At 39.1% G+C, this 247130-nt stretch overlaps 9 protein-coding genes and 1 long non-coding RNA gene across 22 annotated transcripts; 5 read left to right on the top strand and 5 right to left on the bottom strand.

Moving 5' to 3' along the window:
- Positions 1–6545: 6545 nt before the first annotated feature.
- On the top strand, positions 6546–7462 carry LOC134216066 (uncharacterized). The gene is made up of 3 exons (XR_009980463.1): positions 6546–7138; positions 7203–7301; positions 7398–7462. It is a non-coding gene; the product is annotated as an uncharacterized LOC134216066 (long non-coding RNA).
- A 2481-nt stretch (positions 7463–9943) lies between these two features.
- LOC134211961 (peroxisomal multifunctional enzyme type 2-like) lies at positions 9944–28705 on the top strand. 3 transcript variants are annotated; one of them, XM_062689380.1, is made up of 6 exons: positions 9944–10162; positions 10887–11571; positions 11717–12231; positions 12295–12892; positions 25975–26160; positions 28267–28705. In XM_062689380.1, exons 2-6 carry the CDS (start codon positions 10923–10925, stop codon positions 28476–28478), a joined length of 2160 nt encoding a protein of 719 aa, XP_062545364.1. In that variant the 5' UTR covers positions 9944–10162; positions 10887–10922; the 3' UTR covers positions 28479–28705. The 3 variants fall into 3 exon arrangements, with proteins under 3 accessions (XP_062545364.1, XP_062545365.1, XP_062545366.1); XM_062689381.1 differs by lacking the exons at positions 9944–10162; positions 10887–11571; positions 11717–12231; positions 12295–12892 and adding an exon at positions 25397–25554; XM_062689382.1 differs by lacking the exons at positions 9944–10162; positions 10887–11571; positions 11717–12231; positions 12295–12892 and adding an exon at positions 25743–25892.
- A 6065-nt stretch (positions 28706–34770) lies between these two features.
- LOC134211960 (phospholipid phosphatase homolog 1.2 homolog) lies at positions 34771–73517 on the bottom strand. Of its 2 annotated transcripts, none has more exons than XM_062689378.1 (6): positions 73143–73517; positions 37958–38112; positions 37382–37549; positions 37257–37327; positions 36897–37194; positions 34771–36820 (listed from the first exon to the last, which is right to left on the bottom strand). In XM_062689378.1, exons 1-6 carry the CDS (start codon positions 73240–73242, stop codon positions 36680–36682), a joined length of 933 nt encoding a protein of 310 aa, XP_062545362.1. In that variant the 5' UTR covers positions 73243–73517; the 3' UTR covers positions 34771–36679. The 2 variants fall into 2 exon arrangements, with proteins under 2 accessions (XP_062545362.1, XP_062545363.1); XM_062689379.1 differs by lacking the exon at positions 73143–73517 and adding an exon at positions 57887–58462.
- Positions 73518–73714: 197 nt separating this feature from the next.
- On the top strand, positions 73715–78234 carry LOC134211962 (N(6)-adenine-specific methyltransferase METTL4). Of its 2 annotated transcripts, XM_062689384.1 has the most exons (4): positions 73717–74062; positions 77330–77390; positions 77829–78020; positions 78083–78234. In XM_062689384.1, exons 1-4 carry the CDS (start codon positions 73823–73825, stop codon positions 78232–78234), a joined length of 645 nt encoding a protein of 214 aa, XP_062545368.1. In that variant the 5' UTR covers positions 73717–73822. The 2 variants fall into 2 exon arrangements, with proteins under 2 accessions (XP_062545367.1, XP_062545368.1); XM_062689383.1 differs by having other exon boundaries at positions 73715–74062; positions 77330–78020.
- On the bottom strand, positions 78044–90813 carry LOC134211964 (UDP-glucose 4-epimerase-like). 2 transcript variants are annotated; one of them, XM_062689385.1, is made up of 5 exons: positions 90419–90813; positions 83397–84135; positions 83245–83333; positions 82996–83188; positions 78044–78369 (listed from the first exon to the last, which is right to left on the bottom strand). In XM_062689385.1, exons 2-5 carry the CDS (start codon positions 84115–84117, stop codon positions 78293–78295), a joined length of 1080 nt encoding a protein of 359 aa, XP_062545369.1. In that variant the 5' UTR covers positions 84118–84135; positions 90419–90813; the 3' UTR covers positions 78044–78292. The 2 variants fall into 2 exon arrangements, with proteins under 2 accessions (XP_062545369.1, XP_062545370.1); XM_062689386.1 differs by having other exon boundaries at positions 90653–90811.
- A 15044-nt stretch (positions 90814–105857) lies between these two features.
- On the bottom strand, positions 105858–159409 carry LOC134211968 (store-operated calcium entry regulator STIMATE-like). Its single transcript, XM_062689393.1, has 7 exons — positions 158830–159409; positions 157980–158429; positions 144352–144496; positions 144153–144274; positions 107246–107433; positions 107078–107185; positions 105858–106783 (listed from the first exon to the last, which is right to left on the bottom strand). Exons 2-7 carry the CDS (start codon positions 158110–158112, stop codon positions 106526–106528), a joined length of 954 nt encoding a protein of 317 aa, XP_062545377.1. The 5' UTR covers positions 158113–158429; positions 158830–159409; the 3' UTR covers positions 105858–106525.
- Positions 159410–159547: 138 nt separating this feature from the next.
- LOC134211966 (cilia- and flagella-associated protein 53-like) lies at positions 159548–170542 on the top strand. 2 transcript variants are annotated; one of them, XM_062689391.1, is made up of 7 exons: positions 159548–159720; positions 159778–159830; positions 159898–160074; positions 169230–169392; positions 169463–169891; positions 169950–170036; positions 170099–170542. In XM_062689391.1, the coding sequence occupies exons 1-7, from the start codon at positions 159574–159576 to the stop codon at positions 170462–170464; spliced, it is 1422 nt and encodes a 473-aa protein (XP_062545375.1). In that variant the 5' UTR covers positions 159548–159573; the 3' UTR covers positions 170465–170542. The 2 variants fall into 2 exon arrangements, with proteins under 2 accessions (XP_062545375.1, XP_062545376.1); XM_062689392.1 differs by having other exon boundaries at positions 159549–159720; positions 159778–159863; positions 159917–160074.
- A 4163-nt stretch (positions 170543–174705) lies between these two features.
- On the bottom strand, positions 174706–207057 carry LOC134211970 (uncharacterized). 2 transcript variants are annotated; one of them, XM_062689395.1, is made up of 2 exons: positions 206900–207057; positions 174706–176249 (listed from the first exon to the last, which is right to left on the bottom strand). In XM_062689395.1, the coding sequence occupies exons 1-2, from the start codon at positions 206999–207001 to the stop codon at positions 174918–174920; spliced, it is 1434 nt and encodes a 477-aa protein (XP_062545379.1). In that variant the 5' UTR covers positions 207002–207057; the 3' UTR covers positions 174706–174917. The 2 variants fall into 2 exon arrangements, with proteins under 2 accessions (XP_062545379.1, XP_062545380.1); XM_062689396.1 differs by lacking the exon at positions 206900–207057 and adding an exon at positions 176468–176621.
- A 93-nt stretch (positions 207058–207150) lies between these two features.
- LOC134211969 (peptidylprolyl isomerase domain and WD repeat-containing protein 1) lies at positions 207151–210804 on the top strand. Its single transcript, XM_062689394.1, has 9 exons — positions 207151–207408; positions 207475–207862; positions 207926–208158; positions 208216–208429; positions 208770–208962; positions 209041–209150; positions 209289–209407; positions 209567–209907; positions 210561–210804. The coding sequence occupies exons 1-9, from the start codon at positions 207291–207293 to the stop codon at positions 210702–210704; spliced, it is 1860 nt and encodes a 619-aa protein (XP_062545378.1). The 5' UTR covers positions 207151–207290; the 3' UTR covers positions 210705–210804.
- On the bottom strand, positions 210715–232892 carry LOC134211972 (uncharacterized). 6 transcript variants are annotated; one of them, XM_062689398.1, is made up of 6 exons: positions 232720–232879; positions 232463–232648; positions 232071–232167; positions 211087–211162; positions 210939–211025; positions 210715–210878 (listed from the first exon to the last, which is right to left on the bottom strand). In XM_062689398.1, the coding sequence occupies exons 3-6, from the start codon at positions 232131–232133 to the stop codon at positions 210787–210789; spliced, it is 318 nt and encodes a 105-aa protein (XP_062545382.1). In that variant the 5' UTR covers positions 232134–232167; positions 232463–232648; positions 232720–232879; the 3' UTR covers positions 210715–210786. The 6 variants fall into 6 exon arrangements, with proteins under 6 accessions (XP_062545382.1, XP_062545381.1, XP_062545386.1 ...); XM_062689397.1 differs by having other exon boundaries at positions 232746–232871; XM_062689402.1 differs by having other exon boundaries at positions 211093–211162; positions 232463–232892.
- Positions 232893–247130: the final 14238 nt, after the last annotated feature.

The following is a 247130-nucleotide window of genomic DNA, read 5'->3' on the forward strand; positions in this document are numbered from 1 at the left end:
ATTCCAAGATAAATTCCTGGAGCAATTCCGGGGGAACATATGAAGCAATTCAAAAAGGAGAAACACCAGAAGGATCAATTCCAGGAGAAACTTTTAGAGCAATTCTAGAACAAACTCGTGGAGCATTTTTAGGAGAAACTCCTGCCGGAAATCCAGAAGGTGGGAATTCAGGAGCAACTTCTGTAGGAATACTTTTGATCGAATGGAAGCTAGTAGCCTTTATTGATAATCAAATAAATATCGTCGCTCCTCACCTGTTATAACAAACCTTTTTTTTTCGTTTTCCAGAGTCTGAAGTCTTCCAAGACCACCGATTTTTGCGCCGCTCGGTTATGTTCTTCCAGTTCTTCCTTCAAGGGTAACTCGTCTGGGACTGGCCTGCGAATTTCAAGTGAGAAGCTGCTGATCTACCGCCATGCCATTTAATAAAAAATGAACAATGAAATATATGCAAATCAAATAAAAATTAAAAATGTGGCAAAAACACAATATTTAACCATCAAAATAATCGCATCCCTTCGAAAATATCTGTATTCAGCACATTTCACCATATATATTGGACTGTATTACATCACATTCTTTTACATCGCATTTATTGCGTCGTCTTATTTATCACATCGATAAAAATTACATCGCTCTTGATTATTACACAGCAAGCTCTTGAGTACATCGAGCAGTGTAATATTAAACAACCGATGGATTCAGCGGGTTGCAGCGATTTCGATGTAATATTCAACAAGTTTTTTTGCTGTGTAGTACAGTTTAAATGCCGCACATAAAATCTCATTGGGAGTCGTAGAATCATTTTTATATGCTTGCTGCACATAAAATATAATGGAGTTTTGAGCTCAGTGATAGCGCATCTGGTTGCGAATAATGTGCACCAGTTGCGCAATGATGCGCTATAAGTTGAACGTGAGTATAATCGGTTTTCGCGACTTCGAGATTCGATTTTCAACTGGAATCATAATATATGCACGTTATATGAATACCTTTATGTATCATACGTGTGTAAATATAGTAAAAATTGTATGGTCCCGTGAAAAATTGAATCTCGTTTTATTGCCTCAGTCGATTATTTAGCTAGATTATTTAAGGTCACTCCTTACGGAATCCAAGTTCCAAAGTGTTAGCGTTTTCGGGGGCACACCACTCGATACGAAAGCAACGCACAACTGTCATTTTTATTATTTCACGCATGCTGCGACGCAGCAAAGCCAAATCAACAAAAATGACAGTAGTTCGCCACCTCAGTATCGAGTGGTGTGCCCCCGAAAACGCGAGCACTTTGAAACTTGGATTCCGTGAGGAGTGTGGGAGATGACGATGACGTTCGACGTAGCATTCCATGAAAATTTGAAATTTGTTGCTAGTTGGGAACATCCATAAATTACCTGACACAATATTGGCCATTTTCAACCCCTCCTCCCCCCTATGTCACACTTTTTGTATGAAGCATCTGGAAATTTTGTATGAATCGTCACTCTCCAGGCAACCCCCCCCCTCCCCTTCAAGTGTTACGTAATTTATGGATGTTCCCTTACCATGACTACGTACAGTAAAGCTATCAGTACACTGTTTGTCATAATGACAAATATTTGTCAAATCAGCTTGATATCCATGTCGATTTCTGGTCAGTCTGATAGATATCCGGATAAACTTGACAAATATTTGTCATCATGACAAACAGTGTACTGCGGGCTTAATGCGCATAGCAATTAGTTTATTGAAATGTACTTTTTACTTTCACATTGTACAGCAGACGTTCGATAACTGCAAGTCATTTAACTGCAATGCTTTTTAACTGCAATTCGATAGTTGCAACAGTTTTGCAGTTATCGGACCGCTAAACTTCAAACTGATGTCAAACTCAATGACAGCTACATTGCGCTGCACATTTAGATGCACTTTTATTGCATCTGACGTCGATTGACAACCGTTTGACGTCTAGAATGCGTTGCAGTTATCGAACGGCATTCGTTAACTGAAAAGTAAACATTTTGCAGTTATCGAACAGCTACTGTAGTTCATATATGAACTATAGAACACACACATGTTTTATTTTCTGTCCGATCTACGACCATACCAACAGGTTGTCTTCCGGAAAAATAAATTCATTTTTTTTTGTTCAGTAATTGTCGCCAGTGAAGTACCGGAAACAGAAGTTTTTTTTTGTTCGACGACGCGCAGCAATTGGATTTGGCGCTAATCAACAAAAATGGAAAAGTTCAGCGTGGAACGGTTAGGCAGTGATAACTACGAAAGATGGAGCTCTCAGGAGGAATAGTGGAAGTACGTCATCAGCATCGCGCCAGAACCTGTAACCACAGACGTTGAAGCTGCACTCGCCACCCAAGTAGCACAGATTGTCACAATTGAATTACGGTGATCGATATGCGACAAAATTATATGTGAAATTTTAATAACTGTAACTGTATTTGTAACACTAGTGCAACCAAAAAAGCGCAAAAAATTGAGCTACTATGTAACTAACTATACGGTCTCACATTAAGTTGCACTGTAATCCATCCGTAACATTTCCATGTTACAGTAACTGAAACATTCTGGTCTTGATTGTCACTTTGTAACTATGTACTGACTTCTACTTGTCAACATTTTATTTGTTGTCATGAAACTTTGTTATGTATTTAATAAGAAAATAAAAAAAATCTGGTCACAATGTCACTGAAATTGAATGTCAGTAATCATAAAGTTGAAGACATGAATCTAAAATAACAAATGGTAAATGTTTATATGCGAAGTGATATTTTTATGTGATATTAGCAGAGATGTGCGGAATGGAATTTTTGGTGAAACCTATCATTTTAGCTAGCTAAAAACCTCGCGCCCTCGGTTAAACCAACTTTTAGGTTTTATCATTTATAGTAACATGAATGCATTTTTGTGCTTAAATAAGTATCAATAACAGTAAAGAAAAAAAATGTCTCCATGATTAAATCTCTAAATCTCGAATTTGAAATTAAAAGTAGATTCATAGAAACAGCCGTTTTCTTATTTATTATATCAATCTTTTACCAAAAACATATTATATAGGCATATTTCCGAGCATATTTCATCAAACGACCGCATACATGATAGTTCAAAAGATTTGATAACTTATGTAATTTTTCATTGTACTGATCTTTGGATTTGGATAATGCTTCTGCCTTACGTGAAAGTTCGTGTATGGTTCAATCGTTTCTTGCTAATTTGCATCTCTATATTTTTTACTTTTCATACTGTCAATTCCAAAACATGACCCTTATGGAAGCCGTAGATTTATCAACATCTTTCAAAAGCAGTTGTTCAACGAACACTTCATAGTTAGATAATTATTAATTTTTAAATGACATAATTTTAGCATCACTTATGCACACCTTTGGGTTTCGTTTTCCTTTATAAATAGGAATGGAATTTTTTTCCACTGGTAATATCATAGGAAGATCGATACAAAAATTCTGCCGGATAAGTATTTTCCCACATTTTATAAAACAAGCACTTTGGTCGAAAAGGAGCATCTAGTCATTAATGCACTGTTGTTGTTCTTGGTTCAAAAAGTTATGGAAAAAACAGCTATGTGAAAAAAAAACTATACAAATTTCCGAGATATTATTTTTCAAAGAAGCAAAAGTCTACTTTTCTCGGAAAGGTATTAGGCAGTAGATAGACGTTAACTTGAGGTAACTGTAACTGTATTGAGTTAACACTCAAGTACGTTCGACCTACCTTATTTAAAAAAACTAATGCCTGTTAAGACAAATCATAGTTTTGTCAAATTGCTGTGCACTAAACAATATTAAACTAGACGATAATTTTTAGTACTGTAAACGATAATACCGAAATTCGTTTTTGTAAGTGCACATGAAATTTTTCAGTATACAACGATTTCCGATATGAACAAAATCATTTAACATGCAGTGTTGATCATATAAATAGGGCTATACAAATCCGTTACATACGGGTTACAAGTAACCTATCATTTTTACAAATCATAAACAAGTTACATTGCAACTAGTACGCCTGCGAAGATTAGTTACTAGTAACAATATTTTTTTTGCAACACTTATGTGACTCAGCTCAACATTGAATTTATGTCGTTTTCGGTTTTAAACCTGGGTCAGGTCCGACCCCGACTCTGAATAACCGAACGAAAATGAATCGGGATCGAGTCAGTATGATGGTATTAGTGAGAACTCAATCCCTATCATCTGTTTTGTTTTCAATTCGCATTTTTATCAGCTGGCAGAAACAGACATATTTTATCTATTGAATTTTGTTATTAGTGTTATTTTTTTCTTGTTTTATGAATTATGGGGGAAATCAGACGTTTCTTCTGTTAATTGTTTAATGACTAAAATGACTATTAATCCATCAATAAATTAATGTGATTAGGAGCTTGTGATGAATGACGACGGCAATGCGGATTGCCGTGAAAGAATTTATGCCAATCCGTGTTTCCCGATAAACTGTTATGCTGATTCTATATGGCTTTTTGGGTAACAGTGATTGTGTTACAGTAAATTTGAATTATGAATTATATCATTGAAATGGAACAGAACAAGAAAATATGGAAACACTTTGTAAAAAATCCAATACAACATTTATTGAGATTTGGGGCCTTTTATTTTAAAACAAAGAATCAAATCGTACAAGAGTTGAACAGCATTATTTTTTGCTATTTGCATTTTTTTTGTTATTTTTCTCCCAAGAAGAGGAGACCCTTTAGGATAAATTGCGATTTCGTCAAAACTGCAAAAACCAAATATACAAGAGAGGCAAATAATTTTTCACTACATAATCTAAACAGGAGATTCAACATAATCAATATCAATGGGATAAAATATGTCTTTGTCGGTTTTTTAACGAATTACAACTAAAAACCTTTCTTCCACTAAAAAATTATGCTCAATTCGTATAAAAACTGTTCCTAAATAAACATTTGAATTTATTTATAAATAATCATTTATAAATAAATACAATAAATTTGTTGATGGCAATATAGTTGCCAAAGTCTTATAAATGGTTAATGCCAGGGTTAATACATTATGTTTATATTCTTCAAATCCGTAACTTTAAACAAATTGCAATAATGAATAAAATAATGGTATGAACATTTTGGTATAAATAACTTCATAGCGGCAGATACTCTGGTACGCTATTTTCCCATTGATAGAGCAATTATACCTAAAGCATATGTTCGAATACACAACGTAATAGTGAATAAATAGCAGCTACCTTCTCGTCATTGCATTTTATAAATCACATTTTCAACTAAATTTTCAACCCTCATTTTGTTTATAGTGGAGCTATCATCTGAGGTAATCAGCGAAAAATATGTCGATATCTGAATCCGATTCACCATCAGAGAAACTTGGAGACAGCACAAAATTAAAATAATCCATTTTTGCGTGGAAGAGCAACAAAATTGATAAATTTAACAAATGAAACAAACAAAACCAAATACCCATCCGTGTCTTTTACGTTTTCATTTTCCTTTAGCGTAAACATAAACACCAGTTTGACAGTTTGTGTTTGAATGTATTGGTGAACCTAGGTTGGATCTCGATAAATTGGCAGAGCGAACCTCATTCATTTTGGGTCGGATCTGGTGCGGATCGCGATCCAACCTGAACGAATAACCGAACGTTTTGACAGCTGTTAGAGCGGATCCGGTGCAGAACTAGGTTCGACCCAGCAATAACCGAAAACGACATTAGTTACATTGTAATTTGCTTCCATAGCTATTGATGTTGCAGGGTAACTTGCTTCGTTTGACGTTTGGCAACTTTTGGAATAATTCGCATTGTGTTTTATTTTAATTATTAAATTCTTGTCCAAATTAGTGAATATACAAAAAAGTATGCATGTGCAGTATCTCTGCATCAAGATTATAATTCGGCACCAGACATCAATGGTGTTAGGAATTCAAATCAGGATGGAGGCTCCCCCACTATATATCATGATATTATTGTGTTGTTTTCGTTACTTGGCATCTACTATCCAGATAGTCTTTCGGTAACTAATTAAAAACTTTATTGTGACTTGAGTGCTTATGACAGTTCAATGTTATGGTTACAATTCAATTACCCTGTAACTGCTTAAAAACTGATAACACATTTAGTTTCAAGATGACTGAAAAATTACCCAAATGCAATCAACCGTGACTTGGAAGGTTTCAAGCATCCTAAATCCAATCATTATGTAACCTTTCATTTATTTTTTATATTTAAGAGTTGTTACAAGTGCTACTTGGGCATGTTGTGATAACTTTTTACTGTTCATTTTGAAATAACTTTGGAATGTCGCCGTTATCCCCTGCATAATCAACGCTAGCGTCATCAAAAAATGCGCTATAGCATGCATATAGCATGCAAGAACATACCAGCGCCATCGTGTTGTCAAAATGAGATTGTGAGTTGCAATGTCGACGTCGATGGCGTTGCGGTTCGGTGTGTTTGTTTACACATGTTTTGTAAGAAATTTTGTTCGAGCCTCCCTGTCTGTTCTCTGTGCTGTAACCTGAACTGTAACCGATGCCTGGACGAACAGAGACACCAAGACTCAAGGAACGATTTCGTTGTTCTTCGGTGTCACTCAGCACCCGCATAATTGAAAACGTTATGCATTATTGTTGCTATTATTCATTCGAATTAAGCAATATTGTTACTATTCACGTAAAAGTTTGTTTAAAATATGACTATATGTTTATTTAGAATCAATGATATGTACAACTTTTTATCTACGACACCATATGCAATTATTTGATAGCACATTGTTTCTTTACAATTTTGTATATTCCATGCTTGATTTTTCTTTGAAAAAAAGTATAACAAACCGTATTTGACTATCAACACATATTGTTATAATACGGAATATAGCAAAAATATGAGCATGTATCATCTGATGTTTGTTATGATTCCACACATACTTTACAGATTCTATCATTCTATGATACACCTATGATAAGCGTTCTATTAGTGCAGTAGGTGTGCGTGTCCTTTGAACGACGGCAGAATTATTTTATTGCACGGCTTCCATGTTTTTTCTCGTGCGGGCAAAACTGGTTCACTGTTTCCAGCAATCGTGCATTGTTTTGTGCTTATTTTTTAACATTTGCGATTATTGCATCAATAAAAGGGTAAGTGATGAAAAATAGGGACATACTTTCGAATTGAATAATAATAATCATAAATCTGATGCAGGATCTGGTGTTATTTGCGTATTTCCAACAGTCTGAAGTAAAACGGCTCATTGGCACCACGAAATAGATTTCAGCGAGGGTTTAAATTTTTACATTACCGGTGAGTATTTTTCACATGCATTTTCATTTTAGTTGAGCTATTTTGCTCGTTCCTTGCAATCAATTAATTATTCGTATTTTTTCGTATTATTTTCAGGGATGTGGCTTTCCAGGAGCCTTCACTTGCTCACAGCAAATAAATGGCGAAACACTATACTGAGGTTCATTTTAAATAAGAGTACTTTTTAATAAATCATAATTAAAATGCAATGTGTTTGTCTTGTCTTTATTTAATAAGTGGAAAATACCATTTTTTTTTGCTTCTACTAGAAGATAAGGGATACGGTGCGTCGATTTTTTTTCTTATATCATTCTACTTTTAACATATTGCATCCCTTATTGTTTCATCTAAAAACAAGGATTGTAACTGGACCGTATCACAAACTGTGCAGCTAAAAAAATGTACTGGAAAATGCCATTTTTTGAATGGTAATTATACTTAACCGCCCATTACCCACGTTGTTGATTAGTCAAATACAATGTAGCATACTGTTAGAACCGTGTATGTTGAGGTTGGTTTATAATTTGTATAAACAGCAATCAGTATAGTTGGAGTGATGTTATTTATCAGCAAGAATGATATGAGAGATGCTCTAATTATGGTCCACAATTATGCGGGCAGTCTTTAATTCGTATCGGCAATTAACTTTTCCTTGCGAAAAGCAATTAGTTGAAGTATTTATATCGAGCAATTTGTGTTTGTATGACTTTTTTATGTCGAAAAATTTCCCGATGATACTCCCAGCTTTGTTATCATGCATTAGACAAAATTTAAACAAAAACGTTGTACGCCATTGTTGAATGAATGGTGGGTAGGCGCAAGATGAATACAGTACTAGGTGCTTCAATCTTTTCAGTTTGTGGAAGAGAAGAGGGCGGGGGTGAAAAATTAATTTTCAGTGCAAAACGAAAACAAACCGGCTGGCTCTCCCATACTAAAATCCAAGATGGCTGAATCCTGAATTTGGCAGATTGGAACACCTAGTGGTGTATTCATCTTAGGTAGGCGTATTGGCCTTCTCTTCAGTCCCCTGAGTTTCTCAAAGAACCCGTATGTGTTGAAGCATCTAACTATTTTTAAAATCAAAAACAAAAACCGAAAAAGTGCTGTACGTGTGAACCGGCCTGAAAAATTCACCCGATGTTCGTTCAAAATCGGGACAATCTTAAAAAAACATCACTTTTTCGGTGATTCAAATTTATTCATGAAAAAAAGTTCTTACATTCTTTTGAAAAGTTAAGCGAGAATTACAGTATACCCCCGCTGATCCGACAAAATATGGCCGGACTATCGAGGTTTCTCTCGTTAATCCGACTGTCAAATCCATACAATAAACCAAAATAAAATCACAGCACAAATTTGAAAACTGACAGAATAATGTGTTTAAATGGGTGTTGATACCGAACTAGCGAGACCCGGACTAACGAGTCGTCGGGTCAGTGAGGTCCGGATAAGCGGGGGAATATGTACTGAATCTAAAAAAGAATTAAAAATTGCTCTAATTGTTTATAAATTAATTAACATTCAATTTCTTCCGTTAAATATTCCAACCGAATTTTCTTTGACCATGGCAAATTTCAGATAGGAACAAATGAAATAATAATTCAAGACAAAATTTTCAAAACGACTTATCTGCTTTTGTAAACAAACGACGATTTGACAAACCAACACCATCAATAGGTAGATGAAGGATTCCGCTGCCTGTTGATGGTGTTGGTTTGTGTAGGAGAGCTATCAGATTCGTCAAATCGTCGTTTGAATCTTTGTTTACAAAAGCAGATAAGTCGTTTTGAAAATTTTGTCTTGAATTGTCTAAAATGAGACATGTCTGCAGATCGTATTGCGATTCTTTTCTTAAATCCGCAACCTGGCGCGCCAGTTACGCGCCGGCTCCCGTGCGCCGAGTTGTGCGTCATGCAAAAAGTAAATAAAGCAATGTCAAACAGATGACATCTGTGATCTTTTGGCACGGTTTTTCACATTCGCTTTTAAGGTATGCAACATATTATTGTCCCTCGATGGATAGTTAGGCTTTGGTGGAATAAACAGGATCTTCTTATTTTTTTTACATTTGCTGCTATACTGCATTTGGATCAGTATACTGATATATACTGTATATATACTGTAGTAATAATTCCCATTAGGTAATCGTGTGTAATATGTGATGAAATATTTTGCATTTCCGTAATCAATCACATGTACCACAATATGGCAAATACCTTAGCGGCGCACAATCGAGAGAGACAGAGATGAAATAGCAAAATGCTATAAAATCTCGAGAAGCATAATAAATGCAGAAGATAAAATTAAATTTTTGAGCCACTGTGCCCAGTTGAAATCAACAACATCACCATCATCATCATCATCACCAACAACAACACATCAATATTTACGTTCGGCTTGTCATCATTCACTAACAACACATAGAGCTTGCTGACGTTTAATCATCTTTCTCTTTCAAGCACAGAATCAGAATAGGATTTGTTTTCATCGGGAAACGTTTCCCGATGAAAACAAATCCTATCCTGCCTACGCGCTTAAAAGAGAAAGATGTTTGAACGTCAGCAATCCTTATTCACATCAACAACGACGTCAACACGACGTCTTCGATAAACTTCGTCTCGGTGCGCTCGGCTTTAAAACAGTGGAGTTGCAGAGTCCCCATCGAATACATCGTTTTGTTCAACAGGAGACCATCGGTGTGAGTCTGTTCAGTTCAAGTCGTTCCAAAGTCCATCTCGATTTATTGCAGTCACTTTTCTTGAGCTGCACAATAGCCGTATTCTAGTTATACGTTCAATAGTACAAGAGAAATTTGTTTCTTTTTAATAAGTTCTACTGCTGTGAACGCTGTGAACCAGGTATGTAAGAAAGGTTGCTCGTCCGATTGAAAGTGTATTCCGGTGAAAGGTCAAACTTGTTGCATACTAATAAGTGAGGACTGCATGCAAATGGGAAATTATGTACAATACTACTTCGTTCCTCCCCACCAAAACATGACGACGGTATTTGATAAGGATAACAATTTTACTGAATTTGTACTCTACAAGGGAAAGATGGGAAATGTGTTTTGTTGGAATAAATTAGGTATAACAATTTTAAAAGATGCAATGCAAGTTTTCGAGTTTCGATAGGTTTCCCTGTTTCCCATCCATTGCATTGGCAATCAGAGTAGGACAAATCATTGAGGGTACTGAAAACATTAAATTACCAAATTCCGCCAACAAGAGTGTTCTGGAAATACAAGGATTTTCAATTCAATGGTGCTTATATTTGTAATAATTTGAGCATTAATTATTCAAGTTTATGGTTGCGAAACAAATCGGCGATAGCTATATGTAACTAATTACCTTTACATAGTCCTCACCATTCCGATTCTATAGCACTTTCTCAGGGTTGTTTGTTTGTATAGTTGCATTCGCCGGAAAAATATTTGCAACAATTCATGACTATGCGGTATTCGAAGTGAACTTAGTGATTATGAAATCTAACCATTTAGCCGTTGGTTCTTGACTGGTGGCTGCAACAAGAAAGATAAGATTATTTTGGTACAAACAAGCTATTTTTATTTTCTCAACTCCATAGGTCAAGTGAAACTGAAATCAGCGAATTACCGAGAGAATGGTATCTGCTACCGAAAATCAACTTCGCTATGATGGCCGCGTTGTGGTCGTCACAGGCGCCGGGGCCGGATTGGGCCGAGAGTATGCCCTGCTGTTTGGATCACGTGGTGCCAAAGTGGTAGTAAACGATTTGGGCGGTAACTTTCACGGACAAGGAAAATCCAATGCAGCCGATGTTGTTGTGGAAGAGATTCGTTCGGCCGGTGGAACCGCCGTGCCCGATTACAATTCCGTTGTCGATGGTGAAAAAATTATCCAGACTGCGATGGAAGCATTCGGTAGGATCGATGTACTGATCAACAATGCAGGAATCCTGCGGGATCGGAGTCTCGCTCGCATTTCCGATGACGATTGGAATCTGATTCATGATGTGCACATGAAGGGAAGTTTCATGACCACCAGGGCTGCCTGGCCGATCATGAAGAAACAGAACTTCGGTCGCATTATTATGACTTCGAGTAACTCCGGTGTTTATGGAAATTTCGGCCAAGCAAACTACAGCGCGGCTAAGTTGGGCCTGGTGGGATTGGCCAATACGGTTGCCATAGAGGGGGAAAAGAACAACATCCACTGTAATGTGATTGTACCAACGGCAGCATCCAGGATGACGGAAGGAATTTTACCTGAGATCCTGTTTAACGAATTGAGTAAGTTGAAATAAATTAGGGAGCTTTCGACAGCTTCTATGTTTATAATCAAGGAAAATATTACACATTGTTCTAAAGTGATCCTATAGATAAGTTTTTATTTGTACCATGTTCGATTAAGAAAGCAATTCAAATTTCTTTACAGAACCAAAACTAATCGCTCCGGTTGTTGCATATCTGTGCCACGAATCCTGCGAAGACAATGGAACCATCATCGAGAGTGCGGCTGGTTGGGCAACGAAGGTACACTTTGTGCGAGGAAAGGGCTCCGTTTTGCGAACATCGATCGATGAGGATGTCACTCCAGAGTACGTCCGTAATGTTTGGAACAAGGTGACCGATATGTCTGGCGCGAAGCATCTGAACGCCATCGGGGAGGCAAGCCTATCTCTAGTCGATGTGCTGGAAAAGCTGCGTGAAGGAAAATCGGCAGAGAATTCCGTTACCGAAACCTACAAGTTCAATTACAAGGACGTTGTTCTTTATGCCTTGGGCGTCGGTGCGACGGTCACCGATCAAAGCGATCTGCGTTTCCTGTATGAAAATCATCCGGATTTCTCGGCACTTCCCACTTTCTTCATTCTTCCTGGTCTTTTATCAGTGATGGGTTCTGATCTAACCGCCAAGGCTATTCCGCATGCCAATTTTGATTTGACAAACGTAATGAAAAATATGTTTTAACATAACCAACATAACAAATAATTATTCAAATATATATTTCAGATTCTGCATGGTGAGCAGTACATTGAGTTGTTCGACTCAGTCCCAACGGATGGTGTGTTGACAACGACGAGCTCCGTACTCGATGTTCTGGATAAGAAGTCCGGCGCTTTGGTCATCACGCAATCTGAATCGTTCGACGAGAACGGTTCTTTGGTAGCACGGGGCCAAAGCAGCACATTTGTTGTCGGCGCAGGCAACTTCAATGGAAAATCGAAACCGATTCCCGAGGTCAAAGCCTTGGCCGCCAATCCGAAACGTTCGCCTGACGCTTCAGTTCAAGTCAAGACCAGTAAGGATCAAGCGGCTTTGTACCGATTGTCCGGCGATTTGAACCCACTGCACATCGATCCGAGCTTCTCCGCTATCGCTGGGTACAAAACGCCAATTCTGCATGGCCTTTGCACAATGGGCATTTCCGTGAAAGCAGTTCTCAAGCAATATGGCAACGACGATTCCAACTTGTTCAAAGCAGCTAAAGTGCGTTTCTCAAAGCCAGTATTGCCAGGTCAAACGCTGCGTGTCGATATGTGGAAGGAACCAAACAATCGAGTCTGCTTCCGCACGGTTGTGGTCGATACCAACACGGAGGTCCTTTCCGGTAAGTTTACTTTTTTTTATATGTTTATCACTATATGAATCCACTAGCCCAGATTTTGAAGGGTTCGGGGAGGGGACATAGCGCCAAGCGTCACCATGCCAAAAAAATCAACATTTCTTGGGCATTTAGGGAAAAATGCTAAAAATGAAGAAACAGAAAACATAATTTTTCGCTGCATTAAGTGGCTGTTCAAGTCTATATGCAAATGGTTATCAAAGCGTACCCAATATATGAATTGGAATAGTCGTTCCATTCTCGACCAGAACTTCGGCTACACACACGAGCTGCGAACAGCTTTCATAGTGATGAGCAATATGCAGACGTGCATCCACAATTTGTGCCGAGATGGGCAGGAATAAGGATGGTAGCAAACGTGTGGTGATCGAAAGGTGGAAGCAACACTTCCACGAATACCTAAAATTGCGCTGAGAGTACAAGCAATAAAGATCAAAGCAGCTGAGAGGTAGACTACGTCAGTTCAGCGGACGATAGAAACCAACTAGCCCCCACCTTGAGAGAAGTTGGGGGCCATCCAACAGTTCAAGAACATTGAAACATTGTTATGAATGGTGTCGAAGCAGAATTAATCAAGTTGGCCTGGAAATGCGGGCCACTTGTTTTATTAAACTGATGACACTGATGATCAAAATCTGGGAAACTGAACAGGTTTCGAAAGAAGTAAGTAAGAAAGATGAAAGCTGAAAGGCTAGAATTTCGAGCAATCATCACCCTAAAAGCCACTTTAAAAGTGATATCTCTAATAATCTTCCGCCGGTCGTAGGAAGTTATCAAGCCAGCTTCGCGAATGGCCGCTCGACAATGGATCAAATGTTTACTGTCAAATCTGGCAAATCCTTAAAAAAAATGGCAATCCGAATACTTGATTACCAGTCACAAGCGTATCAGCACGTATCAGCCTGGGCCGTACACTAATTACGTAAGCATTTTTTCAGGGGTTTTCAACCCCCCCCCCCCCCCTCTCCCCATTTGAGATTTTTGCCATACAAATATTTTTCAATGATATGGAAATGCTAATATCATCTTCCAAACTTGGACGTACATGTTCATGATAGCATTATTAGCAATATTTTTCATTTATATGGATCGTATGAAAATGGCAGACCCCTCCTCCTCTCCCCATAAGTGTTTTCGTAATTATTGTACCAATGGAGAATCTTTTTTCGTTGTTTATGTTGAGCATTATCTTTTACCCTTCAATCTTTTCTCTAGAATTAGCCTTGGAAAATAAACGATAATCTTGCCTGTTAGATGAAAATTCTTTTTCGTTTCATCACTTTTACCTCATTAGAGATGGGCGTTCAGATCCGGAACCGTTAAAATGATCCGGATCTTTAATGTGAGTGATTGATTCGTGGCCCATTTTTTTAAAGATCCGGTTCACCAGATTAGCAAATTATTTGACCATTTGTAAGGACATGACAAAATGAAAAGTCATTTATAGGTGCTTCATACGCTTGTGAGAAGGAGATGTTGAAGTTTTTGTAAGTGCGGTTCAAAAATGTGACTCTGAAAAACAACAGTTTCACCATTTTTTATTCTTCTTGCGTTTTGTTCTAAGGTTTCGATCCACTTGAAAGATCCGGATCATTAGAGTGAATGATCCAGATCTGACCAGTTCATCGAAGTGATCCGTTTTGCCCATCTCTTTACTCACTTTTCGCGAGAAGTATCGTAGAACAATTACAAAATTGTATAGTCGCGCCGGGATTCGCGCCCAGAATAGTAACAATAATATCTGTGATGATGCGCTTACTCTAGCCACACCACCACGCTATTGTTGGTGTGAACAACTACCTTGCCACCAATCATCTTGTTGTGGTACACCTTATGAGCTATACTCACCTTGTTCTAGACACATCATCTTTTGCGCTTCACGCGCCTTTTCTCTCATTCTCTAAAGTGAACTCGTTACGAACAGTCGTGATCAATAAAAGTTATTGTTTATGTTTCGTTTATTAAACTCAGCCATTTATTTTTAATCGAAAGTCCAATAGGTTATGGGCCCAGTTTACGTTTGAGTGTTGAATTTGTTGATTATTTTTTTCGCACGGTAGTGCATTTTGTTTTGCATCGGTGAATTTTTTTTTACTCGCGTTTCGGGAGTGCCGTGGTGTGCTTGTGAAAAACAAGATGGCGGACACGAAACTGACGGTTGAAAAGTTCAATAATGGAAACTATGCGGTATGGAAATTTAAGATGCGTCTGCTTATGACGAGGGAAAAGTTGTTGAAGGCGTTAACGGATCCGAAACCCGCAACTGGTTATGCGATGTTACGTTAGTACTCATTATCATACATAATTAGTAGAATAACATAAGTGTGCAATCGATAATTGTATACTTCCCTAAACGTCAGCTGTGCGCGCAAACAAGATGTGGCGCAGGGGCGCAACGAAAAGGTGGCGAAAATGAAATGCCACTAAAATCAGCGAAAACCATCTGTCATCGGTCGTCAGCGAAACTCTACTTCCGACAACGGCATTCCACACCAGACCTTCCGCAGTCGCCAGAAAAATAGTGAGAGATTGAAAAAGTGGCGGTTCACTGTCAATCCGATTGTAAAGTGTGCGCGAGCACTACGAAAATAATTCCTGCGGCCGACGGAAGGGTGAGCCGACATAAAGTGGACAAACATCACATGCAATTGTTGAAACTCGTGATCACCATCGCACGTGGGTGGCAGAACAAGATTCCTCGGTAGAAGGCCGAGAGGCAAATTCGGGCTATCGAACGAAAGTAGGGGAAAGACCACAAAGGTGAGTTGTTAATAGCACCAGACAGCATATGAGCGGATTCCTAATGGTGTTGATTTCCCATAGGGTGTGTCGGAAAACTCTGGTCAAAATCCAGCGTGAAACATAAGACGTAAGACAAGTCGCTTGAGTACCAATCCGGGGACGCACAGAAATCAAGTTGAATAAGGTGAGTCAAACTGCGATAATGAGGAAAACATTCAGCTCACCGATTTGTATCGACAGCCCTAGGACCCGCAACACACTTATCGGCATCTGCACTTTCACCACTCGTATTCGCAAAGCAAAGGCCTCCACAAGGAGTAAGTCTGTTCGAATTTGAGCCTCAAACAAACAACTGGATCCAATCCGTCAGGACCTTTTGTTTACATTACAGCTCGTCAATTAAGTGATTAGTTGCACCCACCCGAGCAGGAACCGCAGTGCGAGGTTCGCGAAGCCATTCCGAAGGCCACACCTCTCCGGAGGCACGATAAGTTGGACACAGTAGCCGATGAGTGGGCGTCGAATGTGGTGGCCCGAAGGAGCAGCTGTAAAACACGTAAAACTCAAGTGTACGGAGGTTCACTATCCCCACCTCACACAGAGCCGTTGTACGAGATCAGGTAAGAGGCACGATGCAGTCGCTGACGATCCGGCGTACGTGAGTGCTACTTTAAGAAGTGAAACAGAAAGCAAAAGAAGACAGGGCATGCAAGGTTGCCAGGAGAGTAGGGGTACCAATTAAGCGAAATGATGTAAGGAAAAAATACAAAATGATTGCACATTATATCATGCTTTGTGGCGTTTAATGTTGACTAGCCGGACCGACTAATCCTCCTTTTTCTACGGAAAGGTCGTTTCACAACAGCGACCTGGATATCAGAGGATGATAAGGTGCAGGCGTTGATTGGTTTGGCTCTGGAAGATACACAACCGATTCATGTCATGACGAAGACGACGGCGAAAGAGATGTGGGATGCGTTAAAAGACTATCACGAGCGTGCATCTCTTTCCAGCATTATCCACGTAGTGCGACAGTTGATCACTATCCGGATGCCGGAAAATGGCAATATGGCGGAACACTTGAAGGAGATGGCGGCGCTGCGCTTACGTTTAACTGCTTTGGGCGAGGAAGTGAAAGACAACTGGTTCGTCGCATTGATGTTGTCCAGTCTTCCGAGATCATATGACGGTTTGATCGTAGCTCTTGAAAGTCGACCGGATGCAGATCTTACAGTGGATTTTGTTAAAGGTAAGCTGCTTGACGAAGGTCGTCGACGCATGGACAGCGAGTGTCGTGATGATAAGGCACTGGTGATCAGTTCGGCTAAATACAAAAATGTGCTTGCGAGTAAGCCGAAAGTGAAGAAAGAAGTGACGTGCCATTACTGCAAGAAAACTGGCCACTTTCGCCGTGATTCTTAAAAGCTCATGCAAGACAAACGTGATAAGGAGTCCGACAACCCAAAGACAAACGTTGCTGTTAAATCTGTTTCTGGTTTTGAAGTGTGTTTGGCGGCGGGGAATAAAGTGGGATCCTGGTTTTGGTATCTGGATTCAGGTGCAACAGCGGTCTGTTTGGCGGATGGAAAACCCATTGAATCATCTGGTAGCGGCACGGGTAAGCTAGTGTCATTTAATGGCGTGAAAACCAAAGTGCGACCCGAAAATGTTTTGCATGTTCCGTCTCTTGCTGGTAACTTGCTGTCGGTGAGTGGGATTACCGACCTGGGGTTTAGTGTGTTCTTCGAACAGAACGAATGCCGTATTCTGAAAGGAAATGAGTCGGTATTAGTTGGTCAACGCAAAGGTGACTTGTACCACTTAAAGCATGTTCCTGAAAAGGCATTTCTGGTAAATTCGAAGCATTCGGAATTGTGCAGAAATCTGTGGAATCGACGCCTTGGCCATCGTGATATTCAAGTAGTAGACAAAATAGTGCGTGATAATTTGGGATACGGGTTGAAACTATATCCATGCACAATGTAGTCAGTGTGCGGTCCGTGTTGTGAGGGGAAATTGGCTCGTGAATCGTTCCCGAAAGTGTCGGACAGTAAATCTATTGCGGTAGGAGATCTTGTGCACACTGACTTGGGTGGACCGATGAAAGAAGAAACGCCTAGTGGCAATCGGTTTTATATTGTACTAGTGGGCGATTTTTCGCGTTTAAAAATAGTGTATCTATTACGGCGTAAATCGGACGCTGAAGAAAAAATCCGGGAATATTGCGATCAGGTGAAAAATCAGTTTGGACATTTTCCAAAGAAGTTGCGTTCCGATGGCGGTGGCGAGTATTTGAGTAGTTCGTTGCGGAAGTTTTTTTTGCGGAAAATGGTATCGTGCACGAGTTGACGGCGCCGTATTCACTACAACAGAACAGTGTTGCGGAACGGAAGAACCCGATGTGCTTTACTACAGGTGTGGTCCAAACCCTAAAGTAGTATTTGTTTAACGAACTTTCGCCCTTTTGAGAGAGACAAATCTTAGTTGATCACTAGTGAATATAATCACAATCGGTCATTGCGTTCAAAAGTTAAAAGCTTTCACCGTTCAACAAATATTCGAAGTCGATGTGCTTCAGTAAAGGTGTGGGCCAAAGTCCTTTATGTCTGTATTAGTCGAAAAAATAACCAAAACATTGCCATTCAGAGTGGGCGGGCGGGATGAAACGTCTCGTCTGTTATGAAAAATGTACTGAATATGCCAGACGTGTCGTCCCATTCTGTTGCCATTGGCCATCTTCGGCAACCCAGCTGAGAGTTTCTCTCTCAAAAGAGCGAAAGTTCGTTGAACAAATACTACTTTGGGGTTTGGACCACACCTGTAGTAAAGCACATACACGGTTAGATCAGACAACCCAAAATGAAGTTCAAACAACTCAAAATTAAGTTCAATTCACTTAATTTGGACCGTTGGTGGGGGAAGCCAATTTTGAGTTGGACGGCCCAACTTGAATTTGAGTAGTTTCCGTTTGATCCCGTGTGAGAAAGTACCTAAATATTAAGTTATTTCCACCTAATGTTAAGTTCAAATAGGTTGAAACAACCTAAATTTGAGTTCAACCCCTTTAACCTAGCGTTAGCTTCCCCCATAGAACTGCTATCGTTGGGTGGTTTTCTTTCTCTGTTTTTGACATCAAAGGATGGAATGAAAGAGATGCCAGATCGAAAACAACTCAAAATTTGGGTTGTTTGATCTACCCGTGTAGATTCGAAGTGTTCCTTTCACCCCAGTATTATCTGTCAGAAAATTCCTCATTCTGTCATTGCATATGGCGGACACTGGCACAGTCTTCTTCCGCGGGCCATTGATTGTCACGGAAAACCTCCGGTTATCTTTCTATCTATGTTCTCCTGCACTTCAGCTATCATACTCTCTTCGTGCAGGCTCTTCTTTCAGCGATGGATTCGTTTCTCTGTTGCCCTTGCTACACTTTACCGTCCTCTACATCGGCTACCAGCCAGTAGTAGGAAAGAGCGTTTTTCGGAAAAAATATCGATACTGCCGGATCGATGTTTTTATTGTCGAAATATCGATGCCGAAAAATATCGGCGTTGGAACATCGATATTCCGATACATCGATACGTTCGAAAAATTTAAAGCACGAGCAAAAAAAACGATAACTTGATTTTCCATTTCAGTTTATATCTAATGTTTGCTATATTTTCAACTTTTTTGTCGGATAATGTCTCTTAAATTAAAAACATCTAAATCCGATATCAGCTACAAAAAATTGATACGGTCAAATATCGAACATGAAAAAATCGATACAAAATATCGATTAATCGGAGTGAAAATATCGATTCCCGATATATCTTATCGATATCGCCCATTCCTAGCCAGTAGCATTCGACTCCTGGCAGCTCGTCCACCACTTGCTGGCATTCCTCACCAAACCAACAATTTCGTCGGCGTTGCTGCGCAGTGCCTACCACTTCCTGCGATGTTGTAGTTACAGCTTCGTGAATATTCTCCCATAATCTGTTGACGTCGCCAGATCCGTTGACGTCTCCTATCTGCTCATCCAGCTTCTGGCGGTACTGTTCACCAATCCCTTCAACTTCCAAGCGTTGGATATTCAACCCATCCAACTACAAGTTAGTGATCCGAGTCAATGTTCGGGCCTGAGCAATATCTGCGAGCAAGTGACGCCATGTTGCCAGATGTGTTTGCGGAATAAGTACTGCTGATCGCCATCCTTCTAGCAGCCGCAAAGGTCACACGTCGCAGACAATGATCGTTGGCTCTCTGTATCAATGACAAGGTGAACCGATCTGCGCGTTTTCATCCGAATGACAATCTTTACATCGTGTTATCGGCTTATCGTTCGTTGGAACATAGATCAGGCTTTAGTTGAGGATTTTGCTCCTAATTCTCAAAACGCAGATGCAGTCGCTTATCGGCTTCCACTGGAAAACTCGCCGGTTTTTGACCACCGTATTGGATTGCTGTCGGCTCATGCCGACCTTTTGCAGCTCACGAGCCAGGAGCTCAACACGTGTGGGTTTATTCAAAGTTTTCTTGTTTCTTGATTGGATTTGTATCCCCGGACAGAGGCAAACCTCCGCTTCCCTGTCAGCATACGACCATAGTTCCCAACGGGGCCGGTTACCTCGTCTTCCCTAGGGTAGCTCATACCCCGGCTGGTACCACGGAGATGTAGAGATAGGAGTTGTTGGATAAATGGCTAAGGACCGCGGAATAGGCCCTATTTTATTCTTTCAGGTATGCGAAGTACCAACAGTACGTACTATCCAGTATTATACATGTCATATTGTGAATCGTCATGGGTGTAAATAATATGTGCATCCGTAAAGGCTACTTTACACCTCGGAAAAATTATCCGCCGGATTTTGGTCCCCGTGCATTTTAAATGGGACCGGGTTTTTATTTTCCGTACCCAAATCCCGAAAACATTGCATATGTAAAAATGCATGGAATGACCGAATTCCCGAAGTGTGAGGCTACCTTAACGATTCGCGAAGGGGCGGGGCTATTGGCCTACTTTATTGGATACAAAAAAGCTGCTTTCCACAGCGCACGAGTCATTTTGTTCAATATTCCGCGGAGAGCGATTATATCGTCGGCCTTTGGTAGTGGTCATCAGCGTGATTGCTGCAGAAATATTTTCCCACTAATTGATGGCAACCACCTCGATTACGTCACCACCGTTACAAACTCGTGGTGAGTGGCTTGCGTTGTTTACTCTTGAGCCTCTTCCTATCATGTACTTCGTCTTCGACGTGTTGATGACTAGTCCATTTCATTTAGCTTTTCAATCTGATTTAGACTTCCTCCATCTTCTCAAAGTCACGTGCCATTATATCAATGTCGTCGCCGAAACCAAATAACTGGACGGACTTCGTGAAAATTGTACCACTCGTGTCAATCGCTGCTCTTCGTATTACTTCTTCCAAAGCGATGTTGAATAGCAGACACGAAAGATCATCACCTTGCCGTAACCCTCTGCGCTTTACGAAGGGACTCGAGAATGCCCCTGAAACTCGAACTACGCACATCACCCGATCCACCGTCGCCTTGATCAACCGTATCAGTTTATTCGGAAATCCTTTTTCGTGCATTAGCTGCCATAGCTGGTTCCGATAGATTGTATCATATGCGGCTTTGAAGTCGAAAAATAAATTATGTGCGGGCACTTCGTATTCGCGGCATTTCTGCAATACCTGACGTACAGCGAACACCTGGTCTGTGGTAGAGCGTTCACCCATAAATCCCGCCTGGCACTGCCCCACGAACTCTCTTGCGATTGGTGTTAGTCGGCGGCATAGAATTTGGGAGAGTACCTTGCAGGCGGCGTTCAACAATGTGATTGCGCGGTAGTTGCTACAATCCAGCTCTTTTTGTAGATGGGCCACACGACACCTTCCATCCACTCCTGCGGCAGAACTTCATCCTATCAGACCTTGGTAATTACCCAGTGCAGTGCTCTAGCCAGTGCCTCACCACCGTATTTAAACAGCTCTCCTGGTAGTTGGTCAATTCCAGGGGCTTTGTTGTTTTTCAGCCGGCCGATCTCCTCCTGGATGTCCTGCGCGCGTGCTCCCAAGTTCATTACCGTACCGCCACCGTATATAATATATATAGAAGATCGATAGATATTCCACTACATGAATGAAAATGTGATTTCAAGTTGAATCAGCATTGCCAGAACTTGTTGCTTTTATTGATTCCAGCCTTTTGATATATGTTAAGCTTTGTATGCCATACTTCCACCTTTTCATCAACGGACACAGAAAACCATGTCGAACAAGAATAATCAAAATGAGATCTTTTCAATCTTTTAAGAAGATTTTTTACATATTTTTATCAATGACAAAAAATCGAATATCACTTAACAAAGGCTTCTAAATTGGTCACGGAAATTGTAATCATGATGTGTTGATTATGCTGATATTAACATTTAACCTAATTAGACTATGTGATAGATTTGGACATATTATGTCTCTACAGAACCATGGCCATTTTTATTCTTTATTATTAATTCTTCATTCTCTATTCTTTATTATTTATTCTTTATTCTTCATTTTTTATTCTTCATTTTTTATTATTTATTCTTTATTCTTTATTATTTATTCTTTATTCTTTATTCTCTATTCTTTATTCTTTATTCTTTATTCTGTATTTTTTATTCTTTATTATTTACTAGCTTTATGTACCCGGCCTTGCTCGGAATTGCCAGTTTGGTTTGCAGTTTTCTTTTACAATCGGAAAATGATAAAACCAATTGGTCAACAGAGTAATTGTGTTTACCTATTCATACTTTATCATTTGATTAAAAGAAGGCTTTTGGAAACATTGACTGACTTTGAAGAAGGGATCGTGGGTTTGAAAAGTCTTATTCAAGGCAAACGTCTATTTCTAAAGAAGGAAAAACATCCATCGATGCCATATTCCGGGCAACGCATATTTTAAAGAAGGGATCACACCCACCATTGCCTTATTCCGGGCAAATGCCTACTTTTAAAGAAGCAATCTCATCCACCATTCAGAAGGAAACACATTAATCATTGCTTTTCACTGGGCATACTATTATTTCGATTAACAACAATGATCATTGTTTTATACCCAGCAAATGCTTGCTTTCTATGCAAGATTTTTCTGATGCTGCTCATAATTATCCCAAATGTCCTTCATGTCGAATGACTTTAGGCCAAATAGTGTTATGTTAATGGCTTGCTTCATTCAGGGATATGTCATTTTCAGGGAAATGTCATATTCTGGAATATGTGTATCGGGAAATATCATTTTCGTAAGTCATTTTTGGATAAATGTTATTACCTGGAAAATGTTATTGTCGAGGATTTGCTATTTTTAAGGAATTCGGGCAATTAGTTTTCCGAGCATTGTACAATGTCAAAGAACCTCGGATGTACTAAATAAGAGGGATTTTAAATTAAGTCGTTTTCTAAACAATACCCAATTCCAATACCCCTCCCCCCTCCTATTCCAAAAGGGCTTTCCAGCCTCTTTATAATAGTTTCCTTTGCGTAGAGATTACGTGTTTGGTTTGAATTTACCTATACGATTGAAAGGTATAGTAAACTTTTCGTTTAATGAATATACCCTCTCTCCCATTTAGCTATGGCATTCCTACCCAGTCTGATATAGTCTTCCTTAGACAGATAATATGGGTTCCAAATTTGGTGGAAATCGATAAATGGGTTTAAAAGTCATGCTGAATTGATCGATAACTAAACAATACCCCTCTCCCACACCATCCCCCTTTTAAAATGACTTAACCACATTCACTAAAATCTCTTCCTTAGGACAGACAATATTTGATACAAATTTGGTTCAAATCGGTCATGAGGCTCAGGAGTTGATCGATTGCTTAACAATACCCCTCCCCCATATCCTCCCTCTTTTGTAAAGAGCATCCTAACCTCCTATCGTCGTCTCCTGATGATAAAGAATTTGTGTTCCGAATTTGTTGGAATTCGGCCAAGAGGTTCGAAATTTATACTGAGTTAATCGATAACTAAGCAATACTCCTCCCCCCACACCCTTCCCCCTTTTCCAAAGAGCATGCTCAACCCCCTATCGTCGTGTCCTTAAGATAAAGAATTTGTGTTCCAAATTTGGTTGAAATCGGCCAAGGGATTCAGAATTTACACTGAGTTGATCGATAACTAAGCAATACCCCTCCCCCACACCCTCCTTTTTTTCAAAAAGAGCATGCTTAACCCCCCTATCGTCCCCTCCTTAAGATAAAGAATTTGTGTTCCAAATTTGGTTGAAATCGGCCAAGGGGTTCAGATTTTACACTGCGTTGATTGATGATTAAGCAATACACCTCCCCCCACACTCTCCCCCTTTTCCAAAGAGCATGCTTAACCCCCTATCGTCCCCTCTGTAAGATAAAGAATTTGTGTTTCAAATTTGGTTGAAATCGGTCAAAGGGTTCAGAATTTACACAGAGTTGATCGGAAACTAAGCAATACCCCTCCACCCACACCCTCCCCCTTTTCCAAAGAGCATGCATAACCTCTCTATCGTCTCCTCTGTAAGATAAAGAATTTGTGTTCCAAATTTGGTTGCAATCGGTCAAGGGGTTCAGAATTTACACATAGTTAATCAAAAACTAAGCAATACACCTCCCCCCACACCCTCCCCCTTTTTCTAAAGAGCATGACTAACCCCCCTGTCGTCGTCTCCTTAAGATAAATAATGTGTGTTCCAAATTTGGTTAAAATCGGTACATGGGTTCAGAAGTTATGCTGGAACATACATACAAACATACAAACATTGAGTTTTATATATATAGATTCTTTATTCTGTATTGTTTATTTTTTATATTTTATTATTAATTCTTTATTCTCTATTCTTTATTATTTATTTTTTATTCTTCATTTTTTATTCTTTATTATTCATTCTTTATTCTTCATTATTTATTCTTTATTCTCTATTTTGTATTATGTATTCTTTATTCTTTATTCATTATTCTTTATTCTTTATCCTTTACTCTTATTCTCTTATTATTCTTTTTTTCTTAATTCTTCATACTTTATACTTTATTCTTGATGTAAATAAAAACGGATAATGCATTTATTGATTGGACCAGAACAAGGATGTTATCGATCATTTAGTAATTTGCGTTCGATCATTTAGTAGTTTGTCAATAACTCATTCCAAAAGCTGAATTTCAAAATGAGTTGTATGGTGGACTTCTAGTGCGAAGGCTTTTCTACAACTCTGCCTAATGGTTCGTTGTTTGATTTTCACTAGTAACGGAGCTATAGCTATAGTTACAGTAACTTAGACTAAATGATAACAAAATTCCAATCATTTAGTTTAAGTTACTACAACTAGCGTTATACATAACTCCGTTATTATTCGAAATCCAACAACGGGGTGTGTGGCAGAGTTGTTGAAAAACCTTCGCACTAGAAGTCCACCATACAACACATTTCGAAATTCAGCTTTTGGAATCAGTTATTAACAAACTACTAAATGATCGAACGCAAATTACTAAATGATCGATAACATCCTTGGACCGGAATGCCATGAAAAGACAAACTAGCTTGATGCGCGTATTCCATCTTTTCTCGAATTCATGTTTTTATATGGGACTGATATGCGATCATAGACAGACTAGTTCCCATACTAATGCGCACGCTTCATGCTTTCCGATACATACCTACCTACTAACTACGCCTCTATGCATTCGACGAAAGGTCGAAAAAATACTTGAATGTGCCATCCGTGTTTGTGTGAACACGCAACACTTCGTAGATATTTGTGGTGTGGAACTGGCCGGAGCTTCAGTCACACTGCCTACTGACATTCAGTTAGCAGTCATTGGAAAGTTAATGTCGGTTTTAGCACGATAGCGTGAGTTTAATCGCACGTAAAAAATCTATTTCCAGCGACCCGCTAGCAATTATTCAGTAAGTATTAATCTCAACAACATAACAAACAGCTCAATCTTATCATTTCGCTATGTAGAATTTTACAATTCCTTGAGATTAGTGTGTGCACCAGGTAATCCTATCGATTTCTGATAAGCACTAACTACTCACACCTTCAGGTGGGGCATGATTAGGCATTCATACATATGAAAATCGGCTTAATTCAATCAAAAGTTCGACTTTTGGACTACGATTCCTATCGTTGTTCTCTTGACCCGCCCGTGTCAGTGCCTATTGAATTCAAAATTCACACCACTAGGCGCACGACTATCAGACTGTTCTCTCTGCTTGACTCCGTAGTTTCGACAGAAATTTCAGTAATAAATTAATCGAGCCATTATCGAAAGTGTAGATATGTTGCATTGAATGTGTATTTTTTTGTTTCGTTGTCCACATCAGGTGCTTACGTTGATTTCAAGAAGATTGTCCTGAAGCCAAATATGACCGCTGGAAAGAGCCTACAGAGCGATGCCGTATTTGCCGGCATCAACGACCGAGTTACGGAAAACGAGGCAAAGGCCAAGGCCATCAACGCGGTGTTCCTATACAAGATTACCGATGGCGGTAAAGTTTCCAAGGAGTGGGGTAAGTAGCAAGACGTCATTTGTAGACGGGCTAAATATTTTCATATAAACTAGTTGATTCTGTAAACCGGTTCAAATTGATTAGCTGACCGAAGGTCACTTTAGATTCCAGTTTCATTGATCGTCAAAATTGATTCCGGTCCGATTGAAATTATGAATATTCAATGACATCACATTCCCTTATGCCTTTCATGGAATCATGCCAAATCTAGATAGAATCACTGGCACTGTGTTTTTCAGTTCAGTTATTTGGTTTCGTTTCATTCTCATGTGATGTGATGTGACTGGTTTAATTTCTCTCTCAGATTTTGTCGCTGCTGGAGAATTATCTGTGAGAATAAAACTGTAACATCTTTTATTCTTTGACGTCAATGAACTAAACACCGGTTATATGAAATCCTATGATGAAGAGCTATTGGGGCAGCATTATTCATAATCGTTTAATACCGTGCAATACCGCTCAATTTTCACTATCGGATTTATATTGCAATCGGATTTTGATCGTATCGCCTAGGTATGGTTGAAGTTTGTGAGTCCACCATGTACGAATTTATGTCGCAGACATCTGGATATAATTATGCTGCTTTGTCTAATTTGATTTTCTTTCAACTATGGCTTGTAATGGATCACTTAAGTTGAGAATAGCTGCATTGAATTGTGAACTGAATCAGACATATAAGGAAAATAGTGAAACAATTTTATAACCGTCACTATCACAGTACTATCATCATAATCATTCAACATTGCACTATTATAATTGTCAGGGTGTCTACTACCTGGAAAAACCTGGAATTATCAGGGAATTCCTGACATAATCAGGGAAATTTCAATACCCGGTGATCATGATTGAAATTCTCTCAAAAGATGAAAAAAATCCTTACAAATATTTGAATAAATATACCAATCAAATCTATTAAAAATGTAGTGAACATTAATGGATCGTTGTTCCGCAAAAAACGTTTTGCCATTGAGAATTTCCGAAGCTGTTCTTGGTGAAATCTAGGAATTTATACGGGAAATCAATTAGGGATTCCTTTGTAAATTCTTTTGAGTATTCCCTCGGAAATTCTCTAGGAATATTTTAAAAAATACTAAATTAGTTAAGATTTTCCAAAGTATAGTACCGGTACCTTGGCTGCTGATCTAAACAAACTAGATGTTGGTCACGCAAACAAGAGCAACAATAGTAATCGCGGGTATACTCCGTGTCAAGTATAAGGACGTTAGGCATGAGTATGTTAGGCTTGAAGCCGCCCACGATATAAAAAGGTAGTAGGTATTACGCCTAACGTCCTTATGCGTAACGTTATGGACCCAGCAATCTCATATTTTTGTATCAACACATTTCCTGAAGGAGTTTTCGCAAGAAGTTCTGAAGGAATTCCTGAGGAAATTCCCAAACATATTTCCGGAACAGTTTCTTAAGAGAATTTCTTAAGTTTTTTTTTTAAATTGTTGAAATAAAAATTCAAAGAAATTTCCGAAAGAATTTTTAACCTAATTTTCAAAAAACGAATTAAAGAAAATATCGTAAAGGAATCGCCAAATGCATTTCTTAAGTAATTTCCGTAACCATTCCTTGAGATGTTTTCTAAAGTTTCGCAAAGACATTTTCAAATGAAATCCTGGAGGAAGTTCTAAAGGAAATTCTGAAGCAATTCTTAAAGTTCCCTCTTTGAAGGAATTTCTGTAATAATTTCCGGAGGATTTTCCGATGGAATCTATGGAGAAATTTTCAAAGGAATCCTGGAGGAATTTCCGAAGCGATTCCTGAAAGAATTTGTGATTGAATGACTGAAGTAATCTCTGGGTGAACTTGCGAAGGAATTCCTGGGAGAATTCCTTAAGTTTTTGTAAGGCAACCAAAAACAATTTTTTTAAATTGTTTTTCGCAATATTTACTTGTTTGAATCGATTATTTTGCTGCTAAAATCTATATATCGCAAATTTATTTTTACCTGGAAATTAATGTAAAACACCTGGAAAAAAAAACCTGGAAAAATCAGGGAATTTTGTTTTTGCAGATGAGTAGACACCCTGATTGTGCTTATATATGACCGCTAATAACTCAAACCAGCCGAATATATGTAACGTTCAAATATTCCAGTGCTGGACTTGAAGAATGCTAAGGTGTATGAGGGCCCGATCCAGGGCAAGGCCGACACCACGATGACCATTTCCGACAGCGATATGGTTGATCTGGCGCTTGGAAAACTGCAACCACAGGCTGCCTTCATGAAGGGAAAACTGAAGATCACCGGAAACATCATGCTAGCGCAAAAGTTGGCTCCGCTGCTGAAAACGGAAGCTAAGCTGTAAAAAGCGCGCTGATCAATAACGTCCTTTTTGGCGCCGTACTAACGAGTAACATTCTTTTTGTTATCTAATGGTGATATGACTGGTTTGTTTCGCATTTTCACAAAGTCTAGCATTAAGCTATAAAATAGTATTTTACGCACCAACAGAAAATCCATATGGTGAATTATTATTATTTCTATAAATTTGAGTGGAAGAGGGGCAATATTGAAACAATTGTAAAAACGAAATTACAACTTTAGGATTTTATTTTGAAAGAAATGCCTTTGAAATCTTGCCTTAATTTGCAGATACCATCATGCAATGCTGCTTCTGGTTGTTACTGGAGGGACGTAACAAGTTAAAGGGTTAAAAAGCAAACATCACTCATAGTTTTGAAGCTTTTCATTCCCATGGGAACCTTCTCATTTTGCAACTTCCAACTTTATGAAATTGCGCTTCATCAACAAAGAGCAATATTTGGCACATCTTTATGGTTTCATTAGACTGACAATTAAACTAATATTGATGTACAATTGTTTTCTTTCCCCACTAATTGCGGCTATTTCAAATAACTTTTATTCTGAAGAAATCCTGGGTGATCCCTTCCTATCCATGGCTGCCTGATGTACGGCTTGCGGGTTATTTTCGGTACCGAAAAAGCAATAAAATATATTAAATTAATGATTTCGTGTGTGTTACTTCTACGTGAAGTTAAACGATTTACAATGATATGGAAATGCTAATATCATCTTCCAAACTTGGACGTACCTAAAATCCTATTCGACTAAATGCTGATGTCATATTAGAAATTTGGAGACAGTACTCGTCGATAGCAAATCCTTCCGCACGCGATGGCATATGAGCAAGTCAAACCACCTTCCTTTTGCCAGTGGAGATATATCAGCTTCCACACTGATATTCTTCCCTCCCCCTTCATACGGGAGCTTAGCAGAAGGAAGGTCGTGTGATATGTGCCATCACAAATATTGCCCTCCGCTCGCTTTCAAATCGACTTCTATAAAAACATTCTTCATGCCTGCCGTATCCTAACGGAACTATCAATTCTATACTTTCGCCTCTAATGCTATCATGAACATGTACGTCCAAGTTTGGAAGATGATATTAGCATTTCCATATCATAATAAAATATATTTCATTTTGTATAAAATTAAAATATAGAGTTACAGGTGGTTTTCCCGTTCAGAGAAAAATCTTCCGTAATAGTGTGTGCTCACTCGAGTATTTTCCATGTAGCTGTTTCAAGGGTAATAGCCTGCAGGGAATACCAGCCGATTTCCTATTAGGAAGTTGAAAATAAATGCTAAAAATGACCAATATAGTTTCAAACTGCACCACAATTTTGAATTATGTTTTATTCAAATAAAGGAGCTCTCTGGTATAATTATAAACAACGCTTACTCATAAATTATGTCTGAAAAACAATTGGACACAATTGATTAGTTAGATTAAAAAATAAAGGGTAGTATTTCCTTAGCTTAAAACTCAATACCAGGCATCATTCAATACGAGTTAGAGATCTAATAAGCAACTCTGAGCAGGATCATTGATCGATTGCTTTGAATTTAGTTGAAGGCACAAACTTGTGTTAAATTTCACGAAAATATCGTTAAGTTGCATAAATGTAATAGTAATGAATGAATGCAAAAAATGTAATAGTAGATTGATTGATGTTAAAGTATTTCTTGCTATCTGATTAGAAAATATTGATTTTTTTTAAATCAAAATGCTTGGACAATGATTTTTTTTCTAAAATCTGTTGGGTTCATTATACCGAAGTGCCAACGGAAGTGAACACAACTTGGTTGATAGCAGAGTTTTTGATTTTATCACGTTGATCAATCTGATAACCATAATAATTTATTTGATTAAGTCTGGTTTTTCAAACGTATCTTTTTGATGAATTTTGACTGCATCATAAGTCTCAAGCTTTCTAAATGAGAAATGTACTGATCTTTGACAGACGAATAAATGAACTCCAATAAAACTAAAGATATTTAAGAATTGAAAAAAGAAAATTCTGAAGATATCAAGTAGGGGAACAGACGGCTTTGGCAGGTTTTGTTCTATTATTGGCAGGGGGGTTTTTGTCGACCGAATTTTATGAAATTTGGCCACAATATTCTTTGATATGCAAAGAATGTTTAGGCCAAATTTGAGCAAAATCAGTCATAAAAAACCCCCCTGACAATAATAGAACAAAACCTGCCAAAGCCGCCATTCCCCCTATTCGAATTGCAGACGAAGTGTCAACCTCGTTTGTGACCTTAGACGGAATGAAGCAGGGTGATGTACTTTCGAATTTATTGTTCAACATTGTACTCGAGGAACGGCACTATCATCACACGGTCGCATAGGATACTGTGCTTTGCGGACAACATCGATCGCACAGCAGCAGTGGAGGGTTTTGTCGGTTTTGTCCCACTGAAGAGGGAGGCGGCGAGGTTAGGCTTAACCATTAACTCTACCAAGACAAAGTACATGGTGACAGGTTGAGACAGAGGAAGACCTTGTGGTGTTGGTGCTGAGGTAGTGCTTGATGGGGATGTGTTTGAAGTTGTTGAAGAATTTGTTTACCATGGAACGCTTGTGACATGGGACAATGACGTTTCCCGTGAAGTGAAAAGACGTATTGCTGCCTCGAATAGGGCCTTTCACGGATTTTTTTTATTCCTTGTTGGGTATTTTCATCACTGCGAGCAGTTTATTGCTATACCGTGGACCCCCGGTAATACAACCCTTTTTAAACTGAACTTTTTTAATTTGAACCACCGTTGGTTTGAACATCGTTCAAATTAAAAATGATTCAAACGGCATTTAGCACGTGGAATCGAGAAAAGAAAAATTGAACATCGTGAAACGGAACGCAGAATCAAAACAAATCAGCAAAGAGAGCGGCCAGTTTTCTTTTATGCAAATAGAGTACTTAACCAATTGGAAATTGTCTCGACTTCCTTGGACTTAAAAATATCGTATCATCGTGTTATGTAATGCCAATAAGAAGAAGAAGAAGAAGAAGTAACCAGCAGTTCAAATTAAAAATGAACCCCGTTAAATTGAATGAGGTACCGTTCAAACTATCGGGGGTTCACGGTATTGTGATACATTCCCTTTTTTAATAGCTGAGTCATAACGTATCACTATTATTATTAGAGATCGTCATCGAATGACTGACAGCATTATCCCAGTTCGGCACTACACTTCTCATGAAATGCAATGCCGTATAGGGATTTGATCTCCAGATTTCAAAGGGTTCTATTAACCCCTTGCTGAAGAACTTACGTCTTTGATTAAAAAATGCCGGACATCGGCATAATAAATGTTCAGAGTCTTCTTTTTGCATGTTCCTAATTAATCAGCGCTCTGGAGCTTGGAGATTCATGTCGTTGGCTTCGAAACCAGCCCACCGCTATTCCCCCCACCAAAAAGTTCAGTTCGAGCTCCCTGGCAGTGGACTCTGCAGAACATACACAAATAATAGCATTAGCATAGCATTAGCATTGTTACGGTGTAATTCGTAGATTGGACACTAGTGATACTCATATTTTACTTTTGAGATCCTTATCTAGAATGCTATCAGAAATCAAGAAGGGGAGTGGTCCTTGATTCCAGTCTCAAACAAAAATAACAAAAGCATGAGGGTTACTACTCCTGGCCACGCCCATCTTCACCGTAACTAGGGAGAGGAAGGAAGTGTTGATGTAGTACTTACTTAACGAGAGGCCACCGACTTAGCGACACCCTCATAAGTACCACGGAGTTGGATAATGAGGAAGGTAATCGTTGGGTCAGGATTTGCCTGTAGCTGGCAATGTAACCGTGGTAGATCTTACCCCGTAACACACCACGTAAAGGTGTCTACCCAGCATTACGGGTCCTGCAGAACATACACAAATAATACTCACAAATAGACATATAAACTTTTTGGCGTGTGTAAGGAACTGGTGAATATGAACAAACAATAATTAACAATTAGGGTTACCCAGTGGAACTATTTATGTTCCTTTGGAGGGATCCCAGGTCGAAGTGACCTAAATCTTCTTCTATACAATAAAAATGAGTTGAGATTTCCTTCCTGACGATTTAACTCGCGAACGGGTTGACCGATATGCAAGATTTTTTCCCTAATCGATTCGTTTTGGGATCCGCAAGGTTTGTATATGCAAAAGGTTGATGAATTTAACGGGCAAATGTAAAAAATCATTAGAATACAATTTTGGGTCAGCTGTTGAAGAAAACAAAACAAACGCACGGAAATTGATCTAGAGTGCGGTGTACATTAATCCACAAAGATAAGCAATTTTTATATGTTCATTCATTTTCATTTATTTAGTCTACATCTAAACAGATAACACTGAATCAACAATTTGACGCCACAATACACGGTTCGAGGCCGCATCTCTCCATCCTCGAATACGATCCACGCTCGCCAAGTCGTTTTGCACCTGGTCTGCCCATCTCGCTCGCTGCGCTCCACGCCGTCTCGTACCTTCCGGGTCGGATGCGAACACCATCTTTGCAGGGTTGCTGTCCGGCATTCTTGCAACATGTCCTGTCCATCGTACCCTTCCGGCTTTAGCTACCTTCTGAATACTGGGTTCGCCGTAGAGTTGGGCGAGCTCGTGGTTCATTCTTCGCCGCTACAGACCGTCTTCTTGCACACCGCCATGGTGCAGATCCAGTCAATTTATTTGTTTCGCGGATGACATGGAGATTGTCAGCCGAACATTTGCAAAGGTGGCAGAACTGTACACCCGCCTGAAACGTGAAGTAACAAAAGTTGGACTGGTGGTGAATGCGTCAAAGACAAAGTACATGCTTGTGGGCGGAACCGAGCGCGACCGAGCCCGTCTGTTAGTAACAATGTTAGTCGTGAAATACGAAGGCGCATCATATTTGGAAGTCGGGCCTACTACGGGCTACAGAAGAAACTGCGGTCGAAAAAGATTCGCCACCGCACCAAATGTGTCATGTACAAGACGCTAATAAGACCGGTTGCCCTCTATGGACATGAAACAAGGACAATGCTCGAGGAGGACTTGCAAGCACTCGGAGTATTCGAGAGACGGGTGCTTAGGACCTTCTTTGGCGGTGTGCAAGAAGACGGTGTGTGGCGGCGAAGAATGAACCATGAGTTCGCCCAACTCTACGGCGAACCCAGTATGCAGAAGGTAGCTAAAGCCGGAAGGGTACGATGGGCAGGACATGTTGCAAGAATGCCGGACAGCAACCCTGCAAAGATGGTGTTCGCTTCCGATCCGGCAGGTACGAGACGGCGTGGAGTGCAGCAAGCGAGATGGGCAGACCAGGTGCAAAACGACTTGGCGAGCGTGGGGCGTATCCGATGATGGAGAGATGCGTGTATTGTGGCGTCAAATTGTTGATTCAGTGTTATCTGTTTAGATGTAGACTAAATAAATGAAATGTGTTAAAAGCAGCATGTAGGACTCTTTCTAACGTTTATACAGCACGAAACTGAAAATAGCGTTAGTAAAACAACCTATGGGGTATGCGAAGAAGCACATCCATAATTGTCTTTGTTATTCAAAGTGACGGTGATGACAGAGCAGCAGCAATTGAATCAGGGGACCAGGAGTTCAAATCTAGATAGCAACAAAATTGATATTTCAGTTTCCACAAAAAAAAACATTGAATAAACTCCGAAATTTACTCTCCTCTCAAATAATATTTAATCAAATTAAACTTATTTAACAGATTCAAAACATATGAATAGGCGCCATTGAAACGAATTATATTACTGAATGGTTTAGTGAAGATTGAGAGAAAATTGTGTAACATGCTGTAAAGTAGTTGTGCAGGCACGTCAAAAACAGCTGAATAGATTCGCCAGATTTGCTGGTGAAAGAATTGAATAGAAGTTCTTGATCATATTGTATAGCACACATATTCAGCTTGAAGCCGTATAGACGAGTTGAAGTAACATTTACATTGACATTAAAACTTCGTAGCTTAGTAGGGAAAGCATCTGTCTGGTTTCGTGGGATCAAACCCCACCGAAGGAAGCGGTTACCCTCCAATACATTTTCCAAACTAAATCTATCACATGTTGTGCATATGTATAATCGAGTTTCAGACATAGTAATTAATTTCCACTCCGAGTGACTTAATACCTGGCATATAGGCAATTCACTTTGAATGTACCGAAAGTGATATAGGAAGTCGAAAGAAATCTGACCTGGGCTCAGGTCAAGGCTAAAGCGAGCAGCCGGCCAGGATAGAGACCTTTTACGTTGGCCTATGATTTTGTTTCATTATAATGAAAAAGTCGTGAGCATAAATTTAAGGCTTGCTATACGTTTATTTTTTTCAAGGGCCATACATCGGAAAATACATTTTTATTGCAGTTTCTATATGGTGGGTTTTGTTATTAATAGTTTATTCATACTTACAAACATTTATCATTGTCATAATGAGGTTTAAAACTAATTTAAGAAATTTTCAATTTCCTGAAGTTACTAGGTACGATGACGGAAACATTCTCAGTTTTCAGTTTGTGTAATCTTTCAAGTTAAAATGTAAACATAATTATATAGAATATTTCCACAATTCATAAATCATTCATACATTTATATTGATAACATTCATTCCACATTCATATTTATCTTTTCTTTCGTATTTTAATTTTACGATCCAACTACTTACAAGTATCTAAAACTGTTTACACCACTTTACTTTTATCTTATGCGTTGAACTTTTTTCCTAATTCGCTAGTGCTTCTAGATTTTCGTTCGTTTCTATTTTTCTACTAGCAGCAGTGTTTCTCAACGCGGAATAGGAAAGATTTCCTTATTGTTCTTTTCCTGATTTTTCTTTGAATAATGGTTTAGGTGATTTTAGGCCACAATGGTATATTTGGTATGTTTTCATCTTTCTAGCCGTTCGGTTTGAGCTCTATGCTCAACAAAATAGCTCCATGCAACGGAAAAGTTTACATATCAATGCTTAGGATTAGAATATTATTAATGTTTCATAAATGCCCTTTAGGAAAAAATTACAAAAACAAATATTTGGCGACAGCTGAAAATTGTCTCAAATTAATCACATGTTTCTCCTGGGACCAATGCTTGTATCGCCATAAAGATAGTAAGATTAAAGCTGAAACTTTCCTATAAGTATTAGAACTATATTTCATTCCAATGAATGTGTCGACTAATGGAATGTCTTTTTATCGGATACACAACAAACATAAACTGATCAGACATACAAATATCAGCTCATGATTCATAATGGAAATAAAGAACAAAGAGAAAGTTCATGATTCCTCTATAGGCTTATACATAAATCTTTTAAAGTATTATAAGCAAGGGAACTAATTGAATTAATAGTGTCAGTCGACGTGAAATCTGAAGTTTATGTCGATGAAACAACCTACTCCCGAAGTCATTAACTACAAGCAAGATACGCGCAAATTATCTTGAATGAAATGTTACAATGTTGTCTACAGCCAATCATTATTGACGTCTCCAAATGTTGAGTGATAACTTATCTGACCATAATATTGAGTCAGGAAGCGTTTGGTTAGGTTACTCACAGAATGATTACAGCTGAAATGAAAATCATACTCTAGAATGGAAGGAAGGTACTGCGCGTTTCTTGCCCAAAGGGATATGCATTTTGGACACATGTGCACGTTTGAAGCATGATTATTTGGTTTTTACAAGGTCCAAACCAGTCTTTAATAATTAAGCATGGGAATTCCTAGGTGACTGAACAAAATACTCTGTACTGTAATCATTTTCAGTCTTCAACTTATGATGAGTAAAATTCGCTACGTTGAGAAACACCACTAAGCGACTAAACGAGTTGGATAATGAACCGCTAAGCCGATCTCAAGTTACACCGGTGCACGTTTGCAGTGCCACGCAATGACATTATGTTGATCGCCATTCTTCCACGCAGTGATTCGTATTTCCGGTGTCGTTTTCTCTAGTTAGTAATAGAATGGTGTCTAGTAGTGCACATACCTATCTCGTCTGATTACCGAACAAAACTGGGCTAGTTATAATATCACAATACGTGCACGCAAACAAACAATCACATTGTTTGAACTTTTGCTACTAAAAATCCCATGGATTTGTGTAAATTCGTTGACAACGTAATACATTTTCTGAAATACCTATGGTTTCCGTTTTGTTAAAAATTGACAACTGTAGTGCTTATTCTATTCTAAATCGACGGAATGTTCAGGAATTGGTGGTTCCATTAACACCGCGAGATGCAATAAACGTCACAGGATTAGGAACCAGATTAATGTCGTGCTCTTTGTAAGCTGGCTCCTTGATTTTCAGTTTCGTTCTATCAAAATTGTGGCAACTGAAATAGCACTGCAAGAAAAAAAACAGGCGATTTAAGTTAAATTAGGGTTTCAACATTAATGGATTCCTAATCAACGCAACTTACCGTCATACTGGCAGCTACCACTCCAATGAACGCTCCGGCGAGAACGTCCCACCAGTGGTGACGATTGTCGATTATGCGCGAGAAAGAACAGAATATTCCCCATGTGGCCGCCGCAATTTGACACAATGGAAGTGCCACAAGGGATGTCATCTTCGGGATCCGTTTTTGCAGGTACCAAATCATGAAGATCGAACCGTAGACACTCACCGAAGAATGTCCGGAAGGGAAGGATTTACTAGCATCTCGTATAAAGTAAGGCCGAAATTCGGTGTTTGTACATGTGTACGAGGAAACGTACCTGCAAGTAGAACGCAAGAACTGGAATATATCTAGAATATTGTGCACAGCATTTGAACCTACTCGTTTCCTTCACAAATGATGTCCGGAAGGCATGTTTCCAGGAAGTGAGGTCTATGTTCACCAGAGAACGTCTGGAAAGAGACAAACCTTAGCGAGAATAACTAACATATAGATCTGAAAGTTACCTTCATTATGTCTACTATCAAAAGCTTGATTATTAGTCCTTTACCGTACTTTCTAGACCAGTGCCAGCTTTCAAGCCACGAAGTGAACCATCGACTATTTGGACCTTTTGATCTGCTATATGCGAAGGATGATGTGGGAGAATAAAATATTAGCTCCGTTAGCCATATCTGGAAATAAACAATAAATTATACGGGTTATTTTTTATTTTGTGACGAACTTGGAAGTATGGTAAAGATCCTGCTTCAACGCCTGGAAGTTAATCCTTAAATAGTTTTTTCTTCTCTTGTTTTTATAGGCTATCACCTTTCAGCTCATATGATGTAAATTGAGATCTTTGTTTAGTCCCACTTAGGATTTTGTGTGGGTATGTCCGCCTATTTTCACATCAAACCCCATTTTTCATTTTTATTTTATCAATGCTCTCATTTATCACTTTTTCGTAAAATTCTTAAGCTTGACTAATTCATAATGAAACTATAGCATTTGCTAATGGAGAAATAAAATGTGGCAAAATAACGCTTTCTGTAGTAGGGCATTATTTATTTGCAATACCTGTTATGTATGCAAATACTTACTAAAAAGAGGGGAACAAATCCACTGGCAATGATTACTCCCGTGGCCACCGTGTCTCCAGTGAAGGAACGTTGAATAGACCTGTCGTCACAGTAGTAACCTCGCTGCACAACCTGCGGGAATGATCCAAACTCGCAGAACACCACCAAAGTTATAACTGAAAATATGAGAATTAAAAATGTTTGTAAATATTCTATTCTAGTCTAATTCTAGTCTATAATTTCGTAATACAACGAAGAATGTTGTTCGATCATTTAGCACACGTTTTGATATTGTGAAATCGTCGATTTTGATAACTCAGTTTGAAATCCTTTATTGGTCGTTTTGAAATAAAAAATCACTCACAGAATAGAGCTGACTATCAAATCGTGATTTTGGCATAAATAATAATAAATAATCAGTTTATTGCCATATCAGGCAATGTGAATTTCACAGGGAATTCCTGGAGGATATTTGGCCGGAATTTCACGGGAAATGGGATTTCGGAAGTTCCTCTAGAAATTCAACTCCACCGGCTGTGCATTTGAAAATTCCCCCGGGAGTTCCACCAGTAGTTCCTCTGGGAATTCATTCAGGCTTTCTTTCTGGAATTCATTTAGGATTTCTTTAGGAATTTATCTACAAATTCCTGAAGTTCCTCGGAGAATTTCTCTGGGAGTTGCTCCGGAGGTCCTTTAAGAATTCTTCCAGCAGTTTCTCCTGGAACTCTTACGGAATTCATTTGGGATTTCATCCAAGAATTCTTACGAGAGTTCCTACAAGATTTCATCTGGAAATTCTTCCTGTAGTTCTTCAAGAAATTCCCCCAGAAAATCTACCGGCAGTTCCTCCGAGAATTTCTCTGATAATTTCTCCGGGAATTCCTCCAGAAATTATTCTGGGCGTTCCTCCTCAGAGGAACACCCGAAGCAACTGCCAGTGAAGCTCCTGGAGAAATTCTCATAGAAACTGCCGGTGGATCGCTCGGAGGAATTCTCGATCGCTCGGAGGAATTCCTAGAAGAATCTCTAGAGAACCTCCCAGAGGAACTCCCGAGGAAAATATCGGAAGAACTTCGGGAGGAATTTTCAGGTAAATTTCCGAAGAAAGCCTAAATGATTTCCTGAAAAAAGCCTGAATTATTTCCTGGAAGAGCTACCGGAGGAATTCCCGGAGACACTCCCGGATGAATTGCCGTTGAAATTCCAAGAGGAACTCTCAAAGCATTCTCGAAGGAACTCCCGAAGGGATTTCTGAAGAAACTCCCAGGAGAAATTTTCAAAGGAACTCTTGGAGGAAGTACCAGCGAAACTACCAGAAGAATTCTCGGAAAAAAATCTTGGATAATTCATCTTATAGACAAGGATATGTAGCTGGACCTTCATCATCATCATCAGAGGACCTCCCGGAGAATTCCCTGAGGAGTTCATAGAGAAATTCTCGGAGGAGCTTTTGGAGGAATTTCTATATGAGTTCCTGAAGAAGCCTAAATAAATTTCGAAAGAAAGCATGAATCAATTCCCGGAAGAAATTCTGGAGAAATTCCCGGGAGAATTTTCAGAGGAACCCCAGCAAGATCTGCCGAAAGAACTACCGGCATAATTCTCGGAGGAAATCCTGGAGGAATTCTTGGAGGAACTGCCGGTGGAATTCCTGGAAGAATTCCCGGAGGAACTCCTGGTGGATCTCCCAGTGGAAATCTTGAAGGAATTCTTTCAGGATTTCTTTGGGAATTAATCTAGGAATTCCTCCGAAAATTCCATTGTTGATTTCATTTTTGGTATAATTTCTGTATAAATTTTCGGTGGAATTCCTGGAGAAATTCTTTGAAATTTTCGCAAAAGATTATTCGAAACTTTCACGGAAAATTTTATGGAATTTACATAAGAAGCTCAAAAATTTTCCGCAAAATTCTGAGAAATGTTTACAGGCAATTCTGCGGCATTTCCACGGAATATTCTTAGGAATTCCACGAATACCCTGCAGAACTTATGAAGGAGTTCGTGGAGGATGTTTTGGAGTAAATAATGGTGGAATGTTCGGATCAATACCCGGCGAAATTTATGGTGGAATTCCTGAAGACATTGCCGAAGATGTTGCTGAAGGCATTCCTAAAGAATCCCTGATAGAATTCCGTATAGATCGCTTGGAGCAATTATCGAAAAAATCCTGGGGAAAGCTTGCTTTTTTTCTGCCTGTTTTATAATAACCTTCATTTCAGAGAGGATTTGTTCAGAAATTCAGATATATGGTTCTAGTTTTCTAAAACTTATGGAAGAATGCAGGGTTTTTATAATAAATTTTATAGCCGATTTTATATTCTTTCTGAATACCAAGTTCGTTAATAATTTTCTCATTTTGTTTAAAAATATCTGATCCATTATTGTTTTATTCATTATTCTTGCTAAATAAACGCACAACGCGAACGTTGCATTGCAAGCGTGAATGCGTCACGTTCATTGGCATTGTGTTTTAGTATAAAACGCTAACTGCAACGCCCAGCGCGACGCGACGTGCAACGCGATATTGTGATCCAACTTTTACTGTTGGTTGTGGATTTGGTTTCAAAGTTTTTGGAACTGTGACGGAAATAGTACCATGCACTAATATTCATGTGTGTTTATAAAACTACTATAAAACTACGATTCAGAAGAACTAAAAAACTTGCCCCCCCCCTCCCCCTACTTGAAATCCTGTCTACGCCCATGCAGTGTAAAAACACATTCACCTAGTTGTACATTTTTCTGTATTGAAAAAAAAAGGTTCAGCCGATCTGCAGCCAAAGTGAAGCTATTGTTCTCTTGTTTCTTCTATTGAAAGAGTATTCACAGGAGTATTCATATAAACAATTTCCAGAAGTCTACAGGATGAAATTGGCATTGGTTATTGTATAAATCACTTTTGTATTTAGGGTATATGGCTCAAACCTTAGCCTATTATGCTGCAGTTGAGAATATTTATTGTTGTACATCAGCATGTATTGGAGCTCTAACCAATATTATGCAATCAGTCGACTTGCCTACTTTTGGTTATTGCACCAAGTAGGGGAACGGTTCGGCACTTCATCCTATAGCTCTTATTTCCATCTCATCAAAAACAAAACAATGAGCAATAATAAGGTATTCGATTTGTTTCTTATTTTTGTGATTTTTTTCAGCAGTGAGCACGCATGTTAGCAAAAAGAAGCAACAAAATTGGTGCCGTATTTCTTTGTTTCGCGATGAGATAAATATATGTTCAGTGGGATGGAAAACGGAGCAGTTCCCCTTGTTAAAAACAACAATAATTGCCAACAATTTCTTATTTAGGCCACCAAAAGTATGGAGTGAAATGAATAAAATTTTGGTTAGTTTTCCCAATATGAGCTCTATAGAGCTCTATAGGTGGATGCTGTTTTCAGCCTACTTAGGACAAACGGTTGTTGATTTCGAACATACGAAAGATAAAGATGGGTTGCTGATTGGTTGGATGCTGGTTGGTTGGATACATTGAAAAAGGCCACTATGCAACCGAAAGCAGAAAATCAAAACACCTACTCTCGTGGAGCGATGCTCCAGAGAGATTTTTCCCCAAAACGTAAAATATGCGTTAGGTGGGAATGCCGCAAAAACGCACTAACGGGGAAATCCAATTGTAAATCTTGTTCTAGGCAATTAATTGCTTATTAATTTGCATAAACTGCGAGAACTCTCCCTCCTATTTTATATGATCTTTAAAGTTCTTCGAATAGATTAAACGATGCTGATCCATTATATCGTCGAATTATTATGTGTGCAAATATCAATATAATCGAGTTATTTTCGTCGGGTTATCGTTAGGAATGCTTTCATTTACGATTTTCTTCTGCTGCTGTGAATGAAAGTCGCATGCTGCTATTCGGCAACGGGTGACCCAATATATTGCAGTTTGCGTTGATATCGCCAAATGTATGAAGCTGCAATAAACTTGCAAAAGATCTTGCATACAGTCATACAGTGTTCCTGGATATTTTATCATTCAAGCAGATTATAATATAACCGAAGTTGTAATAATATACCATGCTATTTAGACAAAATACAATGAGGCTTTACTCTATATTCAAGATATTGTGATAGAGAGTTCATTTTTCTAAGAAAAACATGATGAAACTAAACTAAAATAAGTGGAATTGTTTGATATAAGTTCCCAAAAATATATGAAAAATAGTTTAGCACCATTGCCTCGATGTACACATCGAACCAAAACTAACGTAAATCCGATGAATAACACGCTTAAAATGAACACATCAGCATGCGTTATTACAGCTCCTTCCTGTGCAAGTTGATTGCAGATTGTCTGCAATGCTAATTTCCGTTGCAAATTGCAATAATCTAAAACCCTGATTAATCCACCTAGCGGTGATAATGCCTTTCTCGTGCAAATAAAAAATAATATTTTATCCATAACTTCCGTTTTGGCCAATTTCCAATACGAAACAATAAGACAGTATTCTGCGTCGAATTGCAAGTTCCAAGCAAATCGGTTAAGGATAAGTGCTTGAAAATGAGTGACACTTTTGCTACAGTTTTTTGGGTGGGTGCGCACAGAAACACACACACATACACACAGACATCAATTCCTCGAAGTGAGTCGATCGGTATGTAACACTATGGGTCTTCGGGCCTTCTATAAAAAGTTTTTTTTAAGCGGTGAAGCCTTTACGTATACTTAGTATACGAGAAAGGCAAAAAGTTTTGGTTCATCGTGTCGCTATACTAATTGCTATAGTAATTGGCAAATTTTTGTTTTTATTTTATTTTTGATATTGCTTATAAACCACGTAAATATCGTAATCCTCGTAAAAAAAATTGGTTAGACCCCTAAACCGACGTGAATTTTTTTTAATATGGCGTCAATTTTTTTTAAAAGATGTACGCCTAAATAACGAAATATCCGTAAAATAAATTGATTAGACCCCAAAAATGCCGAAAAAAAAAAATTTAAAAATGATCCGCGTTGAAATTTTTTTAGTGTAAACGTTTAGATTTCAAAATTTGCGTAAAAAAGGGTCATAGTGTTACTAGCGTCACAAAAAGTTAAGAAATGTTGAAGTATCATGAGAAAACAAAAACCATTCGATTTTGGCAACATAAATGTTCCGAACGTGTTGCCTGAATCGAATGGGGTCTGTATTTGGTTTGCGTAGAGTTGACCGAGCTCGCGATCGCACCGCACACCCCAACCACGGCCATTATAGATTCCGCCACAATATTCACGCTACATCGTTACAATTGTTTTTATTTTATAATTGGGATCCGGATCTATTCCAATAATTCATTCAATCCAACAAGATTTTTTGTACTGGGAAATTTGGATTGAATTGATAAGCATATGTTTAGGATATGTTTAACTTTTAGTTAAGTCAATTGTATCATCGTGTTAGCCTACGAATGCAAAAATGGTAACTTGGCCAGTATTGGGAAAAACTCAAAATCTCAAAACATATGAACAATTCAAATCAATCGTGAATTGAAACGCACCCAACTCAGCACCTAAAAAATCATGGCTGAGTTGAATCATCCATTTGAATCATCGTAGGTTTTGTTTGTTATCCTACGTAAATTACCAGTAAATTAACGTTCAACACATAAGGGGCCGTACACTAATTACGTAAGCACTTATGGGGGGAGGGGGGGTCTGCCATTTTCTTACGCTGCATATAAATAAAAATTTATTTGTATGGGAAAAATCTTACATGGGGGGAGGGGGGGTTGAAAAACCCAGAAAAACTGCTTACGTAATTAGTGTACGGCCAAAAACAATGGATACTCTTGCGATATAAATTCGCAAACAAGTTAGTTCGCGCGGGAGCGCTCAATGATTGAGATTTATGAATGATTTTACCAACACTGAACTTGGCTTAGAAACCTCGCAGTTAATAACTGTGGAAGTGCTTAAAGAACACTAAGCTGCGAGGTGGCATTATCCCAGTGGTGGTATATTAGTATCTTACTTCTCAATTACGTAGGACCTCAAATGCGTTGCACAGGATAAACGATTCTAAATTTGACTACCAAATACTGATCCGATTCGAGTATGCATATGATAGGGCTTCTAAAAGTTGTCTACATATGTCTGTATGTCGTCTAGAAATATCTTTTCATATCATACTGTGAGACAGCATTAGCTATTTTTATTCCTATAAAAGATCAACAGTGCTGATATTAGATAATGACCCCAATAACTATTTTAATATTCCATAAAGGTTGCCAATGCCATAGGTGCATTCCATCAAATCATCAGTTTAGTCGTTCGTTGACACACGAATGTTGACTAAGCAGGAGGTGACTAAATGAAAAGAAAGTGCGTGTCATTCTCAACATTCAGCTGTTTATCGACTCTTAACGGATAAGTATATTTATCTTTGATTTTATAAATGTGGACCTTGGCTGTAGTGCATGATGATTTATTTGTATACGGTAGCGATTGTCACGCCTTGATTACAATGCTATATTACAATTTGCGTACTGCCGTATTCAGATTTTAGTTTTATAACTTCAAAGTGCTTCAGTGAGCTTTCCACATGCATGACGCAGAAGCAACATGCATCATCCTTAATTTTTCTTGGTGATTGATTGTGAGTTGGATGTTATAGGCGAATTTTAGACTCGCACAAAAAGGATGTTTTCAAGAGTCCTCCATATGATCGTTCCCTAGATTTGAGCTCTACTTGAAGCACACAGGGAATCACAAACTGTATCAGTATATTACATAACATCACATTTTCTCGCTGGGATTCAAGCAGTTTTTGGCGATCTTTTATGAGACAGCCAAATTTTTTCACACAGCCAAATAAAAAAAACACATGCACACGAATATACACACTTAATCCTCCATTTGATATTAAAATCACCATCGAGTCTCGGAAACATCTATAGTAGAGGAATTAAATATTACTTTAAAGAAAATGCTTGGAGGGACCATCACATTGACCGATTGAATACTTTTTAGGGAAGATCCATTAATTATGTAACGCAAAAATTAGTCATTTTCAACCTCCCTCCCCCCTATGTCACACTTTTTGTATGAATCATTGAAAATTTTTGTATGGATTGTCACACTTCGGGCAACCCCCTCCCCCCTCAGAGCGTTACGTAATTTATGGATGTTCCCTTAGGGAAGATCCATTAATTACGTAACGCAAAAATTGATCATTTTAACACCATGTTACAATCCATACACAAAATTTCAATGATGCATATAAAAAGTGTGATATAGAGGGAATGGGGGGATTCCCTCTATAACACACTTTTTATATGCATCATTGGAATTTTGTGTATGGATTGTAACACTTCGGTTAATCCCCTCCTCTCCCCTCTGAGCGTTACGTAATTTATGGATGCTCCCTAACAGCTTTTTATCATGAGATAAAATGAGCTTCATACTTAGTTCTAGGATACTTAGTCTAGGATCAACTCAGCCCCTTCCGTATAGGTCTCCTAGTATTCGATTTGAAGAGCGTTTTTAGATTGATTAATATCATTTACGTACGTTGCATTTCGGACATGTTACTGTATTTGCATGTGTTCTAACCAACATAATGATTATGTATGGAGTTGTTTTGTTGATTTTTCTTGTTCAATTATATGATCAAAATAATGATTATGTGTCTGATTAGCGCATTCCATATTCTCAATTTTGCAAAACATCCGTAGATCTAAAATAGGTTAAATGCACAAAACAAAATACCTTCGTTACCCTATTGTACGAGAAAGTTTAAAAAATAATCGTTTTCAAGACATGTGCCGGAAACGTGACATTAAGCTCTATGGAATAGTAGGTGGAGCAAGGTGATACGTAATGTGTATCTTATCTTATATATCAAGGAGGTAGATAAGGTAATGCTTGATTTAATACATATTATTGTTTCCGTCAGGAGGATCGCCCGTTAGCCGATTATTTGATTTGTCGATAACATTACAGTCTCAAGAACAATATCTGTGGGCATTTTGGGCCAAGGACAAAAAAGTTGAGTTAGGCAATATGTTTTCAAAACTTATGTTACCATAACTTTGCTTAAAATAATCCGATTTTGATAAAACCGGAACCACGGGACTGTTCTAGTTTTCTGTACTTGTCCTAAATCTTGGATTGGTCTACGGACACCGGAGGTGTTCCGCGTTTTCCAAGCGAATGCTGAAAATGCATTATTTTTTCTTCTGTTTGTCATTATTTGTAACGAAAACTCTAACCATTTTTTATGATTTTCACAGAAATTAGAACTTATTTTCCTTGCAATAATGGCCGCTGAACGAGAAATTGCTATTACCGTGTAAATAGTCTCGGGAATTTGGGAAATTGATAAAACCGGAACCACGGGACTGTTCTAGTTTCAAAACTAGTCACTTCTCCGCGGGCACCTGGAAGCTGCTAGTGCCAGTGACCACAGTGATCCTGAAAATATTTCTGTAATCATCGTCTAGCTCTAGCATAACCATAAAGTTTGACTGCCATGTTCGCATGGGTCCGATCTGTTATCATTTGATCATATTCCCGGAACCCTTTTTTACTTAAATTGCTGTATCTCCGCGTATTAATTATGGATTCTCGATCTGCATTCTCGATCGTAAAACTAAGGGGTCGTACACTAATTACGTAAGCACTTATGGAGGGAAGGGGGTCTGCCATTTTCTTACTCTCCATATAAATAAAAAATATGTATATGGGAAAAATCTCACATGGGGGAGGGGGGGTTGAAAATTACAAAAAAATGCTTACGTAATTAGTGTACGGCCCCTAAGTTCCAAATCTCGTTTATCTAATTTTTTGTCTAATTGCTTATAAGCAACTCATAGAAGATGCATGCTAAAATAAATATGGTACAACAATTCGTGGTCCTGTGGGAAACATTCTTAGCTAACCTGGGTAAAAAATGTGCCCTTTGTGGATAATTAGGCAAAATGCCGCTGAATTTATGAAAAAAAGTTTATTTATTTTAGAAGCCTTCAGTAGCAAAACACCACAAAATAATGACTTTCAATGGCAAAATGAAATAATAATAATAATAAAAATATTCTTGCATTTGAAATAGCTGGTTGTCATGCCAGCGCACTTCAAATGCACAGGACGATCGCAACCATTGCAATGGGTAGCAGGCCTGCCCAACCTTTTCAAGCCAGGGGCCAATTTTCAGAATGACCACTTGCTAGCGGGCCGGGAAATATTCGGTATATATTTTTTACACATTTTTTAAAACAATCAATGTAAAATACATTTTTTACCACGATTGAATTGATTTTATTGCGTTTGAACAATCTTTTTTGCGTGCTTATTTTCTTTTTTTTTACGTAACAGGTTGTTGGCAGCTTTCCAATACTCAACGAATATTGATTTCACAATCGGTGACCAAATTTCGCAAGCACATAATGAAGATCAGCAATTACTTTTCACTGCTTTCATTCTTGATAAGAGCTGTTCACACAGATATGTATGTCTGAAGAAAGAAAATATGTTACAAGAGATGTGTCTTTTTGAATTTTAGATTTAAGCTCGTTGTTGTGTTGGTGGTGAATTATCTCCTTTTCAACATTTCAGGTAAATGATTCACATTAGTGAACGGTGTTGAGGAACTGTGTTCTCGAAAATCAGCGAATATGCTTGAATATTTTTGTTGAAAGGCTTCGTTGAAAATGCAATGTGCAGAAAAATATTACAAATTAACATTCGTGACTGATTAACAATTGATTAACAAATAAACAAATTAACAAATAGCCAGCCTAGAGCTGAAAGCAAGGATGTTAACGATCATTCAGTAATTTGCGTTTGATCATTTAGTAGTTTGTCAATAACACATTCCAGAAGCTGAATTTCAAAATATGTTGTATGGTGGACTTCTAGTGCGAAGGTTTTTCTACAACTTTGCCTAATGGTTCATTATTAGAATTCAACTAATAACGGAGTTAGAGCGCTAGTTGCAGTAACTTAAACTAAATGATTGGAATTTTGTTATCATTTCTTCTAAGTTACTGAAACTTAGCTATAACTCCGTTACTAGTGGAATTCAAACAACGAACCATTATGTAGAGTTGTAGAAAAACCTTCGCACTAGAAGTCCACCATACAACATATTTTGAAATTCAGCTTCTGGAATGTGTTATTGACAAACTACTAAATGATCGAACGCAAATTACTGAATGATCGTTAACATCCTTGGCTGAAAGTCTCTCAAATAAAGACGACAAAATAAACAAATTGCTTTACTTTTCCAAAAAGTTGCCCGTGTTCGTTTCCGCCATTGCCGAAGCTCCATCAGTTGCAGGGCTGTAAGTTTTTGAGGAGTCCAAGCTCCCTCATTCAGGTCTTAACGGCTTTCCTCAGGTCTATTCCGGTAGTCGATCCCTTCATTAGGAATTCCTCTGTGATTTCAAGATGATCATCACTTCCACTTATAAAAACTCCTACATGTGCCTTCTTTTTTCTTACATTCAGTATTTTCATCAATTGCGAGCAGGTAGGATCACAAGCAGGTGGCCTTTTTCACGTTACGTAATTTTCAAATCTTCAACGAGAACTTTAACTCTACATTGTACTGCACAAACTAATATTACTGAAGGAGGCTTTTCCCGATATGCATTTCCTAATAAGTACTCCGTCCTAGAAAGGTTTATCCACAGACAAACAGACATAACACTCGTCAAATTTCCATCGTTCACTGATTTACTGGTCAATTCAAATAATCATTAGTTGACCAATCGATCACTTATGGCGCGCGCATCGTTTTTGCTGGAGTTTGACGTTTGCTCACTACCGCCATCCGGTGCGTGATTTGCTCAACTAACTGAAATCTACAGATGTCAATGAATTTGATGAATCTGTGTTATGTCTGTTTGTCTGTGGTTTATCCGTATTGCCAAAATCTCAATAACAGCAAAACTGGCCGTATTGCATTATACGACTTCGTGCTTTCCAAGATTTATTTTTTAATCAGTAGTAACCTACAGAATTTATCAATAAACTAGCAGATCCGTCGAACTTCGTCTCGCCCAACATTAATTAGTTAGCACAAACATTTATTTTGAACTCACAAATTAAGCAAACGTTGTTCTGCGTTTCTATTTCATTTGGCAGAACATCGTAAAAACTCATTTCTTCCACATGCCGAATTGGGTTCCATTTGCTTGATTAGTTCTCGAGTTTTGCAGAGATAGATGTGTGTTACGTTGGTATGGGTCCCTTCCAGAACGGGGAGGGATCTTGAACCATCTTAAGCACTTTCCCCGGCTTCAATACCCATGCTTACAAATTTTCCCACCGATCGGTTCAGTAGTTTCCGAGTCTATGAGTATAGATAATGAAAACAGCTTCTCGAGCCAGATAGAAAAGCATGCGGGCCGGTTATGAATTTTTTTTTTCTCACGCGCCGCGGGCCACAAAAAATTATGCCGAGGGCCGCATCCGGTTTAAAGTTTCGTCTCCTCGAAAACAGTACATATGCAAAATTTCAGCTCAATCGGACTTCGTTAAGTGTTTGATCAAAGCGGTCAAACTTTGACTATTTTGAAACACAAACATTTCTCAAGAGGAGGGAGGGTACAGGAAAAATTTGAAATCATTTTTTTTATGCCAAATGTCTTAGAAATGCATGAAATGTCGAGATCTGGTGTAACCTCGAAAAAAAAATTGATAAAAATTGACTTTTTGGGACTTTCATTTTTTTCGAATCCAATTTTTTTATGATGAATATCTTAGAAATGCATGAAACATCGAGACAACACCAGATCTCGATGTTTCATGCATTTATAAAACATTTGGCATTAAAAAAATACCCCAGTTATCCCAGTGTACGAGAAAGGTTAAAAACAATTGTTTTAAAGACATGTGCCGGAAATGACATTAACCTCTATGAAATAGTAGGTGGAGCAAGATGATTTGTAATGTGTGTCTTATCTTATATATCAAGGAGGTAGATAAGGTAATGCTTGATTTATTATTATTGTAGCGAAGATAGAATAAATACATCTTTGCCTCACTCCATGGACTATCCGGATAGGATCAGTTAAAGCTTACGTGTAGAGTCCTGTATAACGTAAAGCTTCGTACTGCGCTTCGTTGAGGCTGACGATTTTGTCCGGAATTCCCTTGTGTCTGAGGGCGACTCACAGATTTTCAAGGTTCAGACAATCGAAAGCTTTTTCTTAGTCAATGAATATCAGATAGAGGGACTCTTGGAGTTCGTTGACATGCATTTCTTCGTATTCATGCTTCTTGTGCAAACTACGGATATAATGATCCTATAAATAGTATGTGTCGTGTGTTCAATCGCTGTTATCCTGTTTTTGACTTCCACTTGTCCCGTGTGACCAATAAGAATCGTTAACGTGAGGTGTTAGCTAGATAGTTAGTTGTTAGTTAGTTTTAAGAAAGCTAATCTACTAAGCATATTTCGTACGTATCATTTGGAAATTTGAATTCTGTTGATATGAAAAGAAGAGGAGGCTTTGCGCCCATTTGGAAAAGAGATGCACCATTTTGTCAGAATAAAGTGATACAGATAATCTTCGATATAACGTACCCCCGATATAACGTCACTCGATATAGCGTACATTTTTCCCCGTTATAACGTACACTTTGAAAAATAATTTTAATTTGGGTAGTTATTACAAAATAATTTACTAAATTATTATGATCATTCAAGTATTAATGACACTATTGTATGGAGCCTAAATTTGTAATCTAGAGGCATTAATTACTGTTTTTCCCAGTTTACACTATCCTCAGAATTCTCCCGAGGTATTGGATGATATTGAATTAATGAGGTTTTAAGCATTTCTATGGACAAATGTCTAGTTGATATTAGTTAAAGTCAGAATTGATGACGGGTTGTTTTCAGGTCTAAGTCAGCCAATGTCGAGTGAAGTATTGGTATTGTAGATCCAGGCTTGAAATTTGTACCAGATTATTATTAAATTAATCCGAGAGGGAATTCTTGGAGGAGCTCTCAAAATAATTTCTGGCGAATTTTGTGGAGGAATTCCTGTAAGAAATTCTAAAAGAGAATTCAAAAAGAATTTCCGAATCAATTCTTGAAAAAAAAATCTGATTGAATTCATGTAGCAAAGCAAAAATCTAAAGAAATTTTCGAAACGAATTCGTAAAGTAATTTCTTGTGGAATATTTTAAAGAATTTCCAATGGAATTTTTGAAGGAATTCCTTAAAGAATTTTCGAAGGAGTTTCCTGAATGCATTTTTAAGCAACTCATAAAGGAGTTTCGGAAGTAAAGTAACTCCAAATAGAGATTGCGAAAAAAAAACCTAGATTCCTACAGGCATTCCTTCAGAAATTTATTCAGGAGCTTCTTCCAGAATTCTTCTGGAATTGTTCCATCTGGAATTTCTCCTGGAATTCTGTCGAAAATAGCCCCAGGTAGTTGTTCTTTCCGAAAATGCACCAGTAATCTTCTTATATATAAAAATGAAATGGTCTGTGTTCGTATCCGCATAACTCGAAAACGGCTGGATAGATTTTTTTCATTTCTTCAGCAGAAACATTCGTTATAGTTTCCGACGGGTTTATATGATATTTCCTAATGCAAAAATTACAAGTAAAGTTGAGCAAATCGTGAAAAACTAAAATTGTGATTCCTATGCGAACTTTGCATGGGCAGTTCGAAACGCACAACCTCGCCTACTATGCAGGACAACGTCTGCCGTGTCAACTAGTTTATTCTAAAATTCCTCCAAAAAATCCTTTGAAGATTTCTCCAGGATTTTTTTCGGCGATTCCTGGAGGGATGTCTTCAAAACATCTTCCAGAAATGAATCTAGTAATTCCTTCGAAAATTCTTTCAGGAATTTCTTCGGAATTTCCCTTAGAAATTCCTGCAAGAATTCCTTCGGAAACTCCTTCAGCAAAACTTCTCAAAGAATTCTAGAATAAAATTCAAAGAAATTCCTGGAGAGTTTCCAAATGAATTTGTAAGTGTTGGTTATGTTATGTGATGAGTGTTGCCGAGAAATTCATGAAAATGTAGTCCATTGCGCGAATTGTCTAATGCATGAAAATGCAATCTAATTGAATTGTGAATGGCAGGTAAAACTCGTCTTTATGTATAGGTTTTTCCAGTAGTTTTGCAACTGCAGTGGAGCAGGTCATGATTAGTCTCCACCACCCTATAAGACCGCATCCAAGCACTCACCATAGTCTTCCAACCCAACACCAGAGGGCCAGAAGCACCTTCGCTAAGTAGCCATTAAAGGGTGGCGTAATTGGGTCGATACTATGAGACGAGGTGACTGACCTGGAAAAGGAGGTCATGACCCTGGGATGCGTTCACTATTCCAAAGTATTTTGAAGCGAACTTATGTTACAAAGTTACAAAGCTACCAAAGTTGAAAGTTGAAGAGTAGAGAAGAAAGTGTATGGAACAAGAGAAGGCGTTGAGGACAACCCCACTGCTTTTGGGTTGAATACCCCAGCAAGAACCGTCGTCATTCCCTGGTTCCGTAGTCAGCCAATATTCCGCCGATAGTCGATCGTCCTTCTTATTGGTCGAGTTGCAACGAACCAATAAGAATCGTTAACGTGAGGTGTTAGCTAGATAGTTAGTTGTTAGTTAGTTTTAAGAAAGCTAATCTACTAAGCATATTTCGTACGTATCATTTGGAAATTTGAATTCTGTTGATATGAAAAGAAGAGGAGGCTTTGCGCCCATTTGGGAAAGAGATGCACCATTTTGTCAGAATAAAGTGATACAGATAATCTTCGATATAACGTACACTCGATATAACGTCACTCGATATAGCGTACACTTTTCCCCGTTATAACGTACACTTTGAAAAATAATTTTAATTTGGGTAGTTATTACAAAATAATTTACTAAATTATTATGATCATTCAAGTATTAATGACACTATTGTATGGAGCCTAAATTTGTAATCTAGAGGCATTAATTACTGTTTTTCCCAGTTTACACTATCCTCAGAATTCTCCCGAGGTATTGGATGATATTGAATTAATGAGGTTTTAAGCATTTCTATGGACAAATGTCTAGTTGATATTAGTTAAAGTCAGAATTGATGACGGGTTGTTTTCAGGTCTAAGTCAGCCAATGTCGAGTGAAGTATTGGTATTGTAGATCCAGGCTTGAAATTTGTACCAGATTATTTTTAAATTAATCCGAGAGGGAATTCTTGGAGGAGCTCCCAAAATAATTTCTGGCGAATTTTGTGGAGGAATTCCTGTAGGAAATTCTAAAAGAGAATTCAAAAAGAATTTCCGAATCAATTCTTGAAAAAAAAATCTGATTGAATTCATGTAGCAAAGCAAAAATCTAAAGAAATTTTCGAAACGAATTCGTAAAGTAATTTCTTGTGGAATATTTTAAAGAATTTCCAATGGAATTTTTGAAGGAATTCCTTAAAGAATTTTCGAAGGAGTTTCCTGAATGCATTTTTAAGCAACTCATAAAGGAGTTTCGGAAGTAAAGTAACTCCAAATAGAGATTGCGAAAAAAAAACCTAGATTCCTACAGGCATTCCTTCAGAAATTTATTCAGGAGCTTCTTCCAGAATTCTTCTGGAATTGTTCCATCTGGAATTTCTCCTGGAATTCTGTCGAAAATAGCCCCAGGTAGTTGTTCTTTCCGAAAATGCACCAGTAATTTATTCTAAATTTCCTCCAAAAAATCCTTTGAAGATTTCTCCAGGATTTTTTTCGGCGATTCCTGGAGAGATGTCTTCAAAACATCTTCCAGAAATGAATCTAGTGATTCCTTCGAAAATTCTTTCAGGAATTTCTTCGGAATTTCCCTTAGAAATTCCTGCAAGAATTCCTTCGGAAACTCCTTCAGCAAAACTTCTCAAAGAATTCTAGAATAAAATTCAAAGAAATTCCTGGTTTTCAAAGTTTCCAAATGAATTTGTAAGTGTTGGTTATGTTATGTGATGAGTGTTGCCGAGAAATTCATGAAAATGTAGTCCATTGCGCGAATTGTCTAATGCATGAAAATGCAATCTAATTGAATTGTGAATGGCAGGTAAAACTCGTCTTTATGTATAGGGTTTTCCAGTAGTTTTGCAACTGCAGTGGAGCAGGTCATGATTAGTCTCCACCACCCTATAAGACCGCATCCAAGCACTCACCATAGTCTTCCAACCCAACACCAGAGGGCCAGAAGCACCTTCGCTAAGTAGTCATTAAAGGGTGGCGTAATTGGGTCGATACTATGAGACGAGGTGACTGACCTGGAAAAGGAGGTCATGACCCTGGGATGCGTTCACTATTCCAAAGTATTTTGAAGCGAACTTATGTTACAAAGTTACAAAGCTACCAAAGTTGAAAGTTGAAGAGTAGAGAAGAAAGTGTATGGAACAAGAGAAGGCGTTGAGGACAACCCCACTGCTTTTGGGTTGAATATCCCAGCAAGAACCGTCGTCATTCCCTGGTTCCGTAGTCAGCCAATATTCCGCCGATAGTCGATCGTCCTTCTTATTGGTCGAGTTGCAACGAAGCAAGGAGCGAGGAAGATACCGCGGGCCAACCCCCCCCCCCCCCCCGGGAGATACCACCAGTAAGTCCGCAGCTAACAGGTAAACTAGCTTCAAGAGAAAGTGAAAACAGAAGCAAAGTGAAGCTCTATGGTTTTCGCTGCAATTGATTGCGAGAGTTTCATGCCCGCAAGTTGCTTGAGGTGAACATGCCTACCCTGAGGTCGTTGGTTCAGGAAGTCTCAGCACAGCGCAAATTCCTGAAGGATTTTTAAATTGAGCTCCTGAAGGAACTTCCGACATTCTTACATTGCTCCAAGAATTTATTTAGGCATTGCTTCAAGATTTCCTTCAGAAACTTTCCCAGAGATTTCTTTAAAAAATCCTCCGGAAACAACTTTGGAAATAAATCTAAAAATAATTTTTGAACTCCTGCCAATGTTTCTTCGAAAATTGAAAGAATGAATTTTAAGAATTATTTCTGAATCTACCTCAGGAGTTCATTCGGAATTCAAAACTTCCTCCTGGAATTCTTTCGGAAATTCTTCGAATCATTCATTTTGAAATATGTTCACGAATTCAAATTCTCCGGAAATACCTTCCGAAACTCCTTTAGAAATATCCACAGAATATATTTTGGTAATTCTTTCTGACATTCCTTTGGGGATTCGTTCTGGAATTCCTTTACAAATTCCTTCGGAAAATTATTAAGATTTTGAAAATTCGCGTAGGAATTTCTTCGGAAGTTGCTTTAGATTTTTTTTATTTTTTTTTGAATTCGTTTAAGAGCTCCTTAAGGAATTCCACCGGAAATCCCTATGGAGATTCTTTCACAAATACTCAGAAATTCCTGTTAGCTTTGAACTTATTTTCTAAATTAAAAAAAAAAACGTTAACAAAAATTTAAAAAAAATCAGGATTTTCTAAAAAAAAACCTCCAGAAATTCCTTTAGAACTTTCTTATGCAAATCTTTTAGAACTTTCTGCAGGAAATTACTTAGGATATTACTCAGTTTTTTCAGCAACTCTTTCACAAATTTCTTTGGAATTTTGTTCAGAATTTCCAGAACTTTTTTAAACATTTCTGATGAAATTCCTTTGGAATGTTTTTCGGTAATACCAGCGGAAAATCTTTCGGAGAATTCTTTCGATTTTTTAGGAATTTATCTGGGAAATAGTTTGGAAACACCATTTGGAATTTCTTGAGAAATCCGTTTAGGAAATCTTTGACTATTTCGTTCAAAATTCCTTCAAACATTCTGTTGAAAATACACCCGATTCTGTTTTTACACGGATTTTTTTTACACGGCCGTGTAAAAAAAATCCCATACAAAATTTTTGCAAAGTTGCTCCATTTTGCATGATTCGAGAAATCATAAAACTTTTACACGGATTTTCAGATTTTGAACTGAAAACTTTTTTTACACGGAACGCATCCCCCGTGTAAAAAAAAGAATCGGATGTACCTTCAAGGAAGTATTAAAATTTCTGGAAAGTACATCCAACAAAATATCGGATAGAATGTTTTGTATGGTTTTATTGAAGCAAAGAATTCCTAAAGGAATCTCTGAAAAAAATATTAAAGGGTTTCCGATGAAAAACATCCTACATTTCTCTAGACTTTTATTTAGGAACTTCTCTAGACATCAGATTTTTTTTCAGAATAATGTTGACGTAAATAATCAAATTTCAGTGAAAATATTCAATTTGGCGAGTCACGTGCCCTATCGTGCCCTTGTTTAAATCCACTAAAGATACTCAAATGAATATTCATGCAAACGGTGCAACGAAAAGCAAGCCTTGTGTTTCCTGTGCCTCTTATTTCCTGTGCTTTATCTTCTTATATATAAAAATGAAATGGTCTGTGTTCGTATCCGCATAACTCGAAAACGGCTGGATGGATTTTTTTCATTTCTTCAGCAGAAACATTCATTATAGTTTCCGACGGGTTTATATGATACTTTCTAATGGGAACATTACGAGTAAAGTTGAGCAAACCATGAATAACTAAAATTCTGATTCCTATGCGAACATTACATGGGCAGTACGGAATGCACATTCTCGCCTACTATGCAGGACAACGTCTGCCGGGTCAACTAGTATAGATATAAAATGAAGAATTCAAATCTTCGGGTAATTTTTCTTAGTAACGAAAAAGTTTGTAGGAATTGTTCCCAAGAAAAGCTGTTTCACCCTGCTAGCTGAGCCTTATATAAAAAAATATTATTCGCTCATAAAGTACATGATAGTACAACATTTAAGTAGTGTAAAATAGGGACGACTACTCATGCTTCGATAGAACGTACAATTCGATATAACGTACAACTTTGAAATCGATATGTACGTTATATCGAAGTTTACCTGTATTTCAAAAGCTCAATTATCCATCTATTAGTTGCACTCACTAAATGTATTTTATTTGATTGTTAAGAATTGTAAAAATTAAAAGATCAGAGTTTTTGCCAACTATATAGGACATCTCTTCCCTACTCTAGGTATATTTGTATACAACACAACTCTAAATAATCTGAGGCAAGAAAGCCTCACGTGTTATTTGAATGACATTTTGGCACTCACGTCTCAGATTGTAGATTTACAATAATGTTTTGTTAGAGTGTTCGATAAAGCTATAAACACATCCAAACGCTACTATGGGAAGATCCATTAATAACGTAACACAAAAAATGGGCATTTTCAACCTCCCTCCCCCTATGTCATACTTTTTGTATGAAATATCTTAAAAAAAAATTATGGATCGTCACACTTTGCTCAACCCCCTCCCCTCTAAGCATTACGTAATTTGTGGACGCTCCCTATGGTATCTAACTCATGAAAAAAAATCTCTTTATACAATTAATGTAAAAGACATTTCGCTACATTGAACAGAGTTTCTCTGAATTGTTCAACTTTCACTTGACAAATAGGGGAAAAGAGGGCTTTGGCAGGTTTTATTCTATTATTGTCAGAGGGGTTTTTGTCGACCAAATTTTATGAAATTTGGTAACAATATTCTTTGATATGCAAAGAATGTTAAGCCCAAATTTGAGCATAATCAGTCATAAAAACCCCCCTGCCAATAATAGAACAAAACCTGCCAAAGCCGTCATTCCCCCTACGTTATGTTGTTTCGTATTATTTATTATGCTATTTTATATATATATATCTTTAACTAATTTTTGATTTATTAAACCATTTTTTGGTGAGTCAAGCAAGTATCTAGAATTGAACTCGCCCTCTCCAGATTGCAAATTAACCGCTTTGCTCACAAGGCTAACTGGAGACCTAAGACACAATGAAGAAGAGGACCAATCAAGTAAAGTACTATGTTCACCTGCTGCAGCAAAACTAGAGTCCCCTTCGAAGGGCCTATCTCTTGAAATATTTTCCCCTCTTTCTTCATTTTCACATTCTTTAGCTGTTGTTAGTATTGAAATAAGCGACTTGATATTTCCTATTTAGTTCATCAAAATAAAAAAATGGATTGAAAGTGATACTTAATAATGTTTACCTGCGATTGTTGTCAGTATGTCGAAGAATACTGTCCAATTAAATGTTGATTTGGACTTGCTGAATATTTTTAATGATTCTGTATCCATGTTTCTAACACTGAACTTAATCAGATAAATAAATATCGCGAATTTTAGGTACGATGCACTTTTATATATGTACACTAGTTTTACTTATTGTATTGGATTACTTCAAATCGCACATTTAATAAGTCTACATAACCGGACTTGAAAAGAAAAACATTCACTGATTACGCAGCACCGTTAGAGCCGAACTATATTTGCAATTGGTTGTTTAACACTTGAGCAGTATACGGCAGGCGTTCTCTTCACATGAAAGCTCTTATGCAATTTAATCCCACTTTGAAATTAAACGCACATGGCCAACAGGCAGAACCGGCACTATTATTGTTCCTAAGTAGCATGGGCCGGTTTGGGTAGGTTCTTTGTTGACAGTGCTCGCGTGAATTTCGAAATTTTATATAGGTAGGTACTGAGGCAATCACAACGTGCACAGAAGGAGGCACGACCAGTAGAACAAGCAACCGGTTGGCTTGGAATCACAATTTATACTGAGCTACTCCAGAAGATGCATTCTCTCCTACACGATGTCTTTTATGAGCGACATGTGGTGTCCGAAAGGGTCGCGTGTGATAACGAAGTGGGCAGGTGTAATAAGGCTGAGTGAATCATGAGTTTGCATTACTTGGTTTTTAAGATAAGGTGTTCTCTGTTCACGCTTTGATAAATAAACAGTATTTATCTGATTCGTAGATGACAATATGACAGCATTGAGCAAGTCAGCACATTTCTACCATTCCTGAAGATGAGATAAAGCAGCCTCTATGAATCCTTTGACCGTTATAACAGATGTAAACATTGTGCATGATTCATTCGGACAACAGTCAAAACAACTCCGATTCTAGGAAAGCTAGTAATAAAGAACCAATTATTGCCTTATACCCGGCGACCGCTCGCGTCATATCGCTGAGGTTTTCAAGCTCTCTGACTTACAATATTCTTGGAGTTAATAACACCATTTTTTAAATCCGAGATGTCCCTAACAACGAGAAAAATTCTAGTATTTGTATACATATCGGCATCACTGGCGGCGCCACAGTTCTGGCAATGGTGAGTCACCAGCATTTTTGGCGTAATTGGTTCATTTATAATTTGGCGTTATTATTAAGAACTATAATTGGAGGGACTTCAGTGCGTGTTTTCCTTTGTTTCGGACAGCAGAACGATCGCGAGATCTGCCGAAATACTGTCTATCCGGAACAAATTTAGTACGGTTACTATACCGAAGTTGATTTTTTATCCAGATACAGGCAACTTACCCAACTTCGGAAATAGTACGTTGGTTTCACCTAAAGCGCTAAACAACGCATTACTTAGTGTGACAGATAAAACTTCGGAAGAAAGTTCGGTTCGGAGGTCCCGACTTCCGAATTCTAAGTTGGTGCTACGCCGACAATGTTGTGTTCTGCATTGCGCGGTCGGTAATAAAGTTAATCAGTTCAGTGCGTGTTTTCTCTTGTTTCGGACAGCAGAACGATCGCGCGATCGCTTACCAAGGCGATTTCCAATATATTTCCTTCCCAACTAACATACTATGTATTTCTTTCTAGTGCCCTCATAGAGATGCAGAGGATTCCTCGGTCTCTTGTAGCAATGAGTGTCGAACTAATTTTCCTTTCCTTATCCTAATTGACTGTGAGAACGTGGCCGGCAACGTTATTGTTCTCGAATTAAAGAAACTCCGAAGCATGTACAGTGAGAATAGCTTTTCCCAAGAAAACTATTCAATTGGTGAGCCGTGCATTATTTGTTGTTTCTCGGCCAATCACGACTAACAACTACAATGGGTATAATCAATCAAGCTAAGCTAAGTATTAAGAACCATAATTAGAAGGGAAAAACAATTAAAGATGTCACGCAGTTTCAAGAATAATGAATTTTTAGTGCATTTTATCGTCTGTTATTGAAAAGGTCACTAGGATTTTTTTGGAGTATTTTTTTTTAATATTTTCAATTCCTGTTGTAATAATGGATAGACTTTATTAAGACATTTTAGGGGGTTTTCTGGCAGGCAACTCCAGTCAAAACCGGGTTTTACTATTGACCAGTAATCTTCAAGAATTAACTTCTGACATTTTTTTTCGTAAATATCGTAAACAATTCTTTAGGAAATACCTCCAGGATTTAAAAAAATAACATACTGCCAGAACTCTTTCGAAAATGATTTCAAGAATTCTTTCGGATACCATCGGAAATCCCATTCCCTCTGGAAATCCCATATCTTCAATAATTCCTCCGGAATTACCATTTCTTTGAAATTTTGTTCGGAAATACCTAAGGAAAGACCTTAGGATATTTCTTTTGGAATATCTGTAGAAATTGTTTAGGGAATGCCTTCAAAAGTTGCTTTAGGAGAAATACTTCGTAAATTTCTTTAGCCATTTCTTCGGAAATTTCTTAGAAATTTGTTCGTAAATTTATTTAGGAATTTCTTCGGGATATGTTCTAGGAAATCCTTCAGAAATTCTTTTGAGAACTCTTCCAGGATTTATTTCCAGCAATAATTTAGAAAATTATGCAAGGAATTCTTTTTGATATTCGTCCAGGAATTCCTTTTGAAAATGCACTGGAAAGGCCTTTGCAAATTTCTCCGGAAATTCCTGCCTCCAGAAAATCTTTCAGAAATCCTTTTAGTGAAGTCACACGGAATTTCTTCCGAAATTATTTCTTCCGCAATTATTTCTGAAATTTTGTTGGAATTTTTTTTCAAGAAATTTATTAAAGAACTAGCCGACCCATCAGACGTTGTCCTGCATAGTAGGCGAAAATATGCGTTATGAACTAAACATGCAAAGTTTCCATACGATTCTTAATTTTAGGTTTCCACGCACGGTGTGTCTGTGGCCATTATTAACGAAAAAAATGTCCATCCATTCTGAACTCGCCTTTCGAAAGATATAATATCCAGGCGTCTGCTATGAACATTTCAAAATCTTTCATCTAGGGAATCGAAAGTTATAGCAGTTACAAATTTAATGATTTTTGCGTTGGATATCTCACTAATATGCAACCATATATACCGTGAATTTCCTCCTGATTACATCCAAATAAATTATCATCAAATATGCAATTTGCAACCTCAATCAACTATAACCTAAAACCTATTCTTTAAATAATAGAAAAAATAGCAAAGGATGTTAGAGATAACATTGTACAAATATCGATGGCAAAATAGACAATACAACCAAAATACAGTATTCAAATTACAGAATTATTGCACTTCAACCTCCTAATCATACCAAAGTGTGAATATTGTCTATGACAGACAAGTAACTACACTCTGTATGATGATTCTGCTTTTATTAAATATGATAATAGTTGGTAACATAGAATACCGCGCCGAAACAATTTTGTCTTTCATGGGTACTGGGTAGTTAGTAAGACTAGTAACCAACATTTAAACAACAATGTGCATCAAGGTTAAAAGACTATTATTCTTCCTTTTACTTCCACTATTAACTTTTTTATGTATCAACGAAACGAACAACTAGACACGAGGGTCAAAGAACATTTGGCAGAATAACTAAAGCAAACAAAGACACTGAAAAAGGTATACATTATCATTTCAAATCTAAAGTAGCCGAACATATATTTAACGAAGATCATCAATTAACCAAAGACAACATATCACTTCTCAGACAAATACAAAATCCTTGGAAACTTCACGTAGCGGAAAGCTTAGAAATTTACAAACAAAAACAAATAAACTTACTTAACAAAGATCAAGGAAACGGATATACCTGGCTGTTTAGATTACTACCCACGGGACGACGACGAATCGGTCCAAGCGACATGCCCTAATTTTTACCTGCAGTTCTACCTACACACCATATTTAAAGTTAATGAGCAATGTTTTTCTTCAGTCGATAACAAACACTGAAGAAGTTTCCAAGTAGGAAACGAAATACGTATCTGCTTGTTGATACATAAAAAAGTTAATAGTGGAAGTAAATGGAAGAATAATAGTCTTTTAACCTTGTAGCATTTCCCCTAAGACGCTCTAAAATAATTAATCAATGTGCATCATTTGTTGTCAGTTATACAACCATCATCCAGTTCGATTCAAGCAGTGGTACGAAATTGAGTTCCATTTGGAAAAAAAAATGGGAAAGGCTAGATCACACGAGGAAAACCGCCTTTTCCGAGAACGGTAGGCGGAAGAAGCATATATGCACCACTTCGGAACGCCTCAACAATTTAACTGACTTACTGAACTACGATACATATACTTCATAAATTAATGCATTTACTACATTAACTAATTTACAATGTTATGAAAACTTATATGTGAATATGTACATTTTGAATTGAAAATGTATTGGAGGTAACCACTTTCCCTTCGGTAGGACTCGAACCCACGACCCTACAGTACGCTAGACTAGTGCTTCAACCAACTAAGCTACGAAGGACCTCCATCGGCCTTCGCAACCTAGAGGCTACTGAATGAGCTCGAGATTCCTAAATTGGACGCATAGTCAAATCACTCGCAATCCATTTGTCAAGCCATCACTTCCATATGTGTATAGTACACGTCCACATTAGAGGAGCGTGAGTATTTAGTCTGTTGACTTGTAATGTCGTCTTCAGTGTCTCGACTTGAGTCGAGTCAAATACGAGGCACTGAAGACGACCATACAGTTGAGGTCGAAATACGTAAAAAATACGTAAATACGTAATACGTATCGTAATTCAGTAAGTCAGTTAAATTGTTGAGGCGTTCCGAAGTGGTGCATATATGCTTCTTCCGCCTACCGTTCTCGGAAAAGGCAGTTTTCCTCGTGTGATCTAGCCTTTCCCATTTTTTTTCCAAATGGAACTCGATTTCGTACCACTGCTTGAATCGAACTGGATGATGGTTGTATAACTGACAACAAATGATGCACATTGTTGTTTAAATGTTGGTTACTAGTCTTACTAACTACCCAGTACCCATGAAAGACAACATTGTTTCAGCGCGGTATTCTATGTTACCAACTATTATCATATTTAATAAAATCAGAATCATCATACAGAGTGTAGTTACTTGTCTGTCATAGACAATATTCACACTTTGGTATGGTTAGGAGGTTGAAGTGCAATAATTCTGTAATTTGAATACTGTATTTTGGTTGTATTGTCTATTTTGCCATCGATATTTGTACAATGTTATCTCTAACATCCTTTGCTATTTTTTTTTCTATTATTCAAAGAATAGGTTTTAGGTTATAGTTGATTGAGGTTGCAAATTGCATATTTGATGAAAATTTACTTGGATGTAATCCGGAGGAAATTCACGGTATATATGGTTGCATATTAGTGAGATATCGAACGCAAAAATCATTAAATTTGTAACTGCTATAACTTTCGATTCCCTAGATGAAAGATTTTGAAATTTTCATAGCAGACGCCTGGATATTATATCTTTCGAAAGGCGAGTTCAGAATGGATGGACATTTTTTTTCGTTAATAATGGTCACAAACACACCGTGCACGATTTACTCAGCCTTATTCGTGGTTTTCGCAAAAGGAAATATCATATAAACCCGTTGGAAACTATAACGAACATATTTGCTAAAGGAATGAAGAAAATCTAACCAACCGTTTTAGATTTATGCGGATACGAACACAGACCATTTCATTTTTATTATATAGAAAGAAGATGAAATAGGAAATACTAAAGGAATTTCCAGATGAAATTTCCGTAAGAACTCTTTAAATTATTCTGAAGTAATATTCGGAAATTACTCCAAATTATTCTGAAGTAACATTCGATTTTTTTTTTGAAGATTTAATTAAATGTCCAGAGGAATGTACGAAGGAATTCCTAGAAAATCGGAAAAAAATAAGGAATTACTGGAAGAATTAGCAATATAGGAATTTTTGAAGGAATACCTTGATGCATTTCCAAACGAATTTCTGGATCTATCTCCTGAGTAATTTCCTAATACTCTGCCGAAAGAATCCCTGCAGGAAACTCCGAAGGAATTCTTGTAGTAATGTGCAGAGAAATTAAAGACTTCTGGAAATTCCATCAGGAGTTCCTTCGGAAATTTCCTAACAAAATCGTAAAAGGATTTTCTGAGGAATAACGGGAGCCGAAGGAACAAAACATCTGGAAAATTTCTGAATTTCTGAAAATTTGCTAAAGGAATTCATTAAGAAAATTCCGGAGGAGTTTCCAAAAGTATTTTAAGATAATTTCTTAAGAATTTTTTTAAAACTTTTTTTAAAACACATAAATAAAGTTTAAAAAAAGAAATTTTCGAAAGAATTGCTAAAGGAATTTCTGAAGATATTTCTAGATTTGTTTGCGGAGGAATTTTGGAGAAATTCTTTGAGGAGCTAAGTCATGAATCACTGGAGGAATTTCCGATGTATTACTTAGATAAATTTACGATGGAATTCCTGGAGGATCTTTTGAAGGTATGTCTGAAAAAACGTCTGTATGACCAACCGAATTAACTCCTGGAGATATTTTTTACGAAAAAATGTAGGACTTTGCTTCACAATTGCTTCAGAAATCCGTTAAGGAATTCTTTCAAAAACCTATTCAGGTTGTTCTTTGGAAATTCCTTCGAGAATTTATTCGAAAATTATTCTTGAAATACATTTTGAAATTCCTTCAGAAATTTCTTCTCAGATTTCTCCAGAAAATCGTCCAGATATTCTTTCGAATAATTTATAAAATTTCGCTATGAGCTCAATTAAATACTCCTCCAGCGATTCTTTCGTAAAACTTCCCAAAAAGGAGTTTGTAAATTTCTTCAGAAATTCCTTTAGTAAAACAATGTAATATTTCTTTCAAAATTCCTGCAGGAATTATTCCGGAAATTTTGTTGAAGGAATTCTTACGAAAAAATTATTGAAGAATGAATAACGGGAAATCCTAAAGGAATTTCCGGAGGAGTTTCTAAAGGAAATTTAAAAGAATTTCCTGATGAAATTTCGTAAGAAATTTCTAGAGATTTCTCGAAGGAATTCTCAAAAGGATTTCAAAATGAAATTTCCAAAGAATTCCTGAAAGAATTTTTAAGGATTTTCTGAAGGGATTCCTTTCAGTAGAATGCTCAAGAGGAACTCCGAAGAAATTTCAAAAGAAATCTCCGAAGGTCTAAAGTTAATCTTGGAAGAGTTGCTAAAAAACTTCGGATGAATGAGCGAAGGAATTTCTTTTAATAAATTGAAAGAATTCCTGGAGATCTGAAGAAATGCCTTAGGGCAATTTCGAAGCAACTCCAAGAAATTCTTCCTAGAGTTTCCGATGGGATTTCTTGAGGAATTCCTGGCAGTATTCTTAAAACATATTCCGAAAAAAATTCGTACAGGAATTTTGTCTTTCGAAACTTTCTTATAATTCCAATATTTGTATTTTCGAAGGAATATTATGAGGACTATACGTATACGTATACGTAAATGCTTTATGATCACTCCAAAACCAACCTTTTGATAGAAGGCTCGGAGACCCATAGTGTTATATACCAATCGACTTAGCTCGGCAAATTGAGGTGATGTCTGTTATGTGTGTATGTGTACATAATTTCGTAGACAAACTTTTTGAAACTTAGCCTTGGTCGAATTACTCGCAACAAGTTCCACGGGGAATCCTGTCCCATTGTTTGCTATCGCAAATTGGCCAGATTAGACTATGGGATCAGAAGTTATGGCCAAAATACTATTTTTTATGCGCAAAACACACAAAAAACACTCATATCTCTTGATCTTTTTTTTTAAACGAGGAAGGCACCAACACCGCTAGGTGGATTAATCTGGGTTTTTCCATTTGTCTTCGGAAACACGATTCGAAAATCCTCGAGAGTTCCTTCGGAAATTTTTCTAGGGATTCCTTTGAGAATTCATTTGCAAAGTCTTTTAAGAATTTCCTCGGTAATTACTTTGTAAAATCCATTGGAAATTGTTTGGAATCCAAAGGAAAAGCTTTCAGGAGAATTCCTTTTATGAGTTCCTTTGAAAATTTGCCTTAGGATTTCCTGCGGAAACTTAATTACATTTTTTTTTCCATAATTCTTGAAAGTAATTTTTAGAATTCCTTAGAAATTTAACTTTGGAATTTATTCAATACTTCATCCAGGAATTCTTTCAAAACTTCGGATCAGAGATACCTACCTCTTCAACATCTTCGAATATTTATTTCGTAATTTGCTCGGGAATCTCTTCAGAAATTCATTAAAAAATATATTATGAATCATTTGGAAATTACTACCAGAGTTCATCAAAAAGTTCATCTGGAAATATATTTTATATTTCCGTTAAAACGATATGTGCTAATTTTTGTTTGTGAACTTAACTAATAGGAAACATTTATTTGCATATTATTCGGCAACTCGGCCGTACGAAAACCATTTTTTTGTTAAATATCTTGGCTGTGCATATGCACAGCATATGTTTCGAAATGGACAAATTGATATGAAATTTGCGAAAAAGAATCCACGTGTCTTGGAGGGACTCGAACCTCAACCTCCTACTCTCTAGAATGTGTAGGCGTTATCACGCCTTCACAAGAGAGTAGGAGGTTGAGGGTTCGAGTCCCTCCAAGACACGTGGATTCTTTTTCGCAAATTTCATATCAATTTGTCCATTTCGAAACATATGCTGTGCATATGCACAGCCAAGATATTTAACAATAGGAAACATGTTATTGCAAAACTGTAAAAAGATGAAAATCATTCTGAAGAACCAATTTCTTTTCTAGATAAATTATGTACGCAACAAATCGCATCAGAAAAATGAACAATTTTTGGCGAGCTATGTATAAAATGCAAACCACGGTCTCGATCTTCATCAGAAAAGTTCATGTAGATTTCTTGAAAGAAATTCACAAAAAATGCATTTTTTTCCTAATTATTCCAGAAAGTTTTGTACAGATCGATAATACTCTGATTTTAATTCCTAATCGAGGATTTCCAGTAAACTTTGTGAGCAAAGGATTGCCAAACCCGAGATGGCGAGTTCAATTATCAGTTCAATATAAAATGTTTTTGGGCTGTAAGCTGTGAGAAATTATTATTTGCTAATTTATGAACAGTGTGTCTATAAAATATTGATACATACACACATACACACAAACAGTCAGCTCAGCTCAGCTCATCAAGTTGTTATATACTATTGGTCACCTATCAAAGGTTAATTTTTATTGCTATCCTTTAGCCTTTACATAAACTTAGTGTACGAGTAATGCAAAAAGTGGGACATCTGTATAACTCACGTGTAATTTCGTGTAAACACAAGCTTCAACCGCTAGACAAGAGTAAACATACAGCAGTTTCAGTGTACTAAAAAGCTGTGTGCGCCATTTTGCGCTGGAACAAGTTGCATGATTTTAAAACCCCCTAAAAAAACGAACAGTGGGTAATGTCTGTGACATAACCGCTAAGTGGACGTAGGACTTGACTTGACCATGTCTTTAAGATACATAATATGTCCAAATTTCTCACATCAACTAATTTGGATAAATAATCGGCGTTGCATACCATTCCTTGGCAAAATCTTCTCATCAAACCGACACAGAAATCAAATCAACCTCGAACAAGAATCATCAAAAACAATTCAGGAAGTATCTGTCCGGTCACGGAATATTAGCCTCGACAGTGGCAACCTTCCCACTGAAGGACTGCCTGAAATAAGCCACAAGATGGCCCAGCAGGGGATGTAGGGCCTCCTAATCCGTGCGATAGCGAAGGAGAACATTATTTTTAACTCTTAGAGCCTTTTTCAAGGCTAAGGTTTGCTTCGGCTAAGTTCAAAAAGTAAGAAAACGATCTTTTCAAATAACCGTGAATTTCTAGTGGTGGTATAAAAAAGACTGAATGCTCTGCGAGCGAATGCACTTTTCTTTTATACCTTATTTTGAATCTTCTCCGCTTCCCAATTGGTGGGCCAATCAGCCAGAGTCTTGTATCCCGCTTCTTTGTCAGCCAAAGCGTCATCATCATCAACGCGTTCGAGAAGGGCTTCTTCTTTTTTACGCTTGTTGCTCGCTGCTGGCGTCTATTTCCTAACGGGACTTTTCGCTTGATACAGGCCAATAAGCCGGGCAAGCAAGCTTAGAATTGCAGTTCAGGTGAGAAGTACGTGTTCTTTTCTGAGACAATATTGTTAGTAGTAGATGGAAGGAAACACCCGGACATGGGATTTCGGGTGATAAGATTTAGAATTGGTAACATGGGACGATCATTCAGTCACGTTCGCTTTGTGTGCGGTCAGTATCAAACAATGTTTATCTAGATATTTCTTGATCAATGCCAAAAAATCCAACATTTGATGAAAAATCGATTGATAGTTTATTAATGTTTGAGCTGTTATCGGTGTTTTTTTAATCCAAATATCCAAATATTATGTGAGAGATTTGGACATCTTATGTTTTTTAGGCATGGTCAAGCGAAGTCCTTCGTCCACTTCGCGGTTAAATCAGAAAAATTATCCACTGTTGGTTTTGACGCTACCGTCGTCGGGGGTGACAATGGGTCAAATGGGGGTGAGAATGGGTCACTGTTTCAACTACTTAGAATGCTTATAGAATAGATTAAATGTATCTGAGGGCAAGAAGACTAAAATATAAGAGACCTTTTTGAACGATTTTGCTATCCGACCTCCAGGCTGCCGGTGAGAGCGCTGACCCATTCTCACCCCCCAGACCCATTGTTACCCCCGATGGCGGTATTTATGAAAATCATGCATAAAATTTTATCACTAGAATATTGGATTTGGCACCCAAGTACAATTTCTATCCCGAAGGGTATTGAAAGCTTTGATATTGATCTCTATTATTGGCTCTCTGAAGAACCGTTTGTTTTTTTGACATACATGCTGCATCATGTGGCTTTTCTTCAGCCTGCCTCGGCTCAGCACCGATGCCGGCCGGTCTCGGCTCGACTCTGCTGCTGCTGCCGGTATCTGCTCAGCATTGCTGCTTTGTCGGGTCTGTATGGTGGACTGCTGCTGTACTGTACGATGATGCAGTTGCTTCGCTTGTCCCGGTCAGAATGAAAGGAAAAAATCGCGTTGCGCTATTTTATGGCTTCTCGGCAGATCCATCGGCTGCTCATTCGCTGGTGTCTGCACCAATGAGAACGTGGTAATGGAATGATGCAAGAATTATGCGGTACCCATATTTATACGATCCCTGACTCGGTCAGATTGAGAGTAAAAATTTTGTTTCGGTCAGATTGAGAGGACGCGCTGCGCTATTTTATGCCTTCTTAGCAGCCCTAGCGTGAGCTCATTCATTGACGTCTGCACCAATCAGAACGTGGTAATGGAATGATGCAAGAATGATGCGGTACCCATATTTATAGGTTTGCGTGAATTCAATGTTTTGCTTTGAAAACAGTTTTAGGCCTATTGAAACAAGATTTCGGATATTATCAAGCATTATATGAAAGGCATACTTGAAAGCTGTCAATTGAGGGGTTAACTGCAGAAATCTGTTCACTAGGATAAAAGCTATTAACGTTTGAAATCTTTCAACACAGCGTAACGCGGCCGATTTAGAAATTTTGAAATGACACCCGGTATAGTAAAGAGAGACGTAAGTCCTACGTCAAAACACATTTTCTCAAATAACTCTATAGTTATTTTCTCTTTCGATTACGACAACACCATACTAAAGTTTACTTTGGATTTATTGGCAGATATCTCAAGACAATAGTTTCAACTAGCGTGCCGAAGTGGAAAAGTAGCAGAAAATGCATAACTAGCTTATCAATTATCGAAAGAGAGCGCGGATAAAGAGAGCCTCTCTTTTGCACATACGACCTATTCTTAAAGCAATCTAGAACTTTTCAATTTTAAGAGATGTGTATTTTTGTTAGCAAAAAAACTTTGTAGAAGGTGGTAAAAGTGCCTGAAAAATAGTAAAAAAGTTATGCTAAAAAAAACTGGACCTTCCACAGAAAACGTCACAAATCTCGCACTATATAAGCCTTAGGTATAGGGTGTATTTGGCCAGGTGGCTTGAAATACCATCCGCTATAACTTTCCTGAAGACACTAGGCTCATATCTGGTTTCGATGAATAAGTAAAATGTTTAACTCACTTTTAGGTGGATTAATCATTTCAAAGATTTTTTCAAAAGAAGGTGCTTTTCATATCTAACGTCTTCTCCAAACAAACTACAGCGAAAAAATCAACAGAAACGATGATATTAAAAAAGCGCACGAAATCGGCATAAAAAGCAACACTTTGCGTTCATGTTCCAAAGATTGGGAACAGTTTTTTTTTAATTTTTTCTCCTGATGCTTATGACCCGCGATGCTACGATGCTTAAAATAACTAAAAACAATCCATATTAGACATCAGCTGAACACAGAGAAAAGGGTATATTTTTCACAGAAGTTGCCCAACTTAAATAACCAGAAAACATTTTTTTTTCCTTTATTTATTTGTTAGGCACTCTGTGTTACTTAACCGCTACTGTGCCGAGATCTACTGTGGTATTCTGCTGTACAGAATCCACACAGAATCTATTTTTAGATTTCCATTGCCATTATTGTTGTCGGTACCAGTCCATCTCGTCGTGAGTCCATTGTGTCCGTTTTTGTCCATGTCATGTATGGGCCTGTTCAAATATTCCGTAACGTGAAAAATGTTGATTTTAAGAACCCCCCACCCCCTCGTAACAATCCGTAACCATTTCAGAACCACCCCCACCCCTATGCGTAACGCGTAACAAATGCGATTTTTTTAAATAGATCCTAATTTTAGTAGAATTTGAAGGACGACGGTGCAATAAATTATTATCTTTTGTATATTTCATGCTTTTACAAAGATAATGAATATTTTTTGAATTTTTAAAAATATTTTTCCCTATGGAAATAACTTGTTACGCGTAACAATATTTCGAAGGACCCCACCCCCTATATTTTGCGTAACGAAGCGTAACAAAAATCAAACAAACCCCCACCCCCTATAGCGTTACGTAATATTTGAACAGACCCTATCCATTGATCGTTGCATTGTTCGGTTGCCATTTATCCGGGTAACGTTGGAGGAATGCCTCCGAGAAGAACAATTTGTCAGTCGTCATCAGGCAGCCGTGACGGTAAGGCGCGTACCCCAAACGCCACCGTATGGGCTGCGAATCCGGCGACTGGCGAGGGTTTGGTGGAGGGGCTGGGAATCGAACCCATGACCATTCGCTTGTAAGGCGAACGTGTAGCCAACTACGCTACGAAACAGAAAACATTTCTGCTTCTAAATTTGACTCATTGGTCGTTACAATCTGGGATCGTATCAAATGATGATACCTGCTAATAATCTGAGATCTAAGATTGCTTAATAAAAAAAGTTATGACGAAATATGTGAAAGTTTATATGTTAGGGGTTATAAGTCCTATGCACCGTGAATGGCGGAAAGAGCTCACTTGAAAGATATTATTATATTATATTATTAAGTTAGCTTTCGGACGACTTGTGAATGATGCATTGCGAATCGGACGACTTGCGAACGATGAATTTAAATCTCAAATCAGAACTTTTTTGAAACAAAAGAGATCAATCGGCACAAAATGCACAACTTCCATTTGAAATTACTCAGCTTGGTGCATAGATGGAAGGAACAGGTTTATCAAAAGTCCACGCGACGCCCCTGATCTACACATATTTTAGTCTTTGATTACCTATTTTCTGAACATTAATGAAATAATAAATTAGGAATGGGAGGTTGACTCGATTTTGTAATTTATAACCTAAGAACAACCTTTAGGACAGGAAATGAAGTGAAGCTTACTTTGTTCACGGTTCTGTTTTCAAAACTGTATGTAATTACTAAAATACGACAGAAAACTGCTAAAAAAAATCAGAGGTTTAAAATTCAACGAATTGGTTTTATAAAACTTCTTCGGCTCTGTCTGAACCTTATTCTTTTCTATTGCATCCCATAACTCTTTAGAGAATATATTATATTGTCATTTCTATATATATTTAAATATTTTTTAAACTAATATTGTAATCGTTCTGGGAAAATATGTTGTATGCAAGATTTGAGTAGAAGTTCTAGTGTTTAATCCGGAAACTTAGGTTTCACCTAAAAAATCCATTATTTTGCACTTTAAGCGTTATGTGCCATTTTTTTATTCATTTGTTTGAAAAATATCCTCGGAATCATTAATTCGTAAAACTTTTTAGAAAAAGTTAAGAGTCCTTTAACTATTGACATATATTCCTTAACCTGACACTTGAAGTAACATCATAAGTCCATTTGAAGCATAATCTCAGAAGTCTCTTTGTTGTATTTTTTAATTTAAAAATTTTACTCGGAATCTCAAATTTGTAAAGTTTAAGTATATTATTGTATTAGAGATCCGTATATTCTTGGGCAAATAACAGAAAGATCTCCATGGCTTATAGTTGTTTGAAAACTAAGGATTTTTTAACATTGATTTCGTGATATATGGTTACTCTTCAAGATGCTATGATTTTCTACAAAATTTCATGTAATTTAATGATGATTTTAGGAAACTAAACGATTCATTTCCGAATTCCCTATCCAGTAGATTTTTTTAAATTATCTCAAATCATCAAAGTTATTTAATTATCTAAAATATCAAAGTCCTGCTATTAATATCTGAGGTCTTTGCAATATTCCAACATTGTTCACATTACTTTCGTAGTTTTCTCGAAATTTTATGCATGTTTCTGACAGTTTAGTTCTATTGAATGTGGATTAAAACCACGTGAAGGTTGATGAATGTAATTTAAAACTTAACTTTTGCTATAGTGTATAATTTAATTTATTATAAAATTTGATTTTTTAAAAATAATTTTAAGTCTGATAATTACAATTTTCTGCCTACATTGCCTGTTTTGCGAATGTTATTGATATATGAGCATGTTATTAATAATGGAACAGATGCAGTTTGAGAAATCCGCTTCATCAGTTTCAAGGTATTTTTGAAATCTTTGTTTCGTCTAAAATTTGTCAGGGTATACAACAGCATCAATAACAAGTTGATATCGTGGTTTTAAAACTTTCCGCAAATTATCAATAATTATTAACGTTTATGATGAACTTCAGTATACTATGAGACATATTTCCTTCATCGAAGAGCTTCTGTACATGTTTTTGTCCAAATTAATTAGGAATGCTATCGTGCATTAGTTCCTATTCGATTTGCAAACTATCTATTTTCATTAGCACATAAAAAGATATCCAAACAAATCAAAGTAAATCTTGCTACTCACGTATCAGCATGAACCGGCGAAGCGTAACAACTCGACGGACCAATCGAAACGGTCGGCTGTTCATCATGCCATCACTAATCCCTTCCACTGCGTTTAACATCTTGTACTAAGGTAATGAAATAATGACTGTATCCTAATCACTTATTGGTGATATCTTTATTTTGCACAAGAAAGTTATCTCCACAAATGTACTATCGTTGATTCTTATATAAGCTTCGAATGGGTATCGGACTAAGCAGTGAAAGCGGCGATCCTGATCGTGCTGTTATTATCGTCCCATTCGATAGCTTCAAAAGAAGAAAACTCTGGCCTGAATCACTGCTTGTCCAATCAGCATCACCGCACTACAGAGCAGGTCCTTCCGTAAATATACTATGAATGGTTTTTGACAGCTGATTCCGTATACAGCAATCGCGGAGCTACAGCTACGGTAGTTTGTGTGAAGCGACCTCGACCATCAACGATGTACGGTTCTTTACGAGGATCGTTATGAATGAATTGGGAAGAACGATTCATGTGTAGGTAGCGATATAGAGAGAGGAGAGCAAGTTACTCTCCCGCACAACATTCAGTCGACATAGCGCTAGAGGGTCGACATTCTCGTGTTGTTTATTTTGATTTGCTATGAAATTTTGTTATGCTCTGAGGAAGTGTTTCTTTGATTTATTGCTGCTCTTAAAATGGCATACAGGATTTTAACAAATGACATAATTATGTTGAACCATAAAGCATTCGTTGACAATACTCTCGAGTCACATAGATTCCATAATTCGGAGATACAAAGTGCCGTTATGAAGCCAGAGCTTTTCCACATTGTTGTACCATACGATGGAAAGCCGACCAGGGATGAAGCCGGGGACAAACGGAAATCAAGGAAACGGAAACGAGTGGAAGATAATCTTGATGAAATTACGCAAAAAGTAAGTACATTTCTGTCATTCATTCTCCGTATCGCAAACAATCAAATCTCGCTTAACTTTTCAAAAGGACCTAAGTAACATTTTTTTCATGATTTAATTTGAATAGCGCAATCAACAGAAAAACATGAAAGCTTTTGATTGCAGTACTCAAATTAATTCATGAAAAAAATGTTGCTTAGGACCTTTTGAAAAGTTAAGCGAGAAATCATCCCAACAAAATTTAAATATTAGAAGAATGCGGTCATGTTTGGCCAAATTATTCTTTGCATATAGTAAGTATCTTGGATCGAATTACAGAAAGGGAACATGCATTAAATACGTTACTCTTAGATGGGAAGGGAGTTGAGAGAAGTGTGGCGATTCATGCAACAGATGCCCCAAACAAAAGTTGTAACTAAGAAAGAGGGGACGAAGATGTGTTTGAAAATAACTGTTTTTTACGTTATATACCTAGTTTATAAATATCATTAATAGAGCAGTAGAAGTAATTTCACTTATCTGAATATTAAAAATATCCAATTTGATTGAAATAAGAGCCCTTGATAAAACTCGATTGCGTACATGATGCACACACCCAAATCAGATAATTACCATAAAATTTAATAAATAAATACATAGAAGTGGAAAAGGAAATTCTAGACGTCCTAGTAATCCGAAACCAATAGGTATTCTATGACGAAGGTCTTGCAGAGTGTATCCTGATAGTTGGCAAGTGGTGGCCACTTGGAACACCTTAATATGATTGTCGACTCGACACATTGTCCGATTGCTTTGCTTACTAATGATATGACTCTTAGTTTTGGTTCGCATTAGGCAAGGAAGGAAAGTAAAACAAAATCCTGTTTAGACTCTAGAATTAAGAGGATGCTAAGAAAACCCCAGGTCGCACCCCAAAAAATTGAAATTACAGTCGATCCATTATCATACTTCTTCGGATATTCTCAGGAATTCCTTGAAAATTTTCTTCAGTTCCTCCAGAAATTCCTCGAAAAATTTCTGTGTTTGAAAATCCTTCAGAAATTTTTTTTTCGTAATAACCTCAAATAATTCTTTATGAAATAACTTCATGAATAATTTCGGCAAGTCATCCAGAAAGTTCTTCGGAACATTCCATCAAGCATTTCCATTTTTTTTTTTCAGAAATTTCATAATAAAATACTCCAGGTATGCTTTGAAAAAAATGCTTCAGCAATACCTTTGGATATTTATTGTGGGAAACCTTAGAAAGTTTCTTACTTTTTAAGCTAAGAATTCTACCTGAAATTTTAGCTGGCTTTAGCTGGCCATACGTTTTTTCACCTCGCGGGTAACGTCATTGTCACGTGTAACGAGTGTTCCAAAATATATGAATGTCGACAACCTCAAATCGCATCCCATCCATTTTCACCTAGGGACCAACGCCGTTTGTATTGCCGCGTTTTCTGCCAGCAACCATACTTAAGTACTTAGTTTTGACAGAGTTTATGATCAGCCCTATTTTTTTTAATCTCCCGTTTAAAAGGCACAAACGCCTCTTCCACTCTAGATCGCAGATCCACCAATGATGTCATTCGCAAAACCAAGGAGCATGTAAGATTCGTTGATGACGGTTCCGTTTCTTTGCATACCAGTTCTTCGTATTACACCTTTCAGAGCTTTGTTGAGTAGCAGATTAGAGAGCGCATCGCCCTGCTTTAATCCATCGAACGTCACCAACCAATTGGATGTTTCACCAGCTATTCTGACGCACGATATGGACACTTCCAGTGGAATCCATCGCACGAATTAGCCTAATAAGCTTTGTCGGAAAGACATGTTCTAGGATTATATGCCACAGTTCGTTCCGTTTCACTGAGTCGTACGCTGCCTTAAAATCCACAAACAGATGATGAGTCCACAGGTTGTATTCCCGGAATTTATCAACGATTTGTCGCAGAGTAAACATCTGGTCCGTTGTTGATCGTCCTTCCCAAAAACCGCTTTGATATTCGCCGACAAATGAATTCCGAATTTTTTTCTAGAATTTTCAAAGAATTTTCCGGAGGAACTTCCAAAGAAATTTACAGAGGCTTTTAAGAAGGAATTTTAGGAAGAATGTCCAAAGGAGTTTCTGGCGATTTTTTTTAAGAATTGTTTGGAGTTCTGGGAGAAGTATTTCTTGAAGGGGGGGTTTGAAAAATATTCTTATAAATTTTTGAATTTCTAAAAAAATATTTGGGGACCTTACGGATGAATTCCTAAAGGGATTTTCGAAGGAATTCTCAAAATACGAGGGAATATCTAATGTAACTCTCCAAGAAGATTTCTTCAAGAATTTCTTCGGGAATTACTTCAGGATTGCCTCCAAGAATTTCTTCAAAAAATTCTTAGTGTCCTTCTGAAAGTTTCCCTGAGATTTATAATAACCAGCTAAAAATCTTTTTTATTCTCCAGATTATTTTGGGCATATATATTCACATTTCAGGGAATATAATCAATTCGCACGTGACCCCATGCCCAATGTTGAACTCCGCCAATGCTCGCGAAAGATTCTCATGAAGGTGTGAATCAAATAGTTCCCGTGGAGGATTAAGTCGTCATCGCAAACTGGGGTAGTTATCTATGGTTCAAAAAATATATTTTGCAGCAACACGATCATTCGATTCTGTACCATGTTCGGAGCCATTGCAAGTTTGTACATACACCCAGTTCTTTTTTTACACGGGTGGGTTTTAGTCGATTAAGAGCTTTAGCGTTAATGAAACTATGAGTTAACCCAATGAAAAAATTCACAAAAAATCAAAGAAAATTCAGGTGGTATTTGAAAAGCTGTGAAAAATAAGGTTAACCGGGAAATTGAAGAATACCAACCGTGTAAACAAAAAATTGGGTGTATTGAATTTTGTAAGGTGAAATAAATATTTCATTCTACTGGACATGAATTTTTGTTTAAAAGTATTTCACTGTGAAATTGTTTGGCTCTTTCAATTGTTAGTAAAAAAAAAGTTTTTAATAAAATCGTGTGAGTTATTAAGTTACTTCCTTTTCAATTAAAAATGGTTACTTATTCCATAAACAGATAAAGGTGTATACGAGGCGCACTTGTAAGCAGGTCTTTACTGGTACTCTGACAAGCATCAATTCATGTTACATAATATAATAGTTTTTTTTGTGTATTTATTAAGGAGACTTTCAGCCCGAGGCTGGCTCGTCTCCGGAGACAATAGTTTAGTTGAAATCATTTGTAATATTTTTTTTCCATTTGGATGGCTAGCCTAGCTGATGTTTTTTTTATTTATTTTTTTTCAGGTTAAGGACAAGCACTTGGAGTATTTAGGTCTACTTGGACTTACCGAAGGTGTAACTGAAGGTAGTAACAGCATTGCACTAGAGTTCATAGATAAGTTTAACAGGAGTAGCTATTATGATGTAGATAACGTGTTTAGCGGTGCCAATGAATCTCAGTTCATTGTGAATACTGTTATAAACAATGAAGATTTCATCATTCCATCAAATTGCCGGTTTTTCAATACGGATGTTAGGAATTTGAGTGATCACATAACTATCGAAGATAGATTTGATCTCATAGTTATGGATCCACCCTGGTGGAACAAGTACATCCGACGGACAAAGGCCGTCAATGAGCAATCCGGCTATCGTATGTTGGACAACGAAAGCCTTAAAAGTATACCACTTGAAAATCATATTCACGATAGGACGATCGTTGCAATTTGGTGCACAAACTCCCCAACTCACATAAGCGCCATCGAAGAACAGTTTTGTCCTAAATGGAATCTCAAACTTGTAGGCTCTTGGTTCTGGACCAAGGTTACCGAACATGGCATGCCTGTTTGTAGTTTTAACGAAACCACTAAAAAGCAGCCCTACGAAAGGCTGTTCATTGCTGTGAGTAGCGATAGCTCTATCAAAAATATTCCGAGGGAGAGATACATCTTTAGCGTGCCATGTGCGATTCATTCCAACAAACCGCCACTTCTAGGTAGGGGAATAAATGAAAGAAACTTCTTTGAATCTGATAATTTTTACTCTGTTTTATTATAGATTTATTTGCTGATCTACTTCCTGAGCGGCCAAAGTGTCTCGAATTGTTTGCTAGAAATGTTTATCCGAACTTCACCTCGATTGGAACGGAAGTCTTAAAACTACAAAATAGTCGGCTATTTCAGCTATCGTTGAAACACGAGGTACAATAAATATTAGAATACTGTCCAAAATAGTTTTTTATTACTATGTATCATAATAATCCCTCGGTTATGGGTGATGGCCATTCACTTGATCAGTTTTGTAGCCATTCGGGTTCATCTGTTGCCATCGCCAGAAGTCTTCACCTAGAATAGATAACAAAAGATTATAAGCTTCTAGGTGTTGGTTTGATTTTTTTACATTTGATGAGCTGGGTAAGTTACGTAGAAAAACATTATAATAGTACACGGTTAGAAAAAAGTACCTAATATTAGGTACTTTTCACTCAAATCGGTGGTTCAGTGTGGGAACCCAAAATCAAGTATTTTTTTCTTGAAATTAAGTAAAATTCCCTTAATATTAAGTAAAATATACTTAATTTTAAATAGAAACTATTCAAAAGTTAGGTAAATTTCACTCAATTTTTGTAAACATGAAATTGCTCAACGTTGGGTTCCCACACTTTAATGCCCTTGTTGAGTGGTTTTGCTCTTCATTTTATGACAACAAAGGGAAGAGGGAGGGAGATGCAAGAGAAAAAAATGCAATCAAATTGGAGTGCACTGGTCAGCACGGTAAAGAAACTAGACATTTGAAACGCAAAAGCTAACTGCTATGCCAAGGATACCTGCATCAATTTTTCAACTTGGAGCTCATTCGCAAATTACATTACGCAAATAATGATCATTTGTGACCTCCACACTCCCACCCTTTAAAAGCATTACAAAATTTGTGAATGGGCTTTTGGGACTTATTCTTCTCCTGGTGTTGGAATATATTTTCCATCGATTCACAGAATTAATAACAGGCTTACCAAACTCTATAATGGTGCCAGATCATCTGATTTCAACTGCACACTGCTAACGAACAATAACAACTCGTAACCGGCGTTAAAAGAAAGTTATGTGCAACCTTATTCCTTTGTTCACTTCCAGCTTTAACTTTGCATTCAAGCACATAAGTCCCCAATTATTGAAACACCTGACCAGGATCTTCAATCAGCATCTGCAACTTAGCTACATTTTTTGTGGTCTGAAGCTATCTCGTTCTGACCCTGGGTGGCTACAGTGTAGTTATACTTATGACTGACGTACGACGCTGCGTAATCATCGGGCTCGGACGATGTTCCTCCAGTTTTCAGTTTTCTCAAACGTTTAGGGTCGTCAAGGCTGATTACACCGCGTCCGAGCAGTATGTTTGTGGCCTTCATTGTAGTGGTCCGGTTCACTCTTGAATATTGTTTTCGTTATTCTTTTTTCGACATTCACAGCGACCAGCCCACTGAAGTTTGCCGTATTTTATACGATTCACAATACACCCAATTCTGTTTTTACACGGATTTTTTTTTACACGGCCGTGTAAAAAAAATCCCATACAAAATTTTTGCAAGGTTGCTCCATTTTCCATAATTCGTCGAGAAATCATAAAACTTTTTTTACACGGATTTTCGAATTTTGAACTGAAGACTTTTTTACACGGAACGCATCCCCCGTGTAAAAAAAGAATCGGGTGTACATATTTTATTAGTGTCATACCAAGTATTGTACGCAGCACCTTTCGCTAGAAAACTCCGAAAACTTTCCTTTCCATCTCTCCTAAAGTCCATGCTGCATCTCCGTAAAAGGCCTCTAGTAGAATCTGAATTTTACACAGAACAATGTTCGTTTCCATCAGCACATTGCGGGACCTAAGCTCTGGTTAGTATGCCGCAGAAGGCCTTATTTTTTTATCTTTTGCCTTTCTCGCACAACAAAGGTGTTCCGAAAACGAACTTTTTATAGAGGCTTCGGAGAACCATAGTGTTATATACCATTCGATGCCGACGCGGTGCCTACGCCTGCCCCAGACTTGACGAGGACCCCTTTCCGTCTTCGGGCTCAGAACCCGCCCGGTTGACTGACGCCGCGAAAGCGACGATACCATGTTGTTCTTCGCGCGGCCACTTGTTCGATAAAAGGATCGAGTTCGACCACAGAGCATGACCACCAGTATGACCCATGAAGCCGACTCCGATCCCTTGGACCACCTCTTATTTGCACCTGAACTAGCCATCCTTGATTCCACGCGCCACCTTCTCTGTAGCTCCGAGACGATTTGGGCGATAGCCGATAAAACGGCGTTCCAGCCAACTTCAATTTTACACATCCTCCAAACTAGGTTGTCCGGGGTAGTGTCCAGATCACATGTGGCATTGAAAGTTCTACACATACTGCTGATTGGTTTATTTTGGCCATAATTTGTACTTATAAAATTGTGGGAACGAAGATAACGACGACGAATATCAATATTCATAAGGCGGAGTAAACACGTCGTCAGATACAGCAGTTCAAGTCCTATAAGTTTGCAACAATACTCGTATCTTGGGAGGTTCTGAGGATCGTTCTAAGGCAAGAGACGATGAGCAAAACGAACGAACTTACGATCAATACGTTGGATGCCGTTTTGGTAGTATGGGAACCACACTACGGCTGCGAATTCCAGTATTGGTCTAACTAGGGAGCAATATAAAGCTTTCAAACATTGCACATTTGTGAAGTTCTTACTAACTCGAAATAAAAATTCAATGTTTTTAGACGCTTTTGAAAAAATATACGATATTTGTTCTTTGAATGAGAGCTTACAGTCGAGCATTACTCCTAAGTCTTTCACGGTTTTGTCCATCCGTAAGGTCATTATAAGCTGGCAGAAAATCAAAATCGTCAAAAATCGACATGGGACTCTTATGCGAATCGCGACAGTATGGGCTTCGTACAAAACGGGTGCCACAATAATACGGGCTTAAGGCTGGGTCTCCAGTAGCCTTGCGAGCAAAGGCGTAGGATTGCCAATCCGGAGATGGCGAGTTCGATTCTCGGTCCGGTCCAGGATGTTTTCGGGTTAGGCATAGTGTATCCATTGTACTTGCCACACAAGATACATACTCATGCAATGCCGAGCATAAAGAAGTTTTCAATTAATTTTAATTTAATTAATTAATTTTAATTTTTAATTTATCATTGAAGAAGAAGGTTGTTTCGAGTTAAATAGTCCTGGGAACTCCCTCATGAACTAAACCACGATGACATCACGCACCGATTTTCAGTAAGAAGAAAACATCCGCTGCGGGTAATGTTTACAAAAAATGAATCTAGACATGAACATCCGGTGAACTAAAATGCTCCGAGTTCACAGAAATATTCATCGGCCCGCAGCGGATTCACTTTTTGACCGATAAAAAGAAGAATCGTGGAAAAAGAAGACGCTCGTGGTTAAGTTCATATATAGACCTGTGCAGGGGTTCATCGAATTCACTCACCCGATGGATTTTTACATTTGTGCCCACTCGAACAAAAGTTCATTTTGCGTTCATTATGCAACCCCCTCAAACGTCATAATTTCTTGGGGGAGTTCATTTTGCGTTAGTCTATGAACTAAACCACGATGACGTCACGCGTCGATTTTCAGTAAGAAGAAAACCTCATCTGAGGGCAAAGTTTACAAAAAATGAACATCAACGTGAACATCCGGTGAACTAAAAGCTTCGAATTCACTTAAATGTTCATCGGCCCGCAGCGGATGTCATTTTTTCGAGCGAAAAGAAGAAGAATCGTGGAAAAAGAAGACGCTCGTGATTAAGTCCATTAGTAAAGCCCCAAACGCAATATAACGGAACGTCGACGGAAACGGCAAATTTGACAGAAAATATATGGGCTAACTGTCAAATTTTCCGTTTCCGTCGCCGTTCCGTTGTATTTGCGTTTGGGGCTTAATAGTAGCATGAAAAGGCGGGAATTATTGTAAATAAAAGTCACTTCGGACTGGTCATGAGGAGACAGATAGTCTGCAAAGTTTCACTGAAGCCGCAGTAGAACTAACACTTCATAACTCCTAGACTAAATCTTATTGCATTCAATACAGACAGCTTTCTTCCATAATACCACTGCCGACTAATGGAGATCAGATTCAGCACATGAAAATGGGCTCCGTGCAAAACAGATTCGTTTGGTTTTTGTATGCATTTTGGCAGAGCTTTTTAAAACGCTTCAATTCCGGATGCTTAGAAATAGGAATCTATGCAACTGCATAAAAAAAATCGAAAACGAAAAGCATGACAGATTTGTAAAAGTCTATAGGCTCTTTAGGCCGACTAAAAAATAGGCTTAAGGAATGTTGGATCTTGATCAGAAAATGCTAGAATTTCTTTATTCATCTGGTCATCAGACCATCTGATTTCGTTTCGAGAGTCTCATGCGAAATCGTTTTTCATGATGAATAGTGGTGTCCCAGCAGCTGCAAGCACTTCCTAATTCATACAGTGCTTATTACGATCCTGCACACGACACAGCCACATCAGTTGAATTTGAAGTACATTTGAAAGCAGCTTTCAAGAACAGGTGCAGCTACTTCATCTTAGTCTTGAAGACGAGGTATAAGGTTCTAGCGCATTGCTGTTTGCCGATGAAAAACCTGAAATCCTGTTTTTCTAAGTGTCACTGAGAGATTAGGGCCGAACCAAATAGATAAGTAGGATTTCCACTAAAATAATCACATGCATATCCAAATTATCTATACACTGGGTGCACGCGGTGGAATTGTACCTGAGAACTTTGAATGTTCGGGAAAACTAAAGGAACATCGCTAAAGACCGACGATTATAAGCCCTACAATACGCTAGGCATAGGTATATCGACGCTGTAGCCAACCAGGTGTCCAGGTTAGGCATATATACATAACTTATGTGTAAATTCCTATATTGTTATGTCAATATCAATAGCCCCATCAAATATACTTACACATCTCATCCACGGTATGGACAGCCTTCCATCCAAGTTCTGTTTCGGCGAGTTCTGCATTGGCATACATTGCCGAAATGTCACCAGCACGTCGCTCCTGAATGACGTAAGGAATTTTAACCTTATTCACTCGTTCAAACGCATTGATCAACTCCATCACCGATATTCCTTTGCCTGTGCCCAGGTTGTACATCTAAAATGCAAATAAGTCTTCACCCGATAATATAAAAACGTTAACGAAGATCGCACCTTTAATCCCAAATGCTCTCGCTCCAGTTTGTTCAGCGCTGCGACGTGTCCAGTGGCAAGATCCATAACATGAACGTAATCCCTTACACCTAAGAAATAAGCCACCAGAGTCAGAGAACAAACTTCACAGAATCTACAAATGTTTCACTCACCAGTCCCGTCGGGTGTGCTATAATCATTCCCGAAAATCGTTAACACATCTTTCTTCCCGATCGCCACCTGACTTATGTAGGGCATTAGGTTGGTAAACTGCTTTGTAGGGTCCTCCCCAATTTTCCCGGACTTGTGCGCCCCAACAGGGTTGAAATACCGCAGCGCAATGATGTTCCACTTTGGATCGGCGCTCACAGCGTCCTTCAGCATCTCCTCGATGAAGTACTTCGTACGACCGTAGACGTTGGTCACGTTTCCGGTGGGGTTCTCTTCTGTGATTGGCAGCGTGTCCGGTTCTCCGTAGACTGTACACGAACTGGAAAACACCATCTTGTACACACCATGGCTGTCCATCACCTCCAACAGATTGATCATTCCGATCATGTTGTTCTTGTAGTACAGCAGTGGATTGGTCATGGACTCTCCCACGGCCTTCAACGCTGCGAAATGTATCACTGAATCGATTTTGTGTGCCTGGAAAATAGCCTCAACCGCGTTCTTGTCCAGCAAGTCACATCTGTAGAAGGTAATTTTCTTTCCGGTGATCTCCTCAACACGCTTAAGTGCAATGGATTCATTTTTATACGAGTTGACCGAGTTTGTAAAGTTGTCGAGAGCGACGACACTGTAGCCAGCTTCGAGTAGAGATACGACTGTGTGCGAACCGATGTATCCTGCTCCGCCGGTTACCAATACGGTTCTCCCGTGCTCGGCAGTCATTTCAACTAAAGATTGGATCTGAAATCGATGTAAAAATACTGGTTTAGTGGGGCCTGTTTATTTAAAATGGTACAATGTTTCAATTATATTGAACATTATTCACAGCATAACTACCTGTGCAAAACAGCTATGCGGAAACATAGATATGCTTGAATTTTCTCAAGTGTTGATTAATTATCCACATATAGGAAGTTTCCTAGCTCTAATTTTAATCCAATCAAATGCATGTATCAAGCTCAACAATATGCAAATAAACGGAATCTGCATAAAATCACCAAAAGTTATTAGGACCCGACCCACATTTGACATTCAATACATTCAATTGCATTCGGAACAATGTTCACGCAATCATTTTCGCAAAGGTCAATCCTAATTTAATGATTGATTTTAGTTGATTGGTCAACAACGTTCAACAATTCCATTGATTTGACTTCAAGTCACGTGACTTTGAACCGTTGAATCACGATAACTTGGGCCTGAGTGAATAGAAATACATTTCAATTTACAATGTTAGCTTTACAGCAGCCATGAGGTGGTACGATAAACAAATCTGATCCGATTCATCGAGCGTATTTTCACCAAGAAGGCACGTGTTTAAAAGCGAATAAATAAGATATGCTATTCATCAGAAGCAGCCTCATCCCTGTGGAGAAGCTGGCCCTGGGGGTCTTGGGTGATGGCGCCAAGGTGAGGTCGTTGGGCGCGGAAGTGACTCTTTAGTGTAAGCAACTGGACAAGATCATGGAAGACATCGTTTCTACCGTCAGAGAGCAATGTGGTACAGAGGTTTAGAAGACCTATGTACGCCTAAGAGGCGGACCCTTTAGCACGCAGGTAGCCTAACTTAGTTTTTTTTTAACCATTTCATTTATTTGGTAGGCTCAGTCGTGTGTGACACTTTGCGGAGCCGCTATTCTTAAGTACGATATTTTTACAATGAGTATCATCTTATCACTAACAGTTAGTAGGGAAGGCCTACCTTAGGTTACCGGTTGCGTAAGTCAGAAAGGTCATTGAGCGAAAGAAGTTGAAGATCGGCTGAAGAGTATGTCCAGTAAGCAGACTCCGTAGGTAACTGGACATACTCCAACTGCTTAGAGTCCGGGCATAAGTCTTACGACTGAAAGAACCCAAATCGTAGCAATCTGTGTCGTCGTTGTGGTGAGAAAGTGCATAAGGCACAGAAATTTGAAAAGGCATAAAAGTGCCTCATCTGTGCCTGCAAGAAGCAAGCCCGTAATCACGTTAAGGGTGGACCTTCGTGTCCTTTCGGTGATGCAACACTGAGGATCCGCACATATTGATCGGCGAGAATCCATAAATTGTAATGAATGATATGTTCATCGGCTTTATCGGCCAGTCCTACTCAAAGTATGAGGGAATAGATAACCAAAAGATAATTGAAAATCAAATTGAAATCCGTACGCTATGGCGCGAACAAGTATCAAGCGATAGAGTATGAAAAGGAGGTATGGAGAACATCAATTGAACAGCACACAACCGAAGCGTGAATCTTCTCGCCTAAAGTCCTGATTGTGGACGGCATTTTTTTTTTGTTGGGGTTTTAACCACTTTAACTATTGTGGTATACCCCTTGTTAGTATTGCATCTACTCAGATCAGCGAGTTACCATGTGGGGTTACCGCTATTGTCTCCTGATGCGAAGTACCCCAATCTGGTATTACCGTTTCAATAAACTTTACTACCATATTGGGATTTGCTGTCTAGATATCTGTAGGACTTAATATGCCCTTCTCAAAGTACTTCTTTCTTCGCAGGAATAGTGCTGAACAATCGCACAGCAGATGTTGAGAGGTCTCAATCTCACAGTCACAAAAGCGACAGATATCAGTTTGACTTCTGTTTATCTTTTTCAAATGATATCTGGCCGGACAATGACCTGTGAGCAGACGGCTTGGTTAGTGGTATAGAAACCATCGCAAGATGCAAGATGCTCCAAATCTGCCTTTCAAGAGGCTCGGAAACCTCCTTTCAAGAGGCTAGGAAACCTCCTTCTAAGTGTCTCGAAAGCTTTCAAAACGCTCGGAAGCCTCCTTTCAAGAGGCTCGGAAGCCTTCTTTCAAGAGGCTCGGAAGCCCCCTTCAAGAGGCTCAGAAGCCTCCTTTCAAGAGGCTCAAAGCCTCCTTTCAAGAGGCTCGGAAGCCTCCTTTCAAGAGGCTCGAAGCCTCCTTTCAAGAGGCTCAGAAGCCTCCTTTCAAGAGGCTCAGAAGCCTCCTTTCAAGAGGCTCAGGAGCCTCCTTTCAAGAGGCTCGGAAGCCTCCTTTCAAGAGGCTCGGAAGCCTCCTTTCAAGAGGCTCGGAAGCCTCCTTTCAAGAGGCTCGGAAGCCTCCTTTCAAGAGGCTCGGGTGCCTCCTTTCAAGAGGCTCGGGTACCTCCTTTCAAGAGGCTCGGAAGCCTCCTTTCAAGAGTTTCGGAATCTTCCTTTCAAGAGGCTCGGAAGCGTCCTTTCAAGAGGCTCGGAAGCGTCCTTTCAAGAGGCTCAGAAGCGTCCTTTCAAGAGGCTCGGAAGCCTCCTTTCAAGAGGCTCGGAAGCCTCCTTTCAAGAGGCTCGGAAGCCTCCTTTCAAGAGGCTCGGAAGCCTCCTTTCAAGAGGCTCGGAAGCCTCCTTTCAAGAGGCTCGGAAGCCTCCTTTCAAGAGGCTCAGAAGCCTCCTCTCAAGAGGCCTCAAAGCCTCCTTTCAAAAGGCTCAGAAGCCTCCTTTCAAAGGCTCAGGAAGCCTCCTTTCAAGAGGCTCAAGCCTCCTTTCAAGAGGCTCAGAAGCCTCCTTTCAAGAGGCTCAGAAGCCTCCTTTCAAGAGGCTCAGAAGCCTCCTTTCAAGAGGCTCAGAAGCCTCCTTCCAAGAGGCTCGGAAGCCTCCTTTAAGAGGCTCAGAAGCGTCCTTTCAAGAGGCTCAGAAGCCTCCTTTCAAGAGGCTCAGAAGCCTCCTTTCAAGAGGCTGGAAGCCTCCTTTCAAGAGGCTCAGAAGCCTCCTTTCAAGAGGCTCAGAGCCTCCTTTCAAGAGGCTCAGAAGCCTCCTTTCAATAGACTCAGAAGCCTCCTTTCAAGAGGTTCAGAAGCCTCCTTTTAAGAGGCTCAGAAGCCTCCTTTCAAGAGGCTCAGAAGTCTCGTTTCAAGAGGCTCAGAAGCCTCCTTTCAAGAGGCTCAGGAAGCCTCCTTTCAAGAGACTCAGAAGCCTCCTTTCAAGAGGCTCAGGAAGCCTCCTTTAAGAGGCTCAGAAAGCCTACTTTCGAGAGGCTCAAAGCTTTCTTTCAAGAGACTCCAAAGCCTTCTTTTAAGAGGCATGTAAGCCTCCTTTCAAGAGGCTCGGAAGCCTCCTTTCAAGAGGCTCGGAAGCCTCCTTTCAAGAGGCGCGGAAGCCTCCTTTCAAAAGGCTCCGAAGCCTCTAAAAGTCCTCTAGAAATTTGTAGACAACTTTCTGGAGAGCCTTATATCCCTTTAGGGGCTCTACCAAATCGCACCAAGTAAACTTAATCCTATGATTAAAAAAATATCATAATAACGATTAAAAAACATAACAAGCGACCTTTTGACTGATGTGTAATATTTTGTTCGTATAAGGAAAACGGAGATCATTTCCTACTAATTCAAACGTACATTTGTTGTAGGATGTCCACAGTTATGGGGTTGAATTTGCTAAACTAAAACTTGGGCTGAAAATTGGTAATTGTCTATACCGTTTGGTGTGATTTGACAGAACTCCGGCCATATATCTTATAAGTTACGCTTATTTTCATTTATAGCCAAAAAATAAGGGGTACGTCGCTTTCGCGGCGTCGGTCAACCGGGCGGGTTCCGAGCCGAGGACGGAAAGGGTCCTCGTCAAGGCTGGGGCAGGCGTAGGCCTCGCGTCGGCAAGTCCGTCTGTGTGCTGGCGAATAGGCCCTATCGCAGAAAGGTCAATTTGGGGTGCACGCGGCATCATCATTCTTGATACCAGTCGTGCAGAGGGAAGCAGGCGCGAAGTCGACCCTGCCCACCTTCCGAGGACATAGGGCGTGGTAAGGCCACCTGGAAAGCCGGCAATGCGCTGGCACGATACCATGGTGTTCTTCTAAAAAAGCGAGTCATGATGTTCGATGCTGCAAGGACACGCAGCTAACCTCGAGGGTGCGTCATGCACTGACCCCCTTTGAAGCATTACTTTCTGGTTGTACCGAAGGGACGATGGGCTTGGCGGCAATGGAAACGGTTTAGCTGGTCGGGGATGCAGCCCTGCCTCCCTCATTGAGGTGGCCCTAACCCAGCACTTCCTGGTCAACCCAGGATGTCTGTTGAGCAGATTCCCCCTCCATTGTTTAGGAAGAAAAAAAAAAAGGGAAGGGGTACCTCTCAAGAAACATGTTAAGAACCGCAAACCTGATACGTGACTTCCCGTAAGAAATCCCTTCGATGTGATCGATCAGCTTACGAGCTCCAGCCTGCATTTCACTCTGATTTTAGAAAGTGGTAGTTTTCATGAAGGGCGGAAAGGGTCGACTGCTCACTTAATTTACATAGATTTAATAACCTTTTTGGAGGTGCGCTCACTCCATAAAGCTGCCAGACGAGTAATGTCATTTATTGTTGCCTATACATTAAGTAGAAAAGGGTTCAGAATGCTATTACAGTTGAAAGTTCATAATCAATGATTGTTCGAGTCTATCTACATCGCACCATACTATTAAACAGTCAAGGACAGTAACGATGATGTTCGCGCTACTTTGTCATGACTGCAGTTCGTTGAAACGCAGTCATTAGAGCGGTACATAGAGAATTTATCTATTTAGCACAGGTTTAATGTTGCTTTGTGTTCCCCACATTTCGCAAAACTATGTTGGTGAGTAATACCTGTATAAGGTTCTAGCATAGCAGCAGGTATAGCTAATCATATACAAAGAAACAAGCACAAAATCTATAGAGGTACTGAACTGATATGAATGACCGTAGACTGTAGTGAAATTAATTACTTTGGAATCAAATTTATTTTTATACAGATTTTACATAACAGCTTTTTTTGTAGAGGATTTCCTTTTGTAAAAAAAAATGTTTTTTTTTTGTTGTTAAAGTTAAATCAACATTTTTCAATCGTAAATGTAGTTACATATGAAATTCTATTAAAAATGATAAGAAACAGAAACAGTTTCCCATACACTTAATTACAGATACTCCGACTGAGCGATACCCCGTGTACCAATTTGATAAACCAGTAAGCTTAATTGACTCAAATGACATTGCTACTCGTCCAACAGTGCTAATGAGATAGGTAATCAATTAATTTATATTAGAAACCTGCAGCCATTACAGCTCGATTTGTAATACATAAGCTCTGAATAGAACAAAGAAATATTTCGATAATATGCAGAGTAAACACGATGTGCATTGAATATATTATTTTAACGACAGGCAAATTTATCAACGTATTGAGAGATCTAAAGTGAATCTAAAGTCTAAAGAAAATTAAAAGAAAACTGGCGCGAATGGAAATCAAAAAATTGTCATTTCATGTTTATGATTGATCAGAAGTAATTCAGTGTCCTTCGAATTAAATAATATCATCGCTAAAATAACATAAAAAGAATGAAATAAAACACGAACTCGTTAAAATATCGCTATGAAGAGAGTTTTATATTAAGATTGGATGAACCGAGAAAGTCATCGGGTTATTGTGTATGCAAGTTTTATTCATTCTATATACTTTCTCAAGAATGAATTATGAATAACCTGCTAAGAAACCGGTTAGCGGCCATATTTGCTCTAAACTCATCCCTCCAAACCAAACGTTGTTAGATAGAGGATGGACATTTCAATGTCAAGGTCATAAATGCCACGTAGCCAGATTTATTTAATATGCAGAAAAGCCAGTTTAGTATGATCGCGCTCGATCCACTTTCGATTCTTTGATGTAGTTCAATATAATTTAATTATCAATTAATGAAAATAATAACACCTAACATAAACGCCATCCATTCATAATCTGTTGCTCTTCCAAAACCACAATTTACACTCTATTGGAACCACTCACTCACGATAGGTGTTTGGATATGTCGTCATCATGTAGATCTCTAGTCACGCAGTTTCAACTTTTTTTTCTTCAATTCTCATATATGACGAGGAAACCGTTATCAACCTCATTTCTTTGATCTACATCGTCTCCCAACTACTACATGACATCTGAATTTAGAAAATAATATTTTCTGCGATAATTTTCACCGCCAATGGCTCTCCCATCATGATATCATTCACAATTGACAGCCTTATTGATTTAATTAGTTGATTAAATTCTTGACACACTTGCACTTACTTTCGATACTTCCGCTTTAAAAAAAGAACTTAATTTAACTATTTCGGTTCTTTGAACAATTCACTAAATTCGCTATCACTTCCGATTAATGTTGAACAAACTGTCGGATCCCGGATTCACACAGTTCTATCACTCACGGAAAAACAATCACAACCGCGACGTTTTTCTTCGACTTGATCATAACGGAACCCGCAACAGAACGATAGACGACTGGAAAAAAGTTGAGCCGCTTACCCCACGCGCAGACAGCTCCAGAGCTCCAAAGAAGAAAGGTCCGTATCCGAGAAGAAACGCGAACAGCCAATAAGGCAACCGCAGCGGACGTTGTCGTGCCGAGAAATGAAGACGAGTCCGCTCGGTGCGGGTCAGTCAGTTCCCCTTGAGTCTGCCGCGTGGAAATGCTGCTCGCTCGCGATTTTTATGCGCTTGACGTGTTTCCCTCATTCTCATGTTCACATCCAATGTTATGCGACGACGCCGGAGTCTCCTTTGTGAGCTGTTGAGCGATCTACCAGACAAGTGCTATATAGGGGAGAATGTTGCAGAGCGCATCAGTTGAGTTTTTATGTCATTTTAATCAGTTCCGAATTCTTCTTCTTCATTGGCATTACATCCCCCACTGGAACATTGCCGCCTCGGAGCTCATTAAGCACTTCCACAGTTATTAACTGCGAGGTTTCTAAGCCAAGACTTGGTTACCATTTCTGCATTCGTATATCATGAGGCTAACACAATGATACTTTTATGGCCAGGAAAGTCGATACAATTTTCAAGCCGAAAATTGCCTAGTCCGGCACCGGGAATCGAACTCAGCCAACCTCAGCATGGGCTTTGTAGCCGCGCATCTTACCGCACGGCTAAGGAATTAGTATGATAGATTTTCAGAATCAATTGGTGCAGGAATCAACAGCTAAATTTTGAAATATTGTACCGCACATAAAAAAATCTACTCCTCTGCTTGTTTTTAGTCACATTAGGCACACCTAGGAGTCGCTACCAAAAATAAGCTCCATTTAGTCGCCTTTAGACTGCCAGACCTGTGCGCCGAAGTATTTATGAACGGCGGCGGCGTAAGGCCATTTTTACACCGGCGGCGGCGGCGTCGGCGGCGTCACGCCGTAAGCAATGTTCGGCGGCGGCGTGAATCGGCGTGAATGATTTTAAGTTGAGAAAAAAACCATCGATCACGTAGCAAGGCCTATCATGCTTTTATTTTATTTTAGGTTTTTATACAATTGCTAGCTACAGATAGTCTGATAGGGTGAACATGCTAATAGCTATAGCTTGTATCTCCACAGCAAAAGTTTACATTACATCCTCCACAAGGATATTGCCGCATCACAGCACATAAATTCAGTGGAAAGTACTTCAGATATAAATTCATAAATTCGTTTGGAAATTCCTCAAGATATTCCTCAGAAAATTCAAAAAAGGAATTCGGTGAACTAATTTAGAATAACCCTATGAATTCCTTCAGAACATTCTCTAAGAATTCCCTTGAAAATTTATTTGGGTAGTGCTCCGGAAATTCTTTCCAAAATTCCTTCAAAAGCTCCTTCAGGAATTTCCTTGAAAATTACTTTAGGGATTGCTTCGGAAATTTCTTTACGGAGTCTTTTGGGAATTTCTTCGGAAATTCATTCGAAAACTTTTTTAGGAATTCCTCGGGAAATTCCTTTAAGAATTCTTTAGAAAATACCAATGGAAAATCTTTCATGAATTTCCATCGGAATACCTCCGGAATACATCCGGAAATCCCTTTAGGATGAAGCCTTCGGAATTTGATTTAGTTTTTTTTAATTCCTTCAAGAATTTATTTTAGGAATTTGTAATAGAAATTCTTCCAGTAATTCTTTAAAGAATTTCTTCTTAAACTCTAAGAAGATATTTTTGGTATTCTTTCAAAATTTCGCTCTGGAGTTTATTTAGAACTTTCTCCAGGAATTCTTTCTGAATTTCCTATAGGAATTCTTTCAAACATTCCTCCTGAAATTCCTTTAGTAACTCTTCCAGAAATTCCTGTAGAACTTCGAAAATTTCTTTTAAAATTCTTTTAAGAATTCTTTCGAATATCTTCAGACATTCTTTTGGACAATTTTCTAAAATTTCGTTTGTAAATTCCTTTAATTTTTTTAAACCTTTGTTTGTGTTTTTTTTAATTGAAAATAAGTTTAACGCTCAAATACCTTTGGAAATTTCTTCGAAAATTCCTTTATAAATTCCTCAAAATAAGAACTCATCTGAAATTATTACTGTATGAATTTTGTATAGTTTATTGAAGGAATTTCCATAGGACCTCCCGGAGGAATTTCTGAAAAAAAATACCTCCTAGAGGAATTTCCGATTCAATTCTTGAAGGAATAACCGAAAGAGAATCTGAAAAGATTTTCTAACAGAATTTTTGAATGAATTTCAAAAAGGTGAACCATAGAGATTGTCGGGTTTCATATTTTGTAAACCCGAACCCGACCGAGAGAATTCTGAAAGTAATTTACGAAGAAATGTTTAATGGATTTACCGAACAAATAGCTATTGGTATGTACACAGAAATTCCTATAGTTCTCCAGGAATTCCTTCGAAAGTCCGGACAGTAGTAAAACAAACTCAGTTTTGGCTCTAGAATCAAGGCTACATGCCAAGAAAAACTCCCAAAATATCAAGATTGCAGATATTCGGATATTCTCAAGAATTCTCTGGGAATTTCCTGCACGAATTCCTTCGAAAATTTCTACAGATTTCTTTTTTCATAAATACCTTAAGTAATTCCCTAGGAAAAATATTCAGGAATTAATTCGGTAAGTCATCAAGAAACTCATTCTAAAATACCTTCAAAAGCTCCGTCAGCAATCCGATCAAGAATTTCTTCAAGAAGTTCTTTAAAAAACTCTCCACAAATGAAACCAGGCTTTTCTTTTAAATTCCACCTAGAAATTGCTTCGGAACTTCTTAGGACCTTAAAAAATTTCTTAAGGAATTCTTCTGGAAATTCCTTCAAAAATTCATATAAGATTCTTACTGACCATTCCATAATTCCTTCAGAAATTCTTTTTTGGAATACTTTTAATAATTTCTACTCATGTAGATGGGTACACTTCCCCACAGTTGTAATGGACTCGACGTGACCTTCTTCAAAGAAGCCATCCCTCGGAAAGCTCAAAAAGGATTGCGAATCTATTTATTAGTCTGTTGGATTACATTGCTGAAAGGAGATTCTCTCTATCCCGCGAGATTCGTGTAAGTGTCTCTGGTTACGAGTCCGGCACTTCCGTTGCTTGCCCTTCACACAGAAGTGCATTGAAAGCAGAATGGTAATTAAATTCGATTGTAATATTGGGTGGAGCTATTGGGTGCAGATCAAGACTCAAGCCAGGGTGATGGATAACCACATATATACATACAAACTTTTAAAAATTTCTACAAAATTCCTTCGGAAAGTATTTTTACAATTCCACTGGAATTTTTCCAGGTATTTCATAAGACATTCCATTCCCTCGGAAATTAATCAAGTAATTGCTTCGGAATTTCCAACACCAACTTCCAAAACTGTAGGACGAATTTTCAGATATCTTCGTACGAATTCCTAGAGCAATTTCCAAAGGACCTCCTAAAGGAATTACTGACATACTTAAATTTCTTAAACAATTTCTTTGGACATTCCTCGTAGAATTTCTTCATGATTTGCTTCAAAGATTCCTTCAGAAAATTCTCCAGAAATTACAACGGAGATAAATTCAGAAATTCCTCAAGGCTCTAAGAATTTTCATCAGATATTCCTTCAGAACTTCCTCCAGGACTTACTAGAAATTTTTTCAAGAAAATCAAGAAATTTCTTTGGGAATTGTTTATCGAAATAAATCGGAACCAATTTTTTTTTAATTCTAGCAATTACAAGGAAGAGTAAAGGAAATTTTCAATTTGTTGGGTCACGTGCCCAATCGTGCTCCAGCTCCAGAAGCCAAAAGATCAGTTTTGCTTCCGCATATCATGAGGCTTACACCATGATACTCCATGCCCAGGGAAGCTGAAAAAATCATACCAGACTGGGAATCAAAATCCAACATTCATTATGGTGTTGATTTGTAGCCGCGTTTGTCACACTTAATTTTTTTCCGGGATCTCAGCAATTTGTTGAAGTTTTACCGAGATTCGCACAGCCGAGTCCCAGCAAACGTGTTTTTTGCCGAGATTTCTGTCAAAATTGCTGAAAACCAGCTGAAACCAGCTAACAAACGTTATTTTTGCCGAGATATCAGTTTTTATTTTGCTGGGCTAACAACTGTGTGGAATTTGCCGAGCTGTATAAATAAAAACTGAGTATGTAAGCACTGGACCAATTAAGATATGTAGCATTCCAACCAAGATGATGAACCACCCAATGCGACCAGAATGAGGATATTCCACATGAAGTTACATATGAGATTAGAAGTTAATCGCCACGCTCATTGATTTGTAGATCTGTAGCCAAGAAGTTTTTGGATGACCTAACATTTAACACGCCAAAGCGGGTTAAAGTGACAAGGATAAAAGTAAACAAATCTGCTAAAGGTATAATAGCTATTTAATTAATGCTTGATAGGTTGCCTTGGTTCGGCAGATGCAAATCTACTGCATAATATGATTTTTGTGTTGACCAAACATCGGCGTGAAATACGAAATTCGGCGGCGTGGAGCCAACCGGCGTACGGCGCGCCGCCGACATCTTGACCGGCGTCGGCGTACGTCAATAAGTGTCGGCGGCGGCGGCGTGGCGCGGCGGCGCACAGGTCTATGCCGAAAATGATACCAGCAGAGAAATTCGGAGACGCATAGTGGCTGGAAATCGTACGTACTTTGGACTCCGCAAGACGCTCCGATCGATTAGAGTTCGCCGCCGTACCAAACTGACAAACTACTAAACGCTCATTAGACCGGTAGTCCTCTACGGACACGAGACCTGGACGATGCTCGCGGAGGACCAACGCGCACTTGGAGTTTTCGAAAGGAAAGTGCTGCGTACCATCTATGGTGGGGTGCAGATGGCGGACGGTACGTGGAGGAGGCGAATGAACCACGAGTTGCATCAGCTGTTGGGAGAACCATCCATCGTTCACACCGCGAAAATCGGACGACTGCGGTGGGCCGGGCACGTAGCCAGAATGTCGAACAGTAACCCGGTGAAAATGGTTCTCGACAACGATCCGACGGGCACAAGAAGGCGAGGTGCGCAGCGGGCAAGGTGGATCAAATTATTAATGAAATTGTTAATTGTTAATGAAAAAAAACAAAGCATCTCCAGTGTAAATTGCGAAAAAATTTCCTTAAAACTCCGAAAAAAAAAACCATGTGAATTCTGTCTGAAAATTCAAAACAGTCCCGTGGGAAATACATATAATTTTCGGTGGAAAAAAATGTTCAAATTTTCATATATTTTTTTTACATTCTAATGAAATTTTCTACGACAAGTTCTTTCGAATCTTCACCAGAAATTCTTCTTTATTTCCAAAAGAAGTTTTTCGAACATTTTAAGGAGTGCACTTCTAAATGTTCAGTCTCCAGTTAGCTTTGCGAGCAAAGGCGTAGGGTTGCCAACCCGGAGATGACGAGTTCGATTCTCATTCCTGTCTAGGATATGTTCGGGTGGGAAACATTCTCGACATCCTAGGTATAGTGTATCCATCGTACTAGCTACACAAGATATATAATCATGCAATGTCTGGCATATAAAAGCTTTCAATTTATAACAAAGAAAATGCTAATAGAATATACTAAGTTGAAAAGCAGACCAACTTCCAGTTGGAATATGGAGCCATAGAAGAAGAAGAAGACTTCTAAGTTTTTCAATAAACACTCTTCTGAATTTCCGAAAGATATTAAACAGCCAATGCCACATGAAACACTTTGATATTTCCGTTAATTTTGTGTTTTTGGATTTTTTTTTTCAAATTTGGAATTTTGAAATGAAATTTTTTCGGAATACTTTCTTACGCTCTTTGTGAATTCTATCACATTTTTTAAAATTTTCCAAGTATTTTTTTATTCGAGGCATTATTTAGAATTTCCACGGAAGAGTCTATGGATTATCTTCAAAAAATTCTTTGGATTTTCAAAAAATAAATCTTTAGAATTCTCGAGATTCTTGTTTTTTTTAATTTGAACCATAAATTCTTCCAAAATTTCATCGGGAACTCATTCTTCTTCGGGAAGTCATTTTGATTTCTTTGTAGGTTCAGCTAAACATTGCTTTAAATCTTTACCATGCAAAGATGCACAGAAAATTATTTAGAAATTTTAAGGAAATTTCACATCAGAAAATCTTTAAAATTTTGATTTAATTTTTTAAGGAATTCCTTCAAAAGTACAATTTTTCGTTATTTTCACTTGTAAAAACATCGGAATTTTCTCGGGAAATTCATTATTGTTGCTTCAGATGAACTTTTTTTCGATTTTCTACTGGAAAATCTTAGGAATTTCCATCGGAAATATTTTGGCATATTCCGAATAATTTGTTTTGGAAATTTAAAAAAACTGCTGAAAATGTCTAAGTATTTCTTTTGAAAAACGAAAAAAATTTCCATTGGAAATTTAGAAGAATTTCCTTTGAAGATTCATTACAGTTGCCCAGGATTTTGAAAAAAAATCTTTAGGGTAAATGATATATTTTGGACATGTACATATTTTGGACAAGCCTGAGCTTCTTCGATCAATTTTAGATAATGTTTAGGAAAATTTTTATCAAAAATATGATCATTGCATACTTTTACCTCAACTCTAGCGGCTCCTGATGAGAATTCACAAATCAACTATTATTTATCTTTAAAATTATCTAAAATGTAAAGCTTTCTACCAAAGTGCCTGCTGGACGCCAGTATGCATGAGAACATGCATTATAGGACTCTTCGTAACATGCACCTGAAACACGTTTAAATTGGTTCAAACGGCAATCTTGAGGTTCTGCGGCCAAAGTTTGATTGTAATTGAGATACTAACATATTCCAATCGCTTAACATGAACTTGAGACGGATGAAAAAGGAGTGACCAAAATGAAGTTTTGTTTTTATGCATCAGACATTTATTGGTCACCCCATGTAAGTACATGGATGAACCATTAATTGCCAACTTTTAGGCTGTTTTCAATGATATCGATAAGATTGCGAAACAATGTTAATTTCTGGTTTAATCTATGTCAGTTAAGCAAATAAATGCATTTAAATGAATGTGGATACGTGTAGGTAAGTCATACCATTGAGATCTGTAGGTGGCCATTTTTAAATTAGGAGAAAATGACTCTGTCCAAAATATATGCATTTTCCATGTCGAAATTATATATTTGATGTCCAAAAAGAAAATGTTTCAGTTCGCAGTATATCACAGTTTACACCTAGTAAACGTAATTTACTCAAAAATTGGGCAATTGAGAAGCAAGACTAATCATAGGTTATGTATTTGGATGAACCTAGTGGTTTTCAATTGTTTTATACTATTCAATCTCGATATATTTTCTAATGAATGTCCTGCGCTTGTCCAAGATACATCATTTACCCTATAGATTCCGTTAAAAAAAGTAAGCTGGATTTTTTTTCTAATTTATACTGAAACCTGTTAATACCTGTTAATATTGGAAAGTAAACCAATTTGATGATTCTGAAAGCAAAACTGGAATTTCTACTGGAATGCTACTCAAAAGAAAAAATAGTAGGAGGTTTTATTTGCATCTCTAAGATTACATATTAACTTTGTAATTCTCTGATAAACTTTTTGTTGTAAGAGCTCAGTTCAGATGCTTCGCTGAGGTTAATATATCTTAAGAATTTCCAGTACCTCCAGAGCTACGGAAGGTCCCAAATACTCTTAGGAATCTATAGGGATATTCAGTGATGAACTTCTAAGGGGAAGACTCTGATACAGGGTGTCAAATGAGAATTTCAAAACTGGAGAACGTCACGAAATCATGTAAGATTTGTAACATTAATAGTTACTTATCTCTCAATGGATTTTAATGATTTATATATCAATCGATTCGTAAACTTTCCACCAATTTGCCAGTGGTATTGAAACTATTGATTATCAGCGCTAAACTATTGAAAATTTTAGTTCTTTCATGCATCATGCATCCCCTATACAGCGCGTTCCAATCCTTGGTAATTGCCTACTTTTAGGATATTATCTATTATTGAACTGGGTTGTATGAATGGGGTGGCCCAGCCGCTAGACAGTGGAGTCCCTACTCCTTCATAGAGTGGGAGATGCTGCTAAAGCTGGGTAATATTGTCGTGGGATGGTTCCTTCTCTTCTATATAGAGCGGAATAGTTGGTTCAGTGTACTATATTTGGTTTAACGTAGTTTACGTCGAGCGGTCGTGTCTTGTATACAACACCAAATTTTTGTATTCTCCTGATTAGACTGGCCCAGGAAACAAAAAGTTGTCTAATTCCACGGGGCACCCCCCAGGATTGTGTCTTTGGGTGAGAAAATCAATCTCTGAAAATTTCAGCTCAATCGCTTGTTGCATAAGCTGGCGCATTTGATTTGAAGTTTGTATGGGGATTTCAGCCAAAATGTATAGGAAAATACACCTTCGTCACTCATTCGATCTGGAAATTGGTTCTCATTGCTCGATTGACCTCAGAATTGCAAAAACGGCAGTTGGTATGCTACAGAACAATTTCACAGAACATTGTATGATGATTAAATGAACTTTTATATGGGTTTGGGCTGATGCGATTCGATCAAAAAACCCAAAAATACACAAATCAGCTCCTAATAATTCAGCCGAAAATTATATAAAAGTTTATTTAATCATCATGCAATGTTCTGTGAAATTGTTCTGTAGCATACCAACTGCCGTTTTTGCAATTCTGAGGTCAATCGAGCAATCAGAACCAATTTGCAGATCGAATGAGTGACGAAGGTGTATTTTCCTATACATTTTGGCTGAAATCCCCATACAAACTTCAAATCAAATGCGCCAGCTTATGCAACAAGCGATTGAGCTGAAATTTTCAGAGATTGGTTTTCTCACCCAAAGACACAATTCTGGGGGGTGCCCCGTGGAATTCGACAACATTTTTTTCTCGTCATAGTAATCTGGGCCAGTCTACTCCTGATGCATCGAAGGTGTACGATTTCTAGATATCCTAATACCCGATACACATTACAACATGATAACATCATCAAAATATTCGAATTCATGAAAATCGAATTCAATCACACGCAGAAATTTCATCTTTTCAGGTTGGCTACGTTGATTGTTTTTGGACGTAGGATTACGCCTTTCCGGAAGATATGGGGCCCCTCCTTAGCCGTGCAATAAGATGCGCGGCTATGAAGCAAGACCATGCTGAGGGTGGCTGGGTTCGATCTCCGGTGCCGGTCTAGGCAATTTTCGGTTTGGAAATTGTCCCGACTTCCCTGAGCATAAAAGTATCATCGTGTTAGCCTCATGATATACGAATGCAAAAATGGTAACTTGGCTTAGAAACCTCGCGGATTATAACTGTGAAAGTGCTGAATGAACACTAAGCAGGGAGGCGGCAATTTCTCAGTGAGGGATGTAATGCCAAAAAGAAGAAGAAGAAGAGCTTATTTAGAGAACCTTTAGAAAACTTCTTAAGGAACTGTTCCGAAAAAAATGTTTGGGGATTTCTTCGGGAATTCTTTCAGCGCTTTTTTCGAAAATTCCTTGAAAAAAGCATTTAGGAATTTATTTGTAGGGCCGATGCCCACGTAGCGGTTTTTCAACGCCACGTGCACGCAGCGTTAAAATAACGCTAGTGTGCACCGGCGTGGTGACGCTGCGTTACCGCCTTTTCCCGGTTCACACCTGTGTCTTTTTGACGCCACGTGCACTACCGTTCTACACATAATTGTCCCATGTTACCTTTGATGAAAAAATTAAAACTCGAGTCAATTTGTCCCACTAATTTCAAAATCGATTGGATTTGAATTTTTTTCCAATGTTTTTTAAATGTTTTCAGCGTAGGCTACACTTTTCCAGAAGATAAAACAGATCACTATTTATGTAAACGGTTTTTAGGCTCCATCATCATCAAATGACTATTTCATTTTTTCAGTGGGACAAATCGACTCGAGTTTGGATTTTTTCATCAAAGGTAACATGGGACAATTATGCGTAGAAGGGTAGTGTACTCTGCGTTGAAATGACGCTACGTGGGCATCGAGCCGTAGATTCCTTTACTAGTTCCTTAAGAAATTCTTTTAGTAATTTCCTCGGAAATGTTTTTGAAATTTTTTTTAGAAATGCCTTAAAATTTAGTAGATGCGAAAGTATAAGAAGCAGCAAAGTATAAGAAGCAGAAGAAAGTATAAGCATTATTTTAATTACATAGTTACATTATAATGTTGCTCCAACATCTAATTTGTTTTGACTTAACACCCAAGAACCGGTACTATAAGTCAATTTTGGAGATGAAACCGAACATGCACCTCACGATTATTTTAATGATTACAGCGCCAATAGCATTCTAATACGTATGCTTCTACTGGAAATTAATAGGGAGTGAGTGCTAGTAATGGACTCCGTGTGTATACTGGATCCCCTGAACAAAACCGCAAATTAAACGCTGGTGTCGACTATTTTCTACTTCCGTCGGATAGAGTTGCTTCATGTATAAGTTCCATACTTTTTTGTTAGAGTAGAGTGGGGCAAGAGTGCGCGTGGGGTAAGAGTACGTTTTCGATTTTTTGTAGTAATAAAAAAAGATAAACTAGCAGCACTGCATCAGTTTGGTAGGTATTCTGACCAACTATTTTCATGTGTAATTGTAAACGATTTGAATAAACAACAAGGGAGATATGGAGTTAGATAACTTTTTGGTCATTTTGCTAAAAATAATTGGACTTCCGCAACTAGTATTTAATTACCATATATACGTTCAATCAGGTGAACATTATACCATTTCGATAACCTATTGTATAGAGTACTTTATGGTACAGAACACCAATCCGGTTGGTTTTCCAAGAAGTCAAAACCATTACTTGAATCATTTTTGGGACTGTGGGGTAAAAGTACGCAGGAACCGGTGGGGCAAGAGTACGCATATGAATCTTCAAGTTATGATGTCAAACCCGTATCTCCGACCGAAATAAGACTTATTCCAAAGCGTAAAGATCCACAACTAAGAAAAGAGGGACAGAATTTGAAATTATCACAAGTTTTTAGGATAAGTTGAAGTAATTCGGTGTTAGAAAGGACTTAGTGAACAAAGCACTGGAGCGAAATAATGAAATTGTATTAGGACTTGTTGTAAACCTAAACATAGTACGAAAACACAATTTCATCTAAATGATAATTACATTTAATCAAAAGAAACATTCATAAATTACGCAACGTTTAGCTGGGAGGGGTTGTGAGATGTGTGACGATCCATATATTTTTTAGAGGATTCATACACATAGTGTAAGATAGGTGGGGAGGGGTGATGAAACAGCCAAATTTTACGTTACGTGATTGGTGGACTTTCTTTAAGGAAAATGCCTTTGTATATGCCACGCGAATCCTGATATATATTTTTACCTCTGTAGTTTTTTGTATATATAAAAAAACAATGGTTTTTCGAATGAAAGTGCACATTTTTAGGACCCCCTCCCCCTTTAAGAGTTACATAATCTTTAAACATTCCCTAATATATGCTCATTAAACATCAATTAAATGTTATTAACTCTTATTTGTGTTAATATATACCCTGTCCATGGATGATGGCCCTGTCCATGGATGATGGGGTCAACGTTGATAAGTCAAGTGTCTGCATATTGTTAAAATTGTGAAATAATTTGTTCTTTTATAGTACACATTGCTAGTATTATCAGTACTCAACACATTACCGTTAGACGAAAACGAGATGAATTTAATTGCATCCGAGTACGGTTACACTATTAAGCAGTACTGAAGTACGTACTTTAAACCCGGTAACATTTCAATTTAACAGAAACGCGTCGAGTATTTTTTGCCAATATATAGGAAATAATTAAACACTTGATATATCATACCTCCTTGCAAATGCTTAGAGAAGGTGTCGCATGATCTAACAACATATTCTTGAGTATATGCTGCGGAGGTTCCGGCAGGGTCTAGTACCAGTCTTAACTAACAAAATACTAACACAAAAGACTGGGAAGCAAACGATCATCCATTGCACCAATTGTAGTACATAGTTCAGTATACAGTAAGTAGTGAAAGTAGATACTGTAGATTTACTAATTTTGCATTATATACGGTGACTGTATTCGTTATTTCTTCTCAGTAATCTTTGTTATTTTACTCTTACTGCATGGATCAACGTATAAACAAACCTGTTTCGCTCTTCATTTTTTTGGGTTAGGAAAAAATAATACATACTCCAATGTAAAGAAAGATTGAAGGACATAGGAGACGTGACTAAGTGTATTCTGAAAGACAAATAAAATTAGTTGACTACCTTATAACACAGTAAATGACCGATAGGGAATGAACTCATGATCAGCGCTAGACGGTAAAACAAGAGATAGAGTCACGTTTAACTGAGACCTTAGCCACCTATGTGCATGAGAATAGACCATATGATCCTTTCATTCACTATCCTTTTATCTACATAACTAATAGTTTGACCACCTAAGATCGTGAGGAGGATCAATCAATGTCTTTTTAAGCCCATCATCAAATGGAAGCTCACGAAATGGTTTGAAATTTTTACTGACTGAATCTAGTTCCGAGACAATGATGATGCTATGCAAGGCCGTCATAAGTCCACAAAGATAGTATCAGGCGTTTTCTTGGAACATGGTTCTTCAAAATATGTAGTTGTTAAAATAGCAGGCTCAAATTTTTAAGATTGTTTGGTGAACGGTTCTGAACTGTGGCCCATTTTGGCTTTTCGATTCAGTTTCGACTGCTTTCACTAGATAATTTTCAAAACTTTGGACGATTATTGATATTCATCAAATTGTAATACGATATTTTAGTTTCAAAATACGTTTTCATGAAAGGTGTTTATTTGAAATATAGTCAGCAATTCAAATTTAACGAGATGTATCGCAATTCCTATACCATATACACATCAACATAATTGTATTAACACTGACTCGCGATTGAAAATTAAGATTTTGAACAAACTTTTAAACCTTTATTTGTTTGATGGGGACATTACTTAAACGCTATTGATGAGAAAACTACTTCGAAACAATACCACTCACACTGAATACTCCGAACAATATTGAAAGAGATCAGGACTTAACAGCAGCTTAATGACGAATAGACTGATCATTTAGGAGTAAGGATTTGTAAGGGTTACCTTGCTGGACAACTAAAATTTGTAACATCAGACAACTTTAACTGGAAGAATACAGATATCAACACGACATACTAACAAACACATTTGTTTAACCGCCTAAATATAAGGGAAGCTCTTTGTGATTTATAATTGGAATCAAAGTTAATACATATAATCAAATATTATAACCGACATCTCTCCACAGCTTTAATATTCATCATAAAAATATCCCCAACCTGCCCATACTCCTAAGGCTACTAGGAGTATATCCCGCAAAACTTAAAACCCCCATGGGTAAAGATGTTGTGAAGCCTTATCCTTTAGTCCCTGGTGTATCATGGACGATATGAATTTCAAATTCACATCGGTGACTTGGCCCCCGGCCCCCTTATACATCAATAAAATAAAAATAAAATAAAATAAAACTCTTATTTGTGTTAATATATACTTAAAGCACATGATTATTGGATAAATGCGTACTCTTACCCCACCCGATGCGCACTTTTACCCCACCGGTGGGGTAAGAGTGCGTTTTTCATTTGTCTTGCAATAAGGGTTCTACTAAAACGAATATCAATAATTTCAATATTTTTTCCACTGGGTAGCATAAAGGAAGCGTATATGAATCATCGACACTGATTTGATGTGCAGAAGCTTGCTTTATAAGGGCCACATGATCGATTGAAAACTAAGTGCGTACTTTTGCCCCACTCTACTCTATGGACTGGGAAACAGTAATTTAGTTCGGCACTTCATCCCATAGCTCCTATTTCCATCTCATCATAAACAGCAATGAAAAGGAATTTGGTTTGTTTCTTATTTTTGTGATTTTTTTTTCACCAGTGAGCACGCGTGTTAGCAAAAAGAAGCGACGAGATTTGTGCTTTATTTCATTGTTTTGCGATGAGATGAATATATGTTCTGTGAGAACATATATTCATCTCATGCCATTACTAGCACTCCCTACCTTCGGAAAACGCTTCAAAAAATCCTTGGATTTTTTTTTGAATTTATTCCGAAATTTCTCTAGGAAAACTTTTGAAAGCACCTTAAGAAATTTATCTGAATATTTTTACGAAATTTCTTGTAAGGATTCCTTCGGAAATTATATCTGGAATTCCTAAAGTAAATTGCTACAGGTATTTCTTTGAGAATTCCTCCAAATTTAATTTGGAGCCCCTTTTAGGAATTCGTTTGAGAATAGCTTTTATATTTTTTTGACGCCTCTAAGTAGAAAACTCAGAACAACCGATTTGGACATATCTAAATGATTAATCATACGCATGACCTATAAGAGCTTATATAGATACAATGGACACTATTGGTTTCGTATCGAGCGTAGTTGAAGTGGTAGACCTATAGGTCTGAACAACCAGAATTATTTGGAGCACCTTGAACATCTTCAGGAATGTTAACTGCATCACGTTTACCATTATTTCTGAATTTTTTTTTCAGTATCAAAGTTAAGCGATATTCTTGTAAAATTGTCGTTCATATAAAAGTGGTTAACTGTCGATCTTGTGATCTGGCAATTACAGAATGTAGGTTTTGGTAGATTATCAATCTGAGATCAGTTTCTGAAAATTTGAAAAAAGTTGTTTTGAAAAAAGTTATTGCAATTTGAAAGTGCGATTCGGGTCATATTGAACGCTAGGAAGGTTAAACATTATTATTTACCTATTTATTTATTCAGTCTAAGGCCGGAGTGGCCTGTTCAGTACATAACAGTCGTCTCCATTCAGCTCGGTCGATGGCTGTTCGTTGCCAGCCACGTAGTCTACGGAGGGTCCGCACATCGTCTTCCACCTGATCAATCCACCTTACTCGCTGCACACGTCGCTTTCTTGTGCCCGTCGGATCGCTATCGAGAATCATTTCACCGAGTTATTGTTTGACATTCTGGCTACGTGCCCGACCCACTACCGTCTTCCAATGGTTTTCTCAACAACTGTTGCAACTCGTGGTTCATTCGCCTCCTCCATGTACCGTTTTCCATCTGCACCCCACCATAGACTGTACGCAGCACTTTCGATTCGGAAGCTCCAAGTGCTCACAATGAACTTGCATGTTGTGTAGCAAGCAAGCACAATGATTCACAGATGGCCAAAGAAATTGAGAACATTTCCAACCCCGAAGGCCAGAACCCGCCACCTCAGGCTTGATATTATAATAATGCTTATTATAAAAACAAAACTTTTGTTTTTCAAATGGTAATTTTATTTGTTTCACTTTCTCTCCTGGCATGGATATAATCTTCTGATGCTTGCTTGTGTATATATAAAAATAAAACCCAACCTTTCTAGTTCGATTTTTTCGTTGATTATTCTACAGTTTGTTGTTGGTTGACTTAGCCTAACCTTGCACTAAAAAATACAATATCCGTGTTTTGTCTACTTCCTCCCGATTTTGCTTCAAAGCTCAAAAAAATAACCAATAACACGTAAGTGGGTTCAGTTTCGCATCAGTGTTATCCTCAATCTCTTGCAATAATATTCAATCACTGTCTGTCGTAGTTCCTTCAAGACATCCTTGAATGGAATTAAGTTCAATAACATGGTAATTTCTGCATTCTAAGCTTCCTGATTTTGGCTTCACTAGATTACGTAGCCTTGAATATGTAAATATGTATATATATGTAGATATAGACACACAAATATCACATGTTTTATTCTCAGTTTCAACAAGAAAAATCATAGCTAATCTATTGCCTTGGATTTCCCTCTGTTTCAACAATGAAAAAGTGGTTCGAGTCATCCCTCCGCTCCGGGGGGACGATCCGTTATTCAGACTATACATGGCTTACATATTTAGGTAGGATATAGGTAAAACTTCGTTGAAAATAAGCAGAACAAAAAACCTTCGTTAAATGTTGATCACACTAGTTCTCTGTTGGACAGTTGTATGCTTACTGCTAGGTGATGCCACCGATGAGGTGAGGATGATTGCCGTATCGTCCACGACCACCGCCGTCGAGGAACAGCCTGCGGGCCCCTGCAGATGCGACGACGACGTGGTAGCACTGTTCGACGCTTTGAAACTTAAAATTTCTTCATCGCCTGATAAAAGAGTATCAGATTCTGAGTCATTAGGTTTGGTTTTTTGTATCATTTTGTATTTTACCTGAAAGAGGGGGAATCGCAATTTCAGTTTAGGTGATTCGATATCAATGGAGTTTTTGTTGCGAATATGGTTGTGATTTGAGGGAATGTCGGAAAAGTCTACAGATTTGCGCAGGAATGCATGGAAAACTTAATGGTAAACGAATAAAACCTTCTCTAGAAGCGACTACTGCTACAACAACGAATAACAAACACGGCTAAATTATTGTCACGTACAAAGTAAGAGAGGCAGATCAGAGAGACATAGCTGGAAATCCTATAACTCATTGGTTTTTGCTTGAAAATGTCCTCTTACTTTTTGCAACAGGCTATGTTCCCTTCCGTGGTGATGTGAACTACCTGTATTGCGTTTTTTTCGGGTGTGCCTCATTAGGAAATTATCGGTAACCCAGAATATTAGAATCTGAAAATATAAGCAAGGTTAAAATAAAAATTGTGATTTTGCAAAGTCGGCTAATCTTACATTAACAAAGAACGGAATCACCAGCATCACCACGGCCAGTTCGATGCGGGGATCCTTGAAAGGCGACAGGACAAAGTTTTTCACATTGTCCCAGATGTCGAGCTGAATGAATAGAGTCGTTATGAGCTTAACAATCGCCATCAGTCCAACGTAGATCCAGGTCTGGTAAAGCCACGATTTTGGAGCACCTGCAATGATATTTGGAAACGGATTAAAGTTAATGATTTAGTATAGATATTGTTCATGCTTGGTGAATCCATCAATAGTGGAGATAATATGTGCTATGCAGCGATGATCAAATTTGAATCGTTTGAGGAATTTCACAAATACTGCCCAGAAATGCATAACAGTCCCATGTTTGCTTGATTTCCTATCTACATGGGACTGTTATGCATTAATGAGCAGTTCGATAAGATGCGCGGCTACAAAGCATGACCATGCTGAAGGACAGCTCATAATAACCCCTAATGCAGCAGTATGAACCGACTCGTACCAAAAACCGAAGAAGGATGTCCGTTGTTAACGGGTATTTAAAGGTTTTCGAAAGTGGGTATCCACGGAGGGTGATGAAAAACATTTTTTACAACGAGGCTGGGCGTTACCGAGATGAAATCTCGCTTAACTTTTAACTTTTCAAAAGGACCTAAGTAACATTTTTTTCATGAATTAATTTGAGTACTGCAATCAAAAGCTTTCATGTTTTACTATTGATTGCGCTATTCAAATTAATTCGCGAAAAAAAAAATTTAATTATGTCCTTTTGAAAAGTTACGCGAGAAATGTGGTTTATCTTGGGAGGATACAAAGCATAGGGCCAACGTGCGATGATTGTTGTATACTGGTGGAATGAAACGATTGCAGAATTTCGTAGAACTTGCCTTCAAGCTAAAAGAAGACTGCAACGCGCTAGAAACGAGGAAACCATAAGGCAACGAAGGCAGACGTTTATGGTCGCTAGGATAATCTAATCAATCAAATGCCATTGAGAGTCTATTTTACCAAGTTTATCCCAAAGTTTCTAATAGTAAAGTTGCAAAAAGAGGGTCTGCTTACACTGTTTCTGAATGATGCGCATGATATTATGTTAGCAACTTGCATTTTTGTTCAACCCTCCAAATGATTTTACAGGAGTATTCACTTATAAAGCTTTCACGTTCGATAACCAGGCACCTACATAGTGCACACGGGTCAGTTTCACGGGTCCGCGACGTTAGGCATAAGTACATTAGGCATAATGGACGGTACGCATAATTCTGCCTTCTTTATGTCATGGGCTGTTCTTTGGGTAATTTTATGGCCAACGTCCATTATGCCTAACGTTCATACCTAACGTACTTATGCCTAATGGGATATACCCCATAAATCCTTCAACTCAACGGCCCGCGGGTGATACGGATGGGTTTCCTCCAAGTTACGGTTTACTGGAACGGCGATGACGATGATGACCACTTTCTTCAGAACTTTGTCGTAAACCATTATATCTCGGCGGTTGTATTCGCATAAGCGTCCTATGTCAGTTGCTTCGATTTGAGTAATATGCCGTTGAATTTTCCGAACTGGTTTTACATGGAGAAATACAAAAAAAATCTAATAAATTGATAAAACCTTTCTAAAAATTTGGCATAGCATTCTTAATCTGTATACATTGCTATGGAACTATAAAAAAAAATTCTCGAAGGAAATTATTTCTGGAAGAAAATCAAAATTGTCAAAAATTGACATTGGACTCTTATGCGAATCGCGCCAGTAATTCTCCTATGCAAGATGCAGAGGACTATCCCCTCTATCTGCACAGCAAACTGCTTGATAAACTCCGTGTGGTGTACTGTTTTCTACGAAGTACCACCTCAGCTGTCGAACCTGTTCGACGCACAGTGCCAGAATGTCAAGTATTCCAGTCGCTCCTTCTTTTCGTGGAAGGATGGCGTATATCTGCTTCTCGAAACGCTCTCCTCAACTTTCTTTCAAAGTCTTCTAGGTCCGTTTTGCTCCATTTGACAACTCCAAAACTATAGGTCAAAAGAGGAATGTGTTCACTGCCCGGATCATGTTTCCTGCATTTACCGAAGACTTCAGGACACAATTCACGCGATTCAAGAACTTATATCGCAGCTCTATCTTGATGTCGGTGGCGAAAACTGGAACGGAAGCAGAGATATTTGTACGACTTGCCTTGAACCATATCCTTCATCATCTCCCCTTCATATCCAGGTCTAGTCGAAGAAAAAAGTATGAGTGATTTCCACGTCAATACCACGTCAATATATTATCTTGAAGCCATATGGCAATTTTGGTTGAGCGTTCTGCTTAGAGGGTTCAGCGAAAGGCAAAACCAGAGTGGACTTGATGAATCACCCTGAAATATCCCCCGCCGAATCCGTAATACAGTTTTCCCATCTCTTATTTGGAGCGTAGTGCTCCAGTGACCAATCGCACATTTCAGCAACCTCACCACCGACAAGTCTACTTTATGCAACTTCAGTACTCCTACTGAGTCATATGCTTTCTTGTAATCGATGTAGTTGTAGACCATGGCCTGGTCTTTTCAGCGAAGTGCAACCTTTCTGCTTTGGGATAAGGTAAGTAAGTGGTCTCTCGGGTGGCGAACTCTGGTAGTGTGTGAGGCTCACGTAGTACCTTCATGAAGCAATCCGCCATCTTCGAATGCACTGCTGACTTCAGCCAGAAATTTTGGACTCCTTAAGGTCCTGGGGCTGCCCAACCTCGTTGTTTCGCGAACGCCTTCCTCTTCAACGGCAAGGGCTTGCATTTCCTCGACGTCGTCACAGCTGTCCTTCTCTCTCCTTAGCCACGGCCGTCCGATGCGGTGTTGTACTGGAGTTTCCCAGATCTCAGACCAAAATTAGTCATATGGTTAATCTCTGGTAGACATTCATTGTAGTCGGGCTTTTCGTGGCTGACGTGCTTATAGAATGCTTTTTCGTTGTCACTGAACATCCGGTTTTGGCGAGGACGTTTCTCAGATGCAGTGTAATGGTGCATCCTCTTTGACAGAACACTCAGCTGCTGCACTGCCGCTAACCGCAAGTCGAGCACATCTGTATATGGGCCTCCATATACAGATGTGCTCGACTTGCGGTTAGCGGCAGTGCACTAATGTGTCAATTTTCTCGGTAAGCTGGTGAACTTCCATTGCTTCATCGTAGAACTGAATCGGAAGTTTTTTTTTATCAAATATAAGAAAGCATTCGACTCCCGACAAAAATGACAAGTTATTATCTTTGGAGTAGTTCTCCAGCCGTACAAGGATCATGTAGTCCATTAAGACACTGTTGAATTGACTCAAAAGACATTATATTTACAATTTTGATAGGGGAAGTGCACCGGTTTTGGCCAACTTAGTGCCTAATTTGGCCAACCCTGGAAAATACATATTTTTCCTAAATAATCGATCAGTTGAAAGCAGCGTTGAACCGTGAGAGATATATCTTTTGTTGGAACTAATAAAAACCTTTACGAATAGCTTTATTTTTGGAGTTATTCGCAAAATTGGCCAAATTAGGAACATGGTGAAAAACGCGTCAATTATCTCGGGTTTTGAAGAAAATTTTAAATTCAGCTTATTGCCATTAACCTAGAGTTTGAATGGCATTCGAAGACTACGGTGTTAAAGGATTCCATTCGCCGTTCGACGACGAAATAGAAATTCGAAGGATGCGCATTGATGGCAGCATCAGTTCCGGAGGCAGTATGAAGACTACAGCGGGGACAACTAAGATGAATTTAGAATCCAGGGAGCGGTGGGGAAGATGGTTTCGGACAAAAGAATGCTATCATCGAACCGAACCGAACCGATGTCCGGATGTATTATGGGACCTTATTTTGCCCAGTTTCGAATTATGATTCCATGGGGTCATGGACTGTAAGTCGTTGTTAGTGAGTGGTAAGTACCTTCATTAATAAAGGTGAGTGAAACATTGTAATCAAATATACTACATTAACAATATAGTTCACTCTGGTTGATTTCAACGGACAACACAGTAGCGACGCGGTGTCACAAAGGGCAAGCAATGTAATAAAGAGACCTTCCGAGGGGTGCTTAAAAGTAGAATGCAATATGCAGTATAACATGTCGAAATAATAGGCTAGAAATTATCCTTTGACTCCATTTTGATACCTTAGTTTGAAAAAAAAAATAAAAAAAAAAATTAATTCAAATAGTTAAACATTATAAATTAAGTGTAATTTTTGCAATTATGGCACCCCTTGGCTATCGTTTTCAGGCGTTAGTTACCCTTTGTGACGCAGGATGGTGTGATTATGCTGTCCGTTGCCTAATATATGGAGATTTATGAAGTGAGCTATATTGTTGATATATTATATTTGTTGTAATATGACAAAAAATAATATCGTAGGGTACAGCGGCGGGAAGCCGGAATTTCACTTCTCATAGTAACCGAAATCTAAAAAATGCTGTATTTCGTTGCAATTTACGGATTGAAGGAGTTGAGGAGATATTTATATTTGTAAAATGTATACGTACCCTATATTTTTATATAATCAAACACATTTTCTGGAAATCCTTGGCGTTTGCACGTAAGGCGATACATAATATTAATATACATTGTTTAGATTGTATTCTTTAAGAGTTCATTCGTAAACCGTCTAAGACGAATTGAGTGCTGTCCATTTGATTCCACCAGTTAATTTTCGTTATCTTTGCAGATACGTGTTTCGACCACAACTGTGTGGTCGTCTTCAGTGTCTTGTACTTGACTCGACTTACAAGTACAAGACACTGAAGACGACCACACAGTTGTGGTCGAGATACGTATCTGCAGGGATAGCGAGGATTGACTGGTGGAGTTGAGTGGACGGTGCTTAGTTCGTCTTAGACGGTTTAATACATTCCACTAAAAGAGCTTAATATATTTTTCTGAGTTCATTCGTAGTTTTTATTGCGATTGGTGGTGTTTTATGATTAATAGAATCTGTTCCTCCTCTTTCCTACTTTGTATCGTAAATAAATGTTATTATCCATTTTATTCCTTCCTGTTGTACCAATGACTAGGGAGTGGCAAGATGTGGCCTTAAGGTGATTATACAATCAAGCCATGTAGTGAATTTTAAATTCAACACACGGTTTTCTACTTCTATTATCAAAAGTTCATATCTAGCGTAATAATTCTCGCATAATGCTGAAATTAAAGTCGATTGTTTAGCATAAGTATGCAAACGATCTACGGATGTTTCATACCCATGAACGTTGTGGTTCTCTCAATTCGTGCTCTTGAAAAATTACTAGGAAAAGCATGTGGTTTCCAAGATGGCCGATTTGCGGCTTTGTTGTATAACCACCTTAAAGGACCCTACTCATCCAAAAATCAGGTCGCACATAGTAATTTTTCTTTTTGTAAAATCGGTTACCAGTAGAACAGATTCACTTGAGCTTTATTGTCACGTTAAAAAATTGAACTAGTTACGTCTAGGTTGTTCGGCCTCGAGTAAAAACTGAAATTTATTTGATTTCCAATCTGAATGCACAGCTGATGTTGATCACTTACTTTTCATATAAATTGAAAATGCACCTGTGTAAATAAAATAGCAGTTCTATGATCAAATGTCAGCAGTAACTAATTGATTATTCTCCGTTATCAGGCAAACAAAAATAATACAATACACACATTTTTTTTCAATGCGAGCTTCTTTCGAAGAATAAAACACGATACAACTCTGTGGATGAAATTTCCTTTTTCAAATCTATTCTATTTTTTACTTTATTTTTTCTTCTTTCTATTCCAATTCACCTTTTGACCCAAGTAGAAAAAAACAATAACGCGATGCAAATATGTATCGTAGGTACTTTAAGCTGAAATAAAAGTGAAGAATTGCTCACCTTGAGCAATTGATTGTTTATTCTCGCGTAGGATGAACAATAAGGAAAATGAAGGAATTTTATACAACATTATTCGAGCACAAGAAACATGATTTTACTAGTAACGTGTCATTTCGCAAAAAAAAATTGTTTGGTAACCATTCAACTCAAAAGACACCAAAATTAAGAAACTTCCTAGACAGCCGATGTGTTTTCGCTTAGCATGCTATTCGGTAAGAACGTCAAGTCAGTGGCGTAGCCAGGGGGGTGGTTTTGGGCATAAAACCCCCCCCAAAGACAAAATTTCGAATTTTTCGAAAAAAAATATGTTCAGAAAACCCCCCCCCAGACCAATTTTCTGGCTACGCCACTGCGTCAAGTCAAACATAAATTTCTACTGTGATTAGTACAAACTTAAAAGATCGATCACGAGATTCGGAAAATTTTGTTCGGTTTAATGAGGTTTGTAAGCAAATTAATGATTGCGCTTTACATCGCGTTTTTGTTTTGTTACAATGAAAATACACGTCACACCCGGCATTCCGTTTACCAAAACGAACCCCGCCACACTGCCTTTCCCATTCATCCAAAATCCCAGTGGTTATTCGTGGAAGTGCAGATGACTCGTCGGCTTCCATTCAAGCGAGTAATCACGTCAACATTTTCCTACCCATTCCTTAATTGATCTGCATTCGGACACGGCCGGCGCTGGTATTGCTTAATTTTTGGTCACCAGTTTTTACACATTGAAGATGTTGTTAGTCCCAAACATCATCTGTTGGTTCTTTGTGTAATTACAGCTGACCTGGCAATAACGGAGTAGCAACCGTGGGCGGTCAATCATGCTCATGCTCATGCTCAATTGGCCAAATTAGGAACATGGCCAAAACCGGTACAGTTCCCCTAGATATTCTCTCCAATTATCTCATAGATTAATATGTACGATGTCATTCTTGTCTTCATGGTCAGAAGGTAGGGGGTATGCGTTCGTTGAACTGGTTATTGGTTATTGGTTGTTCATAGTTTTGTTCTGTGACAATACTATCAAACTTTAGGTAAGTTATGTCTTGTTAAAAGTGGAAACTTGATTTTAGTCTAAAGCTATGACCATTTAGAATCCGGAATCATTTATTGTATTGCAGCGGCACGGAAAGTGACCGCTGCAAGAATTATTTTACAGCGTTTTGTCTACCTAGGCGCCCACTTGCTGTGGTATAAATTTCACGAAGTTTCGTGCAGCGCACAGAAGAGTAACTAGAACAAATTCGTGGACAAAAACCAAAAAAAAAAATTTCAACATTCATACATTCTAATATTTTTTTTAGATACTTAAAAACATTCTGCATACTATGGCTATTTCAGAAATGACCCAAAATTTTGTAAAAAAATATAATTAGGGCTCAAAAATGAGGTATAAGATTGGATTTTATCTACTTTTTTTGTGGAGTATTTGGAAAATCTGATTTTTACACAACATAAATGTTATCAACCAGCTATTATTAGTACACAATGAGTAGATTATAGTTGTATGTCTCCATTTTGTTCATGTTTATGGTTAAATTATAAATTTTATGTTTCAGGTGATGACCACTTGAAAATCACTATTTTTTTCTATTTTTTATGTTTTTCTTCAGAGGAAAAGGTAATCTATACGGCAAGATCCGGCAAAGATAAATCACTTGGGTGTAACTTCAAGATATGGACTAAGCATTCCACGTGAAAACTAGTCCGCAAACGTCCGCAAATTAGATTCTGAGCTATTTGAATAAAATGCGATTTTTTATCATTTTAAAACAAAATTTTAACATTTGTTCATAAATTACCACATATAACGAATCCAGGAGCCCAAGTCCTGGTGTTAGGTGGGACGCTAAACAGCCCTGACACGACGGCCCTCCGACGAGACAGGAGGTTTGCGCAGGCCCAATAAGCCGCCTAGAAAACCAATCATTACGAACAATATAAGAGATAATGCGACTCGATATAATCGGCAAAGACCTAGGCGACGAATACAGGATCACGATTGGAAGCTTGGAACATGGAATTGCAAGTCGCTAGGTTTCGCAGGTTGCGACAGGATGATCTACGATGAATTACATCCCCGCAACTTCGACGTCGTGGCGCTGCAGGAGATTTGCTGGACAGGACAGAAAGTGTGGAAAAGCGGGCATCGAGCGGCTACCTTCGACCAAAGCTGTGGCACCACCAACGAGCTGGGAACCGGCTTCATAGTGCTGGGTAAGATGCGCCAACGCGTGATTGGGTGGCAGCCAATCAACGCAAGGATGTGCAAGCTGAGGATTAAAGGCCGTTTCTTCAACTATAGCATCATCAACGTGCACTGCCCACACGAAGGGAGACCCGACGACGAGAAAGGAGCGTTCTACGCACAGCTGGAGCAGACATACGATGGATGCCCACTGCGGGACGTTAAAATCGTCATCGGTGACATGAACGCACAGGTAGGAAGGGAGGAAATGTATAGACCGGTCATCGGACCGGATAGTCTGCACACCGTATCGAATGACAACGGCCAACGATGCATAAACTTCGCAGCCTCCCGCGGAATGGTAGTCCGAAGCACCTTCTTTCCCCGCAAAAATATCCACAAGGCTACATGGAGATCACCTAACCAAGAAACGGAAAACCAAATCGACCACGTTCTAATCGACGGTAAATTCTTCTCCGACATCACGAACGTCCGCACTTACCGCAGTGCGAATATTGAATCCGACCACTACCTCGTTGCAGTATGCATGCGCTCAAAACTCTCGACGGTGTACAACACGCGTCGAAGTCGGACGCCGCGGCTTAACATTGGGCGGCTACAAGATGGTAGACTAGCCCAAGAATACGCGCAGCAGCTGGAAGTGGCACTTCCAACGGAAGAGCAGCTAGGCGCAGCATCTCTTGAAAGATGGCTGGAGAGATATTCGATCCGCCATTGGTAGCACCGCAACCGCTGCACTTGGCACGGTGCCCTCGGATCAGAAGAAACGACTGGTATGACGGCGAATGTGAGCAGTTAGTGGAAGAGAAGAATGCAGCATGGGCGAGATTGCTGCAACACCGCACGAGGGCGAACGAGGCACGATATAAACAGGCGCGGAACAGACAAAACTCGATTTCCGGAGGAAAAGCGCCAGCAGGGAGATCGAGACCGTGAAGAAACGGAGCAACTGTACCGCGCTAATAACACACGAAAGTTCTATGAGAAGTTAAACCGTTCACGTAAGGGCCACGTGCCACAGCCCGATATGTGTAAGGACATAAACGGGAACCTTCTTACGAACGAGCGTGAGGTGATCCAAAGGTGGCGGCAGCACTACGAAGAACACCTGAATGGCGATGTGGCAGACGATGATGGTGGTATGGTGATGAACCTGGGAGAACGCGCGCAGGACATAATTCTACCGGCTCCGGATCTCCAGGAAATCCAGGAGGAGATTGGCCGGCTCAAGAACAACAAAGCCCTGGGGTTGACCAACTACCAGGAGAGCTATTTAAACACGGTGGTGAGGCACTGGCTAGAGCGCTGCACTGGGTCATTACCAATATTTGGGAGGGGGAAGTTTTGCAGCAAGAGTGGATGGAAGGTGTCGTGTGTCCCATCTACAAAAGGGCGATAAGATGGATTGTAGCAACTACCGCGCAATCACATTGCTGAACGCCGCCTACAAGGTACTCTCCCAAATTTTATGCCGTCGACTAGCACCAACTGCAAGGGAGTTCGTGGGGCAGTACCAGGCGGGTTTTATGGGCGAACGCTCCACCACGGACCAGGTGTTTGCCATTCGCCAAGTACTGCAGAAATGCCGCGAATACAACGTGCCCACACATCATCTATTCATCGACTTCAAAGCCGCATATGATACAATCGATCGGGACCAGCTATGGCAGCTAATGCACGAACACGGTTTTCCGGATAAACTGACACGGTTGATCAAAGCGACGATGGATCGGGTGATGTGCGTAGTTCGAGTTTCAGGGGCATTCTCGAGTCCCTTCGAAACCCGCAGAGGGTTACGGCAAGGTGATGGTCTGTCGTGTTTGCTATTCAACATCGCTTTGGAAGGTGTAATACGAAGAGCAGGGATTAACACGAGTGGTACAATTTTCAATAAGTCCGTCCAGCTATTTGGTTTCGCCGACGACATAGATATTATGGCACGTAACTTTGAGAAGATGGAGGAAGCCTACATCAGACTGAAGAGGGAAGCTAAGCGGATCGGACTAGTCATCAACACGTCGAAGACGAAGTACATGATAGGAAGAGGTTCAAGAGAAGACAATGTGAGCCACCCACCGCGAGTTTGCATCGGTGGTGACGAAATCGAGGTGGTAGAAGAATTTGTGTACTTGGGCTCACTGGTGACTGCCGAAAATGACACCAGCAGAGAAATTCGGAGACGCATAGTGGCTGGAAATCGTACGTACTTTGGACTCCGCAAGACGCTCCGATCGAATAGAGTTCGCCGCCGTACCAAACTGACAATCTACAAAACGCTAATTAGACCGGTAGTCCTCTACGGACACGAGACCTGGACGATGCTCGTGGAGGACCAACGCGCACTTGGAGTTTTCGAAAGGAAAGTGCTGCGTACCATCTATGGTGGGGTGCAGATGGCGGACGGTACGTGGAGGAGGCGAATGAACCACGAATTGCATCAGCTGTTGGGAGAACCATCCATCGTTCACACCGCGAAAATCGGACGACTGCGATGGGCCGGGCACGTAGCCAGAATGTCGGACAGTAACCCGGTGAAAATGGTTCTCGACAACGATCCGACGGGCACAAGAAGGCGAGGTGCGCAGCGGGCAAGGTGGATCGATCAGGTGGAAGATGACTTGCGGACCCTCCGTAGACTGCGTGGTTGGCGACGTGTAGCCATGGACCGAGCCGAATGGAGAAGACTCTTATATACCGCACAGGCCACTTCGGCCTTAGTCTGAATAAATAAAATAATAAAAACGAATCCAGGAAAAAAATTTAAAAAGCATGCTGTTTCGCATGCATTTTGTCAAGACACAAATAGAATAATGGGTCTCCCATGAGTTGCGTTGATATCTTTTTGCAAACCTTATATTGAAATCGCTTAACAAAAATTATGCATTGTAGAGAAATCGGTTATTATCTAGATTTAGGATGAACCCGTTTTCATTGGAGTGATCATAATTTATGAACAGTGCCTTATTATGATACTTTTGTCATGGCTAGCTATGATATATTGTGGGCTTCGATTCGGACATGGTAATCGTTGTTGTTCAAGCCATGGTATATAGAATACAGATGATTTATATTTCTTACTACAGGCTTCACCTTTTCAGACCCTAATTTTAAAGGTTAAGATTTAAGTTAAGGAGAAAAGAGTGTTCAAACATAAAACAGTGTTTACTTTTGTGCATGCGAATTTATACAACCATTTTTCTTTTGGGATCTTGGGCATGGGTTAAAATAAATTAGATGTTTTTTTCCTATGTAAATGTTAGAAAATCCATTTAAGAATAAAGCTTTAACTACGGGTTTTTGCTACTTTGTGGATTATAGCCATTTAAGAAACGTTTGCGTAGCAAAAGCAAGAGATTTTACATAAAACGCGAGGTTTTATTTGAAAACATATGTGTTTTGACATTTTTATCTGGTTTTACACTGTTAGGTGGATAGATTTATCCAAAAAAATGCATTTTCTTGCATAATTGGCAATTATTACTTCGTCCTAGGAATATCATGCCCAAATAACCGCAAAAAATAGTTTTGGCCAAGAGTTGGCTTATTTACTCCTATGTGCAGCGTGTCAAAAATTATTCCAGATGGAAGCCGAAAGGAGAGAATAGAGTCAGCACAACCACGTTGATAATCCTGTCATCGACGATGGAACCTACGTCAAAATGGATCTCGGACAGCTTTCTAGCCAAAAGTTCTACATGGTGACGGCACGAGGAGTAGTTCCTGCGAAGTTTAAGTTTGCTTTTTGGACAAACTTGCAAAAAACGGATGATTGTGGCAAGGGATATGCAACTGTGGGGCAAAGACCTAAGTGTTTGTGACGAATAATACGATGGACTCGAAGCTGTACAAGGAGGAATGTCTCAAAAACCACGGTCGACCGTCCATAAAGCCCATAAAGGTCCCGTGAAGTTTTCGCCATATTTGGCGAGTTGCCACTACAGCCGGGAAGTCATCCAGTGGTGCCGCGATAATAACGAAGTTTTCATCGATAAAAACATAAATCCACGCAACTGCCCAGAGCTCCGGCCCATCGAGACATTTTGGGCAGTAATGAAGCGGAAGCTTAAGAAAAGTGGAAAAAGTGGGAAAACAGCTCGGGACGCGACTCCAAATGTGGAAAAAAAATGTGCCAAATGTGGAAATGTGGAACAAATGTGCCAAGGAAGTTGACTCCGGAGGTGTGCAACTTTTGATGAGAGGAATGAAGAAGAAGAAGGTGCGAATTTTCACTAGAAACAAGAAGAAATTATTTGTATCAATAATTTTTCCTTAAATAAATTACCCTTGTTTTGATGTATTAACCTTATTTGTACGTCAATCCATTACAGAGATACAGATGATTTTATTATTCCGGATTCTAAATGAACATAGCTTTATTTTATTGTCAAGGTAGTCTGAGATAATTATTATGTTCTATCAATTAGCTTAATCGTTTCCAAACTAACTGTTTTTATCTATGACTATGACTATGACTTTTAATTTTTTGTATTTTAATCTCAATGATTCATCGTCACAGGGAACGCATCAGAAAAGTATTGCCGAAAAGAAGAGATCTCACATCATTATCACTGATGAGAAAGGTCTCTGTCTGGCTGCACAACCATTCAAAGCTCTAAGACACGATGTCCGTTAGATCACAGGCACATGCGTAAAATCAGTACGTCAATTCCAGATACGTGAAGCGAGACCAAATAAAAATAGTCAACATGTGATACCACCACGACTGGATATGTCTTTAGATGCCATCTCAGTGCTAATGGTGTAAGACGGTTGTCTGACATTTCGCGGTAAAACATTCCGCGGTAAACTATTTCGCGGTGTACCACTTCGCGGTCTGTATCATTTGGCGGTAATCTGTTTCGCGGTTCATACAATTTGGCGGTATTCTGTTTCGCGATATATATTATTTCGCGGTTTACAATTTCGCGCTGCTCCGTTTCGCGGTATTCAAGCTTAGCTTATCTTTTTTTTGTATTTTTAAGAGTTTGCCATTCTTTTCTACCAACTCTTAATTTTAATTAATCTTCTTTATATGCTCGTTTCTTTCATTGCGTTTCCCTTCCAAGTATTTTTCTCTTTTCTTTTACGCATTATTTTATGTTATTTTCAAAAGACGTATACATTATTGTCAATATGATAATTAGATGTGTGAACTTTGTCATCAAGATACACTATATCATATGATAAAGGTCGCTGTCTTAATACCTTAAAAGGCTATGGTATTCTGGTAGAACTCAGAAGATGGAATAACTGAAAATTATTCATAAGGCAAAATGTATCTTCCTTAAATGTTAGCCGGTATTAGGCGAAATATCATGTGCTGTCTTCTTCAAGTGTTCGCATTTCCCCGGTATAAGACAAAATGAGTTTTTGTTTCGTCTTCTTTGAATGTTCGCATTTGCCCGGTATAAGGCAAATTATGATGTTTTGTCTTCTTTAAATATTTGCATTTGCCCGGTATAAGGCAAAGTGTGTTGTTTTGCTTTCTTCAAATGTTTGCATTTGCCCAGTATGACGAAAAATCTGTTGTTTCGCCTTATTTAAATGTTTGCATTTGCCCGGTATAAGGCGAAGTGTGTTGTTTCGCATTCTTTACATACCGTCGTCGGGGTGGGTCAAATGGGGGTGAGAATGGGTCACTGTTTCAACCACTTAGTTAGATTGAATGCATCTGAGGGCAAGAAGACTAAAATATAAGAGATCTTTTTAGACGATTTCAGGGCTGGTAGCGATCGATGTCGCTCAAAATAGTGACTTTAGTGACCAAAGATGACGATAAAAGGGACCAAATAGTGACTTTCAGTTACAGAAAAAGTGACCAAATAGTGACTTTCAGCTCCAGTTGCAAGTTCGATGAGACGAAATCAAGTGTTTTTGGGTCGAAGTAGAATCTTTTTTCGTATTTTGTGAGGGAAAACATCTTTCACTCTGATAAGAAAATTATTTTGAGCTTTTAGTGGAATGTTTTCACCTGTCGTAAGACGAGTTTAAACAATCCCATTGAATTCCACCACTTAATTGTATCCTGACAGATACGTATTTCGACCTCAACAGTAAGGCCGTCTTCAGTGTCTCGTACTTGACTCGACTTGAAGAAAATGATCGCAGCTTACACTATTTATACTATGCGTAGGTATAATAATTTATCTAGGTACTTATCTTACTACGGTGCTTATTTCTACTCGCTTGATGCGCTTAATGCTTAGGTATAAACTTGAAGAGCCAGGAGCTACCATTTCCTTGATCTTTATTCAACAACCGCGTTTGTACCTGTCGGTAGATTTCCAAGCTCTCAGCAACATCAAGTTTCCACGAAGAAGAGACATTTCTTAAAATTTTAATGTTTGATGTCGTAATTGAATGATTTTCCTGATATACATGTTCAGCTACCTTAGACCTAAACTCATAATTTAATCCCTTCTCAGTTTCCCTCTTAGCCTTACTTACTTCTGCAATATGTTCTTTGAACCTTACATCTAACGATCTTTTTGTTTGACCTACATATACTTTATCACACTGTGAACAATTAATTTGATAAACCCCGGCCTTATTTAACATTTCTACTCTATCCTTTGTGGAGCCCAACAGTGTCTTCAGTTGATTGCTTCTGCTGGAGAATACTAAATCGATGCCGAATTTCCTCAGTCGATGGCGTAGCTGGTGGGTGATGTGTCGATCATAGGGGACCGATACCCTCTTCAGCGGTTCATCGATCGGTGTTAGTGTTGTCAGTTCGTTTTTCCGTAGGTTCCTCTGCTTCTTGTTGATGATTGCTTGTATTGTTCTTTCCTTGTATCCATTGATCCTCGCTGTTTCCAAGATGTGTTGTAGCTCCTTCGTTTTTCCTTCTTCGCTCAAGGGAATCGTCTGCATCCTGTGGATCATGTGATGAAAAGCTGCCATTTTGTGCTGATACGAATGATTTGATGTGTATGGGATGACTCTCATGGTGTTGGTGGGCTTCCTGTAGATTTCGAAGTCTAATGTTGCATTTGTTCCCTTGATAACCAGTAGATCCAAGAAAGGTAATTTACCAATTAAGAGGTGGAATTCAATGGGATTGTTTAAACTCGTCTTATGACAGGTGATCTTTCACTCGCCATTTTTTTCTCTAAGAACGAACTCAGAAGAGAAAAATCGTACACGCTAACTTTTATCTACTCAGTGACTATGTAAAATTGTATTACCCTCTCTTTTAATCCCACAGAAATTTTGCTCAATATCAGTCAAAAGTAGAACTACTCAAAACTATGAGTAGTCTTGCGAGCAAATCAATTTTTTAACGTCACTGGAAGTGAGCGAAATATTATTATAACTTTTAAGACCTGTTTTTCTTTCCCGAAAAATGATTTCTCGGCAAAAATATGCGTGAATGAGAATGACTGAAAATTACGATCACTGGATTAGCTGAACACCTACTTAAGAAAGATGCAGAGAACTCTACAATTTGTCATAGGTGCCACGAAAGTTTTGGGAATTTTTAGTGCGAAAGGAACAACAGTACGGATCGTTTTGGTAGAAAACGAATAAAAAGTTATGAAGATTGTACAACAAGCCTGGGATTGAATTGCTTATAATGCAGGACCATGCTCTCTGAACTTTTAAATATTTTTTGCTGTGCGTATTCATGAACCATTTTTGCTATGGTATTCGACAGCGCATGCAATCTTCAAAACTGGGGATACTTGATCTTCTTTCTATACATACTCAATAAACATTTTTTTAGAGCAAATTCTTCATTACATCTGTCAAATCTAAAAAAAATAGCTGCTCGATTTTTTTTTGTATGGATGACTAATGAGGGATCAAGTCTCCTTATATTGAGGGAACAACTCAAAATCCAAATTTCCTGAAATTGGGGTGGAATGTTGGCATTTTTATCAGTGAAGATCATTTAGCATATGTATGGCTTTGTGCTGTAAAAAAATGATAGAATTTGGTCATTATAGGGAGAAGTTATTCAAATTTTGCGTGGCCACTAAAAACATCTTTAGGAGGCACAAAACACAGTAAATAATGGGAGTAAATGAGGTTGTCAATCAAAAAATAGCTCGCCACATTATGATCATTTGTCTAGACTCTAGGGGATCTGTTATAAAAATACGCTATAACAATACTACTTTAGTTGTCGGTAAAACACGGGAGAATCAAATCTCCCAAGGGGTCAAGTCTCCCAAGGAATCAAGTCTCCCCACCTTCCCTTACTAGAAAGTTTGAGTTTTTATCGGCAAGTCTCCTGCTTGCATGACTGTATACCAATTATAAAATTTGTGACGTAGAATACCCAGAGCCGTAGCGTGGAATTCCGGCACCCTTGGCAAAACATTCATTGGGCGCCCCTTTTCTACTAAGGAAATAAATATTCAATATTTTACATTTAGATAACAATTTGAATTTCAAGAATTGTAGATTGCAGGAAATCCTCCTAAGAATGTTGGATTTTCTTTTGACTATTCGCAAAATATTCTGGGTCCTTAGCAGAGCCATGCTGAGTGATTTGAGAAGAGTAGCGAGGATCAAAATTAACAAAATTTAAAAAAAAATCTGAAATCCCTCTGTATGGTCAAAGCAGTATGGATTGCTAAATATCCATAAAACTAGTTCATTTGTGGACGCAGTAGCGCCCGTGGCAAGTGTTTTTTTTTCAATCAAAATTTTCAACGTCTGTTGTCTGTGATTTTTTTTCATCAAATGCTGTGTCTGGCTGTCTAAGGTTGTACCATGCAAACTCAAACTTCGGACGCTTAAGCACTTTCTGATATACAATCATCCTGTTTACACACATTTTAAATCACACCGTTTATATCACCATTGCAATCACTAAATATAGTATTCGTCTTTGAACTACGTATTTAATATGTGCAAGATATTGCGAAGTATGTTTGCAATTCATGAAAATGTCCGGCTTTTGTTTGATTCAAACCTCGGACACCCGCGGGTTTGGATTCATATTTCGGACACAAAGATTCAAACTTCGGACACTTGTTTACTCAGTACCGGGAAGAGTAATTGAAAACAATTTTCACCGCACAGATCAGACTGTCTTTTAATCATTTCGTCACATTGTTTTAACATGTCTTATTAGAATGTAATCATACTAAAACAAGCTAAAACTATTAGTCCTTCCGATCTAGCTTGAAGAAATATTTCGATGAAATATTTCAGAAAATTTTCCATACGAATTGCAGCGTCCGAAGTTTGAGAGTGTCCGAAATTTGATTATCCACGGTAACTGGTTTTGTTTTCTGCATCTGATAGTTAAAAAAGAATTAAAGTGTCAAATATTATATTTTTTGTGAGAATTTCCCCGCGTGCTGCGTCTGGTTGGCTAGTCACCGGACAGACAAACAGGGCTATTATATATAGTATTCCTAAAAAAAAATAAATATTTAAATTATAATTTTCGAAGGATAGAAAAAACTTACGCAAATCAAAAGGAAAATTTATTTTTTCGTGAGCCCACGCACTACGAGACCTAGTTGGGTAAATAAAATAAAAAATGAGATGGTCAATGGTAAGAGTCGTTGTCTGAGTTAGTTGGATCACGAAAACCCCTTTGGCCGGAATCACCATCGACCCTATTCGGATCAATATAAATTTAAAGCCGGTCGGTGATTTGAAGGAATATTACTGGACTTAGTTACGTCAAACATATCCAACTCTGACGTAAGTAGACCGATGATAGGAATCACCATAACCCTGCTTGCTACCCGTCTCTGAAATGGATTTGTTAATAGCCCAAATCGCAATCGGACCTACCCCAACAAACATTGGAGCTGGTAAATCGTTAAAATATTTAGTGAAAAATAGACTTCTGCAGCTTAAAAAACTAGCAAATCAGGCAATGTTTGTTTAGACTGAGATCAAGAAAAAGTCTATTCTAAAGTATACCAATGGTTTGAAGACATTATTGGACGTTAGCTCAATTAAATTAAGCTAAGAAGTCCATGAACAATTATTGGAGTCGCTATTGGACCTAGTCGCATCAAGAAAAACCATACTCTTGAGTGGGTTGGTTAATGACCGAAATCGACATCGGTCCTATTCGAATTAACTGTTGGGCACTGTTGGGCTCTGTAAATTGAGGGGGAAATAAAATATAATTCTTAAGTGAGTTGGTATTGTCGTAGTCGCTATTAGAAGCAACAGGATCAGGAAAAAATACAACTTTGCACCAATATCTGATAGTTTTTTTTGGGAAAAATTCGTTCTGGACATTTTACAAAACAAATATTTTAAGCTTTTCAACTCTTCCCTTATAGCACAATTTTGGCTGATTTGGTTGGAGCAACTCTAATGTGATTTTTATGTGGTCGCATACAAGTTACAGAAACTTGTCTACGACAAGTGTGTTACTCTGGTTATAAATTCCAATGAAGAGTCAAATTATTATTTTTTTGCTTTGTATCTTCACCACTGTGCTAGGAGGTACAAGTTTCTGGTTTGCTGAGATCCGAAAAGTCTATTTTTGCGGCCGAAATGATCTTTTTTTCGGATTACATGAACATTTTTGAACAAAACAAGCAAATTTATCTAGAATTAGAGATGAGCCAGGTTATGACTGCAAGCCTCTATAATACAGACAACAATAATAATCTTGAATGTACACCAAACTTATACCGCCCATACTACTTTTTCCTGGTATTAGCTAACCAGCTGATCGTTGGATTGTAGCTAGGAACGGGCGACACCGATACGATATATCGGATATCGATATTTTCGCTCCGATTAATCGATATTTTATATCGATCTTTTTAAGTTCGATATTTGACCGTATCGATTTTTTGTAACTGATACGGATTTCGATTTTTTCAAAGTAAAAATATAGCTCATTAGGCACAATCTGTTTAAAACAGCGAATTTTCGATGATCTGAAATAGGAAATCTAAAGTATAAATTTTTAATTTTTAATCTTTAGGTTTGTTTTTTTTGTCGTGCTTTTAATTTTTCGGGCGTATCGATAAATCGGAATAACGATGTTTAAACGCCGATATTTTTCGGCATCGATATTTCGATAATAAAAACATCGATTCGGCAGTATCGATTTTTCCGAAAAACGCCCATTCCTAATTGTAGCCCCGGAAGGAATGTACTGAAAAAAAAAACTGAGTTATTTCAAATAATTTAAATTGAAAATAAATTGTCCTCACTTCTGCATTACATTACGGTTCCGGAGGTCCCTGGGTGATAGGGGCAAAATCGAACTTATCTGATTACGCAGCACAGATATTACACTCAAACAACAATTTGAAGATTATACTTTTGGATTGTTTTTTATCAAACCGGCCCCTTGTAACCGCTTCCGGAAGTCCCCGAGAAACCAGAATAGATGTTAAAACTTCAAAGTTCTATCCATATGACATGTTGATGTGGAAATGAAGAAATATTTTTGTTGGCTCTACATTCCTCAAAATATCTCTGCTTTAGATCTTTGGACTTCAAAGTCTAGAATTCGTCCCTTACTAGTACAGTTGATCAATTTCTCATTCGGTGATTCTTGATTTCGGCGCCCCCCTAACGGCTGGCGCCCCTGCCAACCGCACGCTACGGCGCTGAGAATACCTTCAATTAGCTACTATCGGAATGACAATAAGAACAGCTAGTTAAATGGCTGGCTATGATTCAGAGCGATAATTTTTCCAAGATCCGTAATTTCATTTCCGCCATGAACAAAGCATCATCCGACGGATACATAAAGCTATGTTTAAAAAAAATCTTAGTCAATAGTTTCAAAATAGTTGAAAATAGTGACTTTTTGCGAGAAAAAGTGACTTTAGTGACCGCTACCAGGCCTGTGATTTTGCTCTTCGTCGTATTTGCAGATATGTTTTGCTTCAAAACTTTTTTTTGTTGGGATTTGAATTTATATGAGTCTAATGTACTCAATGATTATTGAGATGAGTGACGTTTAGCGCTCGCACACTATTGTGCACTTCGGCATGTGTAAATACATGTTGAAATTATTCCGTGAACATCCCTAAATAAAATCGAAGCTCTCACTGTTGTTCGCGGGTTCAAGGGTCTCTTCACACAAGAGCGAGTGGGTAACAGCGAGAGCTTCTGATCGGTTGTACTTTGCGATTTACGATTGGAATAAAAGTTATTATTATCGAAGTTGTTTAGCAGTGTTTCAAATTTCGCGATATCCGAAGTTCTCGTCCGTAACGCGTACCCCATTTTGGAGAAGTATATTGCAGTGATTTGGCTAATTACTACAAAATTGGGGGCTCGTCCGGGAACGCGGGAAGAAACTGTCGTGAAGCGTGAAACGTGAAGCGATTAGTTGCTGCGAAAGGTGCAGATAGTGCCGTATATTAATTGAAACAACTTTCAAAAGAAATCGTTTTATAATTCTACACCTGTGTACATATTTTTTTTACTCTTAAGTTATATTGAATTAAATAGTGATAAGAAATTGAATTGGATTAAATTATTATTATGTCGAATTCGTTTTTAAACCTGGGTCAGTCAACCCCGTGAAACAAGCACTAGTTCTTGAAGCCACCGTTTGTTGGTGTGGCGCTAGTGCTGTTCTTGAAGTTTGAAGCTCCGTTCATATTGCACTGATTACATTTCGCGCGGGTGATCGCAAAATGATTATCGATCGTGTAAATTTAAATTTTAATAACACAAGTTATATTGTTCTGTTATCCAGCATTTTACGTGCGGTAATAGCCGCCACAATATAATTATCATCGAAATCAGCCGAAATAGGAGATCGTCAGTTGCATTCTAGCAAAAATTCCGCTTGAGGCCCTTTCAAAACATTTCAACAACAGTCACTACACCTGATGGTATAATTGCAATATTTCCATTATCAGGCGACAGGTGGTGTTGCTGCGTGATTGTATCAATGTAATATTGCATATACACTAGTGACATCTCCTGTTTGATATCGTAAGCTTTCAATGTTCCTTCCACACACACGAGGTGGAGAACAGTCTTGAAGAAATTGAAAGTATACAGCTAGAATTTAGTATGGAGGTACAATGAAATCTCTTTTATTGTTTAGAACTGTAAAACTAGTCGTGGGAACAAAAAATCTAAAAATTTTTTGTTGCTTTTTGACCTAGCTTTCATATTGATGCGATGCGTAGTTGATGAGAATGGATGATTTGTTCATACAAGGAAATTAATTTTACTTTAAATGTTGCGGCGCCATCTCGTTCAAACAGCACCTTTGTCTTTGCCTTATTATCACCGAAAAAAGCCAATAAATTAATTTCGTAGCCGCCACTCTCAGGCCGCCACAATTTAACATGTTCTGGTAAGGTGCAATCTATTTGACGATTGTCTTGTGTCGTTTGACATCGCAGCGATCATCATAATCCTCATGACTTTATCATTATTGACCAATAAAGGTTGCATGAAGAAAAACAAAAAGCTGAAGGATTATATTTGAAAAAAAAATTGCACGGGGGAGCATACGGGAAGTTTATTAGACTCTTCAGAAAATTTTTAGGAGCAATTTAATTAGAAACGGTTGGCACTACGGGACTGTACTTTCCTTCTACTGCATAATAAACGCAATTTTTCGATTTCAAATTTAGTTTTGTGATATCATACACAGTATAAGAAAAGTCCAACTACGTACATACTACTTTCCGTTTTTGATCAAATTACTTTTCCACCAAAAGAGCTTCAAATAATTTTCGTATACTTCTAGAATTTTTAGGAAGAGTTTTAAAAATCCCGTTTGCCTCCCAGTGATTTTTTCAAATATCATCCTTCGGCTTCTTCTTCTTCTTCTTGCAACTTTTAATCGCCTTACCACGAGCGTCTTCTTTTTCCACGATTTTTCTTCTTATCGGTTATATCGTTTTATCTTATCGGAATATTTCAGTGAACTCGGAGCATTTTAGTTCACCGGATGTTCATGTCGAGGTTAATTTTTTGTAAACATTACCCGCAGCGGATGCTTTCTTTTTACTGGAAATCGGCGCATGACGTCATCGTGGTTTAGTCCATGGGAAACTTGAGGCGGTCATTAGCGCTCGTAAAATGCTGTACATGACCAAATTAACTGGGATAAGCAAATTTTGAGAGAAATTAAATTAATATATTGTAACTCTGTTAATTATCATCCGATTTTGACAATTTAGGGATGCCTGAACCGGAGATTTAATATTTTTTCACAGTATGTTTACAGGGCCGGCTAAGGTCTTCTTCTTCAATAGCTTTACATTCCAACTGGAACTTGGCCTGCTTCAACTTTCCTCAGTTATTAATTGAAAGCTTTTCTATGCCCGCCAATGCCAATGTATCTTGTGTGGCAAGTACAATGGATACACTATGCCCAGGGTGTCGAGAAAGTTTCCAATTCGAAAACATCCTAGACCGGACCGAGAATCGAACTCGCCATCTCCGGCAATCCTACGCCTTTGCTCGCAAGGCAACTGGAGACTCCGGGCCGGCTAAGGTCCTCCGAGAAATAAGTACAGAGAACAGACGTTCATCTTCAATCTTATGTTGTGTATTCCAACACCATCGCTTAGTGAGATTGAGCTTTCATGTCGGCAGCCTGTGTTCGCGGTGCTGAGGCGCGATTTGAATCTTTACACACGATTTCAACGAAATTTTGTTCGATCATCCACGTCTGTTCTCTGTAAAATAAGTTTATCAGATTCCGAATGAAAACACACTTTAAGGTCCGTCTCAATTACCGAATTAAAATTGAAAGTGCCAGTTCAAAGATTTAATGAATACCCAGTCTTAAAAAAGGCTGGAGCACCCTCCAAAACCATTAAAACATAAATCTATCAAAAGTAATCTTGCTCTGCAGGCAGGGTTATTCGATAATGATTGAACTGCCACTATGAGATATGAGACATCACACCTACTTTCCAGTTGACGAAATCAATTCATCTATTTGATCTTGATGCATAAATTCTTTGGTTACAAACTTGAGCTCACTATAATATGGGCGTCGAAACTAAGATAAATTAATCTACTTAGTCATTGTACGTGTCATCGACAGGTGTTTTATGAAACACTATTGGAACCTTTTTCCTTTACATTTGATCTGATCCAACTGGAAGTGGATGTCACATTTGGGATAAAATTTTGCTTTACTCTGGACCATTAGTGTGTTGTTAGAATAATAGTTTTTGGAAGCATAATGGACTTAGCGTAATCATCTGGAGATTAAAAATAATAACTAACATGTACCGGAAAAAGTTCTTTTGGATGACAAGAAACCTAATTATACTGGCCATGTCGCCTAAGTATTATTAAGTAAGTAACCAAATTGGTGCATTTAATTTTAATATGAATCTAAGACATGCATCTCCCAGCAGCTGCCCTAGATTTGTTTAGGTTCAGATTCAAAAGCTCAAAACTGTTGCACAGCTTTGTTCTATTTTCTGCAGATTGAATCACGAGATTCAAACATTTCTTTTATGTTTTGACGAATGAACGCGTTATTCTAACTACGGAATTCGGATCAATGCACTTCACCCGGCGTTTCTGAGCACTGAGCAGTAAGATAATTTTCATTTATTTAAACAAAATTAAAACATTATTTTGCTTCAGAACAACGAGAACAGTGATCTAAAAAAAGGAAAAATGAATCACTGCTGATCAATCAGTTAATTGGTTTGTAGTCTTATTTTTCTACTTGCAAAAATTTGGTTTTCAAACATATGCATTAGGAATTAAAGGTCCACTCTTTATCACAATGCCAAATATTTGTCAAATTATTTCAGATATCTATCAAACTGTTTAGATATCGATATGGGTATCAGGCAGACTTGACAAATTTGTTATTATAATTAATTTGATATTTGTTATTGTTACAAAGACAATGCTGATAACTTTTGCGCTATAGCGAAACATGTGTATCTAAAATGAACGAATCAGCTATAGAGATAATAGCAATAAAGTTTTGAAACATATTTTAGATGGTGCGCTTTTTCTTTTAACAACATCTTAAAATCGAGCCTTAAATGAAAAAACTGTTTATTTTGTTTTTTATTCGAATTATTGCGATTATTAGTTTTATCATAGTTTCCTGTAAAAAAATAACTTTCTATCACAATATTTTAAATGTGGAGTAAGAGCTCATTATATATTGCTTAAATAGAATGACAAATCATTACGACTTCGATTATAACATAATCCTCTTGAAAGATAAAATAATCAGCAACACTGTATGTAAGATCTTTTGCATGTTTGCTGCAACTTCGTGCATTTGGCGAACTCAACGCAAACTGCAATAAATCTGCCCTCGAGCGATATTGTCGCATGCGTCACTGTGTCCCGTGCTTAAAGCCATCACTTGACAGCTAGCACCAAGTTTAGCACCAAGTTTTCGGCTTCAATCACATTGTATGCAGATGACAGCCGTTTCAGGGGGCTGGGGTCAGTGGCAACCCGAACCCTGAATAAAAAAACATTTTCAGTTCCAACTGTCATTGGATATGTTGGTGTGCGTAGCATCGTGTTTGTTTTGATTCGAAACATATGATCCAGGACATCCAGTGCACTGGCACTGGCACTGGTAGTGCGTTGGCGTTGACTAATCAGATCATGATAAATAAATATGTTTAAGTGCGTGAACTGATTTTTGCGAATGGTGGAATTTACTTTTGGGTGGATATAAATAGGGAAACTGCTCCTGGAATTCATTTCATGGCTCCGATATTCATCCCATCAAAAACAAAGCAATGGAAAGGAATTTGGATTGTTTATTATTTTTGTGATTTTTCTCAGCAGTGAGCACGCATGTTGACAAAAAGAGGCGACGAAATTGGTGCTGCATTTCTTTGTTTCCCGTTCAGTGAGATGGAGATCGGAACAGTTCCCCTATTTAATTATATTCAATAATCCCGTGCACATTCTTATACCAAGAATTCGGTATAGAATTCATGTAAAATGATTTTCATGATTTTCTATTCTACAAAAAATCATCTATTTATGCAAAAGTTTTTTATCAGAGAACACTCAGAAGCATGTAATACAAATTCTCCAGGATTCGCTAATTTTTTTCCTCGCTTCCTCTCCTGATAAAGGTAGCCTCACACATCGGGAAAATTGCATTTTCAATTTTCAAGAATCTCCCGGAGGAATTGCTCAAGGTACTTCCGGGGGAATTTATGTACGAAACTTGTTTCCTGTATTCTAGAAGGATTTCCTGAAGTTATTATATTGTAGGAATTTCCAAATTAATTCCTGGAGCAACTTCCAGAGAAAATCCTGGAATAGTATTCAAAGGAATTCATCTCGAAAGGATCCCTTGGAAAAATATGGAGGAATGCCTGAAAGATATCGCCAAAAATTCAAGAAAGAATTACTGAAAGAATTTATGAAGTAATTTCTGGCAGAATTCCCGAAGAAAATTCTGAAACGCACGAAAGAGTTTTTGGAAGAATTTCAAAAGAAATTCTGCATAAGAAATAATTCTATTCGGTATTCCACAAATATATTTTTCTGACAATTCTTAGCGGATTTTGTGAACGAATTTCAAGGGGAATTCCCAAACTACACAATTCCATCCACCGACCTAATTTAGGACACCATCTGTGAGGAAAACCTGAATGAACTTATGAATACATAACTTCCCTAACAATTATTTTTAAAACTGAATCTAGACAACAGTACCGGATTAATTTCATTTTAAACTACAATAACAAATATCACAAAATTCCCGAAAAAAAAGATTTTCAACGCGCATTTTATTTTAATAAACAGACAGTTTCGTTTCTCCCTTCTGCTTGTTTATTCCGCCCAGTCCCACCCACCCACGTGGTTTTGACAGTTGTAGTACAGTTGTATTGGTGAACCCGGTGCGAAACCGTGAAACAACACAGTGCGAACCCGACAGCTTTGGGGTTGGAACTAGTGCGAACCTAGTTCCAACCTGAGCGAATAAAAAAACACTTTGACAGCACTTAGGTTGGAACTGGTTCCAACCTAGGTTGGAACTTTTTAAAAACGAATTCGACATTAGAAAGTGAATTGGTAGTGAAAATTAAGTTTAAGTGCAAACCTCAAATAACACCGAAACGGAATCCATTTGCGATGACTGTGACCCATACTACAGTGAACAAGTAGTAAATATTCAAGGCTTTTGCCTGAGGTTAAGGGTCAGCGTTTGGTGCAACTTCAAACAAACAAACAGATACTTGTGTGACTGTAGAGTGAATTTGAAGAAACAACTGATTACACAGTGTGTGATATCCGTTCTTTTGGAAATCCGATCACAATAGGACGTCATGACGTCGAACAATAATATTCCCCCGTTTCGGCCTAACGGTGGAGCACCCTCCACCTCTAACACCTCGCAAACATCTTCTTCCGCGGGTGCATATCCAATGCAAGTTATTGAGAATACGTTCACGCGATTAATTGATCGATTAAATTTCTCAGACTCTACTTTGGCTAATTTAACGCACGAGCTAAGCGCGCTGCGTAGCGAAATGAGCTCCATGAGAAATGAGACTTCTAGATTAAACGTTGTGGTTGAAGAAATCCGCGCTAATTCCATTGTACCTCAACAATCTAGTACTCCAAAGGGATGTAGCTCGGCCGGGTGTGATAAAGGTGGACAAACCACAAGCAATGAAATTGATTGTGCTACAAACAAAAACGATGTGTATTTCACAGTGAACAATGATGATGACTATTTGGGTGATGATGGTGCTTGTAGCCTAGCTTATCAAAACGGGGAACCGAACGATAATCAGATGGGCAATGGTCCAAGAGGTGGAACTAATAATAGAAATGTGAATTTACGTGCAAATGTGGCTGGCGAATGTCGAGCCGAGTGTAATAGTGGCAATACAAATCCGATTGTCGGCGATGGTCGAAATGATCTAGTGGAAGCAGGGGGAGAAGGCGGAGCACTGAATCCCTACCCCAACATGTGCGACATCTGGATTTGGTTCTAAACTGTAAACAACAGTGTTAATTCTCTACCACCTTTTTGTTATGGCGAGGCAATTTTTATGCACACTTTTGTTTTCGATATTTTATCAAAATTAAACACTCAATCATGCAGCAATATAACGATGTGGGATGCTTGAGATACCTGCTTGTTTATAGGGACTCGAAAAAGAATTTATTTGCAGTAACTAACCGAATATAAAAATGTTCACATTAACGATTGCGCCCTAACACCGGTTCTAAGCTTCGATGCAGAGTACACGAGCTTTGTTCGCCAATGACAGGCGTATGAGGCCCTTGAGTGGAAGTATGTGAAAGCTGCGCTGACTCTGAGGCGTATGGTGGCTTACGTGGTAATAACCACTTGGAAACTCATGCGCGTGATGCGTATAGAATAGAACCGCGATTGTTGGTAAGTGAAGCTGAAACAGCATTTTCTGAATTTTCTGGCTCAGAAATATATCCCGTTCGAAAATGGATTACGGACTTTGATGAACTATCGGACTCTTTTGGATTGACTGAGTTACGTAGGTTTGTAATTGCAAAACGCAAGTTGTCAGGATTGGCTAAAATGTCATTAAATACCACTAATAATGTGACTAATTGGAGGGCATTGAAAGACTTCTTGTTAAAAGAATTTGAGTTTTCTGAAAATTGCGCCGTTGTGCATGAGAGGTTGCGAAATCGCAAGAGGAATATGGGTGAAAGTGTATTGGAGTATTTTTTGCAAATGCGAGAAATCGGGGCAAAGGCCAATGTTGATATAATGTCAATTATCACGTACACAATCAATGGAATTAACGACAATGGTCCAGATAAGACTATATTATATGGCTCTAAATCTATCGATGAGTTCAGAGAAAAACTTAGAGTTTATCAAGGGATAAAAGATAGTAAATATGGTCGAGATGGGAGCTCCTATACTCCAGAGCGAAGAATTTCTAGTGGAAGGCCAATTGGCCTCAATAACAGCAATTACACAGGAAGGGTAATTAACTCTCCACGAGCAGTAAATTGCTATAACTGTGGTAGAGAGGGTCATATTTCAAGAGAATGTCCGAGGAAGTTTGGCAATAGGAATGTTAATATCTGCAATTCTAATTCTGTTGTCTCTAAGGGGACTTACATGGCAATATTAGTTGGAGCTATTCCTTTCCGAGCATTTTTTGATTCTGGAGCCGACGTTTCTTTATTAAGAGAAGAATGGAAGAACAAATTACAGTTGGTAATGAACCAGAATGATAAAAAACGTTTAATGACGTTAAAAGGAGCAATATGGACTCTAGGTAGTGTTCCCCTCGATATTGAAGTGGAAGGCGTATCTTTGAGACTAACATGCGATATTTTAAAAGATGAAGATCTTCCACATGATATTTTGTTGGGTAGAAATTTATTAACGTTTGGTGACGTCAGTGTTACAGCCAGCGGAGCCAAATTTAGTCCAAAAGAAGAACACTTTGCTGCTCTCAGAATCAGGACGGATGAAATTACAGATGATTCATTGCAACACATCCAAGATCGGGCGATACGCGATAGAGTTCAGGAACTTATAGAAACTTACTCCCCACAAAAAGTTAAGGAAACCAGAGTAACGTTGAAAATAGTTGTTAAAAACGATTCACCGATCCAACAGTTGCCTCGGCGTTTAGCACCTTTGGAGAAACAGATAGTTCAAGAACAAATAGAATGTTGGTTGAGAGATGGAATAATCCGTCCCAGTACTTCAGAGTATAGTAGCCCTATTGTTTTAGCCCATAAAAAAGACGGGACAAAGACGACTTTGTGTTGATTATCGTAGACTAAATAAGATTATTGTTCGTGATCATTTTCCGATCCCATTAATCGAAGACATCATTGACGATTTACATTCATCTCGGGTCTTCTCAACACTGGATATGGAGAATGGGTTTTTTCACGTGCCGGTTGAAGAAGAGAGTATAAAGTACACATCTTTTGTCACTCCAACAGGACAATTTGAATTCTTGAAAACCCCATTTGGGTTATGCATTTCACCGACAGTTTTTCAACGGTTTGTTAATGATATTTCTAGAGAATTGATTGATAAGAAGGTTGTAGTAGTTTCCATAGATGATATATTGATCCCCGCTAAAAATGAAGAAGAAGCTTTGGAAAAATTAACCATGGTATTAAAAGTCGCGCAGTGTCATGGCTTAAAAATAAAATGGAAGAAATGTCAGTTTTAAAACGAAAAATTCAACATTTAGGTTATGAGATTGAAAATGGGATAATTTGTCCAACTTCAGATAAAACGGAAGCAGTATCGAGATTTCCAGAGCCTAATAGCTTTAAGCAAGTGCAACAATTTTTAGGATTGACTGGGTATTTTAGAAAATTTGTTGAAGGATATTCCATTGTTGCCAAACCGCTAACGGATCTGTTGCGTAAGGACGCCAAATTCGTATTTGGTCCAGACCAACGCGCTGCCATGGAAACATTGAAATCAGCATTGTGTAATAGACCAACTCTTCGATTATATTGTCCAAACGCCAATACTGAGCTTCATACGGATGCCAGTCGAATTGGTTATGGATCGATTTTATTGCAGAAAAGTGTCGATGAAAAATATTTCCATCCAATATATTATTATAGCAGAAAAACTTCAAGTGCTGAATCAAATTATCCTAGCTATGAGTTAGAGGTTTTGGCGGTAGTTTCCGCTTTGAAGAAATTTCGAGTGTATTTACTGGGAATTCCCTTCGCGATTGTAACCGATTGCGCTGCCTTCAAGATGACGATGGTTAAAAAGGATATATCTCCAAGGATAGCGGGATGGGCTTTGTTGCTTGAAGAGTATCAATATGTTTTGGAACATAGATCTGGCATTCGCATGAAACATGTAGATGCACTTAGTAGAAATCCCTCAGTAATGCTATTGCAAAACAATATTATTGATCAAATTAAAGCATGCCAACAAAAGGACGAAAGATTAGCAGCAATTCTCAAAGTTTTGAACACAGAACCGTTTGGTGATTACTCAGTAGATCATGGAGTTTTATATAAGCATGCTGGTGGAGGAAAGCTTTTAGTAATACCTAGTTTAATGCAGAATGCAATTATTAGGAATGTTCATGAACAAGGCCACTTCGGAGTGAAGAAAATGAGTGAACTTTTGAACAGAGAATACTGGATAGATAATTTGTCGATGAAAATAGAGAAAATTGTAAAAAGCTGCGTGCCGTGCATTTTGGCAAGTCGAAAGGCTGGTAAGGATTTCTTTACCCTATTCCAAAAGATGAAGTACCATTATCTACTTACCACGTTGACCATTTGGGACCACTTACAGCATCCAACAAACAGTACAGGTATATTTTTACTGTTATCGATGCTTTTAGCAAATTTGTTTGGATATATCCTGTCAAATCTACGACTGCTGATGAGGTATTAAAAAAGTTGGAAGTACAAAGAATAGTGTTTGGAAATCCAAAGAGAATAGTTTCGGATAGAGGGGCTGCTTTTACATCAACTGCATTTAAATGTTATTGTGAGACAGAAGGAATTGAGCATCTACAAATTACTACTGGGGTACCGCGCGGCAATGGCCAAGTAGAGAGAATCCATGGAGTAATCGTACCCGCTTTGGCAAAACTTTCAATTGATAATCCAGAAAACTGGTATCTGCATGTCGGAAACCTTCAAAGATTTTTAAATAATACTCTTCAGCGAAGTATAGCAAGAACACCGTTTGAACTGCTGTTCGGTACTAAAATGAGGGCGCCAGAGGATATAAAATTAGCTGAAGTAATTGAGCAAGAATGGATTAAGTCGTTCGAGGATTCTCGTGATGAAATTAGAGTGCATGCAAGGGCCAATATACAAGAGACGCAAAGAAAGATGAAGCAACAATTCGACTCAAATAGGAAAGATGCCGAAAACTACGAAGTTGGCGACCTAGTAGCGATCAGTCGAACGCAATTCGGTACACATCTAAAAATTGCAAGAAAATTTCTGGGACCATATCGCGTTACCAAGAAAAAAAGAAACGACAGATACGATGTCGAAAAAATCGGGAACGAAGAAGGACCTAACCGGACATCGACCTGCGCCGAGTTTATGAAGCGATTCATACCAATCGACGACGAGGACGAAGATGATATCCAAGAGCAGGACGACGATAGACAAAACACAGAAGGAACGGATGAGCAAGTGGCACCATCCGGGCCGGATGGTGGTCAGGATGGCCGATTTGTTGAAATTATTCCGTGAACATCCCTAAATAAAATCGAAGCTCTCACTGTTGTTCGCGGGTTCAAGGGTCTCTTCACACAAGAGCGAGTGGGTAACAGCGAGAGCTTCTGATCGGTTGTACTTTGCGATTTACGATTGGAATAAAAGTTATTATTATCGAAGTTGTTTAGCAGTGTTTCAAATTTCGCGATATCCGAAGTTCTCGTCCGTAACGCGTATCCCATTTTGGAGAAGTATATTGCAGTGATTTGGCTAATTACTACATACATGTTTGTTTTCCTTCTGCTCATAACCTCGAAATTGATTGGGTCATCACAATGATTGCAAAAGAGTGGAAATATACTCATTTTAACCCAAGCATTGCTGAGTTGCACCATCTAGGAGTGTTTGTTTTCCTTTTATCGCCACTCACACATTCGGACGCGAGAATCTCAATTTGCTTCACATAATAATTACACGTTTAGAAAAAGTAGAAATACTACAATAAGAGATCGGCGAAGACGCCATCTTGTTTCCAATCGGACCGTCAAAAGCGGTTCCAATTCGACTTGTTTACTTTTTGCATCCATAAGAAGCAAGCAAAAAGTTCAAGTGATGCCGGTATTATTAACACTATTTCATGCATTTTCATACGTTGCCATTTCGACAGTTTTTCACTCCGCCGGTCTCTGGTTATAGGGTGGCTAAGAAAAAGTACCTAATCTTAGGGACTTTTCACTCAAATCGGAGGTTCAGTGTGGGAACCCAACATTAAGTATTTTTTTCTTGAAATTAATTAAAATTCACTTAATATTAAGTAAAATATAGGGTCCTCCTTAGCCGTGCGGTAAGACGCGCGGCTACAAAGCAAGACCATGCTGAGGGTGGCTGGGTTCGATTCCCGGTGCCGGTCTAGGCAATTTTCGGATTGGAAATTGTCTCGACTTCCCTGGGCATAAAAGTATCATCGTGTTAGCCTCATGATATACGAATGCAAAAATGGTAGCCTGGCTTAGAAACCTCGCAGTTAATAACTGTGGAAGTGCTTAATGAACATTAAGCTGCGAGGCGGCTCTGTCACAGTGTGGGGATGTAATGCCAATAGGAAGAAGAAGAAGAAGAAGAAGTAAAATATACTAAATTTTAAATAGAAACTAACCAAAAGTTAGGTAAATTTCACTCAACTTTTGTAAACATGAGATTACTCAACGTTGGGTTCCCACACTTTAATGCCCTTGTTGAGTGGTTTTGCTCTTCATTTTATGACAACAAAGGGAAGAGGGAGGGAGATGCAAGAGAAAAAAAGTACCTAAAATTAGGTACTTTTTTCTAACCGTGTAGGTGAATTTTGAGGCTTTACAAAACTAAAGAACACATTATTGAACTAGGGGGAATGACGGCTTTGGCAGGTTTTGTTCTATTATTGGCAGGGTTTTTTATGACTGACTAGGCTCAAATTTGGCCTAAACATTCTTTGCATATCAAAGAATATTGTGGCCAAATTTCATAAAATTTAGTCGACAAAAACCCCCCTGCCAATAATAGAACAAAACCTGCCAAAGCCGTCTTTCCCCCTACTTGTAACATTAGTAAAATTAAACCTGCAAATTGGTATTGACCGCGAAAACTTTCACCGCGGAATGGTATACCGCCAAATAATATAAACCGCGAGATAATACTGAACGCGAAATGGTACACCGCGAAATGGTTAACCGCGGAATGTTTTACCGCGAATAAGGCAAAGACAAAGGTGGTGTTTGAACGAGATGGCGCCACGACATTTAAAGTAAAATGAATTTCCTTGTATGGACAAATCATCCGTTCTCATCAACTACGCATCGCATCAATATGAAAGATAGGTCAAAAAGCAACAAATAATTTTTAGATTTTTTGTACCCACGACTTGTTCTACAGTTCTAAACAATAAAAGAGATTTCATTGTACCTCCATACTAAATTCTAGCTGTATACTTTCAATTTCTTCAATACTGTTCTCCACCTCGTGTGTGTGGATGGAACATTGAAAACTTACGATATCGAACAGCAGATGTCACTAGTGTATATGCAATATTACATTGATACAAACACGCAGCAACACCACCTGTCGCCTGATAATGGAAATATTGCAATTATACCATCAGGTGTGGTGGCTGTTGATAAAATGTTTTGAAAGGGCCTCAAGCGGAATTTTTGCTAAAATGCAACTGACGATCTCCTATTGTCGTACAATCGCGTAAGACCTCCCATCGCCGCATTAAGATAACATATCCGAGGGCTTTTCAATTATATTCATATTTAGTTTATAATTTTAAAAACTCACCTTAATTCACCGAGTAGTGATAATGCCTTTCTCGTATTTAGCCAAGACACCAACCATTTCGTTCGGTTTTTCGTTCCATCCATTTCGGTTCGATGCACAATTTTCATCATAACTTTTAAACACAATGACCGATCGTTATCAAATTTAATAGTGATCAACTAGGATTTGTCCTCTCTCGAATGCAACTTGCAATGCGAGAAAATCGGTAAGGGTTTACTATACGAAAAGTTGGCTATTGTTTTTTTAGCGTTTTGTATTTCCCATTAATCGACTTTTCTTAGGGTTTTTAACAGTTGATGACAACAGGTACTTCTCCGGGAAATTTTTTATACAGTTTAATTTCAATAATTTGTTTCTGCTTATTGCAATGCGATTTGACCAATTGAACGGATTAGTAACTTGGTACGCAAGTATTCCCTGAAAATCAGGTCACGCCTCGACGCCTCAATTTATAAATCAACTGAACAAAATCGAGTTTAGGACAGTTTCAAAGCGAGAGAAAATTTGGTATGATAAAGGCTAGATTTAAGGTCCTCACGTACGTAGGAGCCTGTCTGCAAATTTTGCTCCTATGTGTGGGCGGGATTTATGGGATAAAAAATCCGGCAATCCGGCCCGATTTAAAATACAATCCGGTGGTGATCTTCGAGAGTCCGAGCTGTAAACCAGACTACAAATCATATAAATCAAATTCGATCAAAAAGAATTGTGAATTGATTAGATTTGACATTTATTGTCAAGCGCCAACCATATTCATGGAAATAATTGAATTCACTTTCTATTAATGTTCTTTCCTTGTTAAAATTCTTATTATTCTTATTCACAGATTTTTTTCCCACTTATATTCATGGAAAAGGATTTGGCACGGGAAATCAATGATTCCTCCCTATTGCTCTTTTCGTATCTGTATTTTGACATTTTTTCTTAATCCTATTTTTCTTAGCCTTCTAATGTCCAAAACCGGCCTCAGGGAGGGTACTTCAACTATTGTTTGATTCATCCAAAGTTAAATGCCTACATTGAGGATACTGGTCGTAAGACCATCATACGATTCTCTTTTGAAAATTCGCCACAAGAAAATGTATTGATTTTCATACGATTCACTAATGGAATACATTTCATACGACAATCTTATGAAATTTTTTAGGAGCGTTAAAAAAAGTGTAATCTGGTTTCGAACCATGGGCGTCGTGATTAGGGAGGTGTGTGATCACACCACACGCCCACCGACGGTTCAAGGAAACGTCTTGTTGGATATCCAATAAAAATATAGAATGTGACCGAAATATGATCTTAAGATTTTCATAGTTCAATTCTTATGAAACATTGTCATAAGTTTGGTCGTATGAAAATCTTACGACCAGTATCCTCAGTGTATGTTCCGGGTATTAAGCCACCCGGAGTGGAAATTAATTACTATGTCTAAAACTCGATTTATTAATTGAACAACATGTTAGGCGGGGATTGATCCCACGAAACCAGTACGCTAGACAGGTGCTTCCCCTACTACATCAGTACCCGCTAAGCTGCGGAGGACGACGGAGGTTCTTCGTAGCTTAACAGGGAAAGCACCTGTCTAGTGTATTGGTTTCGTGGGATTAAACCCTACCGAATGGATCGGTTACCCTCCAATACCTTTTTCGAACTAAATCTATCACATGTTGTGCAATGCATAAGTCGAGTTTCAGACATAGTAACTATTGTTTGTTATTTTCAATTGTTCAGAATTTTGGTCAATTAAAAAATCATTAATGTATGTATAAGAGTAGGTTAAAATAAAATTTCAAATTCCACAGTCATTTTTTAAATATAGAAATCAAGAGATGAGCCAGCCAGGACTGAAAATCTCTTCTAAAAGACAACAACAAAAATATTGGAAGATGCGTTTTTTTGCTCTTTCGTGTTTTTGTCCGCGTCCCTTTTGAAGAATGAAATATTTGTAGTTTAGTATTTTTCTCAACTAACTTATTACAATAGAAAGTTATGATGGTGAACGATTCACTCTAAAATATTTCATATTGCTTATACGAAGTATGAAAATTAAGCCCATAAATTTTGAAATTTCCATAGCTCTTGAATTTAATCACAAGATTTTTTGATATCCCGTTTTGCAAGCGCGTTTCACCGATATTATCTGGTCAGCCTGCTCAGTTAATCGAGCTGATTCGATTGGTATATAACACTATGAATCTCCGATGCTTCTTCTATAGAAAGTTCGGTTTTGGAGTGAAATGATAACCTTTCGGCACAACTCTGTTGCACGAGAAAGACATAAGGATCTTTTTATCTTGTATTATGCGAATCAGACTATCGATTGTCTTCTTCTTCCAACTTGAATTCACCTATCAGCAACATTTTGTGATTATAGTACATTTGATGTATGCATGAATAATCTCAACGATATAAGGCTTTGTGGTCCGCGTCACAGCGTTATCAGTATTTAAACAAAATAGACTGATTCATGGTACTGACAATAGGTATTTGCCGGTCATACACAGGAGATAAACCGCAGCACTATGTGGAAGAGTGGGGTCTTTGATAGAAGAATAAATTTACACTTTATCAGATTAGGTAGTACACTATGTAAAGTGTGAGATAGTAATATTATCATAATATTGATAATATGCTAATATCGAGAATCGAGATGTCAAAAGACGATTGTTTATTCTGATTCCGCAGAAAATATAAGAATCCATACATAATGGTACGAGCTTGTAATTATGCCCGCCGATTACATGAATATGCATCTTGAGTGGTAAGTTCTTTGGATACACTATGGCTGTTGGCTGTAAAAACAGTATGAAAAACAAGTGATTACTGAGGCGTAGTAAATAATAGAGCAGAACGATATGCGGAGGGCTTGTGAGACTGTCAATGGGGCGCAGAGGAAATTTTTGAGTTGGATATTTTTTCGACTTCGTTGGACATAAAAGTATCATCGTGTTAGCCTCATGATATACGAATACAAAAATGGTAAGTTGGCATGGATACTTCGCACTAAGTGGCGAGGCAGCAATGTCCCAATGGGGGATGTGGTGCCAGTAAGATTTTCATCTACATATTCTATTTTCTGGAGAACGATTCATTCTGAGGAATGTTTTTCTGGGGAATAGAAAAGCATCGTCCAATCACATAATTCATGTTATTTATCCTTCCCATAGTGCGCAGGCATTCACCTTTCAGCCTCTAAGCACTCGATGATAAGCTTTGGAATATGCCAATAATGCAGGTAAGTAAACCCAATATACATTCATTGCTGATGGATGAACGGTGAAAGGCATATTGGGCGTCTCGATAAAAACACATAGATTTTCAATGTTGTCATACTCAGATAAAAGAGCTAAACAGCTGGAAGCCAAATAACAAAAACAAATATATCGTCACATACGTTCGGAAAGCGCTGATAAAAATCGTGCGAGTACTTATAAAGATAAAATCCCGCTTCATATACTCACCATACTCGCCGAAGTTAATCGCATCCCATTTCTTCTTCCGCGCTAAATACTGACAGGTTTTAATGCCAATGTAAATGATAAATAGACCAATTGTGGAATCCAGTAGGAAGTTAATAATATACCTAAAATATATGATAAAACACGATACGAGAAATGAAGATACTATCATTTAAATTGAGCGTTCCTGACAAAAACTTACCAGGTACAGGGGTCCCCCTGGAATAGCGGGGCCAAGTAGACGTTAGTCATGTGGATCACCATGGCACCAATACCTTGCTTTGATGTATCGTACCACCACGTTTCCCATGATCGTCTGTTGTAGAGCGGTTCACAAAACCGTTTACCTGAAAATATAGGAACATGACCAGAAATAAACCGATTATTCGCAAATTCTTCTTCTATGGCTCTACATTCCAACTGGAACTTGGCCTGCTTTTCAACTTCAAGTAATCTATTAATATTTCTTCAGTTATTAATTGAAAACTTTTCTATGCCCGTCACTGCATGAGTATGCAACTTATGTGGCAAGTACAATGGATGCCCAGGGAGTCGAGAATGTTTACCACCCGAAAACATTCCAGACAGGACCGAGAATCAAACTCGCCATCTCCGGATTGGCAATATTACGCCTTTGCTCGCAAGGGTAACTGGAGACCACATTCGCAACTACACAATCTCAAAAATCAATGGTGGTAGCATTGTTTTGTTAAAACTAATAGCAATCTTTTATGATTAATATTTGATAATTTAGGGTGCAAATAGTTATTTTAACGCATGAGGACTTGAGAAAGAACGTCATCAATATGAAAAAAAAACTGCTAGACACCCGAGTAACTCCCAACCACTCAATATTCTGGAAGTGGTATTGTCAATGGAAGAGTAGCTAGGGACAATCACTCTTCGGTACTTGAACTTTTACGATAAGAGACGAAAGTACAGTATTGATGGCTCAATACGATTACTTTTATCAGAAAATATGACCCAATCCTACTCCCTAGGCCGATTCATTAGCACCCCCGGTGATTGTAAATTTGAAAGCAAACAGAGAACACAATTCCACGTAATTTACATAGCTACGTATATTGTCAAACGATCGCCTGAACTTTTACTGAACAGTTTAATCATTTTCAAGAAATGAATAAATTATCATCTTCTGTTAATACAATTGCATATTGTGATTTGGGTATCTTAATCTTAACTAAATTTGCTGCTGAATGATATTCTTCGCAAAGATTTGAAAAATAAAATCAACATTATTTTTTTAGCTTACAGCAAGCTCCAAAAAAGCACTCAAAACAAATATACACTGGAGTCGGTTTTTACGCGGGGGATACGTTCCGCGTAAATCAAAACCGTGTAAATCCCAAAAACCGCGTGAAAAACGACTTTACTAAAAATCATTTTTTTGTGGTTTTCACGTGTTTCCTAACCTTTTTATTCTTTATTCTTTATTGTTTGATTCATCAACAGACAACTTAGGTCCTAATGATGCTTATCCTAATTAATACTAATAAAAGTAATTATACTAGTGTTGTATATGAACCTAGTATAACAGTTGAAGTTTATATGATCAATTACACTCTCCTTCTGAGAGTTTGTGCATGTATGCCTTCAAAGAGACTATGAATATATATTACTAGAGCTCAGTTGAGTCTAGTGCATGAAGCAGACAAAACGTCTTTTTAAAGTTATCCCGAAATTCTTAAATTACCATTCTACCTAATCCTAAGTACAGTTAAAATAATTTACATAAAAATAGTTTTAAGTACAAAACAGTGGCGACGAGAATAAACTTCGTTAAAACGCGTGTTATTAGTTATTAAGAAGTGAATAACGATACGGTGCTTTTCTACAAGTCTTCCACCACGTGGTGTGATAAAGTGTAGGAGCAACCTGTGAAAACTTTTGCAAACCGCGTAGAGCTGTGTCTTAGTTCTTTTATTCAATTAGTAAAATAATAGGGATTCTTTAAAATTAGCACCATTTTTATTCAATTTAGTTTTTTTTTTCAATTTTACAAAGGCATATGGTCTTATAGTTAACATATCTAACGCCATTTTGTACCCTTGTAATCATTCCCTGAAAAGAGAGGAATACAAGGAGAGCAAATACAAAAGAAAAATTAATTATTGTCTTGAGGAAAATTGATCAGAACCGGGATCGAAGAGGTAGCCATCTAAAAACGATAAAGTGTGAGACGGGAAGTGGTGAGCTATTGTAGGTGAGAAAACCATTATCAGGTTTATAGTTACCCGAACAAACCGTATTTCGGTTGAGTGTGGCCAGGAAGCAGTGAGCCCTGGTGCAGAGAAGAGCAATATTAGTTTAGTAGTAACAAGGCATAACTTGAGTGTTATTACTATAACGGCAGTGAATAATCAACCAGCGGTGAGTGATTCTCGAGGAAGGCCAGTGGACAGTAAACCATTGGAGGATTTGAACACAAGCATTATCCAGAACAACGTAGCGTACATATCAAGTAACTACAGCACATCAATTCAAGGTAGTTGAGAGTGAGTGACTACAAACACAAGTAAGTGACCACTTTCTGTTTAGTTCTAGATTGTTACACACATATTTCTATAATATGGCACCAGCGGGTTTAATCGGAGTGTTAGATCATTACGTGATCGGTCGATCTTTCACAAATTACATCAAACGATTTGATATTTACTGCAAGATCAATAATGTGCCTGATGATCAAAAGAGACCATACTTCATTACTCTAAGCGGCGAGGCAGTGTATGATGAATTAGTGAAACTGTATCCTGATGTAGATGTAGAAACAGTCAGCTATGATGACATAGTAAAAAAGCTAAAATCACGTTTTGATAAAGTCGATCCAGCACTTATGCACCGCTACAGATTCTATAATCGTTTTCAAGGTCCAACGGAGTCTAGTGAAAATTTCGTTCTAGCAGTCAAGCTGTTGGCTGAACAATGTAATTTTTTACAATTCAAAGAAACTGCAATAAGAGACAGGTTAATAATGGGTCTTTGTGACAAAACGTTGCAACACAAGCTTTTAATGGAAGAGGATTTGAGTTTGGAGGCTGTAGAGAAATTAATCATTAACAGTGAAGATGTAGGTAACCGCATGAAAATCATTAATGAAGGTAGTTGTTCGAACGTGCATTCAGTTAAACACCGAATAGGTAGACGTGATGATTCAGGCCGTCATAATAGCAATTGGCAGGCAGACAATCAGTACAAACGGGAGAACAGTAGTAGAGGACGGCAATTTTCGAGGAACACATTTAAAAGACGAGATCGTTCTACTTCTCACGACCGTAAACAAAATATTTATTCTAATGCGATATGTAATTTTTGCAAACGTAAAGGTCACTTGAAACGCGACTGCTTCCGTTTCAAAAAATCAGTATCGGTGAATTCTGTCGATGAGCAGCAACCCATGGTGGAGGCTGTGGCTCACTACTACAAAAGGATGAAAATTCAAAAATCTAGTGATGAAGACGATTCAGATTATGAGTGCCTGATGATAAGATCTGTAAATAATGTTAGTGAGCCATGTTTGATCAATGCTGTTGTTAACAATGTGTGTATAGCTATGGAAATGGATACAGGGTCCGTGGTATCAGTTATAGACAAAAACACATACTATCGTAAATTGTCAACAGTACCCCTCTACAATAGTACACGTAAGCTAGTTGTAGTCAGTGGATCTCGTTTAAATATACTTGGAGAGTTGAGAGTCAAAGTGTCGCTGAACAATAGAAATGCTTTAGCTCGATTGATCGTTTTGCAAACTGACCACAGTTTTACTCCACTAATTGGGCGAGATTGGATGGATTTATTTTTCCCAAACTGGCGTAAAGGATTGGTCGGTGTTAATGCTGTACAAAACTCGAATATAGAGGATGACAAGGAAAGAATGTTAGGTAATTTGAAAGACAAATTTGCAAAAGTTTTCACCATAGATTTTTCAGAACCAATCGTAGGGTACGAAGCTGAATTAACTCTGAAAAAAGATCAGCCTATTTTTAAGCGTGCTTACGAGGTACCATACAAAATCCGAGACAAACTATTAAATCATTTGGAGATGCTTGAGAAACAAAACGTCATAACTCCTATTGCTGCGAGTTAATGGGCCTCTCCGGTAATCGCCGTCATGAAGAAAGATGACGACATACGCATGGTTATCGATTGTAAGGTATCGAATAATAAAGTACTTATACCTAACACATATCCGCTCCCACTGGCGCAAGATATCTTTGCATCATTAGCTGGCTGTAAAGTATTTTGCTCGCTGGATTTGGCTGGGGCTTACACTCAACTGAAATTATCCAAACGGTCTCGGAAGGTTGTTGTAATAAACACTCTTAACCTTCTTCGGATATTAGAAAAAACTTACGAATAAGATGTTGGGGTCATATTGACCCAGAAATGTAAATGATTATAAAACTGTCAAATTATAACCGAATTACAAGGTTTATATACCGTTCGAAAGATAAACTCATCAATTTTGTGGCTATGTGGTGATTTGCTGGTTCTGGAGACAATGGCCACCGGGAAACGACTTCCACGGGGACCTTGTCGGTCATATAAGGGGAGCATAAAAATCGCTCCATATATGCCTTTCGATCGCTAATTCTTCATAGATTCTGTTAAAACGGTAATGTATGGTCCATGAGAGGGCTTCCGATGAAAGTGGCCACTCCTGGTACATGCAAGGTGCCCCCGGGGAACCCGCAGGAAGGGACATTTCCGTTTTAGCACCAAAATATGCCGTGCGGCGGCTCTTTCGTCATGATTTTCCACCAAACAGATGGTTATGCGCTTGAAATCGATAAGTGACCACATTGGCCACTCCTGGTACATGCAAGGTGCCCCCGGGGAACCCACAGGAAGGGACATTTCCGTTTGAGCACCAAAATATGCCGTGCGGCGGCTCTGTCGTCATGAGTTTCCACAAAATAGATGATAATGCGCTCGAAATCGATAAGTGACCACATTGGCCACTCTTGGAGCCTATGAGGTGCCCCCGGGGAACCCGTAAAAGGGGACATTTCCGTTTTAACACGAAAATATGTCGTGCGACAGCTCTTTCGTCATGATTTTCCACAAAATAGATGATTATGTCTCGAAATCGATAATTGACCACATTGGCCACTCTTGGAATCTATGAGGTGCCCTTGGGTAACCCGTGGAAAGAAATATTTCCGTTTAAAATCCAAAATATGCCGTGCGGTGGCTCATTCGTCATGATTTTCCACAAAATAGATGATAATGCGCTCGAAATCGCTAAGTGACCACATTGGCCACTCTTGTAGCCTATGAGGTGCCCTCGGGGAACCCGTAAAAGGGGACATTTCCGTTTTAATACTAAAATATGCCGTGCGGCAGCTCTTTCGTCATGATTTTCCACAAAATAGATAATTATGCGCTTGAAATCGATAAATGACCACATTGGCCGCTCTTGGAGTCTACCAGGGGCCCCCAGGGAACCCGTAGAATGGGATATTTCCGTTTTAACACCGAAATATGCCGAGCGGCGACTCTTTCGGTGTATTTTCCCACCAAAGAAATGGTTATTTGCTCGAAATACATAAGTGACCACATTGGCCACTCTTGAACCTATGAGGTGCCCTTGGGGAACCCGTAGAAAAGGACATTTCCGTTTGACACCAAAATATGTCGTGCAGCAGCTCTTTCGTCATGATTTTCCACAAAATAGATGATTATGCCAGTGAAATCGATAAGTGACCACATTGGCCACTCTTGGAACCCGCCGGAGGGGACATTTCCGTTTTAGCACCAAAATATGCCATGCGGCGACTCTTTTGGTGTGTTTTCCCACCAATGAGATGGATATTCAGCTCGAAATCGATAATTGACCACATTGGCCACTCTTGGAACCTATGAGGTGCCCCCGGGGAACCCGTAGAAAGGGACATTTCCGTATTAGCCGTGCGGCGGCTCTTTCGTCATAATTTTCCACAGAATAGATTATTATGCGCTTGAAATCGATAAGTGACCACATTAGCCACTCTTGGAACCAATGAGATGCCCACGGGGATCCCGTAGATGGTGACATTTCCGTTTTTATACCGAAATGAATAAGTGAAGCAGCGTGAAAAAACTTTACGTGGACATCGGCCCTTAAAGACATGCCGTGCAGCGGCTCTTTCACTATAATTTTCCATCAAATAGTTGGTTATGCTCTTGAAATCTAATATCAACCCGGGGGAACCCCAGACCCAGTTTCGGTAATTGTGGAGTGCCGTGAAGAATCCATTGAAAGTGTCTGTGCACACAAAATCTCACTCACTTTTTAGGAACTTTTCCTCAACCGAATTACTCGCAGTAAATAGCATTCGACGAAAATCTTACCCTATTGTTTCCTATTGAAAATTGGCCAGATCGGACTATGGGCTCCGAAGTTATGGCCAAAATACTAATTTCAGCAGCTGCATGGGAAAATCACTTTTCTGGCACTTATGCTCAAAATTTTAGAATGCAAATAAACAAATATGAAAAATAAGAGCTATCTACCTATTACTACTATATTAGACTTTTCTTATATATTTCTCAACCCTTTTGAACGAACGATAAAGGCACCATCACCACTAAGTAGTTTAATCTTGTTTTTTTCTATCAAATAGGTCATTCATTCTGAACTTAATATCTACAACCTACAAGGTACCCGCAGGAGTCTCGCAGAAGGAGAGATTTTTTTTATATCAAAATGTTGCGTTTTCATATCATTGTCCACGGCGATCGGTGAAAACCTCAACTTCTATGAGTCGATATTGAAGGGACCATCGACTAATGGTAATATCGAGATGTGGAATAGAAAATCCTTATAGAGCTGTTCGAAGGAATCATCACAGTAGCCCAGAAACTATTTTTTTAATTTGACTCAGTACCCAATTTCAAATGAAGAACAATTTCAAGCGCATAACCAACTTTTTGAAGACTTGTAGAAGATACAGCTGCCGCAAGCGGCACAGTATATTTGATATAACCATGAACATATCCTCTCATACGGGTTCGCAGGGCATCTCAAAGATTCCAAGAGTAGACAATATCACTAATCAACTCAAAGCACATGACCATTATTGGTAAAAAATAACAAAGAGCCACCGCACGGCATATTTTGATGTTAAAATGGAAATGTACTCTTCTACGGGCTCCCGGGGGCACCTCATAGGTTCTAAGGGTGGACAATATGTCAATAATCGATTTCGAGGGCACCTATTTGGACGAAAATCACGACGAAAGAGCCGCCGCATGACATATGTTGGTGTAAAAATGGAAATGTCATCTTCTACGTGTTCTCCGAGGAAGCCTCATAGGTTTCAAATGTAGCCAATGTGGTCACTTATCGATTTCGAGCGCACGTCCATCTGTTTGATGGGAAAACACCACACGGCCATTATTGGTGTAAAAATGGAAATGTCCCCTTCTACGGGTTCCCTGGGGGCCTCTCATAGGCTCCAGGCGTTTCCAATGTGGTCACTTATCGATTTCAAGCGCATAATCATCTATTTTGTGGAAAATCATGACGAAAGAGACGCTGCACGGCATATTTTCGTGCTAAAACGGAAATGTCCTCTAATACGGGTTCTCCGGGGGCACCTTGCATGTACCAGGAGTGGCCAATGTGGTCATTTAGCGATTTCAAGCGCATAACCATCTGTTCGCACGGCATATTTTGGTGCTAAAACGGAAATGTCCCCTCCTGCGGGTTCCCCGGGGCACCTTGTATGTACCAGGAGTGGCCAATGTGGTCTTTCATCGATTTTAAGCGCATTATCATCTATTTTGTGGAAAATCGTGACAAAAGAGCCGCCGCACGGCATATTTTGGTGCTAAAACGGAAATGTCCCCTCCTGCGGATTCTCCAGGGGCACCTTGAATGTACCAGGAGTGGCCAATGTGGTCACTTATCGATTTCAAGCGCATAACCATCTGTTTGGTGGAAAATCATGACAAAAGAGCCGCCGCACGGCATATTTTGGTGCTAAAACGGAAATGTTCCCTCCTGCGGGTTCCTCGGGGGCACCTTGCATGTACCAGGAGTGGCCAATGTGGTCTTTTATCGATTTCAAGCGCATTATCATCTATTTTGTGGAAAATCATGACGACAGATCCGCCGCACGGCATATTTTGGTGCTAAAACGGAAATGTCCCTCCTGCGGATTCTCCGGGGGTACCTTGCATGTACCAGGAGTGGCCAATGTGGTCACTTATCGATTTCAACCGCATAACCATCTGTTTCGTGGAAAATCATGACAAAAGAGCCGCCGCACGGCATATTTTGGTGCTAAAACGGAAATGTCCCCTCCTGCGGGTTCCCCGGGGGCACCTTGTATGTACCAGGAGTGGCCAATGTGGTCACTTATCGATTTCAAGCGCATAACCATCTGTTTGGTGGAAAATCATGACAAAAGAGCCGCCGCACGGCATATTTTGGTGCTAAAACGGAAATGTCCCCTCCTGCGGGTTCCCCGGGGGCACCTTGCATGTACCAGGAGTGGCCACTTTCGTCGGAAGCCCTTTCATGGACCATACATTACCGTTTTAAAAGAATATATGAAGAATTAGCGATTGAATGGCATATATGGAGCGATTTTTATGCTCCCCTTTTATGACCGACAAGGTCCCCGTGGAAGTCGTTTCCCGGTGGCCATTTTCTCCAGAACCAGCATATCACCACATAGCCACAAAATTGATGAGTTTATCTTTCGAACGGTATATAAACTTTGTAATTCGGTTATAATTCGACTGTTTTATAAGCATTTACATTTCTGGGTCAATATGACCCTAACATCTTATTCGTAACTTTTTTTGTGGGGTCGTTCCTGTTGCACCTTAAAATACTTTTTTCATGTCAGATGCTTCATTTCCACAAAATATTAAAAGTCAAGAAATTTCAGAACGATCGGATTATCAGGTAAAAAGTTATTCTACTTTGAAGTTTCGTTTTGGGTCATATTGACCCCAACATCTTACTAAGGTTAAGCAAATTCCGCTGTGACACTTTTTTCAGTAACAGACTTGGCAGTAGAAGCATAAGTACTAGAACGCTAGTGGCGCTGTAGTCATTCAAATTATTTAGCCAAATTATGCTTCAACAAGCTTCAATTGGTCATAATTTGTGCATCATGTTGTAGTGCTAGTTTCGTTTCATCGCCAAGATCGGTTTGACAGTTGTAGTACCGGTACTTTGGCTGCCAGGTCGAAGTAACCTAGATGTTAGACACGCGAACAGGAACGATATTAGAAATCGTTCCTGTATGTACCTTAAACTTGACCATTCTAGCAGTCACTGTTAGAAGTGAATCAAAGCTTACCCGAAAAAAGGCTGGGAGGGTCAACTTTCATATTCACCTTAGCTAGACGAACTAATGCAATGTCGGTCGATAAAGTCTTTAAGTTTAAATCATTTGATGGCGATCTAATCACAACTGCAACTAGTGTGGAGCTGATCTCTGATCAAAAAGTGCGACGTGGGAAAATATCTTTGGCAACATGGCCACTAGATCCCCTTCTATTCAACATATTGTCAGATTTTCTGGATATGATACACTGCGAGGCGTTTGTAATGTTCCCAAATGGGTACTTGCACAAAACTTCACGCGGCGAATGACTGTCGAAAGGTACGGTCGTGCCAAACGATACACCGCAATGCTATTCATCCGTAAGAATCAAGTAAAGGGGATGCAGATAGCGCGGCGGTACCTTTCATGAAGGGCTCGCCGCATGCAATTTTGAGAAAATCAGGCAATTTTTCTTGGCCAAACATGAAGATTCTTTTTCTGAAAATGTGAAAAAGTCTGAAACTATTTCATAACTTTATTTGAAATTTGTTTGGAAATTCAAAAATATTTTTCTCTGAAAATTCCTTATGAACTTCATTTGGAAAAAACTTCTCATTTTAGAATTTTTCGTAGATTTGTTTCACATACTCTTCTAGTAGTTTGAGCATTTCTCCAGGAAATCCATCAAGAATTTATCCAAAAAATCCTCCTGGTACTCAAACCAGGAACTCCATTGCGATTTTCTTTAGAAATTACTTTAGGAAATTCTCTAGGAAATCCTTTGGGAATTCCTTCGGATACTCATCTAAAAAATCCTTCCGAAATTCTTTCTGAGTAAGTAATTTCCCGGAGTAATTCTTGGAGGAATTTTCTGCAGAATATCTTGAGAAATTTCTGTGGGAATTCAAAACCAAATTTCCGGAACTTATAAAGGGATTTCTGGAGGAGTTCTTGGCATTTTTGGGAGAATCCATGAAGGAATTGCTGGAAGAAAATTAGGGAGAGTTTCTAGAAGAACGTCTAGGGTTTTTTTTTTTAAGATATTGCTGCGAATTCCTGGAAGTAATTCTCGGGAAATCTTGAAGAGCTTTTTAGATGATTTTTTTGTAGAAATTTTGAGAATTCCGGCAGGATCTTCGGCGATAATTCCTTAAACAATTTCCAGAGGAATTTCAAGGGGAGGCAACTCCGAAAGAGTTTTTAAAAAAAATTCAGGTAGAATATCTGGAGAAATAGGCAGATGAATTTGCAGACGAATTTCTCAAGAAATTTCCGGAAGAATTCCCGAAGAAAAAATCCCTGAACAATTTTCCGAGAGAGTTCCAAGAGGAATTTTCAGAAGAGTTCCGGGAGCGTGAGTAGGAGGTGGCCATCGAGGGATTCCACGTTAGCTACTGAGGAAATTCAAAGGGTATTTCTGCAGTCACTCCAGAGAGAATTTCAGGAGGAGTTACATGGGAATTTCTGAATGATTTTCTGGTGGAAGTTCCATGGGAAAGGAGGCGTAGATATTTCTAAGGGAATTCCTAAGTAAAATGCTGAAGAAGCCACCAAATTAATAGGGGAATTGTTGGGTATGTTTAAAAGAATTATCGAACAAATACTTGGGCTGAAAGTCTCGATAACAAAGCCAAAAAAAAATTTTTTGAAGAAATTCACGGAATTCCTGGAGGAATTTACGGAGGAACTTCCGAAGGAATACCTGGAGGAACTTCCGGAAGAATTCCGGAGGAATTCCTTGAGAAACTTCTGGAGGGATTCCTGGACTAACTTTTGTTTGTTTGTTTATTGTCGTCAATCATGTTTGTAGACCGTTTGATACAGATTTAGTCTTATAATATAGTTCTCCGTTACTTAACATTACTAAACACTTTTATCCGATATGAAAATTATACACACCAAGCATTTACTGAGTACGCAAGTATTGTTTCAATTTAGTCTTAGATGTATTGAAATCAATAGCATTCCAATGTTTATTATAAGCAGCCATCATTTGATTTATGGGTCCGAATTTCGCATACAGTCAAACCTCCATGAGTCGATGTTCTATGACTCGATATCGACTCATGGAAGCAAATTATGCCATATTAAAAAATATTTTCCGGGTTACTGTGATGGTCCCTTGAAACAGCTTTCCAAAGAAATTCTCTTCCACATCTCGATATTTCCATGAGTCGATGGTCCCTTCAATATCGACTCATGGAGGTTTGACTGTAGTTTGTACGATGACTACTACAGGCAAATAAAGTTCGATTTCGCAAAGGTCTTTGTGGGATATAAAAATTTAATTTAGATAATATTGCCTCTGAGTCGACCTTGTTCGAGATAACATCATTAATGAAAGATAGCATCGCATATTCCCGTCGTTCCTTCAATGTTTGTATACTAATTAGCATGCATCGTGCTTTATAAGACGGGAGTGGAAGTTGAGTCCACCCCAACTTGCGTAGTGCATATAATAAAAATTGCTTTTGTACCGACTCAATTCTTGTGTCATGCGTGACTGTGTAAGGTGATATTCAAGTATCAAAGACTTCCGGAGGTATTCCTGAAAAATCTTCCGGAGGAACCCCTAGAGGAACTTCCGGAGGAATTCCTAAAGGAACTCACGGAGGAACTCCTGGAAGATCTTCCGGAGGAATGCCTCGAGGAACTTGAACGGAACTTGGAACGGAAGTATTTCTGGAAGAACTTCTGGAGGAACTCCTGGAGCATTTTCCGGAGGAACTTTTGGAGGTACTCCTAGAGGAACTTCCGGTGGAATTCCTGGAGAAACTTATGGAGGAATTTCTGGAGGAACTTCCGGAGTGATTCCTGGAGAAATTTACGGAGGAATTCCTGGAGGATCTTACGGGGGAATTCTTGGAAGAACTTCCGGAGGAACATGCGGAGGAATTCCTGGAGGAGCTTACAGAGAAAATTTCTAATGCACGACATTAATTCACGTCGCCGCCAATCATCAGCGAAATGATCTATCACGCTACCGCCGATAAAGTTACAATTAGGGGGAAAGACGGCTTTGGCAGGTTTTGTTCTATTATTGGCAGGGGGTTTTTGTCGACCAAATTTTATGAAATTTGGCCACAATATTCTTTGATATGCAAAGAATGTTTAGGCCAAATTTGAGCCTAGTCAGTCATAAAAACCCCACTGCCAATAATAGAACAAAACCTGCCAAAGCCGTCATTCCCCCTATAATATGCCTGTATTCCTAAAATAATTTTCGAATAAAGAATTCCTAAAGAAGTTTCCGAAGGCGGATAGAAATATCTGCAAAATACACTGAAGGTATATCCCAAGGAGTGTTTAATAGAATTCCTAAAGAAATTTTCGATGAAATTAAAAAAATTCTTGCTAGCCTTTCCGAAGGAATTCCTTGAGAAATTATTGAAGGAATTTCCGAAGAAATTACTGGAAGAATGTCCAAAGAAATACACAAATAAATTTCTTTCAGAAAATCTAGAAATAATTGCCGAAAGAATTCCTGAAAAATCTTCCGAAATGTCACTTTAAAGTTTAATTGTCCAAGTGAGATTATATCCTCAGTGTACGAGAAAGGCAAAACGGGTAATCCACCCTTTCGCTTCGCACCGAACAAGCGCGGGCTTTTAAAAAGTCATAATCCATTCTGTAATTACAAAAAAAAAGTACATCCTGGAAAAAAAATCAAATGGTTTTTAGCAGAATGGTTTTTTATAAATCCTGAATCTTTGTTAAGAATATCAATTGGGTTGTTTAGCTGAGAAAAATATTTGATTTTTTATAGTTTAACATAAAGAGCATGCTTTTCTGATCTCCAACATATTTTTATTTTGTTTGTAAACCTTTTATTTACATTTTTGTGTAGCAAACAAAAAGCCATTTCAATCGATAGAATGACACTAACATTCATAGAATGACATTTGGCCTATGCAGCATAAGAACAAATTTTTAGTCCCATATAAATTTAAAATGCAAATCAAAATAGTTCCTGGTCTCCAAAAATTCTGAAAAATTGGGGTTAGGCTCAGTTTTCTATGTAGATTCAGAATATGTAAAAACATATATACCCCTAAACAACCCAATTATCTAAGTTTAGCCATCTAATCTAAAAAAAGCCTAAGTGCTCATAAAGGCAAAATCATATCAAAATTATTACTGGCCAATAGTTTTAATAATGAAATTAAAAAAAAAAAACCTGACTAATCCAACAAAACAAAAACCGGAATTTTTTCTGAGAATATGCTATTTTTAATTAATAATGCCAAACGGCGAACCCCTCTTTAAAACTTATTGTGGAAAAGAAGACTATTTTATCACTCAAACATAAAAATTTAAAATAAGATATTATGCAGCGGAAACTATTGAATTACATAGAAACGACAAAGATCCCTTTGATATTTAGAATATAAACAGAATTTATTCTGAATGTTGCTCCAAGAAAAATTCTTAAGCAATTCATCGAGAATTCCCTTCTCTTCAGCTCAATTTACCTAAAACATGCATAATTGTGATCAATATTCTTAAAACCAAACTGCCTTGGCTTGATCATTATTCTACTCACCGATCAGACACGTGAAGGCCAGCGTGGCCAGGATGCCCTGCAGGAACCAACCGAAGAAATCGGTCAAAGCATCCTTGCTGCAGTGCAGAGTGGACCATTCCGTACTGCCGCTGTCGTCCAACGTCGTATTCATTAGGCCCCGCTAAGCTGCTGCTGTTGTTGCTGTATAGGATCGATACCGACCGATCAGTCAGTCGGTCAGTCAGCCGATCAGTCAGTGCGCTCCTATTATGAGTCGCTCTTCTTATTATGTATGCGTCCCGCACTGCTGCCGTGTACCGTTTCGCAGCGTACGAAGCGCACCTCCCAGCAAGTTAGATAATTTTCTTCCAACACAGTTTCGGTTGTTGTGCACTATTTTGCTTCCTTCTCTCTTCTATTCGGCAACCGACCAGGCCACTATATGGATGAATGGCTGTGTGTTTTGACTCACTGGCGGACTGACAGCGGCTGGTGGGCAGACACACAAATGGGAAATTATGATCTACTAGAGTGGGCCAATTCTAACATGTTTTAGATGGAAGATAAACCAACTTTTTGATTGCATCTGTATAATTATTTACTTAGACAAAGTTTACTATGCAGTCAGCTATTTTGATAGAATTTAATCTTTTGATTCTCAAATTAAAATAAAATCTGGAGTGTGAATCCCGTAGTTCGCTCTTAGTCTTATCTTTGCGATTAAATGCGTTATCGACATATCAGTCTGACAAAATATTCGCCATCACAGCAGTGTTCTGAGAGCTTGAAGCATCAGACAGAAACAATAATCGATACCTAATTGAATTTTTAATGTAACAAATCTAAAGTTGGTTTACCCTAATCACCCACTGACCGTAGGAATACCTACATATAGAGGCGCGGGCTTTTCCTTCTAGCAATATCTTCGTGGTCTTCTCCGCGGGCCACTTACTGGCACCGAATCATGTAAAACTTCTTGCAAAACACCTCAATTACTGATATGGCAAATAGGTAATGTGTGAAATGAACTAAACTTTGTTCAAATGAACCAACAGACACTGTCCAACCATTCCCCAATCACTCAATCTCGTCCGGATTTGCCCATCAATGACTTTTGCAAAGCAATTGCACGCACGACGTCACACTCGTCGTCGTATCTCAAAAGTAGCCACCAGCACTTCTGCCACAGAATCTTGCTCCCTTTCAAGACGATGCAAAGAATTTACAATCTTCATGTTTGTGACACACGTAATCGCACCGAACCTGGAACATTTGTTTCACGCTTCACATTCTACACCAAACTACGATAAATCGCGTCGACATTAGGAACTGATTTGGGCTAATTTGTGGGATAGTTAAAAAAAGACGAAAATTCACAAAAATTTCGATGCACTTCTAGTGATGGAACTTTTTTGTCTCTCTGAAACTGACTGACGTCGTTCGTTGTTCGCCAGGGCACTCGACAGGTGTCATCGCGGCTAGATATCGAATTGGGTACTTTTGTTTTTTTCTCAGCGGGATTAATAGGCGAGCTTTATTTGCGTATGCTGCATGGGCTAAAATTTAAATTTAACCCAACAAAAGCGAGGCGCGAGGCGTACACGCCCGGAAGTAGCATTGTTATGGCAACCTGATGCGTGTTGTTCGCATGCAAACCGGAAACATGGCAACGGGTGTAAATAGCTCCGAATCCTCTAAAAAATCTTTAAAGTTGATAGATTTTACCGGAATGAATATTTTTTATCCGGAAATTAATATTAAAAATGAAGTCCAAAAATTGGTAAAATTATTCTTTATCAGATTTTCCTGTGCAACTTTCACTATTTCTTTCTTTCAGATGGTAAATGCTGACCAAGCTTACGAACAGCACATGCGAGAGAAACGGAAAAGGTGTGAACACGAAATCAAAATGCATTGCAGAAGGTTAATTTTATTGACTCATGAGCAATCGTTTTAGACTGGCAGCTCTTTTACAGGCCGAGGAAATGCAACAGCAGAAGGAAGTCTTGGAAAAACTCCGTGAGCAGGAGGCCGAACGTCTAAGAGTGAAGGAAAATGCTCTGCTAGCAATCAAGCAGGATAAGGAACGTCAAAGGGAGGAGTTTATAAAAAACAAAATGATTCAACTGAAGCTGTAAGTACTTACCGATTTACCTACCTTGACAATGAGATTTCCCAAGTAACCAAAAGTTTCTAAGAGTACGTTTTTCGCTTAATCAGCTTCACTGAGCTGCTTAAGCGAAAAACGTACTCTTAAAAGAACTTGTGGTTACTTGGGTTACCACCTCCCATCCATTTCCACTTCGGGACAACACCGTTTGGACTGACCCGTTCTCCAACAGCAACCAGATACTTAGTTTTGACAGAGTTTATGATCAGCCCTATTCTTTCTGTCTGGTTCAAAAAACACGTAGGCTTCTTCCATTGCTTTGCGATCTACTCTACACCAACAATTTCGATGTGGTCGGGGTTCAGCCAAAACGCACCAAGCGGCTTTTTGACTGACTTGTGATATTTTGTTCGTACATACAAGGACAACGGAAATCGTTTCATATCAATTCAAGCGTACATTTGCAATAGGATATCCTCATTTATTGTATTGAGGGATATCCAATACGATTTGCGATCAATTAAATCTGCTAAACGAAAGTTTGGGCAGAAAAATTGGTAATTTTTCGTTGGCGCTTGGTGCGTTTTGGCTGAACCCCGACTATGTCATCTTCAAAACCAAGGAGCATATAACGTTTGTTGATGATGGTGCCGTTTTGTTGCATACCAGATCTTCGAATTTCATATTGCAGAGCTATGTTTTATAGGATATTAAAGATAGCGCATTGCCCTGCTTCAATTCATCTAACATTACGAACGAAGTGGACGTACTGACGCTCGATTTGGACCCATTCAGCGTCGCACGAAACAGCCTTGTAAACTTTGCCGGACAGCCATGTTATAACATTATATGTTACAGTTCATTCCGTTTCACTGAGTCGTACGCTACCTGGGGATGGAGATGAGGATGTAATGCCAATAAGAAGAAAAAGATTAAGAAACATCTTGTCCGTTAATAATCATCTTGTAATCTTGTAATCTTGTAATATCAACGCACCCTCTGACCATAGCCTATCTGCGTTATATTTAAATACCGCTGAGCGATACGTCTACCGGGCAACACGTCCGGTGTGCACTGCACTAAGATCTCCTTAGATGCAACCGGACCGAGATCTTACTTAAGGCTCCGAAGGGTCCCGTTTCGCAGTGATATGTTGCCATAAAATAGTGATTTATGCACTTGCTTTTCTAATCTACGGGAATATTAAAATTTACTAATGATATAGATTGTTCACGATGTATCTAAATATGTGGCAAGTCAATTCATTCACCGATAAGATTAGAACGAGCTCAGTGCAATTAAAATATAAACGCAATACTTATCTGCAATTCACAGAGGATGTTGGGATTGTCCTTGAAGTAATCTCGTTGTGAACACAGACTTCCTGTATTGACGGTGGTTGTAGGTAGTATTAGTTATGAATACCACTGCTGATACCGGAACTATGAGATTTTTTTGAAGTGAATTCTTCATCATTGGTCGTCTGGAAAGAGGTAGATAAAAGAATTGGGCCGCTTTCACTCGCCGGCCCGCAAAACATTAGTAAGTAATTAATCTTACTACAAAGACAGAAATCTTATAATTCTGCCTCATTAATGGTTATCATACATGCATATCTGCTTTTTAACTTAACTAAAAACATATCCTCAATACTTAATAAAACAATAACTGTAGATAGTTTCTATTATTATCCATATATACCTACTATTCAATCTAGGATTTCAAATCAAATAAATTAATTCAGTTCCTAAATAAAAGATTATCCTCAACGCTTTGGCTGTCAATAGTCTCCACAATATGAATTCTGAAGGTTATAACTTTGTTCAATCCTACATCTGTTTATATTAAAACTCAATCCTAACTGCCCCGAAACCGCTTTCAACACACAATTGCCCCGAGCACAGCCACTACATGCGACCCACAGGACCCCAATCAAGGACGGCCTACACTATATACCATTACAACGCAGAGCTTACACCCTCTCCTGGGCTGTATGACGCTGAAAACATGCTCCTAACATTTGATGCCTAAAAAATAAAAATAATTAAAATAATTACACTAAATCTTACACTTTGAGCGATCCCGGCTGACATTCGCGTTAAACAATGCGTTCCATGAGTGCTGATCACTCATGATAACGCACCGAATAGGGGAAAAAAATGCAATGTAACGCAGAGTTTAAACCCTCTCTTGCGCTAAGTAATGCTGAAAACCTAACTTTTAGGAATTTGATTCGTAGAAACAAATTACCTATACTGAAATTGTTGCGTGGCAAAATAAGTTATACTATTGGCTAATTTAGTTAAACCCTGACTACCCCACATTATACTGGCCCGTTTGGAGTCATCCAGTGGCACTTGGTCTTAACATTCGTTTTCTTTTTAAATTCTACAACATTTCTTCACGCTTACCCCCCATATTAATCATATGTACAACGAATGCTTGACTATTACTATACTAAGTATAGTAAAAGACCGGAAGTAATCATGGGGCCAGCCACCACCAAGAAGAAACATCTGGTCCGTTAATAATCATCTTTCTCCAAAATCGCTTCGGTATACGCCGACAAAATGTTCACAAACGGGTGTAAAAAGAACTAGAGAGATTAAAGCCCCTTACGAAATGCAGCGTAACGGTGACGGAAACGGCAGGATTTGACAGTTAAGAGCCCAGCACATAGCATACGTTTGCGTTGCGTATCCTATGTGCGGGGCTCTTTAGTCCATATATTTCATATCAAATCTTGCCGAGAATGTACCTTGTAGGCGGTATTGAGGAGTGTTATACCTCGATACACAATCGAGTCTATCCCCTTGCTTGTAGATATGATATAATGTGAGGCTATCAAGCTATTTTGAACGCATCTACCACCCCTTCCATATCATTTCGTTCAATAGGTGTATTCTTTTGTTCAACCAGTCACTCCCAACTTTAAGAAGTACGGCTGAGATTTTGTACATTCCAGTGGCCTTACCGTTCTTTTGCGCTTGAGCAACCATTCTCATTTCATCCAGCGTTACTGGCTCCACTGCTTGTCCATCATCCTCCTGATCCTGTTTTTGCCCTCTGTGTCAACAATTTTCTCAAAATGTTCATCCCATCTATCCGTCACCACTGCGCGGTCGGTCAACACATTTCTTTGTCGTTGTAACCTAGTTTCTTACGCCGGTGGAGTTTTTTTAACTGCTCTTAGTTGTTAATACCTTACTTATGAATCCTGTACACCTCCGGTGGTGCAATGGGCCAACTTGAAAGATCTCCATCCTGAGCGTTGCCCAGCTATCGCTTTAACCTGTTGCCAGGTTAGATTTCGGTCGCCTTCTTTTATTTCTTTATTGAGGCTTCGCCGCCAAGAGCCTCTGCTGGGTCTGCCTCTGCTGCGATGTCCCGCTGGGTTCCAGTCTAATGCTTGTTTGCAGATTTCATTTTCGCCCCTACGTAGAGTGTGGCCGAACCAGCCCCCCTTTCGATCCCGAATTTCTGTTGCTATCGGCCTCTGGTGACAACGACGATGAAGCTCGTTGTTTGAGATCCAGTTGTGAGGCCACCAGGCGCGAATTATATACCGCAGGCATCTGTTAATAAACACCTGCAGCCGTTGAGTGTTCTCCACTGATACACACCATGTTTCGCTAGCGTATAACAGCACAGATTTCACGTTACAGTTGAAAATTCTTATTTTGGTGCGTTCACTTATCTGCCTGTTTTTCCAGATATTTATTTCTTAAACTCGCAAAGGCAGCCCTTGCTTTCTTGATCCGCGCGCCTATGTCGATCTTGGTACCGCTGTCTGACGCCATTTGGCTACCAAGATATTGGAAGCTTTCAACATTCTCCACTGGTTGCCCGGCTACTGTGAAACTGGAAGGAGTCACCGTGTTTACATCCAACGATTTGGTTTTGTTGGCGTTGATGACTAAACCTGCCGAAGAGGAGCGCTCGGCAAGGTCGTTGAGCTTACTCTGCATATCAGAGCGCCGTTGCGCGAGGAGTGCAACGTCATCAGCCAATTCGAAGTCGTTTAGGTGCTCCATGGTTATAGGCTTCCATAACAGCCCGCGGTTTGGTTCACGGTCAATTGCATCTACCAGAATCTCATCGATTACGATGAGGAACAGTAACGGTGATAGAATACATCCTTGCCTCACACCAGCTACGACCCGGATAGGGTCGGACAAGACCCCATTGTGCAGCACTCTTCACGAGAAGGCCTCGTACTGTGCCTCGATGAGGCCGATGATTTTCTCAGGAGCCCCCTTGCGTCTCAGGGCGCCCCACATATTCTCGTGATTGAGACGGTCGAAAGCTTTTTCGTAGTCTTCTTCTTCTTATTGGCATTACATCCCCACACTGGGACAGAGCCGCCTCGCAGCTTAGTGTTCAATAAGCACTTCCACAGTTATTAACTGCGAGGTTTCTAAGCCAGGTTACCATTTTTGCATCAGTATATCATGAGGCTAACACGATGATACTTTAATGCCCAGGGAAGTTGAGACAATTTCCACCGGGCACCGGGAATCGAACCCAGCCACCCTCAGCATGGTCTTGCTTTGTATCCGCGCGTCTTACCACACGGCTAAGGAGGGCCCCAGGGCCCGTAGTCAATGAATACCAATTAAAGGAACTCTTGGAATTCGGTGACCTGCTCCAGAATGATGCGGAGCGTGACAATATGGTCTGCACAGGATCTTCTGGCACGGAATCCGGCCTGCTGCTGCCGGAGAGTCGCATCGATTTTCTCCTGAATCCGGGCTAGGATAATTTTGCATAGAACTTTGAGAACGGTACACAGCAACATAATGCCTCGCCTGTTATCGCATACAGTCAGGTCATCCTTTTTGGGCACCTTCACTAAGATACCTTGCATCCAGTCGAACCAGCGTTTCAGCTGATCATTCGCGTCTTTCACAGGCATCGTTGCATTCATCTTCGCCCCGCTTAAGCGTCGTGAGATATCGTAGAGGAAACGACCCAAGTAACCAAAAGTTGGCTCCTCTGTTTTTATCGCTCTATCGCGGCTTTGGCTTCTCTTCGCTCCTCTATCTTCCTCCAGGTCTCATCGGTGATCCATTCACGGTGCGCCGGTAGACCGTTATTATAAAATAAAAATGTCCATCAAAACCAAGTACAGGGCTCGATTCCTGTGGTAATTCTGCACCTTTGGACCAATTTTTAAAAAAATCCCTAGGAGGAATCTCGAGAAATTTTGATTTGAAGTTTTTAATTAAGAAATTTCAATAGAATCTATATTATAATTCAATAATATCCCCAAAATACCTTCAAAAGCCGTCCAAAAAGTGGTCCAAATTGTTTACAATCAGTTTGCATTTGTTGTTATTGCAATTATAAATTTTTACAACTGATTAAGCTCACCAAACTGACTTAGGTATGTTTTTTGTATGGCTTGAAGCCATCTATCTTCGAGAATGCTACCTCTCGTTCAGAACCATTCATAAATTCACGAGCAGGCTGCAGATTCTTTGTTGAATGCCATTCAGATTAAAGTTTGTATTTTTTGCATTCACAAATGTATTCGAGCATCAAAACTAAAGATTGGAGCACGGAAGAAATTGATGAAAAAACCAACAGCTTAAAGATTTGTTTAAAGTAGTGTAGTTGTTTAGCATTATATAAGATCTAACCTAACGCCAGATACGGTAACAATTGAATTGACGGAGTTTTATCATATTCTGATATTTCCCAAAAGGATCATCGGACTTGTAATGACTCCAAAGATGGCGGTAAGGAAAAGCTACGATTTTTAAAAGTGAGCTCGGCATATAGAATGAGATCTCGAGAACCAAGGAAAAGAATTTTACAAGCTTTGTGCATATTCTTTTGGGTTTTCGGTTACGACGAAGATAAAATATTCAATTTTTGAACTTTTAAAAACACTTTAAAAAAGAAACAAAATTAACCTTTGCTTATCTCCGCCACTACACATCTAGTTCGGAATTGTTAATACGATTTTAAAGTTGCACGAGAAACGCCATGTTGAGTAAATTTATGGGTGAACCCAGTACAGATTAGGCATCAACAAATTGCATAGAGTTCACTAGAATCCCGATTTTTCGGATTACGTCACAATAAGTTACTCTGCTTAAACATTAACAATTTTCTAATTAATATTTCAATCAGCAGGTTCTGAATGATTTCAAAAAAGTGTACGCAAGATACAGCTCTTTGAGATTCGAGCATGGTTTTGAGGAAGTACTTGATGGCTTTGCCAGCAACTGGAAAAAGCCGCAGCTTCCATTCACGTCAAAGTACCATATCTTGAATTACCATGTTTCAGAGTTCTGTAGAGGTACCGGAATAGGTCTTGGCTTACATATCAAACATGCTTTTTTTAGTCCGTTGAATAGAACTTTGACGAGATTTGGCAGTAAAGATCGGTTAATAAGTGCTGTGATCGAGTATAACAGCTTCTAACTGCTATTATTCTACATGAACTCTGGTCTTACTTCTCTCCATTATGGAAATAAACACTAAATTAAAATTAATTTTTACCTTTCATTTTATTAAACATTGAAAGCAACACTTATACTAAACTCGAGCAAGTTAGCCATACAAAACATACTTAAGTCAGTTTGATAAGATAAGTCAGTTGTAAATATTTATGGTTCTAATAATGGCGACGCGTGCTTAGGGCCATCTTTGGCGTTGTACAAGAGAACGGTTTGTGGCGGCGAAGGATGAAATAAGAGGTCGCCCAGCTCTACGGCGAACCTAGAAGGTAGCTAAAGCTGGAAGGGTACGATGGGCAGGGCATATTTCAAGAATGCCGGACAGCAACCCTGCAAAGCTGATGGCTACTTCCGACCGGCAGGTAAAAGAAAGATTGAAGGACATCTATCTAGGTGGATTAATCAGGGTTTTTGGGGATATTTTTGGATTCTTATATGGATTCTTTTAAAATTTCTTAACTAAAAACTTCAAATCAAGATTTCTCGAGATTCCTCCTAGGGATTTTTTTAAAAATTGGTCCAGAGATGCAGAATCACCACAGGAATCGAGCCCTGTACTTGGTTTTGATGGACATTTTTATTTTATAATAACGGTCTACCGGGGCACCGTGCCATTGTTTTCTCTGGGTGCGCAGTTCGCTCAGATTGTTCTCGCTGGTGGCGATGAAGGCATTCTTTATGGCGGTCCATTGGTCTTCCACGCTGTCACCTTCCGGAATATCTGCAGCACGCATCTTCAGTTCTTCAACGAAGGACTGTTGCACCGCGGCATCTTCCAGTCGGCGTGTGTTGAATCTTCGTCCAACTCTTTCCTCCTGCCGACGAATTCGCGCAATTCTTAGGCGTATTTCGCCGATGAGGAGGTGGTGATCAGACGCGATATCGGCACTACGTTTATTCCGTACATCAAGAAGGCTCCGTTTCCATTTTCGGCTGATGCAGATGTGGTCGATTTGATTTTCTGTAAAGTCGTCACGGGAGACCCACGTGATCTTGTGAACCGGTCGATGAGGGAAGAGCGATCCCCCGATCACCATGTCGTTATAACCACAAAATTCTGTCCGTTTTCGCTCATTTCTCCGAGACCATGGCGTCCCATAATGCGTTCATGGTTCGAGTTGTCGGATCCGATCTTCGCATTGAAGTCGTCCAAACAGTTCTTGATATCACGTATCGGTTGACTGTAGAAGTTCTCTTTGTCTTGCAGATCGGCAGCATCGGTTGGCGCATAACATTGGATTTCGGACCCGTGTTCTGAATACGGCAACGATTATCCTTTCATCTATAGGTTCCCACTTCATAAGCGCATAACTGTGTGCCTGAGCGCTTAGTAGGGAGCCAACTCCGCGATGTTCCGCGTGTTCACCGCGTAAACCAGAGTATAGCAGAACTTGTCCCGACAGCGTTCTGCGTTCTCCAAAGTTTGGCCAACGGACTTCACTCAGTCCCAGCATCTCAAGCTTCATGCGGCATGCCTCATTGGCGAGTTGTGCCAATTTACCCTGCTGGGCTAGGGTTAAAACGTTTCATGTTCCTATTCGTGTCCGTTGTTTCGCGCTAAGAGTCGTCACCGTAAAATCAGTCCGTATTCTTTCATTATCGGATTCTTGAACAAATTGATGTTTCGGGAACAGTAGGTTGTTGGCCCAAGGTTCCCTATCCACCGGGATGGGGCTGCCATCTTAGGTATAGCTTCCGGGTAATAGCATTTCATACTCAGCCGCTGGATGCCAGAACAGACGCTGTTGGAGCCGCACCTCCTTGGTGAACAGACGCTCGAACAATCGGGTCAAATTTGTAAAGTCCCACCCAACACCAAGACTAGGCTAGTGCGCTTTGATAGGACCTGCTTGGGGATACATGCAGCTTTTTATAGAAGTTCAACAGGGCCCACTGTCGAACCCCACCACATCCTAGGCAGACCCCACAGGACGCACCATCTCAATCTAGCTGATGTCAGAAGGACTACAGTGGCTACACTACCAGCTAAGTACGCAACCCTTAGCCGGCGGCCAATTGTCATCGGAAGACCCGTGGAAGCGTGAGTATTGGAACTTGTGAGGACCAGAGCTATGTTAGACGCTCCTTTCCGGATGTCAACTTACCATTTCGTAGCCCAATACCGTTCTCTGTTTTAACGTCTAGCTGTCACGAACATGCGGCGTTTTTCCATTTGTTCGTCGAGCTGATGAGCGAATTGCTCCGCAACTTCCTGGCCCGACGAGCGCTGTATGCTCAACCGCATGGTTTTCTCACGCCTAGAACCAGTAATGCTGGACAGGCTTGCGCGAATCTTACATACCACCAAATAGTGTCCAGAGTCGATATTTGGGTTACGGAATTTACCAAAATATTATCGATTTGAAAATACGTATCACGCTGCGGCAAATCTGATTAGCATCAGGCCGACATCTTCTACGCGTACAAAAAGGATGAGATTGAGCATAGATTGCAACGCGCACATAAAATTTAGCGCAAGCGAGTCTCACGAAGCTTGTGTGCCTCACATAAACATTGGTGAATCGCAATGCATTCCTAGCGTATGAGATGAGTGTTTCATGAGACGTACATTGAGACACGCTCACTCAGTTATTTTTGCGCGTTGTAAAAGAAAGTATCAATATTTGAAGTAAAGTTGTAGAACGAATTTCATTAGACAAGCCGTTTTACTGAATCAAGAAGTCTATAGATTTTGTTTTTTTTTTCTAACAGGAACAACTGCGACGAAATAAGAACTCTCGTTCAACAAAAATATCACGAAGAGGCCAAACGATGCCAATTAGCACAAATTGACGATAAGAATAAACTCAAGCTAGCCAAATTAGACGAAGAACGATTGTGGGCGGAGGTACATCAGAGAAACTACAAAATTCAAGTAGGTTCAATATTTAGTTGATCTTAGAAGATTTTATCTTTACGTAAAAATTATCCCAAATATGATTCAGTATGAGAAAGAATTAAACGACAAACAGAAACGTACATCAAGGGAAAGCCAAACCCTACTCACCATAAAGGAACAGATGAAAGAACGGGCACTGCGAGCTGAAAAGGAGAAAGTCGAACTACAGGAAGCTCGATGTACGTCACTTCCGTTCCCCGAGCGGGATGTCAAGTTAATTCAAATGAAGAAAAGTGACCTGGCAGACAAACTTAGGGAGCAGATGGCTACAAACCTCATGTTGCAGAAAAAGAGAGCTGAACAAGAACGGGAGGTTGTGAAAGTACTGAACGAGGGCATGGAGCGCGAACTGGCCAGAGAAAAAGCAGCGCGCGAGTCTGAGAAACAAACGTTAAAGAAACAAATCGACCAGTATTACAAATATTCGAAGCACGTTGAGAAGCAACGATCGGTCGATGAAGCAAAAATGGATAAAGTAGAACTATTTAATATGCTGTTCTAATGAACGATTCATATTCTCATTTATCTTTCAGCTTATCGGCGATGCTCAGCAGCAGTACGATAAAAGAGAAGTGGAGAATTGCAACAAAATACTACAAAAGCGCTGGGGATTGGCTGACGTAAAGACCTGCATTAAAATTAAATTAAATTTGTGAAAATCCAGTCTTTATTCATATTGCAGAGTGTCTACGAAATGCAGAGGTCGCAAATAGCGGAAATGGAGCAGCTACGTCGGAAGCAGAAAGAGGAAAAACTATTGGAGGGCACTCGTGAACGACAGCTGTATGAAAATCACCTGCAGAGGAGTATTGAAGCGAATCAACGGACAAAAACGGCTGTCAAAAAATATCGCGAAACACTGAAAGAGCAAATTAAATCGGCAACGCTAGAACGAGACCGCTGCAAGCAGCATGATCAGACACAGACTAATCGATTGCTGGAAGCTAATGCAAAGGAGCTGGACTTTGTGAAGAGCTATGTGAAAGGGTCATTCGAAAGCCATTTTAAGAAACATCCAAACACGACATTGATGAAAAAGAAGTATTGAAAATAAATTAAAATAATAGATAGTATATAAATTATAAAAATATATTCGTGTATGAGTTGCAGAAGTCAAGACAATTTTTTTTTATCCCGCTAGCGTTGTATTGTTATCAATAGGACTCTCGTAAATGCCATTTGCTTTCGATTGCATTTTTATGAATATGGCACTTTATTTAATGAACCATGCATGGAAAATTTAAGTATAGAACCGCTCGGTTTTAGCCAGTTGTGATTGATTTCAAACAAGCCCATCCGAATTGCACATTCTTTCAAAGTGTTCTCACGTAGAGTAAACCCGGTGTTACTTTTTCTCAAAATTATGTTTTTACTATAGTGTACCAATTGAACTCGGCTTACACAACTAACTCTGTCGCGTGTTCTGTTTAACAGACAGTCCGCTTGAGGAGTCCTTCATCGGCGAATATCAGGCATCATGTTTTCATGTGGGCCGATCAACCTCCAGATGACCCCTAGCAGGGAATCAATTTTTCTTGGATACGCATGCGAAACAAGCTACGAAAGAGAACCAACAACAAAGATTTATTCTTTCGGAAGATTCATTAATTACGTAACGCAAAAACTGGCCATTTTCATGTCCATTTGTTGAGAAAAAAGAACGAGTAGGATGGGAACAACTTCTAGGTACTTCGAGCTGCTCATTGGACAGCACTATTGTGTTCGGGTTCTGATAAAGGCTTGTTGCGAGGTGCGTTTATCAGTAACAAACTCTGTTGATGACAAAGGGTATATTATTAGGCGTTGCTCGAATATTGATTCCCTGATCCTTAGTGAGTTCAGGGAGTACAACGTTTAGATTCACCATCTATTTATTAATTTCAAAGAGCAAACGATTCATGTTAGGGCGAAGCCAAAGTGAACGCGACAGTGCAATTTGACAGCTTGTTGATAAATAATGATTGTTCTTTTACGTGAGTCGCGTCGCGTCGCATCGTTCGTCGCGTTTGCACTGGCTTACCAAAAGATATTTTAGTTACAAGATAAAGGTTTGTCCCTGTCGGCGCTGTCCGGAGCATCTTTTGCTAGCGAGGATAGGTGAGCAAAGCTTGAGAGCTTGTTTTGATGTTGTGGAATCGCCGAATATGACTATTTAATTTGATATCTTTTTGGTTGTTTAAACGGTTAAAATAACTAAATGTATAGCAACAAAATCCTACTATGACATCAAATCGAAAACTCTCGCGTGATTTTTGAAAACGTCGTAAGTCCAAATGAGAGACTCTCTTTCATTGCGCTCTCTTTTGCTAATATCTAGGCTAGTTTAAAATTTATTGCAATATTTTCACCTCACCACACTAGACAAAGTTATTTTCTTCAGATCGGTGCTGGAAAATCCAATGTAAACGATAGTATGGCTTTGTAATAATCGAAAGAGAAAGTAAACAAAGAGAGCCTCTCTTTTGGACTTACGACGTTTTCAAAAATCACGCGAGAACTGTTCCTGCTATCGATGAGAGCAAATCGAAAACTAAATTTGAATTTGGTTTCGATAACAAAATAAGTACACAGTTTGATATCAGATCATACAATTTAGAAATCTACAGCAAAATAAGAGTAATATATGTAATAAATCATGATGATTCAAATTTGAATACAAATTATGATTTCAATGTCAATGTCAATGTCAAAATCGAAATATGTTTTCTATATGCTCTCATTATGTTTTCAGACTTTGCTTGTGTTATTTTAACCGTCAAAACGACCAAAAAGATATCAAATTGAGTAATCATATTCGGCGATTTCACAACATCAAGACGACCTCAATAGTAAGGTCGTCTTCAGAGTCTCGTACTTGACTCGGCTTCAGACGAGCTTACTGTTGGGGTCAAAATACATATCTGTCAAGGTGCAATCAAGTGGTGGAATTAAATGGGAGGATAGGGTGCTTAATGTCAATGAAGGAAAAATACATACGATTTGACAGTTAGGTACCACACATGTTTCGAACAGCAGAACAAAGGGAACCGAAGCGACAATCTTTATCTTGTAACTAAAATATCTTTTGGCTTATCCCTTAGGTGCTCGAAAGCGCAAACACGACGTGTGACGCGACTCATGACTCATGTGACGCGATTCGATTCACCGCCTGTTGTTTGAATCTGCTGAACGCCATAATATCTTGCTCGAAGAACAGTTTGGTTTCGGACGCGGTCGATCAACCGTTCACCAACTGACCCGGATTACCAACGTCCTCAGGTGGAACAAGTTTGTCTCTAAATATATATTGGGCCAACGGCCAAACATAAAAATGAAAAACGATCATATGCCGATATGAACCGGCCTAGGGCCGAAAATCTTGTTAATAAAGATAATAATAATAACGATCATTATGACCTTTCCCGTCAAAAAATTGTATTCACTCAATCGATTCTTTGGCTAATTGAGGGTCAACTTTCCAAAAGAACCCATAATTGTTGACGCCTCTAAGTATTTGTAAAATTTAAAACAAAAATCGAAAAAGTGCTGTTTTTTAGATTAACCCGATTTTGAACGAACATCGGGTGAATTTTTCAGGCCGGTCCACACGTGCAGCACTTTTTTGGTTTTTGTTTTTGATTTCAAAAATAGTTAAAGACTTAAAAAAATATGGGTTCTTAGGGAACCATAATCCAAAGAATCGACTGAGACAATAAAACGAGATACAATTTTTGGAAGGTCACTTAAAGAAAAAATACTATCCTTCATCACTCACATATACCACAATGCCAATGCAATGGTATATCATCATGGAAGATGATAATATCATTTACATCAAGATGATAACTATTTCCGCCTGTTTTATTTACTTAGGTTTGGGTCCAAGAGCAAAGGACACACTTTTATATGTAAAGACTACGCAGCCATGAGCCTCTGAGTTTCCTGCGATGTAAAGCTGAATTCCAGTCTAATGCTGATGTCCCGTAACATGGTAGATCACTTTGACGTAGTGTGTTGCGGTGTAAGATCTACCAAACACAGCCCTAGCTTAATCCATTTTTCTAGCTAGGGCAATAAGTTGTGGTCATTAAGGATTCATCGTATTTAGTCCTCGCAACCAGCAGCAGTCTCAGAAATAAAACATAATTAATGTTACCTTGCAGACAGTTGAAAGACTCGAATTCCTCTTGTTTGAGGCTAGACTGTTTGCAGCGGAAACAACTTTTCAAGCAATTAGTTAAAAAAAACCTCGGTACCCGGTCCTAGGCTGAACTGACTGCTGGAAAAATCGAGTTAGGGGTTTAAATACGTAATAACTCTTCTTGAACTGGTGAACAATGGTAGTGAGAGGAACACACGGAAGTTCTTATTACTGAACAAATTCTCTTGCTTGAAATGGTCTTGTAGACAGAGCTAAATCCCGGGTTTTAAGAGTTTTACTGGTGATATTCTAGAAGCAAGACAAGAATGTGCCTAGGGATCCGATGCATGGCCAAAAACAGTACCACTATTCTGTTTTCTCAAGAAAGGATTGATTTCCTATTGATAAGGGGCGCGCCTTCAATGGGATTGTTCTCTATGAAGGGTCTAAATAGCGGGACCTTGTCATGGTGCTCTTGAGAAAACAAAACAACAACTGTATCGAAACCGATACTGCATTGCTTATCAATAGTAATGAAGTAATTCGACATGCATTTAAACACTAAGGATACGGGTAACGCTACAATAGATCTAATAACAGGTCGCAGTGGCACACCCGAACAGGAAAAAAAAATGCTGATGTGAAGATGATGATTAGAAGCGATATCGGCACTACGTTTATTTGATATAACAGAAGCGTCCGTTTCCATTGATGTGGTCGATTTGAGTTTCGTTAGCTGTCATAGATCACGCGACCTTGTAAACCGGTCGATAAGGGAAGAGCGGTCCCCTGATCATCATGTGTTTGATACTACAGAACTGTGTGAACCGCTCACTGTTTTCGTTCCATTCACTCAGTCCTAGGATCTCAAGTTTCATGCGGCGTACCATCGTACCAAATGGTGCCAATTTAACATGTTAGGGTTTAAACGTTCCATGTTCCTATTCATGTTCATTGTTTCGTTCTGCACGGCGTTGCCATTAAATCGGTACTTAAACTTTCTTTGTCGCTTTTTCGAACAATATTGATTTGATAAATTCTAGATAGATCTTAGCAGAAAAAGACCATAAATAGAAAATGATTTGAAAGCTAATAAAATCGAATAAGAAAAACCGAATCTGTTTTGTTGGAATATTTTGCTCTCCGGTGAACAGAAATAAAGAAGAATATATTCTACGAAAATCGAACATACGTATATTATTCACAACACAAGTTATGGTATCATGTGTATCGCAGCAAGAAAGTCCAAATTAAAGAAGATATATAAGATATATAACAAACAATCATATAGGCTTGAACCATAAAAAGAATTAATTATCCTGAGAATCAGCATGTAAAAATAACAAATATGACTTATGCTAAAAGAGTCAATGAACTTGAATCATAGTGATGATGAAACTGAAGCCGAACTATCTATATAGCTACCAACACTACTGTGGCCCCAAAAGGTGTAGCTATCCGAATCTCTAAGCCGGGAGCAGCTTCCACATCGGCTCTCGTCGTCGTCGTCCGACAGATATTGGAAGAGGCATACTACGACGGATTCCTTAGCTTTTACCGAATCGTTTGACGTGGGCCCGAACTTGCGAATTGTGAAAGTTTCACTATTCGTTCCACTGAAGCTAAACGCGAACTCATAAAAATTGTCCGCGCAGCATTTGATTTCCGGGAAAAAGATGTTCACCTTACGCGATTTATACTTTGTCCAATCATAACTCACGGTTATGGCGGTTCTCTTCGCTAGTGGTTCATGCCATGAATATTTGGGTTTTATGACTGCTTCCAAATTGATGGTCCCCTTGCTCAATTCATGGGGACATTCAACTTTCGAGTTTCGGCTCATCACGATTGTTACGCCAACCAACATGGTGCATTTATAGAAACATAGTTTCGAAGAGTATCTTTCAGCAATATCCACCGGTGTATCAGTGTTGGATCTGGCTTTATCCATCTTCTCCTTCTTCAATCTTGTATAGAGTGGAACTTGTTCTCCTTTGTATAATTCCTCATTTTTTGATTGAATCGATTTGAGCAATTTTTCTTTGACCGGTCCACCAATGCGATTACATCTAATCCAGGTTTTTATTGCCTTTGCCAGTTCCACTTTCGTGCAGTTCATTTTTTCGCATGATAATACCTTTTCAACAATTGCCAACGGAACTTCGCGAAACGACTCGTAAAAAAGAGATTCGTTTGCAATATCCGAAAAAAGTGCCAAGCAGCGGTTTTCTACTCCTGTTAATTTATAATCGACTGCCATTGAAAATATGCTCCAAAGTTGTTTTTCCCAGGTCGTTATGTTGGAGATAACCCAGTTTGTATAACAAGGTTGGAATTTCTTATCCATTAGAAACATTTTTGCCATCTTGAATAAATGTATTCCGTCCTCGCAAGATAGTCTGCTCAGTGTGTGGTCCCAGCCACAATAAATGAACCTTATGCAATGCTGAAACGAGGAATTGGGCACACCGTGCAATCGAACCTCAGACTGTTTGGCTTCGATGAATTGGCCGTAGAACATCGTGTGGAAATAGTCTGACATTGTGGCCAGCACAACTCGGTGAGCTCGTATGGAAACAGTAGCGTCACAGCCCGGATCTTCATTGTCATTATCGACAATAATCGTTACATCGGCAAGAGATCGGTCGTTGAACAGGTTTTTCGCATAGTAGGGAAATCCATCCATGAAAGTCACCATACTTATTGGAGGTTTCTGTAAAATCAATGAAAAACTCATATTAGCTCTTGTGCACACCACGATCTTGTAATGTGTAACGCGTTGTCACTTGACTTGAACGTCTCGTCCACAATTGAACAAAATTGAACATAAGCAGCATAGCATAATGCCATGTTTGGATTAGATTTGCACGGTAAATGCTAGATATGACGAAGCGTTGGGGCTGCGTGTAGGAACTTATGGAACAAATATACTCCATTGAATGGTCCTGTCCAGAAACCTATCCCTACATCTCCGTGGTGCCAGCCGAAGTACGAACCACGTCAGGGATGATCGATACGATAACCAATGAATACGAAAAGAAGGTTTTCCTTCGGAGTTGCAAGTTTGACTAAGCGACAGTTCACCAAGGAGCTGATGCTTAAGCTGCTATTCGTTATTAACAAAGTTCGGTATTGACAGCCGCCTCGATACAATCCAGAGTAGCTGAAACAATAGGACTTTGTCCCTGCTTCAGGGCTGGTAGCGATAAATGCCGTTCAAAATAGTGACTTAGTGACCAACGATGACGAAAAAAGTGACCAAATAGTGACTTTCAGAAGCAGAAAAAGTGACCAAATAGTGACTTTTGTATGAAGTACTAACCAGGTAGTGAGCTGAGTTGCATTCGTATTGTTAATGTGTAACTCGTAGTAGATCGGAAACTAGGGATATCATGTTTTTTTCAAATCCTTATTAGAATGCTATCAGAAATCAAGAGAAGACAAAAAGTACACTGCCGTGAATCGCATATCTGTCCCATCTTTACTGGGTTTCCTATGCATATGGGACAAATATGCGATTCACGGCAGTACACAATCATGAGGATTACTACTGCTGGCCGTGTGCATCTTCATCGTAGCTAGGGAGAGGATGGATCTTAGCAGGGGACAACCGACTTGGCGACACCATCATAAATACCACCGAGTTGGATATTGAGGAAGGTATTCGTTGAGGCATCCAGAGGCTAGCAATATGACCATGATAAACTTTATTCCGCAACACACGGGAGCAGGTAACGAGTTACAAGTTGTTACACTAAACCATGCTTATAATTTCAACAACGATTTTGAAGCAAGTTCTACAGCATTGTGGTAATAAAGTTTAACATGAGCTCGAAGTTTTTCGTGAAACTGCAGTTTGTGTATGAAAAAGGCAAAATGAAGTATAACAAATTTTGCGCTGTCTTTTACTATCGATCAAAAAATATTGTCTCGTCAAAATATATTCCCAAAAATTTCACCATATATAGATGATTCAGCTGCAAGACAGTATGAAAAAGTGCTAGAACGATGTTTTGGATTGAGCTTTCGCTCATTTTTATGTAGTTAGACGTGTGAACACTAGTTTTGGCACGTTGAAAAATTAACACGGTTTTTCGTTAAAAAAGAAATAAAATGATCTAATCAATTACTAAACAGAGAATTATTTGGAATCACAAAGCTTATGAATCTTTATAAGGAAAAATTGTTTAAAAAAACTTAAAGAATCCAAAATTATGATGACATTTTTAAAATACGATTTTTAATAATTAAAAATAACATTTTTAATTGAAACAAATTTAAATACATATAGAGTCTATTTGCCATTTGCTTTTTTCGAGACCCTGATCTCGGCTTCATTAAAAACATTAACTCATATATAACATGAATTTTACAGAACCTAAGTTTCCTAAGTTTCAAGTTTCGTAAAATGAGATCCAAAGTCTTGAATTTGATGCAGAAATTGCTTTGGAAAACTCTGATTTTTTTTCAGAAATTTTAGCGAAAGTTGATTTACTGTGGAAAACTAGGAAAAAAAATTAAAATTTCTAGTATTTTTTTTCAGAAATTGTGCAGAAAATACTTCAATCCTTGTAAAATCTTTCTCCAAGATTTCAAACGGAAATTCCAACAGAAATCCGATGGCGAATGTCAGCACAAAAACTTTCGGAAATTCTTTCATACCATAAATTCAAGGCAGAATATTTTCCTGCTATCTTTCAGAAATTTCCGCGGAAACTGCACGTCAATTACTATAAAAACGGATTTTTTCATGAATTCCGGTAGAAATCTTTTTGAGAATTCCTGTAGATATTGTTTGGCGAATTCCCAAGAAAAACCTTCCGAAAATTATTTCCCAAGTTCAAGGCGGAATTTTTACGGAATTTACAGAAATTACAGTGAAAGTTCCTCTAAGAGAAACAAAGTTAGGAAGCTTTTTATAACGAAGGTGGATTTTTCTCTAGATACAGGCAACTTACCCAACATAGGAAGTAGTGCGCTGGATTCGCCTAAAGATGCGCTAAACAACGCATCAATTAGTTTGACAGATAAAACTTCGGAAGAAAGTTCGGTTCGGAAGTCCCGATGTCCGAATTCTAATGTGGTGCTACGCCGACAATATCATGCTGTGTGGTTCGTCGTAGAGGGGTTAATCAATCAGAAACTAAGAAATATCTCGGAATTATGTCAAAATTGACGTGACAAAAAAATTGATATTCAGAAACGATGGAAAATGACAACAAGTGAAGTTCTTACCCTTATAATGCTTGTTAAACGGATGCTCAAGAGTATATCTTCTTCTTCTTATCGGCATTACATCCCCACACTGCGACAGAGCCGCCTCGCAGCTTAGTGTTCATTAAGCACTTCCACAGTTATTAACTGCGAGGTTTCTAAGCCATGTTACCATTTTTGCATTCGTATATCATGAGGCTAACACGATGATACTTTTATGCCCAGGGAAGTCGAGATAATTTCCAATCCGAAAATTGCCTAGACCGGCACCGGGAATCGAACCCAGCCACCCTCAGCATGGTCTTGCTTTGTAGCCGCGCGTCTTACCGCACAAGAGTATATAATGCATTCAATAATGGCTTGGAAATATCCTAAAAATTGGGTAAGCATAGACTTGAAATGTGGAGTCCCTTCTCAACGCCATTTTGCTATCGAAAACAAAACCCTACGCTCCTTATTTATTAAATTTCCACCCAAAACTAAATCCGCGCGAAGCCTCAACCGTTATGTAAATCCGCATCAAATCCGCGAGAAAAGCAAAAACCGCGAAAATCGCGAAATCCTCGTAGTCGTAACAATCCTGCGCTTTATATACGGCGTTGCCTAAACGTATGCCCAAGCTTCGCTGTGTGTCTCTCGATCCCGAAGTCCATGGTTCCAACCCACTCTGCCTTTCATAAGACGGCCTTGGAGCAATTTTTCAAACTTTATATATTTTGCTAACAGATTTACATTTGATTTGGTTGATGATAATAGTAGGTACAAATGATTTTTATTTTGAACTTTTTTTACAAACGGTGGTGCAAAAATAGTGACCATTTTCCGAAAAATAGTGACTATAGTGACTTTTGGATGCAAATAGCGAATTTTTAGTGACTAGGCTCAAAATAGTGACCAAGTCACTAAAAAGTGACTTGCTACAGCCCTGCTGCTTACACATTGACACATTGATGAACCGATGAGTCCACATTCCATTCCCCGCATCGTCCCACTCAGGGAATCAATTTTTCTTTGATGCGCATGCGAAACAGGCGACTAAAGAGAACCAACGACAAAGCTTTATTTTTATCGAAGATAATAATGACAAAGATCCGAAAATTTGTCGGCAACAAAAAAGAAAACAATTTTATTGCTAACTTGTCATCCCGTTATTTTGCACTATCTTTACAGCAAATTTCGGTTTTGTGCTATCATAGTTTCTGCTGTTATGGAAATACATATTCGAGATTCTATGATTACAAAATTAGCATCGTATTCTCGGAGATATTAGAGCATGCAAGGCAAATGATTCTTGTCATACTGTGTTTGGGTCGTGATAAAGGCTTGTTGCGAAGTGCGTTTGGCAGTGACAAACTCTGTTGACGACAAAGGGTATATTGTTACGGAACGTACACACGGTCAAGCAGTTTGACCGACATTGACTCCACCTCTCTTTTATTCAAACATCCATCAAGTTTTACCAACAGCGGCACGAACAATCAATTTATTCGACCAACAATATCACTCAAGAACGACCGAAGCGCCAACTTGAGCACCAACCATCAAAAAATATATGGGGGTTTGTGTAACTTTACTACAAATGCACAAACATGTTCGGCGAATCTTGACTCCGCCCGACTCAAATAAAAATCAAACCGTTTTATTTTTTTTACAACCGAGCCGCCAACTGTGTTCGAACAACTTCACACACGTTCAAACAAAGCAGCTACCAAAGCGTTTGCTTGGGGGCGGAGTCAATGTTAAGCCCTCAGTACACTGTTTGTCATGATGACAAATATTTGTCAAGTCAGCCTGAAATCCATGTCGATTTCTAATCAGTCTGATAGATATCTGGATAAACTTGACAAATATTTGTCAATATGACAAACAGTGGACTGCGGGCTTTAGTCAAACTGCTTGACTGGTATGTACGCTGCATTACACTGAGGATACTGGTCATAAAATTTTCATACGACCAAACTTATGAGAATGTTTCATACGAATTGAACTATGAAAATCTTAATATCATACCGTGCACCGTGTGCGCCGCCGCGCCACGCCGACAGTTTTTGGCACGCCGCCGACATTTTTGCATCGGCGCGCCGCCGTTTCAAATTTGTCACGCCGCTGATCTATAATTGTCCACGCCGATTCAAATTTTCAGTGGAAACTCCGAAGATTCAGTGCAATTTCCGTATAATTTCCTGATAGATCTCTACAACATCACGTTGAAACTCCAGAGAATTTTTCGTGAAGATACCAATTATTTCCATGAAAATTCCATACAATATCTTGTTGAAATTTTGAAAAGCTCTCCGTAAAAACTAAGCGTGAAAATTGCGAAGGAGTTCCCGTTGAAATCCAAAAAAATCTAATTGAAATTGAATTTTTGAACAGAAAAGAGTCGTTCGGCAGAAAGCCACAAGGCTGAAAGTTGTTAGGCCGAATATGTCGTTTAACCGAAAAGACTATTTGGTAGAAGCCTTCCCGAGCAAATCGATAACTTTTTTTAATGCTGTGAAATCATCGATTATGTTTATTTAATTTGATATCTTTTTGGTCGTTTCAACGGTTGAAATAACAAAACGTAATAGCAGAAATATCTTACTGTGACATTCAATCATAAACTATTCCTTAATTGAAATTGATTGGCTTTTTTTTGGTGACGATAACATCGTCACCGAAAAAACCCAATCAATTTCAATTAATGAATTCCACGGTGATTAGCTAAACTATTACTAAATGAGATGAGAGCAAATCGAAAACTAATTTTGATATTGGTTTCCGATAACGAAATAAGTACACAGTTTGATGTCATATCATTCAATTTAGTAATCTACAGCAAAATTAGATCAAAATATGTAATCAATCATGCTGGTTTATACATATTTGAAAACAAATTATGACTCAATTTGATGTCAAAATCAAAATATGTTTTCTATATGATCTCATTATGTTTTATGATTTTGCTAGGATATCTAGCCTATAGTTATTTGGCCGAGAATGTCATTTGGTCGAACAGTTCCTTTGGCTGAAAAAATCGTGAATATGTCCTTCGGTCGAAATAGTCGTTTGGTCGAAAAGGACATTCGGTCGAAAGTGTCGTCCGGATGAATTGGTCATTTTAGATATTTTCAAGAAAATAACGGGAGAATCTTTTGATTTTCGCCTCAAAATTTTAATGAAAGATTTCGAGTTTTTCCAGAATATTTATTTGGAAATTATTTTGAGATTTTCCACGGAAACTACTTTCAAGTATCGAGAACTCTTTGGATTTACCAAGGAAAGTTGTTTGGGATTTACATGAGAATCTCTTCAGAGTTTTCACGGGAAGTTGTTCCAAATTTCTTTAGGAAAATATTCGGAATATCCACGGAATGATCCTATTGAGTTTCTGTTGAGTATTCTTTGAAATTCACATAGAAAATTGTGACTGGTAAAAGAGATGCTTTTATACTTTTTATCCTTGATTAGAGTAATTTTTCGCAGTGACAAGTTCATCACTAGTTTGGCTTAACCAACTTTAAAACATCGGAAAAATGCTCGGATTTTTTGAGGATTTTTTAGATTTCCTCAGAATTTTTTTTCTATTTTCGTTTAGAAATTCCTGGTAAGGTACATTGACCGGATGCGACAGACGGCCGAACTGGCAATTTAGTCGAAAAACCCGTTTGCCCTAACAGGTTGTCCGGCCGAAACGATCGTTGGCAAAAATGCCATTTTGCAGATTTAGTTTTTTGACAGAATGGGCCATTTGGCCGAAAAAGTCATTTGGTCCAACGGGTAATACGACCAAATTTCAATGACTGAACCTCGTACTGAACGGGTTATATGGTCAGAAATGGCTATTTGTTTGGCGAAATGGTCTTTTTGTCCATTGACCATTGAACAAAATTTCGTGGCCTCTCTATGTTTAAGTCGATACTGGGCTTTAGGCCAAAAGACATCTAACCAGGTACCATTTAGCAAAACTAAATGTTTCACGGAAATTGTTATCAGGTCAAAACTGGTTTGACTGAAAATGTAGTTTGGCCGAAAGCAATTGCTGTGGCAATGGCAGAAGGAAAATTTGGGCAGACTTGTAAAAAGTTGTTTACCCTAACAGGTCATTTGGCTGAATATGCCGTTTATATGAAAAAGTCGTTTGACTGAATATAGATCATTTGACCAAAAATGTAAAAAATGTCATTCTGTAGAAAGAGCCATTTGGCCCAAGAATGTACTTTCTGCAACCTTTTTTGAAAAGTGTTGTTTGGCTGAATTGATCATTTTGCCAAAAAGACGTTTATCCGAATAGGTCATTTGACAGAAAATGATGTTCGGCCAGAAGGGTTGTTTTGCAGAAAGGACATTTTCGGCCAAATTATCATTCCTACCAAACGGCATTTTCGGTCAAATGATCTATTCGGTTAAACAATTTTTTTCGGCCAAATTACCAGTTCGGCTGAATGTCCATTTCGGCTGTATGTCGTTTTTGGTCAAACTACATTTATGGTCAAACCATTTTTGACCTGATAAAAGTTTCGGATAAACGTTCAATTCGGCTTAATGGGATTTGTTTAGATGGCTTTCGGCTTAACGGCCAGTATCAACTTAAAAGGTAGAGAAGTTACGAAATTTCGTTCAATGCCTTTTCAGTTTTAGCCTTTTCAACGTAAATGACATTAAGACAAATGGATGGATATTTTGTTAAATATCTTGGCTGTATATTAGAGTGGCCCAGCCTAGTATGGGGAGAAAAAAAGTCGTCGGATTCTATGGGGCACCCTCCAGGATTTTACCTTTAGGTAAGAAAATCATTCTCTGAAAATTTCAGCCTGATCGGTTATTGCATAAGCTGACGCAATTGATTTGAAGTTAATATGGGGGTTTCAGCCGAAATATATGGGAAAATACACCTCTGTTACTATTTCGTACAGGAAATTGGATGGAAGAACCCGATTGAGCGCAGATTTGCAGGAAATGAAGTTAACATGCAAATGAACAATTCGACATAAAATTCTACTATTACTAAATAAATTTTTTGGCAATCTCCACATATGCTTTACTGTTGTATATCCACAGTCAAACGAGTGCACATTGTTTATTAAACGAGAGGATCGCACTCCATGCTTTGGACACTCCATGGAGATTGGACAAATCAAGCATCCGAAAGATATTTAATTTGCAAAAAAGAGAGCTAACCGCGGTGGAAGTTGGTATTCGGATTCTGGTGGCTTTTCCGCAAACGTGACCTTTAAGTGGTATTGTTGCAAATATTGCAACGAAAGAGACAAATTTCTGGTTCTTTAAACGATTTATTGAAGCACAATCAGCTACAGTGACGATGACGACAGTAGCGTTAAAAAATCCCTGACAAATGACATAATTTGATACGTAATATGAGTATTTCATGTTGTTCATAATAGATTTAAGGTTTCATATTTGTATATAAGTATCATTTAGGGTAATAGCATATGTAATAGTATAGGGTATGTAATTTTAGGGTGACTTACATTTAGTGTCTCTTTTTAGTTATTTAGTCCTTTAATCGATGGTGGGTGATCTAGAACCATAATTAAGGTTATGCGCTTTTCACAACAGTACATTATGCACTCGAATACCTGCTGATACTGTTCTGATCCTGATACTGTTCACTTCTGCCTTTGCTTGGAGTCTCCGTATGGATTCGTTTGAAGCTGTGTATTTTATGTTTAATGTTAGAATAAGTACATAATATCTTCTGTTTATTTGATATCACCCACCTGTGCTTACTCGACGTAGTATTAGATTAGATTTAGCTATATTGTACCAACATGAGACCACCAATTCATGCTATGTGGTTCATTTAGAATAAATAATGCACTGTAGGATATTATTGAGTAGTACATAAGCAATAATTTCAAGTAGAATAAAGAAAAATAGTATTTTAAGTTGGTTTGTGAACACACTCTCTGACTTGCAATTATTTATCTGCTCTTCCCTGCTGACGTTTATCGGTGTTTATATCTCAAGTGTTTTTGTACCTTAACTAACATTTTGGTGATGCGACGCGTCCACTTTTAATGGTCTGTTGACACGAACAGGTACGTATCATTACGGCGGATGGATGTACGGTGCGAAGCAACGAGAAGTTGTGACACTCCCCCCCAAGTGCTTCGGAATCACTGGTCCGATGTACTTACGGTTGCACCGACGTCCAAAACTGCGAACTTTACGGATGGTCTCTCCAGGATTCCAGTTGCGGTCTGCACTACAGCACGACGTACTTGTCCATCTTCGGACCGAATTACACGAACCACGCGGCCTTTTGGCCAACAATTCCTTGGCATTGTATCGTCTACAACGATGACGATGTCTCCCTCAGCTATTGGTTTCACGTTACGAAACCATTTCGTCCTTCGAGTTAATGTTGGCAGGTAGTCAGCTACCCAGCGTCGCCAAAAACGGTTCGCGTAGACCTGCGACATCTTCCACGTGTGTTTTAGTGCGTAACTACCATCATCGAATGCGATCGGGGGCTTAGAACCATCTGACGATCCCATCAGAAAGTGATTCGGCGTGAGTGCTTGAGATAGCTCATCATCTAGGGGAAATTCTGTCAACGGCCGTGAGTTGATAGTTAGTTCAACTTCGGCTAACATGGTTCTCAGAAGTTGATCGGTAGGTGTGCGTGGGAGTTGGGTGTGCTTCAGGTTTTTCTTTACCGATTGAACGAGGCGCTCCCAAGCTCCACCAAAGTGTGGAGAAGCAGGTGGATTGAACGACCATTTGGTGTCAGAAGTGATGAAATGTTCCATAAGTTTTTCCTGATTCAACTGCAGCAAGGCTTTTTTCAGTTCCCGACTGGCTCCTATGAAATTTGTTCCACGGTCGCTTATTATTTCCAGAGGGTTTCCCCTTCTTCCTATGAAGTTCCGGATGGCGATGATGCAGGAGTCCGTCGTGAGGCTATGGGCGAGCTCAAGATGTATTGCTCGCACAGTCAGGCAAGTTATCAGCACTCCCCAGCGTTTCTCTGTCCTCCGACCGACTACTACATGTATTGGTCCAAAGTAGTCTATACCTATGTACGAGAACGGTCGACAGAAAGCCTTTAGTCGTGAAGGTGGAAGAGGAGACATTTCTGGTACGGCTGGAATCGCTTGACGGTTCTTGCAAACTTGACAACGAGAGCGCACACGGCTGTATGTTGAGCGAATCTGAGGTACGTAGAACCTACGACGAATTTCATTTAGCGCTGTCTGATGATTTATATGGAAGAACTGTTGGTGAACACTGGCAACAATGAGTTCGGTGACTGGGTGACGTTTGGGTAGAATTATCGGGCGCTTTGTGCATTCATCGACGAGTTCGCAAGCGTCGATTCGGCCCTTCATTCGTAGTAGTCCGTCTTTGTCCAGAAATGGACTAAGTCCATATAGCGAGCTACTTTTTGTCAACACATTCTTCCACGGAATGGATTTCGGCTTTTTCAGTTGATATATCTCTGCGCCAAACTCAGCTTCCTGCACCTGCTTTAGAATAAACAATTCAGTCTCCTTTAGTTCTTCTTGAGTCAGTGGACCGGTGATGATATTCTTTTTCGCTAACTTTCGGCGAAGGTTGGTTGGGTAACGTTTCACGTATGCTACGCGGCGTAGCAAGCTCTTCCAGCTCGAAAAATCCTCCCACCGGAACAGCGCGGTGTGTACGAAATGATGCAGAACGTGCGGACGTCTTTCTTCTTCAGTTTGACCATACTTTGTCATTGTGATGGGCCATTGCTCTTCTGATTTCCATAGAAATTCTGGACCACGGAACCATCGGCTATCAGGAGAAAGATCCGGCAGCTTCTGCCATTTTGTGGCTTCATCAGCTACATTCATTTTCGACGCAATCCAGTGCCACTCGTTTGGCTCAGTTGTCTCCAACAGCTCACTGACTCGTACCCCGACAAACTGACTATATTTCCGATGATCAGAATTAAGCCAGCAAAGGACATCACGTGAATCTGACCAAAAGAATCTTTGTGTAGGTTTTCGCTTGTGAGTCTCCATAATTTCGTTTGCTAAGCGGGCTCCAATAACTGCTGCTTGAAGTTCCAGCCTGGGAATCGACACGTACCGCAATGGAGCTACACGTGTCTTCGTGCCGATCAGGGCGCATTCCACTTCGCCTTTTTCCTCAAACCGTAGATAAGCAACCGTCGCAAATCCGTTTTCCGACGCATCAACGAATACGTGAAGCTGCATAACATTATTAACTCCCAGACCGGTACTTATCCGGTAACACCTGGGAACGCAGACGGTTTCTACATTTGGAAGAACTCGTAACCATGTCTTCCACTTTTCGCACTGCTCGGGCTTGATACGATCATCCCATTCAACACCGCTACGCCAAATCTCCTGAAGAAGTATTTTCAGAAACATGAGTAGGTTTGCCAACAGTCCTAATGGGTCGTATATCATCATAAGAGTACTCAAGATCTGCCTTTTGGTTGGTATGATCCGACCATGGAGTAAATCGGCGTCGATTCTCGGAGAAACTTTAAATGTAAATGTATCGCTTATTGTGCACCACCACATACCAAGTACTTTCTCTGTTCCGCTCTCGCTTGAGAGATTCATACTTTTCTCTCCAGGCTCCGCTTCTAGCTCACGCAGTACTCGTTTTGAGTTAGATAGCCAATTGCGTATCTCGAAGCCAGCCTCAGCATGTACAAAGCGGACATCTTTCGCTAGCTTGACCGCATCTTCTTCCGATTCCTCACTAGACAACATGTCATCCACGTAGTGCTCTTTGATTATCGCTTCGGCCGCCCGTGGAAACTGTACACAAAACCGTTGAGCGTTGTGATTTTTCACATATTGCGCACAGCTTGGCGAGCAAGTAGCTCCGAACGTCATCACCTTCATTGCGTACACATCCGGACTACGGTTTTGTTCCCCGTCACGCCACAAGAACCTCTGACACTGTTGATCGGTTTTGTTTACCATCACTTGGTGGAACATTTCCCGAATGTCGCCTGTGATGGCGATCCGAAATTCGCGGAATCGGTGCAGGACTGATGGAAGAGAAGTGAGTTGATCCGGACCGGTGAGCAAAAAAGAATTCAAGGAAACTCCGGCAACCTTGGCAGCTGCATCCCATACTATGCGTATTTTCCCTGGCTTATTTGGATTCACCACGGGAAATATGGGAAGGTACCAGACACGATCGTATCTTTGAGACAGTTGGCTCTCTGTCAGCTTCTCGATGTAACCTCTGCGTTCATAGTCCCGAATCTTCTGCTTCAACACCTCAGCTAGTTCAGGATCACGCTGCATTCGCTTCTCTAAACATACCAGTCGTCGCATGGCCATGGTTCTACTGTCTGGAAGCCGCACATTGTCGTACCGCCAAAGCAATCCCGTTTCGTAGCGCCTTTCGTTGACGTGCGTTTGGATTCCAAGTAACTTTTGCGATCGCTCGTCGTCTTTCGATAGAAGCGGTTTAATAGGACTCATAACACCAAGGCTGTCTAGCGAGAAGTATGACTTCATTGCGACGTGCATGTCCACGTCGTTTTGCACACAACATGGACACAGATGGACGTTGTGATGCGCTGCGAATGCATTATTTGATTGCGATGGGTTAGAGCAGGGTCCAAAAACTATCCAGCCTAAACGAGTATTAGTGGCGATTGGTTCATCGTATCCTCCCTCTCTGCTATCTAATGCGTGACCTAAACGGCAATTGTCAACTCCGATAAGAATCCGCGGACGTACGTTTTGATATGACTCAACTGGCAAGTCATTCAGGTGTTGGTAGCGTCGTGTCAATTCGTCCATCGCCAGAGTTTGCCGGGGTAGAGCAAGATTGTTTACCGTGTGCACCTTCGGGATCCAATGTACGTTCGATTCTTGCACTCCAGAAATTTCCAACGCCAGCATCACGGAGCTCGTTTCTTGCCGTTGGTGATCTGCTGTCCATCCCAGACACAGTGGGTATGATTCACCTTCTAAGTCCAACTCCTTCAGCAAACTGTGTTCCTTCAAGGTTGCTGATGATCCGTCGTCCAAAAAGGCAAAGGTGAAAACAGATTTTCCTCTCCCGTGAAGAACAACCGGAACATATCGAAAAAGGATCTTACTAACACTGCTGATGTGAGTATTACATGTTTCGCTGGGCACTTGAACGCTGGTCTGCGGTTGCGACAACGGTTGGGTCGACGTTTGCAACTCCTCCTTTCGGTGATATCTGGAGTCATCGTGTAGTAGTTCGTGGTGCATATATGAACAACCATTTCTTCCGCAAGCTTGCTTTACCACACATGCTCCGAAGTGCTTCGCCAAACACTTGCGGCATAACTTGTGCTGTTTCAACGCTGTCCATCGTGCCCCTATATTCAGCTCCTTGAACTTCTTACACAACTCAACGCTGCTGCATCCTCCGTGACAGATAACGCAAGGTTTGCTAACTTGCTTCGTCGACGCTGACGGAGACGCTTTTCCGTAAGATGCACGGCTGGGGCTATGTTCAAAATGTACGTGTACTTCTTCCTTCCGACTACGCTTCTCGGATTTGATAACATAGGTGCTAAAGGATGAGGGTACCGTCACTACACACGCCGCTTCTACAAGCGTACCTAGCCAAGCACTAAAATCCGATAGTGTGATTCCTTGCAATGTTTGCCGATGCTTCGCCCAGTCGAGCTTGATAGTTGGCGGCAATCTCTCAACAAGTTCTTGCAGGAGTGCCACATTACACAAGTGCTCGTTTAATCCACACGCCACGATAGTTGCACACATGTTCTGGACTGCAACACCGAAGTCAATTAGAGTCCCCAATTTCTCCGTCTTCGGCGCTGTCATCTCCCGAATCTTGCATACCAGCGAGTGCACGATTATTTCTGGACGACCAAACAGTGTACGCAGGACCGGATTTAGCCGGAAGGGGGCCCCGGGGCCGACAGCTTGTGGGGGCCCCAAAATGTACAAAAAAGGTTGGTTTTGGTACATAAGATTTGTGGGGGCCCGGGGCCACGGCCCCCCGGCCCCCCATAAATCCGGCCCTGAGTGTACGCAACGTACTGATAACTCCTTCAAGTCCGGCTGGATGTAACAACCGGCTTCTTACAACCTCGAGCGCCTTTCCTTTTAGACTTCGCTGAAGCCGAAGTAGGTTTTCCTCGTCGCTGAAACCGCACATTCTGGTGGTACTCTCATAGGTGGCAATAAATAACGGCAACTCCTCGGGATTGCCGCTAAAGATAGGTAGCTCCTTCGCCACCGCATGCCTTGCAGCGAGTTGACTTCTGCTCAGCTCATTGGAAAAGGTTACCGAGGGTAGTCCAGAGGGGTGATTCGGGTCAAACGGATCTGCATCAGCATTCAAACCATTGCTACTCCTTGGTATGGGTTCGGTGGTGCCAATCTCCATTGCCCGCAATCGTTCTTCAAGACGCTTCGTCTCAAGATCCTGCTTCTGTGCCATTTCCTGCAGCTGCCTTTCCATACGCTCCATCATCTTGCACACATCTGCTTCTGCACAGGTCTCGCCATCTAGCGTTGTAGAATTTGCTGTAGGTGAAAGCACAGTCGGTTGAACAGACAGTTCGTCTCGAATCTGCTGCTCCCTTTTCTCCATTCGGCGCTGAAACTGGTGCTGTAGATCATTCAACGCGTTCTTCATCTCGCGATCCTTCTCCTCCAGCATCTTCTCATAGGCCATCTGCTGCTCCTCAAACCTGCGTTGCATTTTCTCCATCTGCTTTTGGAACTCCATTAGTTGGTTATTGTGTTGCTCCTGGTTGCCTTTCGCCGACTTGGTCACTTCCTCTCGTGCTGGAACTGTCAAATGGGTCGGTGGGACCTGAGCTGCACGCCTTGCTTCGCACGATGCACAACTCCAATCGACATCCTCAATCCCTTGATCTACTCCCACGCACATATAGTGAAACCATTCACCACAGTCGTCACAACAAACCATCCGGCTATCATCCGGACTCTTACACACTCCACAACTCACACCCGGCTTCGGAACATTCGCTCGAGTTTCTCTCGGCATTGTATAGCTTCCCCGATCGCGTACTAAATGGATTTTTTAAAATGTTGCAAATATTGCAACGAAAGAGACAAATTTCTGGTTCTTTAAACGATTTATTGAAGCACAATCAGCTACAGTGACGATGACGACAGTAGCGTTAAAAAATCCCTGACAAATGACATAATTTGATACGTAATATGAGTATTTCATGTTGTTCATAATAGATTTAAGGTTTCATATTTGTATATAAGTATCATTTAGGGTAATAGCATATGTAATAGTATAGGGTATGTAATTTTAGGGTGACTTACATTTAGTGTCTCTTTTTAGTTCTTGCTATGAAGTTCCGGATGGCGATGATGCAGGAGTCCGTCGTGAGGCTATGGGCGAGCTCAAGATGTATTGCTCGCACAGTCAGGCAAGTTATCAGCACTCCCCAGCGTTTCTCTGTCCTCCGACCGACTACTACATGTATTGGTCCAAAGTAGTCTATACCTATGTACGAGAACGGTCGACAGAAAGCCTTTAGACGTGAAGGTGGAAGAGGAGACATTTCTGGTACGGCTGGAATCGCTTGACGGTTCTTGCAAACTTGACAACGAGAGCGCACACGGCTGTATGTTGAGCGAATCTGAGGTACGTAGAACCTACGACGAATTTCATTTTGAACAGACAGTTCGTCTCGAATCTGCTGCTCCCTTTTCTCCATTCGGCGCTGAAACTGGTGCTGTAGATCATTCAACGCGTTCTTCATCTCGCGATCCTTCTCTTCCAGCATCTTCTCATAGGCCATCTGCTGCTCCTCAAACCTGCGTTGCATTTTCTCCATCTGCTTTTGGAACTCCATTAGTTGGTTATTGTGTTGCTCCTGGTTGCCTTTCGCCGACTTGGTCACTTCCTCTCGTGCTGGAACTGTCAAATGGGTCGGTGGGACCTGAGCTGCACGCCTTGCTTCGCACGATGCACAACTCCAATCGACATCCTCAATCCCTTGATCTACTCCCACGCACATATAGTGAAACCATTCACCACAGTCGTCACAACAAACCATCCGGCTATCATCCGGACTCTTACACACTCCACAACTCACACCCGGCTTCGGAACATTCGCTCGAGTTTCTCTCGGCATTGTATAGCTTCCCCGATCGCGTACTATATGGATTTTTTAAAATGTTGCAAATATTGCAACGAAAGAGACAAATTTCTGGTTCTTTAAACGATTTATTGAAGCACAATCAGCTACAGTGACGATGACGACAGTAGCGTTAAAAAATCCCTGACAAATGACATAATTTGATACGTAATATGAGTATTTCATGTTGTTCATAATAGATTTAAGGTTTCATATTTGTATATAAGTATCATTTAGGGTAATAGCATATGTAATAGTATAGGGTATGTAATTTTAGGGTGACTTACATTTAGTGTCTCTTTTTAGTTATTTAGTCCTTTAATCGATGGTGGGTGATCTAGAACCATAATTAAGGTTATGCGCTTTTCACAACAGTACATTATGCACTCGAATACCTGCTTTAGATCCTGATACTGTTCACTTCTGCCTTTGCTTGGAGTTTCCGTATGGATTCGTTTGAAGCTGTGTATTTTATGTTTAATGTTAGAATAAGTACATAATATCTTCTGTTTATTTGATATCACCCACCTGTGCTTACTCGACGTAGTATTAGATTAGATTTAGCTATATTGTACCAACATGAGACCACCAATTCATGCTATGTGGTTCATTTAGAATAAATAATGCACTGTAGGATATTATTAAGTAGTACATAAGCAATAATTTCAAGTAGAATCAAGAAAAATAGTATTTTAAGTTGGTTTGTGAACACACTCTCTGACTTGCAATTATTTATCTGCTCTTCCCTGCTGACGTTTATCGGTGTTTATATCTCAAGTGTTTTTGTACCTTAACTAACATTTTGGTGATGCGACGCGTCCACTTTTAATGGTCTGTTGACACGAACAGGTACGTATCATTACGGCGGATGGATGTACGGTGCGAAGCAACGAGAAGTTGTGACAGGTATTGTTGTGTAGGGGTTATCACGCCTATCTAGAGAGTAGGAGGTTGAGGGTTCGAGTCCCTCCAAGACACGCGGATTCTTTTTCGCAAATTTTATATCAATTTGTCCATTTCGAAACATGTGCTGTGCATATGCACAGCCAAGATATTTAACAAAAAAAAATGGTTTTCGTACGGCCGAGTTGCCGAATAATATGCAATTTATTGGATATTTTGGATTAAATTACTCGTTCAGTTATTAACATTTGGCCGTATAATCTTTTGGCCTTAACTATATTTTCGTACAAATATTCCATTCTGCCAAACGACCTATTCGGCCAAACGACCTGTTAGGGCAATCGACTATTTGGGCCAAATTACCAGTTCGGCCGTCTGTCGCTTGCGGCCAATGTGATTTTCCAAGAATTTCTTATGGACAATACACTAGTCGTTCGATAACTGCAACATGTTTTCGTTTCAGTTAGCGAATGGCGTTCGATAACGCATTCTAGACGGCAAACAATTGGGTCCTAAAATGAAGAATCGATATTCGATTTTTTTTCAGGGATCGATGAAGGTAATCATTCAAAACGTGTCAGTTTTTCTTTACACTCAAAAATCGAAAAGAACATTGAAATTGAAAAATAGATGAAAAATGCTTCCTCGACATTTTCGGTCTTGTTTGACGTACGGATTCAAACGCACTAGCAAAACACCGCAGGGCACTTGACTCAACCTTTGACAGTTAATATATGGGGCTGACGTTTTGGGCTGATGGTTCATTCGTTCTGAAATGCTGCACAGGCCAAAATTTGCCTTAAAATGACTTAAACACAAATATATTATTTTTACTGATATAGAATTTTACCAGAATTTTTATAACAACGGTACAAGTATTATTGACCGATGCACTATCATTTGCAACCATAAACGAGGTAGGGCTTTAGGACCCAATTGTCAGACGACGTCAGAATAGAAGTGCACTTGATTGTTCAGCGCTATGCAGATGTCATCGACTTTGACATCGTTTTGAAGCTCAGCTGTCCGATAACTGCAAAACTGATGTAACCATCGAAATGCTGTTGTTACGTCCACTGGCAGCACTGGCGGGATCATCAGTAACAACTCCTCGGCAGTCCAACCCTGTCTACAAGTGTCAAGCCTCGAACGTCACCGTCGCCCGTAATGATACAATGTCTTTGGTTCGTGTACCGCTAAATAGGGGAAGAAATTACTAGGCAAAACCACTGAAACGTGTTTTTCAACAATAGTTAATTTAGTTCGGACTACTATAAGTGACCGTATCTGCTAGAAGCAAGTAGGGTAACAAAACTTAATATCAAATAGAATGAATTCTAAAATAATAATATTAAAGCACAATATATTCAGGCTCTACCACAGGTATTACAGTGTTACACGAGCTACTGTCGTTAGGAGACTCTAGAAGCGATTTGTAATAGAAAATTAAGGTAGGAGTTCACTGAAATTTATATTATAAATACCTAATGATTTATTTTATTTGTATTCTCTAAATCCGTGCTTTTCTACCCACTTAAGAATACTTAGTGGAATACAACCCATTAATTCGGCTCGGTAAATTTGTATCGGATAAACTTTCGTCGGGGTGAAACTAAATGTAGGTTATAAATTGTTCTACTGCGTGATTCAAAACACTAAATAATAAAATTTAATTATTCTAGCTTTGAGCTACAAACACTCAATCGGTGGTTGCTACGAAGGATTTCACTCTTGTCCGAACAGCTGTTAAAAACATTGCAGTTAAATTAATTTCAGTTATCGAACGTTTAATGTACAAAAAATTTTCCGTAGAAATCCAATAATTTCGAACAATTTTTCGTCCAGACATTTTGAGATTTTTTCTTGAAACTCCTTAGAGTCTCCCGCGGAACTTCTAAAGAATTTACTGTTTTATTGTTGGCCATGCCAAACTAGCCGTCTTTATTATTATAGACTGAGGAAGCCAACGGTTAAACACCCATTCTACCAACCGCACTCTCCTACAATTATCAAGAATTGTCTGTGAAAATTTCGAAGTATACTCAACAGAAACTCAACAGGAACTTTTCGTAAATTTCTGAAGTTTTTCCTGTAGAAGTTAAGAACATTTTTTTTGTGAAAATTCTGAAGTTCCTCATGTAAATTGCGACGATTTTTTTGCTGAAATCCCAAAACAATTTTATTTGGGAATTACAAAGACCTTCTCTTGGTAATTCCAAAAATTGCTCGAAAATATTTTTTAAAATTTTGGAAAAAAACCCTGATTAATCCACCTAGCGGTGATGGTGCCTTTCTCGCTCGTTCAAAATAGTTGATGAACATATATGAAAAGTCTAAAATAACAATTGGTGAATAAGACTTATTTTTCACATTTATTTATACCAGATGAACCGGCCTAGGGTCGAAGATCTCGTAAATAAAGATAGAATGAATTGAAAATTCACATTTGTTATAATTGCTGCCGGATGCAATTTGTTGCAAGCAAAGCGGATGAGGTTAAGTGCCCGGAAAATGTGATGAGGTTGTGCAATTGCACAAATCGAGTTTCAGGCATAGTATAAAAATTTTTATTTTGGCCATAACTTATGAGCCCATAGTGAGTTCGGGCTGATTTTTAATGTGAAACAATGGGACAGGATTCGCCGTTTAAATAATCGGCTCAGGAAAAGATTTAGAAAACTGAGTTAGATTTTTTTGCACTCATGCACATACACATACTTCTTCTGAAAAAGTTCGTATTGAATACGAGAAAAGCAAAAAAAAAAACGGTGGTGAGAAAAAACAAATGTTTCCATTTGTCAAACTTTCGAGTGCTTTCCGTTTTGAAGCCAGAATCCAGCTTAGAATTCTATCATCCAATCAATAAGTTAGCTTTTTTGAAATTGTTGTTTTGAATAATATGATTCTTCATATAAATAAAAATTCAGTTGACCCTTCCCGTCAAAAATTGTATTTCGTTACATTATTTCAGTCGATTCTTTGGATTATTTAAGGTCACTGGCGAACAAAGCTCGTGTACTCTGCATCGAAGCTTAGAACCGGTGTTAGGGCGCAATCGTTAATGTGAACATTTTTATATTCGGTTAGTTACTGCAAATAAATTCTTTTTCGAGTCCCTATAATCTCAAGCATCCCACATCGTTATATTGCTGCATGATTGAGTGTTTAATTTTGATAAAATATCGAAAACAAAAGTGTGCATAAAAATTGCCTCGTCTTAACAAAAAGGTGGTAGAGAATTAACACTGTTGTTTACAGTTTAGAACCAAATCCAGATGTCGCACATGTTGGGGTAGGGATTCAGTGCTCCGCCTTCTCCCCCTGATTAAATCAAAAGATGTTTTAGTTACAAGATAAAGTTTGTCGCTGTCCGGAACATCTTTTGCCGGCGATGATAGGGGAGCTAAATGTCAAAGAAGGAAAATCCATACGATTTGACAGCTTGATACCCAACATGTTCCGGACAGCAGAACAAAGGGAACCGAAGCGACAATCTTTATATAGTAACTAAAATATCTTTTATTAAATCGAAAACAAAAACCGAAAACGTGTGCATGTGTGAACCGGTCTGCAAAAATTCACTCGATGTTCGTTCAAAATCGAGTCAATCTTAAAAAACAGCACTTTTTGTTTTGAATTTAAAAAATATTTGGTGGCGTAAAAAAATATAGGTTAATTGGGAATGTTGACCTTAAATAAGCCAAAGAATCGATTAAGGGAATACATTTTTGACGAGAAATGTAAATTTTTGCTGATGAGCATTTCCATTTTTGTCATTATCATTCAAACACTTTTCAACAAGATTTATAAATTTGATCCGACTTAAAAAAAATCTGAAGAGAATTCTACTGGGGTTGCTTTTCTTTATATGGAAAGCATTTCGCAGTAATTGGTATGAATGTATGGTAGGGTGGTTCAAATTAGTATGGGAAAAACTTTTTTCAATTTTTTTGATGGGCCGCTCTCTTATTTGGCTCTATTTGAGGCCCTGATGCTCTGGACAAAATCCGTCCAACTGCAAATCACTGTTTTTGGATGTTTCTGCATACATTTTTCCATATAAACTTCCGACGAGTTTAGCACCGCCCAAACGTTGACCGATTTCGCTGAAATTTTGTCCAGAGCATCAGGGCATCAAATAGAACCGAATAAGAAGGCGGCCTATCAAAAAATTGAAAAAGTGTTTTTTGAGCCACCCTAATGTATGGTTAAAATTGAATATTTTAATTTCTAAACTGATCCAAAATTATTTATCAGATCACTCTTTACAGGTAAACGATTCAAGCACAAAATCTGATAGATAACGCGTGACAGAGCTAGTGTTACCAAAATCAGCATTCTTGAGCTCATATTGCGCAATACTTTATATCGTAATGATAACATATATCGGAAAATCGAAAATCGTTGCTTACCTTCGTGTAATTTGTTATGGATTATAGCAAGGCTGTTTTCGATCATTTAGTAATATAGTTTCGAAAATTTAGTAGTTTGTCAATAACTCATTCTAGAGGTTAAATTTCAAAAGTGATATGTGGAGGACTTCTAGAGCGAAGGTTTTTACAACTCTGCCTAATTGTTGTTTCTATTGCACTAATAACAGAGTTATAGCGCTAGTTGCAGTAACTTATTATACAAACTGATCGAATTTTTGTTATCATTTAGTATTAGTTACTAGTGCTTTAACTCTGTTATTAGTTGAATTAAAACAACAAACTATTAGGCAGAGCTGTAGAAAAATAATCGCACTAGAACTCTGCTGTAATACGTTTTGACATTTAACCTCTGGAATGAGTCATTGTAGTTTGTCAATGATTGAACTAAGACTATTAAATTATCTAAAACATACTTTGATTATAGAAAAGTTTGAATACTTTTTCTACTGACTTCCAAAAATAGAAAATTTTCTCCGAAGCCTACCAAAACTCATTTTCTCCTACATAATCCGAGTGCTTTTTATTTGAATTCTTCTAACAGACATGCTGTCACTATGAACGGGGTTCCAATTATTTGGTCTAGCGAAGTCCAAGATTTAGGACTTATGTATAGCATGAATGAATTAACTATCAAAAACCACACAGAAGGTATGCAAGCAAAAAGGTACAAATATAGTAAGTGAATATTCATAGAAAATCAAAATCTCAAAATATTTTTTTTGATTTACAAACTAATTGTTAGGCCAGCCATGTTTTACATATACTGTGCCAATATGGGTTATTTGCTGCAACGCCAGGAAGAATGCATTTGAGAATTCAAAATAAAATGTTGAAATTGATTATGAAGTTGCTTCCCTGCGCACCAAAACAATAAGAATATTACATGTGACTTATTTGAATGAAATGACACAAAAGCACCTGACGTAAACTCAATCGTACCGTTTTGACTCAAATCCCGAACATGACTTATATCCCGATATAACTAAACTTTTTATCGGTTCAGATTAGGTATATGCCACCGAACCAAAGCACAGCCCCCGGTGCGTTACCGCACGTATGCACAAGCAGCCTATGGCTTGATGTACCGTTTTGACTCGAAGTCCGGACACATAAGCACTGCAGAATTTTCAGTTGAATATTTCAAACGGAATTAAGTACTTGACACTTATTGATAACACACCCTGTCAAGATTAACTTATGAAATTTGATGTACTGTACTGAAAATGACATTTTGTGAGCACGAAATAGCTAATATAATCGAAAACGTTGAACATCGCTTGCTTCGAAATCCGGACACAGTATAAGGGATGCTTCAAATACCGGACAATTTTGCTTCGAATTTCCGGACACTTCGAGTTTGGCTATATTGATTTTCAAATAGGCAATTTAATCCGTTCAAAGACAACTAGGATAAAGCATTCATATTTCTCGATTAATATAAGTCCGTAATGTAAGGTTTCTATGCAGATTTGTATGGAAATCTGGCATCCCCCGGTTGTGAGTACCATCCGAAGTTTCTGCTCCGAGATTGACCAGGAATACCAAAACACAGCATTTGAAACGAGCATTTAACTGCAATATATAACATTGGAAATCCTTTTATATTTGTTTTGTTTTTGATGGGATGGACATCAGAGAATTAAAATTCTGCATTATCTTATCATTGTAAAGATATACTTCGAAATATAGACATTAATGGTATTTATGTGTCCTTTGAATTCCGTTTGCTATTAGAAATCAAGGATTGAAAGGAGCGATTGAAATAATGAATTCATGCGGATTGATAAATCCAGGTGTGTCCGAGAAATATTGAGATTTTTTTAATTGACGGGTGTCGCTCACAACGTGTCTTTTTATACAATTCTGTTAACAAAAGCAAGTTTTACGAACTTCTTTTTTTTTCTACAAAAATGTGAATGATTAAAAAAAGACAACCTTTAAATAGAAACTAAAGGCAAGTTTTGCTACTTGTGTGCAATTAATGAAGTGATTCAATTTACAATGTGTGTATAAGCATATATCGATAAGTTGAGAGCAAGCAATGTTCCTTTTGTGGTGTAGCAACTCAATATAATGAAATTTTATCTATGCTTGCTAATAACGAATCATTTGATTTCAATTAACTTAACTGATAAACAGTTATTTCACATCATTTCAGCATGTCCGGAAATCGAAGCAATTGTAAAAACTTGCCTCGAAGTCCGGACATTCAGAAAATGTAATAAAAATTACAAAGCTATGAATTTCCAAGCAATTTCTCTAATACACGACAAAGAATGCTATCATACTATGTTATTAAATTACTAATACCCCTTGCAAATGATAGAATATAGAAAATATGAGCTTAGTTTTTCTAATGTTGAGTCTTAACCTGCATTCTAAGAAAGACGAAATTCACCGTTGATCATGACATGTCTTCTACTTTTACCTCCAATTTTCAAGGTTTTACCACAGATTACAGATTACTTACATTTGTTAAAATGGTTGCAAGTCTGAGAATCGTTCCCTGCATTGATAACCCAAGAAATACTTGTTGAGATGGTAAATAAAGTCAAATAACAATTGAAGTGTCCGGATTTCGAAGCGTCCGGCAATTCGATGCAAAACGGTAGTGAAATAGTTATTTATTGCGAATCGCGTAGGATCTTGTTCTTCGAACACTAATATCTCGAGAAACAAAGATAGCTCAGTGGTAACGTGATAGGCTCTCATTCTCTCATTCGATCCTCGTGTAAGCCATCTTTTTTTTTCAAAACTCATATTTTCTAGGTGTGTGATATAATACACATTGCAAGAAAAATGTTGAATACTAGAAAATTCAAGCGCCTTTAAAAAAAATTGTATTTAATATTTTCCATGCTAATAATCAATGGAATCTAATGCTGTGTATTGTTTATATTTATATTCATGACATTTCTATAATTGAATCCATCTGATTATTTGGAATATTTGAAAGAATTCAGGTCTGAACTTTAGATGATGGAGGTAGGAAATGAAACATAAATACATAAGTTGAGAATCGATATGTATTCAACAGTTTTCTTTAATGATTGTTTGCAGAAACAAAATAGCTTTAGATTTATCTTGGCAGTAATCAAACTTGCCCACCGAGTTTCAATAGACAGTAAACATAAGTAGGAAATTATATTCTATTGCTTCAATGCACAAAAGAAAATATGCTTTACTGAATAGAAAAGACATAATTATTCAATAAAATTAGAAGCTTGCGAGTTTATGGTGCAGCTGACGCTATATCCAAGGAATTGAGACCGGGGATTTCCCTCTGCGCGTTATTTCCGCGGAGCTAACCAAAATTTTCTTTTTTTTCCGTAATACATACTCATGAACCAGTTTCCCCAAATCTCATTTGCTCGGATCAACATTCAACCCATCTGAGCTAAAAATAGAACATTGCCGCACGCAATGCGATGTGTGTTGGTGATGCTTCCTTCGGCAATATTCATCCGACGGCAAGAGACTGAAGCGAATGCGCATGCGTCCCGCGTCTTCCCGCACACCAGCTGCGCTCCCATATGCTGATTGAACGCCACAAAGAATGATGTATGCATATGCGTAAAAATAGAACAGAAGCACGGCTTGCCGCTGATGCTACGATGGTTAAGCCGACCGATCCACAGTGGCGGAAATCCAGACAAAACCCAAAACAAATCGTTCTTTCGTGAAGCTGATATTATTTTAATTTTGCACATTTAGTCAATAATTATTCCTCAATTTGTTAATTGTAGTTGGTAAATTTAATTTTTGGTGACTTGGTTCAAGTTCATGGTGTAAAGTATCTCCTATACATATATGTATGGGAAAATTAAATTTGACTAAATTTTGTATCGGGAAAGATTCGGAAAGAACTGATATGAAGCATTGAAATATATATTTTGTCACTTAACAATGGTTAGTTTGGCGAATTGCGCCTTGCTGCACCAAAGCGGGAAATTTACTGTTTCAAGGTTAGAATTAAGACGCTGCTGTGATCCTAAGTCATGGGCTTCCGGGAGTATTTGGATAGCATATGTCGGATAACTATTTAAATTTCAAAATGAATTCAGCGTTACAAAATTACTGTTGCTAAATTTTAAGCGCAATCGTAGGTTTAGTCGAGCATTTGTATGGGGGACGACCACTGCGCGACGGCACATTGCTATTCCTTCTTTTAGGCGCATTCGAACGGGAGAGCGTTGAACGTGTTAACAAAGCACGATGCTTTTTGAAATTGCTATATGAGGACTGAGGAGTATTTACAGGCTGTTATATAGGGTATTTGTGCTTTTCTTAGCGCTTGATAGCAATAAGACATGAGAAAAGTTATGTCTAGCGTTTAGCAGAGAAGAGGATTATTGAACGGATATCCTATTGTAAAAAAGTCACCCCAAATTACTATTTAGTAATTTGCATAGGGCACCCGTAATCTGAGGGGTTCTTATTGATACTTCCCATTAGGCCGATACAAATATTTAAAATCCATTTTGTCTCCCCCCCCTCGGATTTTTTTGCCAAAAAATGATATTTTGAGGGGGCAACAAAATAAAATTCGGATAATTTTGGGGATTTTCAAAACATTCTTTAACAAATCCGAGGAGTTTTTTGATTTTTTTCATTTTAATATTTACTTTTTATTATCCCCCCCCTTGATCTTTCGGAGACTAGTAGGACAAAAAGTCAATTAAATATTTGTAACGGCCTTATTATACACATATGTGTCTACTAGTTTGGATGTAATTATGCAATTATACCAATTTTGCATTAACATCCTCGAATAAATAGTGAATCTACTTTTATCTCAATTAAAGTAACAGCGTATCGAAGCGATTCCAATAGTTTATCTATTAGAACATCATTACTGGACTTGAGTGTTTTAATCATCCTCGCAGCGCTGTCATTTTAGTTTAGTCACTCTTTTTCGCACTGGTCACTATTTTCGGTTATCATTTTGGTGGCTGCATTCCGTACAGGTGACGTTTATTAGTTCATCAAATAGCAGCGCTGCCCATGATCACATAGTTGACGTATAAGCCAAAATGACCAAAACACACTTTTTTGCGGATATGGATTCTTCGCATGGTTATACATATGATCCATGAAAAAATATTCATGTTTTGTTCGGAAACATTCGAGTTATGGCGATAATTGTTTTTGGAAAAATGGCCATTTGATCGCATAAGTTGACGTACCTCCATTACCTGCTGCAATATGGAGCAAAAACCTGTCTCATATTGTTTCGACATTCACAATCCACTAATTAAGCACAACAAAGGTTTTCGTTTTACTTAGTCGTATTTCAGGACTACTTTATGATTTGGGCGTAACTGATTTTGTAATCAAAAATTAATATGCAAGTTCCGACAAAATAAGCTTTCATCCATCGAGGTGAGGGTCTGGAGATAAACGTTTACATTCTTTTACATTCAATGCTAAATATTGTCGCCAAAAGTTTTGATTTAAGACAATCGCGATCATTCAGAAAAAAGATATTTTAGTTACCAGATAAAGATTGTCGCTGTCGTCGCTGCCCGGAACATCTTTCGCTAGCGAGGATAGAGGATCTAAATGTCAATGAAGAAAAAATACATACGATTTGACAGTTAGGTACCACACATGTATCGGACAGCAGAACAAAGGGAACCGAAGCGACAATCTTTATCTGGTAACTAAAATATCTTTTATTCAGAAGGAAGTATAATATAAAAGAAGAATGAAAATCCATTAATTATGAAACACAATGATTAGCCATTTGTGTCACACTTTTTTTAGAAGCATATCAAAATTGTGTATGGGAAATCACACTTATCTAAACCCCCTTCCTTCTCTAAAGTGTAGTAATTTATGGGTATTTTCTAAAAGTGCATATCAGAACCAAAATCTAGCTTCATTTTTGCGTGATATCGACAGGAGAGATCTGCCACTGAGGACTTAACACATAAGAATTAGTGCGTGTTAAATGGCTTTTTATTTGTACCTCAGCTTAATAATATTGGTATGTACATTTCGAGCACATTTACCGGGTTAGTTTTTTACAATTGCAATGCAATTCTTATTCATGTTTTTCATTACCTTACCCGGACAGAACTGAATTATAAAACATGATATGGACTTTTATGTAAGATTCAGAAGAGCAGGCAAAAATATCAACAAAAAATGCACCGAAGTGTCATTTAAATATCAAGATGCGTTATGGATAGAAACAAACTAATAGCTCGAGATATTAATCACTTCTTCCAAATACCATTAACTGATAGCCTCATGATATTTCAGAGCAAATTTGGATATTGTCGTCTGATATTTTGTGCTTCTATATCCTACATATAAATCAGGCCCATATATCATTTTGCAATCTAATCACGATTGATTTACTTCTAATCCTCGTCTACTCGGGTATTTTAAAATAGGGATTGGAACCATTTTTGCTTAAAAATTGGTTGGAACGAGGGCTTTGGCCAATTTATGAAAACGGTAACTGCTTGCACACTTGTTACAGAACCATTCTAAAATGCTGTAATAGTGCAAAAATCTCCGTACGGTACTGATTAAATTCTTTGCAACACGAACTCTTCCACACATAATTTTATCTTTACCACATAATTTTAATTTTCACGGAAAGAGCTATCCGAAAAACCTTTCCCGGAAACTCGAACTTTTCAAAAGATTTCCCTTCTTCAATCAATAAATCGTTGGAACTAACTACAATTAGCGCTATATAACCACACGTAGTAGCCTGGTTTTTACGCCATGTTATGGGAACAAACATTTCACAAAACGTTTGTTTGATCGCATAAACTGTCGTATGCATATTTTGACCACTTCAATCAAAGGAATAATAATTAATTCCCCGCGGCCTTGAAATAACTACTAATATTGTCCATTTAGACAGATTAGTTCATGTATTTTGTTGATTGATATGATGATTCGAGTAAAATTAATAAAAATGCGTTTTCCCAACATCGATGGTGCTGGTTGTTACGTCAACTATGAAATCATGGGCAGAGCGCTGTTATCGCGCTACCAAATTTGATCACCTGTCCGCTGCGCTACTGTTTTAGCAGCGCGTTTAGTAGCGACCGGAAAAGTGTCAATTAATGATACTGCATGCGCTGCCAAACGGCTTATACTCACCATCGGCAATCTTGCTCTAAGTTAATGTATTGAAACTGTATATTTCAATAACCAGCGGTAAAAGCTAATATTTTCTTTTCTCGATACATTAATACTACCAGTATAGGAATCGGTACCCTAGCAGGATAAACTCTGATGCTTATAGAGGTAATGAATATATGCCCAATTCGATGATTTATATTTGTATGTATCTTGTCACATGCTATGTGTATTGATGGTGCTGTGGTGTAGTAGCCGCTTCCCGATCAAGAGATCACGAGTTCGAGTCCAGATTGGAGCATTTTGCTTTTTTTTTGCACGTAAAAACAGTTTTTTGGCCATAACTCCGAAACGCAAAGTTCAATCGATCTAATTTTAAATAGGAACCAATGGGACTGCATTCCGCGTCGAATGCAACTTGTTACGAGCAAATCGGATAATGATAAATGCCCAAAAACGTGTCTCACATTTTTGTACACATACACACACACACACACACATACATACACACATACAGACATCACCTCAATTCGTCGAGCTGAGTCGATTGGTATATAACACTATGGGTCTCCGAGCCTTCTATAAAAAGTTCGGTTGTGGAGCAGTTCTATAGCCTTTCCGTATACTTAGTATACGAGAAAGGCAAAACAGTTCATTAGATTTTTCATGCGAAATCAAAAAGATTCTTCTTTTAATATCTTGAAAATATCTCGAAAAAATGCAAAAAAAAAATCTTAGAAAAACGTAATGAAAAAATCGCCACGCCGATACACGCCGCCGCCGCCGGCTAAAATGGCTTTCGGCGTGATGTCGAAAACGCCGCCGCCGCCGACCAAAATTTTGACAAACGCCGCCGCCGACGAATATCGGTCCGGCGCACACCTCTGTGCACGCACCATACTTTGCGCAGTTAAGGAAATGCAAAATTGAATCAACTCGTACAACTTACAGAAAGTAGCTACATATCTGCCTGAAATAGTTTCCATACTGTAGTATTATTATCATATTATTGTTTGAGAACTAAATTTGGTACAAAAATTTGAAATAAATAGTAAATTGAACTTCAAAGCAGACCCCTTATACAGCCTCATTTATGTACATTGGCTACAGCTAATACAAGTTCTTTTTTGCGTAAACCCTATTCCAACGAGGTATATCATAAATGTTGAAAATATCGGAAAAAAACGAGTTATGCGCAAAATTATGTACACTATATTGAAAAATTGTTCCTAACATTGCGCATCATATATTTTAAAGAAAATTGTAAATAACTAACCAAATTCGCATGAGATGGCTTCAACAATATTATAATTATTGGGTCCATGTGTAATCAATTGTCAGCGAATGTAAAAATTGACAAAAAAAATACAGTTTTTCGGGTAACCCGTCACTTGTCATTTGTGCTAAGAACACGCCATTTTGATCATTTTCACTGTTTTCAGTACAAGTTTTGACTATTAAAATGAAAAATGTGTCATTTAACAGAGAAAAAAATGCATGCTGACAAGTTATAATTATATTTAGAAATTCAATTTAAACGAATTCTATTACAAAAATAACCGCAAAATGCGCAAAGTTGGGTGCGTGCACGGTATTTCGGTCAAAATCTATCTTTTCACTGGCGCTATCTTACTTATATGGTTTCACAGTGTGACGTCACACGTATGTAGCCACGGCTGCGTTCTGATGAATTTCTTCCATATTTGACAGGTATCGGTGGTTTGTATATAAACAAAGGTTCATCCGCTTGCTGCGGGAGATATGATGAACCTCATGAACCTACCACCGATAAATGTCAAATTGAGTTCATTCGTTTGAGTTTTTGAGGTTATGTTTATTTGATGTAAAACCTTATTGGCGCTTTGATGTTGCACGAAGAAGAAGATGAAGCAGAAAGATGATAATCGAAAAAATCTCCACGGGAAACCATACGAAGAAGTTTTTAAAACTCTTCTCAAAATTCTAGAAGCAATTTAATTAAAAACGGTACGCAGTATGGGGTTGTTACCGATTTATTAATAACTGAAGCCAATTACGAATTTCTATCTCATAAATAAAAGATATTTTAGTTACTAGATAGATTGTCGCTTCGGTTCCCTTTGTTCTGCTGTCCGAAACATGTGTGGTAGGTACATACCTGTCAAATCGTATGGATTTTCTTTCTTTGACATTTAGCTCCCCTATCCTCGCCAGCAAAAGATGTTCCGGACAGCGACGACAGCGACAATCTTTATCTAGTAACTAAAATATCTTTTTCATAAATATAAGACTTTCATATTTGAAATGGTGTGATTTCCGTCCGTATCGAACCTGGGGTGCCATTGCGCACCTCGACTCTCAACGAGCAAACCATGCAAACAATTACATTACATATACGAAAGAGCTGTCGAACGGAAATGCGCAATGGGGCCCCTGTATTTCAATAGAATATAAGCTGGGTCGATATAAGCCGATATTGGGAAGCACTTTCTCTAGATGGTCCAAAATAGGACATTTACCCTAGCCGTACTAACCAGATGATTCCGAAAGCGGCATAAGAAAACTTATAGACATACAGATATATTAGACAGCCAATCAGCTCCATGCTATAACAATTAAATTACTGCTTACCTGTGGTTTTCCTTTTTTCGGATCTGCACAAGAATTATTTGGTACTACCGAAATTGAATCTGACCAGGACCCGGAACGCCACGAACCACTTGAAGCGCACATCCGTCAACATGTGTAAACAAGTTTTTTTTCGCACAAAAGTCCCGCCTGTTCGAGGAGTGTGGAGTGGGATTTGCGTAGCGGTTGTTGCGCTCCTTATGCTGCAAGGGTTATAATTGATATAGAATCCACCTCCGACATCTGACTTGAAAATTGTTATTATTGATTATTTACAGAACAGTGTACCAAAACGCAATCTTAAAAATAGTTGTGCTAATGTGTTTAAAACTTAAAAATTAAATTCTGTAAACCTTATCGACTTGTATCGAAGGTTCCTGTTGGTTTTGCAAACATGAGCGACACAGAAGAACCCCCGCGAAAACGATTGCAGGATGGAAATACATCTGAGGAAGATGATGAATGGATCGGTCCCATGCCTTCCGCTGCGGCTCCTCCAAAAAAGAGAAAGGGTAAGTTGCTTACTAGCATCGGCTTGCTAAATAACACAAATTCACGACATTGTTTGAATCCTTCAGTGCTGCAATATGAAAAACTGTATCTGGACAACCTGCCGAGTACGGAGTGCTACGAGAAATCCTTCATGCACCGGGACACCATAACCCATCTGGTGGTGACCAAAACCGATTTCGTCGTGACCGTCAGTCTGGATGGGCACGTCAAGTTCTGGAAAAAGATGGAACATGGCATTGAGTTCGTGAAGCACTTCCGCAGTCATCTGGCCCCGATCAACGCACTGGCGGCCAACACCACCGGGACGTACCTTTGCACTGCATCGGTGGACAAAAACGTGAAAGTGTTCGACGTGATCAACTTCGACATGATCAACATGATCAAGCTGGACTACGTACCGTACCGGGCGGAGTGGATCCACAATACTGGCGATGCTATCGCGTACTTGGCGGTGTAGGTTTTTTGAGGTATGCTTGCTTCGAGTATTGATATTGAACTTTTTTTTCCTAATTGCAGAGCAGATCAAGATTCCAACAGGATTAATATCTACGATGGTAAAGGAAGCAATACGCCGCTGCATGTTCTTGACAAATTGCACACCAAACCGGTGGTACTGATCAAGTACAATCCGGTATACGAGATGACCGTCTCCATCGACAAAGCTGGAATACTGGAGTACTGGTTGGGAGCGCGAAATGACTTTAAGTTTCCTTCGAAGCTTGTAAATTTCGACTCCAAATTAGACACAAGTAAGTTCCTAAATTTGCTTATTTCAAGAAGAATCAAATTCATCTTCATTTTTGTAGGTTTGTACGAGTTTGCCAAAAATAAAACGGTTGTCACCTCGCTGGCATTCACCCAAGACGGTAAAAAGTTTGCCACGGTGTCGACCGATAGGAAAGTACGAATTTTTGGTCTGCTGTCGGGGAAGCTGTTGAGGGTTTATGACGAAAGTTTGGCTCGGTACAGCGAGAGCCAACAGTTGTCTCAGGCGCTATCGAATATGGAGTTTGGCCGCAGGTGACATACATTGCTTGTGCAGGATGATAAAGCAATATTTTTCAAACTCTATCTGGAATAAGGGCGAATGTCTCAAGTAAGGATTCTCTTCGTCGACTTCCCCTCTTTTAAATAAAAGTGAAAAGCGGCGGATTTGTTTTTGGTTTATCACCTCAGAACGATAGAAAACAATGCGAACTTGCATTCTGAGGTTGTAAACTGCAAAGAAATCCTATGCTTTTCAGTTTTCTTCAAAAGAGGGGACGAATAGAATTATTTCTTGCGACATTCGCCCTTTTACCACATAGAGCTTGATTTATTGAAATACAATATTCGCAATATTTGTTCTTCCTTTTCTCAGGATGGCTAACGAGCGAGATCTGGAAAAGTCGGATTCATTTCACTTGATGAACATTGCCTTCGACTACAGCGGCCATTTCGTCATGTATCCAACCATGTTAGGCATCAAATTAGTCAACATCGAAACAAGCAAATGTGTGAAAATCATTGGAAAAAATGATAACCTCAGGCCGCTTAACTTAGCCTTATTTCAGGTGTGTTTCAAAGACGAGATCAAAATACGAATAAACTTTGTCTAACTGTGATGCGATTCAATTTTTGCATATTTACAGGGGCGTGTGAAGAACTCAAAAGCAGCGTTAACGTTAGAGCACGAGGCTTCCGATAATCCTACTTTGCAGTCTGCAGTTAATGATCCGACACTTTTCTGCACTGCATACAAGTAAGTATTTATTTTGCAGAACTAAGTTGCTAAAATTGTAGAAACATATCTGTTTTACTTCAGCTTTCTACAATTTTGAGGTCTCTAAACTTGTCTAATTTATGACTGCCGTTATGTAATCTATGTACTAATTTTCAGAAAACAACGCTTCTACCTGTACAGTCGAAGGCTGCCATCGGATCTCCAAGACGCAGACCGCGATGTGTTTAATGAAAAACCTTCGAAAGAGGACATCATATCCGTTACAGAAGGGCAAGGTAGGTCAATCAATTAATTTACTTCCAATTTCAACGAACTTGAAATATCAAATTTTATCATTGCTTCCGTAACGTTAAGGAGAAGGTATACGATTGCTTTTATTGATTCTATCATCATAAAGCTTTTACCTAACATTTTTTGTATTCCACCCCACAAAGGTTCGCAGAAACTGTACGACCACGCTGTCATTCACACCACCATGGGCGACATCCACATGCGGCTGTTCGGAAAAGAATGTCCGAAAACGGTGGAAAACTTCTGCGTGCACACCAAGAATGGTTACTACAATGGACACATTTTCCATCGGGTCATCAAGGGTTTCATGATTCAAACGGGGGATCCCACTGGAACCGGTACCGGAGGTCAGTCCATCTGGGGCGGCGAGTTCAAGGATGAGTTCTGCTCCACGCTGAAGCACGACCGACCGTACACGGTCAGCATGGCGAATGCCGGCCCAAACACCAATGGAAGTCAGTTTTTCATCACAGTGCTGCCAACGGTGAGTAGACATTTTCATTTTGTGTAAAAAAACGCAGAACAAAATTCACCATATTCTGTTCTCAGAGTAGATTAATTGATCTTTGTTTCTTTATCTTTATCTCTGCTCTGATGTTCAATTTTGTTTCCACTCCTATTATATGGGAATGTGGATTGGTCGACTCCTCACTACTACTTTTCGCTACTCACTAATCACTTCTCACTTCGAACATCTCACTTCACACATTTAATAAAAAAAAAAATATTTCAATTATTCGGCCAAACGACATACTGCCAAATGACCAATCCAATTGTGAGGCCCTCCTCAGGATCGGCAGCCATTCTCCACTGATACACACCATGTTTCACTTGCATAAAACGGATTTTGATGATTAGCCAAATCCAATCTTTCGTCTTATTGTTGCCGATCTTAATCCATGCTTTAAATTGTGTTTTCCTAGCATTATTCATCTGGAAAGGTCGCCACGTTCAAAAAATAAAAAAAAGTTCAATGGCCAAAAGATTTTGTTTTGTTTATAATAACCTGCCGCTGCGGAGCGTTCGGCAAAGTTATGCTTGCTCTACATAACAAAACGCCTTTGAGCATCTACATTTTAGAATTTTATTTAGAAACAGCAAATTTAAAGAAATTTAATTGAATACTTTTTTCTACAGCCTTGGTTAGACAACAAGCACACCGTGTTCGGTCGCGTTCACAAGGGGATGGAGGTAGTGCAGAACATTTGCAACAGCAAGACCAACCCAAAAACCGATAAACCCTACGATGAAATCCGGATAATCTCGATCAATCTTTCGTAATAAGCGTAAATGGAAACAGTTAACAATTATTTTAATCTAGCAGTAGTTTCACAATTTGATTAGTTGTAATCTAAGTAATAAACTATTGTACTTGATTGTAGGAGGGCGGCTTCTGGTACAGTTCCGGCGATTTTATCACATCATCGTACTGTGGTGGTGGCGGGACGGGTTGATCTAAAAATGAAGTGTTATCATGAGTTAACCGTTTTAACACTTGCTGCTAAAATCATTTACTGTTGGGTGCGCGTGGGTCCGATGCTTGCTGACTTCTGGCATTTTGTTGGGAATCATAAATCGTAAATATGTAATACGGCTGGTTACCTGAAATAGGAAAAAGTAAGTTTGTTGTTGTTTGTATAAATTTGTGTTAGCATTATTATACTACTACGAATATCCTGCGAATCTCTGGTCTCGTACTGTTGTTCCGTTCCTCGCATGCCAAAGTAATATATCCGGCGCTGTAATAGATCAAATGATAATTTGAATAAATTGATTAATCGTACAAGAGATGAGCCAGCCTAGGGCTGAAAATCTCTTTAATAAAGATAAAAAAAAAGTTGATTAATCGAAAAAAAATCTAATTCTAAGTTAATCATCATTAACGTTGGGGTATGAATAAAAACTTTACTTAATCCTTATTGTGAAATACGTCGTTTGGCTATGCAACAGACACATTCTTAGGACAGCTCCACCAGAGCATCCATTTTTCAAACTCAATTTTTCCCATATTTTCCAATACCTAAATCATCAAATAAAATATTTGGTATGATAATATTTTAGCGAAACATAAGTTTTTGACTAACAATTAGTATAATTGATAATAATGAAGAGTAATGGCTGTTTAGACATATTTTCCCAAATTGACTGTAATTTGGGTTCTGATGCATCAATTTGCACTCTGTTCTCATCTATTCAAAGATGAAAAAGTATAGAATCAGTGCCCTTTGCAAAATTTGATTTAAAATTGTAAGAAACCTGAATTTTGACCAGGTAAAATCTGTCACAAAAAAGCGTTTGGGCTTATTCTACGAGTCGAATGACGTGAGGTGAGTCGATTTTAGCAATTCTAACGTGAGGTGACCATGTTATTCAAACGGGGCTATACGACTCTTCTCACGCCATTCAAACAATCGTCGAAAAAAAAACGTCACTCCACTCGTAGAGTAAACCCAGTTGTAACTTCACGAAAAATTGACTGTTTTAAGTTTTCTGAGAAGTACATATAAGCACAGACAAACAGACATAACACTCGTCAATTTTTCATCGTTCACTGATTTACTGATCAATTCAAATAATCATTAGTTGGCCAATCGATCACTCGTGGCGCGCGCATCGAATTTGCTCTAGTTTGATGTTTGCTCACTATCGCCATCTGGTTCGTGATTTGCCTAACTAACGGAAATCATCAGATGTCGTTAGTGTTTGAACGACGATAAATTTGATGAGTGAATGTTCAATGTGTTATGTCTGTTTATCTGTGATATAAGCCTTGTATCAAAAATTTCGTATGCTCTTTGTACTCGAAAAAAGCTTTGTTTTGGTGGTAATATAAATAAAATCGGTTGTAAATAGCCTAAGTTTCACCCAGGTGAAGTTTGCGTTGTAACGTCACGGAAAAATATTCCTCATAATGCCTACGGAGCTTGTAAAATATTCGAACAAATTGGCTCAATTTGTGTATAGCTACAGGTTGAACATATCAATATAAATACAGAAAGCAAGTTTTTAATCGATGTGACACACGGTGAAGTAGTATTTCGGCGACATCACTCATTTCTGTCAGTATATGTTTGCAGGACAAGTGAAAAATCTGTTGAATTATTATCTGTTACGACGCCGCGTTAACAGCCCTGGTCGCAGCATAACAGCAGCATGACAACTCGCGCGCGTCAGTGGTAGTATAAGGAAGACAGAGAGAATTATATCGGTGGTGGCGATACCGCAAGAAACAGCCGAAGAGAGACGTGCTCGAGAAATATTGGAGCGTACAACGAGACGAGTCGGAGATCGCTTCGAAACTGGGTTGTTGAGGAAGAATGAGGATCCACGGTTCCCGGACAGCTTCCCAATGGCCCTGCGAAGAATGAAGCAGCTGGAGAACAAACTCGGCAAAAATCCAGTGCTGCATGAGAACGTTTGCCGACAAATAGAGGAGTACCAGCAGAAAGGGTACGCACATGTCGCCACTGCCGAAGAACTGGCAGGTACCCCTTCCGATCAGACCTGGTATCTGCCTCTCAACGTCGTTCAGAACCCGAAGAAGCCAGGAAAGATCCGTCTCGTTTGGGACGCGGCAGCGACGGTGAGAGGTGTTAGTCTTAACTCTCAGTTGCTGTCAGGACCGGATATGCTCGTTCCACTGGTCGAAGAGTTCCTGCTAACATTAAGTGTTCGCCGTTCCGTGAAAGACTCCACCCAACAATTATCTGTAAAATAAATAAAGCGTGTACTAACAGGAATACACAACTCATTTTTATACATTAAATAAATTAAAAAGGTATTTGACCACAGTACAACAAGCTATATTGACTTTTAATTATATTTGACTGGGGATGTATTCACCTATCATAAGACGAGTTAGTACTAAACAGTTTATTGCACTACGGCCATCTCCAGTGTCTCGTACTTGACTGGGGGCTTGGAGCTTGGGGCTGGGGAACTGAACCCGGCCAGGTACCTCCAAAACCGGGGGAGGAAGGACCTGGAAAGGTCCGCCAGGAAAGACGGTGGACACCCAGGAAAGACGGTGGTAAGGGGTTACGGCAGGCTGAGAGCTCTCAGCCGCACCAGACCATGGAAATAGAGGGGGATGACGCCTCCTGGACCCTGGTCAAGAACAAGAGGAAACCGAATACGTCAATGGCCGAAAAGAAGGCCCAGGCGAATGAGGGTAGCAAGAAGTCTAGGGTAGACGCCAATCGCTCCAGAGGCGATGCCCTAGTCATCAAAATGGACGAGCCTAAGTACTCGGACGTCTTGAAGGCGATGAGGAGTGACGTCAAGCTCGGTGAACTCGGCGCCGACATACCCGGATGGGCGAGATGATCCTCGAGCTGAAGCGGGGCGTCTAGCAAAAGCGCGCAGCCTACAAGAAGTTGGCGGAGGAAGTCCTAGGCGAGACGGTCAAGGTGAGGGCACCCACGACGGAGGTGAATCTAAGGGTTAAAGACCTGGACGAGATCACCGAAGTCGAAGAGCTCGTCACGGCACTGCGGCGACAGTGTGAAGTGGAGACGCCCACCGCAGCCATTCGGCTACGGAAAGGTCCGGCAGGGACGCAGGTAGCATTGGTTAGGCTATCTGCAGCGGACGCCTCCAAGGTAGTCAAGTTAGGGAGCGTCAAGGTGGGATGGCCGGTGTGCCCTGTGAGCATTGACGAGCAACCCAAAGTTTGCTTCAAGTGCCTGGAACCGGGGCACAAGCAATGGGACTGCAAAGGCCCTGACAGAAGCAAGCTCTGCCGACGCTGCGGATTGGAGGGACATAAGGCACAATGCTGCACGAACCCTCCCAATTGTTTAATTTGTTCCATCAACGCTGCCAACAGCAAGCACCCCATGGGGGGTTCGATGTGCCCGGCGTTTAAGCGTGCTGCAAAATCACAGTACACCCGATTCTGTTTTTACACGGTTTTTTTTTACACGGCCGTGTAAAAAAAATCACATACAAATTTTTTGCAAAGTTGCTCCATTTTGCATGATTCGTCGAGAAATCATAAAACTTTTTTTACACGGATTTTCAAATTTTGAACTGAAAACTTTTTTTACACGGAACGCATCCCCCGTGTAAAAAAAGAATCGGGTGTACAGGTAACGCAGCTGGCTTGCTCGGCCTCGCCCGAATGTCCGGTGTGCGCTGGTTTAGAGGAAACGGAACACGTGTTGTTCGTGTGCCCACGTTTTCGCGCAATGCGTGACCACATGCTTGCCACATGTGGTCTGGACACAGCCCCGGACAACCTAGTTCGAAGGATGTGTAAAGATGAAGTTGGCTGGAACGCCGTTTTATCGGCTATCGTCCAAATCGTCTCGGAGCTACACAGAAGGTTGCGCGTGGACTCAAGGATGGCTAGTTCAAGCGCAAATAACATTTTCTTTTTTCGAAAAAAAAAAAAAATATCTAAAAATGTTGTCTCTGGGGGGGTTTTATGTCCAAAACCACCCCCGTGGCTACGCCACTGATGGTGTTGATAAACAGTGTACTTATCAGATAACTAATGTTACATTTCTTGAAGTATATTGTATTTCACGAGGAATAGACAATCTATATATACATTTTTTCAGAACTAGTTCTGCTATTAAAGTTACCGTCAAACTGTTTGGCGTTTGAAACCCCGTAATATGAGTCTAATTGTACACACTTTCTTCTACTATCTTAATAAAATTTATCATTAGATTTCAATCGTATTTTTTATAGAATTTTTAAATTCAGTTGGGCCGCAATTTCAACATAAGACCAAACACTGTGTATCATGCTCGAACGATCAGCGTTTTGTTTCTACTCGGTGGAATCTTACAAAGAAGCCAAAATGTGTGCAAATTTAGGCATTGGAATTAACGCTCCGTACCATTGATCAAAAGTCAGCATTGTAACGTCACGCAGCAAATTGCATCCCAGAAAGCCATTTTCCTACACTTATACGGTATTTATATATCTATTCGATCCGAAATTTTATAAGGATTCAGAATATGTAATAATATGCATATGTTTATTGATGTTTTATGCAAGTTTTCTTTAAAAAACCATTTAAAAGTACGTCAGAACGTTGAAACGTCACGCCGGAATGTGTCAACATGTTATCAACACTTTACCAAGCAAATTTAATTCATTAGTATCCTACAAATCAATAGAAAGCATGATCAGATCAACTTCCACCTTACACAGGTGTTGTCTGAACATGGCTGTTTTACGAAGGTTTTGTATAGGTTCAGGTTCGCTGAATCTGCGGAGTGCCCCGAATGCATAAGCCAGTTTGATTCGGCGGAACATGTGATGTTTGCATGCCCGCGATTTTATATTGCGCGAAAAGACATGTTGCTTGTCAACGGCATGGATTTGACAACTATATTGAAAGGATGTGCCGGGATGAGGATATTTGGAATGCCGTGAACACAGCAACTCAACAGATTATGTCGAAGCTGCAGTGTCCGTGTCTGTAAACTGCGAGACTTGAGCTAGCTACGCAACCCGTAGTAAAGTCCTACTTGCAGCCGCAACACGTATTTCCACCTTGGGGCTAACGTTATTATCACGCATGTAACGAGTGTTCCAAGATATATGAATTAATCGCCAACCTCAAATCGTATCTCAACTATTTCCACCGCGGCACCAACGACGTTTGGACTGTCCCGTTTTGACAGAGTTTATGATCACTCCTATTCTTTCAGTCTCCCGTTTAAAAAGTAGGGGAAGAGGTGGTAAAAAGAACAGTTGGCTATATTTATATTAAAACATTATTTAGGCGTATGTTAATCATGCACACGTTTTCCTCGAAATAAAATAAGGTACCTGAGCTAATATTTTGGTTTTGAGACCGAACGAATAGCTATTACTATCCAAAATATCAAAAGAGGCCGTAAAAATAGGGTATGATGTAATTTTTTACCATTTTTCCGCAAGCTTTAACACTAGGATTCATTCGTTCAGAAAATCGTTGTAACTAAATTTTCAAATGGCTATATCTCAGTGGTTTTTCAACCGATTTTCTCAGTTTTTTCACCAACCTCTTAGCCATCTCTTCTAGTTTTTGGACATTGCAAAATTTTGTATCTAGGGGTGTTCAATTTTTCACTAGAGCTGTGGGAGTAAAGCAACGGATTTAGAAAAATGCGATTTTGTAGATATACTTATATTTCATTACCAAAAATGATATCTAGGGTAAGACGGTATAATATGCCCCCCCTAAGGTAACTCCTTGATAACTTTTTAATTTTCAACGCAATTTATGCAAACTTTGTGTTATCTGGTAGTCCAAGAAGTCGCAAATCCATTGCCCGTGAGTAGTCATATAAAAATATTACAGATAACACGTAATAAAGCTTTTTTGAAAAGTCGTGAAAAAATGAATTTCAAATAGTGCCTGGGCAATACGCCCCACCTTAACCAAAAACGTTTCATAGCCCTTCATTAGTATTTTATCAATCCCATAATAAAAAGGCTACAAATCCTTATGCCCTTGACATTAAAAAACCAACATAGGTTCATTTAAGCAGGTGTGAATTACATTTCAATATTTTCCATACAATTTGGAAGCAACTGCTGCAGGCTCGCTGCGCTTGTGTCCAGTTGGTAAGGGCATATCGTCCTGCCTACACTGGGGCGTTTTAGCCAGTGAAACATGTTTTCGAAAATCGTTACATTTTTGAAGATGGAAGCATTTTTATATCATATTAATTACTGAGAAAAGTTATTTTGTTGCCCAACTGAGTGTTCCAGTGCAAGTTTTGCGGACAGTATGCCAGAGTCGCTCCAGAATGTTGAGCAAACAAACATGAAAAGTTACATCAAAACTGTAACTTTTTGTATTTTGCTATTATTTTCATTATGTTATACAAAAATACTTCCACATTCACATAGTATGATGGTTTTACAAATACTTATAGGTACCAACTAATTTTGACCCTTAATTAGTTATAGTTTTCTAGAAATCAAAGGGGGGCGTTTTGGCCAGGTGGGGCGCATTATACCGTCTTACCCTATTCATATAGTGATGATGGAAATGATAAAATAACAAATAAAAGACATCACCTGGAACATAAGAACACATTTTGAGCATCCCTACTATGCATACGATGATAATTCGGTACCTTTAGGAACCACTTTATACTAGACGATGTATGAAGCTTCAGAAAATGTTTTCAAGCATGTTGTCTACTGTGAACTTGTTAAAATAAATGCTAACTATATACGAAACATGTGTGATAATAAATTATGATGTTCTAGGATCTCCGAACTGTACTGGAATTTGAATCAAATGGTCTACCGAATCAACCAAGGCTTCCATGATGCCCCCAGCCGCAGTATCAACCCAATTATGTCCTCCCAGTATTTGTCTTTCACTTGCGTCTCAAATCCAGGCATTTGAGATGTTGTAAGATCTCCAAATTGTCCTGTAGTTTGGTTAAAATGGTCTATCGAATCAACCAAGGCATCCATGATGTCCTCAGCCGCGGTGTCAACCCAATTATGTCCTCCGAGTATTTGCCTTTCACTTGCGTCTCAAATCCATACATATGAGATGTTATAAGATCTCCAAATTGTCCTGGAGTTTGAATCAAATGGTCTACCGAATCAACCAAGGCTTCCATGATGTCCCCAACCGCAGTATCAACCCAATTATGTCCTCCGAGTATTTGTCTTTCACTTGCGTCCCAAATCCAAACATATGATATGTTGTAAGATCTCCAAATTGTCCTGGAGTTTGAATCAAATGGTCTACCGAATCAACCAAGGCTTCCATGATGTCCCATACCGTGGTATCAACCCAATTACGTCCTCCGAGTATTTATATTTCACTTGCGTCTCAAATCCAGGCATTTGAGATATTGTAAGATCTCCAAATTGTCCTGAAGTTTGAGTAAAATGGTCTATCGAATCAACCAAGGCGTCCATGATGTCCTCAGCCGCGGTGTCAACCCAATTATATCCTCCGAGTATTTATCTTTCACTTGCGTCTCAAATCCAGGCATTTGAGTTGTTGTAAGATCTCCAAATTGTCCTGGAGTTTGAGTAAAATGGTCTATCGAATCAACCAAGGCTTCCATGATGTCCTCTGCCGTAGTATAAACCCAATTATGTCCTCCGAGTATTTCACTTGCGTCTCAAATCTAGCCATTTGAGTTGTTGTAAGATTTCCAAATTGTCCTGGAGTTTGAGTAAAATGGTCTATCGAATCAACCAAGGCTTCCATGATGTCCTCTGCAGCGGGATCACCCCAATTATGCACTCCGAGTATTTGTCTTACACTTGGGTCTCAAATCCAGGCATATGAGATGATGTAAAATCTCCAAATTTTCTTGCAGTTGTAATCAAATGGTCTAACGAATCAACCAAGGCTTCCACGAAGTCCCCAGCCGCGGCATCAACCCAATTATGTCCTATTTATATGAATATTTGTCTTTCACTTGCGTTGCAGTTTCAGGCAATTAAGTTGCTGTAAGGTTTCCAAATTGTCCCGGTATGAGTAAAATGGTCTATCGAATCAACCATGGCTTACATGATGTCCCCAGACGCGGTTTCAACCCAGTTATGTCCTCCGAGTATTTATATTTCACTTGCGTTTCAAATCCAGGCAATTGAGATGTTGTGAGATCTCCAAGTTTTCCTGGAGTTTGAGTAAAATGGTCTATCGAATCAACCAAGGCTCCAATGATGTCCCCTGCCGCAGTATCAACCCAATTATGTCCCTCCCTTATTTATTTTTCACTTGCGTTTCAAATCCAGGGATTTGAGATGTTATAAGATCTCCGAGTCCTGGAGTTTGAGTAAAATGGTCTATCGAATCAACCAAGGCCTCCATGATGTTCTCAGTCGCAGTATAAACCCTATCATGTCCTCCGAATAATTGTCTTCCCCCTGCGTCTCAAATCCAGGCATAGCGGATGTTGTAAGATCTTCAAATGGTTCTAGAGTATGAGCAAAATGGTCTATTGAATCAACCAAAGCTTTCATGATGTCGTCAGCCGCGATATTAACTCTTTTATGTCCTCCGAGTATCTGCATTTCATTTGCGCCTCAAATCAAGGCACTTGAGATGTTGGAAGATCTCCAAATTATTCTGGAGTTTAAATCAAATGGTCTACCGAATCAACCAAGGCTTCCATGAAGTCCCTCGCCACGGTATCAACTCAATTACGTCCCCCGAGTATTTGACTTTCTCGTGCGTCACAAATCCAGGCATATGAGATGTTGTAAAATCTCCAAATCGTCCTGGAGTTTGAATCAAATGGCCTACCGAATCAACCAAGACTGCCATGATGTCTTCAGCCACGATATCAACGCAATTTAGTGGACATAATTGTTTTTAAATTCTTTCCAAATGAACCACGACTTGCAAATCAACCCTACCTTGAAATATGTCTCCAGCAGATGTTTTTATCCAATCTTCCGAGCCCATGCACATGTTTGGTATATAAAAATGCGATGTTATTAGTCCCCCAAATCGCCCTGGATGTGGATCAAGTTGTCTGTCAACCAAATCAACCTCGCCTGGAACTATGTCTCCAGCGAAGGTATGTATCTAATCATGTCTTCCGAGCTCATGCACACATTTAGTCGAGTCAAGTACGAGACACTAAAGAAGGCCTCGCATATCTGGTAAGTTACAATTAAAAATTGTCTTATGACAAGTGATTACCCAAATCATGCAGCTAGGGATGACAGTGTACTGGAGTGTGAGATTTCTGCTGCCGTGACTGGTCCTACGTAGTACTTAACGTACTCCTTCGAAAACAACACGCTTTACTATGCCTCTGTGAAATGTTTCCGGTTCCCTCATTTTCTCGATTCAAAGAGAAACAACCGAAATAAACCAGGTAGTAAGTGATCTCTCTAACTTTGAACACCAACCTTTTTTGATTGTTTCCCCACTCTCTTCATAACTTTTGAAAGCAATGACCGTCGACTAGAGTGTGCCAATTACAGTAGGGATCACCCTTCTGAACTCGGCGTACACAATTCTTTCGCGTATTCTGTTTAACAGACTGACACCGCTAGAAGAGTCCTTCGTCAGCGAATACCAGGCAGGTTTTCGTGAGGGTCGATCAACGACGGATCAGATGTTCTGCCTGCGGATGATTATTGATGAATTCCGGGAGTACAACTTGCAGACTTACCAAAGTTCCCGTTGTTGTATCGGGTAACCACCCCCTCCCCCTATTTTTTGGCGATAATGGACATCAATATGCTTGCCTATACGTTCCATTCTAGTGTCTTCTTCCGTTTACCTCGAGGGCACCATTACTAGGACCAGGCCTGGGATTTGTCACCTTCACACAGAAAAACCATGCGACAAAACCAAAGAAAAAACAGTCACCTCAAACTTGACAACACAACCTAACCAACGACACCCGATACAGCACACTACTGGTCTCCCTCTCCGACAAGACATTTTTAAACTTGTCACATACTTATTTTGTTACGATATATTTGTCGCGTGACGCTTTGCACTACGACAAAAGTTTTGCATATACCATACGGACAAAACTAGTTGTCATGGTTATTGACAAAAAAGTTCGTCATGTCACCTTCGAATTCTGTCGCGACAAAAATTGTTGTCGTTGTCAGCAAAATGTTGTCATTATGCATTGACGACAATATGCTGGGAAACCGCTGAAACGGTGTGGTTTCTGGATTTTACAGCAGTTGAAGCCTAGCTCATTATAAAAACGACTAATATGTACGGCATTAAAATAATGTTTCGAATTTTGGTGATTTTACCTAGTCCAGCTCTTTACTCGTTATTCAATGCTCTTGAACATTTAGTTTGTTATATTTGAAATATATAAACATTATCTCAAACCTCGTAGCTCAGTCTACGAATATATAAAAAATGCGACCATCAAGCTGTAAAGGCAAAGAATTAATTTATTTTGAAGATAATTGTTTTTTTTTTGGTAACTGAATAAATTACCATATCTTAAATTCATGAGTAAAAAATCACGAATGGTTTGTAATGATCTATAACAGGAAATCTTCTAAGTGGGCCATTAACACTCGAGCACACAAGCTGTTGTATTTTGAACAACATGAACCAAAAAACATAGCTCGCTATACATAGCATGAACAAGCCCGCATGAGCGTTTCATAGTCATACACTTATGACGTAGGCACTTATGGGGGGAGTACTATTATTTTCTTACGATTCATATAAATAAAAAAAGAATGTGTGAAAAAATCTCACATTGAAGGAGGGGGTTTCGAAAACACACAGAAAAAATGCTTACGTAATTAGTGTACGGCCCCCACAACAGTGCCCGTGCAGAACGATTAAAATTAAATACTCCGCCCAAAATAACGTAAATTTATCGAAGAATGTTCCCTGATTGCCCCCAATATAGGTTATACGCATGAAGAAAATTCCGTATTTTTCTTATAAATAAAGTATTGCAGTTAAAAAAACGTCCACCAGGCAATTGCTACAAGCGGTGTACCAGTCATAATCCACTGAAGTCGATATTTACCCGAACGATTGTACTGCGCAAGTCAAAACCGCGCAAATCACAAAAAAAAAACGCGTAAAAACGACAAAATCCCTGTTTCGTTTACACGTATCCTCCAATCTTTTTAAAAACCGCGGGAACAAATAAATTCAAAACCAACGTGGAAAGCGCGAAAATTCCACAACCTGCGTTAAAAGCGAGCAAACTTGCGTTGCGTTAAATTGCTCAGCTATTCGACACTGGGGGATCTTTCTCTATGCAAAATAAAAAAAGTTGAATAAAATTTTCTTATTTCTCAACAGAAAATCTGTCAAGAGAACAAAGAAATGATTAATTATAAAGTGCTCTTTTCGGTATGATATTTTAAATCTGTACGCTGCTATTGCTGCTCCACGAGAAGACAACCAGAAGATGCGACATAACTTACTTTCGGGACCAATGTTGTGTCGTGCACAGAGCCGAAAGTGTATGCCATGTCACACTTTTGTCGCAGATGTGTGCAGTACACGACATACAACAAAAGCAAATTGTCGCGATTGGAAAAAGTTGTCATCTGGTCGTGGGGATCCAGTCGTGCGACGGAAAACTGAAAGTTGACAAGTTTTTTTGACTGACCATGTTTTTATGTATCTTGTCAGGTGTCACTGACAAACGCGACAATTCCCAGGCCTGACTAGGACCTGATTGTACCAATTTGATCAATGATGATCGGATTTAACGAGACATGCCCGAAATTAGACTTCGACTGACAAAGTGATGTTCCTAAAATTGAGGTTTTTAGAGTAAAGTTTCATTAAGACAAACATACACTGTCGAATGATTATAATAATAATAATAAAAAATAAACATCATAAGTAAAGTAATCAACTCATATGCCTGGATTTGTAATGCAAGTAAAAGACAAATACTCGGAGGTCATAATTGGATTGGTAGCGCGGCTGGGGACATCATGAAAGCTTTGGTCAATTCGATAGACCATTTGATTCAAACTCATGGACAATTTGTAGATCTTACAACATCTCAATTGCCTAAAACTGCGACGCAAGTGAAAGACAAATGTTCAGAGGACATTATTGAGTTGATGCCGCGACTGAGGACTTCATGGAAGCTTTGGTTGATTCGGTAGACCATTTGATTCACACTCAAGGACATTTTGGAGATTTCACAACATTTCAATTGCCTGAAACTGCGACGCAAGTGAAAGACAAATATTCAGAGAACATAATTGGGTTGATGCCGCGGCTGGGGACTTCATGGAAGCCTTGGTTGATATGTTAGACCATTTGATTCAAACTTCAAGACAATTTGTAGATTTTACAACATCTCATATGCCTAGATTTAAGACGCAAGTAAAATACAAATACCCGGAGTACATAATTGGGGTGATACCGCAACATCATGGAAGCCTTGGTTGATTTGATAGATCATTTTGCTCAAACTCCAAGGCTATTTGGAAATCTTACAATATCTCAAATGCCTGGATTTGAGACACAAGTAAAAGATAAATACTCGGAGGACATAATTGGGTTGATACCGCGGTATGGGACATCATGGAAGCCTTGGTTGATTCGGTAGACCATTTGATTCAAACTCCAGGACAATTTGGAGATCTTACAACATCTCATATGTTTGGATTTGGAACGCAAGTGAAGACAAATACTCGGAGGACATAATTGGGTTGACACCGCGGCTGAGGACATCATGGATGCTTTGGTTGATTCGATAGACCATTTTACTCAAACTTCAGGACAATTTGGAGATCTTACAACATCTCAAATGCCTGGATTTGAGACGCAAGTGAAAGATAAATACTCGGTGGACATAATTGGGTTGATACCACGGTATGGGACATCATGGAAGCCTTGGTTGATTCGGTAGACCATTTTATTCAAACTCCAGGACAATTTGGAGATCTTACAACATATCATATGTTTGGATTTGAGACGCAAGTGAAAGACAAATACTCGGAGGACATAATTGGGTTGATACTGCGGCTGGGGACATCATGGAAGCCTTGGTTGATTCGGTAGACCATTTGATTCAAACTCCAGGACAATTTGGAGATCTTACAACATCTCATATGTATGGATTTGAGACGCAAGTGAAAGACAAATACTCGGAGGACATAATTGGGTTGACACCGCGGCTGAGGACATCATGGATGCCTTGGTTGATTCGATAGACCATTTTACTCAAACTTCAGGACAATTTGGAGATCTTACAACATCTCAAATGCCTGGATTTGAGACGCAAGTGAAAGACAAATACTGGGAGGACATAATTGGGTTGATACTGCGGCTGGGGGCATCATGGAAGCCTTGGTTGATTCGGTAGACCATTTGATTCAAATTCCAGTACAGTTCGGAGATCCTAGAACATCATAATTTATTATCACACATGTTTCGTATATAGTTTACATTTATTTTAACAAGTTCACAGTAGACAACATGCTTGAAAACATTTTCTGAAGCTTCATACATCGTCTAGTATAAAGTGGTTCCTAAAGGTACCGAATTATCATCGTATGCATAGTAGGGATGCTCAAAATGTGTTCTTATGTTCCAGGTGATGTCTTTTATTTGTTATTTTATCATTTCCATCATCACTATATGAATAGATATCATTTTTGGTAATGAAATATAAGTATATCTACAAAATCGCATTTTTCTAAATCCGTTGTTTTACTCCCACAGCTCTAGTGAAAAATTGAACACCCCTAGATACAAAATGAATTTGCAATGTCCAAAAACTAGAAGAGATGGCTAAGAGGTTGGTGAAAAAACTGAGAAAATCGGTTGAAAAACCACTGAGATATAGCCATTTGAAAATTTAGTTACAACGGTTTTCTGCACGAATGTATCCGCGTAAGTTTTTTTAGCGAATCAATCCTAGTGTTAATTCTTAATAAATTCATAATAACATTGATTTAACCCGGTTCTAACCACAGCGGCAAATAGGACAACCTTCACAAAGACGTTGCAGGGGTAAATAGTAAAATTATTGGTTTGCATAGTTAGAGGAAGAGTTATTTATCACTTTCACAAATTTATGGTAAAAGTTGTGCGATTGTGAAGCGGAAGTTCAAGAAACAAACCATATCAAATAACCAAGAAAAAATTTTGAATATGAAATTTAGTTAAAAAATAATTGATATTTTAAAACTTTTTTCCTTCTTTTTATTATTTTCATAATTAAGAGCTTTTCAAAAGTTATACCAGATTTTTCAAAAGGCTCTCGTAATCTCAATTAGTTGTATATACAGTGCCAGAGTAGGGTATCTGTTCCCATATTAATAACAGCCCGTATATTAATCCCAACCGTCGATAAACCAAATAAAAAATCAATTTATTTACAATTTCTCACATCGTATGTACACAATAATGGATGGAACACATTCTTGAATGCTTGGAATATTATTCAAAATTTTGTTTATGTAATGTTTTAATTCACAATTTTATCAAATTATTAAAAGATAAAATTATAAAGCACTTTTATTTTCATTTTCCTACCTCTGAACTGATGGTTTGATGCACTGCTTGATTGCTACTAGCAGATTCATCTGTTTTCACGCCGTTGTTTTCCACTCAATTTCAAGCTTCAAAATTCACTTCACAACACATAAAGCACATCACATTTTCACTATGAATATAATAATATTTTAAAAACCAACGCGATTTCCTATAGTTTGATATAGGTTTATTTCGAACAACGTCTAAATTATCCTTGTCCGTATTCCAAACTGTTTACATGCCTTGCAGTACTCTCAAGGGTTGCCGACCTAGATTTTTTATTGCAAAGCGCTTGAATGAACTTTCACTGTGAAATTCAACTCTTATGTTTGTAAAATAAATTATATCGAAAAGATAAGTTATGACAAACATTAAATTTAACTGATAAGATGGAAAACTGCAACAAAAACAGCAATTTTGTAATTATATTTCAACTCAAATACAAAACATTGTAGAATTCGGCATCACTGCAATCATATCGTTACGTATACACACAAGTAATAGTGTGCGTATTTTATGTTGGAAACAGTGTTATTGATATAGGTACAGGCATAGGATTAACTGTTTTTGAATGTTATTGAAATAGGTGCATGGCGGGGATGATGTTTTTTAGCTAAATACTTCTATAATGTGATGAAAATTTCATTTTTGAAGTTACCAAATTGTTTTCAATTAAAAATTACATGAGCCGAGCATAATAATTCTCATGTTTCTTGATTATTGGGTGAGAAATCAATGCATTTCATAAGCGCATTGCCTTATTGTTATTGATATAGGAACAGATACCCTATTTAAAAAAAGAAAATTAAATGTTTCAAAAGGGTTTAAGAAGCGATGTTCATTTTACCACCAGGCAGTGTTCATTTTACCCGCACTATTTTTGTACATACGAAATTTCGATGTTTTTTATTTCGATGAAAAACTATATAAAACAATGTTTATTAGCGAAAAAAATGTTCAGTGCAATAAGAATATGAGTTAAATTGCTGAACCAAGTGGTAAAACTAGCAAATTATCCTCGTTTTATGATTGAATTCAGCGCAAGTCCTTAACGTGTTCATTTTACCACCTGTTCCCCTACCCAATCCTAATCCACTGCTCGGCGATGGTGGTGGCTGGCCGGTGGTGCTGGCGTGATGAAATGTTACAGAATTTTAAAAGAAAACGAATTTTAAGACCGAGTGCCACTGGATGACTCCAAACGGGCCAGTATAATGTGGGGTAGTCAGGGTTTAACTAAATCAGCAAATAGTGTAACTTATTTTGCCACGCACCATTTTCAGAATAATTGGTTTCCACGCATCAAATTCTTAGAAGTTTTTTTATCAGCATTACTTACTTAGCGCAAGAGCGCTTGAGCTTGAGCTTGATTGACTGCTCGTAGTTGCTACTCCATTATGACCAGATCAGCTGTTCTTGCACAGGGAACCAACAGATGTTTTGCTTGGGACTAAGCTCACATCTTCAATGTTCAAGTACTGGTGATCTCATTTGTTAGGTCATACTGGCGCCTGCCACGTCAGAATGCAAGTCAATGGGAGGAAATAATGATGCAATCACTCGCCCACTGCAAACCGAATATACCTCTGCACTTGCCACGAGTTCATGCGGAATTTGTTGGAATTTTTGGGTTAGGTTCGAGAGGCAGAGGTCCGTCTTGGTTAAGGTGAAGGTGGGTTGAGTACCAAAACAAAGCTTTGAAAGAGAATATTAGTAGGGTGGTTCAAAAAACGACCCAGTACCACCACGCTCACTCGATACAGTCTCATGCTCCGAGTGTCCTCCAAAAACCGATTTGAACAAAAACTGGTTGCTTGCGCTCAACTCAACCAACCGGTTCAAGTTTGTATGAAAACTAGTATGGGAAACTAAACCTTTTATTACACTGGCTACAGTGCCTCCCCTCCAAACGCTGGCGAAAAGAGAACCCACATAGCTGAAAGCAACATTCCTGAGACTTCACTGAACGAAAACCGTACCGTAGGAAAGATCCATTGATTACGTAACGCAAAAATAGCATTTTATACCCCAACAACCCCCACGTCACACTTTATGTATGAAGCATTTGCCCCTTGCGCGATTGTGTAGAATAGACTAGACTAGAAGTATCTGGCCCTGGTGCGATAAATATCACAGACTAATTGTGGGTATTTTGTTGAATTGCACGTTTCACTGATGCCTTCTGAGAAGCCTAATGATCATGCTAAAGATTCGCAACCTCGCTTAAAATCGACTCCCAACTATTGGAACGACCATTCTATATGGATTGTCTATGGAGCTGACGCTCTTGAATATTTCATCCAGTCATATGGTCTCCCCCCTCGCCATCACCCAATGACGGAGTGCCAGAATCAGAATAATGTTAAATTCAACCTCGCCATATCAACTGTCATACAAACCTGAAACGACCTGTAGAGTAGAGTGGGGCAAGAGCACGCACTTAGTTTTCAATCGATCATGTGGCCCGTATAAAGCAAGCTTCTGCATATCAAACCAATATCGATGATTCATATACTCTTCGTATATGTTACCCAGCGGAAAAAATGTTGAAATTATTGTAATTCGTTTTAGTAGAACCCTTATTGCAAGACTAGTGAAAAACGCATTCTTACCCCACCGGTGGGGTAAAAGTGCGCATCGGGTGGGTAAGAGTACGCATTTATCCAATCATGTGCTTTAAGTATATATTAACACAAATAAGAGTTAATAACATTTAATTGATATTTAATGAGCATATATTAGGGAATGTTTAAAGATTACGTAATTCTTAAAGGGGGAGGGGATCCTAGAAATGTGCACTTCCATACGAAAAACCATTGTTTTTTATATATACAAAAAACTACAGAGGTAAAAATATATATCAGGTTTCGCGTGGCGTTTACAAAGGGATTTTCCTTAAAGAAAGTCCACCAATCATGTAACGTAAAATTTGGCTATTTCATCACCCCCCCCCTATCTTACACTATTTGTATGAATCCTCTAAAAATTATATGGATCGTCACACATCTCACAACCCCTCCCAGCTAAACGTTGCGTAATTTTTGAATGTTCCTTTTGATTAAATGAAATTATCATTTAGATGAAGTTGTGTTTTCGTACTATGTTTAGGTGTACAGCAAGTCCTAATACATTATTTCGCTTCAGTGCTTTGTTCGCTAAGTCCTTTCTAACACAGAATTAGTTCAACTTATCCTAAAACTTGCGATAATTTCGAATTATGTCCCTTTTTTCTTAGTTGTGAATCTTTAAGGTTTGGAAGAAGTCTTATTTCGGCCGGAGATACGGGTTTGACATCATAACTTGAAAATTCATATGCGTACTCTTGCCCCACCGGTTCCTGCGTACTTTTACCCCACAGTCCCAAAAATTATTCAAGTAATGGTTTTGACTTCTTGGAAAACCAACCGGATTGGTGTTCTGTACCATAAAGTACTCTATACAATAGGTTATCGAAATGGTATAATGTTCACCTGATTGAACGTATATATGGTAATGAAATACTAGTTGCGGAAATCCAATTATTTTTAGCAAAATGACTAAAAAGTTATCTAACTCCATATCTCCCTTGTTGTTTATTCAAATCGTTTACAATTATATATGATAATAGTTGGCCAGAATACCTGTCCAACTGATGCAGTGCTGCTAGTTTATCTTTTTTTATTACTTCAAAAAATCGAAAACGTACTCTTACCTACATCTGCCAAGTTTGACTAGCAGGAGGATTCATGTTTTACATATTAAGCAGCAACTTCGACTGCTCGGAACTGTTGAACAACATCGATCTCAACGTTCCGCCTAGAAATACTCGACGTGCAGAATTCCATCGTCTTCCTGTTCATCGTACTATTTTCGGGCAAAACAACCCTTTCAATGTTTGTTGTCGTCGTTTTAACGAAGTGTCTGCGAAATTTGATTTCAATTTGTCCCAGTTAATGTTTAGAAATAGGATTAGTGAATAGTTTTATCTGTCTGTGCGACCAGTTCGAAGACTAGTAGAAATAAATAAATTTCTTTTTTCTTCCTTCTCCCTTATTTCTTCTTCCTTATTCCGTATTTCTTCTTCCTTATTCCTTATTTCTTCTTCCTATTTCCTTCTAAGAACTTCCTACTTCCTTTCTTTTTTTCTTCTTTCGATCTACCTCTTTCCTCTCTTCGCACTACTCCACTCACCACTCACTTATTTATTCTTTCTTCCTACTTCCTTCTTTTTTCTTCCTTCTTTCTTTTTCCGTTCTGCTTCTTCCTCACTTCGCACTATTCACTTCTCATTGTCCACTTCTCATCTGGGATTGAACTTATCATTTCATTATCATTTAGTATTAAGCCAATAACTCATTCCAGATGCGGAATTCCGAAAAATGTTGTATGGCGGACTTCTAGCGCTGATTCCCCTCTATAACTATGTTTAAGGGTACATTGCTCTATTTCTAATATTCACCGCGGGAAACGCTAGTATCAATTTATATACTAAATGATAATAACACTTATTATCATTTAGTATTTTGAGTGATCCTAGCGTTTCACGTTGTTAATATTAGACATAGAGAAATGTGCCCTTAGAGGGGAATCTGCGCTATAAGTCCGCCATACAACGCTTTTCAGAATTCCGCCTCTGGAATGAATTATTGGCTGAATACTAAATGATAATGAAATGATAAGTTCAATCCCTGCTTCTCATCCGGCCTAATGGCCTAATGACCCAGCATCGTATTAAATTCCACCGAATTAAATCGTTACAATGGCTCATGCTAATGCTTTTGTGTATTTTTAAATGGCGAATAAAAGCTCCCCGTAACGCTGGGTAGACACATTTGCGTGGTATGTTACGGTTTAAGGCCTGACCCAACGAATACCTTCCCCCATATCCAACTCCGTGGTGCTTATGAGGGTGTCGCTGAGTCGGGGGTCTCTTATTAAGTAAGTACTACATCAACATTTCCTTCCCCTCCCAAGTCACAGTGAAGATGGGCGTGAAGTAATTCTCATGCTTTTGTGATTTTTGTCCTAGATTTCAAAAAAATATGAATATCACTAGTGTCCAATCTACGAAGTACACCGTAACTATGCTATGCTTTTAAATGTCGAATAAAAACATATGGATGCCACCTATGCTTTGTTTTCATAAATACAAAGAACATATGCCGCCATATTGCAACAATGTTGGGTAGACCAAAGAAACTATAAACAAAGACGGGAAAAGTTCCGATTGGAATCCCAAATTTATTGTCAGTGTTATTCTAATCAGGGGGGAATAAGCCTGTCATCCACGAACAAATCAAGCCTACCTAAGATGTATTAAGACTGCCCCAGACCTAAGCGATTTCATCGCCGCGATGGGGACAACTAGTCGCCGCGATTCTATCGTTGGGTCGCTGCAGGCAATGTTCTATTTACGCTTCCATACCACTACTGAAATCCTGAGTATACTCTATAGATTATTAATGAAGCAAAATCGTGATGATTCCAGGTCTGATAAATATTACAAGGAAAATTTCCTACAAAAAGCAACATTATCACCAAGGTTCATTATCTTACTATCAATCAAAAATGGAAAGTAATGTTAAACACAAATGAGAAAGAAATATTAGATTTCAAACAGCTCAAATGAAGAAACTTAGAAAATTAAAAATCATTTAATAAAGGTACTCCTGATGCCCAGTGCTTTGACTTTCAAAAAGCATCACAACAGATCACAATGATGCTTAATTCAATATAATTCTCGTTTGCATAAAATACATAAAGACAGAATCACCATCTTCGACCAGAGGTCGCACAGACTGAACACTTAACATCTAGCATGAGACAACGGACAGGACATTCACACAACACCCAGTGGACTAGTGAAGAACTTTTCGCTTTACGAATTTTTTTCTCCCTACCGGGGCGGGAATCGAACCCACACTCCATAGCACATGCGTCTAGACTATTGACGTCGCCAACCGCACGGCCACAAAGCCCACAAATACAAATACATGAACAGGAAATGTGTTCCTTTTTTTCAATCATTATTTTCACTTACCCCACAAATGGAGCGTGAAAGTTGAAAGTGAAAGTGAAACATTCAAACAGATTTTTTGGTTTCACAATTATTTTTTATCCTAAAAGTATTTTTCAAAAATCTAGTTCCCAGGCGTATAAAGATTGGATAGATCATTTGTTATGTCACAAATATGATCAATTTCAATATTATTTTCTACTTTTATGACTTAAAGAACATAAACTACCGTCGTGCTTCTTTTGACAAATCAGGGGCTACTTTGGACATTTCAAAACAAGAATTACAACGAAAATTACAATAAAATTGTCATTATCACCAATCGGGTGTCTTGTTGTTAGTTGGATTGCAACTTTCTGTTTCAAATTTGGTATTTTTTCCGTTTAAATTTTTCAAAAAATCGAAAATCCAAAGTAGCCCCCGAGTCAAAAGAAGCCCCGCACGACGGTATGTGATTTCCTTATAGTACCTTATAGTACCTCTGGCCATTCTGTCAGTCCCATGTGAAAGACGAATTTCAGAACCTTCGTAGTTCGACTGTTATGTGAAATTAATAAATTTATTGAATTGAATTGATACTTTTAACTCACTTGAACTGAATGGAAGTTGAACACGTTGAACTTCTGGCATGAAATTCAATTAAGTAATCAATTCACTTGCTTTACTATCAATTTCGTACAACTTTAACCCTTATGACACTTACCAATATGAGGAAGAACAGTCCTATCACTATTATGAGCCATAACACATGAAATAACCACCACATTTAACACTTGTTTTCAATTCGATACACCAAAAACCTACGTAGAAACATAGAAGAGACATCCAAGTTTAGAACAAAATACCGAAAAGCCGTGTCAGGATTTAATATGAATTACGTTGGAAAGTTACGCGCCCAAACAACATAATATACCTATTTATAGTGTCTTCAGATACCTTATTTCAAACAACAGAAAACAGCGCCAATTTGGTTCATACCATTAGTTATTCAATGGCCAGAAGAGATATAGGCATTGTTTCTTGCTGTTTGGAATAAATGCCCTTCACGGCATAACAACCCAGCGATTGAGACGCCAACATGATGTTGCTACTCACAAATAAATTAGAAATGTCCGTTGTATTGCTTATTCTCGTTTCAGTTCAGAGTTGGATGTCTGCTTCTATTATGGAGTCCAAAGTCACTAGTGTTCTACGTATCCACAATTCATTGATTGCTTATCACTTTATCAGATATTTTGTTATCACTGTTGCGCTAAATACAGGATCTCTGTTGTGTATTGCCTGTTGAGATCACTCAAACTCTGTTATTTTCGTTTCGATCGGACTTATCGAGATACTAATTTTCCACATACGACTATTTGTAATTCAAAGCACAAACTGTAAGATATTCGAAAAGCTTTGTTTGGTTACTTAGCCAAGAGTGGCTTGTAAATTGAGTAGGTAGACGATGGGTTTCGCGACAGTAACATCATCGATATGATAAGCGACTTTAATGGGTTTACTGATGTGGCTTCAATTATTGCTTCAGGATTTTATCGTGGGTGGCTGCTGATTGCACAATTTTACCACAGATTATAGGCAATTTAATTTGACAGTTTTTATTAGAAAATATGTGTAAGGATTTAATTAAAAAATAATTTAAATCATTTATCTATCACTGTGAAAATCATCAATTTTTTGCCTTTCTCGTACAACTAAGTTGTACCGAAAGGCTATCATTTCACTCCAAATTCGAACTTTTGATAGAAGTCCCGGAGACCCATAGTGTTATATACCATTCGACTCAGCTCGATGAGCTGAACAAATGTCTGTCTGTCCGTGTGTGCGTGTGTGTGTGTGTGTGTGTGTGCGTGTATGTGTGCACAAAATGCCATAAAAAACATTAGCCAAATTTTCACATAGAAACTCTTAACCGATTTTCTTGCAACAAGTTGCATCCGACAGAGACTAAAACGCTGTTGATCACTATTGAATTTCATAATAATTGCAAATTGCAAAAAATAGATAATATTAAAATAGTGATGAGACATAGTCACATAGAACAATAATGTGTTATGAAAAATGCCTTGCATCTATGAATACTTCTCCCATTAAGAGTTTCATCGTACTATAAAGATGCTCGTGTTGCACGCATTTAGGCGTAAGTATGCTCTTCGTTCAGTTTCATAGTACTATGAAATTGTCCGAAAGTCAAAATTCGAACATAGGAAATTCAAGAAACTTTTGGCAGCGCCATCTGTCGTCTACTAGTGTGAATTTTCTATCATAACATTAGACGGTGTAACTGTTTTGCCTTTCTTGTACATCATCGAGGTGTAAGCGTGAAGGCTACATTTATTACCTTTTTGCGCGAGAAAGGCGCCATCACCGCTAGGTGAATTAATCTGGGTTTTTTTGCAACGGAACACAGCGCACATAGGGGTATTTTCGCAATCTAGCCGGAATAAATTATTTTATCTCTCAAACTGCTATATTTCACCTTATTTTATGATACTGTAATGATAATTTAGCTTAAATATCAGTTTTCCTAATTTTCACTTTTTGACCCATGTGCTTTACCCTTTAAAACCCTGAAAAACATTGATAATTTCAATTAATTCGTTCTCGTCATCGTTTCTACCGAAATCAGTTCAACTCTATGTGTTTGCAAGGGGAAACATAGAGCTAAAAGATGGCGTCATGGAAATTGCTCTATGACTCTTCCTCTTTTCATAGGGATGTTGAATGTATGATATAGGTCATAAATGCCTTAAATACAGTACTAAACTAAAAACATCCGCTTTCAAAATGGCGCAAATTTGCGCAAGATTTTTCTTCGGGATCCTAAAATATAGACATAAATGCGTCCTCTCTATACTGAAGTATTACCGAATGTCATCGAATAAGTGTTCTATGCTTATTGAAAATATGAGGAACATTAACTAGTTTTAGCTCGAAAATGGACTTCGAATTACTCTTTTGTATTTCTGTTCAGAATCATTTATTCTTGTCAAAAACACGTTTACATGATACCATTGTGTCTACTTTTTCATGGTATGTACTGATCTGTGGATTACTGTGACAAATATTTGACCACAATAAAACATACCGAACGTAATCAAATTCAACAGAGAAAACCGGTAATTTCCTCAATGAAAAACCTCTAACTTTCTAGAAATGTAGTAGTAAAACTTTAAATCTAAATAGAAAACCTAGTACTAGGAGTGGCTCGTCTACTATTCAGAGAAGTTTGAGACATATTCAGACTGCTCTAGGACAATTTTGAAAATTTAACTTTATTCCGGCTAGAATGGCGAAATACCCCTATGTGCGGCGATACCATATACTGGTTAAATAAAAAAGTTCGGAAGAAAAATCTAACTTTGGAACCTCTGTCGCCTTTTTCCCATATCAGTCGTATTGAGAATAATGACAATATTTCTTGTATCGGCACAGGAATTAAATTACGGATGCGCGACCACCGATTTCGATATAGTTAATAGTTAGGCACACATATCTTGTACAATGTAAACACATAACCCAACAAGGTTACTACTTTGGTTTGGTTTCACATTTTTATCATTTAGAGTAGAATGTCTGTATTCTGTGCCGCTTGGCGATAAGAATACGACTGCCGTGTTGTATTGCTCACTTAAATTGAGTATAATGCCGATTTTGGCAAATAGGGAGAAGGTCCACTTAAGCAGCACCTTGCCCCCACCGTTTATTACTCGGTCGTATGACAACTGAGTCATATGATTTTTGATGCGTGGCTAGTAGACTTTTAGTGATAGTAAACTAAAAACAGTTCTTTCAGATATAATACGATTGATTAATTAACACCGGGGACGGGTTTTGGTGGTGCTGCCTAAATAGCTCTTCTCCCTATATAAATTTGTGAAATGGGAATTCCGAAAGATAACATATGTACTACTTGAAGTTGTAATTTACTGGGATTTTTTCTAACATTCATTTTATACATACGTTGGAAAATAACAATTAGGAGTTATTTTTTAATCGTTCGTTGATATTTGAGAGCCATATATCCGTTACGAAGCCGAATTCATATTTTTCAATACTTTTCTACAGTTTTTTGCCTCTCTCGTACAAAAAGTTGTACCGAAAGGCTATACTGCTTCACTACTCCTTCATTGGCTTTACATCCCCTACTGGGACATTGGGACACTTCCACAGTTATTAATTGTGAGGTTTCTAAGCCAAGTTACCATTTCTGCATTCGTATATAATGATGCTAACACGATGATAGTTTTATGCCCAGGGAAGTCGAGACAATTTCCAATCCGAAAATTGCCTAGACCGGTACCGGGAATCGAGCCCAGCCACCCTCAGCATGGTCTTGCTTTGTAGTCGCGAATCTTACCGCACGGCTATGGAGGGCCCCTATACTGCCGTGCCAAGCATAGTTGTCCCATGTTGTTTTTTACGATGCCATTCCCATTGTGTTGGTGGTGTGGCATTTGCTCAGACGAATTGTTTTTTTTTTATCAGACATCATGGCCAGGCGTGCCAGCAATCATTTAAAGTTCCTAAATCCATTGATAGATTCTTTTGTTGGACACCTGGGCAGCAAGAAGGCCATCAACTAAATACGACATCGGACAAATGTGCTTGGGACGCCAGTATAGGATAACTACAAAAATGAACTTTTGAAAGAAAGCCCGGAGACCGCTACAATCCAACACATGAGAGAAGAGAGGATTTCGTCGTCAACCCGTTTTTTGTAGTACACAACCTGCCGACAATAATTACCCCACTCAATCAACACAATCATATCCAGTCACCCATCCACCACCCAATACACGTAACCCACAGTAATCGCCCATCCTCCGGCTGCAAAACACTCACTATAGTGTGTGACAAAAGATGGTGAACAAATTTAAAAAGTGATCTATATTTTTGTCAAGTAAGGCAGTTTTAGTCAGACTAAACATTTTATTGCAATAGTTATTATTTCTACAGCGAGGCCAGAAACATCCTACATGAAACCGAACAGGACAAATCTCCGTAAGAAAGTAGCGGTAATTAACAAATTGACTGCCCGACTGACCGAGTAAGTTTGTGAGAAAGATTGTAGATTGAGTTTGTTAATTTATGTCATAATAACACCACAGGCCCTAAAGAAGATCCCATCCATGGATCGAAACGTCGGCTTACAAATTTCACAGTGACGTTTCGTAAAATTTGTGAATTTCCAGAAGAATACCATGGTGTCTGCTCGCTTCAACCCCGACTAAGTTATGGTGCGCGCTTTGGGAGCACTCTCCATAATCGCGAAACAATGGCCGTTCAATATTAGGCTCTACTGTCAAACCCCTTTTTGCGTTTTCTTTTTCTTCCTAAGCAATGGAGGGGGAATCTGCTCAACAGACATCCTGGGTTGTCCAGGAAGTGCGGGGTTAGGGATCACCTCCAACAGCAAACGAGGGAGGCAGGACTACAACCCCGACCCGCTAAACCGTTTCCATTGCCGCCAAGCCCATAGTCCCTTCGGTACAACCAGAAAATAATGCTTCAAAGGGGGGCCAGTGCACAACGCACCCTCGAGGTTAGCTACGTGTCCTTGCAGCACCGAACATCGTAACTCGCTTTTTTAGAAGAACGCCATGGTATCGTGCCAGAGCGTTGCCGGCTTTACAGGTGGCCTTACCACGCCCTATGTCCTCGGAAGGTGGGAAGGGTCGACTTCGCGTCTGCTTCCCTCTGCACGACTGGTATCAAGAATGATGATGCCGCGTGCACCCCAAATTGACCTTTCTGCGATAGGGCCTATTCGCCAGCACACAGAGGGACTTGCCGACGCGGTGCCTACGCCTGCCCCAGCCTTGACGAGGACCCCTTTCCGTCCTCGGGATCGGAACCCGCCCGGTTGACCGACGTGTTGTTCTTCGCGCGGCCACTTGTTCGATAAAAGGATCGAGTTCGACCACAGAGCATGACCACCGGTATGACCCATGAAGCCGACTCCGATCCCTTGGACCACCTCTTATTTGCGCCTGAACTATTTATTTATTTATTATCAGACTAAGGCCGGAGTGGTCTGTGCTGCACATAAAAGTCTTCTCCATTCAGCTCGGTCCATGGCTGCACTTCGCCAACCACGCAGTCTGCGGAGGGTCCGCAAATCGTCCTCCACCTGATCGATCCACCTTGCCCGCTGTGCACCTCGCCTTCTTGTTCCCGTCGGATCGTTGTCGAGAACCATTTTCACCGGATTACTGTCCGACATACTGGCCACGTGCCCGGCCCACCGCAGTCGTCCGGTTTTCGCGGTGTGAACGATGGATGGTTCTCCCAACAGTTGATGCAACTCGTGGTTCATTCGCCTCCTCCACGTACCGTCCGCCATCTGCACCCCACCATAGATGGTACGCAACACTTTCCTTCCAAAAACTCCTAGTGCGCGTTGGTCCTATACGAGCATCGTCCAGGTCTCGTGTCCGTAGAGAACTATCGGTCTTATAAGCGTTTTGTAGATAGTCAGTTTGGTACGGCGGCGGTCAGTTTGGTACAAGCGTCTTGCGGAGTCCAAAGTACGTACAATTTCCAGCCACTATGCGCCTCCGAATTTCTCTGCTGGTATCGTTGTCGGCGGTCACCAGTGAGCCCAAGTACACGAATTCTTCAACCACCTCGATTTCGTCACCACCGATAGAAACTCGTGGTGGGTGGCTTACATTGACCTCTCTTGAGCCTCTTCCTATCATGTACTTCGTCTTCGACGTGTAGATGACTAGTCCAATCCGATTAGCTTCGCTTTGCAATCTGATGTAGGCTTCCTCCATCCTCTCAAAGTTACGTGCCATGATATCAAAGTCGTCGGCGAAACCAAATAACTGGACGGACTTCGTGAAAATCGTACCACTCGTGTCAATCCCTGCCCTTCGTATTAATCCCTCCAAAGCGATGTTGAATAGCAGGCACGAAAGACCATCACCTTGCCGTAACCCTCTACGCGTTTCGAAGGGACTCGAGAATGCCCCTGAAACTCGAACTACGCACATCACCCGATCTATCGTCGCCTTGATCAACCGTATCAGTTTATCCGGAAATCCGTTTTCGTGCATTAGCTGCCATAGCTGGTCCCGATCGATTGTATCATATGCGGCTTTGAAGTCAATAAATAGATGATGTGTGGGCACTGGGCACGTTGTATTGCGCCTGAACTAGCCATCCTTGAGTCCACGCGCCACCTTCTGTGTAGCTCCGAGACGATTTGGGCGATAGCCGATAAAACGGCGTTCCAACCAACTTCATCTTTACACATCCTCCGAACTAGGTTGTCCGAGGTAGTGTCCAGACCACATGGGGCAAGCATGTGGTCACGCATTGCGCGAAAACGTGAGCGCACGAACAACACGTGTTCCGCCGTTTCCTCTAAACCTGCGCACACCAAACACTCGGGCGAGGCCGAGCAAGCCAGCTGCGTTACCTGCGCTGTGATTTTGCAGCACGCTTAAACGCCGGGCACATCGAACCCCCCATGGGGTGCTTCCTGTTCACAGCTTTGCTGGAACAAATCAAACAATTGGGAGGGTTCGTGCAGCATTGTGCCTTATGTCCCTCGAATCCGCAGCGTCGGCAGAGCTTGCTTCTGTCAGGGCCTTTGCAGTCCCATTGCTTGTGCCCCGGTTCCAGGCACTTGAAGCAAACTTTGGGTTGCTCGTCAATGCTCACAGGGCACACCGGCCATCCCACCTTGACGCTCCCTAACTTGACTACCTTGGAGGCGTCCGCTGCAGATAGCCGAACCAATGCTACCTGCGTCCCTGCCGGACCTGTCCGTAGCCGAACGGCTGCGGTGGGCGTCTCCACTTCACACTGTCACCGCAGTGCCTTGACGAGCTCTTCGACTTCGGTGATCTCGTCCAGGTCTTTAACCTTTAGATTCACCTCCGTCGTGAGTGCCCTCACCTTGACCGCCCTTTTGCGAGACGCCCGCTTCAGCTCGAGGATCATCTCGCCCATCCGGGTACATCTTATTCGACGTACGTCGGCGCTGAGTTCACCGAGCTTGACGTCACTCCTCATCGCCTTCAAGACGTTCGAGTACTTAGCCTCGTCCGCCGTGATGACTAGGGCATCGCCCCTGGAGCGATTGGCGCCTACCTTAGACTTCTTGCTACCCTCATTCGTCTGGGCCTTCTTTTCGGCCCTTGACGTCTTCGGTTTCCTCTTGTTCTTGACCAGGTTCCAGGAGGCGTCATCCCCCTTTATTTCCCTGGTCTGGTACGGCTCAGAGCTCTCAGCCTGCCGTAACCCCTTACCACCGTCTTTCCTGGGTGGACGGACCTTTCCAGGTCCTTCCTCCCCCGGCTTTAGAGGTACCCGGCCGGGGTTCAGCTTCCCAGCCCCACTACCCTTGTTCGGGGTAGTAACCCTCCGCGTTTTGGAGCGGCCCCAGGGAGCTCATCCCCTGGAGACTGTCTCCACCGTTTTTGTGTCTGCTCCGTTGAAGCAGTCACCCCCGACGTACCCGCAAATACTTGAGTCAAAGTCTGGGTAGACTTTGGTACCACCGTCTTCACTGGCACGCCTTCGGTCGATTCGACCTTGCCCGAGTCCGCGAATCCTTGGGCCTCAGTCTGGGTAGACCTCGACTCCACGGATTTCACGGGTTTTGCACTTGGCCGTCCCGACCGCCCTCTCCAGCTTTGCGTCCAGCATCGACTTTCGAAGTTTCTGCAAGCTCCTCTTGAGGTCCTTACTGATATTATGCTTCGATGACGCAAAGTCGATGATGGCGTCCAGCTGTTCCGTCGCCACCTCGAAGGCCGAAAGCCCATCGCGTTTGCGGTTCATCGCCTCCACAAGCCATGGGCCGTCAATACCCTGTACCGGCGTTTTTTTAGCCGAGATGAAGGTTAAGTGACCCACGCTGGCGCTGCGCACTGAGCTGCCGACTATTGCCTCTGGCCTCCTAGGCGGAGACCTGAACAGCCCACCTCTTGCGAAGGGGTTGTCGCCTACACTACTACCACTAATTGAAGAATTGACTTGGTTTTCCATTTTGGTCCCACGAGCTGCTCGGGAAAAGAGGTCCACCACGCCAGAGCCCAGCATGACGCGGTAAGGGACAATTACTGTGGAGGGTGCCCAGGTACCCCACAGGCTCCGTTAAAGGCCTAGCTTATTATTTCACCTCCCTGGCCATGCATCCCCTCGGCGCGGGTCGCTTGACGCCTTGGGATTAGGGGTTAGGGACGATGGTCCCGGTCTAACTCGCAGTGGCCATGGGGAGGGGTCGTCAAGCCCTTGGACAAAGTCCCTGCTGCCCCCACCCTTTTTTGTGTGCTTGCGAAAGTCTGGCCGGGAAAGGCAGTGAATTCCTTCGGACATTCCTCCGGAAATTTCTTTAGGCACTCTTCAGATATTCCTGTAGACCTTAGAGAATTTCTTTACAAATTCCTTTAAGAATTATTTTGGGAATCTCTTCAGAAATGCGTTTGTTAATTACTTTTTTTTTTCAAACCGTTGATCAAGTGTTTTCTTAATTTAAAATAGGTTTAACATTAATTTCTTCGAAAATTCCTTTAGAAATTCCTGCAAATTAAAATTCTTCCCGGAATTATTCCTTTCAAGAATTTTGTATGTTTTACTGAAGGAATTTCTTCCTAGACTTCCTGGAGGAAATTCCATAGGAATTTCTGAAAAAAAAATTCATAGGCTTTTCCGGAGGGTCTCTGGATTAATGTCCAAATTAATTCCTGGTGGCTTTCCTAAAAAGATTTTTGAAGAAATTCCTGGATGAATTTCCAACTCAATTCTTGAATTCCAAAAAAGAACCTGAAAAGATTTTCTAACAGAATTTTCAAATGAATATCTGAAGGAATTTACGAAGGAGCTTTTAAGGTGATTATAGAATGAAGCCAGAAATCGGCCATTTTGTAAACCACGTGCTTTTCCAATATTTTTTTAAAGAGCACGAGATGAATGAACCATAACGCGTATGGGGCTGAAATAATGGAAGATCGTTCGCTTAGTTATGCTGAACAATCATAAATTGAGTTTCGGCACTGTACGAAAACTATTACGCCAGATTTGGGGTTTTGGAAATGTATAGAGATAAACGCGTGGTGAATTTGAAATTCACCACGGGCTTCATTCTATAATCACCTTAATGGATTTTTCGGAATTTACATAAAAATTCCTATATTTCTCCAGGAATTTCCTCAAAAATCCGGACAACTCAACTCAGTTTTAACTCTAGAATCGAGACTACATTTCAAGAAAAACTCCCAAAATATCGAGATGGCGGATATTTGGATATTCTCAAGAATTCCTTGGGAATTTGATGCAGAAGAATTTCTACAGATTTTTTTTCGTAAATACCTTAAATAATTCCCTAAGACATACATTCAGGAATTAAATCGGGAAATCATCAAGAAACTCATTCTAGTATACCTTCAAAAATTCCGTCTGGAATTCGATCGGTAATATCTCCAGGAATTCCTTTAAAAAACCTTCACAAATGAAACCTTCACAAAGTTTTTCTTTGGAATTTCCCCTCAGGAATAGCTTCGGAACTTCTTAGAACTTTAGGAAATTTCTTAAGGAATTCTTCTGGAAATTACTTCAAAAACTCTTCTAAGATTGATTCTGACAATTCTATCAGGAATTCCTTCCGAAATTATTTTTGGAATACTTTAAAAAATGTCTACCCATGCAGATGGGTACTTCCCCACAGTTGTAATGGATTTGAGTTGTAATGATTGGATTGATTCCTCAAAAAAACCATCCCTCGGAAAGCTCAAAAAGGAAATCTATTCATTAGTCTGCTGGGTTACACTGTTGAAAGGAGATTCTCTTTATCCCGCGGGCTTCGCGTAACTGCCTCTGCTTACGGGTCCGCCACCAAAGTTTTTTGCCCTCCATACAGCAGTGCATTGAAAGCAGTATGGTAATTAAATTCGACTGTACTATTGTGCGGAGCCGTATGCAGAGCAAGGCTCAAGCGAGAATGGTCGATAACTACATACATTCATACTTTTATTTTATTTTTTACAAAATTCCTTTGGAAATTATTTTAATAATTACACTGGAATTTTTTTTCTGGTATTCCATAAGACATCCCAAGTAGCACATTTCTATCAAATCTGGTTACAGCAACTTATTTGTGACCAAATTCGGTCACATAGAAGTTCCGGCAACTGATTTGAAACATGTGTGCTACTCGGGATTCCATTCCCTCGGAAATTTGTCTAGTAGTTCCTTCGGAATTTCCTTCGCCATTTCCTTCCAACATTGTTGGACGAATTTTAAGATATCTCCGTACAAATTCCTAGATCAATTTCTAAAGGAACTTCTGAAGGAATTATCAACATTTTTAAATTTCGTAAACAATTTCTTTGGACATTCCTTCAAGAATTCCTTCTGAAATTTCTCCAAGGATTCATTACATTACATCATCTCATTGATTCATAGAAATTACTAAGGAGATAAATCCAGAAATTCCTCAAGGTGAAGACTCTAAGAATTTTCTTCAGGTATTCCTTCAGAACTTCCTTCGAAAATTATTTCAAGAAAACCAAGAAATTGCTTTGGGAATTCTTTATCAAAATAAATCGAAACCAATTTTACCCTTCTCGTAAAAGTTGTACCAAGGGGCTATATGACCACTCCAAAACGAACTATCAATAGGAGGCTCGGATACCCATAGTGTTATGTGCCGATTGACTCAGCTTGGCGAACTGAGGTGATGTGTTTGTGTGTATGTGTACAAATTTTGTAGACACACTTTTCGGAACTGATCATTGTACAAATTACTCTCAACAAGTTCCATTCGATGGGGAATCCTATCCCATTATTTGCTATCTAAAATTGGCTAGATCGGACAATAGGATCAGAAGTTATGGCCAAATACTATCTTTATGCGCAAGACACGCTAAAAAACACTCATTCATATTTTATAGTATTTTTTTGCACGACAAAGGCGACTACTACGTGGATTAATCAGGATTTTTTTTTCAGAACAATTCTGGGAATTTAAGTACAAGGAGGAGTGAAGGAAATGTTCAATTTGGTGCGTCACGTGCTCCAGCTTCAGAAGGCAAGTTACCATTTTTGCATTCCCATATCACGAGGCTAACACAATGATACTCCATGCCCAAGAAAATAAGAAAAATCCTACCAGTCTGGGAGTCCAAATCCAACATTCAGACCGGATGCCACTAATGAAGCTGTTTCAACTTTTATCAAAACGAATTTGGAGACTGATGACAACCCTTCCGTTGTAAAACTAGTTCCCAAGGATAAGGACACCTCCGGACTCTCGTTCATATCATTCAAGGTTGGACTCGACCCATCTTTGAAAGCAAAAGCTTTGGACAAATCTACTTGGCCTGATGGATTACTATTCCGCGAGTTCGAAGACTTTGGAGACTCAAGAGTCTCAAAATTTCGAACGCTGCCAAAGAACAAGAAACCTGCAACGCCGTTACTGCAACCTTTAATCACATCGTCACCAATCACACCAGTGATGGAGCTGAACTGAACATCTTTAATTCGGGATGCAATACAAACAGCAGATTGGAAGCCCCAAGTCCCCCCATCACAGTCGTGCCATCCCCGCCAGCGCTCTGCAGTCATCCCGGACCTGTGTTTGGGTGTGGAGGAGGGGTCTTCCAGCCTGCCTTAACAGGCAATTTTCCTCTTTCGTCTGATCCTCCGGTTCCGGTTGTGGCTACTCGGACACTGGGATGCATGCCTGCTAGCTCGAAGGAAGCCCCTATCCCCTCAACACAGTCGAGCCTCCGCTGCCAGCGAACAACAGTCATCCCAGTCCTGTGTTTGAGAACGGAGAAGGGGGCTTCCAAACTCCCACTGCAGGCAAGTATATATGCCGTCCGAACAGTTCTCTTCCTGATGTACATAGCACTTGCAGTTACGCACCACAAAACCGAGTTGTGAATCAATCGTCGCCGAAGCGATCTTGTTAAATGATTCCGTGAAGCAGCATGGAATTCACCATCGTATCCATCCGACGATCAACAGCAGCAGTAACGGTCGCAACAATTCGGTGAGCTCACCCAATTACCAACCCCACCCTTTCTTCAGTCTCCAAATAAAAAGTGAAAAAACTATTTATTTCATTGACATTTGTATGGCCCTCCCAGTCCCAACCACAGCTATCCGTTAAGTCTTAAGTCCAAAAATCTTGTTTTCCGTAGCACCAGTCCGCAATGTCCGCCTATCCACCACATAACCGACTATCCCCCGATATCCGCCTATCCACCACATAAAACTAAATAGAACCACCAAAAGGAATTCACAGACCTAGTGAAGGAAATAAAACGACCCTGAGGACTAGGGAGAAATCACAAAAGAGGCCTTTAGCGCCCACCTCGGGAGTTGCCGTGACTCTAGACCAGCAGCTTGGGGCTTTGCTAGTCCTGAATTCCACTCCCTGGGCTCCAAACGGTTTCAATCTTTGGTACGGTAGCATTCATGGAGATGTGTTTTTTCGAATCCCATTGAAGCTGTTTATTATGACTTTACGTATGGCGATTATATGAATATGAATGCATTCCTCCCCTTCGTTAATTGGCATGAGCACATCGATCAAGGCCTCAATTCATTGGTGACTCGTTTCTCCAACATTGCGTAGCTTTCAAATCTTCTGCGAGAACTTTTACTCTTCACCGTGTTCCTCGCAAGCTAATGCTGCTGAAGGAGACTTTTTATATAGGACACACGATGTCAACAACAACCGAAATGCATTCCTTAACAATTTCTCCGTCCTGGAAAAAATTCATCCGTTTTGCCAATTAGCTCGTATTAGCTCGAGTGAAAAGAATTTGTTGCTTCTATAATCCATTGTACCATTAATTTGAATCAATAAATATCAATTTGAATTGAAACCTTTGAAATTCTATCAACTTTTGTTTCCTACCTGTGCCCTTTCAAATATCATATTTCATAGAATGCTTGGATTCAGATTTTATTCCTTCAGTATAGCAAAACTTTCCGGACAATTTAAGCAACGCGGCTTTTCTTTTTTCAACGTGAACATAAACTACTTTGACCAATCTTTATTGAAAACGCGATGTACTACATCAACCTTTCATTTCTTGGGGTCACTTATGCAATCATTTCTAATTATGCAAAATATTATTTTTCGTTTCACATTTAAATGAATTTAATTTAATTTTGCAGCGCGAGCTTTGATTTAAAACTTACATATTGAATAATGAATAATAAAAAAACTTCTGGAGCCAGGTGGAAAAGCTGGCGGGCCGATCATGAGGTTATTTTTCTTACATGTCGCGGGCCACAAAAAATGGAGCCGAGGGCCGCATCCGGCCCGCGGGCCGTACGTTGGGCAGCCCTGGTCTAAACTCCTCCTCTTCGCCATTGTAAGCGTTCAAATCTCCTATGATGATTTTGACGTCGTGGCTTGGTCAGCTGATGTACTCACGTTCCAGCGTCCTTATCTTCATCAGTGCTTCCGGAGTGTGGGCTATGGACGTTGATTATGCTGAAGTTGAAGAATCGGCCTTTGATCCCCAACCTGCACATTCTCTCATTGATCGGCCACCACCTGATCACGCGCCTTTGCATATCGCCCATCACTATGAAAACTGTTCCCAGCTCGTGTGTGTTGCCTCAGCTCTGGTAGATGGTACGATTACCTCTAAACGTTCGCACCATTGATCCCTTCCAACAAACCTCCTGCAGCGCTACGATGCTGAATCCGGTCCTTGAGCACATCGACAACGATATTGAATTCGTTCCAATTTAATTGGGTGGCACTCAGCTGCTGAGAGGAAGTAGAAATAGCCGTACTCTAAAACAGAGAGAATAGTCGTTTTATATAGTTTGATAAGGTCTTCCGGGTAAACGCCCCATCAAGTTCCGGAAATAGAACGTATAAAATGGATCCTTTTCCGGCATTTATCTATCAGACCCCAGTATTTAGAAGATAAATGTTGGTTTATGCCATCGTTCAGAATCTTTAGTTTCAGTTGAGCTGGGTACCGCTTCTTAGTAAACACAACCAATTGAGCTTTTTGCGGAAAGAACTCGATCCCTAAATACCTGGCCCAAAAAGTCAGGTTATTTAGGGAAGTTTGCAATGGTTCTTGCAGGACATTTGCACATGAACCTCTTAGGGAGATCACGGTATCATCTGCAAGTTGTCTAAGCATGCATTGTCCTTCCAAACAATTGTCAATATCTTTAACGTAGAAATTATAAAGCAAGGGGCTCAAACATGAACCTTGGGGAAGGCCCATGTAGCTATTTCTGGAGGTTGTTGGAGTGCCGAGAGTAAATTCATATGTTTCACTGACAACAATTTATTGACATTGCTTCTATGGAAACTGAATCAAAAGCGCCATTAATATCCAAGAAAACTGCATCCAGTTGCACCTTGTGCGAATAGGCTAGCTGTATATCTGAAGAGAGCAACGCTAGACAATCGTTTGTTCCTTTACCTTTTCGAAATCCAAACTGAGTATTTGAGAGTAATGCATTTTGTTCGACCCACATCACCGTTATCACATCAAAAGCGTCGAAAATACTTGGATTTATTTTCCGCATAGCAAAGCACTTCGATAACATTCAATATCGCTCTACCAGTGAGGTCATTACTAGAATATTCAACAGCATAATACAAATCGAAGCAATTCAGCAAAAATTCGTTCGTTTTGCTCTACGCCGTCTTCCTTGGAATGATCCAAATAACTTACCAAGTTATGAAGCACCCTGCCAACTTATTGGTTTAGATGAAAGATATTTTAGTTACCAGATAAAGATTGTCACTTCG

This window comes from Armigeres subalbatus, chromosome 2, assembly GCF_024139115.2.
Source record: "Armigeres subalbatus isolate Guangzhou_Male chromosome 2, GZ_Asu_2, whole genome shotgun sequence".
Lineage (NCBI taxonomy): Eukaryota > Metazoa > Arthropoda > Insecta > Diptera > Culicidae > Armigeres > Armigeres subalbatus.

What these genes read in the sequence shown, in the direction of transcription:
- LOC134211968 (XM_062689393.1), bottom strand. Translation starts at nt 158,112, where the DNA reads ATGAATACGACGTTGGACGACAGCGGCAGTACGGAATGGTCCACTCTG. An exon ending in CAGGGGGACCCCTGTACCTG is followed by an intron (nt 144,275 to 144,351) that starts GTAAGTTTTTGT and finishes CATATATTTTAG; the next exon opens with GTATATTATTAACTTCCTAC. An exon ending in GATTAACTTCGGCGAGTATG is followed by an intron (nt 107,434 to 144,152) that starts GTGAGTATATGA and finishes ATATCATTGCAG; the next exon opens with GTGCTCCAAAATCGTGGCTT.
- LOC134211961 (XM_062689380.1), top strand. Translation starts at nt 10,923, where the DNA reads ATGGTATCTGCTACCGAAAATCAACTTCGCTATGATGGCCGCGTTGTG. An exon ending in CAACACGGAGGTCCTTTCCG is followed by an intron (nt 12,893 to 25,974) that starts GTAAGTTTACTT and finishes TGTCCACATCAG; the next exon opens with GTGCTTACGTTGATTTCAAG. An exon ending in TAAAGTTTCCAAGGAGTGGG is followed by an intron (nt 26,161 to 28,266) that starts GTAAGTAGCAAG and finishes CAAATATTCCAG; the next exon opens with TGCTGGACTTGAAGAATGCT.
- LOC134211960 (XM_062689378.1), bottom strand. Translation starts at nt 73,242, where the DNA reads ATGTTAAACGCAGTGGAAGGGATTAGTGATGGCATGATGAACAGCCGA. An exon ending in TCGCCGGTTCATGCTGATAC is followed by an intron (nt 38,113 to 73,142) that starts GTGAGTAGCAAG and finishes TCATATTTTCAG; the next exon opens with TTATAACTTTGGTGGTGTTC. An exon ending in ATCATTTGTGAAGGAAACGA is followed by an intron (nt 37,195 to 37,256) that starts GTAGGTTCAAAT and finishes TTCTACTTGCAG; the next exon opens with GTACGTTTCCTCGTACACAT.
- LOC134211964 (XM_062689385.1), bottom strand. Translation starts at nt 84,117, where the DNA reads ATGACTGCCGAGCACGGGAGAACCGTATTGGTAACCGGCGGAGCAGGA. An exon ending in TAGCACACCCGACGGGACTG is followed by an intron (nt 83,334 to 83,396) that starts GTGAGTGAAACA and finishes CTTATTTCTTAG; the next exon opens with GTGTAAGGGATTACGTTCAT. An exon ending in CCATACCGTGGATGAGATGT is followed by an intron (nt 78,370 to 82,995) that starts GTAAGTATATTT and finishes TATCTATTCTAG; the next exon opens with GTGAAGACTTCTGGCGATGG.
- LOC134211970 (XM_062689395.1), bottom strand. Translation starts at nt 207,001, where the DNA reads ATGTGCGCTTCAAGTGGTTCGTGGCGTTCCGGGTCCTGGTCAGATTCA. An exon ending in CGAAAAAAGGAAAACCACAG is followed by an intron (nt 176,250 to 206,899) that starts GTAAGCAGTAAT and finishes TTGATTTTACAG; the next exon opens with AAACCTCCAATAAGTATGGT.
- LOC134211972 (XM_062689398.1), bottom strand. Translation starts at nt 232,133, where the DNA reads ATGTGGTGGTTATTTCATGTGTTATGGCTCATAATAGTGATAGGACTG. An exon ending in GACTGTTCTTCCTCATATTG is followed by an intron (nt 211,163 to 232,070) that starts GTAAGTGTCATA and finishes GATCTATTACAG; the next exon opens with CGCCGGATATATTACTTTGG. An exon ending in TTCGCAGGATATTCGTAGTA is followed by an intron (nt 211,026 to 211,086) that starts GTATAATAATGC and finishes TTCCTATTTCAG; the next exon opens with GTAACCAGCCGTATTACATA.
- LOC134211966 (XM_062689391.1), top strand. Translation starts at nt 159,574, where the DNA reads ATGCGTGTTGTTCGCATGCAAACCGGAAACATGGCAACGGGTGTAAAT. An exon ending in ATGCGAGAGAAACGGAAAAG is followed by an intron (nt 159,831 to 159,897) that starts GTGTGAACACGA and finishes CAATCGTTTTAG; the next exon opens with ACTGGCAGCTCTTTTACAGG. An exon ending in AGCGCTGGGGATTGGCTGAC is followed by an intron (nt 170,037 to 170,098) that starts GTAAAGACCTGC and finishes TTCATATTGCAG; the next exon opens with AGTGTCTACGAAATGCAGAG.
- LOC134211962 (XM_062689383.1), top strand. Translation starts at nt 73,823, where the DNA reads ATGGCATACAGGATTTTAACAAATGACATAATTATGTTGAACCATAAA. An exon ending in TTGATGAAATTACGCAAAAA is followed by an intron (nt 74,063 to 77,329) that starts GTAAGTACATTT and finishes ATTTTTTTTCAG; the next exon opens with GTTAAGGACAAGCACTTGGA. An exon ending in CAACAAACCGCCACTTCTAG is followed by an intron (nt 78,021 to 78,082) that starts GTAGGGGAATAA and finishes GTTTTATTATAG; the next exon opens with ATTTATTTGCTGATCTACTT.
- LOC134211969 (XM_062689394.1), top strand. Translation starts at nt 207,291, where the DNA reads ATGAGCGACACAGAAGAACCCCCGCGAAAACGATTGCAGGATGGAAAT. An exon ending in AATATGGAGTTTGGCCGCAG is followed by an intron (nt 208,430 to 208,769) that starts GTGACATACATT and finishes TCCTTTTCTCAG; the next exon opens with GATGGCTAACGAGCGAGATC. An exon ending in TCATCACAGTGCTGCCAACG is followed by an intron (nt 209,908 to 210,560) that starts GTGAGTAGACAT and finishes TTTTTTCTACAG; the next exon opens with CCTTGGTTAGACAACAAGCA.